We start from the raw sequence: 263865 nt of genomic DNA on the forward strand, positions 1-263865 counted from the left end.
GCAAGTGGGTGAAATGAGCCCCTCCACATCTGATTAAGCCATCAGGCAGATCTGCCAAGGGGTTTTCAAGCAGGAAACATTTAAAAGTGTGGTGTTTTTTTAAAGTCTCAGACTTTTTAATTTTTGGGATGTGTACTACATCCAAGGTTACTCCTTTTCAAGGGGTGAAGCCCACCAGCTTTCAGAGAGATTGGCACAGTGGCAATAGCACAGAACTGTTTCGGAGTGGGAAAACTTTGAAATTACTCAGAACAAGTAGTTTTCTCTTTCAGGGCACATCATCCCATCCATTACTCTGGTTTTCCATTTTGGGGCTCCTCACCTTTGAGGTGGTTTCCTGCAAAGATGCTTGTACATGGGCAGATGTTTGGGTTCTTCCCAAACTCCCCCTTGTTTGTGGCTGATACTGTTTTGGCACTTGGGAAATTGAGTTTGCCATTAGGGTTTGTAGGAGAGCATTGGGGAGAGAGAAAATAACAGTTGTGCCAACCACATCCTTTCAGATATCGCCACTGCAATAAGATGCACATCACCTTGAGGCCAAATTCACATTTTCTCGGTGTAAAAATACTGCTTTTTGGATGCTGTGGGAACGAGGGGGCATCCACAATGAAACAGCTTCAAGATTGTTTGATCATTAAATCTCCTGACTGAGGAGGAACTGATGCAAAGTCTCTGGTTCTCTTAAGAGAGAATTCTCCACCCTCTGGCTGATCTGGAGGAGGCCGCGGCAGGTACAATGGATTCCAGACGTGTTTCATTTTGAGGAGTGAGTGAGATATCGCTGCAACAGAACAGAGTGAGGTCACCTGGATTCTGGTGCAACGAATGAGAAATGACTCTGATTGTGTCAAGAACCCATAATCTGCAAGAGCAGCGGTTAGCCTGACCCTCTTAGTGCAAAACCACGCTGGTGGCTATGAATCACTTCTCCCCTCTCACCGCCACAACCAGGGAGTATACAAACCAACATTCCCATTGATAGTTCTACAGATCATTCTTTTCCTTTTCCAAAGAATGGTACTATAATATAATTTGCTGTTTACTCTGGAGGCTGCACCAGTTCCCCATGACCTCTTCTTGAATGACAGATTTGCTGCTTTGGGGTTCCTGAGAGAGCATATTTTGCCCCTTCAGTGTTTGGAATGTTATTTGGCTCCCTGAGCTTTTGTTAGCCTGACCTGTAGCCCTTTCCTCATCATTTGCCAGCGATACTAAATGCATCATTGCCATTTTGTAGAGACTAACTGACGGTGAGGGTGACAACATTCTCTGGTGCTGACTCAGGCGGAAGACAGAGACAGCAAAACGCTTGTGTGCCTTTCTCCTGGCACTGCACAACAGAAGTACATACTAATGTTGTGCTCAAATCTGTCCTCCATTTTCTTGAGAGTTGTCTTCAAAAGAGGCTTCTGCTTTCCTGCCTGATTCTCAGGGCCCTTGAGAATTTATTTAGAATTCTGATCAGTGTGGGCTTACAGTTGCAAGGGGGACAACATTTCTCCTGCTTCATAAGAACATAAGAAGGGCAATCTGGCTGGCCACTGTGAGATCAGGATGCTGGACTGGAAAAGCCATTGCCTGATCTAGCAGCCTTACATTTATGTTCCTTAGGTGATTTTACAGAGCACTTTGGGAATGTGAAGGGATGCGGGTGGCGCTGTGGGTTAAACCACAGAGCCTAGGGCTTGCTGATTAGAAGGTCAGCGGTTCGAATCCCTGCGATGGAGTGAGCTCTCGTTGCTCAGTCCCTGCTCCTGCCAACCTAGCAGTTCGTAAGCACACCAGTGCAAGTAGATAAAAAGGTACCACTCCAGCGGGAAGGTAAACGGCGTTTCTGTGTACTGCTCTGGTTCACCAGAAGTGGCTTAGTCAAGGGAGCTGTACGCCGGCTCCCTTGGCCAATAAAGCGAGATGAGCGCCGCAATCCCAGAGTCGGTCACGACTGGACCTAATGGTCAGGGGTCCCTTTACCTTACCTTGGGAATGTGAGCAGAAGATCCCACAAACAGTTTCAATGTAGAGCTTGCTAGATCGTAAGTGTTTTCCTTGTCCTTTGTTTTGCTATTTTATAAACCTGCAGGGTGAGCCTTGTAGATTTTAAACTTTTGTATAAAAAGGTAAAGGTAAAGGACCCCTGACAGTTAAGTCCAGTCGCAAACGACTCTGGGGTTGCAGTGCTCATCTCGCTTTATTGGCCGAGGGAGCTGACATTTGTCCGCAGACAATTGACCTTGGCTGGTTAAGAAGCACCATCATCTCTGCCAGCTGCCAGACTAGCATTACACTTGGGCACATGCAAGCCCACTCACCAAGACAAGGTCCTTGTGAGCAAAGCCATCGGGAATCTCGTAATCCCAGCAGGGTCACCCAGGGTGGTAAGGTCAAAGGGAAGGAGCTAGACAAAGAATGATCCAAGAAGTCCTCAATGGTATAACAGGCAGATGATAACAAGCAGTATGTTACAACAGCTGTGAAGGTAGATGAAGGCTGCAGCAGATAGGATCTACCGGTTCGTCATGCCATCAGAAGAAGAGCCCTACTGCGAAGACTGTACGTTGATCAGCGGACACTGATCTACACACATAAAACAAATTCACGCAGAGGCGTCTACACTTGGGCAACCCTTGGATCAGCCCCCAAGGCTGGACTTGCAGGTGGGCTGTAATTTTCCTATTATATTTTGTTCTGGCTTGAGCCCCACCCAGAAAGCTTTGCACCTTTTCATTTGTATGAAAGAATACCCCAAAACAGGGCCCAGCACAATATTATGCTGTTTGCATAATATTGGGTGCCTTTCAGAACCAAAGCACAACCTGAACATCCAGCCCAACAAAACGGACAGCCAAACAAACAACCCTCATCAGAAACATAATATTGCTTGTTGCTTGTTGCTTTTGCTTTTCTTTCAGGAAATTCAGACCTTCATGTGTGAAGGACGCTCCCTGACTCCCCTGATTTGACTCAGGAGTGCAGGGATGGGCTTTTGCTTAGCTGGAAATGACCCGGCAAAGTGTACATTCCTACAGGCTCATGCAAATTTGTTTGCCAGCCACCTGGAAGGCTGGCATTTCTGGTTTGGTTGGGAGCCACACACTAAGCAGCTCTGGGTGGCCTGCCTTCCCTCTATGTACAAAGTATTTATAGAAACAATGACAGGTGGTTGTAGGCCGCCATCTTTCCTTACATAATAACTTTGCATTCTGGAGAGCAAAGGCACAGCTCTCAGGACAGGGGTGTGTGTGTGTGTGTGTGTGTGTGTCCGTGTCCCATCAAACAACTCCTGCAAGAGATCTACCATTGCAGAAAAAAATACTGTCATAGATCTAGGGTACCAGAGCTTGTTAGTGAATGGGAGAAATTAATAAAGGGCAGTACTTAGATAAAATGTGGGATATGAAAGGAATATACTAGCTGCAAAACTGTGCCAGACAAGAAATTCCTGGGTTACCTTGTGCAAGCCAGTCTGGCTGGACTAGCTACCGTATTTTTCGCTCTATAACACGCACCCGACCATAACACGCACATAGTTTTTAGAGGAGGAAAACAAGAAAAAAAATATTCTAAACGAAACAGTGGATGTATGACTTTTGTGGTTCATGCTGTGGACACAGACATGTGATCTGACGGTGAGTTTGGGGTAGCCCAATGCAAAAATCCTAAGGATCCATGTGGATCCATGCTTTGTAACCATGTTTTTGCACCACTGCGGCTCCAGGCAACAGTGGGTGCATGATTTTTTTGGTGCAAGCTGTAGCCATGGACATGCTATGTGATCTGCTGGTGAATTTGGGGTGACTCGTCAAAGTGGCACCTCTCCTCTCCCGCTTTGCTCCTTTAAAGCAAGCAGGCTCTCTGTCCCTCTCTCCTCCCCACTCAGCGGCTCTTCTCCCGCTTTGCTGTTTCAAAGCGAGCCACGGAGGAGGGAAGGAAGGGGAACCATGGATCCTCTGCTCACGATTGCAGATGATCCCCCCGCCATCCGTAGGCATTCACTCCATAACACGCACAGACATTTCCCCTTACTTTCTAGGAGGAAAAAAGTGAGTGTTATGGTGCAAAAAATACGGTAAGTGCAGAGCCACTGAGAAACAATTAAAGGCGGTTGGCTATGCAAAAAGCTATTCCGCCCCCCCCCCCCCACCCCGCTGCAAGAAGTGGACAGGGACAGAATATCTGGGAGGTTGCCGAGGTGATGTGGGGTGGGGGGTGGGGTGGCGTGTTGTCACAGTAATATGTGCCCTTTTTGAAATCTAAAGGTGTTTTGGGAAGAAGAATGAGGACGTAGGCAGAATTCTGTGTGGAGCTGGCAGAGACCCGGAGACATGCCTGCCTGCTGCTTTGGGTCCAAACTTGCTGAAGCTATGGGAGGGGCAACGAGACATGTGCATGAGGTTCAGGGGTGCCATCTGGGTGGGGATGGGGGCCAAGGGTCCCCCAAAATGTTCAAGGAGGGGGCCGGGCCTCCTCAAAATTCTGCGACAGCCATGTGCCCACCCCACAGGGCATGCTCACATCAGGCATGCAAGCCAACAGCCCTGCCACCGAAGGTTTGAACCGGCAAGAAAGAGGATAAGCAGAGAAACAGCTGGGGGTGGCATCCCCCCCCCCGACACCCTCAGTCAAGGACTCCTTGGGCAATGCTGACCTTGGCAAGGGGTGGCGTTGCCCTGCTTGCAGCCATGTCCCCCTCTTTTACCATCTAATGGAGGCAAAGGCATCTCTGTTGGTCTGTATTCAGGAAGAGAAGAGATGAATGCTACGGTTTTCCCAGTAGCGATGTATGGAAGTGAGAGCTGGACCATAAAGAAGGCTGATTGCCGAAGAATTGATGCTTTTGAATTCTGGTGCTGGAGGAGACTCTTGAGAGGCCCATGGACTGCAAGAAGATCAAACCTATCCATTCTTAAGGAAATCAGCTCTGAGTGCTCACTGGAAGGACAGATCGTGAAGCTGAGGCTCCAAGACTTTGGCCACCTCAGGAGAAGAGAAGACTCCCTGGAAAAGACCCTGATGCTGGGAAAGATGGAGGGCACAAGGAGAAGGGGATGACAGGGGACAAGATGGTTGGATAGTGTTCTTGAAGCTACCAGCATGAGTTTGACCAAACTGCGGGAGGCAGTGGAAGACAGGAGTGCCTGGCGTGCTCTGGTCCATGGGGTCACGAAGAGTTGGACACGACTAAACGACTAAACAACAACAAGAGATGAATGTAGGAAAAGCACCGGAGGGCTGGGGGAACTGCCTCCCCCAATAAGGACTTTGGAGGCAGCATTGTGGTTTCATCCTGCCCCCCCCCCCCCAATTTTGGAGTGACAGCCTTTCTTCGCTTTTTCTGAAAAACAAAATGAAATCCAAAGATAGAGAGGAGGTGTGGCATACTTTTAACAGGCAGCCTCAAATTCAAATGTTCTTGCTGTTTGCATAATATCGGGTGCCTTCCAGAACCAAAGCACAACCTGAACATCCAGCCCAACAAAACGGACGGCCAAACAAACAACCCCCATCAGAAACGTAATATTGCTCGTTGCTTTTCGGTTTTGCTTTTCTTTCGGGAAATTTTCGCCTCTTTCCCTAAATCTGATACATGTGAAATCAAGCAACTTTTCTAGAAATGCCCCCCCCCCCAGCATTCCAATCTGTGCATGGGGCAAAAGAGCTTTCAGGGCAGAGAAAAGAAAGTTTTCTTCATGCAGAGCATAGTCAAAACTATGGCACGCCCTCCCACAGGAGGCAGTGATGGCCCCCACCTGGATAGCTCTAAAAGAGAATTAGATAAAGTCATGGAGGAGAGGGCTGCTCATGGCTACTAGCCATGATGATCATGCTCTGCAGGGCCGGGTTGTCTGTGAGGCAGACGGAGGCAGCTGCCCCAGGAGGCAGAATCCCATGGACGTCCTTCTGCAGATGCTCCACCCCACAAATCACACTGAGCCCATCTCAGTTCCGACAGCTCAGAGACCACAAAACTGTTGACTCACCCATCCGGAATTCCCTTGAAACATGACATTTCTGCCCCTTGCCTCTACTGATTAGTCATTTCTTTGAACTCGGCTGATACATTTCAGAGGAACAGGAGACCAGGAGACTCACATCCTTTATTTCCCAGCTCTCATGTGCCCATGGTGCTGTGCAGGGAGCTCAGACAGCAGGACTTGCACCAGGGACAGCTCTGCTCTGCTGTGGGCCCATGGGCCAATTTCATTTGGGGGGGCCAGTATTTATATACAGTATTTCTTGTTGTTATTTAGTCGTTCAGTCGTGTCCAACTCTTCGTGACCCCATAGACCAGAGCACGCCAGGCACTCCTGTCTTCCACTGCCTCCCGCAGTTTGGTCAACCTCATGCTGGTAGCTTTGAGAACACTGTCCAACCATCTTGTCCTCTGTCGTCCCCTTCTCCTTGTGCCCTCCATTTTTCCCAACATCAGGGTCTTTTCTAGGGAGTCTTCTCTTCTCATGAGGTAGCCAAAGTCTTGGAGCCTCAGCTTCATGATCTGTTCTTTCAGTGAGCACTCAGGGCTAATTTCCTTCAGAATGGAGAGGTTTGATCTTCTTGCAGTCCATGGAACTCTCAAGAGTCTCCTCCAGCACCAGAATTCAAAAGCATCAATTCTTCAGTGATCAGCCTTCTCAACCAGCTCTCACTTCCATACATCACTACTGGGAAAACCATAGCTTTAACTATACAGACCTTTGTTGGCAAGGTGATGTCTCTGCTTTTTAAGATGCTATCTAGGTTTGTCATTGCTTTTCTTCCAAGAAGCAGGCGTCTTTTAATTTACAGTATCTAGGGATGGACAAATCTGTCAGTTTGCCTTTTTTCCAGTTGTAAATTCATTCATTTGCACTTCTGCACCAGTTTGTGATATACATATATTTAAAACCCTCATGAAAATTCAGTAACATTTTAGTGTAAATATCTCCTAATATACCCATTTGTGTATGCAATTTTGCCTGATATACCCAGAGCCAGGGCTGAGGCCAGCTGTTGATTAGTCACTTACGAAACTCCGGTGAAAACAGCCTTCCAAAAAGCCTTTCACAAATGAACATTCCCACCATAAGTGCAGCTAAGAGCCAGTCTTGTCACCCTCTTATTTATTTCTTAATTACAGTTATATCCCCAGGGACATGATTCTGGCCCCCTCTCAATTTAGCCTCACAACAGCCCTGTAAGGTAGGATAGACTGAGATGTTTTTGTTGTTGTTTAGTCATTTAGTCGTGTCCGACTCTTCGTGACCCCCTGGACCAGAGCACGCCAGGCACTCCTGTCTTCCACTGCCTCCCACAGTTTGGTCAACCTCATGCTGGTAGCTTCGAGAACACTGTCCAACCATCTCGTCCTCTGTCGTCCCCTTCTCCTTGTGCCCTCCATCTTTCCCAACATCAGGGTCTTCTCCAGGGGTCTTCTCTTCTCATGAGGTGGCTAAAGTATTGGAGCCTCAGCTTCAGGATCTGTCCTTCCAGTGAGCACTCAGGGCTGATTTCCTTCGGAACGGAGAGGTTTGATCTTCTTGCAGTCCATGGGACTCTCAAGAGTCTCCTCCAGCACCAGAATTCAAAAGCATCAATGCTTTGGCGATCAGCCTTCTTTATGGTCCAGCTCTCACTTCCATACATTGCTACTGGGAAAACAAAAGCTTTAACTATTCGGACCTTTGTCCGTATAGACTGAGATACAGATGATTATTAACCCAATATCACCCAGTCAGCTTCATGCGTTGAGGAGGCATCTTCTCTGCTTCTGATCTGACACACTAACCGCTGTGTCGCACTGCCTCCCATATTTATTTCTTGCTGTCATCTTCAGCCAAGGCAGTTTATTTTATTTATTTATTTCACAAAATGTATACACTGCTTGATTGTAAAAAAAAGGGGGGGGACACCTCAAAGTGCTTTACAAAAAAATAATAATAGAAGAATAAAATTACCAGTAAGAAAAATTAACAATAACTTAAGAATTTCAAAATGTTAAAATAACAGACTCAAAACAGATTAACAATCGCATCAACTTTCAGAACATTTGGGAAGGGTTGTCTAAACCGGAATGTTTTTAGCAGGGGCCAGAAAGAGTACAGCGAAGGTGGTTGTCTGATGTCAATAGGCAGGGAGTTCCAAAGTATAGACAAAAGATGAAGTTCTTTTATCAATGTGGAGCATGTGTAAAGACCGCCAGTTTCCCCGATTGAAGCAGTCAAGTGGGCACATATGGGGTAAGGCGATCTTGTAGGTAACCTGGTCCCAACTTGTTAAGTTTACAATTTAAAATATCAGCATGAGCACAGAAAACAATACAAAATATTCTCAAGCTGACTTCAGGAGCCCCCAGATTAACCTGCAACCCAGCAGCATCACACAGCAAAGCACATCCTCTGCTGTCCCTTTTATTAGGCAGGGCGAAGCAATCCACTTCAGGTGGCAGGTATTATGGGAGCAAACAGGCAATCATTGTATTTGCCACCACTGTAGGGCGGGGGCTCCTGCTGCTCTTCAAAAGGCTGGGATCCCATGAAAAGCCAGGTGGTGAGTCCGTCCTTTCTAAAAATCTCCTAGATGTTATATTTGCATGTGATATTGTACACACAATTGCCCATTTCATAAGTAATATATCAAGCTACCAAACCATCTGTGCTATACTGAGTCCAATACCAAACGAACAGGGACCAAATTTGTATTGACTGGGTTATTCCATCCCAGAATTGTTTACCATCTCATATCATAGCACAGATCCTCCTCCTCCTCCTCTGCCAGGGAGTCAACTTGAGGTTTCAAAATCCCTTTGCAGAGGAAGGCCAAGGGAGGGAAGGAGGCGATGGCAAGACATCAGGCCAGGCTCCCACCTGAGGACCTCATAGGGGGAGCTCAGAGTTTGCTTACTGGTTTATTTTGCTGCTCTGTCAATTTCAGTTTCTCTCAGTTTCTCATTTTCCCAACCATAAGCTAATTTCTCCATGTTTCCACATCAGCTGGCGATTTATTTACTTATTCAAAAAGTCCTCCTGAAAAATCAACAGCATTTTACTGTGAATTTTTAACACTGCACTTACAACACACAATTTTTGTATGCAATTTTGTATCAAATACATTTTTTTTTTTGCAACGACCTTTTTCTATGTCATTTCCCCTTTGCCCTATGAACATTTTATCCTAGTAGGCACATTTTTGTGCAAATTACGGTACTTTGCTGAAGAACCGTGCCGCAAAATTCAGGGAAGTGTGGATTTCAAAGGATGGCTATATTTCCATTTGTGCGTTGTTTTGGGAAGCGCAAAGTGGGTTGGGTCACCTTTAAATGGGAATTGAACCAAATTCCTCCCACACCTCAGCTCTGGACCACCGGGGGCGGGTGGGGGGGGGCTCCTGTGGACTAGATGGGCCATTGTTTTTCTTCTGTTCTTGCCACCAAAGGCTTCTTTACCACAAAGCAACAGAGATGCTGTCGCCTTGTGAGAAGAGGCACGCTTCTGGGAAACAGAAACTGCTCACTTTTGCTCTCAAAATGAAAGTGGTCCTCCATGCCAAGGAAGGAGGAACTCCAACACACACACACACACACACACACACACACACACACACACACGATGTGGCAAGGGTCTGGTGCCAGTCAGTCTTGTGACCTGCCAGTCAACGGTATGTGAAATTTGGCACGTAAGCTGCCTGCCCGCATGACAGCTCTGTTTACTTTGAGATGCAGAAAAATATTTAAATTAGCCAGGCTGCCTCCGCACCCCCCCCCCGGGAAAACAAACAGAAACCAACTCAGTTCTTGGAAACGGAAACTTTATTGGCAAAAATGGCCTTGGGGCGTCTAGCCAAATTCCAATCCAGAGAGCAACAGTGGCATATCGAAAGAAGCTGTCACAAACAGGGGTGGAGCCAGCAGCGAATGTGAGGGGGGGGGGTGCGATATTGTGCAGGGATGTGCCTGGGCAAGCAGAGGGCCTGCCAGCCTGGCATAGCAGCTTCAAGGCTCTGCCACTCACAGGCTGCAGTTGCTGCTGCTGTGCCCCCCCCCCCCACAAGGGAGCACAAACTTCTGGGTGCAAAAGGAGCCAGAAGCTTCAACTTTGGAGAGGTCCGCAGGCTGGCACTGCTTCACTGGACACATTTTTGTCCTGCTGGTCCATGTGCTCAGTTGGAACTGAATTTCAAGTGGCAAGACTGTTTTGCTTCTGGAATTTCATTTACACTGTTAGGAAACAGCCACCTGCAGAATCACCATTCCTCAGGCTCCTTCCACACAGGGATTGGGGCTGTTCAAGCATAGGCATGGGTGTCCCCCACCCCCCACAGAACCTACACAGTGGGGTCAGCATCAGAACGGCAGCCCGCATCCCTCCCCCCAATTTCATCTGGGTTTGCCCTCTCGGGAGGAATTTGATAAATTGAAAACAGCAACAGGAACCCGTTGGAACCCCATGACCTGAAGTGGCACCCAAAGGGAAGGGGCATCTATTTGCCCACAGATTAAGAACATAAGAACAGCCCTGAAGATGGATCAGGCTAACTGCCCATTCATTCCATCACCCTGTCTTCAAAGCAGCCACCCTTGGGGAACATGACATCATGGGCGACATATTGAGGGGGATGAGGGGGCTTCAGCCCTTCAGAGATGGTGCCTATGCCTCCAACTGTGGAGGAAGACCAAAGCCATCCTGGCTAAGAACCATCAATAGCCCTCTCCTCCTCCATGAATTACGGTACTCTAATTCTCTTTTAAAGCCCTCTTCAGTTGGTGGTCATCACTGCCTCCTGTGGGAGGGTGTTCCACAGTTTAGCTACCTGTATGCACTGCCTGAAGACATCCTTTACTTTAAATCTTTCTTGTACAGTGGACGCTCAGGTTGCAAACGTGATCCTTGCGGGAGGCATGTTCGCAACCCGCAGTTGCAATTCAGCGCTTCTGCGCAAAGCACAATTTAGTGCTTCTGCGCATGCGTGACCACTGAAATCTGGAAGTAACCCGTTGCAGTACTTCTGGGTTTTGGCGTGTCCATAACTCAAAAAAAGCAACCCAAAGCATCTGTAAGCCGAGGTATGACTGTATCTGTCCTGAATCTTCAACCTTCAGCTTCTTTGGCATCATGAGAATGGGAGGAAAACTTCTCTCTCTCTCCACGTTCTCCATGCCTTCTAGATTCTGTGCTATAGCCAGAAACTCGCCTTGAAATTAAGGAAGGCAAATGGAAATATTTCCACAAGGCTGAGAGTTCATGCTGGGGGAAGGGGGCCAAGTCAGGACAAGAGGCAGGGGCGGTGGGCAAGGCAGGGCAGGGAAGGGGAAGGGAGCAGCATAGAGGCCCTGCTGCTGCGACCCCAGATGCCCCGAGGTCCAGGCTGCCCTGTGTCTCAGGGCCTCTCCTGCTCTCGTGCCCTGCCTCTCGCTCACAACGTTCCTTGAGCAAAACACCCGTGAGTCAGGCACCTCAGAGAGTCAACAACAAAAGCATACTTCCGAAACACACATGGTGCAATGCCTGCGAGGCTGAAGCAATCTCCTGGAGTTCAGCCAAGGCGTTTCCGAGGCTGGGCGGGTTGCCCAATGTCAGTGTGCAAAAAAGGTACGACTTGCCCTAGAGGTTTGGGGCGGGGTCGCAAAGGAAGAACATTTGGGCGCAGGCCAGCTGTCGAGCTGAGCGTGGTTGAAGGAGATCTCCTGACTTTCCTGAAGAAAAACAACATGGACGTTGTGGGCAGCAGCTTCTGAGGCAGAAGGTCTTCCTGCAAGGCACCATTTGGCTTTTTAAAGCAACAACTACTGTGTGTCGCCTCTGCTTCAGAGAGCCGGTGTGGTGTAGCAGTTAGAGTGTTGGACTAGGGCCTGAGAGAGCAGGGTTCAAATCCCCACTTGGACCTGGGGGGCTCACTAGGGGCGACCTTAGATCAGTCACTCACTCTCAGCCTAAACTACCTCACAGGGTTGTTGTGTGGATTAAACGAGGTGGGGAAGAACCACCTTGAGCTCCTTGGAGGAAAAAGGTGGGACATAAATGAAACAAAGGAAGGAAGGAAGGAAGGAAGGAAGGAAGGAAGGAAGGAAGGAAGGAAGGAAGGAGAGATGAATGATAAGAAAGAAAGAAAGAAAGAAAGAAAGAAAGAAAGAAAGAAAGAAAGAAAGAAAAAGATGATAGATGATAGATGATAGATGGATAGATAGGATGAGCTTGGGTGTTATTAAAAGGCAACTTGCCTCTGAATATCTGTGGTGAGAGTTCTGCTGTTGCACTCAGACTTCGCTTGCTGTCTTCCCACTGGGGCTTCTGTCTTGCCCTGTTAGAAGGGGAGGCAGGCAGCTTTGACTCCAGAGGCACAACACCCCCCCCCCCCGAGACGTTTGCATTGTGTTCTTTTGCACCACTGCCCCTGCTTAAATGCAGGCGCTTCCACAGGGTTCTATATCATAAAGGTGTGTGCGGTGAGAGGGAGAGATCTTATGCAGGCATGGGGAGTGATGGAAGTCGAAGGCGGATCCTGTCCCATTCCAGCAATTTATTTCCCTTGGCCTCCCACAGTGTGCTGAGTACTAGTGTCTCTGACTCAGTTCCTCCAAAGTCTCCTGAGGCTTGAGCAGGTTAACTGAGTGCTGTTGATTACAGACCAGTGAGGAACATGTGCGTATCCTGCCCCATCTTTTCTGCTCAGTGCATTAAATAATAATAAGTTGATTCAGCTTGAACTGCTCCAGAGTCCACTCACTTCACATCAGATCCAAATTAGAACTTCACTTTGGAGAATCCGCATTGGTCTGGTGGCCAGCTGGCCTGGTCTTTGCAAAGGGCTCTGCCAGGGAAAGCTCTCTCAAACAGCAGGCAAGCACCTTCATTCCCCAATCTAATGCCCCAAAGGTGTTTTGGAGTACAACTTCCACCAGCCCTAAGGTTACAATGATAGTAGAAATTATTATTATTAATGATGGTGGTGATAGTTTGAGTTGTGGGGTTCAGTCTTCACGATGCGCCAAGTCCCTTCCAATACTTAGGATCCTGCACCTGTGGGGTTAGAAGGTATGGTAGCAAGCTTGCCAAAGCAATCCCTTGAGCCAGGCAATGGCTTTGGCTGGCTGGCTGGCTAAGCACCACAATTTAGCACAGCCAAATAAGCTGCTCTGTGCCACCAGAACAAATGGGGGGGGGTCTTTCTACCAAGCCCTCACCTAACTGCTAGGGAAGAGAACAATAGCCAGAGCTGTGGGCTGGGCTGGAAGCAGGCTGGAGGATGGAGAAACAGAGACCTGCTTGCTCTGTGCTGGATCCAAAGCTGTGACTGATGGAGAAGCAAGATCTGTTGGGGTGTCAATGCTGTGAGCCCTTCCATCTTACGCTCAGGTTGCATATATGCACAAATAAAACCATATACAGACATACCTTGGTTTTCAAACAGCTTAGTTCTCGAACGTTTTGGCTCCTGAACGCTGCAAACTGAGAAGTGACTGTTCTGGTTTGCGAACTATTTTTGGAAGCCGAACATCCAATGGGGCTTCCACAGCTTCCTGCAGCCAATCAGAAGCCTCGGTCTGGTTTCCGAACATTTTGGAAGTCGAACGGACTTCCACAACAGATTCCATTTGATTTCCAAGGTACGACTGCATTCTATACCTCCATTCCAATCAAACCAAATCTGAGTAAGTGCCTGAAAAGGTCCAGAGTTTCTCCTTACTTTGAGATTGGGGTAGCAGGTAACAATGATAATATTTGTATTTCTTAGCAGGGGGAACTATATCAGTCACTGTCCCATTGTGAAGCAACACGCAATAAGGACACCTTTGCAAATAAGCATGTGATACTGGTACCAAAGATTAGGCCAATTTGGGCTGGACCATGGCTCTTGGCCAGAGTGGTGTAGTGGTTAGAGTGCTGGACCAGGATCCAGCAGACAGGGGTCCCAATCCCCATTTGGTCATGACGTTTGCTGGGTTTGAGCTTGGGCCAAGCACAGCCTGCCTCTGGGTTGTTGTGGGGCTTAAATGAGGAGGGGGGGACCCATGCATGCCACCTGGAGCTTCTTGGAGGAAAAGATGGGATATAAATGCTATTAGAGAGGGAGGGAGAGAGATGGGAGAAATCTCTATGTTCAGATACACACTTTACTGCCACATATTAAAGGCTGGTGCCAAACCACAAGGGAGCCTTGCCAGCCTGCTTCTAGGCTTCCTGACTGGCCAGCCTTGGCAGCAGACTTTTTGGCCTGAACACTGCCGTTCTGCGACAGCCTCTCTTGCCTACAGCCCCATTGCCTGCTGTTTCGCCTTTCTGCCTCAGTCACCGCCCCTCCAGAGCGGGCACTGCCAATCCAGGAATGCCACCTTTGCCTCCACGTCACCAATGAGCCGATCTGGTTAGAGAGAAGTTGGTCAGAGGACTTGCAAATAAATAAAAGCAGGAAACTCAAACCCTATTTATGTATCATTACCCTTTGGAAACACCTCTGTGAGTCACTGCTGGCTCAGCACCCTCTGGGTTCTTCCTTCAAAAAAGAAAGAAAGAAAGAAAGAAAGAAAGAAAGAAAGAAAGATAAATGGGATCATGCTCCAGATGACAACCTGCCCAGCCAGCTGCTCCGGTGGCGCCCCCTCCCTCCCCTCCCCTTATAAATATTGACACATCCCAGGTGAAGGAGAAATCGATACTGCTCTGAAGGTCTGAGGTCAAAGATCAGATCCCTATGCGAACAGCCACTTTCCCCAGTCCTGTGGCCCCTGGCCAAACACACACTTCCCCACTGCGTCCCTTGCGAGCTTGACAGAATGCCGGCAAGGCAGAACCTCCTGGAAGGAGCTGTGTGACAACCAGTTTCTCAGGCACGGCATCGAGATGGTTCCCTGCCTGCTTTTGTTCCTTTGAACAATAAGCAGGGCTGGTCTGTTTACTGGGCAGGTGACATATTTGTTTTAAGAATGACGGCTCAGTCCTTGACTATGGAAGTTACTCTGCAATGCGAGGGAGCCTAAGCGCCAACACCCCGCGTCTGAAAACAGAAACACACTTGTGGGCATCGGTGTCCCCCCACCCAGGTTCACATGCCCCCTTCTGCCAGGCACAACTCTACCTCGATGCTAAAAAATAAAAAAGCACCACAGGGAAGCAGATATGACAGAGTCCCAACACAGGGCTGCCCCTGGACAGTTGGGGGGTAATGGGAGTTGTTACAAGGCACATGTCTGAATCCATGTTTGTGTCCAGCACTCATGTGTATTCCAGCACATGCTACCAACAGGTCTTAGCACTTCTTGTTAGAGCAATGATGTGTGTTTGTTATGAATATGGTAACACCAAACTACTGTGCTGAACTTTACATGAAGACTTAGGATATCAGGAAGCCTTCCAGGACATTATTTATGTCATTTTGTTATTTATTAAATTTCTCCAACGCCCTTCATCTTAGGATCACAGGACAGTTTACAATATAAAAACAGAAAAATACATAAAATAAAGGTAAAGGTACCCCTGCCCGTACGGGCCAGTCATGACCGACTCTGGGGTTGCGCGCCCATCTCACTTAAGAGGCCGGGGGCCAGCGCTGTCCGGAGACACTTCCGGGTCACGTGGCCAGCGTGACGAAGCTGCTCTGGCAAGCCGGCACGAGGGCAGCACACGGAAACGCTGTTTACCTTCCCGCTATAAAGCGGTACCTATTTATCTACTTGCACTTAGGGGTGCTTTCAAACTGCTAGGTGGGCAGGAGCTGGGACCGAACGACGGGAGCTCACCCCATTGCGGGGATTTGAACTGCCGACCATACGATCAGCAAGTCCTAGGCGCTGAGGTTTTACCCACAGTGCCACCCGCGTCCCTATACATAAAATAGTAATAAACAAAAACAATACCCCCCCACACTTTAGAAGGCCATAGACTGTTTAATTAGCCAAAGGCCTTGGAGAAGAGGAATGTTTTTGCCTTGTGCCTAAAGACATGTAAGGAGGCAGAGCTTCCCAGAAGTGGGGAGCCACCGCAGAAAAGGCCCTTTCTCATGTTGCCTCCCTTCTGATTTTTTGCAGAGGAGGCACACGAAGAAGGGCCTCAGGTAATGATCGCAGGGTCTGGGTCTGTTCATAGGGGGGGAGGCAGACATATTTAGGATCAGGACTTATACCAGGGTCATTGAGGGGTATATTTTAAATTTATGCCAGCTAACCTCCAACATTCCTCAGATTAAAATAGGGACATTCTCACTCCCCCAAATGCATACCCGCCAACATTTCTCCAATGAAAACAGGGACATCCTATTTAATTAATAATAATAATAAATAAATAAATAAAATAATAAAATAATAAAAAACAAAATCAAATTAAATAATAATAATAATAATAATAATAATAATAATAATAATAATAATATATAATATAATATACACCCCCCCAACTGACTGGGTTGCCTCAGCCCCTCTGGGCAGCTTCTAACATATATAAAAACATAATAAAACATTTAAAAACCTTCCCAATCCAGGGCTGCCTTCAGATGTCTTCTAAAGGTTGTGTAGTTGTTACTTATCTCCTTGGCTCGGGGGGTCGCATAACTCCATACCCTCCAACATTTCTCTGTGAAAATTGAGGCATTCTAAGGAAAAGCAGGACATTCTGGGATCAAATCAGAAACCAGGATGGCTTCTGTAAATCCAAGACTCTCCCTGAAAAATAGAGACACTCTGAGGGTCTGCCACTGACCCTCCTCGACCTCCACCTTTTTGTCCCGTCCTCCCACAAATAATTTCCTGTCAGAAGGGCGACACAGACACCCTCCACCATCTTGGGAAAACTCCTTAATCCCGATTGTATTTGGTTCTTTGGCAGATTTAGAAAAAGAATAACACACACCCATTTTATTGCATCCATTTAATCTGAGCCAGGTCTCATCATTTAACGCGTTCAAATTAGAGCTAGAGCTTAGCTTCCTTACTTTTTCATGTCTGCTGGAGGAGTCAGCAACCACAAGCAGTTTGCCACCTACCGTATTTTTCGCCATATAGGACACACCGTCCCATAAGGCGCACCTAGTTTTTTTTTGGGGGGGGGGGAAATAAAGGGAAAAAAATTATTTCCCCCCAGGCACGGGGCTAGGGCGGGGGAGGCCCGAGCTTCCCCCGACCCCAGCCCCCAAACAGGCAGGTCTCTGCAAGCTGTGGGAGCCCAGCGCTGGCTCCCGCGGCTTGCTGAGAGGTCCGCAAAGCCTGGACGCGCTGATTTCAGCGCGCGCAGGCTTCAGCATGCAGGCAACTCTCCGCAAGCAGCGGGAGCGCTCCCGCTGCTTGCTGAGAGGTCCGCAAAAGCCTGCATTCGCCCCATACAACGCACACACATTTCCCCTTCACTTTTGGAGGGGAAAAAGTGCGTCCTATAGGGCGAAAGATACGGTATATGGAATTAAGTAGCATGGTTATCAGGACGGAGGGGGCACCAGCTTGGCAAAGGGTGATAGAACAGTTTCTATAATGAAGAGGAGAGAAGACAGCTTACAGGAGCATCTTTTTAGTAAACCCAGACCCTGGCTGCCTCCTCCTAGTGCAATGGGGCAATCATTTTGCACTTTCAGCCATGTCTACACAGAAGTGATTTATTGGCCTATTGGCCTAGGCATGTGACGTGAGGGGAAAGAGAGAGAGAGAGAGAGAGAGAGAGAGAGAGAGAGAGAGAGAGAGAGAGAGAGGGAATTGTTAAACAGAAACTGCGGGTGGAGATTCCTAGACTTGTCAGAGAGAGAGGGCAAGAGAGAGAGGAAATATTTTCCTACTTTGGCTTATCTGTTTATTATGGGCTGGAAACAAATGGTTACAACTAGGTGTGGAGACTCTTCCTGGAGAAATCCTACTCAAGATCACACAGTGGGCTGCTTTGGAAAGACTTGGTGGGTTTGCCATATTTAAAAAAGAAAACACCAGGACACCCCGAAAGTTGTGGAGCTATTATTATTATTATTTCATTTCTATACCGCTTTATATTTTTCAAAAAAACCCTCAGAGCTGTTTACAGCATATTAAACATCAATAAAACAATGCAGAACCATTGGGATTATGACCTAGATTTGGGAGTCATGCAAAGCAATGCGAGTCCCCTCCAAACTGGGCTGAAATGAACAAGGCCATTCCTGAAGCTTCAGAACTGATTCAGTGAATTGGAGGCTCATGGGAACATAGACACTGTGTCCTATTCAATTCTGCAAAACAAACAAAAAACCAACAACCCAAAACCAAAGAGACGTATGGGCAGTTTACTTTTGCAAAGACTTTTTCAAAGATTCAAATGTGAATGCTTGTGCAAAAAATCCTGCACTTATTTGCCTAAATTATGGCAGGCGTCTTCCGCTTAGAAGGGACTCCCTTGCTACAACAGCTCTTCCAGCTATTGATCTGTTTCTGCGCATAACTCAAAAGGCTGGTTATGCACTGCTTTGGCCCAGGCTGCCAGAAGGACCATATCCTCACATATGAACCTGCCTAGTCTCTGAGATCTTCGGAGAAGGGGGCTTTTCTCAATTGGCGGGGATGCAGGACAGGGCCTTCTTGGTAGCTGCTCCCAGACCCTGGAACTCCCTGGCTAAAGAAGCTAGACTGGCTCCCTCATTGCTGTCCCTCATTGCAGGGGAAGTCTGTTTTATTCCAACAGGTTTTAAGGAACTGACTGGTTTTTTTTAAGTAAATGGCTTTTAATAGTGCTGTGCTGGTTTTATTATCTGTATCTTAATAGATTTTTTTATATTATTTAAATTCTATTAGAGTTTAATTACTTATTAACAATGATCTTTTATTTGTTTTTAGCTTTTGTGTTTTATCTGTGTGGTCTTAATTTGTGTAAGCTGCCTTGAGTCCCAATCTGGGAAAAGGCGGAAAATAATAATAATAATAATAATAATACAATGCCTGAAGATTCTGGCAAAAAAGTCAGCATGTTGATTTCTCCTGATAGCCAACTATCAGTCATGAAACTTCGGATTTTCCAAAGTGAAGTTCTAATTTGGATCTGATGCAAAGTGAGTGGGCTCTGAATTGAAACCTTGGTCTCGCGGGTCCTAGTCCAGCACTCCAACCACTACTGGCGGGACAGAAGTGGCTCTTGAAGAACTGTCTCTGAGTCACCCTCGGATGTGTTGCAACAACTGTTTGTGCGTATCTCTCGCAAGGTGTGGTGCCTCTCCTCAGAGCTCTTGTTTCTCTGCATCATGTTTGCTTAGCAGCGAAAAGCCCCTGCCCTGACATTCCTCCTTGTCTGGTCTGCAGTTGTGGCTGGTGAGGGCTGAGGTTCACCTGAGGGCAAAGCCATAGGTGGGGAGGCCATCAAAACTAGGAAGTAGGGGAAACCGTAGCTTTCCATACAAACCTGCCTGGGTGCTAAGGTCTTTGGGTGAGCACCTTCTCTTGGTCCCATCAGCATCAGAGGCGTGGTTGATGGTGACATGGGAGAGACTTTTCTGTGGCTTCTCCTGTACTGTGGAATTCCCTCCCAAGAGAAGTTAGACTGGCTCCTTCTCTGCTATCCTTCTCCTGTTGTGACAGGCCTTTTGAAAACAAGGAAGCTGATCAAGGCAGACTTTGTTGCTTTGAATTTTACAATGCTGTTTTCAAATGTTCTAAGCCACCTTGAATCCCAGTTTGGGAGAAAGGTGGGATTTAAATACTTCAAACAAACAGACAGACAGACAGACAATGTGATTCTCTTACACCGCCTTGTTTTACTGCTGCAGGCTGGAGGTCTGGTTACAATTCCGAACGAGGAGCTTGTGTGCTGAAGTTGTAGGGACAAAGCTCAGCACCAGGGAAAGGGGGGCAGATTTTAACCCCAGAGAGTGTCCAAGGCATTTTACCACCCCAAAAGGCAGCACGACTCAATGCAAGAGGAGGCTAATAATAATAATAATAATAATAATAATAATAATAATAATAATAATATTTATACCCCGCCCTTCCCGGTTCAGGAAACTGGGCTCAGGGCAGCTAACAACAAATTTAAAACACTTAATTGATGCTACAAAAAACAGCATAAAATACGGTATAAAGCGTAAATAACAATAAAATCAAAAATCAATTTAGGGGGAATATCCATCCAATAAACATTAGATGATCACCAGGGCTAGCTGGCTAAATTAGTCCCACTTGGGCCAGCGAGGAGACCAGGGAAGAATTAACTGTGGGATCCCAGAGCATGTAATCTTCACAAAAATGGGAGGGGGAGGGAAAGAAGGGGAACAAAAGATCAGGCGAGGTTCCAATTGAAAGCCAGGCCCTGTGGAAGGAAGTTAAATCCTGCAGGGCCCTGGTCTCATGGGACAGAGCATTCCACCAGGTCAGAGCCATCACTGAAAAGGCCCTGGCCCTGGTGGAGGATAATCTAACTTCCTTAGGGCCCGGGACCTCTAAACTATGGTTATTCATGGACCTTAAGGTCCTCTGCGGGGCAGACCAGGAGAGGCGGTCCCGTAAGTACGAGGGTAATGCCAGGATCCCTCCCTTTGCAATGTTGTGGTGGAAGGCAGGTGGGGTGACAACTCAACAGATTCTCTGCTTCGCTGGCCTCCCTGAAGCTGCTGCTCTCCACTCAGCGGCAGTGAACACGTTTTGCCTGCTGAAGGCTCTGGGTTCAATCCCCGCCATCCCCAATCCGAAAAGATCATAGACGGTGGGCCTGGCAAAAGTCCCTTTGCAGAGACAATACTTGCCACCTAGGCGCCATCTGTGTGGGGTTGTGGGGGCCTGGGCACCCACAGATTTTCAGTGGAGGGGGCTGGGCCCTCTCAAGGTTCTACTCAGCAGCAGACGCACACCGCAGGGCATATGCGCATGACGTTGGCACGCCCCCGTGACGTGAGCGAGACGCGCACAGTCCATGATTACATTGGCATGCCCTGGGCACCCACTGTCAGTTGGCCTGCTTGCCAGTCAGTTGACAGCATTGGACTCACCCAGCCTAAAACGACTTCATAAGCAGGCACTGAAGAATTTGAGTTTGTTGCTTTAAAAAGACATCATCAGCTCCCAGAGACCTTCTGAGGGACCAGGCTGGGTCTCACCCCCAGGGCTTCTGACTCCCAGGCCCTTTTCCTCCCCTACCTTTGCTCACAGAACAGTTGTAATTGGTCATCTGAATCTGGCCAAAGGCATCTATAGGGATAAATTTGCATACCCAAAATTTTATGCAAATATGTGCATGGGCTCATGCCTCTGAGTCTCTCAAATACCCAGCAAACCCCCTGGCAGCTTGCCACCCCGTAAGTCACCCCTAAAAGGCATTTTCTTCTTAACCCTTCAGACCTGGGGAACTTGGGCAATTTCCTGTGACAAAGAATTGCTTGTTTTCTTGCTCTTGCAAAGGTGACCAAGAGCTGGCAATGTGGTTACTCCCCTCCCCCATCATGTTTCCTGGTAACCAAGGGAGAGGCAATCTGGCAGCTGATTCACCCTGATTAGTCAATCTGCCTTTGTAGACATCTTAGATCGGGTGATAGAACAGGAGGGAGGGCGGCCATTCCTAGTGGAATCTTCATCCCACCAAGAAAGGGGGTGGTGTGTTATCCTCACCATCCCACAGAGCTCTTGCTATTTAGGGTAAGGTTACCAGATCTTTTTCAGTGAATCCAGGGATACGTTAAATAAATAAATACATACATACTACACGTTCGGGACATTGATGCTGCAGCGATGGCGGTGGCAGAGCGTCAGCCGCCGCCTTGACCTCAGCCGAACAGCGCTCTCCCCACTTGTTCTCCCAAGCACCGATATTCAGAAGTGGAAGCCATTGCAGCGAACAGCCTACCAGAAAGGCAGCTTGCCCTCTGCTACCGAGAGTCCCATGCCATGCACAAGGGCAGAAGATTTGGATTTGCTTTGCGATGCACTTTTAGGTCACAGAATAAATGCCAACACATCCAAGAATGTGAATGAATGAATTCATGTAACACCATCAGTGTTCACGTATAAGAGGGCAGATACCTGGGCCCAAAGAGTGCTTCACATTTTCAGAATCTGAGATAGGGGAAAGGGGGAGAAATGGAGGCAGGTAGAAACAAGGAAAGAATATTTCTGTTGCTTTGGCATAGTTGAGTGAGAAGAGTGGGGTGGGGGGATGGGATACAAAAGTGTGGTGTCAAGGACACCATGGATGTTGAGAAGGGATCCCAAAGATCCTGCAAGCTGGCAAAGGGCAGGAGGAAAGGTGAAGGTGACCCTTGTATGCCTGAGTGGGGAGATATTGGGAGGTGAGAGCAGAGATAGAAAGGATGGGGGCAATGGCTTAAAAACAAGGTCCTTCTCTCTCTTCAAAGTAAAAGACAACACCTGAATGAGACTTTTCCTGCTTGGCAGGGGTTTGGACTCGATGGCCCTTGTGGTCTCTTCCAACTCTATGATTCTAGACCTTGAAAATATAGGTACCCAATAAGGATGGAGAATATATTTGCATGTTTTACAGAGCACCAAAAAAGATGAGCAGAATTAGAACCACTGTTCTTCTGCTTTCTCAAAACCCACCCCCCTCGCCCCATTTCTCGACCAGTGGGCCTCAATGATTCATTTGCTTCGCACAGGACCCAAGTAGAACATCCCATACTGGCAGGATCCCATCCCCAACTGCTCTCAGATACTTCACCGCAAATGTTTTTAAACATACATGGGCAACAAGATGTCTGGGAGCTGTGAAGGAGTTTTACACAACATTGCAGAGGATCACAACTATCAGGGTGCTCAGTGTTTCACTGGAACAATCCTTTGCAACCATCAACTTCATTTAGAAAACTTTTCAACTCAAATCTTTCCCTATATGGAAGAAGCTGCACTCCAGTGAAAGACAGGAAACACAGAGGGCACCTTTTTCAAGAGGACCAAGACTGCATTTTCTGAATAATTTCTAGTGTTCATCCCAGCCAGCTGCTACTAACTGTGCAAATTGCTAAACTTGCTGTACATGAAATGTAGAAAGCTGCCGTATACAGAGTCGGACCACTGAGTCTCTCTAGCTCAGTAGTGGTTCTCCAGGGTTTCAAGTAGGGGTCCACTGCAGGGGGTTAGCCTAGATGATCCTTGGCGTCCCTTTAATCTGGGACTGTCTATATGTGGCTTTCATTATGTGCCTGACAATAAGCTTCTGTCAGGAGTGCGTGCAGGAGCCAGGCCCTGTGACCAATAGGACTTTGCAGGACTGGAGCCTTTCTACGTTTGTTCTGAAGAGGCAAGACGTGGCCCCACAGGTGAGGCCGATTGGTAAGTCACAGCACCTGGTGGCATGAGCCAGGAAGGGATATAAGGTCAGCATTTCCCTTTGGCTCTTTGCCACAGCAACACACTTCCTGCCTTGCTGCGTTTGGCTTCTTGCTTCCTGATCCTCGGACCTCGGCTTCTTTACTCCCTAATCCTTGATCCTCAGACCCTTGACTTTGTGACTCCTTGCTTCCTGACCCTCGGACCCTTGGCTTCCTGACTCCTGGCTTCTGGACCCCCGTTCCTGCTCCCACCCCGCCATCTTGCCCCCAGTCCAGACATCCCCTGCCGGGACTTGGATCACCCATGAACCAGACCGTGACTGCTTCAAGCTTTCAGGCTCTATGTGCTGGTCCCATGGATTAACCGAGAGGCAAGGTCCTAGTCCAGTCCGTGGTCAAAGGTGCACAAGGAGGCAGTCGGTAGAAGCTGGAGTTGGGTGCAGGGCAGGGAGTCAGGTGAAGTCAGGAACAGGCATGCAAGCAGAGAACCAGGGCCGGTCAGGAGCTCAGGCAGAAAAGCAGGATAGGGTTCAGGCAGGAATTGGCTATCAGCAATGTTGCTCCCGCAACTTGGGACCGAGGTTAGCCAGCTTTTATCTGCCCTGAGGTGTGAGGCGGCCCCAATCCTCAGGTGACTCACCTCTCCTGGCCTGGAGTCGAGCACTCCTCCTGTGGGAACTTAGTTCCCTCCGCCTCTCTGCCCTGAGCCTCTGCAGCTCAGGAGTGGCTGGAGTGTTACCGTACCCAGAGGCAACCTCAGCTTCCTCTGACGGGGCTGAGAGTGGAGCACCTGCAGGCAATGGGTCCTCCATCACCTCAGGAGCCAGAGCAGACTCAGCTGGTGCCTGCACCTGAGGATCCAGCACAGGTGAGGACCCTTCAGGCTCATGCCCCAGCCCCAGCTCAGCTGTTCTGGAGGCGGGGAATCCTGTGCAGGCTGGGATCCCTCAGGTTCAGCATCTAAATCTGAATCCCAGGCCATCACACTCTACCTTCTTAAACAAAAAAGAAACAAGGACTTCATGGGGTGCAGAAAGTCCACCAGGAACAAAATAATGGCTCAGGAGGTGGACTTATTCGGAAGGTGGTGGACTCTCCTTCACTGGACGGTTTTAAGCAGAGGTTGGCAGGGATTCTTGAGCTGTAATTCCTGCATTGCAGGGGATTGGACTAGAAAACCCTCGGGATTCCTTCTAACTCTGCAGTTCTATGATTCCACAAGTCAGACCATTGGTCCATCTAAGCTCGGCATGGTCACTCTACAGCAGCAGACAGTGACTCTCCGGGGTTTTGGGCAGGCATGTCTGCCAGCCCTTCCTGGAGACTGAACCTGGGACCTTCTGCATGATGCTCTACTATTGAGTCCATCCCTGGAGCTCCTGTGGACTCCTGCACACAGCTGTTTCCTTTGCTGCAGCTGCTGCCTCCACTCCAACATGATCCTCTTGGAATGAGGTCTCTCATTGTCCTCTATTTTAAGAAATATATCTTTATTAATTTAAATACATTTATGAAAAACAGACGTACATACAAGTAAACTAACAGAAAAATCAAACAAACCACCACACCGTAAGATATAAGAAGATTAATATAATTAAAATCATATATACTCCTGGTATTGAACACAATTATAAAACTTACAGAAAAGAAATTTAAAACTGACTTCCAATTAATCTCACCGTACTTGTCTATCCATTACTTTGTATACTGCACAGTTACATATTTCTTATATAATTTCTTTTTACCTCCCTACAAACATATTTATACAATACAGGAATCAGTCTAATTTTGCCAAGATGTTTCCTTTTATTCCATAGTTTTCTAAATATTCTTTAAAGATTCTCCAAGCCTTATAGACTTTTTGTTTTGGTTGGCCTCTTACTCTTCCTGTTGCTTTCGCTAGTTGCAGATATTCTACCATTAGGAGTTGCCAGTCTTCCGTGATGGGTATTGTTGTGTTTTTCCAAAGGTCTCTCATCGTCTTCTACTACAGCATCACTAATCCATCTTCGGATGTACATCTCTTCAAGTTCTCCCTTGTTTGCTTCCTGAATCAGCCTTGCTGTTAGGTTTAGAATGATTATACATCCATTGCATAGAGGATCGTTCTCTTGGTCTTCTGGAATTGTAGGGCTTCCAGACTCACACTGCTTTGTTCCATCAGCTGAATCATTTCTTGCCACTTGTCCTGCATATGTCCATTTTAACTTCACAGTCTCTCCCACTACAGCTGCAACTTTCAATCTCTGTCATATCTAATTATTCTTATTTCCCTCTTTTAATTGCACATTCCATGGAATGCTGTGTTGTTCTTGAGCTGTTCATATTTCTCTGTGTCACAATCCATTCCTCTACTCCAAAGCACATCACAGGCAATAATATGCACATACTGAATACTTTTGATTTCAAAGCCAAGGAAATATTTTTATTTTCCATTATAAAGCTGAATTTTCAAAATGCTGTCCATGATTGTTTTATTCTCCTCTTTATTTCCACTGTTTGAGTTTCTCTTCCTGATATAACTTTGGGCCCTAAGTAGATGCATTTTCCAGCTTGCCCTTTCTCTTTATTTTCTAATTGTGCATCGTCCCCTTCTTTAAACGTATTGCTCTGTCCTGTGCCTGCTTCTCCTGGCATCTCCATCTCAGCTGCCCTTGGCTCTCTGCCTTACACTTTGAGTTTGCTTTCTGCAGACTTCCTTCTGACGTTAGCTTTCCTCATCCAGCTCAGCTGTCGTGGCCCAGGTGGCTGACTGGCACCGACTGCTTCGTGAGCTAAATATGGGCAGGGGCTGGATCCTGCAGCAAAACCTTCCCACCTGCAGACCTGTCCTGCAGCCCCAGGGCTGGATGGCCACAAGAGACACGCTCAGATATAGCCACCAGCCCAGGCACTGGACCATTTCATCCCCAAACAGCAAGCTGAGATGGCTTACCCTGGTGCCAACACAGGATTTGGGACAGGATGGGATCAGCATGTCTGGGGGGGAAATTCCAAAAATCTGTTTCAGAAACACAAGAAACTAACAGGGTGGTCTCCCCACTCCCATACTAGTCCAATGAGGGAACTGAACATGCCCAGCAGCCAGGGAAGGTTGAGTGAGAGTTGGAATAGTTACAAAGAAATCTGGTGGTGGGAGGCAATGGAATAGACTCACCTGGAGAATAAGGCTGGCAGGCAGGAACCCTGAAAGGGAGCTTTCCTGCTCTGCTTAAAGGTGAAAAGATTTTTGGAAGTTGCCGTGTACGGAGTCAGACTGCTGGTCCCTCCTGCTCAGTAGTGTCAACTTTGAGGGCAGTGGCTGTCCAGGGTTTCAGCCTCTCCTGGAGATGTGAGATTTGAATCTGGAACTTTCTGTGTGCAAAACTGATGCTTATCACGGAGTTAAGATTCCAGTCATGGTCCTGGATGAAGGACTGGTTTAAAGAGGAACACAGGAAGTGGTCTTCTGCCAAATGGGACTATTGGTCCACCCAGATCAGTGCCTACACTGACTGCCAGCAGCAGCTCTCCAGAATTTCACACAGGAAGCTCTCCCAGTCCTACCCGGAGATGCTGGGGACTGGATGAGAGTCAGTGGGGTTAGAGTGACCTGGGAGACCAAGGTCCGAATGCTCACTCAGCCATCAAGCTCACTGGGCTACCATGGGCCTCTCAGCTTCACCTCCCTCACAGGGCTGTTGTGGGGATTAAACAAGGATGGGGAGAACCATGTACACGACCTCGCACTCCTAGGGGAAAGGGTGGGGTGCAAAAGCAATAAATAAACAGAATAAAATAAAATTGGGAGTGCCTGCATGCAAGATGGACACATCCTTTTGACACAGGTGCCACAAGTTCAGTATTACAAAAACTTAAATATGGAAGCTCCCAGGAGCAAGAATCTGCCTTCTGCTTATGCCAGTGCTGCCTTAAAACCAGTAAGATGACAGCAGGCCGTTGCTGTGCCACCACCTTTTTAAAGCATAGGTCTCTGGATCAGGGCCTTAAACGCTCAAACCAGTCTTCTCCTGCCCCCTTTTCCTTCACAATGACTGCTAAACCAAGAACTCGCCTCTCCACACAGGTTGTTGCTCCTTAACCGGCACACCTCCCTGAAGCAACAAAAAATGGTTGGCCTGCCAACTTCAAGGCATTGTGAGTGACACGTCAAGCCTCACCACCACTTTTGGAGCAAAACGAGACAGGGGGAAACCCTGTCAGGAAGGTTGTGATTTATCGCGTTGGCTAGTTGCCCATTAAGCACCAGGTAGCAAAAGTGAGGCACAGAGCAGGCCGGTCTACCTGTATGGGCAGGGCAGTTGCTTCCAGAGATTACACATCACCTCTCCGCACGTTCTTGCCTAGAACGAGCCACAATCTAAATCAATAAGCAGTTCTGGCCTTGCTTGGCAGCACTCTGGAGAACAGAGCCAGTTTCAGGATTGGTTTTATTTATTTTGCATTTTGAAAACTTATATTTGATGCCACAAGCTTTCCTATGCTTGTTCTCTGCTGATCTTTGTGGTTTTGCTTTAGTGCTAAATGATGTAACTCACCAGATCCCCCAAGCAACACATGAGTTTCAGTCACATGAGTTTCAGCTCCACATATTTTTTATACCAAAGCAAAAGGCACTAAGGTTCTGCACTTTGGGGCAACTGAAGTTCTGGAAGCCACCAGCTTTCATGTAAAGAGCTCCTGAGACTTGAAACTTATCACTCCATAGATTTATTAAACAAAGCTGCTGTGAAGTTGGAACGGGATGTTTTGAGTATTTTGGTCATTTATTGACAAAACATTGTCCAAAATCGGAAGAGCTGTGGGCAGTCTTCACGGGGGGGGGGGGTGTCCACAAAAGGCAGGGGGTTACCACAAAAAAATTGAGACATTTTCCCATTGCCCTTCGGGTTGATTGAGAGCTGATTTTGCCTGTTCATTTGACTTAGCTTTTGTAAGCAAAACTTAAGCAGCATGCCACATTAATTTTACATGCTTAATTTTACAATAGCCAACAGTAAATGATATTACTGGCAAAGAGTCAGTGTGGCGTCATGGTTAGTGTATCAACTAAGGCACGAACTGGTGACCTTGGGCCAATCACTGTCACTCAGCCTAACCTACTTTACAGAGTTGTGGTTGAGGATAAAATTGAGATGGGAAGAACCACTTGCACCACCCTGAACTCCTTGGCGGAAGAAGTAAGGTCCTGCCATACAGGGCTTAGCATCTATAGATACAGGAATCCAAGGAAGAGGGAGTATTTGCTGCAAAAAAATTGATTAGTATACTTCAGTCTTCAGTCCACTGCCCAGCAAACCCCGCTGAACCCTGTGAGGCTTACTTCTGAGTAAACATGCATAGGATTGCAATTAAGAGGTTTGAATGTTATGAACAAATTCAAATTTTTATTTGGAAGTTATTGAAAATATTTGACTGATGGTGTAGCCAGTTTGCTACTAATTTTATGAAACGTGCACTCCCCAAACCCAGGAAAATTTTAGCAGAAAATTATACCAATGGAAAATTTCCCACGTCCATAGTTAAAGTCAAGGTTTGCCCAGGCAGCAAATACATCACCAAAGCACAGACTTGTTCCTTTGGAACTTTGCTGCTTCCAGTCTTGATTATTGAAGAGGTTATTGATTATTATAGAACTAAATACAAAATATAGAAGAAGGCAACCAATATGATCAGGGGAGTGGAGCACCTTGTAAGGAAATATTACTTTGGAAGTGTTTAAGTTCATAAAACGAAAAGGGGAGCCAAAGGGGGATCATTATAGAAGTTCATAATAAAACAATACATGGTGTGAAGAAAATCCAGCCACAAACCTTTCTCTGCCTCTCAAGAACCCTAGAACTGTGAGCCATCAAATGAAGCTGATTGGCAGGAGATTCAGGATTGAAGAGTATAATTTCATATGACACAAGGCTAACATATGGAATTCATTGCTGAGATATGACGACTGCCACTAGGCTTAGCTGGCTTTAAAGACAAGTTGGACAAGTCCATGAAACATAAGGCCATCAATAGCTTCAAGACAGGATGGCTGCATATTCCACTTCCAGTTGCTGGGAAATGAGTGCCAGAGGGGGATGTTGCCTTTATGTTCTGTTTGTGGGTTTTCCAGAGGCAAAGAGGGTGCTGGACTAGATTTGTTCTGATATTCCTATGTTGCCTGATGTGCATGCAACTGCTTAGGAGTTGGGACTGTGCAACAAAGCAGAAAAATGAGAGCATTTCCAGGTAAAACAAGAAGAGTAAACTTACTTGTTTCTTTAGCAGGTTCCAGACTCCCTTCCAGCAACATCCGTTTGTGAGATCCAGAATCACATGTGGCTCTCTTCTCTGCTTTCTTTGCATAAACCCATTCTCTAAAGCAGCACCTGCCCCTATTTTATTCTCACAACCATCTTGCAAGACAGATTGTTCCAAGTAAGTTTCATGCCCCAAGACTCTCCTTGGTTGGCAACTAGCTTGGCCAACAACTGTTTGAGAATGGAGGCGGCACTATTTAGCCCAAAGGAGCCTGCTAGGAAGATCCAGTGCGGTAGCTAGTGGTACCTCGGATTAAGAAGTTAATTCGTTCTGGAGGTCCGTTCTTAACCTGAGGTACTTTAGCTAATGGGGCCTCGCACTGCTGCACCACAATTTCTGTTCTTAACCCGAGGTACTATTTCTGGGTTAAGGTAAAGGGACCCCTGACCATTAGGTCCAGTCGTGGCCGACTCTGGGGTTGCAGTGCTCATCTTGCTTTATTGGCCGAGGAAGCCCGCGTAGTCATGTGGCCAGCATGACTTAAGCCGCTTCTGGCAAACCAGAGCAGCGCATGGAAACACCATTTACCTTCCCGCCGGAGCGGTACCTATTTATCTACTTGCACTTTGATGTGCTTTCAAACTGCTAGGTTGGCAGGAGCAGGGACCAAGCAACGGGAGCTCACCCCGTTGCGGGGATTCGAACCGCCGATCTTCTGATCGGCAAGTCCTAGGCTCTGTGGTTTAACCCACAGTGCCACCTGTGTCCCCATTTCTGGGTTAGCAGAATCTGTAACCTGAAGCGTCTGTAACCTGAGGTTACCACTGTACTTTGTTCCTCCCACTTCCTTTGTCCTTGAGCTGACAGTTCACCAGATTTGGACCAAGACCACAGCTCCTATTCTAGTCCCCAGTGCTGTGGAAGAGTCAGACATCAACCAGCAGGATTCAGACAAGTGGAGGAAATTATGCTTCCATACTATATTTTCCGCCCCCTCTTCCCTTGCATGGCTCAGAGTAATTGATATGGTACTGTCAGTGGCCAAACATTAGTCAGGTCCACATTTGCTTAGTTTCATCAATGCCATAGCATCAGCTCAAGTTCCCAGAATCTCAATGGGTCCTTAGTAGCGATGCTGCTGCTGGAAGCTAGGGCAAAAAAATTGCTAGAAGTAGTTTTCAGACAGCTGTATGTTCCCTACAGACTGTGAAAAAAGATTTACTAGCTAGTTTCAAAATGATCTGAATGTCTTTATAAATGAATAAGAGCTGCCTTTCAAGAAACACCCACACTGGAGCACTCTTTAATAATGAAATAATTTATTTTCTAACAGTTGAACAATACAGAAGTATACATATACACAGCAAGGTCTTCTAAAACATGTAATTTCTAAAAATGCATGTGCTAACTGTAATAAAAAGCACCATTATATGGTCTTGACACAGGATTTTTATGACATGGTATTTACATTAGGAACTGAACATCTGGAAACTGAATTCCTATTTTCTCCCTATCTGCTGCTCCCCTGTTTAGGCTGCATTTTTATTTGGAAGACTCCAAAACTAATGTCGAGTTCAAAAGCGCAAGTGTTGTTAAGAGCACCTATTTGAGGAAAGATCAATCAAAAGAACAGCACAAAAATAAAGCCGAACTCCTCCAGATAGGCCAAATCTTTGGACACTTCAGAAGGGAACAGGTATGTTTCAGTAAGCATATTTAAGCCATCAAGCAGATGGCAGCCAAACAAGCTGACTTTAAGAGTTGTTCAACCAGACCACAATATTCAAAACAAACAGGTTTGCTATAGTCAATCTTTGTACAGAGACGCAGAGCAGGGAAAGAGATTTTGTTTGCTCAGTAGTGTGTGGGGTTTTTTTTCCTCCAAACTAAGAGTGTCACTGATTCACATAGATGTTCAAAGAGCTTCAGGTGGTCATAATGTACAAAAACCAAACACTTGCCCTAACAGAAAGAATTAATAATAATAATAATAAACCCTCTTCAAATCAAAGCAGTAAGCAGCAAAGGGAGTAAGCAACACAGTATTTGTAATCAGGGGAGCAAACATAAACTAGGTATAGAAAGCAGAATTTGTCTCAATACAGTTAAGTGTCAAAACCTGAAATTTGTTACCAAGAGGGCAAAAGGAGGACTCAGAGTCCTAATATATTGCTAGAGCTTACACCAGATGCCCAGTTCACACTAATTAGGCAGAGAGCACTTTAAAAAAAAACGAACCTTCCCCATCATTCATCCCATCCTCCCAAAGAACACAGGGCTTCCTTCTAGTGGATTTGTAAGCGCTCCTGAAGAGAGAGAGCAACAAGACAAAAGAATGAGGGAGGGGGATAAGGGCGGGAGAGAAGTGCCATATTCTGAGAACAAAGTGCTAAAATGGCAGTTGGCAGAACTCAGCCTGCTAATGCCCAGAGCTCTGGAATCTTGCAAGAGGGTGGGAAAGTTTGTGGCACCTCACTGGACATCTCAAATAAGTGCTCAGCTTGAATCAAAAACAGGTATTCACACCAACCCTGGAAAAAAGTTCACAAGATGTGACTATCAGCACCTTGAAAGCTCTGCTTTATAAAAAACACAATACCATAATAAAAGTTCTGGGTGTTCAACACTCAGGAGAAAAGTTCATCAGGTACAGACAATACTTTTTAGGCTACTTCAGACTGTCACCCTGACATCCACATTTACTTCTGATCAGAAAGAGCAAAAACTTTGAATTTCCATTTCCAATCAAGTGCGCCCCACATTCGCTTCTGCGCAGGCCGTTACTGAGTGCAACAGCGTTTAGTGCGACCTTTTTAACACATGCGGCATCCAGCTGTAAACACAGGCACAGAAACAACCCCAGTTCCCCTTTAGTAATCTTCAAAATTAATGTATCTGCAGCTTATCGAGTCATAATGCTGGTGGATCAGTGAATTCGAGAGAAAGTCTGGCTAGACCATAATGTCACACTTCTATGGCCCAGCTTATACATCACCCAAGTGACATGGTTGCCACTCGCTACCCCTGTGGTTGTTCCCACACCACCTTGGCAGTGTATGAAACCTCTGCTCATGAAGTTGAGTCAGGATAGATTAGTGCAGTTATGCACCACACCAGTGCTGCCTACCTGCAAGCACAGTACAAACCTCCCTCACCCTGTTGGCAGGAATTTCTAATGATGGGGGCCATGTATGCAACTGGGCCTATTTATCCATCCTTGAAGTGGGCACAACTATCTGAGGGATGGGCTGGGTGAATAGCAAAGAGCACCACAAAGTTTGCAGCTGCTAAGGCCAGTCCTAGCCAAGAGATTTAAAGGTGTCCCTGGAGCCCACAGGACAATTTCTTTTAGATGCCCAGATGCTTCTGAAACCCCACTCACCTCCTTAGGTTAGGTTTTTTTTTTTAACATTAGTGCATCATTTGCAAAGTTCAATTTTTCCGTACCATCCAAATTTTGAAAGGACCACATCCAAACAGTGCAAAGATTAATTACCGGTTCACAATAGGGACAAAAAAACCAAAACCCCAACCCCCCAAAACAAGAATCCCACAGTATTTTACTAAAAATACAACAGGCACAATCCACCAGGAATTTCTCCGGCTCAAAGTACACCAAAACAAAAGTGGCCACATACAACCATGGCTAAACTGCTACTTCCATGTGTGTATATATTTTTGTTGCTTGGGGAAGGAGGGAGAGAAAGAAGGGGTACTATCTAGGAGAAGTTAGAAGTGGATTGTGCCCAGCTATAATTAACTCATATAAAGGCACAACAATTAAAACACATTAGGCCGAATCCTTAAGACTCGTTACGTCTAAAGAAAAGTACACAAATTTGTAATTCAAATTTACCCCATCAAAATGCCCCCAAAGTCTGAAGTTACTTTGAACCTTAAAGTGGCAACATGGAGTTGAATTTGTGAGGCAGTTTTATGCAACTCATTAACAAATATAGAAGCTCAAAGGTCTCAGGCAAGAAACATGTCAGAACAAAGGACCTCAAAGTGCAGCTACTCAACTTCTTTTAGTTTACAGGTTGGGAGCTAGCTCTCTGAAGGGTTTTCTGCTTCGATTCAAAGCCAGCTTATAAATGCAAGAAGGCCTCCAACAAATAGGAGTTCAGTGCAAGTCTGCTGGACAACTTAAAATTCCAGCCTTTTTTTTTTTTTTTTTAAAGATAGCACACTCAAAAGAAATAGCTTTGGAGATCTTTAGCAATCCACTAGCCCCACTTCCCATCTTGATTTTTTTTCCAAAGATAGCTTTAAGCTTCTTGAAGAAATCAAATGTAATTTTCATGTTGTTTAGAACTTGTGTCCTAGTGGATTTTGGCAGCTCAGGTCATGCAAGCAAGCATGAATTACATTTTGAAGCTAGATAAGCTACATAGCCCTTTTAGAGTGAAGTGACATGAAGTTGCTTAACTGGCTCTCAGGTATCCTCTAAGTGCTCGGGGACAGCAAGCTGTATACAAATAAATATTAAAAGTCCCTGGGAGTTAATGTTCAAAGCAAAGAGAATGGGACTAAGGAAATCTCTCTCAGTGGACCATGAAATACAAAGTTTCCTAAACATCTATAAAAGCATAAAATCATAAGAATGTTATTACATTAAGTTTATATAAAAATGAATAAATACTATTCATAGACCACGTTATGTACATTTGTGTGTGCTCTAGTTAGTGGTTAGAATGCTGTTGGATGTGGGACACCAGAGACAGGGTGAGAAGCGGACAGAAAAGATAATAAAAGTCAAACCTAAAATCCACATGCAAGTCACTTTTCTGAGGGCTACCAAATAATTTAAACAGGCGAAGGAGTGCTAGAATGCCAAGATGGCACCACAGAATTACTGTAATGCAGTCTCCTCAGTCATTAACTCAAAGCTAGCACAGCTAACTTTGTCACTCAGTTATTGCTGAATTTTTTTAAGTAAACAGATTGGACTAGAACCAAGTATACAAATGAGGCATAATTCTTTTGTGCTAAAGGGATCGAGATCAGCTTTGTTCATCTCTCGGAGGTAGAAAGAATTGTCCCAGAGACAAGAAGGACTTAGCTAGAACTGCTGCTAGGAATAAAAGGTAAATGCAAAGACTATCAATGCAAAGACATCATCATAAGACACCTATCAATGCAAAGACATCATCATAAAGATTGCACTGGAGTAGTTTAAAGTACCATTTGGTCTTTTGACACCAAAGATAATTGAGATGTCTTTAAGTAAAGGCATCCTACCAAGGTAATGAGCTAATAGTGAAAGAACCCCACCCCATCAAGAGCCTACTGCACAATCCTATTCCTCCTATATTTCTGCCAAAGTTAGTTTTAGTCTGCCAGTTGCCTGTCTCAATCCTCGCCCTCTGGGACTACTGATGAGAAGGTGGCTCAGTGCTTATAATCCAAATGGAGCTTTGATTCAGTACTGGCAGGAGTGTCTCAGAGATTACTACATTACAACTACAATGACTTGGGACACTTCAGAGTAACTTCTGAACAGTGGCTGGGACATTTCACTGCACAATTCCCTCACAGAAACTTGCAATGCTTCATAAGTATGCTCTGCCAATTACCAGCTCCGAATGACAGAAACCACGAGTTCTTCCTATAGAGGTCATGTTTGAGGAATAGTGGCTAGTCTGGCTGTTTCGGACACCTTATATTATGCTCTCCCCTCCTCCCACCCCTATAGTGAAAAAGTTAATCTTGAACATTAAGCAACAGCAGCACAGGCAAAAAGTGTAAGTTGCTATTACTGCAACAATATTATTGGGTGCTTAGAAATTTGGTAGGAATGTTCAGTCTCATAGAGATGAGTTTACTGACAGAAAAGGGAAGCTAGTGGATGCCATCAGATGTGTGCTCCAGAGAGTAGCTTGTAACCCACAACCCTATGCACTGTTTTCAGACTTAGGCAAAGCAGATTTTGGTAATGTTGGTGGCACAAGAAGTTTACGTGCAAGAGAATTGTGGGACGGTCCAACATACTACCTAGTAAGATCCAACAAGGAAACAGCAATGGATGGAAAGAAAGCTACTGCCTCCTTATAGGCTGAGACAAGCCTTGAGATTGTTCTGCAGCTTTATTCTCTTAATGCCGGCACTCGAATAGCCCTCATCACTGCAGACACTCTGCAAGCTTCCCCTTTCGTCCAAATCACTTGGGCTGCTGCTGCTGCTCCAGTCTAGGTCCCCTGTTAGGTAGTCTGTGCTTTCCACATCCACATCGATTTCTTCTGCAAAAGAAATGCAATGTTACTTGGGTAACTCAGACAGCATTCACTTCCTAACAATGCAATTCCTATTTGGTCATGGAAGCAGGGACCCAACTCAAACACCACCAGTACACACCTCTGTCTGAATCGGATCGATCAGAAGAAACAGTAGATCCTATACTGTCCATTCTTATTCGCTCAATACCCAGTTTCTCCAGCTGCCTTTTCAGGTGCCGCTGTTCTCGTTGCAACTGATCTATTTGGTGTACTGCTTTTCTGTCATAGTCTTCAAGTTTCTGTAGAACAAAAACAGGTGTAATATGATTCTTGTGCATTATGTGCAAAAGTTAAAAGCCATTATATCAATTTATTATTATTTGCATATGAAAGTATGTCTAATGGCACTTCCCAAGCAATTTTAAGGCCTTGTATAAAATCATGTGGACCCTTCATCAGTGATGCGCAGGCATTGTCTTTGGCACCTACTCATCATGATTTACCTTCAAGTGCCTGCCAAGACTTAATGTCTGTATGTATTCTTCCAATGTGGTACAATGTTGACTCAAAGGTTATGATGTTTTGTCCTTTCTCGTACCATGATGAAGCAGCCCTCTTCATTTGCGAGGAAACAATGTTCTTTAGGAATATGGCGTTATTTACTCCCTATCTCAGTTCCATGATATATTTGACAAACATAATGAGCTTTTTTACATGGAGCTCTAGAGCCCATCCACATCAACTCACCTTGATGTGCAATTTAGCTTTTGTAAGTAAACTTAGCGTGGTATGCCTACTGGATTCCGGTCCAAGAGGCACCAGCCCTTTGAGCTTCTCCAGACACAGTCGAAGATGAGCACGTCTGTTAACAAAGATACACACAGGTTGTTGTGAGTGTAAGATCAACGATCTGGAAACATTCCTCATGGGTACTTCTCTATTATATAACTAAGGAACTAGGATAAGTAATCGTGAAGCTTAGAAAAGAGATGAAAAGCATATTCATCACTGTCTCAGGCCATTCTGAATTAGCTCTTTTGAAAGTTGGCTATGCCTGATTCAATACCCATTCTGAATGTCTAAAACAGGCCATAGTGCCAGGCCATAGTGGGCAAGCCAAGCTCTCCTGTCCTATGTCCAATGTGGGGCAGTGATATTGAGGCTGGGTCAAAAAGGGGTTTACAGGTAGCTTTGAAGCTCAACCATCAGCTGATTGTCAGGGCTTCAAAGTGCGGCACAAGACTCCTTTCAAGCTCCAATCAGCTGCACTAGGGAGTTAAGATTCAGTTTCCTACCTGTAGTTTAAATGTACTTTGATGTAACATATGCCATGAAGCTAGTCAATCTCAAAATAAAATACACCACAAAGTCATAAAGTGCTGCAATTATAATTACACAACGCAAGATACCCACACATTTTAATTAAAACTAATTCCAGTTTTACCTTACCCAGTAATGCAGCAAAGTTAGTTTCAGAGATAACTAACCACCACTGATAAGTTGATCACCAGCATTTTAACTAGCTGTTGGAGACCTTGAGCTTTTCCATGTAATACTCTGTTTAGCTTTAGAATTTTTCAACTAAAGGCAAAAGCCTTTAAACTGAATGGTTTTAGTAAGCCTATTCATTAACTGTTGTCATTTTTTTGCAGATACCCCCACACAACATTCAAGCCTACTGGACTACTGGCATGTCTAACCAAGTATACTATCTATTCTGACCATAAGCAGTTCACAAAGGTCCCTTTCCTGGTCCTACAACCTTTTAAATTCCCAGCTTTTGTGTGTACCCTTTTCTGCTACTCTTCCTTCCTTGCCTCTTCCCTTCAGCTCAGTCCTTCTCCATTCCTTAACCACATGGGACGAAAGAGAAAACAGATTTTTAAAACAAATTCACTCTAGCCTTCTATTCGGCTCAGGACTGATGACAAAATAAACAGTATGTGTATGAGGCAAGGGTGGGGAAGCTTTTTAGACTGGTGGGCCAGATTCCTCTATTTCCACACCACCATGCACCAACCTTGACAGGTGAGCAGATGCAGGTAGGTTGTTGCATCCATATGGTTGTCAGGCACTTGGGAACTGCAGCATAGAGGCCTTTGCCAGCTTCCCAGGCACTGAGCATACAGCTGGCAAAGCTGCTTTCTGCAAAAATTGGCTGCACAGTTGAGTTCTGCACAGGGAACTCTGCTGCACAGCTGATCCAGCAAGCTTGAACTTCAACCCTGTTTTATGTTTTCCCTGATTTAGGCAGGGATCAGCTGCACAATAGGGTTCTCTATGGAGGAACTTGGTTGTGCTGCTAACCCGTCACATATGACATCAGGTGTGCAGCAGATGGGCGTGGTTTGGGGGAAAACAGCTTAACAGGTCAAAATGGAATCCATGCTGGACCAAATTCAGCCAATGGGCTGAAGGCTCCCTACTGATGTTTAAAATACTAGCTTGTGAAGAAAATAGTTCATGAAAGGAAATAAGGTTGGAAGAAACTCCCAGAGCACATTTCTCTGGAGGAAGTATATAGTTATGGTCCCTTTTTTTTTACACTGGTATTAAAAAGGAATTCCTGTCAGGCTGTACAAATGAAGCCCTTTGCAGAGGTGGGTGAAAAGAACAGAGAGCCTGCCTAAGGTAAGGGGAGAGTTACATGGAACAGCCTTTTGGTGAAAGCCAGGAGCTGGGAAAACACAGGCCTGAAAGTTTTTGCTCAGGGAGATGGTGTTCTTTATGCTTACAAAATTATTGGGATTAGTCTTTTCTTTTCAAACAAAAAAAGTGCTGGGAGTTAGGACTGTGGGGACAATAGAACCTCCTCCTTCAAGTCAAACTGCCACATACTTAGGGGCATTTTTAATACAACAATAAAAATAAAGAAAACAAATATTCCCACAGGCTAGTAAAAATAATTGGTGGCTTACAAGCTGATCTGCCATTTGAAGAGCCCAGGCTGCAGCAATTACAATTTGCCCTCAATTAGTCCTATGCAATCCTAAGTAAAGATACATATTTACTAAGTATGCAAAAGTACTCTTAACACCAGCATGGAACAGTATATATTTAATAAGCAAGAACTATGTTGTGAACCAGAATTTCATTGACACAACAAGGAAAGTTTCAGAAGTTCTTCAAATACAGTCTAGGTCAGGAGTAGCCAATGTGATGCCTTCCAGATGTAATTGCAATGACATAAAATCAATAAAGCAACAATAAAGTATTGCATTTTCAAAAAGAGCACTGATAAAATTTCCTTTCCCCCCTATCCAGATGGATAACCATAACATTTTATTTGGCTGCCAGAATTTTAACTGTTTAAGCCAGATGAGTCATAGTGCTTCCATTTTCAAAGCACTACACTGACTTCCTAGTTGTTTCCAATTCAAGGAATTCCCTTTAAAGCTCTAAGTGCCTTCAGACCCAAATGCCTATAGGACAATGCCTTGAGATCCTTGGCAGAGGGCCTTCTTCCTTAGTGAAAGCGTATTATGTATGCACTAAGGACAGGGTAGTTTCTGTGCTGGTACCACACTCATCTCCTCAGGGAGATATGACCGGTGTTGGCGTTACTATTTTTGGCATTACTATCTTTTCAGCACCAGTTTAACATATATTTGCTCAGGAGTTTGAAAGGCTTGTTATCCCAGTCTTCTTTTACTTTTTACAGTTCTCTTTGCCTCTCAATCTTTAAATCACTTGACAAATGTTTTATTATATTTGTATTATTATGTTCACTGTATGTTCCCTGGAATCCCTTGAAAGGCAACCTACAGCTATTGTTAAAAAAAACCAGACAGTAAACACTATTTACTTGGTTATGTTGCAAGCAGTCTTCACAAATGCAACCTTGCTATTTGTAGACATGCTGTAAACACATTTAAAATTTAAACACTTATTTTTCATTTATTCCATGGAAGAAAATAAAACACGTGCTTAACTTTTGTTATTGAATTTAAGTGTACAAAGTGCTTAACCATGACTAAATCATGCCCACATCATTTTAAATTGTAGTTCCTAAGATATCTTATTGGATCGTGAGATTTACAGGCTGAGCTGGCGGAATTTCTCTGCTTCACTTTCTGTAATTTCCTTGGTAAATATTATGAGAGGCAATTTACTAAGCACTGCTGAATGAGTTTTCTATAGAAAATGATTTACAACACACCTAATTTGGAACACAGACAAATGTTTACATGTTGTAGGCTACATTTACTAAAAAGGCCCAAACTGCTCTACAGTAAATGGCCTGAAAGACAACAGGGAATTTTTCCTAAAACATTTTCTTCCTGGAAATCCAGTTCATGCTAACAATGATCAAAAGCTGAACATTTAAAACATAATGTATTGTTTCAATTCTATAATTTAAAAGATTGAAGATGTGCAGCCATTTAAATTCACTTTAGGTGCAAAGTGTTGTAGCATGTTTAATCCCTTGTTGAAAGCGCCTGTGTAAAAACACAGAATGATTTCTTGTCTGTGTAAAAAAATAATTTCATTCTTAAATGAAGTAGAAAAATGTCAAAAATGAAGCCCATGGTGCATTTTAGAGAAATAGTAATAAGTAGTTTCCTATTTTCTAAGTTTCATTACCTTCTTTTCATAACCATTAACTCATCATTTGCCATATCCCAAATTAAGCTCCAGTTCTTACAAAAGATATGCAGCTAATTCCTAAAATGTTTCAGGCAGGAGAGGTTGTACCAAGATCCTTTTCTATATAACATAGGAATTACAGTGGTGCCTCGCAAGATGAAATGAATCCGTTCCGCGATTCTCTTCGTCTAGCGGTTTTTTCATCTTGCAAAGCAAGCCTATTGACAGCTTAGCGCTATTAGCGGTCTAGTGGCTTTTAGCGATCAGCTGCTAAGCGGCTTAGCAGCTTAAGAAAGGGGGGGGGAGCGGAAAAAACCCAGCGGGAACTCGCAAGATTTTTCCGTCTTGCGAAGCAACCCCATAGAGAAATTCGTTTAGCGAAGCGCCTCCAAAACGGAAAACCCTTTCGTCTAGCGGGTTTTCCGTCTTGCGAGGCGTTCGTCTTGCGGGGCACCACTGTAGTCTAACATTCCAGCCTCACATGGTAAGTCTACCACACCAATAAAACCATCTCAATTAAGCCACAACACTGTGACTAAGGTACACGTAGTAAGTGCCTCCAAAGAGTACTCTAGATGTCCTATTTGTGCCAACCCAGTTAGAGCAGCAATCACATGTATGGATGCCAAGTTGGCCTTAAACTTAGTCCAATATGATCCTTTGAACAGGTTATTGACTTTATAAATCAGTATTTCCCACATTCATTTATTGAGATCTGTATGCAAGAAAAGTGGGAACAGGCAACCACAAACTAGTCCCTGCGGTGAAAGCCTTTTGAAGTACTGTGTGCCAGCTGGGGAATACAGACTGCAGACCCCCACTAGCACATGTGGTTGGAATGAAATCACACAGTTCCTAAGCAAACATCACTGGAGCAATAGCCCCTTGCTGAAGACCACGGAGGAGTAAAGCTGCTGAGAAGTTTTCCCTTCAGCAATATTTTTTTCTGAGACTTTGTCATTCGGAGACCCATCACTACCAACGTAGTTATTTTCATAACAGACCCAATATCCTAAAGGCACTCAGACATAGAAAGGCTGAAGGACAGTTTTCAGAATCATTTCAATGTGGTTTGAGAATTCTGATTATAGTGGGGTGATTTAATGCATATGGCAAACAGAATGGCCCAAAGACAGTGCACGTGAGATTTTGCATTAAAGCCCTTCCACTCAGCAGCTCTTGCCACATGCACAATTCTGTATACAGTCGTACCTCCTTTTGCGTCTGGGATCCGTTCCAGAGCCCTGGATACTCGACAAAGCGCGGCTCTGCGCATGCACGAAGCACGATTTAGTGCTTCTGAACGTGTGTGAGCGGCAAACCCAGAAGTAACCTGTTTCAGTACTTCTGGGTTTGCCAGGAACGTTTGACGAAATGGACCCTAAACGGGGCAGACTCAAAACAAGGTATGACTGTACTTCAAGCCACCACCCAGAAAAAAACAGCTTCCCCAAACTGGATTTTTAAGCTAAAAACACTGCTTTGATTCACCTCATCAAATTACTATAAAATGTAAGATGTGACTACTGCTGTGATTAACAAAAATTTATAATGTCTATTTGAAGACTCACCTGTTCTTTTCCATTTCATTGTGTGTTGATCTAAATAGAGAAAGAGGGGATTAATGTAACCATTTACACTTGTCAACCATGGAGTAAACATACCTTTGCAGGTTTCAAACCACTGTCAACAAGATACAACTCTGTTTGTAACTGAATCCCAGGTCAGTAGGGATCTCAAACCAGGGACCATAGTTGCATTATGAATAAGATACAATCATGCCTGCCCGTTCCATGGATCTCACCATAAGGCGTGGCAAAATAATCTACTGAATGAATCACAACCACTTATTTTGCAAGACCCACAGTCTTTCTGAATCCAACTATACCCCAGAATACAGATTAAGAAAGAAATTTCCTGGACTATTTTAAAAGTCTTTCCTCCTCCTGTCCTGGGGTGGGGAACCGTTGCTTTTAAGAGCGAGAAAAAAACTTTCCAGGAGAACTCGATAACATTTGATTACAACTAAAAAAAAAAATGCACATATTTAACCCATCCAAGTTACATGACTGCTCCTCTTAAAGCTTTTGAAGAACTTGTGAATGATTTTGGATAACTTACCCAACATAATCATCACCATAATTTCATTTAAATAAGTATGTGAGAAGAGAACATACTATATACACTCTGCACATGATGTACTCATGAAGACAAAACTGCTAATGCGCAACAAAAACATATTGCACAAACCTATGTATGTGGCCATCAGGTGACACCCCCATGTGCCAAATCCTGGGGAAGACTGTTGTGTTTACTCGCATGAGAGGCTAGAAAAGTATTTCTTAAGTAGAAACCTTTGTTTTTAGTATGTTCTTTTTATTATTCTAAACATTACATTGCAATTAAATAAAGGAAGAATAGAAATTAAAAAACAACAACACATGCAACAACAAATTAGAAGGGACAGCTGAATGAGATTCCAGAAGATTCCTAGCTCAGGTTAGGTTAGAGCGTGGTCAACTTGGTTAGAGCATGTGCTGATAATGCCAAGGCTGCAGGTTCAATTCCCATATGGAATAGCTGCATATTCCTGCATTGCAGGGGGTTGGACTAAATGATCCTCAGGGTTCCTTCCAACTCTACAACTCTAAATCTTCCATTATCTGATGCAACTGATGATCTAGCACCTAAATCGAATGTTATGCACACTTTCAAAGTAAAGTTCCACTACACACTCATCTTTAAAGCAGGAAAATGGGCTTACATGAAAATCATTGGAGGAAGAACCTATAAACTGAACTGATTAGCTTGCCAGAGACTCCTGAACTATATTTGAACATATATTTTACTTGTCTCAACATAATTTTATACAAACTATACACTTCCCTGGAGAACTATATCTAATGTAAGGTTCGCATTAAAAGGTAAACTAATAAAGCTGGGGCAAGGGGGAAGAAGAGTTAACACTGAAACTTCATCTTCCACTTTCCATACCATTCCCAAATGGCAGAACATCATGTACTTATCTCAAGACCACTAACCACTGGCACAGCAGGGTAATTTAAGGATAAACCTTTAACTGGGTACTTCCTGATTCTAAGGCATGCAATGACATAAAGGCAGCCTGAATCTCCAGATATGTAAACAGAAAACTAAAACAAATGTTAGCAAGCCAATAGTTAAATCAACTGGGCCTTATAAAAGATTATCATACTTCAATAAGACCTTCTGAAATGAGGGTTGCCATATTTTAAGAGCAAAAAAGAGGACACATTTGCCAACTTCTACTTTTATCACTATGACAACTCTCATTTTACATACCCATGAAAAGGACATATGCCAGTCCTAAACTGCCCAGTTCATCAATGTCCAAGGAACTTAAATCTGCCATTATCTAGCAGAATTGTAATAGAGTAATATGTTTTTGTTCCAACAGACTTTGGCTTTCTACACCAAGATGTTATAATACTGACGCTGTTATAATACTGACACTCACTGTTAAGATTATCTTATCTGCTATCATTAACTGTTTTGCTTTTCTATATTTTATATGGTTATTTTGACATGCTGCAAGTCACCCTGATTGCTGTTTTAGGGATAAAGGATGGGACATAAATATGCCTAATAAACACATCTTGTATTATATAGCAGTCTTGAATACTTACTACAAATACCCCATAGGCAGATAGTCATTTTGTGCACAAAATTAAGGAACTGATGCAAAAACCTCGATCCATATGATTGCATTTAATGCAAGAGAAGCAGCATATTTATGCAGAAGTAAACCCCATTTCAACAACAGCATTTACTCTTTAATAATTGTGCTCAGGATTATAACAAGTGTGGGGAATCTCTGGTCTCCTAAACTACAGCTGCCATCATTCCTGGCTATTGACCATACTTTCTAGGCCTGATGGAAGTTGGGAGTTCTGAAACATTTGGAGGACCAAAAGTGCCTCACCCCTGGATTACAGCTGTTAATATGTTTTCAAATTTCACTGGCTTCAAATAAGCACTCTTCCAAATCCATTCTAAATTTCTTAGAAAACTTGGCTTCCAGAAATCTAAACTGGCACTGAAATGTGTGTGGCATTTCCTGCAAATTTAAATTGAGTATTTAGACTGATTAAGTGCCTTTTTTTCTAAAACGTGTCTCAAAATCCTTAGAATGAAGCACACCCAACTCAAGATGAAGGATGTTTTAAATTTGAATTTAATTTAAATTTTTGACAAATACTTCTTCAGATATTCCAACTGCAGCATTACAGTACAGTATATTGGTTCAGAGGCCAGTGTAACCATTGACAGGAAACAAAAGTGAAACTGCCATGCCCTTTTGATCACAAACATGAAAACTTTTAGACAATACAATCTACATCTTGACTTAAACTGTAATCCTAACCCTGTCTACTCAGAAGGAAATCCTAATTAACTCTATGGGGCTTACTCCCAGGCAAGTGGGGTTAGGACTACAGCTTAACCTTTTAATTAAGGCTAATATCCTTGTAATTAGCACATGCCCAATGTACTCATCATGCCTCTGCTGTAGTTGCTTTGGAAGTGACTGAGTTATGTGCATGGCTCACCCTGCAAGACAAAGGCAGAACACTCCTTACCTGCTACTACTACTATTTTTCTTAGATTTGTTTCTTCGTTTTAAGGCATCTCTATCCTTGCTGCTGTAGGGTAACATGGAAGCATAGCCATGCTCAGCTTCTGTGGGGGAAACAATTATTCATCCCATTATTAACTCATAGCAAAACAAAACAACTCATTTAAGTTCACTGGCAGATATAACTAAATACTTCATCTCCTGACATTCAGTGCATGTTCTCCTTCAAATTAATCCCATCCACAGGATTTCACATGCCATGAAAGCTGAATTCAAAACACCCCTCACTCACAAATTCATTAGATGGCTAGCCTCAGTCAAGTCTGTATTCTCTTTGTCTCAGCATTCTTAAGTGCAATATGTTAACATCTTATCTTACAAGCCTGGTATAAAGAATACACAAATAGTGTACAGGAAGTACTGGTACTTTGAATGCTTGAAATGCACCAATTATTATGATGCTGAATCAATGATGTCTCAGTTGTGGGTGACAAGAGATTATGAACACTGCGATACTCTCTCCCCCCCCCCTTTCCCAGAGAAGATGTTAACAGAGTTTTGTAAAAGCTATTTGGAATTTACAAATGGGTAATGCCTTCAGACTCAGGCAAGGGCACAGCAGCTTTCCATCTCGACAGTTTCAGCCCTTGACCTCGATCGTCATGGCCGCTCCATTTCCTTCTACAGTTCAGGCCCCCGTTAGGGTTAAAAGCGGAGCGAGTGGGTGAGGAATAGCAGGGCGCACCCCAACAACAGGGCCCGCTCCCCCCCCCAAACTGAATTGATTTGTGTGTGCCGGCTTCAGCCGCTTTATTTATTATTTATCTGTCGCCATGGATGTTCTTGTTCAATACCTTCGAGAGGCTTTGTCACACATTAAATGGGGCAACATACAAGGGGGGCGCGATTTATCCACACCATCGGGAGCGTGGTAGATTTCTATAGCCCCACAACCTACCTGCCCCCCCACCCCCGCCACGCTAAGTGGGAAGAGGAGGCGGCGGCGGCTGGGAGGGAAGGAGGGAGGAGCGAGCAAGAGAAAAGGCAAAGCTGGATCAGAAGGGAGGCCGGGGCTCCCCTCCCTAGTGAACAGGCTCAGAAGAAAGGAAATCTGCGGAGGAGGAGGAAGAAGAAGCAGCAGCAGCCAGGCCATTCGCCCCCCGCCCGCCCGCCCGCCTTTCGGGCTTATTTTTAGCCCCCTCCTCCTCGCGCGGCGGTTCCCATTTTCGCTTTAAAGGCCCGAGTTGTTTACTCTTTTCCTCGGGGGGGGGGGGATGGGAAGAAGGGAAGGCGGAGATCGTGCCGAAGGAGGGAGGGAGGGAGGGAGGGAGGGAGAAGCGGAGAAAAACACACGGACTAATAACAACGCGGCAGGAAGGAAGGGGGGGGGGAGATCGGCGTCGCCCCTCCCCCTTCTTCTCCAGCCTCCGCTCCTGAGGGGAGCGAGGGCAACAAAAAAACAACGGCGGCGGCCTCGCTGTCCCCGGGGCGGCCGGGTGCTCTCCCTCAGCGCGGCCCGAGCCCCCCGCCGCCGCCGCCGCCAGACGGGAGAGCGAGCGAGCGAGCGGGGAAGGCGACAGGCCCCGAGAGAAGCCGGGCCGGCCGGCCGGCAAGCCTACCTCGCTCCCTCCGCTCCAGGAACTCGGCCGCCTCCAGCAGCATCTGGATGTTTTCGCACACTTGGGCGGCCGCCGCCATTTTGCCGGCTGCTTGGTCCTGCCGCCGCCGACACCGCCACAGAGTCAGCCGCAGCAGCCAGGACGCTCCTCTTCTTCCTCTTCTTCCGCCGCCGCCGCCTCCGTCCAGCGCCCGGAGCCCGACTGTGTGTGTTTACCCCACCTCGCAGCCTGACAGACTCGCCGCAACCAACCCCTCCCTCCGCAGCCCAACCCGCTGCCCCTGGAGCGCGGCGCCCATTGGGCGCCCGTGGCCCGGCTCCGCCCCTGCCGCTGCCCGATTGGCCCTCAGCTAGGCAAGAGTGGAAAGGATGAAAATAAGCGGCCAGCCACGCCCTGCTCGCTCGGCATTGGCCGCCTCTGCTCCTGAGCCCGCCTTTATCTAGGCCGAGGTTCCCCGCCTCTGGTTGGCTCGCCGAGCCGAAAAGGCCGCCTCTAATTCAGATCTAGTGTCTAATTGGACAAGCCTTAGAGGCACGTCCCATTCGACGGTGCTATAGCAGCGCCTTTCCTTTGCACGGGCGCCCCATTGGTCAGGGCTACCAAAATGACGTTTTACGCTAACTCCCGTAGGGCCAATCCAGGCTGCTCTGCCTTCTAACCCCGTTCGAGCCTTCCTTTTTGATTGGTCAGTGCTGCCCACGGCCCCCTCCCCTTCGCTTATTGTGTTGACTTCTAGCGTTCCGCCCCGCCCACTAGCCACGCGTCTTTGCCATTATGTATTTCTTGTCCAATCAGTTTGGGGAAGGAGGTGGAGGGGACTCTTAGGAGGCCCAGGCCTAGTTAGCTCTGCTGGCTAGAGCAGAGGAAGGCCTAAAGCCCAGGCTTGGTGCAAGGAGGCAGGCGCAACACTGCGAGGAGAAGAAGGCGGCATTTGTATTTGTGTAGGTGATGTATGGAAGTGAGAGTTGGACCATCAAGAAGGCTGATCGCCGAAGAATGGATGCTTTTGAATTCTGGTGCTGGAGGAGAGACTCTTGAGAGTCCCATGGACTGCAAGAAGATCAAACTGATCCATTCTTCAGGAAATCAGCCCTGAGTGCTCACTGGAAGGACAGATCCTGAAGCTGTGGATCCAATACCTCATGAGAAGAGAAGACTCCCTGGAAAAGACCCTGATGTTGGGAAAGATGGAGGGGACAAGGAGAAGGGGACAACAGAGGACGAGATGGTGGGACAGTGTTCTCAAAGCTACCAGCATGAGTTTGACCAAACTGCGGGAGGCAGTGGAAGACAGGAATGCCTGGCGTGCTCTGGTCCATGGGGTCACAAAGAGTCAGACACAACTAAACAACAACAACAACAACGTGATCAAAACAAGGCAGTCTCGGCCCCTGCAGGCTTACAGTCTTTTTATTTTGATTGAGAGAGAGACGGAAAACGCAGGAGGAAAACAAAAACTCAGTCACTATTTTCTGAACAGTGGTCCCTATACTGACAAGCTGGCACAGTTCAGGGAGCACCAGGAGGAGGTGCCTGATGGAGCAGAGCCTCCTGCAAAGCTGATGGAATGAGCCTTTTGCTCCCTACCTCTCCCACTGGGACAGCCTGATGGAATTGCTGCCACCAGGTGACAGTTGAGGGGGGAGAAGGCCTGGTGGAGCTCCCCCTTCCACCACATACCCCTTTGCCTCGTAAAAAGAAAATGCAGCCACCTTGAGCTATAGGGAAACGCACCCGAGACATCAGTTATATTAGGGCATTCTACTTTTGCTGGATCAGGTTGGCACCCCATCTAGCCCAGCATCCTGTATTAATATATATATCACCACCATCTATATCCTCACCTTCTCTCCAAACACTCAAAGCAGCTTACAGATAGAATAGAAAAAGCTAAAAACATAGAAAATAAACCATTTAAAAGTATTTAAACACTGAGAAGTAATATATATATACCAAAATATCTATTAAAAGTATAGACAACAATAGTAACACTCAAAACCAAAAAATACCCAGTCCTGTACTTACAGTGGCCAACTGGGTGCCTGTGGCAAACCATGTATGTGAAATTAAGATTGTTTTTAAACCTGACATACTCACTTTATTATTATTATTACTACCATCATCATCGTCATATATCTTTCCTTTCACCAAGACTGGGACTCAAGGTGGCTTACAAAAATTAAAACAAATATAAAATACAAAAGCTAAAGACATATAAAAGCTAATAGTTAAAATTAAACTCCAGCAGAATAAAAACAATATAAAAAAATAATCCATTTCAAATAAAAGCAGCAATGCACTATCAAAAGCCCTTTTCTTAAAGAACAGTCAGGCCACAGAGGCCTGCTGAAATAAAACAGTCTTCTACCGGTGGAAGTTCCAAAGTCTGGCAGCAGACCTCCATATCCCCACCCTGCTTGTGAGGGTGGTGGGATCAAGAGAATGGCCTCCTCTGAAGGTCTCAGAGCCCAGCAAGTTTGTATGGAAGACAGGCATTCATACAGGGAACAACTGTTTTGTGCATGTTCAAAGCACATGGAACAGTGGATGCAAATACCACCCTCAGATCAGGAAGAGGGTGCAATGGGCGCATAACAGGGCAGGTTTATGCACGCTCCACTAATGCGCGCAATAACCTGGAAAGCAACCTCAGCACAAATCAAGGGTTGCCTGCATAAGCGTTTGCCATTTTACTGCCCATTCACTCAGTTTTGAGGTCCTTTTGGAGCTCTTCACAATCTTTTGTTTTAATCGCTCTGAACATTTTGGTGTCATCAGCAAACTTGGCCACCACAATTCTCACCTCTAGATCCTTCATGAACAAGTTAAAAAGCACAGGTCCCAAAAATGATCCATGGAGGATGTAAGATGAAGTGGCAGCCTCTACGAAAAAAACAGTTATAACCTCAAAACTACCTGGGGGGTACAACACTTCAGCCTTCCAGGAAATACTGTAAGTGACCTTAAGGTAACCCAAAAGACAGCAAAGGAACCTCCATCAAAGACCACATGAAACTGCTGGAACGGGTAAGGAGTTCAGTATTATCACTTGGACTGAATTCAGGCAAAGCATTTTCTTAAACTTAACTACAAGCAACATGTGCAACTGTGCATGCACACATTGTTTTTGGACCCAGAAAGGGCATAACGGGGGTGGGGGGGGATGGGCTTATGCACACAATGACCCAGAATGCAGCCCCCACGCAAATCAGGGGTTGCCTGTACATGTCTTGGCTTACTGATGCCAGGGTGCCCGTGTCACGACCAACAACCATTATGTGAATAAGAACTTACCTTTTCCCTCAACCCCACTGCTTACAACTCCCATCACATCACCTTATGTAGCCTGTAACACAGTGTACTGCATGCATCTGAAGAAGTGGACCATAGTGCACAAAAACCTATACCTTAGTAAATGTATCTCAAGGGTCTCTGGTGTTTTCTCTGTAAGGTAGGAGGGATGGGGGAACCTCTCTTAGGCACATCACGCAGCCTCATTCCCTTCCTGGGCCTACATGCCAGAGGCAAAAGTTAGAGGAGCAAAAAATGTACAGTGCACATTAGTACAACAGCCAGTATCCTCTGTACAGGCAAACAAGCAAGATTGGGCTTGAAGGATACATTCCTTTCAGAGTCCAACGCAGGGCTGGCGAGGGACAGGGCATGAGGAGCAGATAGAGAATCTGCATTTCACCACTCTGCCCTATGATCTGAGGTTCCCCATAGCTACCCTAAGAAGCAAACCTTTGAGGACAGTCTCTAAGAGGGCCAGAGAATCTCTGTATGTAGGAGACAAAAAGTAAGGAACGTAATACACTGCTAAGAAAACTATGGACTACATTTGAGCTTGTTTACCTGCATCAAGTATGACAACTGCATAATCCAAAGGTTGCCAGAATCTAGTTACTAAACACAGAATTCAAAAACTGGTCACCGATGCCTCATGGGTCATTACAGAGGGAGTGCCAACTTGGCCCCGCAACCGTGAGTGCCCAGGGCTGTGGATGCCATGCAGCATGCATGGCCCTGGCACTGAAATTTGTGGGTGCCTGGCCCCTTCATAGGGAATTTTGTGGGTGCCCCAGGGAGTTGGCACCTATGCAGAGTCATGTCCCTGCTTTGTTTTTGAAATTGAAAGCAGTAGATGTAGCTTATTAACAATTAATTCTGCCTGTTTGTTTTTCTTTAAAATGTCTGTCCTACTCACGTTTTTACTTGCTCACTCTAGAAGCAGTCTCTAACATTTATTAACAGGTGCCAAATCGGATGTTACTCTAATCCTAGCCAAGCATTTTAGACAAATCAGAGTGTCTTGCAGGGTCCCCCTTTGCTTTAAACACTTTGTTTGCAATGACAAATGTGTTAGGTGGGATGGATGGGGTTGTAGGTGGCTGAGAGAATACACTTCGAAGGAGACACAACACAACACAACACCACATCTCCCACAGCATGATCATATGGGTGCTTACTTCAGAAGTCGTTCCCATTGTACCAGGGGGTTTACATGAACATAAGCATCAGATTTTAGTTCCAGTGCTACAAATGTTGACCTCATTTTGATATTAGATTCTTGCTGGAGGCTTGTCATTATTTACTTTGGATTGATGCAGAAACCTTTATTTATATGACCTCACCAATTGGGAAGTGGGAGAAGATTTGAGATACCCAGCTGAAACAGAAGCAACGCAAAGCAGCCTTTATAATATCTACCAATTACTCAAGTAGTTTTAAATCAAACTGCAGTCCTGAGCTGCCTCATAATTAAATTTCATTTCCAGAGAAAGGTGTGTGTGTGTGTACGTGTACGCACACATTTTGACTCCCTGCACTGTTTGTTTTGTCTTCATATTATTCTATCAGATAATCTTACGCAAGCTACACCCACTTGGACTGTGTGTTAGCAACATCCTGTTCACTTTAGAACTCTGTATGTACTTGTGTGTGGGAGGAATAAATCCCATTGCCATTCTAGGTCAAAGGAAGTTGAGCATGAGATTTTAATTTGGGCTGCACCTATCAAATTAGTTGTGCAGCAGCAAAGCTGCTGGAACCATTTATGCAGCCCAATCCCTAATCTCAGTGTTAAATAATTCAGTGGGTCCTATACCAAATTAAGTATGCAAACGTTTGCAGCCTTAAAGTGTACATTCTAGCTATCAGTATGGAGTGTCCTATGTCCTGGTAGTACCCTCTATGGTCAAGACCATCCCAAGATGGGAAACCGCCCCCCCACGGGGCAGTTCCTTCCACTTACGTGTTGCACAATTCATTAGGAACGCACAACTCCTGTTCATTTTGTCACACAGTGAGTGATTTATGTCAGCTATGCGTGCTGCCCGTGTCCCATTAAACCAAGTCATCTTGTTTCATTTTGCTTGACAGTCAGAGAATTATAAAATGGTAGAGTTGGAAGGAACTGCAAGGATCACCCAGACTAACCCCCTGCGATGCAGGAATCTTTTGCTCAATGTGGTGCTCAAACCCACAACCCTGAGATTGCGAGTCTCATGCTGGACCGACTGAGCTACTCTGGCTCCAAGTAGGCATGACAGCATCTCATCAGCAACATCAACTTCTGGTGATGATGTACACATTGAGAGTACTCCAAAACAGAAGGAGCAGGTACCACAAGAGGGGCAAACAAGTACTCTGTGCTTCATGTGAAGTGTACTCCGATGCCACTGGAGACAAGGGAAAGCATCCAACACAACTAGCAAGTTACTGTGGATGTTAGCTTCTACTCTGAGCTGCTTTTAAGGGATGGCATCATGGAGGCTGGGGTCAATGACTATTTGCTATGCCAGCTAATGGAACCTCCATGCCAACGAGACTCCGAGAAAGGGGCAGCCAGAACTATCGTGTTCTGCATGTGGTCTTCTCCCAGACATATAAGCAGAAACTGGGTGCTGGACTAGACAGACATTTGGTTGGACCCAGCAGGGCAACTGTTATGGCTTGATATTCATGATCAGTGCCTCCAACCACCACCCAAATACCAGCAATTGTTATCTTGATACTACGTCTCAGAGTTATGATGAAGGTTGTGTGTATTTCACACAGGGCAATAAACAAACCTACCCCAAGATTCTGTACTAAAGAAATGGCACTGATTAGTATGTAAAATTCTGCACATTTACTGCAGAAGAGACACTAAATGTCCATTTTTCCCATAAAACTATTGGAAGAAGTTAGGATACCACACAAGCTAATGGGAAAAGTCCATTGGAGCTGTGTTGCCATGTTCATATGTTGGTTAGAGGCACCCAAGAAAAGCGGCAAGGCCCACTGTTGGCCAGAAGCAAGACAATGAAGGGGGAGAACCGGGGGGTGGGGTGGGGTTTGAAATTTAGACTTTCTCTAAATGAGAGGTAGCAGAGATGGTGGTAGTTGAACACTTGTCCCGAGAAGAGCCCCCGACCCACCAAAGTATTTATCGGGGTTCAAATCCCTACTGAGCCATGAAACTCACTAGGTGACCTTGGACCAGTCACATACTCTCAGCCTAACCTACCTCACAGTGTTGTTGTGAGGATAAAAAGAAGACGAGGGAGAACCTTGTATAGCATCTTGAGCTTCTTGGAGAAAAGGTGGGGTAGAAATAATGAAATAAACTTATCTCAAGAACCTCATTAAGACAAAAGAAAATCGTTTTTCATCCTAGCTTTTAAGAAGGGGCTTCCTATTTGAAGTGCTCTCAAGAAGAAAACACAGATTTTTCTTTTTTAATTTAAGTGGCAATATTTTAAAACAGAAACCTACAAAAAATAAAAACACAGCAACACAAAAGAAAGTCATTTTGTACAAACATGTCATTTGAGGAAAACATGTTACCGTCTCTTCCTATGAGACAATGTCACTTCCATGGACTCTCCACAAATGAGATCCCCATTCTGCGTGGGAAGAAGCTGAAATCTGCTTAACCGCAGGTGTTGCTGGTAAGACAATTAAGGGACTAGAGAGTGAGGTTGTCTTTCACATGTAACAAGTACAGGTGTCAAGCAATAAAATCCAAAGGTCTGTTGAATCCACCTTTTCTGTTCATGTATTGCCTGCAATGAGAAAAGGCAAACCTTAGCAGTGAACTTTCTTGCTGACCCCTAAAAGTTCTGAACGCCCACCCCATCTTCCTGATTTTTTTCTTGGCATTGCCCATCCATTACCCAGAATGCCTTTGCCAGCTGTAAGTGCTGGAATAATTTTAGAAAAATTAATCTCAGTATGTTATTTTTTATATTCTTAATCACAATTCTGTGCTTGTGTGCTAATTAGAATTCATATAAAAAAAGCACACTTGACTTCGAAGCATCTTTATTGGTACTGTTTTTACTTTCTAACTTAGAAATTAATGGTAGCAAAATCCATGAAGTCATTCTCTGTGTGTGGTCCATATGCAATTAAAACAGCACAGCACAACACACACTTACGAGCAGAGATGTCAGTAGGCTTGGGGAACTCCAAAGTTTAAAGAAATACAAAAAAACATTTTGGAAGAACAATCCTATGTGGGGGATAATGACCCAAAAACAGTCTCTGGGGACTAAGCCTGCTTACTGCTCACAAAATAACTGGAGGGTGTCGGGGGGGGGGGCGGGAATTGGAGGGAGAATGGAATACCCTGGGGAAAGGGACTGTAAAATTGGTATCTTGAAAAGAAGCACTCCACACTGTAAACCTTTGTTGCAGATACCATTTGTAAGGCTAGTAACTCTTACAGATCCTCTATTTCAATTAGCAAGAACCTCACATGGCAGCAAACTAATTCTACATTATGCAAGGCAATCCTGAAAGGGCAGGAGGCATAGGAAGTCAATCGTGACAGTTTTTTGCTCCTGCAATGGGAAATCCTGGTTGCTCTACTGCCACAATTAGGAACTTGTTTATCCACAAGACAGCTCAACATAACAAGTCTGAGAAACCCCAGGATATACTGATTTTCTGAACCAAGTGAAATACTTAGGGTAATCATTTCAGGATTTTGCACAAATGGGAATCTACTTTTGTTTTTCTATTTAAAAAATGGGGGTTCTGAAGCAATGCCAAAATCTCTTCTTCCAAGTATTCCTGTGAACATAGTGACATCCCCGCCCAACACAAACATGACCTTAGAGCTTCCACACTCATGGCCAGTTGGGTCCTAACTGAACAATGCCAACCTGTACTTCCGCTTCTGTGATACGTTGATAGCATAGGCATTTACAGAGCCATCCACTTTCTTGCCCTACAAAACACAAACAGAAATACAAAGTCATCTTCACACAACGTAAGGTGCAGGGAAGCCTGACCAGGGGAAGAGGACAATGATTGGAGCCTGCATTGCTCCTCTGTTCTTGTAAGGGAGGGGGTGATTTTCAGCAACCCCGCCCCCAACTCCATCCGCATTCCCTATACTGTATCCTAGACATCCCCACAACCCTGAGTAGATTTTCATGGGGCTGCAGAAGGAAGTGTGAAAGCCCATTTCTGGGAGAAAAGTGAGAATAAAAGCCAATGGAACTTTGGAGGAATGGTAGGACATGAACAAAAGCCAATCATATCTTACTCTTTACTCTTTTTTGCAGTTGCTTTTGGGAAATATGTCTAGGCAGAGTTCCTACACACAATGCCAATGTACTGTATTTTTCGCCCTATAGGACACACCGGCCCATAGGACGCACCTAGTTTTTTGGGGGGGAAATAAAGGGGGGAAAAATTATCCCCCCCCCAGCCGCGGGGGAAGCCCGAGCTTTTAAAAACGCACCTACTGTAGTTTTTAGAGGAGATAAACAATGGCAGCAGGCTCCCTAGGCTGCGGATATCTGCCCGAAGCGTGGGGCGCTCTGCTTCAGCGTGCCCCGCGCTCCGGGTAGCAGGCTGCTATCCGCAGCCTAGGGAGCCCTCCGGGAACTCCCGTGGGCTCCCCAGGCTTGCTGATAGCTTCCTGAAGCCTGGAGAGCGAGAGGGGTCGGTGTGCACCGACCCCTCTCGCTCCCCAAGCTTCAGCGAAAGCCTGCATTCGCCCCATAGGACGCACCCAGATTTCCCCTTTATTTTTGAAGGGGGAAAAGTGTGTCCTATAGGGCAAAAAATACAGTAATGCTTCCATGAGTTGTTTCCAAGCTACCTGGAAGTTCCTGGGAACTTGTACGACAGGTTTCAAGTCTGGAAGCCCCTTGTAGTGTAGAAGATTTGGGAACATGTTCCAGGGGCTGAGTATCAGTGGTGGGTAGGACCACCTCATAGTTCCCACAACACACACACACTCACTCTCTCCATCATTTACATGCACGCTCTCTGCCACAATTTTTTTTTTTTTTGGGGGGGAGCCTCCTATTGAAGCCAGTAGGAGGCTTCTTCAAGCTAAACTGCTGTACTGGGTGGGCAAGGAGAAGAGGCGGCAGGCCAGATGGGGAGGCCCCTTGGGCTGGAGGTTCTTCACTCCTGTCCTAGAATCTAGTGCAAAGGCCCAAGGCCAGGCCTACTGGAGCTCAACCTTGCCTTGTGTGGATGCACAAACTATAGAACAAGCCTGAATCCTCCCCAGTAGCTGAGCAAGCTGCCTTTCTGTCATTTCTGTTCCACCATTAAGAACACTAAAAGACCATTTGGAGTCACCACTTCTAAATGACTGGCGAGGAAAACTCAGGACCATGGTCTGATAAAGTGAGGAAGATCTGAACTTGCCATAAATGGCTTTCTGTTTAACCTACAGTGTGCTACAAAAGAAGATGTTGCTATTATAAAATAATAATAAACAACTCTTTGCATTCAAGATTTGCCAAGGCAATCCAAGCCCTGTGCCCTGCAAAAGGTTACACATACGGAATCTTCTGAAGTCTCACTAGTCTTGCTCAAACACATTCAAGCACCACTCTATAAAAAACTTGCAGTGTTAGAAACCTGCCCCCCTTTTTAACAAAAAGGAAGGGATTCTCAGGAAGTTGAATTCTGCATCCACTACCACATGGTGTGGATTTTCTGTCCCAGTGCACAGAGTGGTTCACATCTCACTCTTAGGAATTCTGGGCACTAAGAAGACACTCACCTTTGTCGTGTCAAATGATGCAAATCCCATCATTTTCATCATTTCAATTTCTTCTTCTGTCTTACCCTCCAGGTCTTCCTCTGAAAAAGAAGCCAAGGAGATAAACAAGGAGATAAAATGAAAGAGAGTTAAAGATAAATAATGCCACAGAACCATCCTCAAACAGCATATTTCTAGGATTCTGACTATTACAATGGTGAAACACCCTGACTTGGCCTTGCTAGGAATAAATAAAAGATATTATATTTAAGACATTTCCTGGCAGCAGTCTGGATATAGACTGCATTCTTATGGAGAAGTGATTGTTTGTTAACTATGCAAAACTGGCTTGATAGGGTTTGGAAGATTGTGCTCATAAACAAACTAACACAACACTGCAGAGTAGTCAGAGGTGACTATTCCCAGAGATAAATTTTATAGCTTGGTCTTCCTTCATTTCTTTCATTAATTCCTCACCAGAAGAACCCAGACCATACTCTGTTCACTTTTCTTTTGGGGGAGTCACCCTGAATTTTATTTCAATATTCTGGATTTTATTTGTTTAAATATCATGTCACTGATGCTCACCAAGGTTTTTGCTAACTTTGCAAGTTTGCTGTTGTAATTTATCTTTTCTATTTGGCATTTATATATATATATATTCTTTCTAACATGTGTAATAAGGACACAGTTCACCTATGTATCTCCTTCCACCCCAACATAATTTTTGGAATGTTTTGATTGTTTCATATCAGTTTGTTTTGTCTGCTGTGTTCTGCCACTTTTGATTTTATACTATCAATGTGTTTTGTATTTTTATTCTTTGGTTGGTAAACAATTCTGAAAGTACAGTGGTACCTGGGGTTAAGTACTTAATTCGTTCCGGAGGTCCATACTTAACCTGAAACTGTTCTTAACCTGGAGCACCACTTTAGCTACTGGGGCCTCCTGCTGCTGCCGCACCGCCGGAGCACGATTTCTGTTCTCATCCTGAAGCAAAGTTCTTAACCTGAAGCGCTATTTCTAGGTTAGCGGAGTCTGTAACCTGAAGCGTATGTAACCCGAGGTACCACTGTATTTCTATTGAAGAGGGTGTCAGCCATCCAAAACAAAGGGCTAATCCTTCCAACTCTTCAAAAAGAGCCACATCTCAAGGACCCAGTATAGAACCACGTAAAATGTTGTCGAACAAGTGTTTAGAAAAACACAACTGTGGATTTTTTGGTGTGTGAAGAGATGATACACTTGAGAAACAAAGGTGCCTTTATTGGCACAACAAAGGATTATATGGACCCTCAGACTCAGTGCAACACATGAGCTACAGGCTCTCAATAACAGAGGCAGGATATGTCCTCACCAACAGAACCAGAAACACATCAAGTCAAACAAACCTTGCCCAAAAGGCAAGATCCTTCTCACATTAGCAAACTACCCCTCCCCTATAAATCTGACCACAAACTAGAATGCGAAAGTTAATAAGGTGCATCATGACACACTATTCTCCAGCATGGCTCGCAACACCCCAAGCTGTTTCATTACCTGTGATCTGACGCTCTTTGCCTTTAGCATCTTTGGTCTCTTTCTTCTCATCATCTCGCCTTTCTTTCTGCCGGGAAGGGGAAGAAGAGCTGGATCTATGTCGTCGTGGAGACCTAGAGAGTCAAACCAGAGCAGGTTGCACTTGAATGGCAAGTGAAAGGTGTGTTTGCTGGATTATGCAACACACAAAAGAAGCACCACCAGCACACTTGCTGATTTTTTTGTGAAAACACAAAACAAAACCATCACAAAATCCCACACTTGGCTTTGTGGGCGACACCACGTCTGTGAGCAAAGAACTGTCAAGTACCTGCAATGCTCTGTCCACCTCAGTCAAGGAAGCGTACGGCTTCCTCTGCCAGGCAGCCACAAAGAGGGAGAGAGGTGGAAGTGTGCATTGCTGCCACCACAGCTACCTCCTTTAGAAAGGTGCTTCATAGGGATCTTGTCAGGATGAAACAAGGCAATCTCTGCCTTATCAACACCTGTAACCAAGGAGAGGCTACAGGAGGAAAGATGGAAGGAAAGGCTGGGTCTTTAAAGCAGAGTACAAAGAAGTACCCATGCCTGCTCCTCCTTTCTCCTACCATTTATTAAACAACGGTATAGATAGGGTAGTCTATTGCAGGAGAAGGGTTCAGAATAACAGAAAGGTGCTATGGAAGAGGATAGGGGAAGAATATTCTCTACAAAGCAAATGGAGGGGAGTTGCAGGTCTACAGAGAAAGGAGGACGTGTTTAGCTACACTCACATCAAGGGACAGATCTTTCTCTTCCTCACTCAAACAGGATATTTCAGCTGCCTAGAAACCATCTGTTCAACCTTAAAAACAAATCCTTTCTCTTGTTAAACATCCCAGCAAAGCCACTGCTAAAGGTGGGATAGAAAGGAGCTAATATGGTTAGAGCTATCATGAGAAGGGACAGAAACAGCTGAACTGCCAGGACCAGTTGCTGGCTCTATTCTTTCAAGAGAATTCTTTCAAGAGGGCCTCCATACATCATTTAAAATTACCTTAGGTAGAGTAGTTAACTGGGTCATAATTTCCTGCAATGGGGGGGGGGGAGTTGTTTGTTTTTTTTAAAGCAAACTACCCGCTCATCTTTTCCAATATTGCTAATGGCAAGAGTTAGTAGCCCGCTCTGCCTCACACACCCATTGCCTACAACAAGAACAGTGTTTACAGAACAAGTTCGCCAGAAACTTTAGAGCTACTATCTGATGATACCTCCTCACCTGGATCGTCGCCTGTGTGGGGAACGGGAACGGCTTCTCCGCCTGTCTCTCTCCCGAGACCTTGATCGCTCCCGTCTTCTCCTCTCCCTCTCACGTGAGGTGGATCTGGAACGCCGACGTTCTTAAAATACAGAGCAAGCAACTTTAGTTGCATATCTGAATTTCATTTCTAAAGTACAGCTTTCCTCCTACAGAAACATACTATATACACTGACTGGCTTCAACAAACCAGTGTATTTTTCAGTCTCAGTCCTGCATCTTAAAAGTTTGCTCCATCCTGTATCCTGCAACCTCCTTCCTTCCAAAGAGGTAAGGGCAACATAAGGCAGGTCCCATTCTGTCTTCAGAAGCTGTGCTTGATTTACAGGGGGCACTTAGTGAAATCCACTAGCTCCACACCTATACATCTCTGAGTTCTAGCCAAGTTAAAACACACTCCAAGAACGTTCTGCACACTCTGCCTTCCACAGCAAAACAACCATGTTTGCTCCGGTGGCTTTTTACATACTGATAGATACGGTGCTTTAAAAAAATTCTCGTAAGCATGAAATAGGCATCTGCCTTCAAGGTGCATCTAATCTGTTGGGGGTGGGAGAGCCAGAGTGAGAACTTAACAAAAGCCCTTCAGTTGGATCAGACCAAAAGCCTGCCTAGTCCAGCATCCTCTTTTCTTACACCAACCAAAGCCCCAAAGCTGGAATGTTAATTTAGCCACCAACAGGCTCATCCTGCATGAGTTTATCCAGGCCTCTTAAAAAAAAGAGAGAAGTTAATGGAGATAAATGTCACTTCTCTAAGTAAGAAAGTAAGAGCCAGGGTGTGCGCAGTGGTTAGGGTGCTGGACCTTAGGGAGCAGGCCAGGTATTAAATCAAATTATTAGGCCAGCAGAGCCCCAGGTTTATATATCCTGTCAGATACAGAACACATAAGAATGAATTTGGGCCAGTTATAATCTCAGTCTAACCTACCTTACAGAGTTGCTGTGAGGATAAAAATGGAGGGTGTTAGTGGTGGTGGTAGAGAACCACGGACACCACCTCCTTTATGTATAGCACAAAATGTATATACTGCTTGACTGTAAGGAGCCACAAAGCAGAAAACATTGATATCTTACTGGCTCCACACAGTACCTGTTCTGCATCTACAACAGGGCCAGTTCCACAAAGTGGTTGAGAAAGAGCTATTCCTTTGTTTTTTATTGCGTTCATAGCCCATCGTTCCTCCCAAGGAGGCCAGCCTGGTTCTCCCCCTCCCTATTTTATCCTCACAGCAGCCTTCTGAGGTGGGTTGGGCTGAGATGCAGCAACAGGCCCAAAGGCATCCAGTGAGCGTCATGGGCGGCTGAATTTGAACCCTGCCTGCCTGCCTCGCAGCTCCTCAGCACCTCACTAGCCCCACCACCCTACGAGAGGAACGCGCCCTCGGGGACTCAGTTCGGCCTCGATCCGCGGGGATCTCTGCCTCCCAGGCCAAGAGAGACGAGGCCTGCCTTGGGCTTCCCACAACCCGCCCGCCCGCCCGCCCTCCCCGTGGTGCAAAGGCACCGGCCTGCAGCTGCTTCCTCCTTTCCCGAAGGAGAAACCTTCAAGCCAAGGTTTCGCCCGGGCAGCTGGGAAGGAGGACGAGGCCTCCCGGAAGGGCGGCGAAGAGGAGCAGCAGGACCCCAAGGGGGAGGCCGGGCGGCTGCCGAGACTACGCACCCCTCCGCGGAGGAGACCGCGAGCGACTCCGGCCCATCTCCCCTCCCGACGCCGAGCTCGCCTTCTCCCTCTCCCCGCAGACTCCGCAGCGGAACTTCCGGCGGGACGGTCCGTCTCCTCTTCTGGTCCGGCTAGGAACACGCCGGGAGGAGGCTCGGGTTCCGCCCCGGGGATTGGCCCCCCCGGATCCTGCTGGCCAATCAGCGGGAGGGGGCGGGGAGAGCAAGGGCCGCTGCCCCATGGAGAGCCTGGCTCGAAATGGCCTGGGAGGGAGGCCAGAAGGAGAAGCACGGAAAATGCTCCAAGGCTGCTTATTTGATTGCATTTATATCCCGCCTTTTTCTCCGAGGAGCCCAAGGTGGCACAGATGGTTCTCTCCCTCCTCCTTTAATCCCCACAACAACACCGAGGTAGGTTACTCTGGCAGGCACTGATTGACACCCACCCACCCGAGGTCACCCTTAATGGCCGAACCCTGGTCTCCCAGGTCACAGTCCAGCACTCTAGCCACTGCACCACACTGCCTCTCCTTCGACTTTGCTATGGCAGAAAATCCTGCCTGGAGCCTCCCATGTTTTGGACCTGACCTTTGGCACACTTGCCCCCCCCCCAAAAAAAAATTAGTTACCTTTATTTGGAGGAAAAATATCTGCTACTTTCCCCTTTTCTTCTTTTTTAAAGGCTTGCCTTCTCCAAAGTGTACATGTGATCATCTCTTTTGCCCCTGGGATATTTCTAATCTAACATCCAGGCTTTTAAGGCAGAATTTCTTATTTGATCTAGGATCAAGGGGTCAGCAAACCTTTTCAGCAGGGGGCCGGTCCACTGTCCCTCAGACCTTGTGGGGGACCGGACTGTATTTTTTGGGGGGGAGGGGATGAACGAATTCCTATGCCCCAATAATATTTTTTTTAAAAAAATATATTTATTTGCTTTTACAGAAAAGAAGAAACATAACAACCACAAAAGTAAAAAAAAACCAAAAAGTCACATAAAACAGATAAAACAGATAAAAAAAATAAAATACAAAGGTACAAAAGAAAAAAGAAATTCCGTCTATCAAAAAGCAAGGAGAAAAAATTAAGAATAAAAATTCCAGCCTTTAAATTCATGTTTACAAAACTTTCTTTCCTGACTTCCTCACGCCTCCCTTTTTTGTGTTCCTCTTTATCCAATCAGATACAGCAAATCCTTTCCCTCTTTCAAAACTCATTTCTGATTATTAAAATCATTCTATTATGTCTCCAGTCCTTCCTCATGTTTAAACACCTTTAACGTATTGTTTACTTTTGACATAATATAACTTTAGTCTTTCACCCTTTTTCAACTACATTTTTACATAGCTTTTAAACCTATATCACTAATGCTATATTATTTTTAAATCCAACATCATTTTAGCATTCATAAACTTTACAGTGTTTCTGCAGATAGTCTTTAAACTTCTTCCAGTCCTCTTCCACCGCTTCTTCTCCCAGGTCTCGGATTCTGCCAGTCATTTCTGCCATCTCCATGTAGTCTATTACTTGCATCTGCCATTCTTCCAAGGTGGGCAAATCTTGTGTCTTCCAATACTTTGCGATAAGTATTCTTGCTGCTGTTGTTGCGTACATAAAGAACGTTCTATCTTGCTTTAACACCAATTGGCCAACTATGCCCAGAAGAAAGGCCTCTGGTTTCTTAAGGAAGGTATACTTAAATACCTTTTTCAGTTCATTATATATCATCTCCCAGAAAGCCTTAATCTTTGGGCACGTCCACCAGAGGTGAAAGAATGTACCCTCAAGTTTCTTTACATTTCCAACATTTATTATCAGGCAGGTGATAAATTTTAGCAAGCTTGACTGGGGTCATGTACCACCTATAAATCATTTTCATAATATTCTCTCTCAAGGCATTGCATGCCGTAAACTTCATACCGGTGGTCCACAACTTTTCCCAGTCAGCAAACATAATGTTATGACCAATGTCCTGTGCCCATTTAATCACCTATGCCCCAATAATAACCCAGAGATGCATTTTAAATAAAAGGACACATTCTACTCATGTAAAAACACCAGGCAAGCCCCACAAATAACCCAGAGATGCATTTTAAATAAAAGGACACATTCTACTCATGTAAAAACACCAGGCAAGCCCCACAAATAACCCAGAGGTGCATTTTAAATAAAAGGATACATTCTACGCATGTAAAAACATGTTGATTCCTGGACCGTCTGTGGGTCGGATTTAGAAGGCGATTGGGCCGGATCCTGCCCCTGGGCCTTAGTTCACCTACCCATGATCTAGGATTTGGTTCAAGCCCCAACAGAACCTGCCACTCACTCATCCCTTGAAACCTTCGTGCAACTGATGCAATATGCAATCTCCCTCCATTCCCCATCCTCCCTGTTTCCCCTATGATCTCAGGAGAACTGAATTTATTCTGTTTATAATTTGCCAGCTTGTTAAATGCCTCCCATGGCAGCGGTGTGGAGGAGGAAGGCTCCGCTGGAAGATCGGTCCTTTGCATAAAGATCTGTATTTTTGTATTAAGGCTGGAACTAAATTATTTTAGGTGTGAAGCCCAGGAGATAGCACCACAGACTGTTCTGCCGGGAGCCCAGGGGGGATAAACTAAATGACCTAACAGGATTTCCCCCATCTTTTACCTTTGACGCTTCAAAGGGCTCCCTAAAGGTGGGACCCCCTATCTGCCCTCTTCTGTTTTCTACGCAAAAACCTAAGATCTGCCTGCTTGACAGCTTCCAAACATCGTGTGCTGTGCGGCACCTTTCTTCCTCTTAATTCCGTCTTTCCGCAGCCCAGTGATCTGTAGGAGTTTTGCAGCTGATGGAAGCTGTAATGCAGTGGTGTCATGGACTGGCTGGATGCAGAGAAGCTGGGGAACCCCCAAGGGAACCCCCAGGGAAGAAGGGTCTTAGAATCATAGAATCAAAGAAAAGCCCCAAACGACTAGGACCCCAATTATCTGCATAGGTACAGTATGCACAACTTTACCTCTGTAGATGCATTACTGTACACACCACTTTCTCAGAAAACTGCAATGCAAAAATTGGAGGATAGTTGTTCTTCAATTTGTATATTGTTTTGGGAAGTGTGAATTGGTAGTGTTGCCTTTCAATGCAAACTGAATCATATTTCTTCCTCCATCTCTAGTGCTAGAACACACAAATTTGTTCTGGAGCGGGAAATAGCAGGGGTTGAAGTGTTAAAGTCTCCTGCAGCACCCCCAAGAATCCGGACCTGGATTGTTCCCCCCACCCACAGCACCCCAGCAACACCCACAGAAAAAACCCCACCCACAAAATAACCCCACCATTCACACTTTTGCTTATGCAAGGAACTTCTACTCCCTGGTGGTACCCGAGTCAACTCCGAAGCAGAGAGCATTGGATTGGGCAGCCTTAAACTTCAGCACCGTGGCAATGCACTCTTCAGAATAAGGCATGCAGATTCCTGAACAGACCACACCACATGCGGTCATTCAGCAGCACTGAGAGCTCCATAATCATGGCACTCTTGGGATGCAGAACCCAGGAGACCTTATCTCATTGACTGTCTCCGGATTCACCATCCTGGGAATCTGTTCCTCAGACCACCTTTCTAATGTTGGAAGGGCGGAAGTTCAACCCAAAGCCTTTCTGGGTAACATGCCAAAGCTCTGGGGCAGTAATCTACGTTTTGCTCTTGCTCTGAAGCAACTCCCAAAAGCAGCAACTGTTCAAAAAACTAGAGGCTGACAGCCAGCCAGAGAAGGGCCAGAGGGAGGCAATAGCTGGGGCTTTTTAATTACCACATTTTTCGCTCCATAAGACACACCTTTTTCTTCCTAAAAAGTAAGGGGAAATGTCTGTGCGTCGTATGGAGCGAATGTGTGGTCGATCGCTGGCTTCCTTTCCGGCCCCAGCCTCTTGCCCAGGCCTCTATTTTTGAATGTTCTGCAGATGGAGGCTGTTTGTTTCCCCAGTGACATGTAACTGGCTGATTAGATTATCTGTCTGGAAACTGTAGAAACGACTCCCTTTCCTTTCCTAAAGAAGCTGCAGAACTGAGTTGAACCCCATAAAAACAGGATTTTTTCCCTTTGCAAAGTAAGCTCAACAACTGTGAGTTGATCCTCAAAAAAATGGGGCTTTCCCCCTTTCCTCCTCTAAAAACTAGGTGTGTCTCATGAAGCGAAAAATATAGTGTGGTGAAAGCAGATAGGAAGACCTTTATCATCATCATCTCTCACTTAGTGGGGTGGAAGCTGAATGTTGGAAGACTGAGGACCACCAAAAGGAAACGCTTCTTCATGCAGCACAGTTAAATCATGTTTACAAGGCATTCTGCTTATTTTTCAGACTCAGACCCAGACCCCCAACGCAGACCCCTAAAGAGAAACCAGTACTAGGCAATATAAATTGTGAATGGTTTATTCACAGTTTGCTAATATATTATAGCATACAAAGGATATATGACAAAAATTTGGCTACAGACAAAAACTGAAAGGCATAAATTCCACAGCAACCCCTTCCCTCCAATACGTACAGACTAAATCCACTTACATCTCACCTTTAATAGATCGCTTTTTTAAAAAAGTAAACACCAACCAAAATATGAATGCTTTGACCTCAGTTCCTAATTTGGATTCTGCAATGTAGCTAAAAAAAAAAAAAAAAGGGTTCAAACACACTCAAGTTCCTGAGCATAACTAGGATGTAAACTCCCAATATTTGTGTAGTGAAACTAAAATCACTTTTAAAAAATCTGTACATGGTACCCCAACAGCTCCAACAGAATGCTAGTGTAAACCTGTGTGTGGAAGGTACACCATGCAGAGTTCTTCATAAGCCAAGCACTTTGAATACATATGCATTTTAACTACGGCACACCAGGTTCTGCTCCAACCCCCACAGCCTTCCCAAGTGAGCTGGAAGGCCAGATTCCAAGAAGCCTCCTGCGCCCTTTAAGAGCTGTGTAAGGTTCAGAATTTCATAAAAATGGCTCTTCAAAGAACAAAGAAACCCTGGCTTGCCCAATGCAGCTGTTCAAAACCATTTACAGTTCTTAAAGGCAGGAGCCCTTGGGTCTGGACTTTGCTACCCCACAAGCAGAGATGTGTCCAATCCTCAGCACTGGGGGATGGTCTTGTGTTTAAACATGCAAGAAAGCATTCCCTCAATACTGGCATGACAGTCTGCAGAGAAACCTGTGCCTGGACTTTAGTTCAATGAAACCCATGTACCAGACCCACCTCTACTTCTATGTAATCCACAAAATGAATCTTAAAAATACATCCAATGTTGAAAAAATATAATCTTGAAAACAAAACTGGATATACATGTAAATATATATTATATTCCTCATTAGGAAATATTTACAAGTCCCAAATGCTAAATGAATTCTTTTTTTTAAAAAAAATGCACAAATAAAGGGGTAACGGTGAACCCTGGTGCACAACCACTGAAGGCAGTGGAGTTTTATCAAGGCTATAACTGACCCTTAACATTTGCAAGTTCAGCCTGAAGAACAAAGCCTAGAGGCATTACTCTACATGTTAGCCCACATGTAATTATCATGGATTTTATGGATGTGCTATTCACATTTAAGGAACATGTCCAGTTTAGTTAGCTGCATTTTTATCTTGTCTGAAACTGGCAAGAAACTGGTAATGATTCTCAAGTGTAGCCTTCCCTTTGGCTCTTTTAAGAGCCACAGGAAAAATGCCAAAATTACGTTGGAAACCTTTCAGATATGCATAGGAATGTACAGATAAGGGGTGGAAGCTGCATTTCTTCTGCTACGGTGTGTAAGGCCATTTTATTACTTTTCTCTCTGTGCAGCAAGGGCACTTGAAATAAAAAAGTCATGAGAACAAGACTCAGCTTTCTAGGTTATCCAGCTGTCCATCAGTCTCTGTCTTTTTCTCTGGGGACGTATACAGGAAGTTGCAGCAAATATACAGAGGGAAAACCAGCAGTCGGCTGTCCAAATTCATCACTACCTGTTCCTGAAAAGCAAAAGTAAAACTGTATTTTTTTTGTAACAAAGGAAACAATATTCCCCCCTTATAATTCAGAGAATTCATTCCGTCCTATTCTCTGTTCTTCTTCCTGCTCTTGTTCCCTGGAAACACTTTTCAAGGGAAGAAGAGCCAGTGTTTCCTTGCAGTAGCATCTGAAATGAGCCAAGGTGCTGAAAACACATACCTGATCTTTTTCAAGGGTTAATATCTGATATCCTGCTGTTCTACTACAAATAAGCTTCCCACTGCTATCAAAAGAAGCCAGACGCAACCTAAGGGCAGATAAAAAGTTACACTAAGCAAGCTGGAACCGATTTGGGAGAGGGGGGAATCAGAAGAACTGTTTGTATGGGTTTTGTTTGGCTGAGCCTTAGGAATGGCAGGTAGAGAAAAAAATGCCATCTTTTATAGTCAGCATTACAGTTGACAGAAGCTATACAGTCTCTTCCAGTATAAAGGGTGATATGAGGAAGGAAGGAAGGAAGGAAGGAAAGAGAACAGAATCTCTAAGGCTGCCAGCAGACACTGGCGACCCTTACAATGGTAAATGTTATACCAGTGTTGTTATGTTGGTATACATTTTGCTCCTAAACACAGGCTTCCAAGGACTGGAATTGTCTGTATTTGTCAAGTGCCATAATATTGTATCTACAAACCACCTAGCAAATTCCCCACTATCTATATACAAACTGGAACCCAGGAGGAATTTGGGCAGAGGGGAGAAAGGGTGCCTTAATCCATTGCTCCCAAGTCATGCTCTTCATCTTTCTTTCCAAGCTTGATCTTTCGTGCCTTTTCTCTGAAAAAACTGTGGGGTGGGGACAGCTTGGATACATGCTACCAAAGGACACTAAATGGATATATTCCCCCCTGCCTTCCCTAGCACCCATATTTTGGGATGGAGAGAGGCTAACCCTAGTCAAGGAGCAGCAGCAATAAATCACACTAAAGGGCAATTTCTCAAAAGTTGATTCTTTAAACTCCTGCCAACAGCGAGGACGTGCAACACTATCCTCTACAGTCAGAATATTTCTCAGTGGCATCAGGGAAAAAGTACCCCCTCACTGCAGCAACACAGTATAGGGGACCCTGAAACGGAGTCCAGGGTGGAGATAAGCAGGCAGAACCACAGTACACTCACCTGAAAGCAATGTTCCTCCGGGGCTGCAAGCTGACTGAGCCACTACACGGCTGATTCAAAGTGTTACGCTTGAAGATGATGTAGCGGTTGGTGTAAGTCACCAGCAGATCAAAGCCAAAGTTGAAACCTGTCCATCGCCAACAATACTTGAAGAAATAAAGGAAGTCATTGCCCCACATATAGTTACATACTAAACATATGCTTTAGTTTTACACCTGAATAGTTTGCCACAGATCTATTTTGATGTCAGTACAGAAAACTGTAATATTCTATCAATAGGTTTATTGCTAAAAAGCTCTATGGTGGCTGTTATCAATAGCGATGGCATGTTGGCATACCACCTGTTTATCTAGATGTCAATTAAGGTACATAAGACTCGTAAGAATTTGTTTATAAAAACACTATTTGCGTTATAACCCAATTTTCAGCAAACCACTCACAAAAACTGTTAATGAATTACCCGCTTTGAAAGGGCATGGAAAACACTTGTGCTTACGTCGCCATCCTTTGCAAGTTTCCTGCCACACCGCATGCTATTTGCTTCCAGCTCGTCCTTATTAATTTCTTGAGGCCTTTGGACATACAAAAGAGCCTTTTAAAAAAATGTCATCTTTTCAGATGAAAGAGCAAGAAAAGTAGCCTGTGAAATCAGGTACATAAACATCCAAGACAAACTGCAAATGTGTTGAAAACACTCCCTTCTGCTAGCATCAAAATTCCTTGCTCATCCTTCAAAGCAGTGTTGGGAAATGAGTGTTCGGACCCCTGGGCGGTCTCCTGTGGGGTACCTCAAGGCTTTGTCCTCTCCCCCATGCTTTTTAACATCTATATGAAGCTGCTGGGAGAGATTATCAGGGGGTTTGGGCTCGGTGTTCACCAGTATGCGGATGATACCCAGCTCTACCTCTCATTTAAAGTGGAACCAATGAATGTGGTGAACATCTGGTGTGTCGAGGCGGTTGGACAATGGATGGTAGTAAATGGATTGAGGTTGAATCCTGACAAGGCAGAAGTACTGTTTCTGGGGTACTGGGGGCAAGCAGGGGGGGCTCCCTGGTCCTGAATGGGGTAACTGTTCCCCTAAGGGACCAGGTGTGCAGCCTGGGGTCTTCATGAACAGAGCTGTCCATGGAGGTGCAGGTTAATTCTGCGTCCAGGGTGGCTGTCTTGCTCCATCTGGTATGCTGGTTGAGACCCCACTTGCCTGCGAAGTGTCTTACTTTTTAATGGTTGATGTTTTATTATGTTTTTAATATTTTGTTGGGAGCCACACAAAGTGGTTGAGGCAACAGAGTCAATGGGTGGCATATAAATAATAAAATGATAATTAAATTATTATCAGTCTGATCTATTCCTTGGGTTTATATGCGATAGACCAGGATAAGATTGCTACTGAGCCGTCTTGTGTTGGTAGAGGCCAAAGATTATGCAGGTAGATCAGCTTCTTGCAGGATACTGCCAGCACAAGGGAGAAAACTAGTTGGGTGACAGTGATGTTGTGGTAGGAAGGTTTTCAGCCTAGTCTGATCTTGCTCAGAACTCACTTTCGACCCTTTCATTTGTATAACATTACACATGTAAAAACACTCCTGCTAACCAATGCAGAATGTTTACGACCCTCCAGGCTGGCCTAGTTCCAGTGGAGGGGAGTCCAACAGAGCGAGTAGATGAGTACAGCACACACACCAGGAGCAGAAGCACCCCAAGAAACAAACACAGTTCTCACATTTACATATTTTACAATATTATATCCTACCTATTTGGACTCAACAATGAGCCTTACCATTAAAATTGTGAGTTATGCAACCATTACAACAAAAAAAAACTAAAAATTTGAGTGTGTCAAGATCCGTAAGAACAGGAGTGAGAATCATCACAACAAGGGAGCTACATCACTAACCCCAAATCTGCAGAACCACAATTCCACAAGCAGGAACTTGGCAATGGGGAATGTTGGTGAAATGGTGCTTGATACAAACAGAAGAACTGCCAGTCAAGGCCAATAAAGTAGGAAGGACAGATGACCAGCACTTGTGTTATCAGAAAGCTTACAGCTACCCTGCCTACCATGCACTTTGAGGAGTCACAATTCCATCCTTGCCACTGGAGGTTGCAACAACAAAGAACTCCAGAGTTAAGCAGATGGCGGGTAATAGCTCAAAATACACCCCCTTATTTGAGGGATCCCATAGCGTACTTCCCTCCCTTTACGCCTAACCTCTGGTTCCTGCTCTGTAACAAGTCATTGATCCATAAAAGGACCCCCTCCCTTTTATCCCATGCCTGCTAAATTTATTCAGTCTTTGGAAAAGTACTCTTCAAAAGCTTTTCAGAAGTTTTAGCATAGAGCGTTGTTGTTCTTCTTTGGTGATCCCTCATAGCTGAGTAAGATTGTCTTCCATGAACACGGTCTTAACAGTGAGTCTGTAAGTGACTGTGGAGGGTTGTATCCCATTTACCACTACTCGGAGCAGACCCAATGAAATTAAATGGACCCAAGTTAGGCACACCTGTTCATTTCAATGGGCCTACTACAATTATGACTAGCACGGAATACAACGCATTCCAGCTGACGGCTGGGTTCCCTTCTGGGCACTGCATGCCAGAGGGTGAAGTAAAAGCAACACACACACACACACACACAATTTGCACAAACCACACATATACATGTCCTGCTTGTGCATTCCCTCCATCCTTGTCTGATAAGTTTCATAATAAACCAACTTCAAACAACAGGTTACAGAGCTGGCTGATTAAATTAAACTTTGCTTTACGCCAGGAAGCTGGTTTGTACATAATGCTAAGCTGAGGCTCTTTTAAAATTTAAATTACACTTGGCAGAAGTCCTCCTTTTGGCTGTGTGAGGAGGAACAGGAGGAACACACAAGCCCAAGAGCAACCTCAGGTTTGTGGAGGCTCATCCACGTAGCCAAAACCAAGGCTTAGCATTCTGTGCAGCTCAGCTCACAGTCTAAAATCTATAAAACAAATGTGTATATATACACACACACATATCTTGGGCAGCATAAATGCTTAGGCAGGAAACCTTTCGTAGGTAGAAAGCAAATAACTTAAAACTGTAAATGACATATTGCAGAAGTTACTACTGAAAAGTTGGAATTCTGGATATTATCTTTTCTGACCATGTATTTAGAAAACTTTATCCTGCTTCTCTCAAACTGAAATAATTCAGTTTAATGATTTGCTTGTTTCAATGCACTGTGCCTCAGTACTGAGTATATTTGTAATAGACTGAAGCTGCATTCTACATAATCAGGCCACTGGTTGATCTAGAGCAGTTAGAGAGTAAATGCCATTAGAACTCAGAGAGACTAACTTCTGGGTGAATATGCACAGAGGACTGGACTGCAAAGGTACTGCTGGGCATTTGATTTTGGAATCTGTATACTGCCTCGTTTAAGCTAATAGGCAAATGGCTAAAAAGGGCAACACCTACAAAGAGTGTGAATCAGGCAATTCTTTATGGGGAAGGTTTGGGAAATGTTTTTTAAATAAAACAAAAACAAAGCTACATATGTGAAGGGCAAGCTTCAAATTCATGAGCATCAAGATTAAGGCATACAGAGAAATGCAAGTTCTTTCCCAAAGAAAGCATTGCTTACAGGATCAACTTGAGTGGCCAAACGTCTGACACTCATGAAGTTTACATTTGTAGTATGAAAGCTGCTCTCTACAACATAAAAGCACAGCCAACCCCTAACATCACAACCAGTTATGTAACATCTTCAGCAAAGTGTGTGAAAAGGCTTTCATTCATATCATAATGTAAAAGCCAACTTAATGTATTAATTTTATTAAATAAACTTCAACTGCACTAAAAATAAAACCAGGCCTCCAGAAATCCACTCATTAAGGTGCAAATAGCAACAGAATTTCTCTCAAGTACTCTGCAAATTGCAGAAGCATTGAATTTTCGCTGTTTTGGCTTTGCAGAAGGAACACACAGTGCAAGCAATGCTGAAAAGGCCCTGGGCTACTGGAAACCAAGACTAAGCTTGTTCCCTAAATCTCTAGGACATACAGAAGCCCCAGGGAGAGGGGCAGGGTCCTTTCATCCTTTGCACCAGGCTTTGGAGAATGAAAAAAGCAGCCACTTCCCTCTTTTCCAATGCTGCCATAGACATGATCAGATGACTCTGGGATTGATGGCAGCGCTAAGCATCTGTTGAACACAGAAAGCCAAAATTTCTGGGCTGCTGCAGATAGCCACCCCCAAAAGACTGGAACTCTTAAATTTCAAATGTTAAATTAGCCACACTTTGTTTTTCTCTTTCATTGTGAGAGCCACATTCTGAGATGCCTGTACCGGAGAAGGGGGTGCACTAACAAACTTATAGGAAAAGGGGTGTGCTATACATACCCAATGTCATTGTCTTGTTCTGCTCTGAGCATGGCAAACCACTGCTGTTTGTAAACAGAGGACAGCCATTCTAAAATTTAAAAAAATCAAAGTGGGTCTTTTACAGATGGGGAATATAAGTTAAGCAGCACTTTAAAAAGTCTTATAACTTAGACAAATCTATGCATGTTGCTAAACTATAGGATCCCACCACTCTACACTAAACAATTCAGCTAGTGTGATAGAAGTAAAGAAAAAGAAGGGGGGGGTTCCACTGTTTGAAAGAACACACACACACACACACACACACACACACACACACACACACACTATGGTTAAAATGAAAAATGGTCAGTCATTAATTTGCACCTAGGTAATCCATTTTCAGCTAAGACCTTACCTGGAATGGTTTCTATAAAATTTGGTGCTCAGAGTATTTAATTCATCCATCCTTTTTGCCACTTCAGTCCAACTTAAACAGGCCTCAGTTCCAAATCACTAATTTCCTCTCATCTCAACACTTGCCAGTTCACCTCATTCTCATGCCCCTTCAGCTTACCTTTCTACCATTAAATCTCACTCAGTTTAGTTCTGCATTTTTCTGTAAAATCTTCCACCTTGTCATGTTGACACAAAACCCCAGTTCCTCCCAACAACTTCCAGAGAGTGCCAAAGCTTTCTTGTTTACTAAACTAGAATAAACTCTACGGCGACAATCACATGGCGGCATTCCCAAGACATGCAGAAAACACAAGCCTAGAACATACTGCAACCAAATAAGCCTTTCACTTATGACATTCACCACATATGGAATGTGAGCCCAGGACGTTCTATAGCTACGGAAGCGTTTTCACCAGTCCCTACATTTTGAGAGAACGGGGAATGGTATTCCTAATCCTTCCATTAGAGATCCTGCAATCCTGTATTAAGCTGTGGGAATCCTTTGCACCCAAACCCCACTTGATCCACACCACTTTCACATTAGTAAATTGGATCTGAACCCCCTCAGCATGCCCACATATTCAGTCCTGAACCCACCTTGTCTGCAGCCAAGGGGGAAAGAGAGAGCTGCTCCAATCTTACCTGCAGGTATCAGACCATCTCGCTCAACAATTTTTGCTGATGCCAGATCGCTGACTATGTACTGCAGCCGTAAGTGTCTGAAAACTGCCAAAAATGCACTTCCTGGTTCTGATTCCAAGAATGAGATGCCATCCCCAAAATCTGCAATGTGATAATAAGCAAGCCGTTATGAGTTCAAAAACTTTTTCGTTAAGCTTGCACAGTTGAACTGGCCCTGCCCCTCCTCCCAAATCTGCTCTGGGGGATCACTCAACCCTCTGTAGCCAATTTTGGGGGCTACTTCAAGAGAAGTGCTGTTGCACTCACAGAAGTCATTCTGCTAACAATGACTTCATAGGATTCCACCCAAACGAGTTATGGACAATTGTACAGTAACAGAAAGTAGGAAATGCATTCTGCAGGCAAAGCTGGAAAATATCAGATTTTCCTTTAAATTGGAACAATTTTATTTTCATTCACTCAATTTAATTTCGCCTGTTTTAATACAACTAGATCCTGCTTTTTTTTAAGTGCTCAGGATACACATAGAACTATGGATTATGAAGCTAAATAAAGGATAAATCCTTTCCAGCCCACATTAAATAGGCCAATTGCGTATTAACATCTTCAAGGTACATCTTGCACAAAGAGAAGATTTTAGATTTCCAACATGCACAGTCATTACCTTTTTTACGCTTGGAAAACCAAACATCTGCTTCATTTAAAAGATGCTTTAGAGATCCATTCCAAGAAGGCACCAGTTGAAGGAACATCCACTGGATAAAAATAAAATGGTGTAAGTTTAAAATTTTCCATTGGAACATTTTTCAATCAGTGTGAAAACACACACACACACACACACACACACACACACACACACCCTTTTATAAGCAGCCCCATTTACACGCATTCAATATGAGTGTGACAATGTTTACGAGCATTGTGCCGAACCTTGAAGTAACCCAGAAACATCATAATGACATCTCTGAAACGCTATTAAAAGAGTGGAAAGGGGGGCAGGGCAGAGGCAGAATGGGGGGTTTGCAGGCTTTTTCAATGGGTTCCAATTACAGTGTCACCTTGGTTCTCAAACGCCTTGGTTCCCAAACGCTGAAAACCTGGAAGTAAGTGTTCTAGTCTTCGAATGTTTTTCAGAAGCCGAATGTCCAATGTGGCTGTTGGCTATTGTTTCCAGGGTGCCTGCACCAATCAGCTGTGCCTTGGTTTTCGAACATTTCAGAAGTCAAATGGACGTCCGGGGATTAAGTCTGATGCTTGGCGCTTTTGTTTTTGCTATTTACAATACAGTGGTGCCTCGCAAGACGAAATTAATCCGTTCCGTGAGGCTCTTCGTATAGCGGTTTTTTCGTCTTGCGAAGCAAGCCCATTGACAGCTTAGCGGATTAGCGCTATTAGCGGCTTTTAGCGGATCAGCTGATAAGCGCCTTAGCGGCTTAGGAAAAGGAGGGGAGGGGAAAAAACCCGCAGGAACTCGCAAGACATTTCGTCTTGCGAAGCAAGCCCATAGGGAAATTCGTTTTGCGAAGCGCCTCCAAAACGGAAAACCCTTTCATCTAGCGGGTTTTCCGTCTTGCGAGGTGTTCGTCTTGCGGGGCACCACTGTATTTTTCGCTCTATAAGACGCACCAGACCACAAGGCGCACCTAGTTTTTGGAGAAGGAAAACAAGAAAAAAAAAATCTGAATCTCAGAAGCCAGAACAGCAAGAGGGATCGCTTCGCAGTGAAAGCAGCAATCCTTCTTGCTGTTCTGGCTTCTGGGATAGCTGCGCAACCTGCATTCGCTCCATAAGACGCACACAAATTTCCCCTTACTTTTTAGGAGGGGAAAAGTGAGTCTTATAGAGCAAAAAATACGGTATTTTGTGTTGTTGAGGCCTTTTTGGTTAATTTGTTTTTGTGACTGTGTGGAACCCAGTTCAGCTACTGATTGATTTATAGTGTGACTGCGGAAATGGATAAAAGTCCCCCATCCAAACAATGACTATCATCAGTGCAGGTAAGAAAAATAATAATTTAAAATTTTATTTTATAGTACAGTATGTTGATTATTGCTTTCATTTTATGGATCAATGGTCTTGTTAGAGAGTAAAATTCATGTTAAATTGCTGTTTTAGGGGTTGTTTTTAAAAGTCTGGAACGGATCCGTTTTGCATTACAGTACTTTCTAGGGGAAAGCGCACCTTGGTTTTGGAATACTTTGGTTTTGGAATAGACTTCCAGAACGGATCAAGTTTGAGAACCAAGGTACCACTGTATACACGATTTCACTGATGCACATGGTGCCTTCGACATTAATTGCCTTGTAAACAAGGGCTGCCTGTACTAGAAATAAGAATGTTTTATGACATAGCAGCACCTGGACCAGAGCAACTGTGGATTAAGCCTGGTTTGGTGCAAATCCAACAATAGGGCACCTGTTTCACACAAACAGGACTATCGGGGCCTTGGTTACTACCTTTTTCAGAGCAGTGTACACATCCATCTCCACTTGCATGACAAACAGGTTCGAGGAACTGATCAGCTGTTTCATGAGGTTTATACTGGAACAGAAGACATGGCACATGAAATGTCAAGGTAATGAACAGATTCATTTAAATTTGTATAATTTCAGGCTAAACATCTCTCAGTATCTGAGTTAATCCAAGATAGCTGAAATCTCAATACCTGAGTTCTTTGACGAGTTCCACACACTGGTGTGTCATCAGGTTGTTTAAGAGCCATTCAAGGCACCTAGATTTAACATATATCAGTCTTATCAGAGTGCACAGAAAGATGATTTCCCCAAACAATTAAACATCTAGGAAGAACATTTTAAACAACTTGCAGAGTAGATACTTGCTCCGTATTACCAAATATCACCGTATACCATGAAGTCCCCACATGCAATGCCCACCAACCCTGCTATAATCCCCTTCACTCCCACCATGGATCTTACATTCCCATTGCATCCAACAATATAAAGCAGGCTTCCTCAAACTCTGCCCTCCAGATGTTTTTGGCCTACAACTCCCATCATCCCTAGCTAGCAGTACCAGTGATCAGGGATGATGGGAATTGTCTCAAAAACATCTGGAGGGCTGAGTTTGAGGAAGCCTGATATAAAGTATCACTCTGAGCCTGTGTCATCCTTCCAATTTTCTGATTCCCGGATACCACAGCCCACAATACTCAGAAGTCCCAACTGCACTGTATTGGGCAGAAATGTTTTCAGAATGTCACGCTTACTTTTACTTACCTAAAACCTATTTTTTATAGGAACATGCATATCCTAAATAACATACTTTTCAGAGTAATGTACAAAACAGGAAGGTGAAAGAATGCCCATGAAGGAGCCACATTAGCTGCTTCCCAAAGCGATTCCAGGGGAATCACACTATTTTTAGAAATGCCTTCTCATTAGATAAAGCTCATTTCAATGCAAAGAAGATACTTGCTTTTTTTTCAGGGAATCTAATCCATATGTTCCTGCAGAATTATAATAGCTGCACACAGTTTTTGCATTAATTGTTTCCTTCATTGTCTCACCACATTGCTGTATTAAGCCATCCTGAAAATACACAATAACAGAAAAAAATCTCCAATGCCTAAATAGTATGTGTAATCTACTTCCCAGAATAGCCTAGGAAGAAGGTGAACTCAGTAGATGGAAGTATTGATAATGCCTAAAAGCCTGGAAGAAACCTATATATACCTCCAGTTTAATCATCGTTCAGTTGCCACCATTTTCGAACATAAGAAACTATTTATGCCAAGTCAAACTAGTTCTTGTGTGCATGAACTGCTAGCAGCAGTCCAAAAAGGCACTTTTCTAGCTTTCCTACATGAGAGCCCTTGGAACAGGAGCAGGGAACCTGCAGCCCTCCAGGTGCTGTTGGTCCATTATTCTCAAATCCCTAGACCTTGACCATGCTGGCTGGGGCTGAAGGAAAGCTGGGAGTCCAACACCAACTGAAGGGCCAGAGGTTCCCCACTGCTGCCTTAGAGGGATTGAACATACAACCTTTGAGCACGTATATTGCATATATAATACAGAGAAGCAGCAGAAGATAGAGATTGTTAAAAGGAAAAGTTACAGGGCATTCATAAAATGTTCAGCTTTGCATTATGAAATGAGTCTTCTTACATATTATCATCATTTATATTTGGACCCCTTTTGTCAGGAAAATGACGAATAAAGCAACTTACAAAAATAGTATGAACACAAATCTGTTATAACATACACAATCAACAAACGCCTAAAAACACATTTATACAAATTAAAGACAGGTCTCACAGATCCTGCCCCACAAATCTCAGAAAACCCTCAAAATGAAAGGCCACCAGCCCAGGTAAAACAAAAAGGTTTTACCCAGGTGTCTAAAACATATAAAGAAGGTGCCAGCATGCCTTGCTAGGGAGAGAATTCCACAAGTATGGAACCACCACTGAAAAGGCCCCTTCCCATGTTACCACCCTCTAGAACCACCTATGGAGGGGGTTCACAGAAAAGGGCACCAGATGATGACTCTGGGTCTTTTACCAAGTTAAACATTTTACAAATGCCCCATAGCTTATAAACTGAAGGGGGAGGGTGCCAAATAAAGGTAGCCATTTCTACTTACCAGTTGCAGCATGCTGGCTGCTGCTAGGAGTGCAATGACTCTGCTGGGATTTATTAACACTTCATCTCGATAAAGTGATCCAAATGCTACCTGTAAGGCTGGGAAACAAGCATCCCATCAAAGCAAATGTAGAGGATGGGTATATTACACACAGTTAAATTATTAGTGTTTTGAGTTAATTAATTCCTTTCCATCCAACGCAAGTGTTCAAAGTGATGTTTAAAAATTTAATGTCCGGAAACCCTCTAAGAACTTTCAACACATCAACAACACTTAAGAAAGCAAAACAAATTGCAGAACTAACAACTAAGAAACTTGGAGGAGTATATCCTGTGCAGGAAAAGCAGTCAAATGCATTAAGAAGTATTAAGCAGCAGGGAGAAGCTGCTGAGAAGCCAAACCGCTCAACAGAAACAGGTCGGGAACATGACAAATATAAAATCCTACATTACGCCAATGATCCATGATAGCCAACCTAACCTAAAACTAAGTAGGCAGACTTTAGCAAACAACTGTTTGCTACATCAACAAATCAAAAACAGATTTTCAAATGCTCTGCTCCTTTGTAATAAAAAATCTGTTGGGAGTGGGACAGTTCATCTTGTGTTTTTAAGTTTTAAAGAAGTCCCAAGGTGCCTGGCTACTTTCTTTAACACTGCTCCCAAGTGGAGGAACCCATTTTCTAATGAGTTCTCTAGAATCTTCTCCCAACACATTCCCCAAATTTCCAACTCTAAATGTGATTCAAATAATGTTTTAATAAACAACTTTTCATAATTAAAAAAAAATCTTAGCTGACTTGACAAGCACCCACGTCTTCTGTAAAAAAGGAACATCATCCTTTGCTTACCTTCTACATCAATATTCTGATCAGGAATTTCCAATTCTATTGTATCCATTTCCGATTCCCTCCAAGAACCGCTGAACATACTCGAAAAGTAGCCAGACTACAAAAAACAAAAGACCCTGAATTTAATTCAAATGCTTAAAATGTAAGAATATATGCAAATTAATATGGTACAAAGAAAGTAAGCTGTATGTCCATATAAGGAGGCATTATGGCAGATCTCTTCCATTGCTAATAAATTTCAAGCAAATTCTTCATTAGCCTTTATTTCAAGCATGTTTGATCTCTAAAGTATCAGTCTGAACACTCTCAACTTTATATACCATGGTTTATGACACTAGAAACGAGTGTTCAGACCATGTAGTACCCACCACCCCATGTGCCTACTCTAGTGTTTGATCCTAGTTAAAGCAAGCTATGGTTTCCCATTATCTCTGAAATAGATTCAGGAACAGAAACCAGGATCAAAACAAGACTTTCATTCCTGGTTAGTTCATCACCATTAAGTCACAACTTCCTTTTTCAGGAGTAACGGAACACTGGTTTTAACCAAGTTTGGACAAAACACAACTAAGATTATGAATCGTTTTATCCAAACAAACCTAAACTACCAACTGTAAAACAAGAGGGGGAAGAAGTAATTAAAATAATATTTAATACTGCCTGAAATTTGAACAAAAACTCCCATGGGCAGCAATTTAGAAGGGTACTGGAAAAGGAACCACATGCAAGACATACAAATAGATGTACAAGGGTGGTCTCATGCTACAGACATACATACATTGCTGTATCCATACAAAGTTAGGTGTAGGTAAATTAACACACACATACACACACCATGTAAGTATACCTTTTCATTAAAATGTAATTCATATAAAACTAGAAATAGCTAGTTTTCCATCCAAGGAAGTGAAAATTACTGCTCTACTAGAACTTTCCATCACAGCAGGAGGTGACCCCATTATGAGATGCTATCACTCACAGAAGTTTACCTGAGAGATCAAAAGAATAAAGTCTATTTGTACAGTAGTATATTCCCTTTGACAACCTTATTTTTTCCAAGGGAAACAATATGTTATGTCTAATTTATTCAAGCTAAGCTAAAGTATGCTTTGTTAGCTATTAATGTACACCTCACTGCTGCTCTTGAGAATTCTGGACATAGTGGCAGGCAAGGGATAAAGAGAGTGTCTAACGGCACTATCCCCTGCATGCTTACTCAGAAACAAGTTCCACGGAGTTCAGTGGGACTTGCTCCCTAATAAAGGTATTTAGAATTGGAGCCCAAGATCTGCCTGGAAAAAAATATTTTATTCTTACCTGACATAAGTATATCTTGTGCAAGTTCCACTCTTCTCCCAGAGCACAAATCTTAATATCACTGTTTTCACCATTTAGAAATAAAGTCTGATATATATACTTGGAAGTGCTTTTTAATTTTTTCCTGGATTAAGGGGAAAAAAACAAGTGTTGAATTCCAGCACGTAACACTAAACATAACATTTTGAAAGCTTGTTGGACAGATGAACCTTCCTTGCAAGCATCCCATTGAACCAATTTGATCCATTTTCCATGGTTTTTACCAAAGTCAATGGTTACAAGGTTGGTTTCAAGTTACATTTTAAGGAAGCCCACAGTTATCCCAACACCATGCTTCTTTATGAGCTGAAGCAATCAGGAGTAATTCTAAAAGCAATCATGAGCCTTCTAAAAAAGCCTTTAGAAAGTGGATACTACAGAGCATATCCTGGCTCAGCCAATGCCATTTACTGAGCCTTTACCTGCCTGGAAGCTCTCATAAGGGACATAATTTTTTTTGCATTATCAGCTTCATCCTGCTGCTGAGGATCACATCTAGTTTAGCTTTAAAACACAGGCTCGCCTAAGGCGCCAGGAATGTATGTCATTTACCTACTTTTAAGATGTTGTCAGGCATGTGCATGTTCTGTTGGAACTTCTGTTCCTGCTATAATAGTGCTTGAATCTGCAAAATGGGACGGCCAGTAGCTCAAAAGTAAAGCATGTGCTTTGCCTGAAGAAGGGCCTGGGTCCAATCCCTGCTGGGATCTCCAGGTACAGCTTGGGAGAGACTTCCTGTCTGAAACCTTGGAAAGATCCTCTCAGTCACTGTAGGCCAGTGGTTCCCAGAGGGGGCAGAGAAATTGCTAGTGGCAGGCACTAAGCGGCATGGCAGGTGGCTGCTGGTAGAGCAAATGACTAACAGATTTTGACAAGCCACTGGGTCACATTTGGTTGAATTAATTCATCCTCTCTCAAACTTGGCTCCCCAGACGTTGTTGGACTACAAATCCCATCACCCCAATCACTGGTCCTGGTAGTGAGGTGTGATGGGAGTTGTATTCCAACACCTGAGGACCCAACTTTGAGAAAGGCCAAAATAATTAAACTAAACAGTTTTAACTGGGTTTTGAATTAATATGCAATCAGTTGTTACTATTTTAAATTTTGTGGCGTTATCTTCCTCAGTGAGGCGTGCAATATTCTGAATAATAGGGGGCACGGGGACGAGTTTATGGTGGTACGGTAAAGGTAAAGGGACCCCTGACCATTAGGTCCAGTCGTGACCGACTCTGGGGTTGCCGCGCTCATCTCGCTTTATTGGCCAAGGGAACCGGCGTACAGCTTCCAGGTCATGTGGCCAGCATGACTAAGCCGCTTCTGGCGAAACCAGAGCAGTGCATGGAAACGCCGTTTACCTTCCCACTGGAGTGGTACCTATTTATCTACTTGCACTTTTTGGGGTGCTTTTGAACTGCTAGGTTGGCAGGAGCAGGGACCGAGCAATGGGAGCTCACCCCGTCATTGCGGGGATTCGAACCGCCGACCTTCTGATCCTAGGCAAGTCCTAGGCTCTGTGGTTTAATGTTTGGGAACCACTGGCCCTGTAGAAAGCACTGAGCAAGACGGGCCGATCATAGAATGGTAGGAGTTGGCAAGGTCCCGAGGATCATCTAGTCCAACCTCCTGCAACGCAGGAATCGCAACGGCCTGACTCGGTATGAAGCGGCTGCCTCGGTTCCCCGGAGGGGGCTGCAGGAGGCCGATGCCCCCCCCCCACCTGCAGCCCAGCGCAGTTCCCCGCAGCGGACCCAACTTGCTCCGCAGCAGCTGGCCCTCGGAGGCTGGAGGCCTCAACCGGGTCCTCCAGGGCGGCATCCTGAGGCAGCGAGTCCCGCAGGCGAACGCGCCGCTGCCCTGAGGCGAAGTACCTCCTCGGGGTGTTGAGCAGCCGCTCCTCCCGCTCGCTCTCGTCGTCGCTGTCCGTGTCGCTCGGGTACGCGCCCAGGTCGCCCCGCTTCCTCTTGGCGGCGACGGCAGGCCCGCCTCGGCCTCCGACGCCCCTCAGGCCCGCCGCCGCCGCCACAGCCCCCGCCGGACCTTCGCCGCCGTGCGGGGCAGCGGCAGCCGCCGCCGGCCGGCCCCGCCACGCCCTGCTGCTCAGCAAGCCCATGGCCGCTCGCCTGCCTCCTCCTCATGGGACCCACGCCAAGGCCGCGGCCGCCGGCGACTCAGCGACCAGCGGCAGCAACGGCCGCCGCCATTATAGCCACGGCGGCCGGCCGACGCACAGCGCATGCGCCGCAACGGCACACGCCACAGTCCCGGCTGGCCCCCACAACAACACAACGCGCCTGCGTGGAGCCTTTCTCAGCCGTACGCCTGGCACGGCGGAGGGAACCTTCGAGAGGGAGGCTAGAGCGGCCCACAGCCCCGGAAGAGGTCAGGAGCGGAGAGCGGCCATTCTCGGCCCGGAGGCGGGTCTTGGTTTGTGTTAGCGGAAGCGTAGGCACGTCACTTCCTGCCTGGCACCCAAGCGAGGGGAGCGCGTGGCCATGGCGAGGAAGAGCGGAGGCGGCGGGGCCCACCGGGCCGGGTCCCTGAAGCAGCAGAACAAGCCGCACAAGAGCGGGAGGCACAGCGGGAGCAGCGCGAAGAAGCAGGGCGGTGAGGAGGCCCGTCTGTGCATGTATATGCAGTCCTGTCCTGCGTGAAGTCGATGGCATCCTTCAGCTCAGGCACAGGCAAACTCGGCCCTCCAGATGATTGGAGACTACAATTCCCATCATCCCTCACCACTGGTCCTGTTAGCTAGGGATGATGGGAGTTGTAGTCCCCAAACATCTGGAGGGCCGAGTTTGCCTGTGCCTGTTTCACTGGTCCGGGGGTGGGGGCGGGCAGTTCTTCCGAGACAGGCAGAGCCTGGATGGCTGTGCCAGAGAACTTGGGACCAGTTTAGCTGCGAGACCCCCTTTTACCCCACGTACGCCCTCTTGAAACCGCTTCAATCAGCGGAACTGGCAGGATTACAGGTGCCACATAGCGCTCCTTTTTGCAGCTGTAAGAAAAAGTGCAGGAAGCGCTTTGGAACGCCCTGCCTATTGATACCGGGCAGGCGCCCTCACTGCACTCTTTTCAGCACCTGCTAAAAACATTTTTGCTTAGATAACCAGGTATCTAGAACGCTGGTGTGCTTTTAGTTTATTGCTGTTTTTAATTTTTGGAACGTTTTGTTTTTACAGAAAAAAACCTCTCGCTTTATTCATATTGTTAACTGCTTTGAGGTTTTATTCAATCAAGCAATATACGAATTTGATTAAATAAATAAACAAATAAAATGATTGGTGGGCAATGAGTCATAATGGTAAGCTTGGCTCAGTAGTGTGGGTGCATATGCTCAAGAGCAGTATTTAAACAGTTTCCCTAACTCCATGTCTTCCTCTGAATTCTGTTATGTATAGCGTAGCACCGTACGCATTGAGAGCTTTTTCTCTTCTCTCTCCGCCCTTTCCTTAGGCCGGGTCCCTGCTAAGACACTCAGCCAGCAGCGGCACCGCAATTTGGCCAAATTGGACCGCAAGCACCGGGCCTGGCAGCTCCGCCAGCAGTGCAGGGAGCTGGTGAGTCAGTGAGAAGCTGGTGGGGTGGAGGGCAAGCCTCTTCCTGCTTCTACAGGGGACGGAGAAAAACATAAGAAGGGCATCTGCTGGATCAGGCCAAAGGGGGCCATCTATTCCAGATGCCTGTGGGAAACCTGCAAGCAGGATTCAAACGAAAGTGTCCTCTCCCCTCCTGCAGTTTCCAGCAGCTGGCGTTCAGCAGCATTGCTGCCTCTGACGGCAGAGCATAGTCGTTGTGCTTAGTGGCCATCAATAGTCCTCTCCTCCATGAAAGGACCTGTGTTTGCTTTTTCTTGGTCACAGGTGTTGGAAGAAAAGCGGAACTTGGGTCGCAAGGATGGGCCACCCCACTTGGTGGTGGTAGTCCCGCTGCATGCTGGCGTCGCTATCCCAAGAGCCTTGAGCCTGTTTCAGAGCAGTGCAGCTTCTACTGTGTGCCAAACCAAGATGGGCCCACCAGGTTTTGGCCTGCTGTGCCACCAATCCAGACTCCGGTGGCGCTTTGTGGTGGCTGACACAGGTAGGGGCACCTTAGCGTACTGAGACACTGTCGTCGCAACACGCCAGCCTCCACCTTCACCTGTGCCTTTCTTGTCACCCAGGGAACCTCCATGCTGTGCTGGACCTGGCCAAGGTTGCAGACACCCTCCTTTTTGTGCTGGATCCTCACGAGGGCTGGGATGCCGCTGGAGACTACTGCCTTTCCTGCATCTTTGCACAGGGCCTCCCCAGCTATGGTGAGAACAGTGTCGAAAGCTGCTGTGCTAGCAGGAGGGGGCTCTTCCTTTACCAAATCCCTCCTAGCAGAACTGAACAGTGTTTGGATGCCAGGGTTTGAAGTGGGGAGACCAAGCTGCATAACTGGGAAGAACATCTGAATTATAGACTGTGTGAGGGAGCCGGGCAACCTCCAGTTAAGACACAGGGGTATTTACAGTGGTGCCCCGCAAGACGAACGCCTCGCAAGACGGAAAACCCGCTAGACGAAAGGGTTTTCCGTTCTGGAGGCGCTTCGCAAAACGAATTTCCCTATGGGCTTGCTTTGCAAGACGAAATGTCTTGCGAGTTCCTGCGCCTTTCCCCCCCTTTCCCCCCTTTTCCTAAGCCGCTAAGCCGCTTATTAGCTGATCTGCTGATAAGCCGCTTATCAGCTGATCCGCTAGAAGCCGCTAAACTGCTAATAGCGCTAATCCACTAAGCTGTCAATGGGCTTGCTTCGCAAGACGAAAAAACCGCTATACGAAGAGCCTCACGGAACGGATTAATTTCGTCTTGCGAGGCACCACTGTACTGTTCTTTTTATCCTGATTTTCAGACAAAGCGGCTCAAGCTAGAGAGAGGCAGGCAGACTTTGCCAACAGGCATATAAACTAAAAATGCAACATGTAAACGTGGGGAATGGCAGGAAAAGGAGAGGAAAGAGTCCTTCAAGGTCAGATTGAAGTGCTGAGTTACAAGCATTTACATTCAGTTCAGGCAGTGCTGGTGTTCTTGTCTGAGCAGTGGATTGTGGCTCTTTTCTCTTTGGCCAAAGGGTGGGGCCAGAAGGTTCTTTCCTCTCCCTTCTGCTGCCTTGGGGCAAATGGCAGCCGGAGCCAAGTGTTATTTCTGGCCGGCAAGGCGGGTGTAAGCTTGCAGCTCATGTTCCTTTGGCTGATAGATGGGAATGGGCTGATCTCCTCCTTGCCATAGTGTTCTTCCTGGGAGGCAGGGGGGAGGAGGCCCTTGATCCTGTGGCTGGTGGCAGAGGCCAGAGAGAGCGGCCCATCAGGTCTCATATTAAAAGGGATTAGACCAGTTCACAAAGAGGGACAGATCTTTCGCAGCTGCTGCCTGTGAGAGCTAAATTGAGCAACCGTGTTCATTAGCAGTCTCTCCCCAAGCCACAGATATTGTACACAAACAGGGCAGGCTGTCGTGTCTGTTTATCAAGAGACATTTGGCTGGCCTGAATTGGAAATGGGATGGCAGATGAGACAAATTTTGGTTCTGATCCGTTATGCCTCACCCTGTGTTGTTGAACTTATACCAACTTATGGAAGGGATGGGCAGTGGGCTTCCAGTCAATGCTGCAAGGCTGCTTACGTTTGTAGAATTGTAGAGCTGGAAAGGACCCCAAGGGCCATCAGGTCCAACCCCCTGCAATGCAGGAATCTTTTTGCTGAATGTGGGGCTTGAACCCATAACCCTGAGATGAAGAGTCTCATGCTCTACCAACTGAGCTATCTCAGGGATACCTTGCTGGCATCTAGAGGTTTTGGTCTGCCCTGCCTTGGGGGGTCCCCTGAGCTCCGCAGCTGCCTGTAAGCAGACATTAAAGCCTACCCAGCCGTTGATGATAATAATAATAATAATAATAATAATAATAATAATAATAATTATTATTATTATTATTTTTATTTAAACCCCACCCTCCCCAGCCAAGGCCGGGCTCAGAGCGGTTTACAAGCAATAGTAAAAACAAGTTGAATGATTACAACTTAAAAACAAAATTAAAATACATTAAATATTGAAACATTAAAATATTAAAATGTAGCCTTATTGCAGGAGGAGAAGGAAAAGAAAAAAGAAAGAGAGGGAGCGAATCAAATTGGCTCCAAGCCAAAGGCCAGGCGGAACAACTCTGTCTTACAGGCCCTGCGGAAAGAAATCAGATCCTGCAGGGCCCTGGTCTCATCAGGCAGAGCGTTCCACCAGGCCGGAGCCAGAGTTGTGAAGGCCCTGGATCTGGTCGAAGCCAATCTAACTTCCTTAGGGCCCAGGACCACTAGGGTGTTGTTATTTATGGACCTTGAGGCTCTCCGTGGGGCATACCAGGAGAGGCGGACCCGTAGGTACGAGGGTCCTAGGCCGTGAAGGGCTTTAAAGGTCAAAAGCAGCACCTTAAATTTGACCCTGTACTCCACCGGGAGCCAGTGCAGCTTGAAAAGCACAGGATGAATATGCTCCCATGGCGGAGACCCCGTGAGGAGCCTCGCTGCCGCATTCTGCACCCGCTGGAGTTTCTGGGACAGCTTCAAGGGCAGCCCCGCATAGAGCGAATTACAGTAGTCAAGCCTGGAGATGACCGTCGCATGGATCACTGTGGCCCATTTCTCTCCCGTTTGTCACCTACAGGCCTTGCTGTTCAAGGTCTTTGTGACCAGCCGCTAAAGAAGCAGATTGACTGTCGCAAGAAGCTGAACAAAGCCATCGAGAAGAGGTTCCCTGAAGACAGGCTCTTTCCCCTCGACACAGAGCAGGAGTCCACCCTGCTGCTGCAGCACCTGGCCAGCCAGAAGCAGCGGCATCTGGCCTTCCGAGACCGGAGGGCTCACCTGCTGGCCACTGCCGCCACTTTCGTGCCCAGCACAGACAGTGCCTTGGTGGGGACCCTGAAGGTGTCTGGCTACGTCAGGGGACGGAGCCTGAACGTGAACAGCTTGGTGCATATTGTGGGACACGGGGACTTCCAGATGAGTCAGGTGGATGCCTCCCCAGAGCCCTTTGCTCTGAACCCCAGAACTGCAAAAATACACCCAAGGAGCATGGGGGACCAGGTAGGTTCTGTTCCCTGGCTGGTAGGGTGGGGGGCAGGAACTGGAAGGTAGGAGGAGGCAGCAAGGGCTGTGGGGGGATGGGGAGAAAGCAGCTCCTTTGCCCCCAGATGGCCATACTTGAACTTCTCCCTCCTGGTTCCTAGGATGACTTTGTCAGGAGAGAAGAGGAGATGGAGGAAGACGTGAAGGTGCTCAGCAAGGCTGAAGCCAGCAAGCAAGAGTCTCTGCAGTCAGAAGTGACCCCTGATCCCATGGATGGAGAGCAGACCTGGCCCACCGAGGAGGAGCTGAAGGAGGCTGAGGGTCAGTCTGAGCCTTTTCCATCCTACCTGCCTCCTTTAGACCAGCCGTCTTGAAGGATGCCACTTTACACGTGGGCCGGGCTGAGGCTCTCCTTCTCTTTCAGGCTCATTATGGTCTGGGTTGGGCTTCAAACGCTGCTTCCCTGTTAAATTATACATTTCATTAACTTTATACACTGCTTGATTGTAAAAAGAAAAACCCTCAAAGTGATTTATTTATTTTTGTAAACCCAATAGAATTAGCACTAAGAAAAATCATCAAGAACTATTTGTGATGTCCAGAAAGTCTAAATAACAATATACAAAAAACAGTTTGCAGCTTGAGCCAGCTTTTTAAATGTCTGGGTAGGTTTATAGTTTTTGGTATTACAAATCGTTTTATTGCTTTTTAACGGTAGTGTGTAAAAGCACCAGCAGTGTGTGCTTTTAAATAGTTCAGCTTCACTTTCCTGGTGCTGTAAAGCAGCATTTGCTGTAACTGCTTCAGTTTGGCCAGATGAGGAGCAGTGATCTCTTTCTCTCTCTCTGACGCTGGCTAACTGCGCTTGCACTTCCAGAGTCCCTGGCACAGAGGAAGAAGATGACCAAGAGGGTCCCCAAAGGCACATCTGCCTACCAGGCTGCCTGGATCCTGGACAAGAATGACGAATTGGAGAGTGGCAGTGAGGAGGACGATGAGGAGGAAGACAAGGAAGAGAATATGGTGGAAGAGCCCATCTCCCAGGTAATGGGATTGGGGTTAGTGCACAGCAGGAAGGTGTAGCTGGACATCTGATGGGCAAGTGGGGAAGGAGGAGAGCTGGGGAGAATGGATTCATTGTAGGTATTCTGGACTGTTCAGGAACAGCTGGGTGCAAGAAGCGGGGGACTTGCAGGAACCCTAAAATGTTGGCTTGGCTTACTAGCTGGACTCTATGCTTGCTGCCAGTACTGGCAAAGTCTTTTGGCATGTGTTCAAAGGGTAGGGTAGAGAGGCAAAGGGTATCTCTTACTTGATTTGTGTTGGGAAGAAAGTAGAAAGGGAGGGAGGCTTGAACCTTGGAGCTAGCGTGACCCAGCAGAAGGAGTCATCTCCTGCTTGGCATCTTCTCTTGAGAGCCAGGAACATGTTTTGGTGGTGAGATACATTAGTGGACCCCTGCTGATGGTGGAATGAAGAGCAGCGTTGTGGGTGCATAGCACTGAGAGGTCAGAATCCGGGGAGGGGGATAGGAAACCGCCATATGCAGAGTCAGACCATTGGTCTGTCTAGCTTGATATTGTCTGCACTGACTGGCAGAGGCTCTCCTAGCCCTACCTGGAGATGCCATCAGGAATTGAATCTGGGACCTGTTGCTTGCAAGGCAGATCCTCTTCCCCTCAGCTGTGGATCTTCTGTGATCCATAAAGAAGAACATGGTTGTAAGAGCATAGCAAAGAGAGATGGCAAGCCACGAGTGTCTGTCTTGACTGCCAGCCTAGTATTTTATTTTATTTTTCATTTCATGTCATTCTTCAAGTAGTAGTATACCAATTAGACATGGTGCCTTTTTCCTTTAAAAGGTTTCTTTCTTCAGACACCCATGGCTCTTGAAGATCCACTGCAGCTGCTCAATTTCTCTCTTGTCTCTCACAACCCCACATGGGTTGCTTTTTCATATGCTAGGATGGGAGTGGCAGTGAAGAGGAGGAGGAGGAGGAGGATGAAGAGGCCACAGAGGAAGAGGAGGGTCCAGACATGACCCTCTTGGACGATGAGAAGATGGAGGACAATGAGGCAATTCTGGAGAAGTACAGGCAGGAGCGGCAGGAGGAGATGTTTCCAGATGAGGTGGACACACCACGAGATGTGGCGGCCCGGATCCGGTAAGAGCCTCATACATGTAGGGTGAAAAGGTAGGAGTGCCTGCAATGGGATGGCACTCCTGGTTTGCTACATTTATCGTGGCCAGTTGCCAAAGCGAGGCCGGGTCTTGATGCCCGGGTTCATGTTAGGCTGGGCTTTGTGGGATAGGCAAAGGCAAGAGGCCGGGTCTCTTGGAGTGCTGACTCCCTCTGGTTGTCTCCAGGTTCCAAAAATACAGAGGACTGAAAAGTTTCCGGACCTCTCCATGGGACCCCAAAGAGAACCTGCCCAGGGACTATGCCCGGATCTTCCAGTTCCAGGATTTCTCCCGGACGAGGAAACACGTCTTCCGGCAGCTGGAGAAGGAGGAGAGCAGTGAAGCTGAGGTAGGCCTTTCCTCCAGGCCCCAGATCAGTTGGTCTGGTTCTGCCATACACCCTGAAGGCTCCTTGGTCCCATCGGTCCTGTTAAAAAATTGCAGAGTTGGAGGGCAGAGGAGTGGGAGACAGCCTGACTGTGGGCATGGGATCATTTGCACCCAGCCTCCCCTGAAGCAAGCTCCGGGCAAAAGAGGAGCGAGCCGAAAGCACCTGCAGGGGCAAGAGCTCCATGTAGCTTGAGCTAGTCCGTGCCACGATGGAGGGCAAAAGCCATATCAGCTGGGGTTGCCTGTGGCCTGCGATTCCTTGGTTGTGTAGAACCTGCAACAACTCGGCACAGAACTGAGAGGCTTGAGCACCTTGTGGATTTTCCTTCAAACATGAGAGCAAGTTTCTACCTCTTGTGGTTGCAAAGAGAAGCTGGAAAGTGCAAGGCTGCTGGTCTTCTGAAATCTTGGAAGCCAGAGATGGGCCTGAGTAAAGTTTCCTCTGAGTGGGGCCAGAGCCTCAGCCCCCTTTCCTTGCTCCTGGCTTCCCTCCAGGACAGCCCATCTGATGCCTGCCAGGTGTTTCGGACTGCAATTCCCTTTAGCCCTAGCCTCATGCAGAAGCTGATGGGGTCTGATAGCAGCCGTGGTGCAAAACCTCTGGGGGGCATCAGGTTGAAGAAGGCTAGTCCACAACAATGGGCTAGGTTTTTTACTATTGGTTTTATTGAAATGATTTCATGGATAACAAAGGTACATAAAAGGTCTGTTTCTTTTTTTAGTTCCTAAACTCCTATCTGCAAGTCTGTTACATTTGGTGTGAGATATTTCTATCATAGACATTATGAGTGGGGGAGAAAGGTATGGGGAGAGAGAGAGGTGGGAGAAGGAAGGGGGTAATGATTTTTCCTTCTTTTGCACAGTGCATGCGTTGGATCATGTGTCAGCGTCATGTGGATAGGTTCTTCATCTATTCAGTTGTTAGTTTTTGTTGGCGGTGAGAGAAATTGGGGGGTTGCTGAATCAAATTACTGTATTTTTCGCTCCATAAGACACACCTAGTTTTTAGAGAGGGAATGCAAGAAAAAAAAACAATATTTAAAGGGAGCTTTGAGCAGAGCCTGTATGCATCCCAGGCTTTGCTCAGCACTCCCTTTCATGAGCCATGTTGAGCGTTTGTGCGGCGCTTGCAGGCTTTTCCCCAAGGAGGGAGAAGGCCAGCCCGTCTTGGGGGCTTTTCCGGGAGGCGGGGGAAGGGACTGAGGGGCTATCCCAGAAGCTAGAACAGCAAGAGGGAGCACTGCACAGCGATCCCTCTCACTGTTCTGGCTTCTGGCTTAGCCGCGCAGCCTGCATTCGCTCCATAAGATGCACACACATTTCCCCTTACTTTTTAGGAGGGAAAAGCTGCGTCTTATAGAGCAAAAAATATGGTAGCATAGAGAGCGAAAAATACGATATCAATTTGTATGCTGTCCGGGGTGTTTGTGGGTTATGTTGCTGTCTTGTAATAAAGGGGAGCCACACTGGGGTGAAAGCATCTTGTTTGTCCCCCTGCTAATTTCAGATTGCTGAGTATTGGGCTAGTTGAACCAATGGTTTGATTCTGTATAAGGCAGTAGGGTGTTAAGGTTTATGATTTTTCTGTTTCCTTCTGAGGAAACTGAATAGTTCAGTGAAACAAGGTTTGTAGCCGGCATCCCGTTAAGGCTTTGTTCAGTTTTAGGATAATCAGTGCAGGCTTTGGAACTTGGAGCTTCATTTGGCACAGGTAGGTAGCCGTGCTGGTCTGCCGTAGTCGAAGCAAAACGAAACAAATCCTTCTAGTAGCACCTTAGGGACCAACGATGTTTGTTATTGGTATGAGCTTTTGTGTGCATGCACACTTCCTCATTTGGCAGCCCTTGATGTGCGACCTCAGCTTATTACTGAGATTTCTCAGTTTGGGTGAAACTGCACCAGGTGAAAGTGCATCAGAGCTTGCAAACGAGGCCCAGGGTGGAGAGCCCGTGGCCCCCCGATGCTGCTGGGCTGTATCTCCTGTCAGCCGCAGCTAGAATGGCCAGTAGGCAGGGTGAGTGGGAGTTGTTGGCCAGCCACGGTTGGAGGGCCTTAGGCTGCCCACCCCTGCTTTAGAGAAAGTGGGGGCGGTGGGGCCTTGCCCATCCTGATCCATTGCTTGGGGTTTCACATGCAATGAGTCTGTGCACATTTAAACCAGCTCTTGGCATTTGGTTGTCTGGGGCAGCCTCTGCCAATCTGGTGCTCTTCAAATGTTTTGAAGGACAACTTGCATCAGCATCGTATGGCCATCTTGGTTGACCAGCTTGGTAAAGACTGGTGTTTCCAAATTGCTTACAATCCTTTTCTGGCCTCCGGTACCTGTTTGCTGATGGGCAGGGTTTCTGCTCCTTCCTGCTTTCTGAACCCACCATTTCCTACTTTGCTCCAGGTGCTGCCAGGTTTGCTCTTTCACCCCTCTGTCTTCCCTTTCCGCAGGTCGGCTGTTATGTCACGCTGCACATCTGCAGTGTCCCCGTCTCGGTCATGGAGAGTTTCCAGCAGCAGGTGCCTCTGTTGCTCTTCACGCTGCTTCCTTACGAACAAAAGGTGAATGGGGAGGGGAGCAATTGGGGGTTCTGGCCACACCCAGCTGTGCTGTGCCCCCTTCACTTAAGCTGACAGCTTTTCATCACAATGTCTGAACCTGTCTAACGTTGGAAGGGCAACCAAAATGATCAAGGGAAAAGGTTGCAGCATCTGGGGTTTTTTAGTTTAAGGAAAAGGCAAGTAAGAAGAGACATGATAGAAGCTTGTTAAATTTAGCATCACATGGAGAAAGTAGATAAAGAAAAGTTTTCTCTCCTCAACACGAGAACTTGTGGACATCCAAATGAAGCAGAATATTGGAAGATTTAGGACAGATGAAATAAAGTCCTTCTACATGAAACGCGTAGTTAAACTATGGAACTCCTTCCCACAGTGATTGGCCGCTAACCTGGATGGCTTTAAAAGATTAGACAAATTAATGAAGCAGAGGGTTATCGATGGCTACCAGCCACAATGGCTCTGCTCTGCCTCCCCAGTTGGAGGCAGCAGTGCTTCTGAATACCAGTTTCTGAAAACCACAGGAGGGGAAAGTGCTCTTGTGCTCAAGTCTTGCTTGCCGTGTGGCCGCTGTGAGAACAGAATGCTGGACTAGATGGGGCCCCTTTGGCCTGATCGTGCAGCCAGGATCTTGTTCTGTTCTTATGACACCTGACAAGCATTTGGTGATCAGAGGCTCCTCTTGTCTGTCTTGGGAGTGAGTTTGGGCTATTCCTAAGGCTCCCTCTTTTCCTCCCCTTTCTTCTCCGCACTCTCTGCAGATGTCTGTGCTCAACCTCCTGGTGAGACGTCAGCCGGGTGACAGCGAGCCTGTCCGGTCTAAGGAGGAGGTGATTGTCCATTGCGGCTTCCGCCGCTTCCGAGCCTCCCCGCTCTACTCCCAGCACAGTTCAGGTGAATGAGCGTTTTTCCTTCTTGTGCCCCAGGCTTCCTGTTTGGGCCCCTGCAGTTGGTTCTGCGAATGTGTGTGTCCAGAGAAGTCTTGGTGAAAGTCCTATGCTGAACACGTAGAACAGGGTAGCGGGTCTTCAGATGCCCCAGCCCTGTGTTGTGCCGTCGTTGAATACTTTGGGTGGTCTGGAATGTATAGTGCAAACGCATCTCACGTGAGGCTTCTGTTCCAGGAGCAGCACATGTACGCAAAATTGCACATAGCCAAAAGCTGCTGGCTCGCAATGGAGGAACCCCATGTGGAGGACCTCCCTGTGTCTCCACTTGTCAGGTGACTAGATCCTGCCCCCTTGGCTGCAGAAGGGAGCAAAGAGGCAGGCAGGGAGAGAGGCAGGCAGCCTCTGCAGATCCATTCCAGCCTTTATCTTCTGCTTGCACCTCCATTTATCCGCCGAGCAGAGAAAAATATTTCTTCTTCCTCTGCCTGCCTCCCTCTGTTCTGTCTTAGTCTCTCTCCTTCCTCCACTGCAGCTGTTGCCTGGAAGGGTGCCACCAAAGCAGAGTGCATGTAATTCAGTTTTTGCAAGTAAGGGTGTGAGGTTCAGTTGCACTACATTGTTTGCCTGGACAAAGTGTGTTTGTGTGTGTCTGATGTTTGCATGTTTGGAATACTGTATAGGCTGCTAGCCAATGATAAGCCAAAGGTAAGGCTCAGATCTGTTGCTCCACCTACCACTGGAAGGTAGACTAGGTGGACCTTCAGGCTGGAAAAGGCCCCTGCTACCTTTCTAGCTGCATCATCCTGGGCTTCAGTGCTGCCTGGGACATCACACAGCTACTTGCCCTGAGCCAGACAGACGCACTTGCTGAGTGCCAGGCAGCTCCTTCCTGATGCTCCCAGCAAAAGGGGAGCAAGGTGAGGTTGGCCCTTCAGTGGCAGAGGCTGCAGCCACAGCTTTCCATTCTGTCCCTGGGAGCTTTCCTGGACAGAGCTCTGTAACCTTGTAATTCCACAAAGGGGCTGAGGATTGGTGAAAGAGACGTTCCTGCGGCTCCAGGGCAGGGGCTGACGGTGTGCTTTCCTTCCCTCAGCTGACAAGCACAAGCTGGAGCAGTTTCTGCGGGCAGACACCGCCACGGTCGCCACCATCTATGGCCCCATCACTTTCCCACCTGCTTCTGTGCTGCTGTTCAGACAGAAGAGCAATGGTGAGTTTTGCATTAGAGGGAGGGGGAGGGCCTTTGGGGCAGGTGGGTTGTCAGCCCTGGGCCTTCTTCTGCTGCTGCCTCAGTTCCTGCCCATGAGCAGCAGCCTGCTCCAGCCTGCCGCACTCGCAATGCTTTGGACTACAGTTGTGCTGACAGGGGCTGATGGGAGGTGTTGTCCGAAGCAGTCAGCGGGTGATGGGCTTTGGAAGGTTGTCTACACCAGTGGTGTCCAAAGTGGGCAGTATCGCCCCCTGGGGCTCGTTGGGAACAGCTGTCTGTTTGAACCACCCTGTCTTATTTATTGGTGGCACTGCAGCAGTTTTAAAATATTTGTGTTGGTGCTGTTTAATGGTACTGTGATGTGTGGGTGGGTGTTCCTTTTCCTTTCCATTTTTTAGCATGCGTAGCAGAAAAGCATAGACTTTGGCTTTGAGCCAAGAGTATTTCCAGCCTCTTGCCATAGATGCCAGCTGGTTACTATTGATATCTTTTCCCACTTGAAAAGTGGCGCAAGGCTACTACTGTTTTGTTGGCTGGATGAAGCCTGCATTTATTGCACAGGCTTTGGTGAGCTGGCTCCTAGAACTGAGCGCTGTTGCCCATCCAGCAGCACGCTTGATAACTGCATTTCTCTGCAGGAGCTCACAGTCTCCTGGCCACAGGCTCCCTGCTCAGTGTCGACCCTGACCGGCTGGTGATCAAGCGGGTGGTGCTCAGCGGCCACCCATTCAAGATTCTCAGCAAGATGGCAGTTGTGCGCTACATGTTCTTCAACAGAGGTACGGTGGGACCCAGAGGGAAGAATATCTGGCAGAGCTGCTGCGTTAGGGAGGAGTTGGAGAAGTGCCCTAGACTTGGGTCTGCAAGGCAGCACAGGCCTTGCCTGACCACATGCTGCCAGTCTGGTGGGTTTGTCTATGGGATGGCAAGCTAGCTGCTGTGGAATAACCCAGACTCAGATCTTTGGGGAAGGCCCTTTTCTCGGTGGCTGCTCCGAGTCTCTAGAGGGCCCTAGAGAAGCTAGACTGGCTCCTTTTCTTGTCCTTCTGCTGGCAAGTGAAGACTGTTTCATTCCAACAGGTCTTAGGGAACTGACTGCTTTTTAAGGAAAGAGCTCTAATAGTGCCGTGCTGTTTTTAATTACCTGTATCTTAATAGATTTGTTTTATATAGTTTCAATTCTAATGAAGCTCAATTGCTTTTTAGCTTTTTGTGTTTTACCTGTGTTGTTTTACTTTGTGTCAGCTGCCTCGAGTCCCAGTCCAGGGAAAAGGTGGGATGTAAATAAATATAATAATCTACACTCATTTCCCCCTGGGAATGCAGTGCCTGAATATTGAGCCAGAGGGAGGTTCTGCTAGTTCAGTGCTATCCTATGGACACCTTCCACCCCACTGTATTCCAGAGCACTCTGTGAATGAAAGCAAGGCCTGGGGAATTTCATTTTGGAATGTGCACCAGTGGGCAGCAGCTGAGTTCCACCTACTCTTTGTTTTCTCTCATATCCTACAGAGGATGTATTGTGGTTCAAGCCAGTGGAGCTCCGGACCAAGTGGGGGCGCCGGGGGCACATCAAGGAGCCTCTGGGTAAGTATGCGGGCCCAGCTCTTGAAGGGGATGGGGGCGCTTATGATATGAGCATGCCAACAGATCTCCCTCTCTGAACGGTGTCTTAACCTGCTGCCTCCCCATCTCTTCTCTGCTGGCAGGTACCCATGGCCACATGAAATGTCAGTTTGATGGGCAGCTGAAGTCCCAGGACACAGTGCTGATGACCCTCTACAAGCGGGTCTTTCCCAGATGGACATACGATCCCCACGTGCCAGAGCCACCGCGGGAGAGTTTGAGCAGCCTCCTGCCTGGCGAGGAGGAAGAGGAAATGGACTAGCAGCTGCAGGGGACCCAGTTTTGTCTAACTTTGCACTTGGCCTATGTTCATTTGTATCCTATTTATTTTTGGAGGAAAATAGTATTTCCAAGACAAGCCTTGGCCTCTGAATTGTTTATTTACGTGTGTCTTTAGTGGCCGAGCAGTCTCGGTCAATATGATGCCCCAGAGAGAGAGAAAGTGAGCCCAAAGAAGGGGTAGTTTGGGTTTATTTATTAAATGTATTTCCAGCTTGACCTTCATCCTAGGGCATGACACAAACAGTTAAGACTAGGAAGTTTTCATGCCTTAGAATTTTAAAATTGCCATCCAGGGGAAGAAACACCAGTTACTGCAGCCAACAGAAACCCAGGCAATGAGGAGCGACTTTTCCTATTCTGCATCTGTATTACTTGTACTCTTGATGGGGAGGGCATTCTATTAAGCAGCACACTACAGTGGAGAGGGCCCTGTCCTTTGCCATGATGTAAAGACACTCCTTTCGATGTTGGAGAATGAGAAATGCTTGTCTGTACCCTGGCAAGGAGGGGAATAGGGAGGAGGCGTCTTTGTTCCTTCAGAAATCTGGATCCGAAGTTTAGATCTTAAACCCAACTCTCAACCTTGGCAGAGCGGGGGCCTGAGTCGCTGCTTCTCTAAAATAAGAACCTTTATCAAGGGCTCTGAACTAACAAACAATATGGTTGCAGATAATAAAATTCCCATAAGATCTTCCCCAGAACCTTACAGACCTGCATCTTTCTCTGCCGTGTTTTGATGCTCCCAACTTTCTTGTTGGCTTTTCTAGTTTCTTGGATGTTGTGGCTACTATTCTCCAGCTGACTCCAGAGCCTATTCTCTCTTTTGGGATCAAGCAAAGATGCTGCTATGCCCAGGCTGTCGTAAGGCTTCCAGGAAAGAGGCGTTCCTTGATTCTAAACTTGCCAGTTCCTCACCAGTTGTGGCACGGGCAGCTGTAGGGATGTTTTTGGGAAACTTAATGACATTTGCTACCCTCATTTACTACAATACCTATGGCTTTAAAAGGTTAGACAAATTCATGGAGGAGAGGGCTAGTGATGGCTACTAGCCTTGATGGCTATGCTCGGCCGACAGAGGCAGCAATGCTTCTGAATGCTAGTTGCAGGAAATCACAGGTGGGGAGATTGCTCTTATTTTCCAGTCCTGCTTTAGGCTTCCCGTTGGGGCATCTGGTTGGCTACTCTGAGAACAGGATGGGTCACTGGCCTGATCCAGCACAGCTCTTCTTAGGTTCTTAGCAAGATTCCTTTGGTGGGTGAAGGGACACTACAGAATATTTCTTTCCTAGGGTGCTTCTCCAGAGCCTCGTGTTCAGTCCCTACAGTCTTCTCTTGTCCATCTTACCAGGAGACTTCTACCCCATTTTTTTAAAAAAGCTAAGTTTACAGCAAACACATCTTTGGTTTATTAGAGTGAAAAGCAAGTAGCATGATGCCATTTCAACCTCCTGTTGCACTGCCACATTTTTGCAATGGCTTTACAGTTGTTTCCCATTTAACCAGAAGTCTGGGTTGTCTTCTAAAGGAGAACTAGTTTTAGAAGACTGAAACTTGACTCAAATCTCAGGTTCAATTCCCACTCTTATAGAAGCAAAATAGAATTCACACAAACATGAAACAAAAGTAAATCACAACCTGATAGGTTTTTCTTTTTTTCAAAGCACAGATGAGAGGGCTTTCTGAGCAGTGAGTAACATTTGGACCAGCTGCTGTACATAAATTGTTTCCTAGATCAGAATTGCTCTCTAGTGGAGGAGACGATTTCTCTTCATGCTTCTGCTCCAATCAAAGGCAGAGCTTCCTGCACTCATATCTATATCACATTCAGAAGAGTCAACCTTTATCACTTATGCTCTTGGTGCTGAGAATTCGTATCAGACTGTTTAACTTTTTGCATTTCACAGGAAAGGCACAAAAAGGTGTTACATTTTTGGCAGCAGAATATATACAGACACAGCAATTTACAACTTGCGATTCTAAAGGCACCACAGAAGACAGCAGGGGAGGATTGTTTTGTTTTAAATAAGTGCTCTAGCATTCTGAGTAGGACCCAAATTGCATTCATTTGATGCTAACATGTTTTGTTCTGGACACAGATTTTCTGTTCAGAGCATGTGTGAAATTTTAAGCCATTGTGCATATTTTTTAAAAAAAAATGTAAAGCAAAGGGGCTAAACTTGGGAGGAAGGCAGAAGCATTGTAGAGAGGTGACCTCCCTACAATCTCAGTCAAGCTGAAACTGCCCTCCTCAATTTCCCTCCAGAAGCACTTGATTTTCTTAAAAAGGGCAAAATTCTTGAAATCAACTACACATAAATGGGAATGAGGCACAACCTCCTTTGGGAACTAAACAAGAGGCTGGACTTGGCAATATCCAGATTTACTAAAAAGAACAATTTTTAAAACGACTCATGCAAGCAGCAGTTCCCATATACATTGATTGAAAAGCAAGTCTCCCTTGCCATGCGTACAAAGGGTACCGTGTAAAGGTGGTATGGCTGTGTCATTACAGGGAGCCCCGGACCAATAAGGCAAGCACCAGGCAGTGCAGCTGCTGCCATTGCCATTTGCCCAGAATGCCTTGGGGCCTTATTTGTTGAGGCCCCAAAAGAATTCTGGGGAAATGAAGACAACAGGAGAACAAGTCACCTGGCTCGGGGGCTCCTCTTCAAAACACCAGACCCTAAGAATGTTAAGAAATGAATAAAACGTGTGGTTGGCCTCTGGGGGATTAGGGTAAGAAATACAATGTACAGGGCATTCTGCTAGCAGTTATAGTGAGGCCAAGGGATGAAATCCTGCACTGCCCCTTCATTATGCAATATTTGTTCCTGGCAGATTTTGGTGGGCATGTGAAGCTAAGTAACAATGCTTATGTAGCCTCCTGTATATGACAGTGTAGTAGTGTGGGGGAAAGGGCCACAGAGACCTGCTTTGCATACAGAAGGTCCCAGATCCTGGAATCTCCAGGAGAGACTCTTCTCTGGAATCTTTGGGAGTTGCTGCCAGTCAGTGTAGACAGTGCTGAGCTAGATGGACCAATGGTCTAGCTCAATATAAGGCAATTTCCTCTGTTTCACTTCAGACTGCAAGGTAGGCCTATGTTTCATTTATAAATCTACAGCAGGCATGTCCAACAGGTCAATCATGATCTACCAGTCGATCGCGGGGGCATTCCCGGTTGATCACAGGATCAAAGCAAGAGATCTCTGTGGTGCTCCTGATCAATCCCTAAACAAAGCTCAACAACTCTGAGCAACCCCTCCCCCAAAAAAGCTCAACAACTCTTGGCAATGACAATGGGTAGATCACTGCCAGTAGTTTTAGAGCGGGAGTAGATCACAGTCTCTTGGGAGTTGGATGTGCCTGATCAACAGAATACTAAAGCGCTAGCATTCCCTAGCCTGATACAGCCCCAAACCTCTGGAGAGTAACACCCACCAACTCCAACCAGTCTGTAGTCAACGTCCAAGGATGGAGGGGGTTGTGGTTTGGCAACAGCTGGAGGTCACCAGGTGAGGAAGGCTGGCTTAGGTGGTCAGCAGTCCCTTCTGTGCAATCCCTTCAGGAGCGAGGAGTATAGGCCAATGAAACCTAGTCAAGAGGACCTGCAGGAAATTTGAGAGTTGCCAGGTTTTGTTTTTTGTTTTTTGTTTAAATCACAAACACGTTTGCAGGTCCAATTTTAGAAGCCAGGGCACACAAAAAAAAGATTCAGAGCTCCCCACACGTATATTATCTGCCAATGATTCCAAGGAGAAATTATTTCCAAACCTATTATAGTACACAAAATCTAGGTTAGCATGATGCAAAACTGGCATAAAAGGATTACTGCAAGAGATTGAGACTGCAGGCAGTGTGGGCAAGACGTGCTGCCTGGGTGTAGGAAAAGGCAAGAGGCCATTTGGGCTGTTAGTCTTCCCCACCACAAAGGAGGAGCAGGACTTTCCTGTAGTCTCCTGAGGTGTCGCCCTGAAAGAGAAATTTGAAGCCACTGTCAAGTCATGCTTTTGATTAATGGTTTAAAGCAGTCTCCCCCAATCGGGTGCTCACCAGAGGTTTTGGACGACAGCTCTCATCAGCCCCAGTGCCATAAGGCCATGCTGACAGAGACCGATGGGAGATTTACCTTATTTATTTCATAAAATTGATACACTACTGTAAAAAAGCAAAGCTCAAAGCAGTTTACAAGGAGACTAAAACAAAGTTATCAGTAAAAGTGACACTTTATCTTTTGAATGTTTTAAAATAAACTAAAAGCAGATTAAAACATACACCCACATTCTACTTATCTAAACAAAAACCATTTTGGCAGCTACCAAAAAGAGTGCAGTCAGGGTGCCCACCTGATTTCAAGAGGCTGGGAGTTCTAGAGTACAGGCGCCGCCACTGGAGAGCAACACTGTGGATGGTGGTGGTTAGTACAGTGGTGCCCCGCAAGACGAACGCCTCGCAAGACGGAAAACCCGCTAGACGAAAGGGTTTTCCATTTTGGAGGCGCTTCGCAAAACGAATTTCCCTATGGGCTTGCTTCACAAGACAAAAAGGTCTTGCGAGTTCCTGCGGAGTTTTTTTCCCTTTCCCCCCCCCTTTTCCTAAGCCCTAAGCCGCTTATCAGCTGATCCGCTAAAAGCCGCTAAACTGCTAATAGCGCTAATCCGCTAAGCCGTCAATGGGCTTGCTTCGCAAGACGAGAAAACTGCTATACGAAGAGCCTCACGGAACGGATTAATTTCGTCTTGCGAGGCACCACTGTATCTGGCTTTGCTATGGCCATTAAACACTGCTCCAGGCTGCTCACATGAGTGTGAGCCTCTTTGGGGACATTGTTCCTGCAGGGAATTCTCCTGCCCAAGCCTCACAGCAATGAGAGAGAGCAGTTCAAAGCTTCATTAGGCCTGAGGCCTACATGGGAATTTAAAGGTGCTGGAATTGGATGGGGAAACAAATCAACAAAAAATGCAAGCTCACCTTAATGAAGGAGTAGAGGGATTTTCCATACATCCGCTTGAACTCTGCCTTGATATCTATCATATCTATCTCACAGCGGGAGACCATTACTCGAATGAGGGTGTCGTCATTTGTCCCTAAACCCTTGATGGGGGGAAGGAGAGAAAACAAGCAACTGGTCACTTGGTTTTTGCATTAAAACAAACAAACAAACAAACAAGGCACATTCAAACCTTTCTCTCTCCCCTGCCCCATTTACCTTCATGGATTTGTACAGCCTTTCAGCAAAGTAGGCATGCCTATTTCTTATACAGTTTACTGGAAGGAGAAAAACAAAGGAAGCGAGGTTAGCAAAGCTAGAAAAAAGAGCTGGAACCAGACAAGCTCATGATCAAGGAATATAGTTTTTCAAGCAAACAGAGGGCCTGCATTTTTGAAGAAAGAAAGTGTGGTGTCAACTGTACTTGGCCAAGAGGAAACTGCCCAACATAGGAGTCCCTTCATCAGCAGCCATTATCCAGTGAGAAAGCATGAAGGACTCTAGAATAAGGGTGGGGGAAACCTGTTGCCCTCCAAAGGTTGCTAGACTACAACTCCCAGCATCCCCAACCAGTGCATATGCTGGCTGTGGCTGATTGGAATTGGAGTCGAACTTTTTAAGCAGAGGTTGGATGGCCATCAGTCATGTATGATCTAGTTGAGAGTCCTGCACTGCAGGGGGCTGGACTAGATGACCCCTGGGGTCCTTTCCAATTCTACACTTCTATGAGTCTATGCGCTGGATGGTCAGACCTGGCCTAGGAAGTCACAGATTCAAATCCCTGTTACAGATAGGTAGCCGTGTTGGTCTGCCATAGTCAAAACAAAATAAAAAAATTCCTTCCAGTAGCACCTTAAAGACCAACTAAGTTAGTTCTTGGTATGAGCTTTCGTGTGCATGCACACTTCTTCAGATACACTGAAACAGAAGTCACCAGACCCTTCTATATAGTGAGAAGGTGGGGAGGGGTGTTACTCAGAAGGGTGGTGGGAATGGGTGATTGGCAGATAGCTGTGATGAGCCTGTTGACGACTCTTAACGACTGCAATAGGTCTTACAGGAAAAAGCAAGGGGTGAGAAGGTGAAAAATGGCTTTGTCATGTATAATGAGATAAGAATCCAATGTCTTTGTTCAGACCAGGTCTCTCCATGGTTTTAAGTTTGGTAATAAGTTGCAATTCAGCAGCTTCTCTTTCCAGTCTATTTCTGAAATTCCTTTGTAATAGAACAGCTACTTTGAGATCTTGTATAGAATGTCCTGGGAGATTGAAGTGTTCTCCTACTGGTTTCTCTGTCTTGTGATTCCTGATGTCAGATTTATGTCCGTTTATCCTTTGGCGTAATGTTTGGCCTGTTTGTCCAATATAGAGAGCTGAAGGACACTGTTGGCATTTGATGGCATACACAATGTTAGACGATGAGCAATTAAATAGTCCCGAGATGGTATGTGTGATGTTGTTGGGGCCAGTAATGGTGTTGTCCGGGTGTATGTGGCAGCAAAATTGGCATCTGGGTTTATTGCAGGCTCTGGTGCCAGTGTCCGTGTTAAGTCTGGTAGTAGTATTATTGTGGGTTAGGAGTTGTTTAAGATTGGGTGGCTGTCTGTAGGCAATGAAAGGTCTTCCTCCCAGAGCTTGAGAAAGAGAACTGTCATTGTCCAGGAGAGGTTGTAGATCTCTGATGATGCGTTGTACTGTTTTAACTGATCAGTCATGATATTATTATTGGCCAAGTTCAAACATCACATTGAACTACAGTTTAAAACAAAAACTATGGTTTTATTTTGAAACAGAAGCATTGATTCAAACCTCTCGCTCTGCTGCTGCCTTCTTCCAAGGAAACAGGAGTTTGGCTTGTCCAAGGAGTTCTGAGGAATCTGGGCTGTCACCATTATTTATTATTTACTATTATTATATTTATTTATATCCTGCATTTCCCCCAGACCAGGATTCAAGCCGGCTTACACAAATTAAAACAACGCAGATAAAATACAAAAAGCTAAAAACATATAAAAGATAATTGCTTAAAAGTAATTAAACTCTAACAGAATTAAAACAACACAGAAAACACATCCATTAAAATACATACGGTATATTATACAATGTCCGAACCCATTTTGCCTCAAAATCTGTAACCCAGATTTGTTCCAACTTGTTCAGCATTAAATTTGTTCACGTTAAATCATAGTTTGTTTTTAGCTATGGTTACGTGAAAGTCAGATCATTATTTGTTAAAAGGGGTGAGTTATAAATCATTCTATTGCAAAGACCCTTTGCAAATACTAAATTCTAACAGATATTGATGAAATCAGTAAAACAAAGAAATGTCACAGTATCAGTTTGGAGACAAAAACAGCTTTACACTAATACACCTCAGCCCAGCAGGCCAAAAGACTTCTAGAATAAAAACACCTTCAGCAGACAATGGGAGGTCGGTGCGGGGGGCAAATGAACCTCCCAAGGCAGGGAGTTCCAGTCTGGATGTGACCAAAGAAGTGGTTTCTCATGTTTGAACAAACTGTTACCAGAATGCGGGGAAAAGTCTCCCCTGCAGATATTAAGGAGCTTCGAAGGCTCACATGGAAGGAGGCATTGCATTAGCTATCCGGCTAATTTATTTATTAGCTATAAACCATGAAATTCACCGGGTGACCTGAGCCAAACTATCTCAGTCAAGCCTATCTCATAGGGCTGCTGGATAATCTTCATGTAGAGTTTATTGGACTTCTTGAGAGAAGGGTGCAGAAACCAAGAACATCATTGCAAGGCACCTCCATAGCTCTTTCAAGCTCTTTCCCACAAGTCCACCCCTTCCCATATCATTTCAGCAGCTCAGTAGATGACTCACCTATCGCTAACAGGGCATCCTCAAGATCTCCTGACATTTCAGATTTAATGCTCTCCGTAATGTCTTTGTTAGCAATCTTCCTGTAGTCATCGAACACTGGAAAGCAGAAGGAGGGTTTTACTAGCAAATTAAAAGTAAAAAAGGTGCCAAATCTAGAAGCCCACATATTTAGGATTTTATTCAACTAATTTCTACTAAGAGTAGACTCACTGAAATTAACTGACAAAAGTTAGCCATATCTATTAGTTTAAATGACTTTACTCTGAGTAGGATGAGCACTGGCGACAACACTTAAAATTGCCCTCTGTTTTGCTGCTTAGATAAGCTAGAACATAGAACATTAGGGGAGTTCCCAGGTTTCTGATATTTGACTTATGATTGTTTTAAAATAAGAAAATGGTAGTTCAGTTGAAATATTTTCCCTTTACTCTTCCACAGTGCAGGTTTAAACAAACTCTGTGACATTATTTACACAACCTCAGCCACTCACAAGGGATTTGTAGAAATTTCAATTCAAGGAATATAGAATCCCTTGGTTGCTGTGAAAATTTGATACACCAAACCACATCAGTTTCCCCTTTGGATTATAGTTGAACACTGCTAAAGAGATAGAACAGATTCTATTGTCTAGAGTCTAGACTGTATAACATGTTGATCCAAATAAACATGGACACAACAGATGGTTTATAGGAGATATGGGAAGCTGATTGGCAGATTAGCATCAGTAAAGAGGTGTGGATTTCAACATGGAGAAAATTTCCTTTTAAATTGGTCTTGGCCTCAATAATAGAGGTGTAAAAATGGCATGTCGCTCAGTGGCTCAGTTCTGGGATGAAGTATTTGTTCAAATAAAACCACTTACTGGATAAAATGTCTCTGGCTCTTCTCAATCCATTTATGGGAGACAGTATTAACTTATACAGTTTTAACTTTTAGTAAATTCTCTTCTTCCAGCACCCAGGTGCATAACAACAAGATTCTGGAGGAACTTAGATGGTGTTTCTCTGACAAATTGGTAGAACAAAGTGGCAAATAGCACTTGTAGAAAAATAATAAAATTGGCACAAAGCTTGAAACATAAAGTCTCTTTTGTAAATGAATAGCACAGTTTCATTATGTACATAACTAAACGGCTCCCCTCACATTATAAAACTTTTTGCTTAATAAACTATTTATTGCCTTCTATACAAAAAGTAGTCTGGGATAAGAACTGCACATATTGCCTAAACACCAGCTTCTGGTGATATATTACTTAATTTATCTCTGTGATGTTGTATATGTTGAAAGAATTAACGAAAAAGAAATATTGTGCAGTGGCAAGTTGGGTTGAACGGACATGGAGGTTTCTAAAACCGTGTGTGTGAGGACTTAAGTTTTTGTTTTTTTAAAAAAGGTTTCTATATATTGTAGGTATTAAAAGGAAAGACAACCTTCCATATTTTGCCTTTTTTCAGTCTACATTAGTGTAGTCTCAAACTGTGTCCTTACTTTACAGCTCCATCAATTCATTAACGTTTGGCCAAGGCAATCCATTTTTGGATTGAGTTTAAAGGCAAAAATGCAAAAGGCCCTCAAAGGTTCAGGAAGCTGCTTGTGTTTGCACATTTTCCGAGCTACAGTGCTCTGCATACTGCTCACTGGCTCACAAACTTTCATTTATCTAGGAGGAGGAGGAGGAGGATTAAAAACCCACAGAGTGAATGAAAGACAAGCACCAACAGGTGGTAGCAAAGCAAATGCAGCCGACTTGTCATGAAGCCAACTCTTACTGTAAGAACCGGTGGAGCAAAAAACAGGAAGATACAGATCTCCTTCCCAGGAAATCCATGGGGTTCATGTCAATGCAAGTTTCCATGGGCATGAAAGAAAGACACTATGGCAGCATATAAATGCTAATTGAATTTTTCAATCCGGAAGAGCATCTCATGTACGCTCCTCCACAGGAGAAAGAAATTAAGTTGGAAAGAGTCCCAAAAGGAAACTGTAGTAAGAGTATCTGTCAGGGCTGGTTACACATCCTTAGAAGTCACGCCAGGGCTGGCTCCACCCTTAAGAGTCATGTTACTGCCTTTGCTTAGGCTACAAACCTCCAACTGTCATGTGGCAAATCACATGCTTGCTTTTTAGCTTCCCTTTTGCCATTGCTAAGAAATGGCCTCTGAAGGTTCTGTATTTTATTGTTAGACATTGTTTCAGTGTTTACCAACATGAGATGTCTGTTTGCCTGATTGATATTAATGTAATTTAAAAAAAAATTGTGTTATGTTTTGTCATTGTTGATGCATTACTTTGAAATGCTGTTATATTTTAGTCTGTATGTGGTTCTGAACCTCTTTGAGCTTGGTTTTACCATGGAAAATCAGCATACAAATAAACTCAGGTTGATGATGATGAAATTTCCTACACTTAAGTGTGGTAAAAAGACACTTTAAATTCCTACCCTCTTGGCATATGTATGAGAAAGGGCTCCCTCCCCAATGCACATACAGTGGTGCCTCGCAAGACGAAAAGAATCCGTTCCACGATTCTCTTCGTCTAGCGGTTTTTTCGTCTTGCGAAGCAAGCCCATTGACAGCTTAGCGGATTAGCGCTATTAGCGGTCTAGCGGCTTTTAGCGATCAGCTGTTAAGCGGCTTATCAGCGGAACAGCTGATAAGCGGCTTAGGAAAAGGGGGGGAGCGGAAAAAACGCGGGAACTCGCAAGATTTTTTCGTCTTGTGAAGCAAGCCCATAGAGAAATTTGTTTAGCGAAGCGCCTCCAAAACGGAAAACCCTTTCGTCTAGCGGGTTTTCCGTCTTGCGAGGCGTTCGTCTTGCGGGGCACCACTGTATTCTGAAAGCATCCCAGATGCCCAAGGGGAGTCTCTGTACAACAACCATCCAAAATGTTCAGCCTCTTACCCCTCAACAGGTGGTCTCTGCTTCTTGAGCACAGGATTGTCATGAACTGAGCCTCTTCAGTGCCCCACCTTTTCTCCCCAGCTTCGTACAGACACTGAAAATGAGAAGTGCAGATAAAAAGGCATCAATTTTTAAAAGGTCAGTGCAGAAGGACAAGGAAACCCGGGAGGGAAGCAGAGCCGGAGAGGGGAGAAGAGAGGTCTAAACAAGAGCTTGGCTGCAGCATCCAATAGCCTAGACAAGTTCCAACTAGGTAAAAAGGTGGAGCTTATGTCACACATTGTTTAAAATCACAGCAGAGAAAAATAGCCCTGGGTTAGAAGAACTGATTTCCCTGAAGGAGGCAACTGTGATATAAGCTGTTGCCCCAATGTGGTCTTTTTCTGCAGTAAGATCTGTTCCCCAAGTGCAAAGAGCTACAGACCTGGGCATCTTGGACGGCCAGGCCCTCATCAACATAGCTGCTCTCATCTCTGTTGCCCTGGAAACAAGAGGCATAGGTTAAATTCAGTCTAATGCAGGGGGTGGGAATTTCCTAGTGGGGCACTGTGGGTGTCAATGACTATCAGACTTTGAAAACTGGTATCACTGGATCAAGTTCATCAATTTTGCTGAATTAATTAAACTAAACAGTTTTAATTGGATTTTGAATAAGTGTGCAATTAATTGTTACTGTTTTGAATTTCATTTTGTTATTATCATCCTTTGGTCATGTAAACCACTATTCTGAATAATGCTTTTTTATAGGGTAGGATGGGGGCACTGGAGATGAGTTTATGGAACTCATTCCCCAACAAAGTGTGTCCCAAAAAAAGTTTGGGAACCACTGATTTAATGTATCATCAGCAAATCCAGCAGATTTTACCTCTGAGAAGTCGCAGCTTAAATGAGGGGAGATTCCAAGGCAGCAAAAATGCCCTTGGATGTAAACAGTCTGTACCAAGGGGTCCTGAACCAATGGACAAGCATCATGCAAGTGGTTCATAGCATGTCTGCCTTAAATATTGACAAAGAAAGAAATGAGGGAGAGGTGGTTGTGAAAGCTTGCCATAAGGCAGCCTTTGTCAACCTGATTACTTACAGTGGAAAGAGACACCAGCACTCTCCGGAGCATGGAGGAGGTGTCCGAGACTATGTCGTCCTCAAGGCTAACCCCATACTCTGTCAAGAAAGCCAAGACACAACTGCTATAGCGGGGTAGGGTTACTGAAAGTACTCCAGAGAGTACTGAGAAATTAGAGTCACATTCATTCCCACCACACGACAAGGAAACTACCTCAGGCAGCCGATTCAGGAAGGAAGATTTCTAGACAGATCTGGGCACAACCTAACACCAAGTTCTCCCATACAAGCAAACACCACAGGAAGAAACTCAGAAACATATCTTTATACTTACGATGTTTGTAGGTTTCATTAATCCGTCTGATTTCCGGGTTGGTACGAGAAGCCAATATTTCTATGAGGCAGCCCTCATCTGTCCCAGCCCCCTGAGAGAGAGAGAGAGAGAGAGAGAGAGAGAGAGAGAGAGAGAGAGAGAACATGAACAGAATGACCACTAGGGAGAAAGGGAGAGTTCTCATCCCAATGCAGGCAGGATTTAAATGCTGAACCTCCCTGAGGAGTCCTTTCTTTGAAAAAAAAACCCAACAACTTAGAGAAAGACCAAGACGGGGGGTGGGAAAGTACCCACTGGCCTCAAAACAGATGAGAAGGCAGCAGTGCTCATTCTACAGTGGTTTTCATTCTGCTCAGAGGGTTCTGCCCTTTTTACTGCACATTAATGATGGCTTGTGCCTGCAAATGTTTTGGGGTGGTCACTCTGCTTCACTTCCAGACAGTGCATATCCTGCAACAACCTGCTGAAATCAGATTACTTTTCATACCAAAAACATTCTGGTTTATTCTCCTCCTGTTTCTGTTGTGCCATAGTCCAGATGCACGGGGATGCACCCCAGCACAGACGAAAGAGGAATAAATCCACTACAAGGGCACTATTATGGTGTCAACAGCACGTTGCAGAATGCGCCCGCTATCAAACACCAGTGTGGTGGGGCCCTGTAGCCAGAATTCATCACACCCAAAGCAGACCCACCCAGGTGGCTCCAGGGCAACTTTTCTTTGGCTGGAACATGGTTTTATCTGAACGCTCTGGAAGTTCTGTTTCCCTTCCCATCTCTCCTTCCTGGCTGTGATAGCTGCATTGCACAGGATTGGACTATTTGATTGGTTGGGTCTCTTTTCCAAGGCTACCATTCTATGATTCCAGGCCCTGTCCAGCAAAATGTGCATGTGATTCCAGTTACATCATCTGTGTGCAGACCCCAGTTACGTCCCACCCAATTTTACATGACAATACTGTAGGAATTATGCTTATTGGGCAGAGTCCACTCATACTTGGGCTTCTGTTACAAGCCTTTGCAAACCTTGACAGCTCTTTTCAGCTCCTGCACGTCATACAGAGTGATGGGTGTCATCAGTCCAATGATAACCCTTTCAAAATTCCCACTCAACTCAGACTTCAAGTCGTCAATCAAATCCTGTTGGGGAAAGACATGTTTTGGGTGAATATCTCACAGAGAAGAAACTGTGAAAATGTGCTTTTAAGCACATCAGAGGTAAGAAAAGTTAGTGAGAGTGGAGCTCCTCCACTTGGCTTAACAGGAATGCAATAAGGTGACCCCCCCCCCGGGAGTGGGGAGGAAGAACCCAACCTTTTCTTTCTTTAAACAAAAAAAAAACAAGAACAGCTTGTTTCATACTGCTTTGAGGTCATTAGCCAAACAAGAAAAAATGGGGTTTACTCCAAAGAATTTTATAGTCTGGATTCACAGAGGTTTACTTAAGACAAATATTTGTACTACTGGCTGAGAACGTCTGCCAATTATTAACATCACTGCCAATGGAGGGGACCTATAAATTCATTTTTATGGATGGTGACGGATGTATGCATATTAATCATTTCTAAGCATCACTGGAATATTCCTTTATTACCTCCCAAAGCCCTCAGAACTATGAGCACTCACTGCTACCTTTGCTACTTACTTTTATTAAACATAGTTCACCATACTTATAATGTGATAAGTGTTTTACAGGCCTCTGAGGTTAAACTGCCCTTGAGGTTTTTAATAGTCCCATTTTCCAAATGGGCAAACGAAACTGCACTTGTGTGACTTGCCAAAGGCCAAAGGCCCCAGAGCACATGCACGGCTGATGAGACACTTAACCCCTGCGCTGCTGTCCAACATTCAGCCCAGCCTTGCAAATAAATTTCCCCAAATTAGATACGTTTTTAACTAGCCTGCCTGCTGACTTCCAACTGCGCTAGGCCTATGTGGCCGTATGAGCCTGCTGTTTTCCCTGCACCCCAAGGTCTTTTAAGTGTTCACGCTCAGACTGTGGAACTCCCTACCAGGGTGAGGTCTGTTTGACCACCCCCTCGCTTGATCTGTAGTCAGCTAAAGAACAAAAATGGCCTTTCCGCTCCTTCACATTTTTGGACTGCCAGCCTGAAGACTCGTTAGCAGGCTCCTCTTCTGTATATGCTTTCAACTGCAGAACTTGTTTTTCTTCAGTACTGGAGCAGTTTATTGTGTCTTTGATTTTAATGACTTTTTTTTGTAATATTGGGATTTAAGATGATTTTAAATAAAATAAGCGTGCAGAGGACTGGGGAAGAGAAAGAAATCATGCTTTTTCTGGTTGCTTGAAAAGTATTTCTATTCATCACAGGTGACTAAGTGAGTGACTATTTAAAAGTTGGGGAAACCACAGGTGAGGGGGAAGCAGACTCAAGGGAGGAACATAGATATGTCATTTGGGCAGGTGAAGTATTATAGGCTGATCAGTACAAAAAAATAATACTTGCCATGACAGATTTTAAACTATAAAACTTCTAAAATCTCAAAAACTAGAGGTGGGGAGCAGGGAGAAGAGAGAACCAAGGAACTACATAGTTCCTATTCAATGCACCTACCCGCCCAATAGTGGATTTGTAGGCTATCTTAATGTCCTGCCGTTGGGCCAAATTCCTGTTAACCAAAATGTCAATAATGGCATCTTCATCTGTACCTGAGGCAAGAAAAGCAACCAACTTATTTGAAATTCAAGCAAGAAAACCCACGTGGGGGTGGGAAGACAATGACATCAATTTACCATGGTAACTACTGACAGGCTTGGAAGCAGCAATTATCTGTAGAAGTGTAAATATGCTCACAGACACACATGCACATCCACTAGTTTACACATTGATGCACATGCAGCCTAAGCAGGTGGATGTGAATGAAGGGGACTGAGCATGGGTCAGTATAGAGACTAGTGGGGTGAGGTTGTGCAAGACCACCAAGAGAGCTATTGGGAACCCCAGCTCTGCTCTCTTCCAATGGGAAAACACTAGTCATTAAATAGGGAAGATACATTGTTGCCAGGTTATTAGGGCATTTGGCAATTAAATTTCCTCTCTTCTTTTTTTCTATACCAAGTCACAGCTGTCATGTCCTAGATCCATTAGGATACAGATTTCTATGAAATCACACTTATCTTTTGTGGAGCTATGAATAAGCTACTCTCTAGTCCTCCTTGAACCCCGGTGGTTCAGTTTATTTTTTTAAAAAAGGACACTTTCAGTTTTGAGAGCCTCAATGATAAATTAAGATTCTTCTTTAAGGGTGTGGCTTGGCCACCTTCCTAGGAGTCACCTGCAAGTCCACCTATGTCTTTGGTGTGATGCATCTTGACTGTTTCTAGACTCTCCTTACGGTACAATGGGGTCCAAAATTCTGCTGAGCAGATTGGTGGAGGGGACACAGCTTGGCAGGCAATTCCTGACTTTCCACCGCAACTCTAATCTGTAGAACTGAGTGGGAGATGTGAATGCTCTGTGCTAGAGTGCCTGCTTTGCATGCAGAAGGATCCAGGTCTAATCCATCAGGCCTCTTGTTAAAAGGACTGAGCATCAAAGAAAGGAAGACCTCTGCCCAATACCCTAGAGAGCCAATGGCAATCAGAGTAGACAGTGACCATGCTAGACGGACCATTCTCTATGGATTTCTTTTTATGTATACAGTACATAGATGCAAGATAACCAGGCCCATTCTGACAGCCCTTGATACAGAACTAATGGCTTGCTCTGTTAGAACTGTTTAAATCCCATGGCTATTAGCCCAAAGCCTGCAGAACCACTGACCTGAGACAGAAGAAAAATAATGAGTGTTTCATGAGAGACACAGAACACTTTCCAGCTCAAGGGCTGCATTCCCTTGTGGAGGCAAAAGCGGGCAAAGTAACTCTTAATTTTTGTACAGCTAGTACATTCCAGCCACCATGTAAAAGTGAGAGACTTATAGAAATATATACCTACCTCCATCCACGCAAGCAAGAGGTAATTGTCACAAGCCAATGACACACTCCAGGCAGGCAAAAGCATCAGGAAGGGTACAGAGCAAGGCTGGCGAGAGTTGTGGCCTGTGGAGAGCCCCAAGGGCCAGACAGAGAGGTCTGGGGGGGCCACTGGTTTCTAATGCCTGGTCTTGAAGTTCCCCACCCCATCTGAGAGAGGGAGGGCTAGAGACTCACCTAGTCCCTTCATGGCCTTACGAAGTTTCTGGGCATCCTCGTCTGCCCTGAAGTTGGAAGCTCCTTTGATAGTTCCCCGGTTTCCTGCCTAAAGCCGAAGAATATCAGCTGTTCAATGCCATCACAAACAGGGATGTGCCAGTGGTTGTGGCTCCAAATAACTCATCTGGGCTCCAAATAGCTCACTGAAAGCCATAGTAGCAAAAGCACAGAGATTGTGAGGTGTGCTATATTTCTTCAGAATGGTGGCTATTATGTCTGCTGCTTACCTGTTGCCAGTGGGCAACACCAAATTCCAGTAGAGATTAGGAAAGCTGCAGCTGAATGCTAGAGAACACATGCGGTAGGTGGAAGATCCTAAATTCAGTCTCCAGTTAAAGGAGGATCTCAGGTGGTGGGAATTATCCCTGCCTGAAAGCTTAAGGAAACTACCACAACTCAAGGTAAGGCATGCTGGACTTTATGAACCAATAATCTTCACTTGGTATAAGAGAGCCAGTGTGGTGAAGTGGTTAGAGTGTTGGGCTAAGGACCTAGTCAGGACCTCCTCAGCCATGAAGCTCTATGGGTGATTCTGAGCCATTCACAATCTCTCAGCTATCCTACCTCACAGGGCTGAAGTGAGGATAAAATGAGGATGAAGAGAACCACTCTATGTATACCACCTTGAGCTCCTTGGAGGATAGGTGGGATGAAAATGCAATAAATATTCTCTTGTCTTGTTTACCTAACCAAAAGAGTGTGGGGTCTGACTCCTCCCCCTACAAAAGCATATATAGGTTAAGTTCCCACAGGACAGAAGTGGGGAATTATGATATGTAGAAGAACAGCCTTTGCCAACCTGGTGCCCTCCCAGCACACTGGCTGGGGCTGATGGGAGTTGTAGTCCAACAACACTGGGAGGGCACTAGGTTGGCGAAGGCTGCAGAAGAGGATTTATGAGGACCCAGAAGCCCTGACCTTTCTGTTGCCAACTGTCAGCTCTGTTGGAACCTTCCCATGGCACTATCATATAATTCTTGCTCTGATAAGAGTGAGTCTTCCGTCTGTTTTATTTCCCCAACTCAATGTCACAGAACAATGGCCCTGTTTATTGGGCTCAGAGCGTACCGGGCACAGCTTGGTACATGCTGTGGAAACAGGAATCACTCACCATGACAGCCACCTGGTCTGGAATTTCCCAAGCCAATGATTATCTGCAATAAAACAAAGATGTGATTTAGATAATATTTGACTTCAAAAGCAGTGCTCTCCTGGCATGGGAGAGAGGGGCTGCTAAGCCACCTGGTACCACCCAGTACTGGAGAGGAACAGCCCTGCCTACTTTGGGGGCAAACATCTAGACACATCCTTTCCTACCCCCACCACATACGTCTCAAAACTAAACTACAACATAATCCTAAGATTTTCAAGCGTGCATGGGGCAGTTCTGCACAGCCTGTTCTCAGTTAAAACTCCTCAAATGCCATCTAGTTTAGAGAAAAGGCAAGAGAGGTGACATGATAGAAGTTAATAAAATGATGCATGGCATGCAGAAAGCAGATAGAGACATGTCCGTCCCCCTTTATTTCATAACACTAGAACTCATGGATGTCCAATGAAGCTGAATGTTGGAAGGTTCAGGCCAGATAAAAATAAGTACTTCTCCATGCAACGTATGATTTTTCTATGAAACTCATTCCCACAGGAGGCAGTGATGGTCACCAATCTGGATGGCTTTAAAGGACAAGTTCATGAAGGAGAGGGCTATTGAAGGCTACTAGCCACAATGGCTATGCTCTGCCTCCATAGTCAGAGGCAACACTGCTTCTGAGTAACAGTTGCTGAAAAACACAGGAGGGTAGAGTTGCTCTTGTACTTGGGTCTTGCTTGTGGGCTTCCCATTGAAGCATCCGGTTGGCCACTGTGACAACAGGATGCTGGACTAGATCCAGCAGGATCTTCTCATGTTCTTAACTGCTATGAACCAGAGATTCTGCAATCAGTGGAAATCCTCTTTTACTATGCTGGCATCTTTAGCATCAGTACCCCCCACCCCCGGAATGGTCTTGAACCTGGGCTGTGTCCGAAGAGGTGGTCCCACACAGCCCCACATGCCCCTATTATAAGTGAAAGTTTGTGGGCATTTTAATTGTAAGCTGTGTTGGGAGACAAACTTGGTTGAAGAAGCAAACAGTGACAAAACTCATCTTCATGTGAAGCAGAGATCTGGCACCACAGAGCAACCTCTGGACTTGAAGTGCTTTGATGGATTTTTCTGCCAGCCTTGCCTGTCCCAGAACAGGGCACATGACAGAAGAAAGCACAAATTAACTTAAGAAGAGTCTGGCTACTGGGGGCCCATCTAGTCTAGCTAGCATCTTGTTCTCACAGTGGCCACCAAGATTCCTGTGAGAAACCCGTAAGCAGGAAACTGTGTTCTAGAAACAAGTAGTTGTGCCAGATCAAATGAATGAACAAATCACTCCAGTGGTGGCCAGCCATGTGTGATGTCAGATATAGGGTCACTCTAATGACTGAGGGAGTGGGCAAAAGCCAAATTGTGGATAATAGGTGCAAATTTCTGGTGGAGCACCAAACTGACTGCGGGGATTCTACTGATTCAAGAGTTCCCCAGAAGAGACAGCCCCACTCAGCCAGCAGAATCCACAGCAACAGCACCACTCATGCTGTCTGAAGAGGCTTGGTCTGAGCAGGCTTCACAAATCTAGGAAAATACAAAATGCAAATATACACATGTGTGGTATTGCACCTTCTACAAACACGAGGCAAATCTAATATTTAAATTTGTCATACGCAAAAGATGAAGCTTTTAAGCAGGCACTTTCTAGCCTAATTCCCAGGTTTGTGCCTCAGTCATGTCAAGCTGCCAAGGAAACAAGGAGCATGGTTTTTTAGTCTGGAAGAACCAGGCAAAGCCTGCTTCAAAACTCAGCTCTTCAAACAAAGCTTTGAGTCAGACTGTTTTAAGTCTTCCTCCCCCCCAGTAAAAGCAAAACCAGAGTAATGTGGAACTGAAATGGTTTCCAAGCACATCGTTTTCCAGTCTCTCTTCTCCAAACCCAGGCTGTGTGGGGTTTTTTTGGTTACAGCTCATGTTTAAGGAGAGAGCTTAACCACAAGCCCAGGTTCCAGTTACACAGACATAAGAACAGGCCCTGGATCAGGCCAATGGCCCAGCTAGTCCAGCATCCTGTTCACACAGGGACCAACCAGACACCTCTTTTGGGAAACCAGCAAACAGGATCCAAGCATACAAGCACTTGTCACTCTTGTGGTTTCCAGGACCTCGTATTTAGGAGCATTGCTGCCTCCAAATGTGGAGGCAGAGAATAGCCATCATGGCAATAATAATAATAATAATAATAATAATAATAATAATTTATTTATACCCCGTCCATCTGGCTGGGTTTCCCCAGCCACTCTGGGCAGCTTCCAACAAAATATTTAAATACAGTAGTCCATCAAACATTAAAAGCTTCCCTAAACAGGGCTGCCTTCAGATGTCTTCTAAATGTCAGGTAGTTGTTTATCTCTTTGACATCTGTTGGGAGGGCGTTCCACAGGGCAGGTGCCACTACCAAGAAGGCCCTCTGCCTGGTTCCCTGTAACTTGGCTTCTCACAGCGAGGGAACCGCCAGAAGGCCCTCGGCGCTGGACCTCAGTGTCTGGGCAGAACGATGGAGGTGGAGACGCTCCTTCAGGTATAATGGACCAAGGCCGTTTAGGGCTTTAAAGGTCAGCACCAAAACTTTGAATTGTGCTCAGAAACGTACTGGGATGGCTAAGAACCATCAGCAGTCCTCTCCTCCAAGAATTAGTCCAATCTTCTTTTAGAGCCACTCAAGTTGGTGGCTATCACTGCCTCCTGTGGGAGTAAGTAACGGTGCTACATGAAGAAGTCCGTTCTTCTATCTGTCCTGAAACTTCCAACATTCAGCTTTATTTGGATGTCCATGAGTTCTAGTGTTTAAAAAGGCTCCAACCACTTCTGAGGCAGTTTGTTCCACTGTCAAACAGCTCTTTCTTAATATAGCTGCTCCCAGTGGAACCATGAGCAGAATTTATGACTTTTGGGGTTGAGGCATAAAGTTCTTGGGTACTGTCAACTGGCCTATTGCCAAACTTCAAGCTCACTTAAATTTTGATGTATGTTAAATGAGTTGTCACTCGTTGCTTCTCTTAAGTGTTACGTTACATTGAGAATATTATTTAATTAAGTATAGTTATTACGCAACTTTACTTGCACCGTTTTGTATGTGACCCTCTTTGAGCACAGATGTATTTGGGTGTGATGCTGTATACAAATAAGTTGACTACTATGACTAACCAACAGCAGAGCTCGTCTTATGAACATGCAAGACATGTTTCACTGAACTGCCAGGCACATCTCCTGATGTAAATAAGGACTCACATCAGAGAAGCAGCTTCCTGGGAAACCAAACTCTCTTTCACAAAACAATACATGGATTTTTTTAAAAAGTAAAGATCTGGTGGATTCTAAGAGGGAACTAACCAGATGACACATTTTGCAACTGTGGCAAAGCCACGATTCCAAGGGCTTGTTTCTGAGTAGACATGGGTTGGATTGCGCTGTACATCTTGCAACATAACGTTCAGATTCTAGTTTCTGTACCCAAACCCACAGCTTAAAAAAAAAAAAAAGTTCCAGAGACAAACCACAGGCCTTTCCAGACTACTTCAGAACCCAGCTCTCCTCAAGAGTTCTTCAAGAAAAGGGTGTGGTAATAAATTAGTAGCTGGGGCCCAAACTATCTACCACTTTTATGGTGTAGTTAGAAATCACTAGGTAATACTAGACCGAAGAGGTAGAAATTAGGAGAGAAACCTTATTCCCTCCATTATTCAGCTATGATCCTTATGAAAAACTGCAAATAGCATTGGTGGAAAAAAGCTCTCATTGGCTTCAGCTGGAGCTTCCACCCACCCACCTCCTGCTAACATTAACTGCAATGGATTGTAGGAGAGGTAATTTGACCTCATGGAATCATAGAAGATGGAACAAGCTAGTTTTCTGCTTCTCCAGAGGGGAGGACCCAAACCAATGGATTCAAATGACAAGGAAGGAGTTTCCAACTAAAAATTAGGAAGAACTGTCTGACAGCAAGAGATGCTCGATAGTGCAACAGACTCTGATGGAAGATGATGGACTCTTCTTTGAGGTTTTTAAACTGAGCTTGGATTGCCATCTGTCAGGGATTCTTCAGCTGTGATTTAAGGTTGGACTAGATGACCCCTGGGTCCCTTCCAACTCCATAGTTCTATAATGCTATATCATTGCTGGCAGAACTCAAGTACAGAATTTTTCCCTTCTAATTTCTCTTAATAGTCTTAATAATTAGTTGCACCTACCCCCCAGCTTATCCCTCAAGGAAATAAAAAAGCTAGAAAACGAAGTATCCCATTACAGATGTGTAATGATTTACTCTTGGTTTATTTGCCACGAGGCATAGTCAAATAAGCAGCATGGGATATCATAAGCATTTAGAATCATTTTCATCTGTTTTGCATGCCCCATGCACAGCAGTGGAAAACACAACATCAAAGCCGCGTTGACTGCTCTGCCCCTCTGCTACATTTCATTAGGAAAAACAAGGTCAGCAACTTTCCTTAAGCGGATGGTTTTCATTTGCCAGCTACAAGCATAACAAGGTTTATTCATTCAAATCTCTACTTCCTGCTTTTAGTTCTGTAGGAGACACTGAGGTTGAGATTCGCTTTGCAAATCTAGTTGGCACTGCAAATCTAGGGTTGCCTAATTTTTATTTTTTAAATCTAAGTCAGTGGCGTCACAACATCAAATAACGGCAAAGGTTACCAACTGAGCAGAAAAGGCCCGCCCGGGTTTCCCAATACCATTTCACACCCTAGCAGTGCCTTCAACATCAGCTGGACCTGCAGAAGAAGCCATTTCACACCATGGAAATGAGATCATCCCCTGCAAATGTCAGTGCACATCAAATTGCAGTTAAAAGGCACAGCTACAGAGGCTGGCTTAGAAGCTGGCACTCCCACGTGGCACTGATTTCCATAAATCTATTATATGTTGAGTGAAGAACTTGCTGTCTTTGCCAATGGTTCTGAATCCTGAACTTGTGGCCATCCACAAGCTGAATGATGGAAGGTTCAGGACTGACAAAAGAAAGTACTTATTCATGCAGGGTAGAATCGATGGAACTCATTCCCACAAGAAGCAGTGATGGCCACAAACCTCCGTGGCTTTAAAAGAGGATTAACAAGTTCATGGAGGAGAGGGCTATCAACGGCTACTAGCCATGATGGCTATGCTCTCCCCTCCACAGTTGGAGGCAACAATGCTTCTGAACACCAGTTGCTGGAAACCACAGGAGGGGAGAGAGCTCTTGAGCTCTGGTCCTGCTTACGTGTTTCCCATTGGGGCATCTCGTTGGCTATTGTGAGAACAGGATGCTGGAATGGATGGGTCAACTTCACTGGGTTACCCCAATGAGAACATCTACCTCTGAAATACATTTTGGGCAGAAAGGGTGGGGATTTAGTAAAATAAAGTAAAATAATAAAAATTATGGGTTGAATCCCTGTGTCAAATCTGCTGCAGAAAGTTGTGGGAACCCTCAGAGCAAAATTGGGGGTATGTGTTCAGTTCTTCTCTTGCCTCTACAAAATAGCCAGAAGAACAAAAAGAAGTGAAAACAATAACGACTGCCCATTTAGCATTTGGTCTGGTCTTTGCTTCTTTCCTGCTGGTTGTAAATTCAACTCAATAGACCTGTACTAGTTGTCAATTTGCTACTAGGCCAAGTTCAAGGTGTTACTGTTAGTATATGAAGCCCTTAACAACTCGGGGCCAATTTATCTGCAAGAATCACCTTACCCCATCTACGTCTACTTGATGGCTTCTATCTGCAGAACTGGCATTGTTACAGGTGCCACATAATACACATTTGCAAGATCTCAATTTTATACTGTGGTAGCACCTACACTTTGAAACTCTTCACCTATTTACATCAGGCAGGCACCTTCTTTGTATTATTTTGGGTGCCTGCTGAAAACATTTTTGTTTAGACAGATGCTTAGAAAGCTGATGTGAGTTTTAATCTTTTTTTAGTCTATTGTTGTTTTAGCTTTTTGAAGGTCTTACATCATTGTTAAATCTTATTGATTTTTTTGTAAACCACTTTGAGAGTAGTTCTGTTTACAATCAAGCATAGTACAAATTTTATGAAATAAATAAAATGTTTTAACTGTTCACATTCTTCATCTGCTTTACCAAGTAATGTGCTTTTAGAGAATATTATTTTTATATGGCTGTTTTATTTGATTGTCAATGCCTGCAGTTCTGCCCTGGGCAAGTGCAGGATGTAAGGCAGGAGAAAAGCACAATAAATGAATAAGTAATAAGACAAGACGCTCAAAATTCAAGCAGAACAATCCCAAGTTAATCAGAGCTTTGTTCTCAATTCCTTTCTTTAAGTCTTCTCAAACAGACTCCCCTTGGCAAAGGCCTCCCTACAAGCTCTGGACATGCTTCCTAATCTACTCAACCATGGAAAACTAATTATAACAAAATCTTAGAGTGGAACAAAACCTGATTTGTATTGTGACTCTTTCATCTATTTAGCCCCATGCAAAGAAAACTGGCTACCAATTCTGGGGTAGGGGTGGAAAAAGGTTTCTAAATCCTAAGAGCAAGCATCACCTTTTAAAGACTAGGAACTTAAAAGTTTTCCCAACTCCTGTCCCAGTAGGACACTGCTTGACGGAAGTCATCCCATACATACTCAAATGCACTAGCTAGACCAAAACAGCACTAGCCGGAGCAAAGTCCTTTGGCAACCATCAGACAAGCACCCATGCTATTGAATGTACAGTAAAACAATCCTCTGGAAAGGCTTTTAGAAGCCAGAGAAGCAATACATGCTGCAAATCTGCCAAAATCTGCTCCTCCTTTTCAAAGGGCTGTTTATGGTTGTGGGGTGTCTATGCACCTCACAACCATCTCAGAAGCCACAGAAACTGTGGAATATGGTTTTCATTAGTAAGGAGGGAGAAGGGAGGTTTCAATGCCTAATATCAACCTTCCTCAACTTGGTATCCACCAGCTGCTTTGGACTAAAACTTCTATAGCTCTCAACAGCAGCACTAGTAGGAAGTGATGGGATTGTAGTTCAGGCTGGGGCAGGCTACTCATTACGGCTCCTTTCTACAACTCCCAGAAGCAGAATAAATTATGCAAAAAAGAAAAGTCACAGCATAGGGAATTGTGCACATCTGCTTAATTTTCATAGTTCACTCAAATGAGAGAAATCAGCTTCTCTTGTGACAGAGTTTTTAGCATGGAATCTGCACAGGTGATAAGAAGCAGGTCAGAAATGCTACTTTAGCCCAAGCAATTCCCAAAGTACAAGCTAGAACAGCTTAGGAAACACCAACTTCAGCTCCTGGCTCTTAATACAGAAATTGATGGACTTGTTTAACTGGTTCTTGTTGCAGCACCAATTAGAATATCATTATTCGGCTTTATTATCCTGCAATTATCAAACTAGCATGTTAAATGAGACACCTTTACCCTTCAAACAAGAACACTGAATCAAGCTTTAAGAACCCAGGTGGGGCCTGTTCATACAAAGAACAAAAAGAGGAACAAACAACCTGTGGCTGGAGGGGGACCGCTGTTCTCAGGACCAAACCAGTGTGTCTCATGGTAACCAAACAGAGACATGTGTGCCTGTGATTTTTTTAAACTGAATGGAGCAGGAAGATATGAAACTCACTTCCCCATCATGTATGCACCCACCCCCAACCCAGACATAAAAACTTCTCTTCTACCTGCACACCACTGTTTGAAGCAATTCCCAGTCCAAACCAACTTTCCCAAACCTGCTGCCCTACAGATGTTTTGAATTACAATTCTGATCAGCCTGCTTCAGGAGCAAATGTCAGAAGAGTGGTGCTGGATCTTGGCCCTGAGGTTGGTTTTCCTTTGGAGTAGGACTGCCCTCTACCCACTCTTAGGTAAGGGATGCTGGTCAGCAGATCCTGAGGTGAGGCACAGCACACTGGCATCATATGTCCACATGCACCAGAGTAAAAAACATATCTGCTTCCTAGTCAGGTTTTGTTTCACGAGACTGGGGGAGGAGGCTGAGAGCTAACCGCTTTTTAAAAAAGAAATCCCTTAAATTCCCCTTAAAGGCAAAACAGGGAGTGGATACCAGCACATGTAGACTGTCTAGGGTAAATGGGGCTTCTATATCTTTCTATTATCCAACAACTGTTTCCCGCCCCCCCTCTGGAAACCATATTGGATCAGGGTGTGGGGGCAAGCTACCTCCTCATTCTATTATTATTACAGGTTGATTTATATCTCAGCTTTCCACAAGTTACTCTTTGCTTATTTCATAAAAACGGCATGTCACTTACCTGCACAAAAGGTCAAACCAGCTCAGTTAGAAAACGAAACACCCCTGAACCCCCAAAATAAGCCTTGGTCTACTCCACATCCTATCTCCATGACCTTTAAGACCCCCAATATTATCACCTTCAACACCTACAATATTTTTCTCCCATCAAAACTGTCATGTTCACGGAAATGCAATTTGACCCTAAATGACAACTGCAAATAAGGCTATGGGGGGCAGCCTTGCACCCCACAGTACACTTTAGCGCAGGGTTTCCCAAACCTGGTTCTCCAGCTGTTTTTGAACTGCAAGTCCCATCATCCCTATCTAGCAGGACCAGAGGTCCAGGACAATGCAAATTTTAGTCCAACAACTGCTGGAGACGCATGGTTGGGAAGCCCTGTTTCAGAACCCCAGATCATATAGCCACACTTCCAGAAACAGATATGGCAGCATGGGGAAAATAGCTATTTTTTTTTAAGTTTTAAAAATGAGCTGTGGTGGGGAGTAGAGGAGCATGGGTGTAGCCAGGGTTTTTGTTACCAGGGGCAGGCCTTTTGTTGGGGCGGGGGGGGGGCAGAACCCCAGTTTGCTATGTATTTTTATTAAATTTCATTGATTGGGGTGGCAACTGCCCCTCCCTGCCCCCCCCCCCAGCTATGCCCATGGTATTGGTATGCTCTTCTCTTGTCCTTAATATTAGTTTCGTGGTTTTTATCCTGTATTTTTATTCTGCGAACCGCCCTGAGATCTACGGATGAAGGGCGATAGGCAGATTTCGCTATATTATTTATTATTATTATTAACTAACTAACTTGCGAGGCCTAGCAGGCAGCAGCCCATTTCTGCACCGCAGCGGGAAAGTTCAGGCGCCCCCCCCCCTCCAAGACGGTGCCCGGACTCTGGGCCTCTCCCCGTCCGCCGCGCCCTAAGCGGAAGGCAAGCGGCACTCTGCCCGCGCTCAGAGGCACTCTGCCCGCGCCGGGCGGGGGAAACGGAGGCGAGCCCTGGCTCGGGTCCCCAGGGTGGCGGCTCCCGCTCCCCGCCGGCCCGCGGGCGAGGGGAAGGAGGCCGGCGCCCAGGCACCGCCAGGCGGGCGAGGGCCCGCTCTCTTCGAAACACGCCGCGCCCTCGAGGCCTCCGCAGCCCCAGAAGTGGCACCGACCCGCCCGCCTCACCTGCCCGCCTGCCGAGTCCGCGCCGCCGCCGAAGCCGAGCGCCGCCTGGCCTTTTCATAGGCGCGGAAAACCCGCCCTGGGAAGGGGCGGACGCCGCGCGGGAGGCGGCTGAGGCGAGCGGCTCGGGTTTCAGCTCGGCGGGAAGCCGGCGCCCTCCGGGAGGCGAGTTCTCCTCAGGGAAGCCTCTTTCCACCCTCCCGACACGGCACCGAGCCCCTTCCCCGACGCCCGGTCGGATGTGGCGGGAGCCTCAGACGGGGAAAGGACGCCGTGGCTGAGGCGGGATTTGAACCCGGGGCCGCCGCCGCCTCCTCCTCCTCCTGAAGGAAGGTGAGGACAGGTGACCCCACCTAGGCCCGAAGTCACCCCCCACCAACCAAAGCAGGCTCAAAGCTTCTCCGAGCTTTTCAAAATCATTTTTCTCAGCAGCTAAAAGGCATTAGCTAAGCATCAGAAACATTCCGCTTGCTCAGTGGGGTAGCGTGGGGGGGTTAGGGTTAGGGGGCGCAAATCCACGGGTTGGGGGGCGCAAATCCACGGGTTAGGGGGCGCAAATCCACGGGTTAGGGGGCGCAAATCCACGGGTTAGGGGGCGCAAATCCACGGGTTGGGGGCGCAAATCCACGGGTTAGGGGGCGCAAATCCACGGGTTGGGGGGCGCAAATCCACGGGTTAGGGGGCGCAAATCCACGGGTTAGGGGGCGCAAATCCACGGGTTAGGGGGCGCAAATCCACGGGTTGGGGGGCGCAAATCCACGGGTTGGGGGGCGCAAATCCACGGGTTGGGGGGCGCAAATCCACGGGTTAGGGGGCGCAAATCCACGGGTTGGGGGCGCAAATCCACGGGTTAGGGGGCGCAAATCCACGGGTTAGGGGGCGCAAATTACATGCCTTCCCCCGGGTGCTGACAACCCACGCTACGCCACTGCGCTTGCTGTAACTAAAAAGATTGCAACAAAGCTAGGGCACACAGTCCATTGTTTCTCAGGCCTTTCTGATGCCTCCTGGCCTTGCTAAAGAACCACATTGCAACTTGCTTTCTGTCCAGGAACCAGGCCAGAACAAGAGATTGAAACATATCTGAACACTCTGAAACCCCTTTCCTGGGAAGGGGGCCAAGAGTCCCAATAGTCCCAAGACAGCTTTCTGTTCATGCTCAGAGGACTCCTGAGGGAGGAGAAAGGAGGAGGGAACTGGAAAGGGGTATATATGCTTGTGCACAGGACTGTGAATTTCCTGCATGCTTTTTGTGACTTATCACACTTGCTCCTTCTACCAGTTCATGGATGGTGGAAATAAAAGCCTTTTCTCCGAAACTATTCCCTGAGTGTCTGTTGACTCCCACTTCCCTTTCCCAGGCGCAATATTTTTTCCACCCGAGGGCAAAGCCTCATAAGGCTACACTCCTCCCTTCACTAACCACGGCTGCACCACGCTGGCGGGACATCGAGCTTGAGTAAGGAAAGCTGGCAGCTGTTTTATTGCTATATTAAATTAGGGTATGTCCGCAGCATAAAAGCACAAGATGAAAACACAAAATACGTAACGAAAACCAAAGCAAAACAAATGTATAACTGCCCCCCCATCCCAAAAGCAGGCAACCCCCAAATAAAGGAAATAAAGCAAATAAAGGTGCCATATAGTGTGCCATCCGCACTATGCATTTAAAGCACTATGGTGCCACTTTTAACAGGCACAGCTTCCCTCAAAGTCGCCTGGGAACTGTAGTTTCTCAAGGGCGATAGGAGCTGTTAGGAGATCCCCTAGTCCTCTCAGAGCTACGATTCCCTCGGAGGGTTTTAGCCACCAGTCCCTCTTCTCGAGGAACTTTTTTGTGGGTCAATCTTTGTTGAATTTGAGATGGGATGCTGTCTAGGGTCAGAGTCTCTGGCCCCCTTCACATCATACATTGAAGAATTCCTAGTAGCTGCAGTTTCTTGGGAAAGAGGGGGTGGGTTGTTAAATTGCTCTGCAAATTGGGGGCTCTGTGAAGGGAATTGTAGTTAAACAAACTACAATTCCCAGGATGCTTTTGGGAAAGCATTCCAGGGGGTTGACCTAGATGACCCTTAGGGTCCCTTCCAGCTCTATAATTCTGTGATTCTAAGCCATGATCATTTAAAATGGTACAATGCTGCTTTCAACAATATAGAGGGCAGATTGCGCCTTGGGCACAGCAAAACCATGGTAATGGGAGCACCATATGAATTTAAAGCCTGACTCCTGCCTGAGCCAACCTCAGTATAAATTCAATCAATCAATCAATCTGCTCCTCTGGCACCCCATTGTGACCAATCCATCCACTCTGAACTATCCATCCCACTGCTGCAGCCAATGTTGCTTGGCAGAAGGGGTACAGTGAAAAGGGTGGAACATTGGAAAAACCCCAGAAGAAAGGGCTTCAGGTCAGTAGCTGCTTTTTTTTTTTTTTTTTAAGGCATTCTCTTTTGTAATTTTTATCTGACCTTCCAAATTACGATAAATTGTACATTTAATCTTATAAGTAAAGCAAAGTGTAGGAGACAACGATGGACTGGTGATGGTGGAATGAAGCAGAATATGAGTTGCTCTGCTATTTTTTCTTTACCAGGGTGTGACTCACAACCATTCCTTCCACCTTAAGAAGCCAAGCAGGTTAAGAATTGGGCGTGGGAGAGAGAGCAGTACTGTATTGCAAGGATACAGATTGAAGGAGGAAATGCAGGACACTGGTATTCATCCTGCTGCTCACAAGAGGTCCCTATTGCTCCACGGGTGGGGCAGACCAGCAGTTCAGGATAATCTTGGCATTTATGAGATTTCTCCAAGTCTGGCAGATTTCCAGTTACAAAACGCTGAACTGTCTGGAAAGTTTGGTCAATAAGGGAGTAAAAGCGGGTATTGTATGAAGCTGCTGGTGCCCTGATTTTCAAAATGGGGGCCTCCCAAACAAAATGCAGGCTGCCGCTAGGATAGGCTCAGAAGCCTCATTCCTTAGGCTTGCTAAGGCTCATGGAGTTTTATGAGCTAGGAGGTGAGCTAGATATTTTTCTCCACCCAAATTTATATGAAGTTTGCTTCCCCAAAATTGTATTTCCAATTTGCATGTCAAGCATCCTCTGAGTACTCAAGTATTTACTTTCACTTGGCATCCATGAAAGACAATTTCAATAATTGATACTGTTTAATAGTTCACCACCCAATCATAGCACACCACCATCAGTGTATAAGTCAGTTAGAAACCTCCACTCTGCCAACAGGGGGAGCTGGAGCACTGCCACCCAGCAAGGCAAGGGATGTGGGGAACAGGTTCTATCTAGTCCAGCACCCTGTTCTCACAGTGGCCAGCCCACTTTGGGAACCCACAAGCAGAATCCAAGCACAAGAACCCCCTCCCCTCCTATGGTCTCCAGCAACTGGTATTCAGAAACTGCTGCCTCCAGCTGTGGAGGAAGAGAATACAGATACTCTTAAAGGTAAAGGGGCCCCTGACCATTAGGTCCAGTCGTGACCGACTCTGGGGTTGCGGCGCTCATCTCGCTTTATTGGCCGAGGGAGCCGGCGTACAGCTTCCGGGTCATGTGGCCAGCATGACTAAGCCGCTTCTGGCAAACCAGAGCAGCGCACAGAAACGCCGTTTACCTTCCCGCCGGAGCGGTACCTATTTATCTACTTGCACTTTGATGTGCTTTCGAACTGCTAGGTTGGCAGGAGCAGCGACTGAGCTCACCCCGTTGCGGGGAATCAAACCGCCGACCTTCTGATTGGCAAGTCCTAGGCTCTGTGGTTTAACCCACAGCGCCACCTGCGTCCCACAGATACTCTTACTGCCCATCAATTTGTATAATCCTGTTTTAAAGTCTTATAGGGAAAGAACATGTTTTTCCCACATGCCCTGCAATAAAGACTTCACTCTTGCCCTGTGTGTGCTATATATTTCTTACGAGGCAGGGACTTTACTGCTCTGTCGCCATCTGCCTTCAGGGTGAGAGTCTGACAGGTGGGTGGGGAGCTTGATGGGTTTGGAAACATGATGGGCCCTCATCTGTTGCTCATGCAGGTTACCTGAACTGTGGGGAGGCAGACCTCTCCAGGTGCTCAGGTAGGATGGATGCCGATGCCAAAGTGTATGAGACACTCAGGTGGGGGGATGACAACCAGGAAAAGCAATAAGCCAGGCCTCTTGGTCCAATGTGCTACATAAGACACCAAGTGGCCTATTGGACAATATATATAGTTTGCCAGAACATGTGGGCATATAGAAAAATCCTGCCCATTGATTTATTTTTTATTTATAACATTTAAATACCACCTTTTTTCCAAGGAACTCAATGTGGTGTACATGGTTCTCCCATCCCAATTTTGTCCTCACAACAACCTTGTGAGGTAGGCAGTGACTGGTCCAAAGTCACTCATTGAGCTTCATGTAGCTGAGTGGGGATTTGAACCCTGGTCTTCCAGCTCATAGTCCAATGCTCTAACCATTACACCACACTGGCTCTCCTGCCTCAATTCGTTTTTTAATCAACTAATAATTCATCATAAGAACCATTCCCCAATCCTTTTTAAAAAGACATCTGGGGGCAGAAAAGGCTTCCTTATAGAGAGCCAGACCAATGGCCCCCCTCCCTCTGACAAGAAACAGTTGTCCATGACCACCTCTTACCTGGAAATGCCCTGTAGGAACCAGGCCGCTGGTCAATACAGCACTCATTCCAAGTGGTTCAGCTATGGCTGGATGGGCTTTGCCTCTCCTAGCATGGGATTTGACCCTCTGAAGCTTGCATGTTAAGTGCAAAGTATCTTGCCCCCCCAAGCTTCCTCTTGCACAACCTGTGCTGCTTGCTGCTGCTGTCTTGTGACAGGGCAGGTAAGAAAAATGCCTTGTGATGTGGTTGGCTCCTGACTGCTGCTGTGGCTGAATAGCTGAGGAACCGCTCTTCAACATTTGTTAAATTGGAAATATTAATGTATGTTGTTGTAATTTTTCTTGTTTACCTTATGATAGGATTGTTTAATTGCCTATTAGTCCTGTTTATATGATTCTGTAATTTTTGTGTATTATTTTTCTCTGTTTTTATTACTTTGTTCTCTTCTCTGGAATTTAAAACATTCAGTGAAGAGGGGGCTATATGTACTGTAAATAAATAAATGTTTGCAGTTTAGATATGAGTCAAAGGACACAGCACTCAGTGTTTAATGTTAATTACAGGTGAGTCTTAATTGTTTGAGGGTTTTTCTTCTTCTTAATTGCCATACAAGATGATGCCTCTAGAGTCCTTCAACCCATATCATTTTGCTCAATATGAAACCAGGAACAAGTTGTTTGTATACCTACACCCCATACTAATAAGGTGTTAGCTAATCAGCTATATAATCAAAGTTCTTGATGTGGAACAGTTGGTTCTCTCTCAAGTATCATACTTTATTTTATATGCAAGCTTTGGAAACAACGTTTGTGCAATGTTTTGTTTCAGCATGGAAAAAGTTTTGTTTGTCCAGAAAAATCCATCTTTCCACTGCAGAAAATCTCCATATTATAATAGCCTGTATTTCTGGAATGAATATCAATTGGCTGGTGTTTTTCTTTTGAAAACAGGAAAATGAAGGGTTGTAGTAAATGCTAGTGTTGTAGTAAATACTCAGAGTAGACCCATTGAAGTTAATGTTGTTGTTGTTTAGTCGTTTCCGACTTCGTGACCCCATGGACCAGAGCACGCCAGGCACTTCTGTGTTCCACTGCCTCCCGCAGTTTGGTCAAACTCATGCTGGTAGCTTCGAGAACACTATCCAACTATCTCGTCCTCTGTCGTCCCCTTCTCCTTGTGCCCTCCATCTTTCCCAGCATCAGCGTCTTTTCCAGGGAGTCTTCTCTTCTCATGAGGTGGCCAAAGTATTGGTGCCTCAGCTTCAGGATCTGTCCTTCCAGTGAGCACTCAGGGCTGATTTCCTTAAGAATGGATAGGTTTGATCTTCTTGCAGTCCATGGGACTTCAAGAGTCTCCTCCAGCACCAGAATTCAAAAGCATCCATTCTTCAGCGATCAGCCTTCTTTATGGTCCAGCTTTCACTTCCATACATCACTACTGGGAGAACCATAGCTTTTACTATACAGACCTTTGTTGGCAAGATGATGTCTCTACTTTTTAAGATGCTGTATAGGTTTGTCATTGCTTTTCTCCCAAGAAGCAGGCGTCTTTTAATTTCGTGGCTGCTGTCACCATCTGCAGTGATCATGGAGCCCAAGAAAGTAAAATCTCTCACTGCCTCCATTTCTTCCCCTTCTATTTGCCAGGAGGTGATGGGACTAGTGGCCATGATCTTCATTTTTTTGATGTTGAGCTTCAGACCATATTTTGCGCTCTCCTCTTTCACCCTCATTAAAAGGTTCTTTAATTCCTCCTCACTTTCTGCCATCAAGGTTGTGTCATCTGCATATCTGAGGTTGTTGATATTTCTTCCGGCAATCTTAATTCCAGAATCTTAATTGAAGTTAATGGACATGCCTAATTTAAAATTCATTAATTTCAATGGGTCTGCTCTGAGTTTGGACTTAGCTGGATACAAGCCCAATGTCTCCATTTAAGGCACAATCCTGTGCCATGGTTACACCAGCAGGGTAGCATTTGGAGGTGGCACCAGTGTAATCCAGCTGGTGGAAACAAGGTACAGTGGTACAGTGTTGCGTAACCTCCAGGTTACGGAATCTTCGGGTTACAGCCGCGGCACACCCAGCAAACCCAGAAGTGTATTCGTCGCTAACGCATGCGCAGAAACTCTCTATCTCACCGTGTGTGTGTGCAGAAGCGCTCTATCACGCCGTGCGCATTCACAGAAGCTGCACCTCTAGTTACAGATTTTTCGGGGTGTGCACGGCACCCCGAAACGAATTAAATCCGTAACCAGAGGTACCACTGTATTCCAGAGTAATGACAATTGCACACTAGTGAATTCTCTCCTCCTTGCCTGTCAGGAGCAATAGACTGTAGAGTTGGAAGGGACCCAAAGGATTATCTAGTCCAACCCCTGGCAATGCATTCTCCCATTTCATCTCTCTCGTTCCTTCCACCTTCCAGACTCTCACACCTTCTGATATATCTAGAGTGCTTTTGTGTGGATGTCTCTTGCTTGCCTCCTGCCACAGCAATGGCAGCTTGCTGGGTCAGCTAGAGAGTGGGTGGTGTCAAAAGAAGGGGGCTGGCACCCCACAGCTCCTCTGTGCCGCTCCTTTACATCTTCTTTTAAAGGATAAGATCATGTGAACAGCTGTTCACCATGCTATTGTTATGGGCACCCCAGTTCTCCAAGCAGTGAGGTTTCAAGGGGCGTGGCACTTAGCCTGGGATGTGGTTTATTTGGAATGAGGTCAAAGGTGGATTTAGGGGAGCGCAACCGGTTATCCCGCATTGAGTTGAGAGGGCGCCGCAACACTGACTTAGAATGGAAGGTGAGAGGTGAGGTGGGGGATGGCAGTGCATTGCACAGGTTGCCCTGAAATTTGAAAGTCCAAAGTCCACTACAGAATAAGGTTGCACGTATAACTTAACTCCAGCAGATAGGAACATGGGAAGCTGCCATATACAGAGTCAGACCACTGGTTCACCTACCTCAGTATTGTCTACAATGCTGGAGATGTTCTCAAATGTAGACAACAATGTTGTTAAAATCCCACAAACTGACTCATCAGTCTCTGGCTAATCCACACTGATAGTCCTATTTATAGAAATGTTAAGAGTTGAGGATCCCAGCATTGGAAGTATCCCTAGGGTGCCCTCCAGATGTTTTGTCACAGCATTCAGTGGCTGTACAGTCATACCTCAGGTTAAATGTGGTTCAGGTTGAGCGTTTTCAGGTTACACTCCATGGCGACCCGGAAGTAACAGAGCGCGTTACTTCCGGGTTTCACCGCTTGTGCATGCGCAGACACTCAAAATGACATCACGCACATGCACGGAAGCGGCGAATCGCGACCTGCAAACGCGGGCTGCGTTCGCTTCAGGATGTGAACAGGGCTCTGGAACGGATCCCATTCACATCCAGAGGTACCACTGTATTAAATAGTGAGGAACTGAGGTGGGTGGTGGTCAAACCGGAAAGATTTTAGAGGCATACAACAGTGTTGCTCAGATGGGCATCTAATATAATGGTTTTATTTCTCCTAGAATATAACTTCATCAACACCAACAGTGTTCTTCCTCGGACATGGATCTGATACCGTAAACCATTTTTAATTTTACTACTAATACTATTAATCAAATCCATTCACAGTCCTGATCGACAATGAATTTTGGGCAATTTGCTAATCCCAATCAATCATGAGTTTGGGGTAAACGGATCCCTGCCTGAACGAATTACTATCTAAAAACTGTTGATGTTCCAGGTGCTGTACAAAAGATGTACAGGTTTTTGTGTGTGTGTGTGTGTGTGTTTTGTAACTGTGTGTTTTGTAACAATGCAACAATTATATAAAATAAAAAATAAAACAACAATAAACAGATAAACGGTTCTGAATATATTAACAAAGCTGTGTCAAAGTTCCACCAGAGCTGTTCCACCAGGCCTTTGGTCAGGGCGCAGCCTGACTCCCTCCTTTGGCAATCTTTACAAAACTTTAGTTTATGGTTGCCATCAATTTTGATTTTAATTAATTTTTATAATGTTTTTATAATGTTGCACTATTTTAGTGTTGTTAGCCGCCCTGAGCCCGGCTTCGGCTGGGGAGGGCGGGATATAAATAAAAAATTATTATTATTATTATTAAAGTGTATATAGTAAATTTATTACACTTATTACAGCATATGATTTCATATGCACATGCATTGCTTAGATTGGTGGCCATAAGTAAAAAGTATTTTGTATCAATATCAATTAGAATTTCTAGGCAGGGAGCAGGAAGGAAGGAATTTTTAAAAAAACATGTACTTCATGCACTCCTCTGTGTGAGTGTGACAGAGAGCGATAAATTAATACAGTAAATCCATTACTCACAAGCTCCCACCCAACAACCCTCCGCCAGGCGTCACCTGGGACTTGTAGTCCTGCGACTCGACGAGTTTGCCAGAGATCCCGCAGGCAGGGAGGAGAAACTACCCTTCCCAGAAGGCAACGCGGCCAGAACGTCTGTTGCAATTTATACGGGGGGGGGGAGAGGAGGAGGAGGAAGGGAGGCAGTAAATGTGAAGTCCCCTTAACAACCAATAAAAATAAATTCCCTCTAGTTTTGTTGGTGGACTTATTTCACGGACCCGTCGCTTCTGTTTGAGGACAGAGGGGGCGGGCTGCGCGCTTCCCTGGCTTCCCTGGCTGGGAAGGGGTTAAAAGGGAGGGGCGGCGCGTTGAGGGTTCCTCCTCCCTCTTCCGCCCTCCTTCCTCTCGCCCGCCGACTCCCTCCCTTTCTCTCCCCCCCCCCCGCCCTAAGCTTTTCTGGAACTGGGACTTCCGGTGGCAGTTCATTTCCTGGTCGGCGGGGGCCGCGAGCGGAGGAAGGCTCGGCATGGTCTCCCCCCGGCCAGCCCCAGCCTCCCTTGACGCTCTTCCTCCTCCTCCTCCTCTTCCTCCGCAGCGGCTCCCCCTCCTGCTCTGCCCGGCCGGCGGCGCCCCTCCGGCTGCCACTTGGTAGCGATGCTGCAGGGCCGGAGCGGCGCCCGCAGCGGAAGCGGACATGGTAACAGTGTGGCCAGGCCGCCGGGTCCCCCCCTCTCTCTCCCTCTCTCTCTCTCTCTCTCTCCCCCCCCCCGCTAATGCAGCGGCAGGGGCAGCAGCTGGGCACCCCCTCTCCTGCCTTGCTGGGGCGGTGGGTCCCAAAAGTAGGCTCTCCCCTCCCCACCACTCTTGGCGGGGGAGAGAAGGGGCCGTCATCATCACGACGCGTACCCTTTTCCCGGGGAAAGGGACCCCCCTTATTTTCTTTGCGGGCACCTCAAGAGTAGAAAGAAGGGATGCTCTTTCGGGGGGGGGGGTGCGAGTAAGGGATTCCTCCTTGTCCCCCCCCCCCGCCTAAGGGAGATATTTCTCTCCAGAGAGGGTGGTGATGCTGTTTTTAATATTATTAGACAGTTGGAGCAAATGGCAAAAGCCTCTAATTCTGTCTCTTCCTCCCAACAGGTCTGAATACCACCCAAGCTCTGCCTTCCTGGACTGGGCGAGAGGGAACAAAGCATATGACCTCTAAGGAAAAAGAAGATATTTTGCCGCAAAGGGATTAATTTTTGTCTTGCTTCAAGACGTCAAGAGCTGTGTACATAGACACACACACACATATATAGAATATATACACAAACACACAATTATATATATATATATATTTGGGGTGTTTGTGTGTCATACTGGACTTGCTAAGCTAAAAGTGTTTAGGCTGCGCACTCTTGGAGCCATGAAGAAGTTTTTTGACTCCCGGCGAGAGCAGGGTGGCTCTGGGGCCGGTTCTGGGACCCTCGGAGGGAGTGGCAGTAGCACTGGGCCTGGGAGTGGATACATAGGCCGGGTGTTCAACATTGGGAGGTGTCAGGTGACTGTGGATGAAGTTCTGGCGGAAGGTAAGATGCAGCTGATGGGAGTTTTGCCTCTCCTTCCCCTACCCCCTCCTCCTCTCTTAACATCTCCACAAATGAATGGAAGCAGATTCTTAACCCTTCTTTGAATGTTCACACACACAATTTCCATTCTGACTTCTTTCAAGAAAACGTGCCGCTTTACATGGGTGCCACCTTTGCTTATTAAAAGGACTAGAATGTTGTGTCAGGGCAAATTAATAAACGGTAGCATTGGTGGCTACTGTCCTGTGTTTTAATTAACAATAAAAAAATGGTTTGGAACTCCAGTTTCTACAAATGCAAATAAACAGAGCCAGCTAACAGGGTTAACAGTATATAAGTTGGAAAACTCCCCCCCCCCATTGGCAACAATATTATGTAATATGGCAGGCTGCATTGGTGCATATATTAAGGGGTGAATTGTTTCCTTTCATGCTCTCCCCTCCCCCCCTCGTTTGAGTGCTATTAAGTAAAGGGATAATTGGATGCATAGGGATAAATTTGTCATTCATGGTGCCTTTGTGTAGCAAGCGCAAAGCACACATGTAAGATGCATGCTTACCTTGGGGGTTGTGGACCACAGAAATCTGGGAGATTCCAAAGGGGTCCATAAAGCTCACCCATAAAGTTTGCAGTGCAGAAAGCCCTTGGCTTTTTACTTCAGCTTGATTTGGTGCAGTCTAGCTAGAACGTTGAGATACCTCAGGGAATCTTTGTCTTCCCCCACCACTCCCCAGCATAGAAAAAAACCCAAATTATATATGGAGCTTTAGCTTTGACCTTCACAATTGTAGTATTATTTAGGCCTTGCATGGAGTCAGTAATTGGACAGCATCTCTTTAAAAAGTGGAGGAAATGTACAGTTTATAATTTATAATACATTGCATAAGACCTGAGTTACTAAGAAAGACAGACCCCTGTTAGCAGAACTGGATAGAGGTATTTGAGAGGGTGGTTGTTGTTTTTCTGTATCCCTGTGCCAAGGTAAATTTTATTGAGCTGGCTTTCCCGAAGGGACAGTGTGGCTGCATTTACAAAGAACAGTGTTTTTCACGAAGCGTTTGTTTTTTTTGGAAAAAGATGCTTGAGTGTGTTGAATCCAAGGCTGATGCTCACCTAGAGCAAGCCAAAGGCTGCTGGTTATGGTGAATTGCCGCAGGCATTTTTCTGAGTAGAGATAGGGAGTGGGCAAAAAGCCAGCCCTCGTCATCTCTCTCTCTCCAAAAATAACAAAGCCAATAAAAATGGCGAGGCACTATTTTGACTGAATTGTCTACTGTGTACCTGCCTCTGCTGGCTTCTGACAAGGCCCTGGCTGTGAGGTGCTCTCAGGACTAAGCTACAGATACGTTCTGCCTTCCTCATGCTTACTACGTAAGTGTTCTGCAGGAAACAGAGGACCTCATTTGAAGATGATTAAATAACTTGCCGGCAGATGCTCCATGTGATGTTGACAGGAGCAGGAAATGATCTGTACCTTATACTGGGAGGATTCTCTCCTCCAAAATTTGTTGAACTGCTCCTCTTCCTCTCCATGGCGTTGTCGTTTGTGCCTTCATCCCTGGAGCTCTCCTGTTCTCAGGGTGGTGCTTTAAGAGGAAGATATATGTTGTGACTGATATTTCTGGTACATTTTGATTCGGAAAGAGCAAGGTTGGGTGCATGTGCATGGATAGATAGATAGTAGTTCGTGTGTTTTCAAGGCATGCTTAGGGGCTCCTGAAATGGTCCCAGAATAATGGGGATTAGGGGTGAAGAACATAAATGAATAGCACAAAGACAGCTTCAGGTGGCTCTTGGTAGCCATGGTTTTTGGGGATGTGTCTTAAACTGTGGTCTGAGCCTGTAGAATTAACTAAGCTTCAGTGGAGAGGGCAGAATCACCTGAAAGTTTTTATTCACTCACCCCAGGTTTGGACACCAAAAGCATTTCTCAGAAAATGCGCACCCTCTTCTATGAGGCCACCCATAAAGTAGATGCTGTGTGAAAGGTAGGAGGGGTGACTGTAAAAAGTATGTGTTTAAATGTAGCTTTTAATGCATGGTGTCTAATCATTAGGCAAATACATGTATATAATCTACAGTGTCCTCTGGTGACCTCTTTTGATGGAGAAACTCAACACACAAAGTATGGTTCATGTGGGCTCAATTGGTGTATCGGTTAGAATGTGGAATTTGGGGCCAGGAATGCCCAGGGGCTCCCATTTGACCATGAGATTCTCCAGGTGAACCCTTGGTCTAACCTACATTGAAAGGGTTTCTGTGATAAATAAAGGTGGAGAGGATATCTGTGTATACCATCTTGAGCTCTTTGGACGAAAAGTAGGATTAAAAAATGAACCCTTCCATGATCAGCTCTGAATGTTCTGTGTGAGCCTGGAGGAGGAAACATAGTCCTGCATTTTGGCCTCTTACCTGTAATGGGCTTCTTGGATCAGTGCATGTTATAAAATGGGGAAAAGTGATTAAAATTCTAAGTTCACATGTTTTATTACGGGCAATGGCAATTAGCATTGTATGGTGTATTGCAAATGTTGAAATATGCCCATCCCGTGCCTCTCATTTTACGTAATCCTTGGCGCAGCCTCTTAAGGCAGGCCAGTTCTATTTGTTAGATATCTATGTCCATCTTCAGTTGTAGATAGAAGGCTGAGACCAGGAAAGTAGTGCCTTACTGAGGCCACCACATGAGGATAGGGTGGGAGATGAGATTTGAAACAGGGACTTTACAACTTGACCTCTAATCTACCGCATTACAACCAGCTTGACCCAGTTAAAAGCTTAACCTGACTTCCAGTGTCCAGGCTGGGGAACTTGTGGTCCTCCAGATGTTGGTGGACTCCATCCGCTAAAGCCAGCAGGGCCCAATGATCAGGAATTATGGGAATTGTGATTCAGCAGTATCTGGAGGGTCAGAGGCTCCCCAAACCTGACCTATATAAACTATCTCGTGGGAAAGACTCTTGCACAAAGGATTGCTCTAGAGCAGCCTTCCTGATAGGCTGGGACTAGAACTCCCATCAGCCATAGCCAGCATTAGCTATGTTGGCTGGGATGAAAGTTGTAGTCCAACACATCTGGAAGGCAGCAGATAAGGGGAGGCTGCATCTGACTTTAGCAAGGTTAAGGTTTTCTGATAAATCTGTGGGTAAGTGTCTCCCAATGTTGAATGGCTTTTGTGTTCTGAAGAAACCTGATTCAGCAATAGGATGCTGTCATGGACAGAGGTGAGGGGCCTTTTATGGTCCAATGGCTGCATTGGCTCCTGAGCAACCTTTGGGTTGGGACACATGCCAGTGGTGGGTGGGACCTCCAGAGGCAAAAGTTGGTGGAGCTACAGAGCTAACTCTTAGGGTTGTGTGGTAGATTACATTCCAGCCATGCAAAAATCCAACTCCATGCAGGCAAGCAAGAGATATTATTGCAGTTCAGGGACACAATTCCAGGCAAGCTAAAGCACTGTAGGAGAGCAATGGAAGAGGGTATGTATGTATGTATGTAAGTAAGTAAGTAAGTAAGTAATATGCCACCGATATATGCCCCAGGCATTCTAGGTGGCTCCCAACAAAATATTAAAAACACAATAAAATGTCAACCATTAAAAACTTCCCTGAACTGCTTTCAGATGTCTTCTGAAAGTCAAATAGTTGTTTATCTATTTGACATCTGATGGGAGGGCATTCCGTAGGGAAAGTGCCACTACAGAGAACACCCTTTGCCTGCAAGGTTTAAGAGCAGGAAGGGGTATGTGCCTTGAAGAGGGGCAGGGCCAGAATAAGAACTTTAAAGGCCCCTAAGCACTGAAATGATTATGGTACTTCCCTTCTGTAATTTGAAGCAAAAACAATACTAAACTTTAAAATCAATCAATCACTGGATCTGATTGCCTCACATTATTTTGATCTACGTTTGTAGGACGTCCCCTGGTTTAGGTGGGGATTAAGTAATAACCCAAGAACATAAAATGAACATAAGGAACATAAAAATGGAGGAAGAGTGTGGAGTGGAGGGTAAGGATTTCCAACAAGCTCTGATTTCTCCTACTGTGACTACTTTGATGTTTTTCTTAAAATACCAAATGTCACTGAAAAAAACCTCATTGTGTGCATGCCCTTGCTTTGCTGGTGCCTTAAGCATGTACTTAGTTTGCCTGTTTGGCCTGAGGGTTCCCCACCCCATCTACCTTATGGGAAAGGCAGAGAAAATGGTCAGTCACACATGCTCCTGTGAGAGTTTTGCTCTCTTGCTGTGATCTCCTTGCTTTGTGTGTGTGTGTGTGTGTGTGTGTGTGTGTGTGTTGTGTACCAGAACTGTGTTGGCTAAACAGGATAAAGTGCCTGCTTGGGAACAAACTACTGCTGAGAGCTCATTATGTGTTCATTATTGCCTTGTTTTTCCTCTTCAAACAGTAGTGAAATTTGAGTTGGGTGGCAGAGAGGCAGGCCCTGGGCCTAATTCTAGCCAATGGTTAGGGAGCTGGAGTTTTTGTCTCTTTGCCTCCAGGCTGAAGGTGTTGGTGTCATCACCATGCAGAGTGCTGCTTCTTGGGAATCAAGGTGACGGGGAGGGAGGTTTCAGGTTAGCCTTTTTAATGACATGCAGGCTTCCTATCAGTAATAATTTTATTGCCATTATACAAATCTATGCTGCAAGTGCATTTGGAATACAGTGGTACCTCAGGTTACATACGCTTCAGGTTACATACGCTTCAGGTTACAGACTCCGCTAACCCAGAAATAGTACCTCGGGTTAAGAACTTTGCTTCAGGATGAGAACAGAAATCGTGCTCCGGCGGCGCAGCAGCTGCAGGAGGCCCCATTAGCTAAAGTGGTGCTTCAGGTTAAGAACAGTTTCAGGTTAAGAACGGACCTCCGGAATGAATTAAGTACGTAACCAGAGGTACCACTGTGCCGTGTACAGTTCTCACCTCAAAAAGGATATTGCAGTGTTGGAAAAGGTTCAGAAAAGGGCAACCTTAATGATCAAGGGGGTGGAGCGACTCTATGAAGCAAGGTTGCAGCATTCAAGACTTCTTAGCCTACGGAAAAGGCGAGTAAGAGGCAACATAATAAAAGTTTATAAAGTTATTCATGGCATGGAGAGCGTAGATGAAAGTTTTCCTTCCTCTCTCAAAACACAAGAATTTGTGGACACCCAATGAAGCTGAATGTTGGAAGATTCAGGACACACAAAAGGAAGTCCTTCATACACTCTGTAGTTACCGTATTTTTTGCTCTATAAGACGCACCAGACCACAGGACGCACCTAGTTTTTGGAGGAGGAAAACAAGAAAAAAAATATTCCGAATCTCAGGTGCCAGAACAGCAATAGGGATCACTGCACAGTGAAAGCAGCAATCCCTCTTGCTGTTCTGGCTTGTGTGATAGCTGCGCAGCCTGCATTCACTCCATAAGACGCACACACATTTCCCCTTACTTTTTAGGAGGGGAAAAGTGAGTCTTATAGAGCAAAAAATACGGTAAATTATGGAACTAGCTTCCACAGGCGTCAGTGGTGGCCACCAACCTACATGAATTTAAAAGAGGATTGGACAAATTTATGCAGGAGGCGAGGGCTATCAAAGGCTATGAAAGCTATGCTCTACCTCCACAGTAGAGGCAGCAATGCTTCTAAATACCAGTTGCTGGAAGCCACAGGAAGAGAGAGTGCTGTTGTGCCTGGGTCCTGCTTGCTGGGTTCCCACAGGTTGGCCATTATGAGAACAGAATACTGGACTAGATGGGCCTTTGGCCTGATCCATCAGGCTCTTCTGATGTTCTTATTTAATGGAGGAACATTTCATTATCATGCAAGTACCAGCATGCTGGGACGCGGGTGGCGCTGTGGGTTAAACCACAGAGCCTAGGACCTGCCGATCAGAAGGTCAGCAGTTCGAATCCCCACGACGGGGTGAGCTCCCGTTGCTCGGTCCCAGCTCCTGCCAACCTAGCAGTTCGAAAGCACATCAAAGTGCAAGTAGATAAATAGGTACCACTCTGGCGGGAAGGTAAAAGGCATTTCCGTGCGCTGCTCTGTTTTGCCAGAAGCGGCTTAGTCATGCTGGCCACATGACCCGGAAGCTGTACACTGGCTCCCTTGGCCAATAAAGTGAGATGAGTGCCGTAACCCCAGAGTCGGTCACGACTGGACCTAATGGTTAGGGGTCCCTTTACCTTTACCTTTACCAGCACGCTGTCTGAAGTCTTGAGGTGCTGGGTTACCTCCTCTTCAGTTTGTGAGAACTAGGTCTGACATAAGGGGAGTCTCACTGCTGGGTCAGTCCAAAGGTCCATCTAGTCCACTGTCCTGTTCTCACAGAACCTGAGTGCAATAGTGTGCTCTCCACATGAGGTTTCCAGGAACCGGTATTTGGACACATGCTTCCTCTGACAGTGGAAGTAGAAGATTGTCCTTGCAGCTATTACCCATCAATAGCTCTCTCCTCCATGAATTTGTCTAATCTTCTTTTGCAGCCATCAAAGCTGGTGGCCATCACTGTCTCCTGTGGCAGTGAGTTCCATGGTTTAACTGTGTGCTGCACAAAGAGGGACTTTCTTTTCTCTGTCCTGAATCTTCCAACATTCAATTTCATTGGATGGTCCTGAGTATTATGAAGAAGAAGAAGAAGAGTTTGGATTTGATATCCCGCTTTTCACTCCCTTTAAGGAGTCTCAAAGCGGCTAACATTCTCCTTTCCCTTCCTCCCTCACAACAAACACTCTGTGAGGTGAGCGGGGCTGAGAGACTTCAAAGAAGTGTGACTGGCCCAAGGTCACCCAGCAGCTGCATGTGGAGGAGCGGAGACGCGAACCTGGTTCCCCAGATTACGAGACTTCCGCTCTTAACCACTACACCACACTGGGAGAAAAACCTTTCTCTATCCACTTTCTCCTGACCACAAATAATATTACACATCTGTATCATTTCTAAACTAAAAAGCCCCAAGTGCTGTAACCTTTCATCATAGGGGAGTTTCCCAACCCCTTGATCATTTTGGTTGCCATTTCCTGTACCTTTTCCAGCGCTATAATATTTTTTGAGGTGAGGTATCCAGAACTGTACACTGTATTTACCCTTCCCATGCCTTCTGCTTCTTGTGAAACTTAAGGCTGGATTACCTGTGTGGGTTCCCACATGCATGTCCCATCAGTTGTCTCACATGCATCTATGCAAAAGCCTTTGACTGTGTCGACCACAGCAAACTATGGCAAGTTCTTAAAGAAATGGGAGTGCCTGATCACCTCATCTGTCTCCTGAGAAATCTCTATGTGGGACAAGAAGCTACAGTTAGAACTGGATATGGAACAACTGACTGGTTCAAAATTGGGAAAGGAGTACGGCAAGGCTGTATATTGTCTCCCTGCTTATTTAACTTACATGCAGAATTCATCATGCGAAAGGCTGGGCTGGATGAATCCCAAACCGGAATTAAGATTGCCGGAAGAAATATCAACAACCTCAGATATGCAGATGATACTACCTTGATGGCAGAAAGTGAGGAGGAATTAAAGAACCTTTTAATGAGGGTTAAAGAGGAGAGTGCAAAATATGGTCTGAAGCTCAACATCAAAAAAACAAAGATCATGGCCACTGGTCCCATCACCTCCTGGCAAATAGAAGGAGGAGAAATGGAGGCAGTGAGAGATTTTACTTTCTTGGGCTCCCTGATCACTGCAGATGGCGACAGCAGTCACGAAATTAAGAGACGCCTGCTCCTTGGGAGAAAGGCGATGGCAAACCTATACAGCATCTTAAAAAGCAGAGACATCACCTTGCCAACAAAGGTCCGTATAGTAAAAGCTATGGTTTTCCCAGTAGTGATGTATGGAAGTGAGAGCTGGAACATAAAGACGGCTGATTGCCGAAGAATTGATGCTTTTGAATTATGGTGCTGGAGGAGACTCTTGAGAGTCCCATGGACTGCAAGAAGATCAAACGTATCTATTCTTAAGGAAATCAGCCCTGAGTGCTCACTGGAAGGACAGATCGTGAAGCTGAGGCTCCAGTACTTTGGCCACCTCATGAGAAGAGAAGACTCCCTGGAAAAGACCCTGATGTTGGGAAAGATGGAGGGCACAAGAAGAATGGGACGACAGAGGACGAGATGGTTGGACAGTGTTCTCGAAGCTACAAACATGAGTCTGACCAAACTGCGGGAGGCAGTGGAAGACAGAAGTGCCTGGCGTGCTCTGGTCCATGGGGTCATGAAGAGTCGGACACGACTAAACGACTAAACAACAACTCACATGCATTTCTATGGCTTGGTTTCTTAACATAACACAACCTCGTAGAGTGTTTGTGGTTGCAAAATTCAGTGTTCTATCAATGGTGTTAATCTAGGGCAGGGAGATTTTGGAGAATTCCATTTCAATATTGATTGTGCCCATTTAAGGTGTGGAGTCCCTAAGACTTTATATGTATTGTGTGACTTGCATTTCTGATTTGGGACTTTGCCATGTTTACACATCATGTTAAGCTGTAGCGTTTAGTTTGTTTAGCAGTACATTGCATGAGATCCTTGCTGGTACCTGCATCCCAAGCTCCTGGATAAGATTGGTTGTGCATTGTTTTTTTCTGGCAAGATTCCATATCTTACTGAGCGCATGACTAACTTTCAAAAACTGCTGTGCACCTAAGAGTTCAGCTGACTGGCTGCATTAGTTAAACTGGACAAACTGGATGTCTTTTATTCCTTGTTAATTTAGCTCTGCATTTTAACCTGTACAAGTCATGTGACTGTAATAAAAACTGGCTCACTGGCACTTGATTTCTGTAGGATTTCTGACTAGCAGTGAGTGTTGTGACTGCAGTGCCCTCTGTGCATTGATTTATCTGTAAGTAACCTCTTTCACATGTGCAAGTTGCTGGATGCAACATTCAAATGTGTGTGTGAACCTGTCCCTCATCATGACTACAGTATTGGGTAACCGCTCTGTGTGTGTGTGTGTGTGTGTGTGTGTGTGTGTGTGTGAATGAGCCATTGCCGATGAAACACCACAGAAAGAGCCTTTCTTTCTCCCAACGTCCTTTCATATAAGGTAAAGGTAAATGACCCCTGGACAGTTTAGTCCAGTCAAACTTGACTGTGGGGTACGGACCATGCGGTGCTCATCTCGCTTCAGGACAAGGGAGCCAGCATTTATCCACCGACAGATTTCCAGGTTATATGGCCAGCGTGACTAAACTGCTTCTGGCGCAACGGGACACCGTGATGAGTGCCAGAGCTCATAGAAACGCCATTTACCTTCCCGCCACAGCGGTAACTATCTACTTGTGCTGGTATGCTTTCAAACTGCTAGGTTGGCAGGAGCTGGGACAGAGCAACTGTAGCTCACCCCGTCCCATGGACTCAAACCACTGACCTTCTGATTGGCAAGCCCAAGGAGCTCAGTGGTTTAGACCAGTGTTTCCCAACCTTGGGCCTCCAGCTGTTTTTGAACTACAATTCCCATCATCCCTGACCCACTGGTCTTGCTAGCTAGGGATGATGGGAGTTGTAGTCCAAAAACAGCTGGAGGCCCAAGGTTGGGAAACACTGGTTTAGACCACAGCGCTACCCGCTCACTTCCCTTCATATACGTTGCACTGAAGCCCATTTGAACTGTCCGTCATCACATGAAGAGAAATCAAGCAGTGCATATTCATGAGTGAACAAATCTTGGCTTTCTTGCTGATATTTACAGCGGGATAGGCTTGCATATTAAAGCAACTCTTCTAGGCCCACTCCCTATGAGGAACTAGGCTCCATAAATAGAGGTGGAGCACCTGCTTTGCATGTAGATTCCAGGTTTGCTCCATGGAAAATTCAGCTTAAAGATCTTGTGTAACAGGGCTGTGAATGAACTTCCATCTGAGACTTTGAGGAGCCACTGACAGCCAAAGTTGCCAGGGGGTGTGGTCTGGGAAGAGCACCAACAGCCTGGCAATTGCTAGAGCAGCGGTTCTCAACCTGTGGGTCCCCAGATGTTGTTGGACTACAACTCCCATAATCCCTGAGCTCTGGCCTTGCTATCTATGGGTGATGGGAGTTGTAGTCCAACAACATATAGGGAGGGTCACATTCAACCCACGGAGCAGAGGCTCCCCACCCCTAGTTTAGAGGGTGAAGCTAAGAATGCATGATAGCATGGTCACATCTTATGCAGAAGTTCTGTTCCAAGGGTTCTGGGTTATACATGAAAATCGCATATACCCAAACCCTTGGAGCTGTTGTAGGCTAGTGGGTGGGTGGGGGTACAGAGAGACTCCACAGTACTCCCAGAGCTCATGTGCCAGACGGACCTTTCCCAGCAAGCAGGGCAGAGAGGTAAAAGCTCTTTTTGCACTGGATAACGCCACTCAGTGCGGCGGCTCCAGAAAGCTAGGGTTGCTCATACGAGATCACACGGGAACCTGGATCTCCCCCTGTGATCTTGCAAAAGCATCCCAGAGCTGGAAAACTGAATGGGCCTTGCCCCCACAAGCAAATCAGAGAGCATAACAACTCTTTTCGCACTGGATAACCCCAAACGGACTCAGTGCAAAAAAAACTTGCAAGCTCTCCGACTTGCTTGGATTTAAGTTGCACAATTTCAGCAAGCCTGCCTTCAACCACACATGGTTGAAATCACGCAAGTTAAATGCACATAAGATGCAATCATTCTCTCTCTCTCTCTCTCTCTCTCTGTGTGTGTGTGTGTGTTTGTAATCAAAAGAGATAAAGTTCACTGCCAAGGGACTCTTTCTGGGAATGGGAGAACAAGCAGTCAGCCAAACTCCGATGTGTCTGGCAAGATATTTCAGGCCTGTCGGCAACCATTTTTCTTACTTTGCTACAGGTAACCAGGAAGGAGTTTTTCCACAAGTTATGTTTCTGGTTCACACATGACCAGCATATGGGGATGTTCAGACAGACAGGCTAGAAGATTTGTGGGCCAGCAGTCTGTTGACTGGTTTATTCTTAATAAATAAATAACCCAGGGTAGTTCAGTCTCAGTCCTCATAAGTAAGTACAGTGGTACCTCGGTTTAAGAACAGCCCTGTTTACGAACTATTCGGTTTAAGAACTCTGCAAGACCGGAAGAAGTGTCCTGGTTTGCGAACTTTACCTTGGTCTAAGAACGGAAGCTGAACGGTGGAAGGGCACCGGCGGTGGGAGGCCTCATTAGGGAAAGCACGCCTCGGTTTAAGAACGGTTTCGGTTTAAGAACGGACTACAGTCATACCTCATGTTACGTCTGTTTCTTGTTATGTTCTTTCAGGTTATGTCCTGCAGCGACCCGGAAGTACCGGAAAGGGTTACTTCTTGGTTTCGTTGCATGCGCAGACGCGCAAAATGATGTCACGCACATGCACAGAAGCGGCGAATCGCAACCCTTGCGTGCGCAGACGCGCTGCTGCGGGTTGCGTTCCTTTCATGCTGCGAACGGGCCTCCGGAACAGATCCCGTTCGCAACCAGAGGTACCACTGTACTGGAACGGATTAAGTGCATAAACCGAGGTACCGCTGTACTGAGTTAGGAGCGGTAAGGCCTTTCTCAATTGCTCTTAATGCCCTTAAAAACAAAAACTCTGGGTTTCATAGGTAGTGATGGTTATGATCCCCTCCCCATTTTTTTTACTGTTACTATATTTTTTCCATGGAGATCTTTCCAGTTTTAGAAATACACCCTTTAATAAAATTAATTACATAATGACTGAATCAATTGCAAGTGAAATTAGGCAACTGGAGCAGCCACAATACCAACCCGATCTAATTTTGTAATGTTTTTCCCCCCCAGGGTGACTTTCCCTAGGAAGCACATAACGTATGTACCCAGATTTCTCTAAAATTTGTAGGTTAACAGCTTTCAGTGTTCCCATTTCTTAATGTCTAACGTAGGGGAAGTATGTACTATTGAGTATTCCAGTAAAAATAATTTTAAAGTAACCTTTGATATTGAATATAACATTTAAAGTACACTTAAGTGCATTCTACTGATTCCCCCCCCCCCCTTATTCTTAAAACATGCTTCAGCTCAACTATTTCCAGATATAGGAAAAAACTTACCATATTTTAAAGTGTAGAAAATGAACATGACTGACTCATTCAAAAGTTTTGATTACTAGTTTTGCTTTCTAAATAGAAATGGCACATGCGAAAATAATATCTCTATTGATTTCCTGCAGTGGAAAATGCTTAAATCAAAATATTCCAGAACCCACCCACCCCCATTACTGGTCATAGTCTCAGGTTTCCCCTGGCTGCCTGTTCTAGAATAGTGCCTCTCTCTGTTCCCACCCCGCCCCCCAAATTAACATAGATATACAGCATACTTTTGCACCTGGGCTATATGTAGAATTTTCAACATCTATGTAGAACTGCAGAGTTTTCTCTCTTTATATTCCTCTTTGAAAATGCCATTTCCCAGAGAGGACCCTAAACTGAAAAATGGATAAATCCTTATTAGTCTTAACCACAGAGGATAAAGTAGCCCACCCACCAGGAAGAGGGGAGCATGTGATCTCATGGTCTTCTCATGTTTGCTTATCAAGGAGGTTTAGGGGTGTCTAGAAAGGAAATGGTTCAGATAATGAGGAGCAGCAAAGTTTTTCAGGCACATCTGTAAATCTAGGCTTTCTCTTGACTGATTCTCTAGGCTGAGTCATGCTTTTGCGCACTCTGACACATTCCATGTGTTTCTCCTTGTAATTTAAATGCTATTTATCATTGCTATAATGGAGAAACTTTATTATACTGTATGCACAGTGAAGTTACCTGTTTTATTGTTATTGTTATTGTTGTTATTGTATTCCACAGTGCAGTTTCTCTCCTTTTTTTATTAAATATTTTCTTGATTTACAAAAGTGTTTGCAATGTCTCTCTCTCGTATTTCCCCCCCCCCCCCAATGTAACATTTTTACAAATCAGTTTCATTTGTTGAGACATTAGGAAGAAAAGGGGGAAAGAGGTGGAAGGGGGGAGATGGGTGGGGTCGGGTGGCGATGTTTCTATTTTACTTACTATATGTGGGGTTTGGTGTCAGTGTTGCTTGTGCACATTCTTAGCTGTTCACTTGTGTTCCTTTGGTGGTGAGAGAGGTTAGGGTTGGCGTAGGGTGTGGTTGTTCATTTGTGGTTGGCTGTGGTGGTCTTTGTTTTCATGTGTGAGTGGGGTGGGTGGGTGTTTTGGATCAGGTTAGCATTATTGATTTGTATGCTGTTGGTGGATTTTTGTCGTTGTCTTGTTGGGCCGTGTATGTGATAAAGGGGAGCCATAAGGTGTGTTCTTCTATTAGTCCCCGTTTCAGTTTTAGTTTATTGGTTAATTTTTCTAGTAAGGCTGTTTCCCATATTATTTGGTACCATTGGTCCATGCTTACTCCTGACAGGTCTCTCCAGTGTTTGGCTATGATGCTTCTGGCTGCTGAAAGTAGGTGGGTTCTGAGTTCTTTGTGGTGTAAGTGAGCAGTGCAGTTTCTCTTGAATTGAAAAAGTTGAAGCATGCTTTGCTCTTGCACCTCCCAAGTGTCCATGTTTTGAAGTGTGAAAGCTAAGGTCCGGCCCTCCAGGGAACTGCTTTTATTTATTTGTGAGTGAGTGTTTTGTGTTATGATTCATTGTCTTGCGTGTGCCTCCCAATGGGAAAAGCTAAGCCCAGAGAGTTGACTCGTGTATTAGTCGGCTTCCTCTGGAGACAGGTGATTCTGCTGAGTCTGCATCCAAATACAATGACACCCAAGACTGATTCCTGGCAGAATTAGTCACTTGTCAGGGCCAGGCAAGGCCAACACAGCAAATCATTCTGAGGGACATGGGACAGCCTTTGTGTGGATTGGTACGCGGGTGGCGCTGTGGGGTAAACCACAGAGCCTAGGACTTGCTGATCAGAAGGTTGGCGGTTCGAATCCCCGCGACGGGGTGAGCTCAGTCGCTGCTCCTGCCAACCTAGCAGTTCGAAAGCACGTCAAAGTGCAAGTAGATTAATAGTACCACTCCAGCGGGAAGGTAAACGGCGTTTCCATGCGCTGCTCTGGTTCGCCAGAAGTGGCTTAGTCATGCTGGCCCCATGACCCGGAAGCTGTACGCCGGCTCCCTCGGCCAATAAAGCGAGATGAGTGTCGCAACCCCAGAGTCAGTCACGACTGGACCTAATGGTCAGGGGTCCCTTTACCTTTACCTTTTCCTTTATTTGTTCTGGCATGCCATTGGTGAAGTACAGCCTCAGTAGATTAGGGTTCTACAGTTCAAGGTACTTAGGAAGGTATTATCATTCCATTTATGAATCACCCTATTAAATATTATTAAGTAAACAAAACAGTTTCAAATCAGTATAGATGAATATTGGGATAAAAATGATATGTTTTAACACATCATTCCCCTGGAAGCTCCAAATTGTGTTGGCAATTTCATCTGCCTACACTGGTGATCTGAGGACTGAAGGTAGCCAACTCAGTGCCAGTTTTTAAAAGTGATCCAGGTGGGATCTGGGAAGTTACAGGTAGGTTAGCCTAACACAGGCATAGGCAAACTTGGCCCTCCAGATGTTTTGGAACTGCAATTCCCATCATCCCTGACCACAGGTCCTCTTAGCTAGGGATGATGGGAGTTGTCATCCCAAAACAGCTGGAGGGCCGAGTTTGTCTATGCCTGGCCTAACATCTGTTCTTGGAAAACTGGTGGAAAGCATTCTTCAAGGTAGAATTACCAAGCATGTAGAAAAACAATGTTTTGCTGAAGAGCCAATAGACTTCTGCAAAGGTAAGTCCTCTCTCACTAGCATTTTCGAGTTATTTTAGCAAGCAGGTGGAGAGATGTGACTTGGATGTTCAAAAGCTTTTGGTAAGGTACTCCTTACCAAGACAACTGAGCAAACATAGCTACTGGGGAGAGAAGAAAAGGTCTGGGCTAAAGAGAGGTGAAGGTAATTGGCCAAAAACTGAAAGCAGATAGTTAGAATAAGCAAACAGTTCTCACAATGGAGAGAAGGTGGAGTGGGGTTCTCTCAGGGATATGTATTGGGACTGGTGTGTCTGTGTGTGTTTTAACTTATTCATAAGTGGTCCAGAGTTATGGGTGAGCAGCGACATGGCCAAACTTGCTGATGATGCCAAATTAAATTCTCCAGAATCGTGAAAACCCGTACAGTGGTGCCCCGCAAGATGAATGCCTTGCAAGACAGAAAACTCGCTAGACGAAAGAGTTTTCAGTTTTGGAGGCGCTTCGCAAAACGAATTTCCTATGGGCTTGCTTCGCAAGACGAAAATGTCTTGCGAGTTCCTGCGGGTTTTTTCCCCTCCCCCCCTTTTTCTAAGCTGCTTATCCGATAAGCCGATAAGCCGCTAAAAGCCGCTAATAGCGCTAATCCGCTAAGCTGTCAATGGGCTTGCTTCGCAAGACGAAAAAACCGCTAGACGAAGAGACTTGCGGAACGGATTCTTTTCGTCTTGCGAGGCACCACTGTATTTGTGGAGAGCTCCAAAAGGACTTTTCCAAGGTAGGAGGCGAACGGACAGCAAAAGGTGGGATTCAATGCAGCACAGAGGAGATTGTTTTGTCAGCACGAACATTTCTTGCTTGTTAGAGAAAACAATCTCTCCTCCTGTTCTGGGAGCTCTTGTAACAATCCAGAGTGGATTGGGGTGCTGGCAAGGGCAGGAAGCCCCATTGCAGCTGCAGGAGTTCTTGTGCTGGCTTCTGCTAGGGCACCAGGGTTGGTTGCACAATGGCAGTTCAGTGTGTGTGAGCGGAAAGTGATGCAATTTGGAGCAAAGGATCTTAACTCCTCATATACAAGGATAGGTCAGAACTCCCAGTGCCTAAACAGTAAAGACATAGAATCCTAGAATTGTAGAGTTGGAAGGGACCCCAGGGGTCATCTAGTCCTACCCCTGCAATGCAGGAATCTCAACATGTGGTCGTCCCCCCCCCCCCCCAGTTTGAAACCACACTTAACCCTGTTTAGTTTTGCAAGTGTGCTAGCAGTTTATCATAAGATAATTCTGGGTATGTCAATGAAATGTCAGACAGTTTGGAATAGCTCAAAAGAATCCCATTGTATGGATCATTAGGAAAATTGCCAGTACCATAATGCAATTATATAAAACTACGGTACAGCCATTTTGGCTGTGAGTCCTGGAAGACCTGCTCCTTGCCTTGTAGGCCTTTTCTGACCTGGTCTAGGAGGGCTGACTCCAGCTGCAAAAGCTAAGGCTGCTGAACAGACTCTTTGGGTATAGTTTAGCGGGGGTTGTTGGGGGCGGGGTTGTTGCTGTTATTTAAATCTCTATTAGGTATCTTTATTTTAGATCCAGTTACAGATAGGTAGCCGTGTTGGTCTGCCATAGTCAAAACAAAACAAATTCCTTCCAGTAGCACCTTAAAGACCAACTAAGTCAGTTCTTGGTATGAGCTTTCGTGTGCATGAGCTTTCAGGTATCTGAAGAAGTGTGCATGCACACGAAAGCTCATACCAAGAACTGACTTAGTTGGTCTTTAAGGTGCTACTGGAAGGAATTTGTTTTATTTTAGATGTTATTTATGTGGAAATTATTTCAATTTAGTTGTGTACATTTTGATGTTTTATTTATTGTTTATAACCACTCTTATGTTTGTAATTATTTTTTTCATGTTGTAAACTACATTGAGCATGATTTTAACTATGGAAAGGCAGCATACAAATAAAATATGCATGTATTGCATGATACTGTATGCACTTCTGGTTCCTGTGCTTCAAAAATACCGGTAATATTGTAGAGCCGGAAACTGTGCAGAAGAGGGCAGCTAAAATTCTTTTTTTTTTTTTAATTTATCTTTATTGAAGTTTCAAAAAGGTTACAAAAATGTAAAAGAGAAAATAAACAAAAAATACAAAATAAACAAAAAATACAAAATACACACACACACACACAAAACACACACATCATCCTTTCCATATCATAGCTTTCATTCACTTGCTTCCCTGACCTCCTCACACCTCCCTTTTTTGTATTCTAGTCCAATTAATAATTTCAGCAAATCCTTTCCATTTTTGCTTTTATCTTGATAATTCATCTTAATATTGCATTTTCACCTAATAACACTCAATTTTTTAATTAAATAATTTATCTTAAAAATCTTGTTAGTTAACTCAACAAATCCTTCCATCTTTCTCTACTATATTTTGTCATTCAATTTACCTTAATTTATTTTAGCCTTATCTTACCAAAAAGTACCTTAAAGCTTAAGACTTAATATTTATTTATACATAACTCCTTATATTATTTCTACTAAAGCCAAATAGTTTCCTTCCAACGTTTTTCCTAATATTCATTAATTTTACACTAATTTCCAAAATGAAACTTTAGAAATTTTCTTCCAATCTTCATCCAGCGTCTCTTTTTCCTGGTCTCGGGTTATCTCAGTCCTTATTGTCCTTTTCTTCTAGTCCATCAACCTGGTAGTCTTGTGTCGGAGGCTCTTAAGTCTCGGCAGCTAAAATTCTTGAGGAGGTGGAGAGCCTTTCCGGCAAGAAAGGGGCTATAACAGCTGAGAAAAATGCTACTAAGTGGGAACGTCATGATAGAGATGGTACAAAATTATGGATAGTGAGGAGAAAGCCCTTATTTTACTAGCACCCAGTGGGGCTATCCAGTGGAGCTGAATGGCAGGAGATTCAGGACAGAGAAAAGGCTCCTAGCTGTGATAGGCTCTGTGTATCCTCAAGGTCATGGGCAGCTTGCCTCTTGAGTGCCAGTTTTTGGAGGCTGTTGCTCTCATTCTTTGGTTGTGGGGTTTCTAAAGGGATCTTGGTGGTTCGCTGTGTAGAAAAGTGTTATGTACTGAAGTTCTCACCCTGGGCCAGCAGGAGGATACTGTAGATAGTTTTCACTCAGGTCCACATATGCAAATAAGGGATCGAAAGTGACGTTCAGTGATTGGATAGTTACAAAAAATGGTTACTGTTGCGTTCTAGTGGAGCTCTATATAAGCAGGCTGGCTGAACGCTTCAGTTCTGTTCTGGCCTGTGAATAAACAAGAGCTGTTTGAAGAATCGCTGTGTCGTCTGATATGTTCACCCACAACTTAACAAAAAAGGATGTTGGTCTTGATTGCTCTCTGGTTGCTGTTACGTGTTTGAATGGGATTTGCAACTTTTCTGCATAGTCCCAATATCACCTGTAGTGCGATGGCTTGTTTTCTTTCTGAAACTTAATATCCAGTGTTACTCAAGATAATGAACAATTATATATATATTCTTGTCTAAAACATGCGTCGACCATCTTTCCAATAGATCAAGTGTTCACATGAAAAATGCATAACACGGTAGCCTTGGGATGCTTGTGTAGAAGGTGATTAACAAATTGAGAACAAATCCTTAAATGACAGTGCTCATGGCCAAGTACTCCCTCAACAGGAAGCCCCCAGCAGATGTTCTTAAAGAGGCAGTGAAGTAGTTCCAGCAGCCTTCCCCAAATGGGTGCCCTCCAAATCTTTAGGGTTACATCTCCCATCTGCCCTAGCCAGCATGACATTCTGGAGGACAGCAGATTAACAAAGCCTGGGTTAGAGTATTGGGCTAGTCTCTAGAACCAGGGAGATGTGGGTTCAAATCCCTTCTCAGCCCTGAGGATGCCAGTCACTCAGCCCAGCCTGCCTCTGTAGGCTTGTGACTTGTGGACATTAAAAGAGGAGAACCTGTATCTTTGGAAAGGTAGGATAAACTATAATAAATAATATGAAAATAAGTAGAATATTATTATAAATTCATGTCCTTGCTAGGTTCACAATTTACAGAACTTGAGATGTACGCTTAAGGAAAGATATTGGTGGAAAAACATTTACGAAAGCAAAGAGTGTGCTGCACTAATTGATATTATGAAGATAATCAAAACTACACTTCTAAATGAAGCTGGTTGCGCAATGGTCTAATGCTGCACCCAGCAGGTTTTCAGGTGTGGTGCAAAAGTGGTGGTAGACAGAAGGCGACGGCCTCCCCTTTGCCAGGCTCTGATCTAGCACTTAGTTTTCGCTTGAGCAGAACAGGCCAGCTTTGAGAGCTGCTCTTTGAGTGTGCAGAGGAAAAAAAATCTATTGATGATTCAAGACTCTACTTCAGACCTCTCAGGAAGCTGGGAAAGGCCTCTCCGTTCCGAAGACTAGTTGGGGCTGAATTTTAGTGACTTGCTATGCAGTAGTCAACAATCCCAGTGATGAGTGGCCCTATTAATTCACTGTTGCAGACTGCTGAGAGGTGTCCTTTGATTGCATAAGGCACCTCTGGCTTGGGGGCTGATGATGGCCCTCCAGGCTCTTCCAACTGGCCCTCGGGGGGGGGGGCTCTTCTCAAGCCACACCCCTCACTGACCCAGGACTGCATCCTTTGCTGTGCTTGGAATGCCTTTGAACTGTGATAAAAAGCTTCTTGCTTGTCTTGGTGTGTTTATGTAAACACACATGCATATGACTCTTGCATGGCTGGAATAACCTATAGCCACATAATCCATTGCATTACTCACTTTTCCTCTGCCCTAATAATAATAATAATAATAATAATAATAATAATAATAATAATAATATATTATTTATACCCTGCCCACTCTGGGCAACTTCCAGCAAAATACAGTGGTACCTCGGGTGACATACGCTTCAGGTTACATACGCTTCACGTTACAGACTCTGCTAACCCAGAAATAGTACCTCGGGTTAAGAACTTTGCTTCAGGATGAGAACAGAAATTGTGCTCCGGCGGCATGGCGGCAGCGGGAGGCCCCATTAGCTAAAGTGGTGCTTCAGGTTAAGAACAGTTTCAGGTTAAGAAAGGAACTCCAGAACGAATTAAGTACTTAACCCGAGGTACCACTGTATTGAAATACAGTAGTCCATCAAACATTAAAAGCTTCCCTAAACAGGGCTGCCTTCAGATGTCTTCTAAAAGTCTGGTAGTTTTTCTCTTTGACATCTGGTGGGAGGGCGTTCCACAGGGCGGGTGCCACTACCGAGAAGGCCCTCTACCTGGTTCCCTGTAACTTGGCTTCTCGCAGGGAGGGAACCACCAGAAGGCCCTCGGCGCTGGACCTCAGTGTCCGGGCAGAACAATAGAACAATGGGGGTGGAGACGCTCCTTCAGGTATACTGGGCCGAGGCCGTTTAGGGCTTTAAAGGTCAGCACCAACACCTTAAATTGTGCTCAGAAACGTACTGGGAACCAGTGTAGGTCTTTCAAGACTGGTGTTATGTGGTCTCGGCAGCCGCTCCCAGTCACCAGTCTAGCTGCCGCATTCTGTTCCTTATGCAGCTCTTAGTTTGAAAAAGCTTCCCTAACTCAGACCTCGAGGGTAGAATCTGGTTCTCAGGGGTGCTTCCAAGTTTTGCTACTGGAGACTGTTTTAACTGATGGCACTACTGGTTACTCTTGTGTCCCCTGCATGTCAGGTGTGTGTGCATGCAGGGGACCCAACTAGGACTCTTTCCCATTCTTTAGGCCTTCTTTGCCTCTGGCACTAACTTGGCCTCTTTGGACAGCCAACAGAAATGAGTGGCTTCCAGCTGCACTGGAAATCAGGGCGGTCAGCTGTGGCTTATTCAGTTCAATTTGTTGTTGGTGCAGGTAATTCCAGGATCACCTGTGAATTCTTCCTCAGGTACTTTGCTGGATATGAGAGAAAGAGTCTGGGGCATCATGTGTTTGGTGAGAATGGCAAACTGCTTTCAGCAGTCCCTGGGTGAGATGACTTCTTTTCTCCAAAAGAAGTGGCAATGTGGGTCAAGGCCCATATTTCCTTGATTCTTATGTTGTGCCAGCGTTTGTTTTTTATCTTTGACTCTTTCTTGAAACGAATGAGCTTGAAGGGATTGTCATCTCGCCGTTGCTGAGCACGTAAACAAGCCCTCTGCATTCTGCTTGAGTAGCAGTCTGAACGGATTGGGGCTTATTCATGGGCTTTATATTTGCTGCTTCCAAACTATTGTGACAGCAGAGGCCTCTCTCTGTGTGGCACTGGATTTTGAAAGCTGAAAAGGTTATTGCTGGCTTAAGGGGGTATTTACATAGAACTACGTTAGCATTTTAATACAGGCCTTGGAGTTTTGTGCCTTCATTCAGTTTTGCCTTTTCATCGTGGCCATGGCAGATGCAGGCATTGTTGTAGTGCTTGTTTACCTGCCACTCACCCCAATCAAAGGGAACTGAGTAGTTCAAATATCTCCTCTGATAAGAATTTGCCAGGTGGATGAAGATATACCTCTTTGCTTGCTCTTACTAGATTGGTTTACCTCTCTGGTGGTGTGTAGATGAGCTGATAGTAAAGATCACTGAAACACTAAAAAAAGAGAAGTTCACACATCACAGTAAACCATGGTCTTTGGTAAGCTACAGTTTACTGTGAAGGAACAGCATGATCGTGCATGCTGCTCAACTATGCCCGCTTTGGTCCTCCCTTTTCCAGCCTGAGTGGTTTAGAGTTGCATGTAAATCAGTACTTGTGGATACCAAGGTTTGTTCTTTGCTTATGGTTCGTTTGGGAGGATTGCACATAATGGAAAGCCAGCTGCTCTGGGGTTTATTTCTGAGCTTGGGACTTGGGAGAAGCAAAGAGGGTGTGACTTCATGCTGCCTGTTCCCTGTAAGCCATAGTTTATTTCAGACCACGGCTTACTGTGATGTGTGAACAAGACCAAATTACTACTGTTTAGTTACCGCCTCCCTGACAACAGTGAGCATGTGGAATGCAGTTTCTCATTCTGATGATGCAATTCCTTTCTGAGATTTCCATCTTCTCTGCTTTGCCTTGTAGCAAAGGTTGCCTGCCCTACATTGGCTTCTGCAGTTTCTTGCTGGCTTGGCATTCGTGCTCAGGACCACTCTGCAGCCCTGTGCTCTCTGCTGCTTATGCAATTGCCTCGCTTCTCCTCCTATGGGCTTCTGATGCTGTTAAGCTGCCATTTAGAACGGCAGCAGCTGAAAAGGGCTTCTAACAAGCTGGCCGTGTGTTTGGGTTGTAGAGAGTTTTATTTACTACGCATTAGAATTTTCTTCTTCTCACACTGAGACTTAAAGAGCTGAAGTTGTCACAGGGTGGACAACGCTTGCAATTGCCTTTTTCACGGTGAAATAATTGAGGAGGCAGCACAGAGAGCGGTAAAATGGTTCTGTGACATTCTCTAGTTGTGTAACCTTCTGAAACAAGGGGCGGTTCAGATGCCTCTTGCTCAAAACTGTAAGATAAGGGCCGCAAGCACATGTTTGCTGTGTCTGATTTCTGCTGTGATCTTGCTATGCAGCAATACAGGGGGGTTCTGAAGAATTACTGCTTTTCAGAGACCTCAGTTAGCAATTAGATTTTAACAGGGGTCATGTTTTCAACAAGGACTGAATGATCAGTACCACTGAGTCTGCTTGCTGACCTATATGCATTTAAATACACCCTCCCCTCTGGTATAAACCATGGTGGGGCCCTCCCCTTATACTGCTTGGATTTCTCCCCAAAACGACTGCCAGCTTCAGGCAGATTTTTCGCTGGACAGCATCAGTGGTAGAAATATTTAAATTCCTTCTCCACATATTCCCTCTGGTTTTTATTAATATTACACAATAGTAAACACACACACACAGAGAGAGAGAGAGAGAGAGAGAGAGAGTGAGTTAAATAGAACTTTGCACCTAACATGAAGTTGCATTAAACATCACTGTAGTTTGGCCCTGACTTCTAATTCTCCAGAAATGTGTTAACTTTATACATGTTGTTTCTAGTGGTGGTGTTAATTATCCTACTTTAAGGAGCTCAAGGTGGCATACATAGTTCTCTTCCTCCCCATTTTATCCCACAACAATCCTATGATGTAGGTTGGGTTGAGAGTACGTGACAGGCTCAAGGTCACCCAGTGAGCTTCATGTCGATAAGTGGGGATTTGAACCCTGATCTCCCAGCCCCAGTACTAAGAACTGCACCATTTTGACTCTTCTAAATTATTTTGTCTTCTGTTGTCACCCAGAGATTTAGTTGCTCTTAAAGCTTTATCCCACAAATGTATTGGTGAATCAAATACAGGTTATAGGTCTGTATGACTACGTACTTTTTAAAAAACCCCAAACACCTCCAAGTCTCCAAAACCAGTGCTCTTCACAATACCACAAGCTATTTTACCTCCTGATAATAAAACCAAAGTGAGTTTTTAGCAGCTGCTGTCTCTTGAAACAGTAAGGATGTGTTAAAGCACTGGGGGGGGGGGGGAGTCTCTGGTATGTGATGTTGTGATCTCGATACTGGAGTGAGAAGCTTGTTCATGAAGACGGGATGTCATGCTGTACTCTTTGTACCTGAAGGGATATTGCGTCTCTCTAACACAAGGATGGATTCTCTGTAATTGGCTTTGAAGTGGTTTGCCTGTCCGTCCGCCCCCCCCCCCCCCGAGCTGCTTACCACAGTCATCGTGATGACCCTTCTCTACTCCTGGTGAGTGTGAAGTTGAGCATGAAGGGGAGAAAACATCTGCTCCAGGTTGGATCTGGATCTGGGAAGGTGGTTGGGGACACTTCCCCCTCGGTCACCTTCAACAAAGTCCCCCATGGTATTCTTGTGGAGAAGCTGGTAAGATGTGGACTGATGAGGTATCTGTTAGGTGAATTTGTAGGTGGTTGACTGACAGAACCCAAAGAGTGCTCACTAACAGTTCCTTGTTATCCTGGAAAAAAGTGCAAGTGGGTGCCACAGGGCCTGTTGTTCAACATCTTTATAGACTACTTGGACAAAGGAATTGAGGGGATGTTGTATTCTGCCTTGGTCAGAGAACACTTGCAGTACAGTGGTACCTGGAGTTAAGAACTTAATTTGTTCTGGAGGTCCGTTCTTAAACTGAAACTGTTCTTAACCTGAAGCACCACTTTAGCTAATGGGGCCTCCTGCTGCTGTCACACCGCCGCCACGCGATTTCTGTTCTTATCCTGAAGCAAAGTTCTTAACACAAGGTACTATTTCCTGGGTTAGCGGAGTCTGTAACCTGAAGCGTCTGTAACCCGAGGTACCACTGTACTGTGTCCAGTTCTGGGCGCTATAATTTAAGAAGGATATTGACAAGCTGCAATGTGTGCAGAGGAAGGCAACCAAGGTGATCAAGGGTCTGGAAACTAAGCCTCATGAGCTACAGTTGAGGGAACTGGGTTTGTTTAGCCTTCATAAAGGACTGTCACATGGAAGATGGAACAGACTTCTTTTCTCTCCTGCTCCAGAGGCTAGGACTTGAACCCATGGCTTCAAGTTACAGGAAAGGAGATTCTGACTAAACATCAGGAAGAACTTTCTGAAAGTAAGAGCTGTTCAACAGTGGAAAAGATTCCCACAAGAGGCGGTGAGCTCTCCTTCTTTGGAGTTTTTAAGGCAGAGGTTGGATGGTCATCTGTTATGTATGATCTAGTTGAGATTTCTGCATTGTGGGAAGGTTGAGCTAGATACCCCTTCGGGTCCCAACGTTACAGTTACAGTGGTGCCTCGCAAGACGAAATTAATCCGTTCCGTGAGGCTCTTCGTATAGCGGTTTTTTCGTCTTGCGAAGCAAGCCCATTGACAGCTTAGCGGATTAGCGCTATTAGCGGTTTAGCAGCTTTTAGCGGATCAGCTGATAAGCGGCTTAGGGCTTAGGAAAAGGGGAAAAAAAGGAAAAAAAACCCGCAGGAACTCGCAAGACATTTTTGTCTTGTGAAGCAAGCCCATAGGGAAATTCGTTTTGCGAAGCGCCTCCAAAACGGAAAACCCTTTCGTCTAGCGGGTTTTCCGTCTTGCGAGGCGTTCATCTTGCGGGGCACCACTGTATATGATTCTATTATTGTGGTCAGATGTGTCAACAAGAAGGCCTCTCCTCCTCCCAGAGGGGAGGGGTTGTGAGCGGGAGCAGCTTCCCGCAGGGGCAGGGAGGCGTGCTCAGTTCCGTGCTCCTGATTGCTTCTGCTGCTGCGGCCAAGCCTCCCAGCCAACCAATAGGGCCGGCTGGTGGGCGGGGCTAGCCGCATTTAAACAGCCGCGGCAGCGCTCAGCTCCCAGTCTGTTCCTGCTTTCTTCGGATCTCCCGCCCTCCCTCTTAGGTCAGTTTCCTTTGCGTATTGACCTTGCTATGGACTTCGGTTCGTTGCCTTGGTTGCCCAAGGGGCCTGGTAGGACTTTTTTATCCATTTGGCAAATTGGCACCAGCCTCTTGGTTTTTTCGCCTACCTCGTAGCAATTCGTCACAACTTTCTGGTGTAGACAGTTAGGCATTGGAATATGTGTGCTGTGTTGGATTGAGTATGGGCCAAACCCCTCCTCTTTTGGGTATTCCGTTGAAGGAATCCGGCGGCCGTGGATCCTGTCCGATGCCCTGCTGATGGCTAGAGCCATGGCACGACCCCCAGTGATGTCATGGGGGAACTTCCAGTTGTATTTGCATCAACAAGCTCCTCCCATTGGTTGTTAACCCTGATATGACTCCCGTGGAGTCTTGTATTGCCGTTTCATCCAATGCCAATATTGGTCACATGCTGTAACCAATAAAAGTTGTGGCCTAATTTTGCCCATTAACCTAAAATAATGTGTCTTTGTGTCGTCTTATACTCCTATGTGGGTGGCGGTTCCTCGACTCACAACTGATGGTTGTTGTCCGGGTTTGGTTAAAGGCTGGGCACAGACGGACAAATGGCAAGTGGCTTGGGGTAAATACCACTTGGAGTGTGCAATGCCCAGTACCTGCTTCTCACTCTACCTTGATTGTCTAGTTCCATTTCCAGATGATATACAGGGAGACTTGTGTGAATCTTTATGGCTTAGAAACGTATGCTGGGATGGTGCAATAGAATTTTCCATGCCAGATCAGTTGACCCTCATGAGGAGGGCACAAGTGCCACATTGTGTTGGCTGTGAAGTATTGATGAGGCAGGGGCAATGCAAAGAGAAACAATAAAGGGGAGGAGCTTTTCTCTCCCATGACAACGGCTGGGCCTCCTTAGAGTTCTTCCTCTGCCAATGTTTTGGGCTACAACTCCCATTAGACCCTGACAATATGTCTGTATGAGAGAGTAGTTCAAAATTTCCAGGGGAAGACTGATCTAGTTTAAGTCTCTTGCCTTGGTACCGAAGAAGTGGTCGTAGTTTCATCTGCTAAGGAAGATTAATTTGGAGGTGCTATTTATTTCCTCCTTTCAGTTGACTTGTTTGGCTGCCTGGATGCTTCTGAACAGTTTATGCTTGAAAGCTGTTATTTTCATGTGGAAAAAGCTGTTTGTTCAGCATACATCCAGCCAAGGTAGGACTGTTATTGTGTGGGTGTCTTTAAAATCGACCCAGAGGAAAATGGAAGCTGGGTATCATGTTTTGAAGTGCTGACAACTGGTGTATATTTTAGAAAGCAATGTTTTGTATGGGCTTTTTCTGCTTCTGGAAAATGTATTAATAAAATGAAGTATTAATAAAATAAAATGAGCATGTTGACAATAGATCTGTGGAGTCATTTTCCAGCTACAGAAACACCAGTGTCTTGGTGGAAATATTAGGGAGAGACATAAAGATAGACTTGGAATGGAAGAAAGTTTAATTGGCTTCCCACACAGTGTTTATCTGCAGCCCCATGAAAATGGGTGAATGCATTGTCCCTGGAGCCAGGCTGACAGGGCTGGGGAACCTACTTGCCTCTTACATGGGGCTCCCAGAATGTTGCCCATCAGGAAATGTGGCCCTCTGCCTCAAAAAGTTTCCCCGTGCCCTGATTTAAACTGATGTATTCTGAAGGTGGCCCCAAAGAAGGTGACAGTATGAATGATAACAAATTCTTAAGCATATGAGCCAATAAAAGTACATTTAAACCAATCACATTGCAAGATCTGGCAGCAGACAGAGGGGCAGATCCCCCTGTCCAACCAACCTTCGGGCATAAAGATCCAAATACACCTCCCAAAAATAGATGCATTCTTAAATGGCGGCAACCCTCAAAAATCTTCACTGCCACTAAGAGAGCACCAAATTGATCACGCAGCTTGAGGCATGGCCACAGTGAAGGTGCTCTTCTGCGTTCTCACCAAAGGTGTCTCTGGCACTGTTGAAACATGCAGTAGAGCCTCCCTGGCTGATCTCGAAGGACGAGCGGGCTCAAGGAGGAGATGGTGGGCCGGTATGTATCCTGGCTCTATCTAAGCCCTTTAGCATCATTGGGGGGTGGGGTTACCCCACCTACTACCTCTGGAAGCCTTCCTGGTGATGTCAAAGGGGGCACTGATCTTTGGGGATGCTGAACACTATAAATTTAATCAGACTAACTTGATTCTTGGCTAATTTGTCATGGATTTGATATCAGTAGCTGGAGCATCTGGGATGAAATAATAATAATAATAATAATAAATTTTTATTTATATCCCGCCCTCCCCAGCCGAAGCCGGGCTCAGGGCGGCTAACAACAATCAACAATCAAACCATCAGATATTCACACATTCTAAAAATATTACATTATAAAAATCAATTAAAATCAAATTAATGGCAACTAATTAAGCAAGATTCTAAGCAGGTTGCCAGAGGAGGGAGTCAGGCTGCGCCCTGACCAAAGGCCTGGTGGAACAACTCTGTCTTGCAGGCCCTGCGGAAGGATGTCAGGTCCCGCAGGGCCCTAGTCTCTTGTGACAGAGCGTTCCACCAGATTGGAGCCGCAGCCGAGAAGGCCCTGGCTCTAGTTGAGGCCAGCCTAACCTCTCTGAGGCCTGGGACCTTGAGGATGTTATTATTTGCAGACCGTAGGTTTCTCTGTGGGGCATACCAGGAGAGGCGGTCCCGTAGGTACGAGGGTCCTAGGCCGTATAGGGCTTTAAAGGTTAAAACCAGCACCTTAAACCTGATCCTGTACTCCACCGGGAGCCAGTGCAGCTGGTATAGTACCGGTTGAATGTGATCTCGCAGCGAAGACCCCATAAGGAGTCTCGCCGCGGCATTCTGCACCCGCTGGAGTTTCTGGGTCAGTCTTAAGGGCAGCCCCACGTAGAGCGAGTTACAATAATCCAGTCTGGAGGTGACCGTCGCATGGATCACAGTGGCTAGGTCAGGGCGAGAGAGATAAGGGGCCAACTGCTTAGCTTGGCGGAGATGAAAAAATGCCGCCTTTGTTATAGCTGTAATCTGCGCCTCCATAGAGAGGGAGGTATCGAAGATTACACCCAAACTCTTAACGGACGGTGCTGGCACTAATTGCACCCCCGCAAGAGATGGGAGTTGCCCCCTCAATCCCATATCATCCCGCCCCAGCCAGAGGACCTCTGTCTTCGAAGGATTTAACTTCAACCGGCTCCCACGTAACCATCCAGCCACAGCTTCCAGGCATCTCGCCAGTGTATCGGGGGCCGAGTCAGGATGGCCATCCATCAACAGATAGAGTTGGGTGTCATCGGCATACTGATGGCAACCCAGCCCAAAACTCCGGACAAGCTGGGCGAGGGGGCGCATAAAGATGTTAAAAAGCATCGGGGAGAGAATCGCACCCTGAGGCACTCCACACACCAAGGAGTGGCGCGATGACAATTCCCCCCCGAGCGCCACCCTCTGTCCCCGACCAGAGAGAAACGAGCGCAGCCATTGAAGGACTGTGCCCTGGATTCCCACGTCGGCAAGGCGGTGGTCCAGGAGTTCGTGATCGACCATGTCAAAGGCTGCTGACAGATCTAGAAGAATCAGCAGCCCCGACCCGCCTCGATCCAGCTGCCTACGGAGATCATCTGTTAGGGCGACCAGAGCCGTCTCGGTCCCATGACCAGCAACTCTTCAAACCTCCTTGTTCTTTTTTGCTACTGCCAGGAGGTGAAATGTTGCTATGCTGATTGTACTCAAATGCTGTTCTTTTGTGTGCAGTTACCTTTGCTATTAAGTTGCTGTTTTGTTGTTGCCATTACTTTTATTTATTTAATTTCTATACCGCCCTTCCTCTGAGGATCACAGGGCAGTTTACAATATAAAAACACAAAAATGCACAACATAGTAACAAACAACCCTTCCCCCGCCACTGCAGCTGCTGATTTTGTGATGCAGTGCTATTTTCTTTGCTGTAAGCAGCTTAGACAGCGCGGGTGCTTTTCTGTGTGTGGAAAGGCAACATGCAAAAATAAAGTGATGAGTAATGATGACAAAGGCAGCAACACATCATATGGAATGCAGCTTCCTGCTTTGTGCCACTGTGGCAGGAGCTGCCTAAGACAGGGGTTGGGGGGAAGATAGATTATTTCTTGTTTTAATTTGTTTACCACTTGATTGTAATAAACCTTGTTGTTGTTTCTTAAGGCTTTGACTCATTGTATTTTTACAGGTTGCCACATCCCTTCCTGGCAACTTTTGCCAAATCTGCCTTCCTTTCCTCCATGCCATGGCACTTGCTCCCTTCTTCCCTTCCCTGAACTGTGTATATTGTTGAGCCTGTAGATAGGCCTGACCTGAAGTTGGGGATTGGGGTATGTTAGGCCAGTGTTTCCCAACCTTGGGCTTCCAGCTGTTTTTGGACTACAACTCCAATCAACCTTAGCTAGCAAGACCAGTGGTCAGGGATGATGGGAATTGTAGTCCGAAAACAGCTGGAGGCCCAAGGTTGGGAAACACTGTGTTAGGCTATAGTTCCATTCCACCTTTAGAACAGATGTGTGGATTGTTGTATGTCATATGTCTGTTTACTTCCAGCACAGTCTGCTGGGAGCTTCCGTTGTATATTGCTTTTGCTATGCTGCTGTTTGCTTGGACACAAAGGGAAGCAGACATGTTTTTCCTTTGTTCCTGATGCTGAATTGTTGTTGTCGTTTAGTCGTGTCCGACTCTTTGTGACCCCCTGGACCAGAGCACGCCAGGCACTCCTGTCTTCCACTGCCTCCCACAGTTTGGTCAAACTCATGCTGGTAGCTTTGAGAACACTGTCCAACCAGCTCGTCTTCTCTTGTCCCCTTCTTGTGCCCAATCTTTCCCAACATCAGGGAGTCTTTTCTTCTCATGAGGTGGCCAAAATATTGGAGCCTCAGCTTCAGGATCTGTCCTTCCAGTGAGCACTCAGGGCTGATTTCCTTCAGAATGGATAGGTTTGATCTTTTTGCAGTCCATGGGACTCTCAAGAGTCTCCTCCAGCACCAGAATTCAAAAGCATCAATTCTTTGGCGATCAGCCTTCTTTATGGTCCAGCTCTCACTTCCATACATCACTACTGGGAAAACCATAGCTTTAACTATATAGACCTTTGTTAGCAAGTTGATGTCTCTGCTTTTTAAGATGCTGTCTAGGTTTGTCATTGCCTTTCTCCCAAGTGATGCTGAATAAACGCCTGTAAATACGCTTACATATGCTTCTGTCCGCCACTTCTGTTGTGAAAAGTTATTCACTCTGTTGATTAGAGCGTGCTCAGTCTCTGAAGGCTTTTGAGGCTCAAGTCACTGATAGATGCTGTTCCGAGAACCGGAGTTCGCCCGGCTGCCTGCCAGTGGCTGGGGCCAGCTGGGGGCCTGCCAAATGCCCCCAGCTCCCCAGACACATCCCAACAGGGTAATGGTGGCTGATGTCAGAGGGGCGTTGCATTTCCTAGCGGGAAGCAGAGTTTGGGGGTCCTCCTCTCTCATGAATGGTTGCAGGTTTCTCAAATGCCTGTCCCCTTCTTCCTTTCAGCTTTCCAATGGTTCCTGGGAGGTTGGGCTTGATGCAAAAATCTTCATTGAAATGTAGGCTGGGGTTATGCCGTGAGCTAGATTTCGTTAGCGTATCGTGCCTCTTTCCCCTCAAAATCTGTATGTCTTGACCACTCAGTTTCTGCGTTTGATCTGAATAATGTCTAACTAACGCTCCGAGGTGGCCTTGACACTGAATGTAGATGACATTAGCATCTGGGTGTTTTTCTTTGTAGTTGAGTGTAGTAAGCCCTGCTACATACTTGGCAGGATTGAGAGTAGACAAGGATTATGAACAGTGAGAGTATGTAGGCTGCGGGGGCCTCTTCTGAAGTGTTGTGTTCACCTCTGGTACAGCCACATCTGAAACAGCTGTGGTGCAGTGGTGCATCTCTTGTGGTGAGTCTCTGGCTGGCTGTGGTGATTTGAACTGGTGGTTTCTATTAGTCTGCACATGACAACAGCTCTTCAGTAAGTAGTTCTTATTTCAGTTGGAGGAGATGTGTAGCGGGTGCTGTAAGGCAAGTGTGGGCGTTCCTGCCTGTTGGCACTTTGAGAAGGTAGCTTCCATCCAGGATAGGCTGTAGGTCCCTTAAGAGTACATAGGAAGCAACCTCGTTACAGAGCCAAACCATTTGTCTGTCTAGCTCAATAACATCTAGCAGTGCCTCCCCCAGGTTTTAGTGCTACCTGGAGATATCAGGAATTGAACCTGGGATTTTATGTATGCAAGGCAGATGCTCTGCCATTCAACTATGGTCCTTCCCTTAGCTGTAGAACCTCCATGTTGTGAGCTATAGATGAAAGTGGAAGTGGTACCATTGTGTTGCCCTGGGGAGGTTGATATGCATGGAAATCCTCCATAGAATTGGAGAACTGTAGAGTTGGAAGGGGCCTCAAGTATCATCTAGCCCAACTGCCTGCAATGCAGGAATTACAGTTAAAGAATCCGTAACAGATGAGCACCCAACCAGTGTTTATACTGTAAATCTCCAAGGAAGGAGAGTTCACCACCTTCCAAGGGAGCCAATTTCACTGTCAAACAGCTCTTAACACCAGAAAGTTCTTCCTAATGTTTTGTCGGAATCTCCCTGTAATTTGAATCCATTGGTTCAGGGCCTATAATCTGGAGCACCATGGATTAAGCTATCTGCTAACCTGGATAAAAGGCTGGTATTGGCAGATTTGAGGATGTCCGGTTTTGGTTTTCTTTATTGCTGCTCAAAGCAATGGAAAAAGCAATGGGAAGATGCTCAATAAAATCTCCTGGGCGGCTCATCAGGGGGAAAGAAAACTCTGGCAGAGATTGTGAGTTACCAACTTAATGGCATATGGACCTCGTTTAGTGCCCTTCAGATGTAGTTAGACTATGTCCCACAACCTCTCACCATTGATCTCCCCTTTCCTGGGGCTGATAGGAGGTGCAGTTCAAACATTTGGAGGGCATCAGGTTGGGGAAGGCTCGTATAAACAAGACTACTGTACTGGGTTCCTAGTTCTTGCTGAGAGATGATGCTTCCATCACCTTTTGTGCAGCAGATTGTTATAAACATGGTGCACTGTAGGAATGTTGATTGATTGTGGTTTGGCTGTAAAAGTTGTGGCTTGTGGGGTGAAATTAATCAGCATCCTTTCACTGTGTTGTATGAGTTTTGTTCTGAGGTAATATCAACCAGAGAGGTGCTAGGGGTTATTCTGCTGTGGAAGACCAAGCTTTTCCTCTATGTGTAGAAATCAGTTGCTGTCTGCTCCTTTCATAGATCAGCAGTGAAGCTGAGAAAGGAGGAATGCTTGTTCAAGACCACCCAGTGAGTCCCTGGCAGAACGTTCCAAGTCCATGATGCCTGAGGTCCTGTCCACCAGCCTCCCCTAACCTGATGCCCTCCAGATGTTTTGATTAAAAATTTTGCCCTTCAGACTTTCTCTCTCTCCCTCTCCTTCTCCCCCCCCCTCTCTCTCCTGGCATGGTTTTGTGATTCAATTGCAGGGACTGTGCAGAATTGCCCACCTTCAAGAGGATGCTACCCATTGCATCGCTGCATGAGTCATTGTTTTAGATAGCCAGGACTTCCAGGAGGCACCACCCAGAACAGTGACTCATGCAGAAATAATATGGGGCAAACTACACTGAGCAGAGGTGGATTCTTGCACTCACATGCTCTAAAAACAATTCCTCTCCAGTATGAGAGTTCCTTCAGTTTTAATTCAAGGATGAAAGTTATCTTGGTTGCCTAGATAGCCATATCTCCTTCCAGAGAGCTTGGATTGATTTTCTGCATGGCTCTCCAAGGTCAGGCCTGCTTAGTTTCAGCAGCAAAATTGCTTGCCCTCAGATTTCAGACAATCCTCTAAAATTGCTAGCTGAACTTTCGCACATCTTGTGTCCGCAGGTGGGTTTGCTATTGTTTTTCTGGTGAGAACCAGCAATGGAATGAAATGTGCCCTCAAACGAATGTATGTCAACAATGAACACGACCTACAAGTCTGCAAACGGGAAATTCAGATCATGGTAAGCCAGTGCAGGACTCAAAACTCTGGGAGTTCTTTCAGAATGTTTTGGATAGATACTATTGCATGGATTGGAAAGTTGGGCCTTCCTGTTTGACAGATCTAGGAGGGAAAGAAAACCACTCCTGTTAGCACTGCTACAAAGCCAGCTGTTGTTTTAAAAATGCAACTGCTTCTTTAAACTGAGTAACGTGAGTGAGGGTGGGAAGTTCAGGTGTCAGAGCTTGGCCAGATATTCTAGAAATACAGAACAACCAAAAGTCATGTAGCAGAAGTGAATTTGAATTTGAAAAGTTACTGGATACCCAGAGAATGAGGAGAAGCAAAGTAAAAGGAAGAGAGTGATAAGTGTCACTGGCATAATATGTGCAGGTAGCTTAATTCTGTTTCGAAGTTGTTTACTTAGATGTAGATTTTTCTGGTTGTGACTTGCAGTGAACAGTACCTCTTCTCTTACTTTTTCCAGAGGGACCTTGTGGGACACAAGAACATTGTTGGATATATTGACTCCAGTATAAACTCTGTGAGCAGCGGGGATGTCTGGGAAGTCTTGATCCTCATGGATTTTTGCCGAGGTGTGTACTAGTTCAATGGAGCCATGTTTACAAACCTGTATGGTATGACTCCTGTTCTCAGAAGGCCTGCACGATGTCCAGATATTCAAAGGTTTGTCTAGATCGGAGTGCTGTTCAAATGCAAGAAGGTGCAATGGAAAAAGATTCTTGCCTTAAAAATAAGTTCACAAACAATACTAGCCCACAAGATTTACCCCACCTCTGGCAACTAGGCAAGCAGTCATTACCAAGCCATGCTTTGAAGAGAACCTTGAAGGCTCATCACAACTCACCTCAAAGGAACAAGCAAGCTCTGTAAAGTCATTGGATTATTTTCCATCTCAGATTGAAACAGGGATTTGGAGAACAATTTTTAGCCCTTCCCTATGCAATGTGTCAGAGCTGTGTTGCCCTATTATGTTACGTAGGAGGAAAGTCACGACTGCAGGCATAATTCTGCATAGGGTGCTGGGATTCTAGGGCAAAGCTTTTGGGGCATGTGGCTGAAATCTCTTGAGGCACCAAGTTTCTTAGAAGCAGCTGTATTCATTTGCAAAGATGGGAGCATTCACACTCCCTCTGAGCTTAGAGGGAGGACCGTAGCTCAGCAATAGAGCATTTCCTGTGTATGCAAAAAAAGCCCTAGGTTCAATCCTGGCACCACCAGATAGGGTTGGGGAAAGAATCCTGGAGAACCGCTGAGCTAGGTGAACCCGTGCTCTGACTTAGTATAAGGCAGTGGTTCCCAAACTTTTGGGGGGCTCTTCATTCCATAAACTCACCCCCAGTGATCCTACCCTGCAAAAAGCATTATTCAGAATAGCAGTTTGCATGACCCGCTAAGGAAGATGACACAATAAAATTCAAAACAGCAGATTTATTCAAAATCCAATTCAAGCATTTTATTTAGTTAATTCAAAATAGATGAATTTGATCCGGTGATACTAGGTATAGCCTGAAAAAGATTTTTATGCATAAAACATTTATATGTAACTACTTACCAAACATGCACAAACCTTCACCTACCACAGACGTGTGGCAACTAATTTATAAGGCAATTGGGAGCTGGGACGCGGGTGGCGCTGTGGGTAAAACCTCAGCGCCTAGGACTTGCCGATTGTATGGTCGGCGGTTCGAATCCCCGCGGCGGGGTGAGCTCCCGTCTTTCGGTCCCAGCTCCTGCCCACCTAGCAGTTCGAAAGCATCCCTAAGTGCAAGTAGATAAATAGGTACCACTTTCTAGCGGGAAGGTAAACGGCACTTCCGTGTGCTGCGCTGGTGCTGGCTCGCCAGAGCAGCTTCGTCACGCTAGCCACGTGACCCGGAAGTGTCTCCGGACAGCGCTGGCCCCCGGCCTCTTAAGTGAGATGGGCGCACAACCCTAGAGTCGGACACGACTGGCCCGTACGGGCAGGGGTACCTTTACCTTTACCTAGCCAGTTATTAGGGACGTGGGTGCCGCTGTGGTGTAAACCACTGAGCCTTGGGCTTGCTGATCAGAAGGTTGGTGCTTCGAATCCCTGCGATGGGGTGAGCGCCCATTGTTCGGTCCCTGCTCCTGCCAACCTAGCAGTTCAAAAGCACGTTAAAGTGCAAGTAGATAAATAGGCACCACTCTAGTGGGAAGGTAAACGGCGTTTCCATGCACTGCTCTGGTTTCGCCAGAAGCGACTTAGTCATGCTGGCCACATGACTCAGAAAAACTGTCTGCGGACAAATGTCAGCTCCCTCGGCCTATAGAGCGAGATGAGTGCTGCAACCCCAGAGTTGTTCGCGACTGGACTTATCTGTCAGGGGTCCTTTACCTTTTTTTACCCAGTTATTGGTATATTGTGACAACTCAGAATTGTAAATACAAACAAGCGTGACCAAAGGAAATAGATTTGAAAAATATAAGAGTAGTATAACTTTAAATACGAAATGAATGTGTCTTGCTCTAGGCTCTAGCATTGTCAGTTGTACATAAGTGAGCAACATGTTTGGAGGAGCTCATCTCTAGTGCCTCCTGCCACCCCCTTGCTTCTTAGCCTGCCCCCCAGTAGTCCCACTGTTCCCCAGTGGGTGGTACCACCCAGTTTGGGAACCACTGGCACAGGGCACCTTCGGATACCCTGTGCCAACATGCTGCCATGTTTCCTTGCATGCCTTGTGGTTAGTAAAGCCTCTTAGAAAGCTCAGCGTCTCACCACTGATATTGGCTCCCCCTCTCTCTTACTCTGCCTTTGCTCTTTCCAGGAGGCCAAGTGGTGAACCTCATGAATCAGCGCTTGCAGACAGGCTTCACAGAAAGCGAAGTCCTGCAGATCTTCTGTGACACCTGCGAAGCCGTGGCCAGGCTGCACCAGTGCAAATCGCCCATCGTCCACAGGGATTTGAAGGTAACTCACAGTGTCCTTGTAGAGATGCTTGGCGTGCAGATAGTATTCTGGTGCCCAGAGACTCTCCTCGATATTAAAGCAGTGATAGGTCCTCATGACTGGGTGTGTTACAGGCAGTTCCTTTTCACTACCTTGCTGATATTGGAAAACAAGAGTTTTGTGCACAGGTATCACTCACATTAGGGGATGCGGGTGCCGCTGTGGGTTAAACCACAGAGCCTAGGACTTGCTGATCGGAAGGTCGGCGGTTCGAATCCCCGTGACGGGGTGAGCTCCTGTTGCTCGGTCCCTGCTCCTGCCAACCTAGCAGTTCAAAAGCACGTCAAAAGTGCAAGTAGATAAATAGGTACCGCTCCGGCAGGAAGGTAAATGGCGTTTCTGTGCACTGCTCTGGTTTGCCAGAAGTGGCTTAATCATGCTGGCCACATGACCCAGAAGCTGTACGCCGGCTCCCTTGGCCAATAAAGCGAGATGAGTGCCGCAACCCCAGAGTCGGTCACGACTGGACCTAATGGTCAGGGGTCCCTTTACCTTTACCTATCACTCACGTTTGAGCTGTTAGGTTTTTTGCACCACCAGTTTCTGACTAACTTTGAGCTGTTGTCAGTGGGCAGTTGGTGGAACCCCACTTGGTAGGTATTGTCTTGCCTCTCACTGACTGCTTATAGCAGCCATCCCCAACCTGGTGCTCCCCAGATGTTTTGGGGGCGCGTGTTTGACTTTATCACATTTATTACACAGTGTTTAAGGCTCTCTTCCAAGTTGTGTGAGCGCTCAAAGTAATCAACACTACAATTACAGAAAAGTGGTGTGCATGGATTTGTGTGCTTAGAAATCTTTATGGTGGGGGTTGACCTGTGTCCCCAGCCTCTCAAATCAGGGGATCATAATCTCTTTCAAGGCATTTAAGTGATGTCAAAGGTTCTGCTTATCTGAGTTTCTCAGTGAAATATATTTGTTTCTCTTAAGGCAAGGCCAGAGAATCTGGTGCCATTCCAGATGTTCCCATCATCCTGATCATTCACCTTGTTGGCTGGGTCTGATGTGATTGTAATCCTAAACATATGGAGGGACACAGGTTTCCTGCCTTTACTCTTGGGAAATGATTTCTCAAAATCAGAATTTCTCAAAATCAGAATTTCTCAAAATCAGAATTTCTCAAAATTACCACTAAGCAAATGAGGAGTACCCAAGATGAATGTAGAAACAATCATTTATTACTATGAATGTGTTGAATAGTTGCTGTTGTGTGCCTTGGCATCAGTTCCATTTATTGTTTTTAGGAAGAGGGGATTTGTAGCTTTGTGAGAACATAAAAATAAATGCTGGAACATCTGTAGAACATTACGGAGGTAATCCTTTGTGTGCAGTGGGATATGTAGGGAGTGACAGTTGCAGTGCTCTGCCAGAATCTTACACCCACTGTAAAATTCCTAAATAGTCCACAGCAGCCTTTCCCAACCTGAGGCCATCCAGATGTTTTGGATTACAGCTCCCATCAGACGCAGCCAGCACCACTGTATGGTGGAAACATGGGGGAGAGGGCTGATGGAAGCTGTATTTCAAAACCTTTGGAGGGCCCCAGGTTGGGGAAGGCTGGTCCATGAAGTATCAGGTGACAGTCTCCATGGGCGATATCTCAGTCACCACGTGAAAAGTCTTCAGGGAGGAAAACCAAGTAGGGGATTGTGGCTTTCAGAAGTCAGGGGCACTTTCCACAGTTGCCACCACTGCTCCCAAGTTCACGTTTCCAGTTCCTGCAGGTGGAAAGAGAAATGTTTATGCAAAGGAATTATGTTTCTCCTTTATCCTGGTATGCACACCTTTTCTTTCCAGGTGGAAAATATCCTCCTGCACGATCGTGGCCATTATGTGCTGTGTGACTTTGGAAGTGCCACCAACAAATTCCAGAACCCTCAGCTTGAAGGAGTGAATGCAGTGGAGGAAGAAATCAAGAAGTGAGTGAGGGATGGTTTAGGGGGCCTCTCCTGTGTCTAGCTGGGGCTGCTTCTGCATGAAAAGCATCATAGCTGGTTGACTATAGAACAGAGAGAAAAAGAATAGCCTGTTTCTGTGCTTTTGGAACATTTGTTTAAATCTTAATTATTGTGGTTTCAAAACTAGAAGAGGGTTGTTAATTAGCTGGGCTGCTGCTAACCTTTACCCTGACACTTGAGGTGGTATGTTTTTAGGACCCACCTTATTTTTTTATGATTGTAAGTTGTTTTCAATGATTTTAACTATTGTTTTTAATGCTATAACCCACCTTAGGGTGAAGGGCAGAAAACAAACAAACGAATTATAAATTTATTGGCTTTCAACAGCAGCCTCTTTTTGTGGTAGTCTGGGATGCGATCTTGAAATCTCTTTTTTTCTGAGTGCCCTGAGCTGCTGTCGGTTCTAGATCTAGAAATCATTCAAGGAAGAAGTAAACGTTGATGTGAGTTGTAGAGGAAACACCACATAGTTTATAAAACCATTTTGACTTATCCGGCTACCCTGTGAGTTTTGGTTTCCTTGTAGGTACACCACACTATCCTACAGAGCACCAGAAATGGTCAATCTCTATAGCGGCAAGCTGATTACTACAAAAGCAGACATCTGGGTACGTAGAAGGTTCTGTGAAGTTACTTGCATGCATGCGGCTTGCTAGAAATTGTACTGGCAAATCTCTTGCCCTGATTGCCCGTCCTTCCCTGTGGTTTTCTGTCCGCCATGATTCCCATCCCTTAGACCTGCCCCTTCACTCAGTAATAATAATAATAATAATAATAATAATAATAATAATAATAATAATAATAATTTATTATTTATACCCCGCCCATCTGCTGGGACTCCCCAGCCACTCTGGGCGGCTTCCATAAAAACCAAAAATACAGTAAAATATCACACGTTAAAAACTTCCCTAAACAGGGCTGCCTTAAGATGTCTTCTGAATGTCAGGTAGTTGTTTATCGCTTTGATATCTGCTGGAAGGGCGTTCCACAGGGCGGGCACCACTACCGAGAAGGCCCTCTGCCTGGTTCCCTGTAGCTTTGCTTCTCGCAATGAGGGAACCGCCAGAAGGCCCTCGGCGCTGGACCTCAGTGTCCGGGCAGAATGATGGGGGTGGAGACGCTCCTTCAGGTATACTGGACCGAGGCCGTTTAGGGCTTCAGTGGTGATCCTGCAGGTTTTGCCACTGAGGCAAAGCAAGAAAGTGCCACCCCTTCCCCACCAATGCTACCCTTACACTCTGCTGCCTTCTTCTCCCTCACCCATAACAATGACAATCAGGAAAAGGGGAGTAAAAGGAGGCCATTGGGAAGAGATGGCAGTGGCGGTGGGCAGCGGTGTTAGTGGTGTCAGCAAAGGCAGCACGTGGCGGGCTTTTTCTGGGTCTGCCACCACGCCCAACTGTCCTGTGCCTGCCACGCTGAGGCAGTTGCTTCACCTTGCCTCATGGCCAGGCCATCCCTGCTTCATGTCCGGCTGGAAGCTTGCAGGTCAGTCACTTTCTTGCCTTCCTCAAGGATAGGAATGGAATCAAAGTGGCTCTTTTACAACCCAAATTCCCTCTCTCTTTTGATCTGCACAAGCCTTTGACGTCTCAGGGCAGCAAACTTTCCATTCTGGGCAACCCTTTGGTTACGTGGGGTATATTTAGCAGTGCAGTGAGGCATACTTAGCAGCATGTTTTATTAATGTGGTTTTATATATGCATTTGTTTTTAAATATTTAATTAGCAGTGAATTTACATTACAATTTGGATTTGTTCTTGTGCCCTGGTTCCCCCCCCCCTTTTTCATCTTTAGAAGTTGTAACCCGCCCCAGAGCCCTTGTGAATAGCATGGGGCTTAATAAATCAAAATGAGCAATTGGAGATTATTCCAAGAGGCTGCTTCCTGAGTTGCATTTCAGCAGAAAGGACTAGATGCACTAAGGGCCTGATCAGCCACTGTGCTAAAGGCAGAACTCTCAGCCCAGTACAGATCTCAGGCCCACCACCCTGGTCTCCTCCCCACACCCCATCCAACCTATTCTTGCAGAGAAAACCAATGAGTGAACTGGACCATGTTGCATTTATTTGAGTAACTTGTTTGCCTGGAAAGCCTGGAGTGGGAGGAGGGCTGCCTCAGTGAGAATTGCATACTTTATCCTGTGAAACAGCTGGATTTCCCTTTTTTTTTTTTTGTTTCATTCATGAGGTTTGCTTCATCATCTGCTCCTGTAGTTAATATTCTATACAAAGTTTTAGCAGGTTTATTTCTCTTTTCCAAAACATGTATATTCCTTGCAAAAGCATGCTGATCTGATTTAACTGCTTCCCACACCACAACAATAATAATAATAATAATAATTGCATTTTACATTGGTGGGTGGGCCAGACCCTGCCTTTTCTAAATCTCTGGGTTTCATAAATGATGACTGGGGATGATGGGAGTTGTAGTCAAAAACATCTGAAGGGCACATGGTTGGAGATGGCTGCACTATACCTTTTTCTTTCTGTATTCACTTCCCAGTAACTAGGATGTGATCAGCATAAATTCTGCTTCTGAGCTCTTTTTACATCACTAGTGACTTTGGAAACAAAAAAATTAATCAATTCTCATAACTGCTTAAGGCAGTCCAAGTAAAAACTACAGCCTTTTTGCATGGGCGTGGGTAGGTGGAAGTGGCATCAAATGTTATTCCTTTGTTTTCTAATTGTGCTAGAACATCCTTTCGCCAGGGTGCAAAAATAGCGCTTAATTTTATTTTTTTTAACAATTGATTGTTCATTGCTCTGTTGCCATCTCTTGCCAAAAATATTTTCTTCTGTTACTGATTTTTCCAGTTCTTTGATAACTCATAGATAACTAATTATTTATTTTTTTATCAATAAAAAACCCAATAACATATAAATCTACACAAGTTAAAGAAACTGCATTCAGAAAGCAGACTCCTGAGCACAAACAAGTCATAGCCTTCAAATAAGCAGATGGACGGAGGGGGGCATGGATGTAACATTCGTGTCTTGCAGTCATGCATTTAAAATTCCAAGATGTACTGTGCTGAGAGTTTCACCTCCATTCTTTAATCTCAAACCAAACATGTAGAGCAGGCATGGCCAAACGTGGCCCTCCAGATGTTTGGGACTACAATTCCCATCATCCCTGACTACTGGTCCTGTTAGCTAGGGATGATGGGAGTTATAGTCCCAAAACATCTGGAGGGCCAAATCTGGCCATGGCTGATGTAGAGGTTCCTTGAAGCACAATACAAGCACTTGACTGAGGGACGCCCCCCCCCCCCGTGAAAAGACTTTGAGATGATTCTTTACCCGCCATCGTGTTTTTCTTTCAGAGACAACTTGTATCCTACTTCTTTGTTCTATTTTTGCATATCTTGAATACTGCTTTTCACTTCTTTAAAAATTGACACAGAATTTAAGACCCATATTTTATGTGCAAATGCTGCTTTTGAAAAACTAGACTGAATGCCTTACTCCAAAGTAGGTAACAGAGATCATTACCTGCAGAGAGTAGAAAATGATGGTTGCTGGGATTAAACCTGCTCTCCTCATCTAGGGTCTGTGGGGTGCTAGCTTCCCAGAGTTTTCTTCTTGCAAAACAACACACACACACACACACACACACACACACACACACACACAGGCAGGGGCTGTTTCAAACACACCAAACAACGGTCTATGTGTGAGGAGGAATTGGCTGTCCTTCCTTCCCGCCATCTGCTTAAGCCAGTATTTCCCAACCTGGTGCCCTCCAGATGTTTTGGACGATAGCTGCATCTACCCAGGCAAGCGTGGTCATTCATAGTTGTAGTCTAAAACATCTGGAGTGCACCAGGATAGTGAACACTGGCCAAGAGAAATGCGTTGTGTAGACACTTCACACTGAGGCCTTTTTGTGATGCTTTCTTCTTTGAAAAGGAATCACACCAATGAGATGTATGTGTTTGGCCATGTGGATGGTGTGAGCTGCACAAGGGTCAGAACTTGGCCTGCAGTGTCTGGTGATTCAGAGTACTAGGTTGTGGATAATTTTTTCTCCAAATTTTTTTTTGTAAGCTTTGAATTGCAAATTTTGATATTACACATCTCTTCCAGTTCAGAAACAGCAATCTTGGTTCACCAGAGGCAAACTTGGAACAATTGCTAGCAGAGCCAGCAATTCCTACATTCCTAGCTTCAAATCAGGCTGGGTTTTTGCTGACCTGAAATCTGATGCAGGTCATGTCAGCAAGAGAGGTTTGTTTTCTGTTGTTGCAACTAGAATCCAGCAAGGCCTTACATGACAACGGAGGTAACCTGGTCTCCGTTCCTACAGCACACTAAAGAATTCTTTGTCTTCTTTCAGGCCATGGGCTGTTTGCTGTACAAACTCTGTTATTTTACTTTGCCATTTGGTGAGAGCCAAGTAGCAATTTGCGACGGAAACTTCACCATTCCTGACAACTCGCGCTACTCTCACGACATGCACTGCCTCATACGTGAGTATCTGTTTGGGAATACAGCTCAACTCTGGTTTTGAAAAGCTAACTAACATGAAACTGCTCCTACCTCCTGCCAGGCGTTTGGGTATGGAACCCAGAATACTTCTGTTTATAAGGACAAAGGTTTTGGGCACAAGTCTAGGAGATTTATTTTGGTGCCCACTTCTGTGAACTTCATCAGATGCTCTTATACAGTGGTGCCCCGAAAGACGAATGCTTCACAAGACGGAAAACTCGCTAGACGAAAGAGTTTTCCGTTTTGGAGGTGCTTCGCAAAACGAATTTCCTATGGGCTGGCTTCGCAAGACGAAAATGTCTTGCGAGTTCCTGCAGGTTTTTTTCCCTTCCCCCCTTTTTCTAAGCCGCTTATCTGCTTATCCGATAAGCCGATAAGCCGCTAAAAGCTGCTAATAGCGCTAAGCCGCTAAGCCGTCAATGGGCTTGCTTCGCAAGACGCAAAAACCGCTAGACGAAGAGACTTGCGGAACGGATTCTTTTCGTCTTGCGAGGCACCACTGTATTGATGCATCTCTCCCCACACTGTTGCCTCTACCACAATTGCCATCAGTTGTAGTTGTAGATGGAAGTTGTAGCCTAAAACATCTGGAGGACACCAGTCTGGGAAATGCTAAAGGGGCAGGGGTTAACTGAATAAACAGTTTTGAGGGTCTTTGGGGGGAGTAAGTTCTGCTCCATATGTATCAAACTCAAGTCTTTTGCACCCCTGCCCTGTGATGGAAAGTAAAGGAGGGCTACTAGGAGAGTAATTATCCAATTAGAAGCTGGAGCTGTCAAGATGTGAAACTGTACCTGCTCCTCCCACCGCCCCCCTCTTCTCTGCCAGGTGTTTTCCCTTTATGGAGAGCTTGGAAGAGATGATACCAATGTACCAAACAGTGCCCACCTTAGAAGGTCTTCCAAGACTCCAAAGCCATTAAGTAAGACCACTTTGAATCTCTTAGAGAGGAGAAGCAGGCAAGCCCACCGGTCGCTAAGGCTCCTTCTAGTAGTAGTAGACTATGGTTTGCTGTAGTGTCTGAACCAGGCTAATAAGCAGTGTGGGGTGTCCTTGGGTTTTGGAACTATGCAAGTCCCTGTGGGCTGAGTTTTCCAGCATCCATATCCTGAAAGTGATACTGAGTAAGACTTGTCCCTGTCCCTCCTAGGCCATACCTAAATGCCACACCACCAAAGCCTAATAGGTCTTCTGTTTCTTAGGATATATGCTGGAACCAGACCCTGACAAGAGACCTGAAATTTACCAGGTCTCCTATTTTGCATTCAAGCTCGCTAAGAGGGAATGTCCGGTCCAGAATGTACAGGTGAGTGATGCCTGATCCCTCTTTGCTGAAGGGGCAAAATACCACACAAGAATTCCTAAAATAATCCCACAAGTTCTTTAGTCCTCCTCTTCCTCCAGGACTATTTTTGGTCCTGCAAAAGTCATGCAGTAATTTATTGAGAGGTTGCCAGGAAGCAACAAAAGACAACACAAAAGGGAGGGAAACCACAACAATTTAGCTTGGTGTATGGGGAGCTGTGTTTTCTCCGTACAGTATGATTTCATCTTGTGTACTGAGTTCAGTTCCAAGGGTTCTGTGTATTCACAAAAGTCACATATACTCAAAGCCTTGGTATTTCTGCATGGCTAGTGGGTGAGGGGGAGAGAGTGAGTATGCCTCGCACTCCCAAAACCCACACGCCGAGGAGGCCTTGCACAGCAAACAAGATGGGACTTTAGAAGCCTTTTTGTGCCATGTCCACTTGGGTTACCTGGCACAAAAGAGCTTTTAAACTCTTTGCTCTGCTTGCTGGGTAGGACCCTGGAAGGCTAGGAATGCTCAGGTGAGATCTTGCAAGGACTCTTGACAGCCCTGCAAGATCTTGCAAGGGCATCCCAGAACCAGTGTGCTAAGCTGGCCATGCCTGGTAAGCATGGCAGAGAGCTTAAAGTTCTATCTGTACTGGGGAACCCCAAGTGGGCCTGGTGCAAAAATGGCTTTTGTGCTCTCTGCCCTGCTTGGGTTTAAGCTGCACAGTTTTAGCCAGTCCTTCTTCAACCATGTTTGGTTGAAATCATACAGATTAAATGCCTTCTGTACAGCCAAAGCACGCTTTTCTCATGAACTGTAGTGAATTTGCATGGTTCTTTACTTAAGAATACACTAGTGGTAGTAGCAGTTTTTGTCCTTTTGGTGTTACATCGCTACTGCTATTTTATTTTCAGGTGTGTTTTGTTTCATATTACAGCCTTACAGTTTGAATATTTTGCATGTTAATGCATTGTGACCTGCTCTGGAATGGGCAGCCCTGTAAGGCAGGCTATAAATAAATAAATACAGTTGACCATCATAAACATTTGCCTGACTACAATTATAGAAATAAATAGACATGATGTAATTTCTATGCTAGGGACGCGGGTGGCGCTGTGGGTAAAAGCCTCAGCGCCTAGGGCTTGCCGATCGAAAGGTCGGCAGTTCGAATCCCCGCGGCGGGGTGCGCTCCCGCTGCTCGGTCCCAGTGCCTGCCAACCTAGCAGTTCGAAAGCACCCCCGGGTGCAAGTAGATAAATAGGGGCCGCTTACTGGCGGGAAGGTAAATGGCGTTTCCATGTGCTCCGCTGGTTCGCCAGATGCAGCTTCGTCACGCTGGCCACGTGACCCGGAAGTGTCTCCGGACAGCGCTGGCCCCCGGCCTCTTGAGTGAGATGGGCGCACCAACCCCAGAGTCTGTCAAGACTGGCCCATACGGGCAGGGGTACCTTTACCTTTACCTTTAATTTCTATGCTAATATTGCCAGGGTTTTGTATCTTAATTCTGTCTAGCTTGGGATTGTTAAGTGGAAAAGTCCCTGGTGCTGTTTCTCCTCTTTCAACCCAAGGATTTATTAAGTATCTTAATAAATTTTACCTACCCATGAAGTGAAGCCTAGGAGAGCTTTAGGTTTCCCCATTCAGTTTGCCTCTTGCTCTCCGTTGCCTCTGACAGCCCTCTGTCATTTTCTGCTCTGTGTGTGGGTTTCCATTTGCAGAACTCTCCGATCCCTGCCAAACTCCCGGAGCCAGTGAAAGCGAGTGAAGCTGCTGCTAAGAAGAGCCAGCCAAAAGCCAGGTGAGGATTCCTGACTCTTCCATGGACCATGGCAAAAGACTGCAAAAGGCTAGCAGTGCTGCTTAAGAGAGTTAAGCATTCTGGAAAGCTGGGGCTATTTCATACTGCTGCGCTGGAACTTGAGTTCAAAAATCAGTCAGTCATAATCACTAATAGGTATATACCACTTACCATAATAGGCAAAATCCCTGTACAGTTTACATGAACTTGGTAAGATAATTTTATAAAGGAAAAGGATAATGTATATATAACATGTAGAACCAAAACTTCAAAGAAACACGTCAGTGAAAACAGAAGCCACCTTTAACCAAAACTTTTGGTTAAAATCAATAAATATTGGAACAAAATGAAGGAGACCATTATGTCATATGTGTTTAAACATGTTTTCCAATCATGAAATGCATAGTTAAATAGGCATTTTATCTCAACAAACACATTTTAAAGCATAACTTAATCAGAAGGTTAGTTATGTTCCAGTCTGTATGTTCATCCAGGATGTGTGAATTAAGCCAGTTAAAAATGTGAATGAAATCTTTCTCCATCCCTAATTAGTAGTTCCACTCTCAGAAGTGATTAATGACATTTTGACTACAGGGAAGCTTCTAGAAGATCACACCTGAGTTCATATACACCTGCCTCAATGTTAAACGTATTTATTCTCTTCCAAGTTTCGTACAAAACAAATATGAGAAAAGAGTACAGTGTAGAAATACAAATGCAAGAACATCCACGTTCCATTTATCCAGTGTAAAAAAGAGGAACTAGGCATATATTAACCTGCATTTAAATGACAATTTATTGTTTTGTGTTGTTTCTCTTTTTGCTCAGTGTGGTGTAGTTAATACATTTTACCTACCCATGAAGTGGTTAGAATGTCTGACTAGGACCTGGGAGACCAGGGTTCAAATCCCCACTTGGCCACGGAGCTCTCTGGGTGGGTGATCTTAGAGCAGCCACTGCCTCTTAGCCTAACCTACCTCACAGGGTTGTTGTGGGGATTAAACAAAGAGGATGAGAACAATGTAAACCACCTTGAGAGTTTTCTTTAACTATTTAAAAATTGATAACTTAAACAAACAATCAAACTTTTCTATATGTGAAGTGGAATTGGGACGATTTCCTCATAGCCTCCCCCCTGCCCAAGTTTTTCAGTCCTGCTCCCTGTGGACAATCTTGTAACTGTTTTGAGATCTCATGAAAACTGCCCCCTTCCAATCTAAAGTTATTAATCTCCTTCATCCTTCTCCCACCTTTTGTGCCTGCTCTAGACCCTCCTGTCCATGCCACCCTTTCTCATGTTATTATAGGGACAAAGAAAGCTGTTTTCTATCAGGTCATTGGCCCATCTAGCTCAGTGTTGTCTAAACTGACTGGCAGCAGTTCTCATGGGCTTTAAGGGAGGGAAAATTCCCAACTCTACCTAGAAATGCTGCTAGGGATTGCTCCAGGGATCTTCTGCATGCAGATCAGATGCTGTACCACTGAGCTACAGCCAGTGTGGTGTAGGGGTTAAGAGTGGTGGACTCGTAATCTGGTGAACCGGGTTCACGTCTCCGCTCCTCCACATGCAGCTGCTGGGTGACCTTGGGCTAGTCACACTTCCCTGAAGTCTCTCAGCCCCACTCACCTCACAGAGTGTTTGTTGTGGGAAAGGAGAATGTTAGCCGCTTTGAGACCCCTTCGGGTAGCGATAAAGCGGGATATCAAATCCAAACTCTTCTTCTCTTCTTCCTTGCCTATCAAAACCATCCTTGAACTCTAGTGCTTATCACAGAATACAGCCCTCTGTTTCATTCCTTTCCTTGAGAAGCTGCTTCCTTCTGCCTGCTGCAGGGTTTGTCTCACTTTCTTGAAGTATCTGAGCCAGTGGCTTGTTGTTTTGTTTTCCTCCCCCTGTGGTGCACCTGCTCCTTATTTTAGTTTTGTATTGTCTTTGCCGGGGATGAGGGTACCAGAAGGGGCGGATTGCTAAGTATTGCTTGAAAGATGTTCCCCACAGCTATAATTGTAGAATCGTGGTAATGGAAGAGAACCAAAGTGATTTAGAACTGGACCACAGTTCTTTTTACGGCTCTGGCATAAACAGTTGCACTTGAGGCTGCCAGCTACTGCCAGGCAAGTTCAGGGACCTTTGGTCTGCTTGTCTGCAAACCTATTAAAAGTGCAGATGGTGTATTGTTTCCAACATTTCTGCTCACAAATTGAATTTAGCATGTGCCAACCGGCCTTCATTTCATGCTGAGTGGGGTGGTTGTGATGGCCGATGGGAGTGATGCAACAGGCAAGACTTTATTAAAGGTGCCAGGAGGATTTTGCAAGCCCGCCTTGCTTTTTGGGTTCTGCCTTAAGAGTACCCAGTGGTGGGACCATCTGATATGTTGCTCCTGAACCTTCTGCCTTGATGGTGTGGTTCTTATTGTGGGCTTTGGATGTCTGCTGAGTAGGCAAAACAGTAAAGCAGTTTTCTGAAATACTCCTAGTTTCACCTTCCCTGCCAACCTACCTCTGTGTTTAATATGTGTGTGTGTTTCATTTCTCTATAGTATATACAAAATATTTACTGCATTTCTGTCCCAAGGAGCTCAAGGGGGTTATACATGGTTCTTCCCCACCTCATTTAACCTCCCCAAGGTGAGGTTGCTTAGGTTGAGAGGCAGCCACTGGCCCAAGGTCACCCCAATTGAATTTAATGGCCAAATGGGGATTGAAACCCTGGTCTCCCAAACCCTATTCTGACACTCTAACCCAGGGGTCAGAAACCTATGGCCCATGGTCCACAAGCATCCCAGGGGGTCATTTAACCAGCCCACAAGCTGCCCCCGAACAGAGCTGCCCACTTGGCAAGTCCCTGCACGCTGCACTAAACCGGCGCTGCACTGCGCGGGGACTCACTTCCGCAGCGCTGGAAATCGCATCTGCGCAGACGCAGACGCAGATGCAGATGCCAAAAATTGCAGGTGTGATCCGGCCCACAGAGCGATCTCCGCTGGAGTGAACCGGCCCAGGCGAGGTAAACCTTGCCGACCCCTGCTCTAACCACTACACCACACTGGCTTTCAGCGTCTGCTCTTCTACTGCTACCCCTATCTCCTCTGCACTAGTGCCAACTCTCCCAACTTAGCGGCTCTAAGGGCCTAAATGGCATACCTGGGATTTTGCAGTTAAACTTCTAGGGCTGCAAAACCCCTGTTCCACAGCTGGAACGAATTATGCACTTTAGGAGAAAATATGCATAGAGTTGCTTAAAATTACATGCTTTGTGTAATTTGTGCCATTGTCGTGCATAACATGGATCTTGTGGTTGCCTTTTTCTGTGTGTGATTTTTTTCGGGGGGGGGGTTGGCTGTTTCAGGGGGCATTTGCCAACTGGAAGGTTGTGAGGTGGGGGTGCTCCAGTGAAAGGGTGGCTCATGGAAAGAGGCTGTTCACTATGCTGTCTTCCTCTAAAATGTTAGTTTTGTGTCCATGTTTCCCATCTCCTTTCAGGCTGACAGATCCTATCCCCACGACTGAAACATCCATCACCCCACGCCAAAGACCCAAAGCTGGGCAGACACAACCAAACCCGGGGATCCTGCCCATCCAGCCTGCCCTGACTCCCAGAAAGAGGCCCACAGCACAGGGTGAGAGGGTGCCCCACTGCGGGCTACTTCCTAACCTACTTTTCGTTCTCTGCATGGCTAAACTTGCACTCCTAAATGCCCAGGCAGGCTTCCTTCTGAGTGCTCTGCTGCTCATGCGGACCAGAGGTTCCCAAATCGTTTGGGGGCCCCACCCCCTTGGTTCCATAGACTCATCCCCAGTGCCCCTTAAAGGTAAAGGGTAAAAGGACCCCTGACCATTAGGTCCAGTCGTGGCCGACTATGGGGTTGTGGCGCTCATCTCGCTTTACTGGCCGAGGGAGCTGGCGTACAGCTTCCGGCTCATGTGGCCAGCATGACTAAGCTGCTTCTAGCGAACCAGAGCAGCGCACGGAAGCACCGTTTACCTTCCCGCCAGAGCAGTACCTACCGTATTTTTCGCTCTATAGGGTGCACCGGACCATAGGGTGCACCTAGTTTTTTGGGGAGGGAAATAAAGGGGGGGGGAATTATCCCCCCCCAGCCCAAGCTTCCCCCGACCCCAGCCCCCAGAACAGGCTGCTATCCACAAGCCTTTGGAGCTTGCGGATATCTGCCCGAAGCCCAGGGCACGCTGCGCAGCGCTCCCCGTGCTTCGGGCGGCAGGCTGCTGCCCGCAAGCCTTGTGAACCCGTGGGAACTCCCGTCGGGCTTGCAAGGCTTGTGGATAGCTTCCTGAAGCCTGGAGAGTGAGAGGGGTCAGTGCGCACTGACCCCTCTTGCTCTCCAGGCTTCAGCGAAAGCCTGCATTCGCTCCATAGGACGCACACACATTTTCCCTTCATTTTTGGAGGGGAAAAAGTGCGTCCTATAGAGTGAAAAATACGGTATTTATCTACTTGTACTTTGACATGCTTTCAAACTGCTAGGTTGGCAGGAGCAAGGACTGAGCAACGGGAGCTCACCCTGTTGCGGGGATTCGAACCGCCGACCTTCTGATTGGCAAGCCCTAGGCTCTGTGGTTTAACCCACAGCGCCACCCGCGTCCCCCAGTGCCCCTTACCCTACCCTATAAACAGCTTTATTTCAGAATAGCGGCTTATACAACCCACTAAGGAAGACAATAGCACAATAGAATTCAAAACAGTAATGATTTATTCAGCACATTTATTAAAACCCCAGTTAAAGCTATTTAGTTTAATTAATTCAACAAAATGGAAGAACTTGATCCACTAATGCCAGCTTTTCAAAGCCTCGTAGTCATTTATGTGGTGGTTCAGTTTTCCCAGGGTTCCACGTATTCGCAAAAACCATACATACCCAAACCCTTGGAGCCAGCGGGTTGAGGTAGAAAGAGTCCTCTGTGCTCCCTGAGCCCATGCAGCAAAGTGGGCCTTGCCCAGTAAGCAAGATGGAGAGCCTAAAAGCTGCTTTTGCACCCAGTAACCTCAAGCATACCCAGCATGAAAGTATCTTTTAACCTCTCCCACTTGCTTGGATTTAACATGTGGAATTTCAACCAATCCTCCTTGAACCACATATGTATGAAATTGTGCAAATTAAAGGCATGCAAGATGAGATCGTACCATAATTCTCTTGAAGATTAGGTTGCAAACTATTGAAAAACAAGGCATCTGCTTTTCTTTCCCTTTCTTCCATTGCCTATTCTAGCCTTCCTTGCCCTACTTTTATATTCCAGCCCCTTGATCCATCCTCATTTCATATCATCACAGAATTGTAGAGTTGGAAGAGAACCCCAATTCCTGCAGTGCGAGAATCACAGCTAAATATTTATGCATTTAAGTGTTTAAATAAAAAGTACGCACTTGGGGGGGGGGACAGGAGTAAAGGAAATGGATGCATTCTGACCTCTCCTCTTACTCTGCAGTTGCTGCTCCAGCGCCTTTGGCTGCGGGTCAGGCCCCCCTCCCTACCAGCGTCCCACAGCCGAAAGCCCTGCCTCAGCCGACTCCGCCTCTCCCGCAAGCTCAGCCTAAGCAGCCGCCCCCTGTACAGCCGTCTGCTGCCTCCCAACCGCAAGCCCCTCCAGCTCAGCCCCAGGCCGCCACCCCACAACATCAGCTGTTTCTAAAGCAGCAGCAGCAACAGCCGCCAGCGCAGCCGCCAGCCACATTTTATCAGCCCCAAGGACCTCAGCAGCCGCCGCAGCCGCAGCAGCCACAGCCTCCCCTGCAAGTTCAACAGGTGAGACTGTTTGGGGGTGGCTGTTTTTCTTTTCTCTTCACAGGAATTTCAAGGCAGTTGCAACTTGGGAGCAGAGAGGAGGTTGAGTCCAAGGACCCAAGAGCAGATCTCTTGAGTCTCCATTTTGGGAGTCAAAGGAATCTTTCAAATGCATTTGTGTTGTCATAGGGAAAATATATGAGACAAGGAGTGGGTGCAGAAGGTATTAACAAAATGAAAGCCCCACCACCCCATATCTTGCAAATTTGAGCCTCTGTTTGAGCACATAGAATCAAATATAATGGACTAAGAATACTTAAGTATATACAGTGGTACCTTGGGTTACATACGCTTCAGGTTACAGACTCCGCTAACCCAGAAATAGTGCCTCAGGTTAAGAACTTTGCTTCAGGATGAGAACAGAAATCTTGTTCCGGCGGCACGGCAGCAGCAGGAGGCCCCATTAGCTAAAATGGTCTTCAGGTTAAGAACGGACCTCCAGAACGAATTAAGTACTTAGCCCAAGGTACCACTGTAGTACTTTGTGAGCCCTGCATTTGGGCCGCTTCGAGATTTTTTGCTTGTTTGTTTGTTTGATTTATTATTTCCAACTCTTCACCCTAAGGTTCCAGGGCAGGTTAAAGCATTAAAACACAATATTTAAAACAGTTTGAAACAACTTAGAACTATAAAAATTAAGCTGAGTCCTAAAAGCATACACCTCAAGTGTCTGAAACCAGGGTAAAGAGGTGCGTCCTCTGCATTCTCCGGAAGCTGTAGAATGGAGGTGCCAGGCTCACCTTAGAATCATAGAATGATAGAGTTGGAAGAGACCACAAGGGCCATCGAGTCCAACCCCCTGCCAAGCAGGAAACACCACCAGAGCACTCCTGACATATGGTTGTCAAGCCTCTGCTTAAAGACCTCCAAAGAAGGAGACTCCACCACACTCCTTGGCAGCAAATTCCACTGCCGAACAGCTCTTACTGTCAGGAAGTTCTTCCTAATGTTTAGGTGGAATCTTTTTTCTTGTAGTTTGGAACCATTGCTCCGTGTCCGCTTCTCTGGAGCAGCAGAAAACAACCTTTCTCCCTCCTCTATGTGACATCCTTTTATATATTTGAACATGGCTATCATATCACCCCTTAACCTCCTCTTCTCCAGGCTAAACATGCCCAGCTCCCTTAGCCGTTCCTCATAAGGCAACTTTGCAAAGAGGGAGTTCCACAGTTTTGGGGCTGCCGCAGAGGAGGTCTTCTCCCCCTGGACCACTATCACACCAAGCTTCTTAAGTCGGAAGGGCTACCCCCAGGTCCTTCTCTGCCGATCTCAGCACCCGAGAGGTTCTGTAGGAAAGGAGATGGTCTTTCAGGTGTTTGGGGTCTGAGTCGTTCAGGGCTTTAATCACCAACTGGCGACCAGTGCAGCTGTTTCAAAATGAGTTATACGAGATCCAGATGGAACTCCAGCCAGAAATCTGGCTGCTGTTGTATTTTTGGACCAACTGAAGTTTCCAAGTCATCTTCAAAGGCAGCCCAACGCAGAGCATGTTGCAACAACCCAGTAACAAGGGAAGGTGAATGTGGGGAGACGCTCTGACTCCATTGCATGTGAAGTGCAAAAGATTGCAGCTGGTCCTAGTTCTGCTGGATCTCTCAGCGGCCTTTGATACCATCGACCATAACATCCTTCTAGACCGTCTTGAGGGGCTGGGAGTTGGGGGCACTGTCATACAGTGGTTCCGCTCCTTCCTCCTGGGCCGTGTTCAGAAAGTGGTGGTGGGGGATGAGTGTTCAGACCCCTGGGCTCTCACTTGTGGGGTGCCTCAGGGTTCTGTCCTCTCCCCCATGCTTTTCAACATTTACATGCAGCCGCTGGGAGAGATCATCAGGAGGTTTGGGCTGGGTGTTCATCAGTATGCGGATGATACCCAGCTCTACCTCTCTTTTAAATCAGAACCAGTGAAGGCGGTGAAGGTCCTGTGTGAGTGTCTGGAGGCGGTTGGAGGATAGATGGTGGCTAACAGATTGAGGTTGAATCCTGACAAGACAGAAGTACTGTTTTTGGGGGACAGGAGGCGGGCAGGTGGGGAGGATTCCCTGGTCCTGAATGGGGTAACTGTGCCCCTTAAGGACCAGGTGCGCAGCCTGGGAGTCATTTTGGACTCACAGCTGTCCATGGATGCACAGGTCAAATCTGTATCCAGGGCAGCTGTTTACCAGCTCCATCTGGTACGTAGGCTGAGACCCTATCTGCCTGCAGACTGTCTCGCCGGAGTGGTGCATGCTCTGGTTGTCTCCCGCTTGGACTACTGCAATGCGCTCTACGTGGGGCTACCTTTGAAGGTGACCCGGAAACTACAACTAATCCAGAATGCGGCAGCTAGACTGGTGACTGGGAGCGGCCGCCGAGACCATATAACACCAGTCTTGAAAGACCTACATTGGCTCCCAGTGCGTTTCCGAGCACAATTCAAAGTGTTGGTGCTGACCTTTAAAGCCCTAAACGGCCTCGGTCCAGTATATCTGAAGGAGCGTCTCCTCCCCCATCGTTCTGCCCGGACACTGAGGTCCAGCTCCGAGGGCCTTCTGGCAGTTCCCTCACTGCGAGAGGCCAAGTTGCAGGGAACCAGGCAGAGGGCCTTCTCGGTAGTGGCGCCTGCCCTGTGGAACGCCCTCCCATCAGATGTCAAAGCGATAAACAACTACCTGACATTCAGAAGACATCTGAAGGCAGCCCTGTTCAGGGAAGTTTTTAATCTGTGACATTTTAGTGTACTTTTCATCTTTGTTGGAAGCCGCCCAGAGTGGCTGGGGAAACCCAGCCAGATGGGCGGGGTACAAATAAATTATTATTATTATTATTATTATTATTATTATTATTATTATTATTATTAAGGAAGGGTTCTGAATGCTTGTTTGGTGTGTTGTAGATCCAAGTGGCACCCCAGGCACCGCAGCCACCAGTGAAGCCACAGTTTCCAGTGGCGCAGCAGGGAGGGCAACCGCAGCCTGTGCAGAATTACATGCAGCAGCAGCAGCAGCAGCAACTGCTGGCACAACAGGGGCCCGTCCCACAGAAAGCAGCTGCAGGGCAACAGAAGCCGTCGGCTCAGATCCTGCCCCAACCGCAGGTGCAGCAGGTGTCGGCGCAGCCAGTCCCTGTGCAGGATCATCCGGTAAGGTTTGGGAGGCAGCTTTGGTTGGCTTTGCAGTGTTGCTTCCTTACTTCTTCCAGATCCTCTGCCACTGGGCCACGGCCCCTCCCCACTTCTCATGTTGGTGGGCAGCAGGGAAGGAGCGAATGTGGCCACGTCCAGAAGACCCTGATTTGATTTCTGTGCCACTTTTCGTTCAAACGAATCTCAAAGCAGCTTACAAACAATAAAGAACAGTAACTTGACAGAACGTAATGGAACATTGCAAGTAGAGCATCAATCATATACAGTGGTGCCTCGCAAGACGAAAAGAATCCGTTCCGCGAGTCTCTTCATCTAGCGGTTTTTTCGTCTTGCGAAGCAAGCCCATTGACGGCTTAGCGGTTTAGCGGCTTTTAGCGGATAAGCGGCTTAGCGGCTTAGAAAAAGGGGGGGGAAAGGAAAGACATTTTCGTCTTGCGAAGCAAGCCCATAGGAAATTTGTTTTGCGAAGCACCTCCAAAACGGAAAACCCTTTCGTCTAGCGGGTTTTCCGTCTTGCGAGGCGTTCGTCTTGCGGGGCACCACTGTACAGCCAAACCTTCGGTTGAATGCGTTTCGGGTTGAGCACGTTCAAATTGCGCTCCACGACAACCCGTAAGTAACGGAGTGCGTTACTTCCGGGTTTTGCCGCTTGTGCATGTGCACGCGCATGCGCAGAAGCAGCAAAAAGCGGCGCACGCGTGCGCAGACGTGCCGTTGCTAGTTACGTTTACTTCTAGATGCGAACGGGGCTCTGGAACGGATCCCATTCGTATCCAGAGGTACCACTGTAGAGTAATTAACAAATAATCAGTGAAATAATTACAGTCTATAAAACACTGTTAACAAGCAGCAACTAAAAATGATGAATGGTACAGTGGTGCCTTGCAAGACGAAAAGAATCCGTTCCGCGATTCTCTTCGTCTAGCGGCTTTTTCGTCTTGCGAAGCAAGCCCATTGACGGATTAGCCCTATTAGCGTCTTAGCGTCTTGGCGGATCAGCTGATAAGCGGCTTAGCAGCTTAGAAAAAAGGGGGGGGGAGGGAAAAAAAAACCACAGGAACTCGCAAGACATTTTCGTCTTGCGAAGCAAGCCCATAGGGAAATTTGTTTTGCGAAGCGCCTCCAAAACGGAAAACCCTTTCGTCTAGCGGGTTTTCCGTCTTGCGAGGCGTTCGTCTTGCGGGGCACCACTGTATCAGACTAACAACGATATTCAAGCCTCAGAGGTAATTTGTGAAAACAGGTAAGAACCCCAGCGTTGTCTGCAGTTTCTCCTTCTTTGCAGATGCTCATATTTGCCCCTTCTTTCTCCTTCTCTCTCTGAACACAAGCAGAAGCATGCATTTTTATTCAACTGCTCCAATGCATGCTTAAGAGTGGAGGGAAATTTACATTAGTGCTGATCCAACTAAGGTTATTATCCCCTTTCCTGGCCATGCTTTTGTGTTTCATACAACAGTGTTCGAGAGATGGGCAATCTGTGGTCTTCCGCATGTTGTTGAACTACAATTCCCATCATCCCCTGACTACTGGCCGGGCCCGCTGGGAGCTATAGTCCATCAAGAATTGGAGGGTCATAATTATGCAGCTTAAAACTCACCGTGAACAGAGATGCTGGAACTGAGTTCAAGCAATTTCTGGCTAAAAAAGCCCTGATTAATCATTAGATAAAGAATGGAATTCAACACTTTGCTGCAGAGAAGGGGGCACGACAAATGTGATGGGGCAGTGCAGGAGAGGCTGTGAGCAGATGAGAGAGAGAGAGAGAGATAGAGGGAGGGAGGGAGAGAGAGAGGGAGGGAGGGAGAGAGAGAGAGAGAGAGAGAGAGAGAGAGAGAGAGAGTGCCAGAATGAAATCCTTGCTCAGACACTGGTAACTGTGGGCCAGGTCTGACCCAGTGGTTCCCTTTTTCCTTTTCTTTTTGCCTGCACATCACTTTGCAAATTTCTGGAGATTCTTAATGAATCCTGAACAGAAAACTGTGATTCATCCTTTCAAAGGTGAACATAGAAAAAACTGTCTGGTTTGGCACCAAAAGGCTGCATGTGGGTGCAACAGCAGTTCTTTTTCCTTTAAAAAATCCCAAAAACATTTACAGTGGTGCCCCGCAAAACGAACGCCTCGCAAGACGGAAAACCCGCTAGATGAAAGGGTTTTCCGTTTTGGAGGCGCTTCGCAAAACGAATTTCCCTATGGGCTTGCTTCGCAAGACGAAATGTCTTGCGAGTTCCTGCGGGTTCCCCCCACCCTTTTCCTCCCTTTTCCTAAGCCGCTAAGCCGCTTATCAGCTGACCCACTGATAAGCCGCTTATCAGCTGATCCGCTAAAAGCCGCTAAACTGCTAATAGCGCTAATCCGCTAAGCTGTCAATGGGCTTGCTTCGCAAGACGAAAAAAACGCTATACGAAGAGCCTCACGGAACGGATTAATTTCGTCTTGCGAGGCACCACTGTATTCAAAAGTTACAATACATTTACAATACAATACATTTTTTTATCACTATATCCCTTCCACAGACACCTCTGTGATGATGGTGGCATTAAAATATCCTGTTCTTCAGTAAAAGAGAAAAAGGGAGACCAGATCGTGTCAAATGTATCTTTTTTGGAGATGCTTTTGATTAGCTGCTATGGTATGTGAGGCGTTCTGATAGAGCAATGCTTCAGATGTTATTAACCTAAGCCTCTATTGGTATTTTAGAAGTTTCCTTCCATTGTTGGGCAATAACTAGTCTAGCTCCTGTGGACAGGAAGAAAAATAATTCTTACGTTTAAGGGTAGAATGTGGGGTCAAATCTAATGATAATAAGGCAAGTGCTGAATTAAAAGGGATAGATTGTTTAGTGATTTTGGAGGTCAGGTTAAAAATTTACCACAAAAGGCATGAACTATGGTACACTCCCATCAAACATGAAAATAGGAACCTTGTTCTCTACAGCCTTTCCAACATAATGGTGAGCTTAAAGGATTTTTCTTTGCAAGGTGTGTGGGGGTCCCATGCCACGGAAAGATAATTTTAAAGGAAATTTCCTGGAGGCGATCCAAAATTGTTTTTAAAGATGGGTTTTGCCATATTGATTCCCATGCTTTTTCACTTATTGAAATTCATATGTCAGTCTCCCATCTCATTCGAATATCTTCTGCGTTTCCTGCAAAGCTTTCTAATGTAATACCATATATCATTGATAATGCCCCTTTTGTGTCATGGCTAGGTCTGTTACACAGTGATTCAAAAGGTGTCTCAAGCCCTCACCCCTTCATTCCAGATACTTTGCAAAAGTGCAAAAGGACTGTATCTGTTGATACAGATGTAGCCAGGACCGTTTTATCCCTTTTGCCTTTGCCACCAGGCCCTCTTTTAAAAATGCTTTAGCTTTTACAAACACATCTCTAATTCTATACAAACCATTTGTTTCAAGATGTAGGAGTTGGTTATATTTGTCTTCATGTTTAAATGAGGGGTGATCTAGCAGAGGCATCAGTATTGAAGTCCTAGGAGCCAATACTAAGTTCCAATTCCGCCACGCCATTAATTATACTTTTAAAAATGGGTTTGCCCACCTTTTCTTGTTCCTTCATGAAGGGCAGAGCATATACTGATAATCTTGTGTGGCCACTTTCTATCTTTCTATCTTTATCCATGGAATATGTACTTTACCTTTAATGAGAGGTATCAATGGTTTAATTTGGAAAGCTTCGTAGTATAGTTCAAGATTGGGTATTCCTAACCCCCCTTTATTCCTATGTCTAAATAAGATTTTTTGACTGAGTCTGGCTCTTTTTCCTAATGAAGTAAAAGAAAGTAATTTGTTTTGCCATTTTTTAAGCATAGCAGGAGAGATGTATGTTGGTAAAACCTGAAACAGGAAAGATAATTTTAGTAGAATTGGCATTTTTATAGCTGCGAAATGACCTAGCCAGCCAAGGCTTGTGCACTTCCATTTTGAGAGTTTTTTACTTATCGTTTTGAGCAAGAGCTTATAATTTGATTTAATTGTTTGAGATCAGCTGTTAAGGTTATCCTGAGGTATTTAAACCCCCCCATGGGTGACCCAGTGGCTCCTTTCTCCTGCTCTGGATTTTCGTCAGGCGAACAAGTTGGGGAAGAGTTTGCATCTTAATCCCAATCCTTGTTTCGAATGTACAAATCCTCCATTTGATGACTATAATGTATGCATTCATCCCAAATAAGTGCTTTTTCACTTAATGAGAACCAGGGTTTTCCCTGTAGCGAGTGGAGCAGCTGCCTAAAGTATAAAAGGAGTGGAAATTTGCCAGGGATCCCCCATCACTGCAGATACTTGAGAATGAAATTTCACATCCGCCTTCTCCTGCTGCACACACACACACACACACACACACACACACACACACACACTTCATTACTATTCAAGTGTAATCATTCCTCATTGTTTCTTTTTGTCCTGAAATGCAGCTGCTTTGACTGTTGTGGAGGGGGGTTGTTGTTTAAAAGAAAAGGATGCACAGCATACGAATAAATTACAGTAAATGCCTTCCAGCTGAAACTGTATTTATACCAGGTTATTCTCGCCACACATTTTTTTCCTGTAATACCCAGATTTATTGGTAACCAACTGGTTTGGGGAGCAGATTTGGAGAGAGCACTCTAGGATTAAGATTTTTTGGGGGGGACGACTCCCCTCCCCCATTATTCATGTTAACAAAATGGGGCTGGGTGAACATAAAAGGGTTGGTTATTTCTGTCACAAATATATTCACAACATCATTTCAAACTAATATTTGTTGCAGTATTTGGGGGGAAAGCTGGAATATGATGGAAAAAAATAACCCAAGCCTCCAAAAGGTGTAAACATCCCATTCTGTTCGCTCCTCTTTATATTATAGATATATTTTCAGGATTGCAAGTTCTGTTAAGTCAGTGTGGTGAAGGGAGTAGGCCAGAAAGAGCCAGGCTCAAATCCCTGCTGAGAATATTTATATTGAAAGAGAGCATAGAAAAGGATAAAGCAACAGTAAGAGTCTTTACAACAACCTTGTAAGACAGGTCAGTATGACTTGAATCTGTGAGGCTCCTGTCTTGCAGTCACCCCTTGAGCATTTTGGACCTTTCTTCAGCCATGACGATTTTTAGAAGGTTTTCTGGGGGAAATAAAAAAAGCTGAGATCCCGGGAAATCCAGTTTCTGTGTCTGGCAAGCAGGCCAGTGTTTCAGTGTATGGAACAGAAGGGCTTGTGAAGAATTATAGAGAACACAAAGATTTGATGGACTATGAAAGAACTTAAGGAAAGGAAGTGACTGAAGAACAGATGTAAAGGTGAACTAGAAACTAAGAGACGTGTGGTGAATGCGGTGGAAGCCTTTTAGAATATTTTAACTAGGATTTATATATTGTAATGTTTGAAGTATAAATTTGGTAGTATTGATTATGAAAAGTGTTTTTTTCCTTTTCTTTTATCTTTCGTCTCTTTTCTAGTCTGCATGTTGGAAAATACATAGACAAATGTGTTTACAGTGTTATGTATTGATTTTTTGTTTCTATTTCTTTTTTCTTTTTATCTTCCTGTAATATTTAATAAAAACTAATTTTAAAAAAAGGAACAGAAGGGCTGCCAGGAGCTCAAAGTTGTGCCCATGGTTCTCCTTCTCCTCATTTAATCCCCACCACAACCCAGTGGGGTAGGCTAGGCTGAGAGAGACACCCAGTGAACTTCATGGTTGGGTAGGGATTTAAATTCTGGTCTCAAAGGTCCTAGTCCGACACACTAACCACTGCACCATGCTGCCTCTTCTGTGAGCGAACTGTTGTGGCTTGGAGATGCTGTGTGCGTGAAGGTCTCTCTTCTGGTGTGTTAGTCTTCTAGGTTTGGCTGAATAACATGTTGAGGGAGTAAAGTTCTGGGTCTTTCTTACATTTTTGCCCGAAAGGGATCTACCTTCTATTTTTATCCTCTCTCCCTTTTGCCCCCCTCCCCGCCACTGGGACAGAATGCAGAGTTTGAGTTGTCCCTTCTGCTTCTAAGAAACAGCTCTGCAACTCCTGTGGTTAAGGAAATAAACTCAGTAACTTTCTCTCCTCCCCCCCCCCCCAGCAAGCGCCTCCACGACATCAAAGGATCCCCACCACCCCGCCGTCAGCTGTCCAGGGGCAGAAGGTGGGCTCCCTCACTCCCCCGTCCTCCCCCAAGACTCAGCGAGCGGGACACCGGAGGATCCTGAGTGACGTGACGCACAGCACTGTCTTTGGGGTCCCAGCCAGCAAATCAACACAGCTTCTGCAGGCTGCGGCTGCTGAGGCCAGCCTCAACAAGTCCAAGTGTGTATTTTTTTTGGGGGGGGGTGTCTCTTCTTCCTGCTAAATGACCCTTTGTGCATTTTGATTCTCTTTACTTTTTGTTCTGACGTGGGGCAGCCTGCCTCTCTGCTTTTCTCGCGCCATGTCCTAATAGTCTTCCTGCTGTTGCTCTTCGAACGAATAGAGGAGTGTCCTTGAGTTGCAAGAAGAGCATTTATAACCCTGGGCTAGCAACTAAGCTTAACGTAAGAACACCAGAAGAGCCTGCTGGATCAGGCCAATTGCCCATCTAGTCCTGTTCTCACAGTGGCCAGCCAGAGGCCTGTGGGAAACCTGCAAGGAGGATTCAAGCACAAGAACACCCTCCCTTTCTGTGGTTTCCAGAAACTGGCATTCAGAAGCATGGCTGCCTCTGATTGTGGAGGCAGAGCATAGCCATTATTGCTATGCTCCTCCATCATGAATTTGTCAAATCCTCTTTTAAAGCGTATTTTATGATTGAAGAGGCTTTTGTCTGGGCCTCTGTTTGGGGAAGAGACACTAAAGAGTGTGGGTGTGGGTGTGTGCGGACTTACGCGTGTGTACGGGTTGTCTTTGAGATATGGAGCTATCCTGTGGACCAACTTCACTGCTGGGCTGGGTTTCCAGTTGAAAGTACAGGCAACCCCCATTTGTGGTGTGTATTGTGACGTTCTAAGGCACCACGCGTTTAAGTGAAATTGTGTATATTTGAAACACAATTGGAAAAGCTTGCAAACGCCTTGTTCTGTCCCTTTTTGTTTTGCCCGTGTGCGTGTAAATGGGGGGGGGGGGAGTTCCTTGTATGGATCTGCGTGGACAATTTTCAGGCTCACAGAGCTGAACAGAACTTCAAAGTCCACCCAGCTGCATATTCAGCACACATTCAACAGCACCTGTAGACATTGCAATGCCGTTAGGAAATAAAGATGGCAACTGAATGTCCCGTTTTTGTTCCCTTTTCGGCATGGCTTCCTCCAGGTCTGCCTCGACAACGCCTTCTGGATCCCCCAGGACATCGCAGCAAAATGTCTACAATCCACCAGATGTCTCTACCTGGAACCCTTTTGATGATGACAACTTCTCCAAGCTCACAGCAGAGGAGCTGCTGAACAAGGATTTTGCAAAACTTAGTGATGGTTAGTGCAATCCAGCAGTGGCTAAAGTGCTCTCAGAGTGGAAGCTGTGGCAGCCTAGGCTGTTAAAGATGAAGGGCCTCCCAAAACTTTCTAGGCTGTTGCTTGGGAACAGACAAGCTGACTTTTTTAAAGGCTCTCTTGGTCCAGTGGCCTAAATCAAGACCTTTGGCGTTCTCATAATCGGTCAGACAGAGGTCCAATCCCCTGCACTTGATAGATTTCATATTTCAAGGTTAATTTGGCACAACATAATTCTACTTGCTGATTTTACTATTGGGTTCCAGTTTCACCTTCCAGGCTTCTGAGGCTACAGAGGGAAACAGCTGTGGTGGCAGTATATGACCATTGCCGGCTGACTTCTCCTGAAATCATCCATAGTGTGATCAGCAGATGTGGGCCAGTGTTGTGGGAGTCCACTGGCAGTTGCGTTTATACTGTGCTACCAGCCAGAGTTCACTATCCTCAATGCTTTGTCAGAACCATCAGCGGCATAAGATTTTTAAATGAAATTGTTGCATTTCTTGGTATCCTAGTTGCAACCAAAAAACATACCGTATGTTGTTTCTCTCACAGTGCAAACCTATGCTTGTTTGCTTGGAAGTATTCTCACTGTTCAGTGTGGACTATTCCTTAGCATGTTTTTATGATTGTAGCCTAAACCAAAGTGACTGGCACCGGTTTCCTCCCCAAAAAAGCATCAGGAACAATCCTAGTAAGAGTGAAGGAGCAATATGTGGAGTTTCTGTTTGGCTTAGTTGCTGATCCTTAAAACTGAGAAACCAGGTCTAGCTGTGGCTTGCAATAAGTATGAATAATAGTAATATCCGGGGGGGGGGGGGTTGGAATATTTCCAAGATATGCTTAGCAACTCATGATGTATAAGAGCACTTAATAACCACGTCCTTGATTAATTTGTAATATAAAGATAAATCCAGCTCCTTTGTTGGCTTGTTAGTAATAATAGATGAATCAAACCAACTTTTATCTCATCGGGAGATGTTGACATTTTTGCAGGTGGCTGCTTGTTTAGAAATAGCTAAATGTTGGTGCTGTGCAGTAGGCCTGTCAAGAGACTCATGGTGTACTCAGCTATGGTCTGTTGCTCTGGCCAACAAATTGACCTGCCAGGTCGGGGTGGCCAGAAACAAGATGAATCCTTTCACCACAGGTGGCATCCATTCATCTCCTATACGAGACATGACAATAGAGAAAACCTCCCCAGACACATGGAAACATCTGGAGAGACCTATTGGACTGGAGACTTTAATATGCATTATCAACCGGTTCTAACATCAAGCTGCTGTTAATGCCTTTTCCCAAGAAATGGCAGAATTTTGTTGTTGTTTCTTATTGTATTTTAAAATGATATAAAATATATATAAAAAATAACCAGGTCCTTGGAATTTCAGGTAAACTTCCAGAGAAGCTGGGTAGCTCAGCAGAGAATCTGATCCCAGGCTTTCAACCGGCTCCTTCCACAACACAGGCAGATGCGTTTGGCTCATCTTCTCTTGCACCTGTGTCAGGTATGCCCGTATGGGATGTTATTTGCAGCTCTGACCAATTCAATGCAGAAGGTCTTTCCAATGAAAGCAGGCAGTGCTTGTCAGGCTGATACTGGACTCTGCTTGTGTCTCTTTCAGTTGCCATCAGGGGAGATGGAAGGCAGGCTACAAGTGGGCATTATGAGGCTGGCCAGGCTGAGGATAGGGGAGCACAGGGCCTCAGCTGCAAGTCGGTCAGCTATGTTTGGGCCAGGTGACCCCCATTTCCAGATCTCCAGCCCAGGTTCCCTGAGGGGGCAGGACCTGTAGTGTGAAGTGTTTCAGGCAGAAGCTGCTGCCCTGTTGGCTAAGCAGAAGGACCAGGTTCTTGGCATTTGTACTAAGCCTGGTCAATTGGGAGGCTTATTACTGCCTGCCATTCACAGGGGTTGGCACTGCACACTCCAGTCTACCCTGTGCCTGGAGAGGACTCGTGGTCCTGGGTAGTTGTTAGGCCAGGACTCAGCCTCAAGCTGTGAGGCTCTTCATTCACTTAGCCGAGTGCGGGCAGCACCTGCTTCAGAGATGAATCGACAAGTGGGAAAAGTGGGGACCCGGGAAGGGCTGTACTTGATTCCATCTGGAGTGGGCAGTTCATTAGCTTCCTTCTAAAACCTGGGTGCCTTCTGCAGGCTTAGAGAAGCTGACCAGCCTAGGTCCAGTCCTGCCTCTAATCTCATGGAGTACGATCAGGTTTTTATTGAGTCTGGCTGGTTTCTGGAGCTGCTGGAAGCCCCTGCTGTGTGCTGAGACCACCTTGGAGAAGAGCACAGGGCTTTAAGAATAGTCGGCAAGTAGCCTGAATGTGTGCTTTACCTGCTATATTTTCATGTTAAATGCTAAATGCGATGAAGCAGCAACGGTGGCCCAGAATGATGTTTTTTAGCGCTTTGGTGGATACTCCATAAAACACAAACCTGGCAGTTGTCATAAATTCTGGAGTGACTTCAAGATTATGCTACTTAAGCTTTTCCCAATCCACTGTCCTCTAGACATTTTTGGACTCCCATCATCCTAGAACATGGCAACTCGGGCTGATGGGAGATCCAGGAGCCACCAGTTTGGGGAAGGCTGTCCAACTGCAATGTGCTGTATGTGTGGCTGACTTTGAAGATAGTTTGGGAACTTCATTTATTTATTTATTAAAAACATATCCTGCTTTTTACTATGTAGGTCTGACAGCAAAAATAAAATAAAATACAGTGGTGCCCCGCAAGACGAATGCCTCGCAAGACGGAAAACCCGCTAGACGAAAGGGTTTTCGCGTTTTGGAGGTGCTTTGCAAAACGAATTTCCTATGGGCTTGCTTCGCAAGACGAAAATGTCTTGTGAGTTCCTGCGGGTTTCCCCCCCCTTTTTCCCTCCTTTTTCTAAGCCGCTGATCCGCTAAGCCGCTTAACAGCTGATCCGCTAAGCCGCTTATCAGCTGATCCGCTAAGCCGCTTATCAGCTGATCTGCTAAGCCACTAATAGCGCTAAGCCGCTAATGGGCTTGCTTCGCAAGACGAAAAAATCTCAAGACGAAGAGACTCACGGAACGGATTCTTTTCGTCTTGCGAGGCACCACTGTACACAATGCACAAATTTTAAAACTCGAATTAAAGCTCCAAAGTCTAAAACTTCAGGAATTTAAAATCTCGAGAAAAGAAAAAAGGGAAACATCTGAGCAGCATTCAGGGTGCAAAGGTCTACTTGAATAAAACAGTTTTGACCAGACACCTAAAAAACTGAGTTACAGGTGGTGCCAGTTGTGGTGGGATAGTGTGCTGCTTGTGCGTAAAAGCTTGATCCCTCTGGGGTTTGGCTGGTCATCCAAACCGATGCACTAACGGAGCCCCCAAAGCATGACTCCGTCAGTCGCTGGTAGAATCTGACAGTGGGCGTCTACGGAATTTACGCCAACATAAAAGCTCTTTGACAGACATGCGCTTTCGAGACTCTCTGCGTGACAGTTTCCGGCGAAGGGTGGGCGTTCCCAACGGGGGTCCCGTTACCTCTCCACTACTCTCACTGGAAGCATCCCAGAGCCTCCCCTCCGCTGTGACTCCTGCACTCCCCCTGCTGGTTCCCTCTTCTACTGCAGATTCTCTCCTATTCTCCTGTAGCCTGTCCACTACCTGTCTCTCCGATGGCAGTTCCCTGACATCCACCTCCCCCCCAGGGCCCCCTTCACCCCCTCCCGCCTCCTCTCCCACTGGCGGTGAGGGCGGAAAGCCCCTGAAGGAACTCTCCTCGTCGTCCGAGGATTCTAACACTTCCAGCCACGGCGTACCGTCTCTCTCCCCGTCTTCCTCTTCTTCGTCGGAGTCGGCTTCTTCACCCACCCCTGACTCTGGGAACCCTTCAAACTCTCCTTCCTCATCGGTGGTCCCAAAGTGTTCCCTTCTAAATCGAGCCACGGGTTGCGGTTTTCTTGGGAAACGCTGATGAAATGTTTCTATTAAAACCTCGTCATTGACTACCTCTGCTGGTACCCAAGTGTTTTCCGACTCTGCTTCCCCCTCCCATTCTACCAGATATTCCACCTGATTCCCCTTCCACCTGGAATCAATGATTCCTGCCACGTTCATGTCGCGCTCTCTCTCTTCTATCACGGGCGTTTGGGTGGCCTCTCTCTCACGCTCCCCCCACTCGCGTCCCTCTCGGTACGGCGACAGTAATGACCTGTGAAATACTGGGTGTAATTTCATGTGACTGGGCAGCCTGAGTTTGAATGCCACTGGGTTGACCTGCTGTATGACCTCAAAGGGTCCCAATCTTTTGGGCCTCAATTTCTTACTCCCGCCCTTGAACGGTAGCCCTTGGGTGGACAACCACACCCGGTCCCCCACCCTTATAGTTTCACCTTCCCTCCTATTTCTGTCTGCTTGCTTCTTATATTCTTCCTTGGCTTTCTCTAAGTTAAGTTGAAGCTGACGGTGGATCGCCTCCATCTCTTCAAAAAAATATTCCGCCGCCGGCACGCTCCACCTCTCCCCTCCCTCTCCTGGGAATGCCCGGGGGTGACACCCATAATTTGCCAGGAAGGGACTCATCCCTGTGGACACGTTCTCCGCGTTGTTGTAGGCAAATTCTGCTAGAGGTAACTTATCCACCCAATCATTTTCTCTGTCTTTTACATAACACCTCAGGTATTGTTGTAAAACCCCATTTGCCCTTTCCGCTTGCCCATTGGTTTCTGGGTGCCGGGCAGTTGAGAAATTGAGTTCTACGTGCAGTAAGCTCATAAGTTTCCTCCAGAACCTGGAAGTAAATTGTTTCCCTCTGTCGCTGACCACCCTCAAGGGGGCGCCATGCAACTTGAAAATATGTTCTACAAACAACTTGGCGGTTTCCTCCGCTGTGACTGCATGTGAACAAGCTATAAAATGACACATCTTGGTTAATTGATCTACCACCACCATGACAGCTGTTTTGCCTTTGGATTTTGGCAGGTCCGTCATAAAATCTATGGATACTGCCTCCCATGGCCTTTCGGGCGTGGGTAAGGGTTGTAATAGCCCCGCTGGCGCCACCCTCTCTCCTTTCGCTCGCTGGCACCTGTCGCAACCCCTGACATATTCCCGTACGTCCTCCCTCACCTTGGGCCACCAAAACTCCCTGGTAACCAACCACATGGTTTTGTGCTGTCCAAAATGTCCCGCTGTGGGGCTGTCATGCAACTGCTTGAGTACTCTGCCCCTCAGTTCCCCGTCGGGTATGTACAGTGCCCCTTTGTAATACAACGCCCCGTTCTTTTCTTCGAACCCCCCTGTGTTCTCCTCTGTCCTCCGGAGCTCTCTGAGTTTCTCTTGGGCGTATTCATCGTTCTCCGTACCCTCTATCAGTTCCCTCTGCCCCACCAATGCCGCCCCACACACCCAGCGGTCTTCAGGGATTACATGCCTTGCCTCAGGCGCTCCCTCCCCCTCTAAGTACTCAGGTTTCCTGGAAAGAGCGTCCGCCCTCACGTTCTCGGAGCCGGGCACGTAACGAATCTCAAAGTGGAATTTGGAGAACTCCTGGGCCCATCTCACTTGTCTCTGGTTCAGCACTCGGGCTGTTCTCCAGTATTCCAGATTTTTGTGGTCAGTTCGGACTTGAACCTTGTGCTGCGCCCCAATCAGCAAGTGCCGCCATTTCCGGAATGCTTCATGAATGGCGAGCAGTTCTCGGTCGTACACTGTGTAGTTCCTCTCTGATTTGTTCAACTTCCGCGAGAAGAATGCACACGGTCTCCATTCAGACGTATCTTTTCCCGGCTGGAGAAGAACGGCCCCCACCGCTCGGTCTGACGCGTCAGTCTCCACTCTCATTGGTTGTTGTAGATCCACGTGCAAGAGTTGCTCTTCCGACGCAAACGCCTGCTTTAAGCGTTCGAACGCTTGTTGCGCTTCTCCCGTCCAAACAAATTTCTTTTTGCTACTAAGACAATCCGTGATGGGCGCTGTTAAATGGGCAAAGTTTTTGATGAACTTCCTATAGAAGTTTCCGAAGCCCAGGAACCTTTGCACGTCCTTCTTGGTCTTTGGTGTTTTCCATTCCAGTACCGCTTGAACCTTGCTGGGATCCATGGCCAATCCCTTGTCAGACAACCGGTACCCCAGGAATTCCACCTCCTTGGTATGAAACTGACACTTCTCCAGTTTCACCCACAGCCGGTTTTCTCGCAGCTTGCTCAGTACCTCTCTTACATCTCGCACATGCTGCTCCTCATTGTCTGAGTACACCAGAACGTCATCTAAGAACGCTACGCAGTTCTTGTAGAGCAGTGGCCCCAGGACGTGATTCATGAATGATTGAAAACAGGCGGAGCCCCCTTGTAATCCGAAAGGCATAACGGTGTACTCAAAGGCCCCCAAGGGGGTGAACATAGTGGTCTTCCACTCATCCCCCTTTCTCACACGTATCAAGTTATATGCCCCCCTAAGGTCCAGCTTGGTAAAAATTTTCCCTTTTCTCACCCGTGTTAGAATGTCATCAATTCTGGGCATAGGGAAAGTCACTGGTTCTGACACTGCATTTAGGGCCCTGAAATCACATACAAGCCTGGGCTTGCCTGTGTTTTTTTTTGTCCACAAAGAACACTGGGCTGCCCCCCACCGCTCGTGACTCTCTGATGAAACCTCGTTTGAGATTCTTGTCAATGAACTCCCTTAACTCCTGCATCTCACTGTCTGACATTGCATACAGCTTGCCCACTGGCAATTGTGCTCCTGGGAGTAAGGTAATTTGACAATCAAAGGGTCTGTGCGGGGGCAGTTTATCTGCTTCTTTTTCGCTGAATACGTCAAGCAAGTCAGCGTATTGTGGTGGCACCCTCCCTTTGTCCATCACTTCCATCCCTGCTAGAGTGCCCCTGGCGCCTGCCTGAGCCTCTCCCTCCTTGCAGTGTTCTAGGCAATGTGCTGATCCAAAGGAAACCACTCTCTGATGCCAGCCTACTAGCGGATCGTGTAGCGCCAGCCAGCTCATACCCAAGATAATAGGAGCTCCTCCCAAGGTGGCTACGTTAAACGCTATCAGTTCGGTGTGTCGTGCCACCCTCATTATCATTGGTACAGTCTGTTGGCTCACTTCTCCTCCCAACAGCTCCCTCCCATCAATCGTGGTAACCTGCAAAGGCTTACTCAATGGGATAGTCTGTATTTGGTGTGCAGCTGCAAACTCTTTGCTCATGAAATTACATGAGCTACCTGAATCCAATAGCGCCTTTATCTTCAGTGGGTGTCCGTTTGCCAGTTCCAGCAACACCTCTATCACAAGCGCTGGTCTTGGAGGTTCCGGCGTGGGCACATTCATTACTCCCTGGCCTGGCTGCTGTGCCCTGATGTTGGCAACCAGGCGTTGGCTTTTACTGGCTCCGTGATTTCTTCTTCCTCCTTCCCCCCAACAGTTCCCGCCATCCCTTGCCATTCCTTCCTTTGCGGACAGACTCTGGCAAAGTGACCTGGCTGTTGGCAGAGATAGCATCTCTTGCCGCTCTTTCCCTCCTTCTTCCGCCCTTCACTGGTGTTTGAAACTGCGCGCGCGCGCGCTGTTCCAAGTTCCATCGGCTCTGCTGGCGGGAAAGGCTGCTCCGGAATCTCTGGAATGCGGAAGTCCTTCCAACGTTCCCCCTTTCCTTCCCGCTTTTCCATAGCTCTAGCTTCCTGGCGTGCCCCAATGGACAGCGCTGATTTAGTCAGCTGATCCATAGACTCCGCCCTAGGCGCCCGGGAAAGTTCATCTTTCACTGCCGGAGAGAGACCTTCTTCAAACAGCATTTGAATAGGTTCACTAGCAAGGTCCCACCCAAGTCTATGAATCAGCATGGTGAACTCAGTCCAGTACTCACGTACAGATCGGCTCCCCTGTTTACACGCCATTAACTGCCTGCGCACCACTCCCTGCTCGATCTCGCTGGAAAACATCAAGTCCATGGCGCGGAAAAACTTCATTGTGTCCTTTAAGATTTCATTATTGGCTGCCATCAGGGGCCGAACCCAGTCCCTCGCCCCTCCCTCTAGATGGCCAATCACGTACGCCACTCTAGAGTTCTCGTCGGGGAAGTCATCAAACAGTAGATTGAGTGCATATTGCATCTCTGTCCTAAAGGCTTGATAGTTCCGGGGATCCCCCCCAAATTTCTGCACCAGTCCAGGCACCCGTCTGGCAAGTGGGGTGGTCTTCCCCTTATCTGCATCTTGAGCCCTCCTCTCCTCGAGCCTCGCCGTTTGCAGTGCCAGCTGGACCTCCAACGCCCTGTACCTTTGTTCCAGGCTTGGATCTGCGCCAGCTCCCGCTCCTGCTCCTCCGGTTCCGGATGGTTCGCTCATGATGCCTTCTGCTTGCACAAGCTGCTTTCAAAGACTGTCAGATTGCTGTGGTGGGATAGTGTGCTGCTTGTGCGTAAAAGCTTGATCCCTCTGGGGTTTGGCTGGTCATCCAAACCGATGCACTAACGGAGCCCCCAAAGCATGACTCCGTCAGTCGCTGGTAGAATCTGACAGTGGGCGTCTACGGAATTTACGCCAACATAAAAGCTCTTTGACAGACATGCGCTTTCGAGACTCTCTGCGTGACAGTTTCCGGCGAAGGGTGGGCGTTCCCAACGGGGGTCCCGTTACCTCTCCACTACTCTCACTGGAAGCATCCCAGAGCCTCCCCTCCGCTGTGACTCCTGCACTCCCCCTGCTGGTTCCCTCTTCTACTGCAGATTCTCTCCTATTCTCCTGTAGCCTGTCCACTACCTGTCTCTCCGATGGCAGTTCCCTGACACCAGTCTTAACTTCTTGCGGGTAGGCCCTCTGTAGAGTTGGGCCCACAACATTGAAATATGAGTTGTGCTTCCAGCTTTCAGGTAATGCAGAACTCAGAGGTCCGCCTGTGGACAGTTGTGGGCCGGTTTTCTCATCTCTTGTCTCCTGAAGCAGCTGCGCTGGCTGCCATTTGATCATGGGACAATTCAAAGTGCTGGTTTTGACACTTAGAGCCATAAACTGCTTGAGTTCTGATTATCTCAGGGGGTGTCTCTTTACATTTAAGATCATCTGTAGAAATCCCGTTGTATGTTCCAGATAAACCATTGCAAGGAGCAGGGAATATGGGATTGTTTTATATTGTTTTAATGTTTTATTTTATTTTATTTTTTTACGGAGCCCCATTGCTCTGGAACTTTTCCCCAAGGGAGGTTCATTTAGTCGCAGCCTTCTTGGAGAAGTCCAATGTTTTTCAGAGGGCCTTTGATTTCTGGTGCTGCTTGCCTCTGATCTGCTTTTTGAGGGTTTTATCAATTTGATTTTGCCATTTTTTAGATGGTTTTATAAACCATTATGAAACTTAATGAATAGTGGTATAAAGCTGTCGGTAAGAGTAATAATATAGTATAGACATGCATCTTGACTTAGAGACTTCACTCAGTTGCGACACTCTCTAAGAAACACAGTAGCCCTCCCCAAGGCTAACAGAACATATGGATAATGAATTAATCCTCGTCATGTGAACTGTTGAATTTGGAGAGGGTGGAATGACCTGATGCCCTTGGAAGAAGAGTTGTTACTTTGGTTCTGTGGGTGGTCTACTGTGACCTTGGATCAACTCACCAATAATTCACTGATAAACTTTTTGGTTGAGTGGCAGAATAATATCTGCAGCTTGCTGGAGGGGTCCCATGGAGGTGGGAGGGTAATACTGCCATACCCCCAGATGCATGTGGCAATTAAATGACTTTTCAATGCATCTTTGGCATCTTCCTGTGCTCTGCTTGACATCTCTCTCTCTCTCTCTTTCTCCCTCTCTCCCTCCCTCTCCCCATTCCTTCCTTTCCTAACTTCCCCCTTGCTGCTCACCCAGCTGAAAAAACAAAAGATATCCTGGACTCTAGCCCTCCACTTCTGGCTGTTCCCGATCCTTTCATTCCTCTTCCACTATCAGATACACCAGGTAACTGTGACTTGCATAAACAAGATGGGATTTAGCAGAAGGGATCCCACTCAAACGTGTTGCCACCCAAAGTGACTGTTTGGGTGGCCTTGTATACAAATGTCAGTAAGTGAATTCAGATGGTGTGTTATATCGAACCATTCACAGTACGACTTGAGAGTCACCTGTTTGCTTCAGTGTGCTTCCTGGAGGTACCTGGATGCCAGCAGCTACCAAAGGGCCTCCTCTGAGCACCCTTCTGGTCCTAACTTGGTTCTTGGGTGGGTTGGGTTCAAGGTAGATTGGGTTCATTTGACCTTGATCTTTTAAGATCATGGTAGAAAATGTATTAGTGGATTTTGTCTCTTAGGTAACCTATAAATATTGGCCTGGCAGGCTCTCAAGGACTCATCAGAAGTTACTGGGGTGGGGAGTGTTGCAATAAGAGAATGATGGATAAATCCATATGTACCAGCTGAACATTTTAAAATCTATTAATTCGATGAAAGGACCCTGTTCTGCTTCTCCTTTCATATCAGTGGGTTTTCATGGGATCTGTTCCCAGTGTTACCTGGCTTTTATTTTTATTTTTAAAATAGTGCTTTATTTGCTACTCATGGGCTGCCACTGCTAATGGAAATGTAACTGCTGCAAGAAGGACAGAGGTGACGGCAAAGCATCTGTTCAAATACTGAGAAATGAGAAGTTCAGGCTCAAGGCATTCATCTTCTCTTGCCTTTGAAGGGAAGGGAGCCAAGTCTCCTTAAAATAAGCTCATGGCAGGCTGTCTTGCTTGATTAGTCATTACAGAGTGTGGTAATGCTTTTAATTCTGTGCACTAGGCACTAGTTCCTCCCCCCCTCTTTTTTCTCATGAGGATGAGCCCTCCCAGCCACAAGGCAAAGGTAAGGGCGGTAACTGGCTGGCATGTCCTGTCCAGCATAGTTTCACTATCAATGGTTAAATTCACAGCCTTCGAGGGGATTCTCCCTCTCTGGCTGCTGTTTTAACAACATATGCTGCAGTCAAATGAAAGCATAGCAGAACTGCAAGCCCTTCTCTCTGATGCCTGTTATTTCATAAATAAAACGAGGTACCAGTGGTGAGAATGATGATCAGGCCAAATGCAAAATGCAAAATTTTGTTTCTAGAAAATCTCTTTTCATCTCCCCACCTACAACTAGCCCTGCAAAGCAATTTTTTTTAAATAGTCCTTATAGCTGTATAGATATGCTTGAAAGGATAGTGGGGGGACCTGCTTGCTGAAATCTTAGTAGCCATATGGGTAGATTTCCAAAGTCCCACAGCATAACTACCGTATTTTTCGCTCTCCTGGCTTCAGGGATAGCTGTGCAGCCTGCATTCGCTCCATAAGACACACACACATTTCCCCTTACTTTTTAGGAGGGGGAAAGTGCGTCTTATAGAGCGAAAAATACGGTTCTTCTCTGCTCTTCCTCCAAGACTAGCAAAACCCAAAATAATTTATGCAGTGCAAAAGAAGCATTGCGTGTTTTCTGGATAGCAGATTCAGTTTTTTCCTTGAGCTGTGTTTGGATTTCACAGACAAAAGGCATGAAATATATGCTTTCCTTTCTCCTTCTACAGTTTTAGCCGCCCTTTGTAATGAGCTCCTAAGATGGGATTGACTTGTTTTGGAGAACAACACGTGCCCTTTGGTTTGTTGACACCTCAAAGGTTAAAAACAAGGCAGCCGCCTAGAGCAGCTGCTTGGAAAGGTCCCATGGTCTTTAGCCAGCCTTTGCCAAATTGGTGCCCTCCAGATGTTTTGTACTGCAACTCCCATTAGCCCCAGCCAGCATGGTCATTCTCCCATCAGCTGCAGTGCTATACAGCTGTGCTGGCTAGGGCTGATGGGCGTCATAGTCCCAAAACATTTGGAGGGCACTAGGCTGGCAAAAGCTGCTCTTAAGCCTGGTATTCTGAATGTGCTGTTTGACGGGATTCTTACTAGATAGTTTTTCTTCCCCAGCTGATGTCCAAGGAAAAGGACTCTGCTGCTGTGTGCTTTATTGAAATAGCTGTCCTTTTCTTTCCTTCCATGGTTGAAGAGTGAGTAACATGCTCAAAAAGCCTATGGGGTGGTTTTTTGTTTTGTGCATCTTGATTATTCAAAATGATAATTAATAATGGTTGAATTGCATTTTGGGAGAGTTTCTTTTTTCCACCCTAATTAAGGATGCCTGCTGTAACTTGTGCACTGTTTGTTTATTTTTGGATCTTTAGCCAGGACATGCAGACAGCATGGGGTGGTTTTAAAAGAGATGTCCAGGTGGCAAAAGCAAATATTTTTATCCCCAAGGTCACTTGCTGAAACAGCTCCACCTGACTCAACCGTGCCCACTGCAACCTTGCACAAGGGTAAAGTAATACTCACGTCCACCTTCCACCTTGCTTTGCAAAGCTGACAAAGGGAGCAGCAGCCTCTGAAAGCTGATGGGAATAAGGAGGGGTGGAGCTTGCAACAACTTTCTTCTGTTGCCTTTCCTTCTCTCTGTGTGGAAGAGGAAGCCCCTGTTCTCAGCAGGAGCCCTGTGTTATTGTTTTTTATATCTTGTAGCTGTTGGTATTCATCTGTCTTGAGAGACAATGGAGTGCACCTCCAGGGGTGAAGTCAAACAACACCATTAGCAACACTGATGACCTCCCTGGGGCTCAAGCCTGGGCAGTGTTTATGGAGGTCCTGGATTGCCCAGATGATAAGACTCCCCTCTTGGTCTTACTAGTGTAGTCCAAAGGAAAGCAGAACAATAAGTTTGGCACCAGGTTGGCTATAGGAGTTGCTGGAAGGAGGCATACAAGGCACCATCCAACTGCCTTAGGGACTCCACCCTGGATTTGTTTAGGGCTTTCTCCTTAGTCTTTTCTTCTTCTGAATCCCAGAAGGCAGCAGAGGTTTAGGATCAGAGTTTTCATTCTCATAATTCCCAGGTTGATGAGCCCCATCTGCCCCTCACTTCCCTCTACAGCACATGCAGAAATCACATTCTTGACCATTGGACCCACTCATCCGCCAGAGCCTGTCTTCACATGTAGGTTAAGTCCCTAACTCACTGAGGATTTGAGGCCCATTGGCTACCCTCACCTGGTTTAGCCTTTTTTTACATCACTTATTTTATTATTATTTATTTATTGCATTTATATCTCACCTTGTTCTCCATAGAGCCCAAGGTGGAGTACATGGTCCTTCCTCTTTAATCTCATTTAATCTCCATAAACAACCCTGTGAGATAGGTTAGACCAGGGGTCTGCAACCCACGGCTCCGGAGCCGCATGTGGCTCTCTTACACCTTTGCCGCGGCTCCGGGGCGGATACTAGCGAGGGGAGGAGGCGCATTGTGCGCCCCGACACTCCCCACTGTGGCGGGCACTGTACTGGCTGTGACGTCGCATGGGGGCGGTGCGTGCGTTAGTCACGCACCGTCCCGACGTCACCTTCCCGCCCGCCCGCTACATTGTAAGGGGCATGTACGCTGGTCACTGCATTGAAAGGGGGCATGTACGCTGGTCACTGTTTTGAAGGGGAGTGAAGAACACACACACACACACACACACACACACACACACACACACAAGGTAACTTGTTAATTTAACGTTTATTTCTATGAGGAGGAGTAATTCTGAGGGGTCAAACAAAGAAATAATAAAAAGTGACAAAAAAGTTATTTTTATAATGACGAGTTTTGCGGTTTCCCAGGTTTTTTTTCTTCGGAAACGGGTCCAAGTGGCTCTTTTTGTCTTAAAGGTTGCAGACCCCTGGGTTAGACTGACATCCAAGCCCCCCGCCCCATAAATGAGCTTCATGGCCCAGGTCCTACTTTGACCACAGCATCACACTGGCTCTGATAGGATATCACTGTATGCATTTGTTCAGAAGCACATCCCATTAAGGTCACACTCCCAGATAAGTTGTACGCTAAGGCTGCTGTCGTATTCACCAGGGGGTGGGGAACTGAATCTGGTTAGCAGGCTGGATCCAAAAGTCTCCCACCCCACAGGCCGCTTTGGCAAGTGAGTGGGACACCCCACCTGTCAGTGCACATGAGGTCAGGTGCTTTAACGTCAAAGGGAGAATTAGCACATTCTAAAATGTGCTCTCAATTCTTCCTTTCCAGCTGGAATTCTGCACTTTTTGAATTTGTTGCTTCAGGTCTAGTGCTGAATTACACCAGTGGCTGGAAAAGAGGAATCAGTATGGTTTTTTTATTCCCATGTCCATTTTAAGATTCCCCCCCCCCCCCTTCATGCAGATCCTGGTTACTTAAATGTGCATGCACACAGCAAATCAGCCAGAGAAAAATTTGCACACAGCTGTTGAGAGATTCAAAGCCCTCTTCATGCAAATCTACTAATTGCAGTCCTCCAGGAATATAATTTGCATAATGCATAATTCATTTTGTCTTTGGGGGACAAAAGGCCAAAAGAGAGAGAAAGAAATCATGTTGGCTTCTGGGATGTGAGAGCCCTAAATAGAGAAGTCAAGCCACTTATCACTGTGTGACAATGGCAGATATTCAAGAGATCTTGGAGACAATAATTGCACCTGCTTCTGCTTGAGTGTAAATTAAGGGAGGTTCTGGCTTTACTGCACTGAATCAACTTTGGGAGCTTCTGTGCACATTATGAGGATGGTGCAAAACACTGAAATTAAACAAGAAGCTCTGAAATGCTGCACCAAAGCCTGTCCCCTGTAGTTGCCATGCTGGCTGGGATTGATGGGAGATGTAATTTGCACACCTGGAGGGCATCAGGTTGGGCAAGGCTCCCCTGTGGCATGAGGTCCCAGGTCACAACCAAACATCTGCCATAAAACTGCTGTAGCAGAACTTGCAGGTTGCTGAAAACATCCCTGGCAGATTTGGAGGGAGAAGGGACATCTATAGGACTTTCCCCTATACATTCCAGGGAGTGAAACCACAGAAAGTGCACAGCCCATAATCCCACTGGACAATTCACCCCTGGCCTTAGGTATTAACTAGGATTAATTCTTTTCTTTTGGCCACGTGCAATAAAAGGGGGGCAACGATTTGTAGGGTGTGTGACTCATCTTTCTATGATGTAGCTAATACCATGCATGGTTGTTTTGCAAAGTTTTTGTGAACTAACCACAGCACTTGCACAGAATCAGGAGCATGCAGTTTACAGGTCTCTGTGTTTCATGAATGCCTTTGGGATTCTGCAGCTCTCCTTACACACAGAAGTGCATTTGAGCCGTGGTCTGCTGGTACCCATTCCTGAAGACGTGGAGTTGGGGAGGGCGGGAGAAAGTTACTAATGCCAATGATGTACTTTTACTGGGACTATTTCTTCTCTCCATGTTGATAAGCTGAGAGAAAAGCTGTGTGTGTGTGTGTGTGTGTGTGTGTGTGTGTGTGTGTGTGTGCGTGTCTGTCTGTCTGTCTGTCTGTGTCTGTGTCTGTGTCTGGCGGTGGGGCAGCTTCAGTTGAAATGTGGCCATTTGAGATTTTTGCAGTCCTAACACCTCCTTTTATTCCTTTACTGATTTTCTCCTATTAGTTATGTTAAATGCCAACTTCCAGACATATTCCAGACATCGTCAAGTATGACTGAGCCTAGAAAACTGAGCACTCTTAAGAGGTTAATTGAAATCCTACATTTTAAAAATCCAGTGTGTCTCCAAAAAACACACAAACACACAAAAAAACCCCACCACACTCAAACTAAAAGGAACAGGCAATGCAGATTGATTAATTTGCATAGTTTAGCTTGGCGCTTTGGGGTTGTGTGTGTGTGTGTGTGTTTGAAAAGGAGTCAGCAACAATTCTGGGCCAATTCTCTACTGGCTATCAAGATGTTTTAGTGCAAGGATGCTAGAACATTCACTGCGATGAGCCAATTAAACGGGACATCTTGGGGAGGCTACAACAAGTACAAAAAGTGTCTGTGGTCTTGTTTCTGTTTATGTGATTCAGTTATTAAAGGACCAGCTGGAAAAATCCAGGGCCCTGACTTTTCAGGTTGTTGCATGCTTAACCAAAGGATCCATATCTGCAATTAAATGCATATATTGGTGAAAATAACCCTGATAGAAATCCTTTAAATGTTAGGTGCGTTGTTGACCTTGTTGAACAACTGCTGTTCTGCTTTAACCAATTATTTGTGATTTTTGCTTTATTTCTTTCTGCTTCTCTCCTTCCTCATTTCCTGCTCTCCCCCCCTCCCCTGCTAGAAAAACTGATTGAGGGCCTCAAATCTCCTGAGCCTGCACTTCTCCTACCTGATATCCTGCCTCTCGCTGATCCCTTTGGTAGCACCCCTGATGCTGTGAATGGTAAAATCCTGAAAAGCCTCTCTGGCGTGTTCTGTCCTGCATGTTGACCCACCAGCATTGCATGTTTTGAACCGTAGCAAGCATGTGCCCAGAGGTCAAGCCAGCCAGAGCCCACAAAAAGTGACTTTGGGAGACAGAGGGTCATAGGATGTTGTTCAGTGTTTGGAATTCACTAGCCTATCGCTGAGTCTGCGAATCAGACATGTGAAGTTCCTGGGCATCACCGCCAAACCATCCCCTTCCCTTGTTCCACTAATTCTCCGCTTTCTGTAATCTATCACTTCTCCCTCTCATTTTTATCCTTCCCCAGTGGGAAACTCAGGCCAGATCTACATGTGCAGCAAAAATGGGATGGTAGAATCCTGATGTGAATGGACTTCAAATTATACAGGGGGGCACAAAAGGCTCATTCACTGGGCAGATGTGGGGAATCTTTGGCTCTTCAGATGTTATTGAACTTGCAGCTCCAGTCGGCGCTAGCAAACATGGTTGATGGCTAAGAATGATGGGAGTTGTAGTTCAGCAGCATCTGGAGAGCCAAAGGTTCCCCACCTTAGAGGGGGGGAACAAATCATTGGCTGAGCTCAGATAAACAGAAATATGAGATTACTTTACTCCATATATGCCCACTTGACCTCTTTGATCGGCAAAACTGGCATTGTTACAGGTGCCACATAATACCTGTCCGGTGTTCGTAAGTGTTAAGTTGTGGGTTGACATAGCAGACGACACAGCGATTTCTCCAAGTAGCTCTTTATTTTGTAAGCTGGAATAGAACTGACTGCAAACAGCTCAGCCGGCCTGCTTTTATAGGCAGCCGGCTGTCAACATTGTAGCAACAACAACCCAGAGTTTCCCGCCTAAAATAACTGACGTGGACCTGAGTGAAAACTATCTAGAGACCTGAGTGAAAACTATATACAGTATCCCCCTGCTGGCCCAGGGTGAAACTTCACTACATAACAGTAAGAATTTGAAATTTTAGTGTGGCAGCACTGGATCCCCCTGCCTATGGATATCAGGCAGCTGCCTTCACTGTATTCTTATCAGCACTTGCTAAAAACATATTAATTTAGGCAAGTCTGTCCAAGTATCTAGAATGCCAATGCCAATTGTAATCTGTTTCTCTATACCATGCATAATTTTATATGCTTCTAGCATGTTTCGTCATAAGGGAGTCTCTCCATCCCCTTGATCATTTTGCTTGTTCTTTTCTGAACCTTTTCCAACTTGACAATATCCTTTCCAAGGTGAGGCAACCAGAACTGTACCGGGTATTCCAAATGCAGTTGCGCCATAGATTTACTTAATTGTACTGTATTATGATACTGGCAGCTTTATCTTCCGTTCCTTCCCTGGTGATCCCTAGCACGGAGTTTGCCTTTTTCACAGCTGCCCTACACGGGGTCGACATCTTCACTGAGCTATCTACTATGACCCCCAAGGTCTCGTTCCCAGTCATTCACCTACAGTTCAGTCCCTATGAGCTTATACGTGAAATTAATATTCTTTTTGCCCTGACGTGCATCACTTTCCACTTGTTTACATTGAATTGCATTTGCCATTTTGCTGCCTATTTCTTCAGTTTGGAGAGGTTCCTTTCACAGCTCTTTGCAATCTCTTTTTGTTTTAAAGAGCCTGAGCAATTTAGCACTGTCAGCAAACTTGGCTACCTCACAGCTCACCCCTAACTCTAGATGGTTAGGAGCAAGCTAAAAAGCTCAGGTCCCAATACTGATCCTTGGGAAACTCCACTTTCTACTCCTTTCCATTTAGAGAGCTGTCTATTTATCCCTCCTCTCTGCAATCTACTAACCTAACCCATCCCTGATCCACCAGAGGGCCTCACTTCACCCACCCCCCTCCCCACTTTCCTGCTCTGAAATGATGCGTCCACCTATTTCTGCTACGTTTCTTTTTGCATCCTTATAAATGGTTTGGCGTGCCTGGGTCTCTCTTGCTCTTGAGGAGCCTCAGTGGCTTTTCTCCTCAGATTTTTGTTTCTCTCTGCCGCATTCTTTCCCTTGCTCAAAGGCTTAAAAGCCCGGGATACAAAACACCCTCTGGCCCTTGCAAGCCTAAGCTCCCAGAGCATCCTGAATGGGCCCAGACAAGACAAGACTGGCTGGCCTAGTCCATCCTCTGGTCTCCCTTGTGTCATATCTTCCCTTCACAAAGCTAAGAATTAAATTGGGGTTTTTAAAGCTGTTGCATGTATTAAATAGCCATAAATATATACCCGATGTTCCTTTTCCCAAAATGTATCTTGAAAGGTGCAATTAAGCCACCAGTGTTGCAAGCACATCTTTTTTTCAGTTCAATGCATGCCATAATCCTGGACACTTTTGGAAAGCTAAAGAGACCCTTCCTAAGCATTTTAAGTAGCAAATTATTTCCAGCTGCCTATTTGCCGGAAGAAGAAATCGAACCAGCTACCAAAGTTTCATGGCATATTAAAGCCAAGCCTTATAATGAAACCGAATCACATGAGTCTAGGCTGCATGCTTCCGTTTTTGAGACTTGTCTACATGTGTTAGAAAGCACATGGGGGCAATAAGGAACGTGAGCCTGACAGGCTCCATCTGCTCATCCTTAGCAACGAGAGAAGCTCTGCTGTGCAGAATACACCCCAATACCACAGCTCAGTGGGCAGGGCCAGCTGCTTGCACCATCTTCGCCTGGCCAAAGGGTCAGGTTGAAAGAACCTTCAGTTGTCCCTGCCCACATGATTCTGCATACAGGAGGGGCATGGAATCTCCTCCCATGGCTGTGGCATTGATGCTGTCAGAGGTACGTCTGGAAAGGAACCTCACTGACACTTGGAAGTTTGGCCTTGCAAAGGTCTGCCAGTGTGCTGGGTCTTGTTCTGTGCTTTCCTGGGTGCCCAGGAATGCGCAGTTGTGCCAATGGGAATATCCCTTTGGAAATCACCCTCAGACTAAACTGACATTTAGTAGTGCAATCCAGGTGTTGGAATGTCTCTGCCTGCAGTAGGATGTCCAGGGCTTAGTGTTTCAGGCTATGGCCTTCTCTTCCTTTCTTTCTTCTGAACCTCACCTAACTTTGCCTTCTGCTCTGTTCCTTTGTGCCTTCGGTAAGGAAAAGCTGAACTAACAGTTGAGAGTCTCATCCCAGGCCTTGAGGCTCCTGTGTCGCAGCATATATCATCGCAGACAGACTCTGTGGCTTCAAACAGAGCAGGTTGGTGGGGGCTTGAGCTCAGGCGGACCATGATGTCAAGCTGGTGTAATCATGATGAAGAAATGGGTGGGCTTCTGTGTCTTCCAGTCTCAGCAATGGGGCATTGCCTGCAAGCTGAACTTTTCTTTAGAGTGCTAATTTGAAATTTTAAAAAGATCCATACACCTCCTCTGGGGTGCGCGCACACGCATATATATATGCGCACAACCGCTCTCCAAATGCTACACATTTAAATAAGGCAAAGTATTAAACAGCATAACATTCTGCAACCTGCAGCCTTGGCATTATCAACACCACGCTCTCACAGAGCTAACAGATTAGAATCAGTCGCATCTACAGTTCAGCCCAGAGTGCTGTAACTGTAATCCTCCTATCACATTGAATTTCAACTCCTTAAAATCCAGAGCTGTTAAATAAGCAGCAAGGCATCTCCCAAAGCCCTTTAAGCTGATATTTTTAAGAACACCACCACCACCACCACCTGAAATCAATTTATTTGTTCAGAGGCTGCTTGAATATGCCGAGTCCTTTCAAAACGACTAATTTTGACCCCACTTCAGCCCAGGATTTTAAAAACCGATACATTCAAGGATGAGTTGCAAGCAGACAGCTTGCCAGGTGTGACTGCTAACCTCCTCTTCTCTGTACTGTTTTCTTGCTTGCTAACCGGGGACGATCAGATTCTGTCACTGGGGAGGACTCCCTGCTTGACTGCTCTCTGCTTTCTAATCCTGCTGCTGACCTTCTGGATGAGTTTGCTCCTTTAGCCGTTTCAACCCAAGCTCACAAAGGTAAAGTACCTTTAAGTGTTGTGTACAAATGGGAGAGGAGGTTGGGGAATGGGAGAAATGTGCAACATGAAAGTGGTGGAAGCATCTGTGTTAAAAGCTGTGGCGGCCCCTGTGTGCCAAGGCAGGATGGTGGTTCAATTAGCAGGAGCCTGCTAGTTCCAAATTATTTTTGTGTGCCAAATGACAATGCCTTCATTTCTTCTTTCCTGGGTCCAGTGTGATCTCTTAACATGAGTTTCTGGGGGCTGGATGGGGGTGAACCCCTACGTTGGCACGCCCTTCCTTTTTCTTTCTCTTCAGATCACAGTGCAAAACTTCCTTCTTCCGTGAACATTTTTGTCATAGCTCTTTCACAGTTGATGCAGCTTAGTGGCCAAGCTGCAAGTTGGGCTCATAGGAGGTGAGCAACACACTATTTCAACCACTCCCAACCTGGTGCCCTCCAGATGTTTTGGGCCGCAACTTCCATCAGCCTGGGACAGCCTGGCCGTATGATTCTCAAGCTGACAGGAGCTCTGATGGTGGGAACTGCAGCTCAAGACAGGTTGAGGTGCCAAGTTGGGAATTTGCCCAGCCTGGTCTGAAATATGGGCTTCAAAATTGCTGGCGTTCCTTCAGCGCTTGCCTGTGGAGTTCTTTCTCCTCCTCTGGTATCTCCATCGTCACTCTCTAAATGTAAGCTGCTTGTGGGGCAGGCCCACCAACAGAGGCGAGAAGCTGTAAACCTCTGGCAGTTGAATCCTTTGGGTATAATCTGATATTGAGGGCTGTGTGCCTGTGCTCCACTTGGTTGTGTCAGATGTTGCTTCTCAGCATCTTTTGCTTGTGTTCCCCTGTAAAGAGCAGAGCCTTTTCATTGGTGGCTCCCTGCTTGCGGAATGCTCTCCCTGGGGAGGCTCGCCTGGCACCATCATTGCATATCATTCCTTTTTAACCAGGCCTTTTGCTTTTAACTACTTATGACCTTTTAGAGAGGGTGGGATATTTTAATGTATCACCTCCCTCCCCAGTCCTAATGTGTGCGGGTTGGCTCTGGGTTGCCATGACATAAAAGCAACTAATACATTTAATAAATAATAATGATGGTGATAAGTGCCCCAGATGCACATGGCTAGCGCTAGATAAATTAATTGTCCTCTTGGCACATATGCAGTGCTTTAGGAACGGCTGACCGCTGCCATGTGTGTTTCGCAGTGTAGCTTCAGGCCTTTGGGGATGAACTTTCCAAATCTGGCCTGACCCCACCTCCCCAGCCCAGGCTGGCCATTGGCTCTGTGTTGGGCAGGAAGGGATATAAGGACTTCTTTCCAAGCTGAGCCTTGCTTGAACATAGGAGGAAGTGAACCTAATAAGCTGCCTTATACAGAGTCAGACCATTAGCCTGTCCAGAATTGCCTATGCTGACTTGCAGCAGCTCCCAGCCCTATACAGAGATGCTGAGGATCAGAGGCACCAAGTTGGGTTGAAATAAACGACAGACGAGTGGTGGGTGTCATATGGGAGGCATCTCCCGAACATGTCTCGGGGAGTCTCTTTTATTGAATATTACAGCATTGCCACATATGTGCTTGTTGCTGATTGGTTAGCACAAGTACAAAGCAAAGGTTGCATATAAGCATTAATCACCAATAGATTAAAGGATGGGAAAGGGAACACAGAACTAGACAGGCATGGAAACCTCCTTATTAAACTATAACTAGTGATTGATATAGCAAGACTTAAACAATTACTAGTAATTAATATATAGCATTCATCCGTAAATGTGGTCAACCAAGCACTAAGAACAGGTCAGACTAAGAACAAGTCAGAATGCAATGTTTTCATGAACTCATGGTAAACTGAACATTCTAGGGTGATGTGCAGAAACAAAACTTTCCTTCACTGTGCAACAATGGGGGGGGGGCTCATTGCGTGCACGTGACATCACACATGCAACACCCCCATGTGATGTCACAAGTATTGGAAGGAGGCCACGAGGCCCAGTGAGTCCCTCCGTCACTGCAGGGAGGCCTGGCAAGGCCCATCCCCTCAAGATTTTTTTTTGGGGGGGGGGTCCAGCCCCAACACCGTATACTTTGGGGAGGGGGGTCTGAGCTGTCCTCATCCCCATAGAGTTGGCACATATGCTGGAGATGAAACCTGGAACCTTCTAGATTCAAAGCGGCTGCTCTTCCCTTGAGCGACCAGATCTACTGGAGCTCCAGCGCATCTTGCGTTTCTGGCCTGGCGTTTTTTTACCCCTGGCTTGTTCTCTGCTCTTGCTTCCTGGTGGGGCTCTTTGCCCTCGCAGCTCTCAGTTCCTGGCTCACTCCACACTGCCTTCATGTGGCCCAGGTGAGCTTTACCCACCAAGCGGCAATAAAATACTCGTCTTGGTATGGGCTACATCTGCCTGGAGTTCTAGTACATCAGCATCTTTTCCTGGGCATAATGAAGCATGAGCAACAAAGGGAATTGTTATGAGCAAGAGCACCAGTTTTATGTTTTGTCAGTAGCTGGATGTGCAGTGAGCAAGTGCAATGGGAATGGATCCATGTTACTTCCACTGGAGTAAGAAACTAAGAGTAATTTACAGTTTTGTTGTTGTTTAGTCGTTTAGTCATGTCTGACTCTTCGTGACCCCATGGACCAGAGCACGCCAGGCACGTCTGTCTTCTACTGCCGCCCGCAGTTTGGTCAAAGATTTACAGTTCTAGCTTGTTCTAAACATTAAGATGAGGTTTCTGAGGATAGGAGCTGTTTGCTAGTATAACAGCTAACCTCAGAAGGTGGTGGGCTCTCTTTCATTCAAGGTTTTTAAACAAGGGTTAGATGGCCATCTGTCAGGGATTCTTTAGTTGTGGTTCCTGCATTGCAGCGGGTTGGACAATAGTCTCTATATATAACAAAAGAATTAAAATTGGAGACCGTCAACTAGCCATTATGGAAAGATGTCTTGTTAATTCCCAACATTAGCCTGGCAGAATAGAACAGTTTTCAGCAGGTGTTTAAAGATTGACTCAGAAGGCACCTGCTGAATCTCTAGTGGCAGGGTGTTCCACAGGACAAGGTTCTGTTTTGAATTGCTGTCAGATGAGCCTTGTCAGCTTGCGGGATGACCAACAACGTCCTTGCAGATGATCTTGGTGATCGAGATGGGATATAAGGGTTTAAGTGGCTCTTAGGGCACCCTGGACCTAAGTTGTTCAGGGCTTTGTAAATTAATGCAGGGACCTCAGACCTGGCTTGGCAGCAGATGAGCTTAGTTAGGATTAGTTAGGATTCTGTTGTTCTCTATGTTGGAATCTGGGTGTGGGAAGAAGCGAAAGTGAGTGGGAAAAGTGATCTGCTTAATTTCAAAATAAGCAAAATAAGGCAGGGAAGGGGTCTATCTGTGGTCCTCCAGATGTTGTTGGATTCCAACTCACTCACCCCAGCTAGCATGGTCCATAGTTGAGGGTGCTGAGAGCTGTAGAATATCTGGAGCTTCCCCATCTCTAAAAGAACTCCTGGTCATTCTTTGGCACCCTCTTGGTGGAGGTAGAAATTAAGAATCTTTGTTTAATAGGGTTTTTTTTTGGGGGGGGGAATGTTACAGATATTGCATTTCTTCCAGTCAGTAGCACTTTGAAAGCAGATTTAATTCCTTGGAGAAGTTGCCTTACTCTTGTGTGTGCGCATGCACGTGTGTGTGTGTGCAAACTGTCTGAAGCTGATATGCTGAGTTTCTTCTAGCATCACCTTTACGCCACTAGGAAGCTCTGCCGTTGCAGGACCACTTAAGTGGCAGCTGCTTTTGCTGGGGGTTTGCCACTTTTCAAAAGTGACTCGACGGGATCTCTTGTCAAAATACGTGCCAGAACTGAAACCACACCTGACAGCTCTGGGCCAGCCTGAAATAACCCCTTGCCCTCCACTGTGAGTGTCTTGGGAGCATGTGGGAATGTCACTGAGCTCATGGCTTGGAGGAGGAGCCCTGTTTTCCACAACTGTGGCATCTCGAAGGGGGTGGTAGACTATGTCTGCCCTCACAAACGGTGTTTCCACCATGAGTCTGCGTTCTGTGAACCGCCCTGAGACCTCTGGGTATAGGGCAATATATAAATTCTATGCATAATAATAATAATGAGTCTGTCAGAGGCCCACATCCTCCTGGTGGAGCACAGCACTGCCTCATTTGAACCAGGGCTCGGGCTTCTCTCTTCACTGCCTTTTCTTGTGCCTTGTGAGATCAGGTCCCTGGGAACGTTACTAACTCTCTAACGCAGCCTGGCTGCTTTCTTTCTCACAAAACTGCCTCTGCTGCCGCTGCCGCTTCTGTTTATTTTTCATGTTTATACCTCGCTCTCCTTTTTAACTCGTAACAATTTAAAGCTCCAGCTTCCAACCTTGCCTTTGCTCGCCTGGTGTGTCCTCCAGCTGTTTGGGACTGTGATGGGAGCTTTTCGACCCAAACAGCTGGAAGACATGGCGGGTTGGGGAAGACTCTCCGTCCGCTAATCCTTCTTTGCAACAAAACACATGCAGCTAATGTTGTTTTGGTGGTTTCTAACCAGCTTTCTCTGCTCTATCTTTTTGCTCCTTTTTAAAACTTCCACCCCTCTCCCCATCGTGCTGCAGAAGATACTAACCTGATCTCTGGCTTCGATGTCCCTGAGGGCTCTGAAAAGGTGGCAGGAGACGAGTTTGACCCCATCCCTGTGTTGATATCCAAAAATTCACAAGGTAAGCAGGCAGACTGGAGGTGACTTGAGATTTTAAGGCAGTGTCTTTCTTTGTGGTAGCATGTATGGCCTGAAACTAAACCTGAGGCTCAAGGCTTGCAGGGTCTCCATGCCTGAGCCCAGTCTTCTTCAGCTTCCATAGTCTTGGCAGCGCTGGGCTCCTTTCAGTTCCCACATGTTGTGACAAGGACACGTTGAGGAAAGGTGAGCATCCCAACATCTTGAGTAATAAGAAAATTATTTTGGAATCTGGCATAATAGTGTTACTGCCCCAAATCTCCTGATCGTAAAGGGGGAACTACCTCTAATCATCTCCAAAGGACCCTTGTGATTTAGAACCAAATTCCAGTATTCAAGATTTGGTTAGGCTCCCACCCAGGGGCCTATACCAACCCAATGAGATTTGCAGTTGATTTCCATCACTACTCTATGGCTCCTTCCAATGCCACGCCCTATTGGTTTAAAAAGCAGGTTGCAACTTAGCATAATTAGGAGACAACCACCCACCTTGTGCCCATGGAACTAATCCTGAGGGTCTTTGAATCCTGACCCAGAGTTCACTGCTGGGAATAGCTATAATACAAGCTTGATGATTTGTGGTGGAAGGAATCAAGGGGTAGGGCCTCTTGGCCAGGTGACCCATTGGATTAACAGACCCTCTCGCCCACGCACTGCCATCCTGATTTTTGACTGGGAGTTTCATATAGGCCCAACAGCACAGAGTTATATTCTAAAACACAACACACCTTAAAGCTAGAGAGTGTATTGAGGTGCTGGGCTGCAGTTGAACATTCTGTCATAAAGGGATGCGGGTGGCGCTGTGGGTTAAACCACAGAGCCTAGGACTTGCCGATCAGAAGGTCGGTGGTTCGAATCCCCGCGACGGGGTGAGCTCCCATTGCTCAGTCCCTGCTCCTGCCAACCTAGCAGTTCGAAAGCACGTCAAAGTGCAAGTAGATAAATAGGTACCGCTCCAGTGGGAAGTTAAACGGCGTTTCCATGCACTGCTCTGGTTCACCAGAAGCGGCTTAGTCATGCTGGCCACATGACTCGGAAGCTGTACGCCGGCTCCCTCGGCCAAGAAAGCGAGATGAGCGCCGCAACCCCAGAGTCGGCCACGACTGGACCTAATGGTCAGGGGTCCCTTTACCTTACCAAAGCAGCTGTGCAGAGAAAATGCGGAATGTAGACCATGAGCAGCTGAAAAGGAGCAGGGGCATCTTTTGATAAGACATGCGTAATATTGAGGCCTCCATGGGAAGACATAGAAGCTCCCTGTTGAATAAGAATTTGGTGCTCCACAACTCTTTAAATTGCCTTTCCCCCTTTGTCCCATTGTCCATGCGCAAAGGACTCCCCCTCTCAATTTTTGTCATGGAGCCCTTCTCGGTAACAGATTCCTGTTCTAATATTTCCTTAACACTGTTGTAAAATCATCCTAGGGAAGAGGATACTAAATGAGGTTGCTTAGAGAGGGAGGTGCTCTAGATCTAAGCCGCTGACCCTCCATTTATTCTGTTTACTTATTTCACGTAATCTATACACTGCTTGACTGTAAAAGCAAACAAACCTCAAGAAAATTATCAATAAGAAAAACCAACAATAATTTAAAACTTTGAAAAAGTTAAAACAAAAATAGACTAAGTACAGATTAAAACTTGCATCAACTTTCTGGACAGCCTTGTCTAAACAAAAACGTTTTTAGCAGACACCTGCCCAACTTCTATAGGCAGAGAGCTCTGAAGTGTAGGTGCTGCCACACTTAAAGATAAAGTTAGTTTTCCTGTTGACATCTGTATCAGGCGTGCAGTGCCACAGGCAGAGCCGCTGCTGGCTGACTTAACTTTTTAGAAGGGAGCAGCTGAGACCTTTGGTTGTTGGAATCTCTCTTCAAAAACCACATTGAAGACTATGTCTGCAAAACTTTCTGCATCTGTCTACTGTAACTCCAAGAGCCACGCTTGTGTAGATTCCAGATTGCTGCTGCTGCTTTCTCTAGTTTGTAACTTGCTCATCCTTTTTGTTTGCTTGTGAACGCCTTTTTCATTTTATTTATTGAAATAAAAAAAAGCTAACTTTTAATTCCCTTTAATTCTCTTGCTCGATACTGAATTGCTATCTCTCACACTTTCAGGTGGGCATTCTAGAAACAGCAGTGGAAGCTCTGAATCCAGTCTTCCCAACCTAGCCAGGTCTCTTCTGCTAGTGGATCAGCTCATAGACCTGTAGCAGCCACTCAGTAACCAAGGCGGTTTCTGTAACGTACCTTAAATCCAATGTGGTTTTTTTTGTTTTGTTTTTGTTTTGTTTTCCCAACGGAGCTAAATCTTTAGTTGTCAGGTGATTTTGTGTTCCTGCTGTTGTTTTGTTTAAAAATAACCCTGCAGATGGAAGGAGCCCACACTCTGCACCCCAAATCATGGCCCCTCTCTTGAGACTCCCTTGCCCTCCGTCTCAGCACGCCCTTGATGCAACTTGCTACCTTGTGCAGTGCTCTCTACTAGCCTATCTCTAATGGGAGCACCGCTGTTTATTAATCTCTTTGCTATGATTTCACCTCCCCACCAGCTCCACTGGAACCATAACTGTACATAAATTACGTGTAACCTGTGTATGATCCTTACTAGAAATGCATACAACTAATACATCTGGGGCCCCCATCCCGCCTTAGTCTAGAGAATGCTAACCAAATGGTATGTCAACTTCTTTTCGTAATCTAAAACCAAGAAGGAGAAGGACCGTGAGAATAAGTCACCATTGCCCCTCTCTGATGTGCAAGGGGGCAGGGGCTCTCTTAGGAAGGCTTTGGGGCTGGACTCTGGGCAATGCCTCCTCCTCCTCCTCCACAGCTAAAACTGTGCTTGAGATCTGCTGAGTAGATACATTTCCAGCTTGGAAAGTGGACATTTTGCTCCCTAACCAGCATTCTGCAGTGTGCTTAGGAATGGGCTGTGCTTAATAAAATAAGATTTAAAAAACAACAACACCCAAGCTATGGAAATTATCCATCACAAAATAGTTAAACGTAAAACATCATAATGTCTAAAAAGCATGGCTAAGGTTTTTTTTCCCCTGTTGGATGAATCCTCAGTTGAAGAGGGCATTTGTAGCAACGGATGTGTACTCTAGTGGAGGGCTTGGCCTGTAGAGGAATTCTGTAAAATTAATGTACATGTCAGACATTCCTGCGGGTGAGGTTGTTTTTGGTTTTTTTCTTTTGGCTGTCTCCCTATGTTGCAACTAGGTATAGTGTTAACACAGTACTATGGAGCCATTTCCCCCCCTTCCCAGTAGGCAAAGGACTGTAATCTTTATTTAGACCCTTCAGTCTTTGTAGAGCTCGCATGCACACCTTGTCAGCCGTTGAGAGTAAGTGCTTTCCAGCTTAGGTGTACCTGAATGGGTTTTACCTTTTATTTCCACCTTGATATGCTCAGTTTCGTCAAACTACTGGATAGAGTAAACTTGTTTTCATCGGCTTCTGATCTTCAAGTCCAAAGTTAACTTGCCACTCTGAAGATGTTCTTCTGAACGGAAGGACCTACCCTGACTCCATAGTGGAATAATTATTAGCTTAATGCTAACTCTGTGTATGTGTATGTAGCTGTATTGGTAAAAAGTGCAGTTTTTCCACGTGTGAAAGTATGAATGACTAAATTTATAGATGTATCAGCCTCTCCTACATGAAGGAAAGACACTTTGATGACGTCCCTGAGTATTCCCCCTTCCAGCTTCCCCACCCCCCATCTAAATCTCCCCCTCAGAAATTAGCTTAACAAATTCTGTAAATAGGATTTAATCGTCATGTCCGTTCTCTCTGAATCTTTCTAAGATCTACATGCACACTTCATGATAAAAAGTATTGCTTATGTGTGATGTGTCCATTTCCGTGTTTCTGCTGCACTTTCCTGATGATTTACATAACAGAACTATGGAAATTATCTTAGTAAAATTGTTGATAGATCTTTATATTTTTTTGGGAGGGGGGTGGGGTTGTTTTGACTTCTGAATCCCGAAGCACAGGCGACCGGGTCTGGATTATGTGGACAAAGCTTTAGATAGAACGTTATTGTATAGTCAGATGCTGAAAAAATATATGGAAAAAAAGAATGGATTTTTTTAAACAAAGTAACCACCTGCTGTGTATAAGAAACCAAAAAAAGAACATTTCTGTGAATTAAAGTACTTTTAAAAAAGAATGTTTAACATTTTAAGTCTACTTGAACTTGTTGAAGAGTTCTGGACACAGAATAATGGAAGTACCTGGTTGCTTGAGGACAGTGCTGTGAGCAAAACAACTGTGAGTGTTGGGACCTTTTAAATTTTTGTTTTGTTTTTCCAAAAATGAATCATGCATCTGGATTGGCAAATCTAACATGGTGGAAATAATTTATCCTGTACTAAGGTTTATGAATTGACCAAAAGTCATTGAAATGACGTGTAGCAGATTCTTTAATAAACAGCGCAAGACTGAAATTCTGGGAATGATTATTAGCCTGTTGCAATATATTGCGGGAGGTTGAAGTTCCTTTTTTCAAAAGGGTGATCAAGTATAGGGTGTGTGGGTGTGTTGCAAGGCTGCCGTTAGGCAGAATCAGACAGTCTGCAGCCCATTTTGGAATACCAGTAAAAAAGGGCAGGGAACAAATATCTAGATTATGATCATGCGAGGCATCACCTGGATTTTCTGCCTCCAAGACCAAAATGTCTTTGACTGCTCAAATGTAATGTCCGGGGGAATTACTTGATTTCTCATATCCTTAAAGACAAGGATAAAGGTGTGTCTTCTACTCATGCCATGAGCCCCAATCTCTGTCCCTGTGTCTTTACTGGGGGAACTATTTCCCCCCAATGAGTTGCTTAAGCAGCTGCAATTGATACAGACCAGCAGCTGGGAAATGCCATGGTCTAGGTTGACAACCTTAGTTGTGATAGACCTCGGGTGGCCAACACCTGGTGCCCTCCAGATGTTGTTGGCCTCAAGCTCCGATCAGCCCCAGATGGCATGGCGAATGAACAGGGTTGATGGAATCTGTAGTTCAACAACGTCTGGAGAGCACCCCTTGACTTCCCCAGCGGTCTGCTGGAAATTCACTGGGGAGAAATTCAGCACCAGAAGTGGCATCTCTGTTGTTGAATTTCTTGCTGTCTGAGCTAGTTATTTAATATTTCTGATGTGTGTGTGTATACTTTTGTTTTGTAAATTGTGTGGGCTGACTTTCGTCTTGCACACTAATAATACCAACAACAGCAGCAGCAGCAGTAGCAGTAACAACAACGATGAAATGGGCGGCACCCCACTGGGTGTATTTTAAATTTGCAAAGTAGGAGTGCATACAGTTCCTATATTGTGGGGTGTGGGCTCAATGACCCTTTGGGTCCCTTCCAACTCTACAATTCTATGTTTCTATGCTCAGCATTTCTTCACAATCAAAGCATTATGCCAATGAACTGCTTATTCGGAACCACTGCAAGCAGGATCAGGGCAACTTATCATTCTCAGAAAGAATCTCAGCAAGTAGTTAGCTTCCCTGATATTGCTCGGATCACCCCTGACCTTTGGCCTTGCTCCCTGGGGTTGGTAGGCATTGTGGTGCATCAAGATCTAGTTGACGACACCTGTTCTAGGTAGCCCAGTGAACTGCAGTCTACCTTCAGGTTGCCCGTGTAGAAATGTTTCACTGCAAGCAGTGCCAAGCTCAGCCTGGCATGGTTAGTGTTTTTGTTTTTGTTTTTTTTAAATAAATATTTATTAAAGTTTCCAAATTGATAAAGAAAAACAAGAAGAAAAACAAAAATACACAAAAAGTGACAAAAATATAAAAATACAAAGTTAAAAGAAGAAAAAAACAGTTAAAACAAAAATAATTTCCATTTCTTATTTCCATTAACTTGTTTCCCAGACCTCCTCTCACCTCCCCCGTTTGTATTCCAGTTCAATCTTAACTCAGCAAATCCTTGTTATAACTTATTATAACTTATTACTCAACCTTTACATTACAGCTGGTAACCACTTAATTTCTGTCCAACATCCCTCTAATGTCCATTTATTTTGCAATACCGCTGCAATTAGTCTTTAAATTTCTTCCAGTCTTCTTCCGCCGACTCTTTTCCCTGGTCTCGGATTCTGCCGGTCATTTCTGCTAGTCCCATATAGTCTATCACCTTCATCTGCCATTCTTCCAGAGTGGGTAGACATGGTTAGTGTTTGCTGTGCTCTCTTAGATGATAATTGGCAATAGACAATGTAGTTCAAAGTTCAAAGTAAATTCTGTAGCCCATTGATCATAACACAGCACTGAGATGCTGATCCCTGTCCCACGACAGCCTTCATTAAGCTGATGCACTCCAGCAGATGTTCTGGACTAATAATAGTAGTAATAATAATAATAATTAATAATAAATTTTATTTATACCCCACCCTCCCCAACCAAGACCGGGCTCAGGGCGGCTAAAAACCAATAATAAAAACAAGTTGATTAAAATACAACATTAAAACATTAAAATGCAGCCTCATCACAGGAGGAGAAAGGAAAAAAGAAAGGGGGGTGGGGAGGGAATCAAATTGATTCTAAGACAAAGGCCAGGCGGAACAACTCTGTCTTACAGGCCCTGCGGAAAGAAATCAGATCCTGCAGGGCCCTGGTCTCATGAGACAGAGCGTTCCACCAGGCCGGAGCCAGTGTTGAGAAGGCCCTGGCTCTGGTTGAGGCTAATCTAACTTCCTTAGGGCCCGGGCCCTCTAAGGTGTTGCTATTTATGGACCTTAAGGTCCTCTGTGGGGCATACCGGGAGACTACAGCTCCCTGCCCAACCCCAGACAGCATAGCCATATAATTTCTAAACACCACTGAGAAATTCTGAATTAAAGCACCTGAAATAAATAAGTACAAAATGAACCTAGGGCTAACGGGATATGTAGCCCAAGTCCATCTAGCAGGCAGCAGTTTAGCAAAGGTTGCAGTGAACCATGTTCTGGCACAACTGCAATCTCTGAAAGAAGGGGGGAGCTAGCGTGATACTGCAAAGCTTTTCTGGAAGGAGGAGCTGCTCTTATCTTGCCAAAGGGTTGCCGTGGCCTGTTGCTTTTTGGACATGAGTGGAGAGCTATGCCGAGCAAGCAGAAACTGCTGCCTGCCCTCTGCAACAAACTGCCATGTAAGAACATTGAAGAGAAAGCACTGATCCTGATGGGGAACCCACAAGCCATACAGCACCTCTTTCCTATGCCTCTGCCTTCCTCTTTACCCTGGGGATGATGGGGATGATGATGCTGTCATCTGCAACCAGATTAGAATATCACTCTTTAGGGGTGGGGTTTTGAAAACACAAGTAGAAACTGGTGCCTAGTAGCCATTAACTTGATGATGGAGACGGAGGTTCAAGCAGACCTTGTATGGAAAATGCCCAAAGTAATTTGGTGGTTTGTTTGCTTTTAATTGTGCTCCAAATATGCACCAGTATATTTGGTGCTGTATGGAAAGCAAATGGAAGCATTCCCTGCTCAGAGGAGCATTCAGGATTCACCCTAATATCCCAGTTGCCATCTTAATGGCAGGCAGTTCTGTGGAAGTGAGAGTACAATGATCCAGAAAAGCTTTGTTGATGGAAGAAGAATTTTGAGGGAAAGGACCCAAGGAGAGGCAGGTTTTCCTGATGGGTGAAGAAGGTAAAATTAGATACCAAGCACCTAGTTTACAAGATTTCAGATAGCCGTGCAAAACCCAGCCAGATGAGAGCCACCGCCACACCAACGGATTCCCCTCCAGATGTTTTGAACTACGGCTCCCATAAACCGCAGCATCATACAGCCATGCTGGCTGGGACTGTGAGTTGTTGTTGCTGCTGTTTATTGGTCTCTCGTTTCCAAAAAATGAAACACTAAGCGACTTACAAAAATGTACATTACAAATAAGTATAAAAACAAGAATAAAACAGCTTAAAATACACAAATTATATATATAGATCCAGCTCCAAACTACCCTGCTAAAATTAAAGAGCCAAAGGCCTGGGTGAATAAAAATGTTTTTGCTGGGTGCCTATAAGAGAGTTAGTGATGGCAGCAAGCATGCCTCCCTGGGGAGAGCATTCCCTAAATGGGGGCCACTACTGAAAAGGCCCCTTCTTGTGTTGCCACCCTTCACATCTCCCTCAGAGGGGGCACCTCAGATGAATAATGTAGAGTCTAGGTTTGTTCACTTGGGTGGTGAGGGGCAGTTCTTGAGGGTACTGGGGTTTGTAGTCAGAAACATCTGGAGAGTACCAGGTTGGGGACGACTGGAGAAGACGGTGCAGGGAAAAGACAGGCCAGTAGAAGGCAGCTTTATAGTCATCCCTGAGCCCTTCCAACAGCAAAGCTTGTTGGTGACTATGTATCCAAAGAAGAAGATACTCACTTGGACCTTTTCAGGTCTCCCGGGGCCAGTTCCTGAATTCTTACAGAATCTACCGTTTTCGTTTATTTAAATAAGTGGTTTACAAAAATGAAATTATCAGTAATAAAACTAACGGCGATAACTTAAACTTTTGAAAAGTTTGAGTAACAACAGACTGAAAACAGATTGAAACTTGCACCAGCTTTCTAAACATCCAGGTAGCCTTGTCTAAACAAGGATGCTTTTTTGCAGGGGCCAAAAAAGTGCAATGATGGTGCCTGGTATCGAGGCAGAGGGTCCCAAAGTGTAGGTGTGGCCCCACCATCACGTGAAGACCTAATTCCGTCTATGCTCCTGTAATTGTGGAGTGCCACAGTTTCCCCACTTGTGCTGCTTTGTTGTCTCAAAAAGAGGAGGTGGGAAGCATGTTTATGAAAAGAGAAGGTGTCAGTACATAGGAGGACACCACTTGGTCCAAGATGTGAGCTCATGGGTGCTTTCTTTGATGTCCTCGCGGCCTGAAGACATAGTCTCCACACCATCCTCATCAGATTAGTCCCCTGCAATATCGCTATCTCCACAGAAGACTGCACAATAAGGTGTGGCCTTTAAACCAGAGAGGTAGAGCCCTCCTGTGTCTCCCTCCAGGTCTTGTCGACCTACGGAAAGGTTCAGTTGGCTGTAGGCGCCTTTGCCCTGCTGCAGCTGCCTTAGGAGGAGAATGTTTCAGTGGAGCTGTCCATAGTACTGTTCTTCTTCTTCTTCTTCTTTTTTTTTGGAATAATATTTATTCAAGTTTTAAAACATTACAAAAAAAAAAGAAAAGAAAAGAAACACAATACAGAAAAACAGGACATTTCCAAGAAAAAATGAAAAAATAAAAAAGCAAAAAGGCAAAAACAGATAAAAAGGAAAAAAATAATTAGAAAATACATACAATCAAAAAAGAAAAAGAAAAAAAGAACAAGTTAAACTTTTACATCATTTTCTTTCTATAACTTATTTCCTTGACCTCCTCACACCTGCCCTCTTTGTTTTCTAGTTCAAATAGATATTTCTGCAAATCCTCCATCTTTGCTTTTATCCTAATAATTTATCTTAATATACTGTAATTTTCCATTCTCTCTTTCACCAATTAGCCATCCACTTTTACTTTATTTAATCTTATTTCTCATTAAAGCTGATATATTTAAACTTATTCTCTTAAGACATTTCCCCTAAGGTCATAAAAATTCCATTCCACGATTTCTCCATCTCTCATTAAAAGCAATTTTTTTTAAAAAAAAAAAATCTCGATATATACACTTTAAATTCCCAATTTTCTTTCACCGTCTCCCCTCCCCAGTCTTGGCCCGTACCAATAGTACTGTTCTTGCCTGGGCTCCGGTTTGACTTGGCCTGCCCTGCCCTGCTTTGCCTTTGCCGCACACTGGCTGCTTCCCCTGTGAGTCTCAAGCTCCTACAGTGTAGGTGGAAGGAGGGCTGTGGCTCAGCGGCAGATTCTGTTTTTCTTGCAGAGGGTTCTAGAGTCACTCCCTGGCATCTGCATGTAGTGGTTGGGAATACTGAGTGGATGGACTGATTGTGTGACTTGGTGTAAGGCAGTTCCCTAGGTTACAAAATATGCAGGCTAAGAGCAGGGGGAAGCAACACCAGCTTAAGCTCTGCCATCCTGAGAGAGTGAGTACAAAAAATACTCCGATACTTTTAGCCTTTCAGAGCCCAAAGCCCAGGCTTCCTCAACCTCGGCCCTCCAGATGTTTTTGGCCTACAACTCCCATGATCCCTAGCTAGCAGGGCCAGTGGTCAGGGATGATGGGAATTGTAGTCTCAAAACATCAGGAGGGCTGAGGTTGAGGAAGCCTGCCAAAGCCCATCTCATTCTCAAACTGGAGGTTTTTTTGTCTCTCTGTCCCCAAATCTGTTTTTATTCTATTAGCGCACACACAGATCTTGTTTATATCTTGTTATAGCAAACCACCTTCACCCACAGTTGGATTAATTTCTCCTGTTCAGAACAGTCAAGGAAAATCCAGCTGTTTCTTGACTAGTGAGTGAATACCCACTGACCATTCTGAGTCATTAGTCAATAATTTGCTTGGTCATAGATATGGCTTGGCCAGCATCCCTAACCAATGCATCTGGGTTATGTAATTGAGTGTTTGGAATTAAAAACAAGTGTAAGGGCCTCTGCACTGCTGGAAGTGTGTGTGTCCCCTTTATTGTAGTGAAGGTAAACCCACTATCCTTTTTGTGTTATTTAATGAAGGTAGCATCACTTTGCCTGTATGGGAAGGAATCACAGTTTTTTGTTCTGTGTTAATATTAAATTTAGTGTACTCTAATAATAGGATCTAGTAATTACAGCAGGGGTGGGGCCCTCAAAGCCCTTCTACCTGGCCCTTGGGACTAGACCAGGCCCCCTCTTCTTCAGCCCTGCTTTGCACTGTTGCCTGGCTCAAACACACCCTTGAGCTGGGGTAATGCCTCTCGCTGCCTGGATGGAGGGTTGTGAGTGTGCAGAAACCTCTGTGCATGTGTGTGTACCTTGTTGCACAAAGTCAAGAGGCACTTCTGTTTCCCTGCCCGTTCTTCTTTATGTCTCTCCACACCCACCCACCCACCCCAGAAAACTGCCCACAAGGCAACTTGGTCCTTGGGCTGAAAATGGTTCTGTGCCTCTGAATTACAGGGCGGACTCAGACATATTCTCAGAATGCTCACCAGTATGTTGTCTGCAGCAGCTATCTCCAACCTGGTGCCTTCCAGATGTTTTGAGCTCCAACTCCCATCATTCCCATCCCACACAGCTGTATGTTGCTGTACTCCAAAACATCTGGTGAGTGCTATGTTAGGGAAGGCTGCTGTATAGGATTGCAGCCTGAGTCCCATAACTTTTTCTTACCAATCATACCTGCTGGCTAGGAATGCTGTGCTGGAACCGTCACAAAAATTCAAGCTGGATATCACAGAAATGGGTCAGTATTCTAGACAGACCGTTAAACCGTCTCTTAGCTTTCTGCCCTTTCTCGTCTTGTCTGTAAAAAGCCAGTGTGGTGTAGTGCTTAAGAGCGGTGGACTCGTAATCTGGTGAACCGGGTTCGATTCCCCGCTCCTCCGCATGCAGCTGCTGGGTGACCTTGGGCCAGTCACACTTCTCTGAAGTCTCTCAGCCCCACTCACCTCACAGAGTGTTTGTTGTGGGGGAGGAAGGGAAAGGAGAATGTTAGCCGCTTTGAGACTCCTTCGGGTAGTGATAAAGCGGGATATCAAATCCAAAACTCCTCCTCCTCTCTTGGTTTCTGGATCCTCCTTTCAGCACACTGGGCCTAGTTGCTCATCCCGTTGTCTTGGTTTTGCCCTTCGAGAGGGTCTCATCTATGCAAGAGGTGGGTGGCGGGTGGCGAACATCTCAGTGGCTCACCCATCAGTCTTATGTATCCTGCAGTACCAAATGTATTCAGGACACATTATTGTTTTGATTATCTTACAATTAACTGGACAGTGCTCTTTATTCTCCCATGGACTATAGGCAGATGTGTAGGAGGTTTTATGTTGTTACTGAGCTATGCAAACTAGATTGGATGAAGACCATGGGGAATCCGTTCCTCAGAATGCATTGTGTTCCTGCACAGTTCCCATTAAGTCCCATGCACTTGTGTGGGAGGCATTTGCAGGGAATTTAGAAAGCCTTGGCCCATCACAGCCTTTCTGCCAAGGAACACAAAGCAGCATGAACTTGGGTTCCCAGGCAATGAGGTTCATAATATGCAATTTTGCAAGATGTTCCGCATCCTCACTGGGCTTCTCCTTCTGGTTTCAAAGTCTCAAGAGGCAGCTGACTAGTTGCAGGGCTGCCATTGTTGGTTTGAAACTTACCCAGGTCTCTGAAGTGCAGTAAAGCAAAATCCTTTCTGCAATTGCTGAAGAAGAAGAAAATTTATTGCCAAGTTCTTCAAATGCTTGATCCCAGCACTGAGCAGGTCGCCATTCCGATTTGTATGGTGAAGATTTCTCTCCCTGGTCCTCATAGTATGGTTGCTGTATGTGCAGGAGGCCTAGGTATGCTGCAGACCGATTTGTGCATTCTTTTCTTTTTGAACTGCATTTTATGTTTGTTTAATCCTTCTGCCATTGCAGAGTTGAAAAACAATATATTATGGCTATATGCAAGTACATATATCATTGCAGAGTCTAATTGTATAGAATAGATGAAATGCAATTGTGCAAGTAATGAACTGAACCAAAATGGGGCCTACTGAACTAGGCAATGGGGATTTTATGCGGGGGAATTGTGCAGATCAGATCTTCATATGGGGCACTTGTGTCAACTGCTGCTTTAGATGGTTGGCGGAGTGAAGGGCATCCTCTGCCAAGCATGTGGGAGAGCTGTGTGGCACAGTGGTGGAAAGTAGCCTTGGTCCAAGGTGTTTTCCCTTCTGCAATATGGGGGTAATAAAGGGTAAGAAGGACTGAGCTAACATATGTCAAGCAATTGATAATGCTCTTAAAGCACTATATAAAAGCCAATGTTATTTTTTTTTTATGAGGCTGGTGAAAATGTAGTTTGATTTCTGTTTTAGAGCTCCTTGCTCTGGAATGAAAGAGAGAGAACCCAGACATATTTCTCTTCCCACCACACACACACACCTTTCATAGCTTTAAAGTGACTTTCCTAGTTAGCACATCCACTAGGCTTGGAAGCAATGCCTGCTGCTCATCTGGAGCACGGGGGAATGTCTTTCTAGTGGAATTAGTCAGCCTGAAAGCAAAGGAAGCCTGCCTCTTGCTGCCTTGAATCCAAACTCAGCAAGACAGGCTGGCTTTATTTGTATCCTGGCAAATATGACAAGCTAGTATTTAATGCAGGTACACACACAGCCCCTCCGAAAGAGAGAATTTTAAAGGGCCTGTTCTTGCTTTTTAAATTCAAATGGCGCCCTTAGTTCCTAGCTGAACCTGCATCTCAGTTGGTTATAGCCAGAGCAACTGCTGATGATAGCCAGCTGAAGCCATGACCCAATCCACTATTTCTCATATGCTCTCTTCTTCCTTTCCCCTTCAGCTTTTTTTGTGGTGGTGGTGGGGACAGTTGCAAAGCTCATAGCTTTCTTTTGGGGAGGGGGATACCTGAACCTCTTGAAAAAAAATGCATATTACACACCCAACGTTCAGAGTGGTTGTGTTTCAGATTGGGGTTTTTCCCCTAGGGTGCTTTTTCGTTACTGCAGTGGGAATGATTTAAAATATAAAAGAGGGAGTCCTGTTAACGGAACGCTGCATATTGGCTTCAATAGGCTTTCTGTACAGCATGTTACATTGCCTCCCATTTCTTGCCTATGGTGGCCATGCACTTACAGTGTAATGTATCAAAGCTGATGGTCTCTCAATAAACAATCATTTTGATGCCTATCTTTGAAGTACTGTCTTTGATTATTGAGGGGGGAAAACTAGCTCCAGTGTCCTGAAAAGCAGGTCCCTCCATTGGAATCCCCCCCTCCAAAGAATGAACTACTTTCTCCCTCTTTTTTTAATTAAAAAACAGCAGCACAACAAGGACAGCCCTAGTCAATCTAAGTTAGGTTTGCAAAGCAAGAATTAATGCTCCAGGATCTCTTCAAACTGGAGGCATCGTCCACCTGTGCTCAGTGGTCCTGAGGACACAGCCTTGCTTAAGGATGTGTGAAGGGCCTGGCTAGATAAGAACAGGGTCTGCTAGTCCAGAATCCCCAAAACTGGCAGAGCATAGCCTGTGTCCCCAGGTGGGCTGTGATCTGCGCTTTGCCCTATAGACCACACAGGATTTGGTCCCTGTCCCCCCGCCCTTCTAAAAGGGAGTGAGGCCCAAAATCCTGTTCCGTTATTTTAAAATGGATGATAGCAAATACGAACGCTTTGGGGATTTGGTTCTCAACGGTTTAGTTTTCATGTGCCTTTTTCCTGTCCTCTTGCTAACATGAGTCCTATGCCATGATAACCTGCTACTATTTCTTGGAAGGTAAGCTATCTTGTGTTCTGATGACTGTTTGTGTGATCCATCTGGCCTGGGAAAATAAATATGGATTCCTCCAGTGAGGTAATAAGAGAAAGTCCTTCCATTTCCCCTTCATTCTTCTAGTTAACCAGGCATTAAACTTCTACTAGTTAATATGGCTTTGGACTGGATTGAGCCAACATTGCAGTGGTTCATGCCCCATTCCAGCCTTCCCCAGCCAGATGTTTTGCACCACAACCCCCATTAGCCATCATGCAGCCATGTTGGCTGTGGAGCTGATAGGAAATGAACATCTGGAGGGTAGCAGGTTCAGGAAGGCTGCCATAATCTTTGCAACTACCCAGTGGCGTAGCGTGGGTTGTCAGCACCCGGGGCAAGGCAAGTAATTTGCGCCCCCTAACCCGTGGATTTGTGCCCCCTAACCCTAACCCCCAGATGTTGCACCCGGTGCGGCCGCCCCCCCCTGCACCCCCCACGCTACGCCACTGCATCTACCAAGCTAGGATGTAAATAGAATGGCCACCACCTGTGATTAGCAGCCATTGCTCTTTGAGCAAGTGGGCAAGCCGAAATCCCCAGCCTGTTTTATCCTCCTTTGCCAGCAAAAGATTAGCAGAGAATTTGAGTAGCTGGAGAACTGACCTCTCAGGAGTGTCTTCATGTCCTGGAATCCACTAGGATTGGTGGCCATTCTTTAGGGTTGCTCGCAAAATTAAAAATCCAAAACACTGTCACCTCCCTGCTAAATACTAAAACTCAGAGGAAAAAACACCTCAGATTGGATTCATTCCAAGGCAGCAAATACAAATGTTTTCTTTTGTTCATATGGTTTGGATTCCCACCTCCCCACTACCACACTCAGCAACAACAATTTGTTGCTGCATAATGTGGGAGAGAACCAGTGGGGATTGTTGGCCATTTGGGGGGGGGCAACAGGCAGGGAGACAGAGTGCTGAAAACACTCTCGTCAGCTAATTGTGCACCCTGTTTAACCCCACACTTAGTTTCTCAACACTTAGCAGAATCTTACCACACTATTCTAGTTCCTTCACTCACCACTGCCACCTTGTCTTCCTTGTTTCAAATTTAAAAACACAAAACCAAAAGCGATGGTTGTGTGCTAGTGACCCTCAGCTGTGCAGATTTCTGTGTCTGCCATCCCATTCGCCACCCACTCCAGTCATATCCCGAGGTTTGAATGTCTGTGTATTTATAACATCCTCCATCTTTTTCCAACACACATTTTTGTGGAGTCCTGAAATGTGAGAGGACATAGAGTCGTGTTCCAGTCTATGTGCTGTAATTTACTCGGCTTCATCTTTGCATATATTTATTTATTATTTCAAATGTATTTCTCCCTCCCTCCATTCCCCACCCCCACATTTGTGCTGCTGATTTTGGATCAACATCATAACACATCTGTGTCTTAGTTCTGCCAAGAGAATCCTAAGATCGGCAGGTTAACTCTCTTGTTTTATGCGTTGTAGGTCTGCAGGGGGAGCCAACCATCTATTTTGTGGTCAGCACTGAGCACGGTCCTGGAGTGTCTGCTGTTGGCTGCTTCCCGGTGAAGAAACGGCAGCCTGAGATGCTGGATGGAAGATCACGGAGCGCGGAACACGGAGAAGAATCGGAGTACTTATCAAGGGATGGTCCTTCCAGCAACAGCTCTTTCCACAGCAGTGAAGGGGAAGAAGGGACGGACCACGAGGGGGACATCTTGGACTGCAGTGGGTCCAGGCCTCTGCTGATGGATTCCGAAGAGGAAGAGGAAGCTTATAAACTGAACTCTCAGCATCTGGAAAGGGGTAGCATTCCCCAAGAAGACCTTAATCTGCAAGTTCCCCAGAGCATGGGGGTGCAGCTTGATGCTTTCCAACAACCCCCCGGAGGAGCTTCGGACGAGAGAGACGTCTTTGCCACAGCTCCATTCCAAAGCTCCATGACTCTTCACGACGACCTGGACATCTTCGCCAAAGCGCCCTTCATCTCCAAGGGCCACGGGCTGGCGAAGCAGCAGGACGAGGGCGACGTGTTCCTGCGGGCTCCCTTCACGAAAAAGAAGAGCCAGGAAGAGTTTATGCTGCACAGCGGGGCAAAGGAATCTCCTGTCTCGGCGGGGTTCTTGGGCTCTGCTGGAGCTCCCCAGTACACCTTTAACGCTTCCTTCCAGAACCTAGATGCAGGGCTGCATGGCTCTCCTCTCTCGCAAGGTCAGTATTCTGTGGCCTCGCTGCCCCAGCCATCCGGTGCTCTCCCTCATTCTGCCAGAGTAAGCGAAGGCCCCGATCCTCCCAAAGATGCATCTCAAGAGCTGGGCAGCATCCCCAACGACACGCTCCAAGCGCACACACTCCCCCAAGACGTCCTCTTGGGTGTGAAGGCCAACCAGCCTTTCCGTCCACAGTCATTGGCAAAGTATTCCCGTCACTACAGCCCAGAAGGGGACCAGAGTGTCGGCGCCCAGCCCATCGCAGCTTACAAAGTGGTGTCTCAGACCAACAAGCAAGCCATAGCGGGGTCCGTTTCTATCACCTCTCTTTCTTCCAGGACTAAAGAGCTGCCCAGCTCTGACCCATTCTCGTCAGCCCCCTTTCCTTCTAAACTGGGAAAGCAGAAACCCTAAATGGTTTCCATTGTGACAGAAGGAGGAGGCAAGGCTTTGAATGCGTTATCCAGAGCCTACAAGCCTTTTGGGCAAAATTCACTCTGTACGTACCTAGAATGTCGAAACTACAGTCGCTGTGATACTCACTTGAATCATATGAAGCTGGTTTCAGGCTGTGAACGACTTCCAGCCTGTAAGGTTTATCACTTGCTTTTTAGATGCTCTTTCTCTCCTCACACTCCAAGTTTCCTCGCAGTGGGTCTTTTGTTTTTTGTTTGGTTTTGGGTAATTATTTAAGCCAGGGAACACATGGGACAGAACTGATTACCTCTTGATAGTAGCACCCACTAAGGATTACGGAACATATCAACAGCACACCAAGAATGTTTCAGAAATGCTAGCTGGGTGGGACATTATTTAATTTTTCTAAGCAAGAGAGAAGGATAAGCACACTTTTGTTTTAGTTGCTACTAATGAATCTTCCCTTAAAACCCGTAACTGTCAGTTTGTAACAGAAGTCTTGTTCTGCAATGTGTGTTTAAGCCCTCCCCACAAAAGGCAATTAATGTCTGGGTGTCTTAAACCCTATTGGTTCTAAGTGACAGTGACTCCGTTTTGACCGTTGCGGACCAAGTTATACCCTCTGTGGAAATGGTAAGTGAAATGCAGAAAGCGTGGGAAACGGAGTTGGCTTTTGCATGTTCCCAAAGGGAGGGCTTGACTTTCCCACCTGCCATGCCTACTTTGCAAAGCCAGTTTTCTGTCAGTGAAACAGATCTAAACCCAGAATCCACCCCTGAGGAGCATCCCCCGAGCTCCTCTTCTGCGCATAGAGAGGAAAGCAGCTCCCTAGTCTGGCCCTCAGCACTTCCACATGCAGCATGCGCTCCCTTTTCAGAGGTTGCACCAATTGTGCACCCACGTTGCGGATGGGCCCCATGGGTTTGCTGACAATGAGGGCGGGGCAGCCACCTCCCATGCACTTTCTGTAAACTGGGGGCAGGAATGACAATGAGTGAGCAGGACTCCAGCGCATTGATGGGTTGGGTTCTAAACACACATGAGCTAATCAACAAGAACTTCTAGTGCAGTTACTTTTCTGGCGCACCTGGAGCTGACAGTGCTCAAACATCCCTTGCTTTGTTTTCTGTCTCTTGGGGGGGGGGGCGGGGCGCAATGCTTTGAATCTCCAGCAGGTTTAAAAATAAAGAAGGGATGTTGTGACAAAGATGGCCGTAGAGTGGTGTGGAAAGTGTTAATGTTAATTCTGCTGACCTCAGTGATGCTGTGACAGTTCTTGATGGCTTAAAATCTGATTCTACATCAAGGTCCAACGATTGAATGGTAACTTTTGCGAGTCTTCACTACCTGCTGTTTTATGAAGGACAATCTTGTGGTTTTTAACAGACAATCCAAGAAGCTGATGCATCACTTGTGAGAGAAATCCTTGTGAACTATTGAAATGTAATGGCAAGTTGACTTAACGGTAGTCAATTTTGTTGAGCTGTGCCTTTTATGGAAAGGTGTCCTCACACCTTGTGGCCAGACCCAGACATTCAGAAATATCCTACCACCTCTTTTATCTCACGTTCTTACAAAGGAATCTTTAAGTGCCCCCTGTCTGAAAGGGCCTTGTCTGCCAATTGTCAGAGGCAGCCCTGCCCTAAAGTCAAGTGATGACAATTTGGAGGTGGTTCTAAGGGTCCAGCATGAAAGATGGATCTGGACCAGGGGACACAATTCACCGGGCAGTTCTCCATAGCAACCTTTCCATTGAAATGCATGGGGACCTTCTTGTGCAGCCTCCATCACTTTGAATGGGGCTGGCACAGGAGAGCTTTCCGGCAGATGGTGCTTTGTGTCTGTTGGAGAAGAGGATGGCCTTTGAATTTCCTGTTTCAGGCACCTAAATATATTGGACAAATCCCAGCTATGAATCATGAGCATGGCTAGCTGGCTGGTCTCCCCCACTCCAAAGATTTTATCCTCTACTTATGTGTTAACTGTTTGGTTAGGAGGGGTGTGGTGGGGAACCTTAGCTGCTCTTGATGAGACTGTATTTTATGGTTAAGGACCTGCTTGAAAGTCCTCAGACTCCGAAAGGGTCCTTAATGACTCAAGATCTTTCCTATTCTTTTGGTACTTTCAAATGAATTCTATAGCACTTTGTTACTCCAAATGGGGACATTTGGTAGGGTGGTGGCTTGAGGCAGGCTTTGCTGAAGCATTTTTAAAAGTTCAGGAGACAGATGTGAAGGCCTTAACTGTTTTTTGACATGCAACTTGTGAATCTGTTTCCTTGCTCCTTACTGCCAGCTGGGAGTCCTTGCACCTTCGAGGATGTTCCAGTCTGATAATGATCACAAAAAGGTTATTTTAGTCCAGTCCAACTGCCTGGCGGAGGAAGCGATGTAGACTGTTAAAGCAGAAGATCTGCCCCAAGGGAATCACACGCTTGCTCAGCGCTTCACAAGAACAGCCTGCTCCTGTTTGGGCTGTGTGGCCCTGCATCTTGAATACATTCACTTGGGCTATCCCAGCATCTTTAGGCTAGTTTGGATGTACCTCTGTCAATGTGCAAAAAGTCCTTCCTGCAAGTTTTCACGGCCCATCCATCTTGCTGTAGAGCCAGGACTCAGTTTACCAAAAAGCTTGGACTCTGGATACTCTTCTTGTGAACTCGAGCACTGCATTTGCTGTGAATCCTTGCTGATACGTCAATCTTCATGCTGCACCTACCTCTACTCTTTAAGCAGATGCTGGCGTGCCTGTGTTTCTTTTCATCTGGTTGGTTTTTGACATCTTTTGCTGTAGTACTTGTGCAATTGATAATGGCTTGTAGGGAGAAGCACAGAGGAATTTGATGCTGCTTAAGACCCTGCAGTGAGGTGGGGGAAATAATTCTTGGAAAATGTGCTCACACAGACTTTTGTGCCTCCATTGTTCAAAACACAGGCGACCGAGCAAACATCATTTTGAGCTTGCCTTTTTAAACAAACAAACAAACAAACAAACAAACAAACCTAGATGATTGCTTATCTGCTGTGTCTTCGCAGGTTTTTTAAAAAATATATAAATCAAATCAAGAAGACACCTTTAGGAAGCCATGCTCTGTTTCTCTGTGAAGTGTTCGCTAACCCATACATTGGAAGTTTAACTTATTTTTGTGTGTGTGTGTTGGAGAAGAGAACTTAGGTGCTAGAATGAGGAAATTAAGAAATGCAAAAGATTTCATCCTTGCAGTGTTATAGATTCCAGTGTAAAATTCCAAGATAGAGTGTAGCCTGTACTCTGTTGATGGCATCCGGCAGCTCAGCTTTTAACTCTCCTTGATTCAGGGGGATGCATATTCAGTAGGAATAAACAGAAGCTGGAGCTAATTAGATTGCTGTTGAAGTCAGTGGCATTTGACCAATGACAAATAGTATTTCCAGTTCTAATTCTGCTCCTCCTGAAGGAAGTCAAGGCACTTGTTACAGTCAGTCCCGAAACTGCCGCCAATATTAGTCGGGTGCTTTTAAACTGTTACGAAAACCCTACGTCACTCCACAAATAGTTTTTGAAGGAATGCATTTTGCTTAGTTGTTTCCCTATCCTTGTTGAACAAGACGGTACTTCAGCAGAGTTGTAAGCCACGGCCAAAGACCAAAGCACAGTTAGGCTCTAGCCCTCATAAGAAGCTCCATGGATGGGGTAGTTCCTCTCTTCTCCTCACCTATGTGAGAATGCACCTCATTCTCTGGAAAGTAAGGGGCACTTAGCCATTTTAAAACTAGCTTCCCCCTCATATGTGCTCACATTCCTAAGTGAGTCAACTTGAAATGTCGGGGTCACGTTCCTGCTGACGAGGTTTCCTTCCCACCCTCATTTTCTCCACCCCCAGTGCTTTGGATTACAACCCCCCCCCCATGAACCCCGGCATCATATGGTCATGCTAGCTGGGACTGATGGGAGTTGTGGTGCAAAACATCTGGAGGGCACCAGGTTGGAGAAAGCAGAGCTGCGAGACTGTGACTTGCACGAAGGGGCTGGGTGGTGATTCCTGGCCCCACCTGTTCTTGTGCCCGTCTTCCTGGCTCACCAAGTGTTGCACATCACACAAAGAGAGACCTTCAGCTGAAAGTTTGCCCTACAGCCCTGGCATAGCAAAAGCCTGGGTGGTTTCCCCTCTCTGTTTTATAAGGTTGCTTAGTAGATTTAGACAATCTTAATAAACTATTCAGTAGAGTAATCTGAGTGAAGCTCAATGACACTGTCATGAAGCTGGTGTTCTTCTGCAACACTGCAGAACTACACAGCAGCAATTGCGTCTGGGCAATCATCTGCTTAGATGTGATGCCATATCGCTTGATTCCAGCAGGGCTTACCTAGGAGTTGCACCTCCCAGTCAAATCAGTGCAGCTAGGAATGTGTTTCATGGGTCTTGGTCAGCGGATGTGGAGCCACTGAGCTCCACTTTTCCCTTATGCAAATCATCCGAGCACCTTTCAGGTGGTTCAGATAATCACCTTGTTAAAACCTCCCTAGTGTTGCCCTTCCAGTTCTGCACAGTGTTACTCCCTGTGTAGATCTTGCTTCTCTGGTTAAGCTTTGAGTTGGGATCTGCTTCCTGGCACTGTGGCAGCTTCGTCTGTGGGGTGGCTGGTGGGTGGGCCCTATTGAAGAGCAGAAAGTTTGATTTTCCTGTTCCATTCTGGGGTTGGACAGGATCCCCTTGGGATTTTATGTCTCAGGTGCCAGAAGGATTTCAGCCCAGTACAGTTTATCGGCTTTCAATCTGAAAGAGAGAGAGAGAGAGAGAGAGAGAGAGAGAGAGAGATATCGATCTGGTTGTCTTTCTTCTCTCCTTTGTGGAACTGCTCCCACTTTAAACCGGGTTCATGTTGGCTGCCTGAGGCAGAAAAGGGAGAGGATAGCTCCCAAGAAGACTGGTATTCCTCCTGAGGTTCCCTTCTCCCTTTCCCACCTGTGCTCCACCCCCATCACAGTTGGGTTTGTGGGTCGCTGCCTCATGTTTGGGATCAGCGTTAAAGCCACAGGACTCTGAGATCAACCACTCTGAAGGAACACAGAGACTTCCATGGATTCAGCTCCCACCAAAGAACTCCCATGCTGGAAAGGTTTCCCCGCCTTCCTCCTTTCTTATGTTTGGTGGTTTTTAGATGTCTCTTGGGTGTAGTGACATTTCCTTCCATAAGTGTTTTTGACACAAGGGTATCTTGTGTGTCTCTGCTGTTGGAGCCATCCCTGCATCTGGACTTGGCCTGTCATGACGCTACAACGACTGCAGCTGATTAGAATGGCGGCTGTTTAGTTCTTTCCTATCTCTGTGTGTACACTGGGAACATTTTTACCTTTGTAACACTAGACAGCTGTGATATCAGAGAGCCAGTCTCCCAGTAGCTATTTCTTTCTTTCATTTTTTAAAAAAGGGATTATTTCTTGTAAAGGAAGACCCAGTGGTAATTGGATCGAAACACCTGGCCCCAGAGGTGAAATTGCCAACGAGAAGAGGGAAGTCCGTATGCAGATAATAAAAGAGAATTGTGACTCATTCTAAAAGGCAGCTCTAATTGTCTTTACTGTCCTGGCAGCTTGAGGAGGTCCTTTGAGAGGGTCGCACCCTTCTGCTGCTGCTAATCTGGAATTGTCTTTGTGTGCAGTTATGAGTCATGAGACCAAGGCTTTGACTCCAAGCTCCTCTTGATACAGTCAGAACTCAACAGTGTTGGATATACCTCTCTGATATGATAAACTGTTTGGAGGCTGGAGTATATATATATATATTTTCCCACTCTGGTTGCATTAAGTCTTTTATGAAGAAATGTTAGCGCTGGGAACTTGTATGCTTTATTAAAAACTATCTGATTCAAACATCCTCATCTCGCTGTGTGCTTCTTTTTGCTCATAAGAGTCTTTCCGAAAGCTTAAACGCAAAGGATGTGTCCGTTGTAAACTTGTTGATTTTCTGCAAATGCCAAGGGGGACAAAACCAAGAGCCAATTTGAAAACTATTTCCTCACAAATGTTTTCAGCCGGGCTGAAATTTCATCTCTCCCCAACTAAGTTTCAGCGCACCTTAAAAAATATTTGCCAGCAAGTTTACATTCCCCTTACTTTCAATCACTGTCTGTTGCCTTCACTTGCTCTTAGTGATGGTGCCATGTGATCAAATCTCATTGGGTGTAAGAACACCAGATGAACCTGCTGGATCAGGCCAGTGGCCCATCTAGTCCAGCACAAGCACAAGAGCCCTCTCCCCTCCTGTGGTTTCCAGCAGTTGTATTGAGAAGCATAGCTATCCAGACATTTTGGCACCTGAAGCAGACTCCAAAACAGTGACTTCCTCCCCACAAGGGAAGATCTACACCAGGAACAGAGCTGGGGTGGGGTAGGAGGAAGATTGGGATCTGCTGCATGGTGGATCCTGCCACCTGAGGCAGTCACCTCACCTTTCCTCCTGGGTGAGCTGGCCTTGGCTACCTCCAACTGGGGAGGCAGAGCATAGCCATTATGTCTAGTAGCCACCAAAAGCCTCTCCTCCCATGAATTTGTCTAATCCTTTTAAAGCAGGGGTCAGCAAACTTTTTCAGCAGGGGGCCAGTCCACTATCCCTCAGACCTTGTGGGGGCCGGACTATATTTTGGGGGGGAAATATGAACGAATGCCTATGCCCCACAAATATGGGATATACAGAGATGCATTTTAAATAAAAGGACACATTCTACTCATGTAAAAACAAGCTGATTCCTGGACCGTCCGTGGGCAGGATTTAGAAGATGATTGGGCCGGATCTGGCCCCCTGGCCCTTAGTTTGCCTACCCATGCCCTAAGCCAGGGGTCAGCAAACTTTTTCAGCAGGGGGCCTGTCCACTGTCCCTCAGACCTTGTGGGGGGCCGGACTATATTTTTTTTTTTGGGGGGGGAATGAATGAATTCCTATGCCCCACAAACAACCCAGAGATACATTTTAAATAAAAGCGCACATTCTACTAATGTAAAAACACGCTGATTCCTGGACCGTCCACGGGCCGGATTGAGAAGGCGATTGGGCCGGATCTGGCCCCCGGGCCTTAGGTTGCCTACCCATGTTTTGAAACCACCCAGGTTTGAGGCCATCACTGCCTCCTATGGGAGTGAGTGCCATAGTTTTAACTATGAGTTGTGTGAAGAAGAACTTTTTTTATCGATCCTGAATCTTCCAACGTTCATCTTCATTGGATGTGCACAGGTTGTAGTGTATGCAACTTCATCGAACCATCTTGTGCCTCACGCGATTTAGGAGAGTCTCACAGGTGGCTTGCCCAGGAAGGAAGCTGCAGCAGTAGTGAACTCCTCAGCCAGCAACTGTGGGGCGGCGGGGATTATACCCTCCAACATTTCTCCGATGAAAATACCACCCAGTAGTTAGGGGTGTGGTTTCTACTGCACAGGCCTTCAGCTCCATTAAGAATGTCACAGCTCAGCTGTTATTTCACCCAATGCTGTTGCAGAGGAAATTGCATGTGCTTTGATCTATAGCAGGGTGATTGGCAGCCTTTGATGCCATGCCTACCCTCTGCAGCCCTTAAGCTGCCTTCCCAAAGTTGGCTAAGCAAGGTGCTGGGCTTTGGGAAGGAGGCATGAGGCTCTGAGAGGGTCATAGAGTCCTCCCTTCTTCCTAAAGTCTAGTTAGCACTTTCCCATCTTTGAGAATGAGGTAGGAGGACTCTAGGACCCTGCCAGATGCTCACATCTCCCTTCCAAAGCCCAGAGCATCACTTAGCCAGCTTTGGGAAGGGAGCATGAGGGCGGATTGGGGTGTGTGTCAAATAACGGCCGCTCCACCCTTCTCCCCACACATAACAAGGCAGTGTGCGGCCCATGGGTTCCATTTCAAAGTACTCTTGCCACCCACTTGGTCTGAAAAGTTGGGCCAGCCTGATATCTATAGCAGGCATAGGCAAGCTCGGCCCTCCAGATGTTTTGGGACTACAACTCCCATCATCCCTAGCTGACAGGACCAGTGGTCAGGGATGATGGGAATTGTAGTCTAAAAACATCTAGAGGGCCGAGTTTGCCTATGCCTGATCTATAGCCTGCACGTTAAAAGGTATAAAACTTTGAGTATGAAAGTCCTCAGACTGTCTTAATGTTTGTGCAGGAAAAACCCGGCCTTGAGCTAGGCTGATAGGAGGCAGCACCCTGTTCTTCTCACTGAACCAGGTATCCAGCTCTGATAATGCAGGCCTGCTTCCCTCTGAGAATGTGACAGTTTCTACATAACGTGTAAAGCTAATGCAAGGAAAAGCAGTGGCGTAGCGTGGGGGTGCAGGGGGGGCCAGCCGCACCGGGCGCAACATTGGGGGGGGCGCGCTCGCACTCGCAGCTCTCTGCCCCTACCTGGCTCACTCACTCACTCTCACTGCAGTGCTGGCTGTGCGAATCCGATCCGAGCTACCGGGTCGCCGCCCACTGTGGAGGGGGAGGGTGCCAGGCATGCATTGTGGTGCGGAGCGGAGAGAGAGCGAGGGAAGGACTATCTGGGGGAGGGACAGTGCAGCGGCCGCCCAGGGCAGCGCTGAGCGCGGGAGAGAACCACACCGACCAGCCCAGGCAGCAGCAAGAAGAAGCTGGCGGCGGCGGCAGGTTAGGGGCGCAAATTACTTGCCTTGCCCCGGGTGCTGACAACCCACGCTACGCCGCTGAGGAAAAGCCTTTATATAAGTATGTGAAATGTATAGGCTCCACTTTTGTGGGTGGTTCAGCGGCGGCGGCTGCTCTGGCCAAGTAAAGGCACCTGAGGCGCCACCAGAGTTACACACAAACATTGCAAGTTTGACAAACAGGACAACAACAAATACATGAAGCAAACCCTTCCGGCACCTCTACCCTTCTGCTGATGCTGCCCACAGTCCAGGAAAGCGGAGCTGTGGACTTGAATCCCACAGCAGAAGCTTGTGCTGCTACTTCTTCAAGTCCTCTTGTCACCCTCGAGCCCCTCAATGTGCATCAAGCCTGCCTACGAGTGATGTGTCCCACAGACTACATCAGAGACATTATGTTTCCTTGTGGGGCTATGAGGGCAGTCACAGCGGCTTTCTAGTTACAGAGAGACTGGGCTCAGGCATAAGGTCTCACCTCCTGGCATAGGCGCCGACTCCATGGGGCCTGAGGGGGCCCGAGCCCCCTCAAAAATTCGTTTGGGGGGGCTCTGCCCCCCAATAATTTAAGAAAATTATTAGTTATATTATGCTTTGTAAAATCACAAAATTATGTTGGTATTTTTTATTTTCCTTGTTTGACGATAGTTACCTTTTAAAATACATTCAGTAATGAGTTCAAACAAAGCCACTCCCGATCTAGAGAGGGGGTGGGGTTGCGGGCTCTCGACCCATCAACAATCTCGCGGCGAGAATCGGGGATTCCCCCTAGCTCATTAATATTCACCGCCCACGGCGGCAGCCAATCGGCTGCCGCGAAGGGCGGCCCTCACAGGTTCACTTAAGGTCGGGGCAGCCCGGGGCTCGCCCCTTTTGTTCCCCCAGCAGCAGCGGTTTGGAGGTCTTGGGCCCCCCCAATATTTTTTATAAGTCGGTATGGGCCCCCGCCCCCCCCCCCAATATTTTTTATGTCGGCGCCCCTGCCTCCTGGGCTTAGGCCATAACCAGAGCCATCTTTCCCGTACGGCTTAGTGGTTCATTGAGCCAGGGTGCCGACCTCTCAGGGGCGCCCCAGCGAGTGGGGGAGCTGCACAGCTTTGCCGGTGGCCTCCCCTTTCCCTGCGCACCCGCCAGCTGCTCCCCATCAACCATATGGCTGTTGGGCGTGCAGCTTGCCTCCCAAGCCTCCGCAGGAGGAGAGCAATCCCTGCAGAAGCTTAGGGTGGAAGCTGCGCCCCGCTAACTATATATGGCTGGCAGTGCGCAGCTTCCCCCCTCACTATCTGTGGTAATTTGGGGGGCTCTGAGTGGATATTTGCACCCCGGCACCACATCTGCTAAACACAGCCCTGGCCATAACCCTCTGCACATTTATCTAGGATTAAGCTACATTGGTGTGCAGGCTTCTGAGTAAGTAAACCAAGAGAAACACAGAACTGTAGAGGGGCAGGGGCCCTGGGAAGCCCAGCCCCCTGCCATGAAGGAATCACAGCTCAAGAATCCCTGGCAGGCAGCCATCCAGCCTCTCTTTAAAAACCTCCCAAGGAAGGAGAGTCCACCGCCTTCCGAGGGAGTCCATTCCACTGCCAAACAGCTTTTACCGTCAAAAAGTTATTCCCAATGTTTAATCGGAATCTTGTCATTTGAATCCATTGATCCTTTCCCTGGGACAGCCTTTTCGATATCACCTCTTGGTCTCCCCCAGGCTACACATCACCCCATTCCCTCAATCATTGCCAGATTTACGTATAAGCTAAACAAGCTATAGCTTAGGGCCCCAATCTCCTGCGGGCCCCCAAAAAATTTAAAGGAAAAAAACAACGATGTACATTTCCAAAATATAAGATAAAAAACAAAATAAAACCTACATACAGCAACAGTGTTTTGTATTGTGTAGGCTCCTATTTGTTATGTGCAAATGGCTTTAAGGGTAAAGGGACCCCTGACCATTAGGTCCAGTCGTGGCCGACTCTGGGGTTGCAGTGCTCATCTCGCTTTACTGGCCAAGGGAGCCAGTGTGCAGCTTCCGGGTCATGTGGCCAGCATGACTAAGCCTCTTCTGGAGAATCAGAGCAGTGCACGGAAACATCGTTTAGCTTCCCGCTGGAGCGGTACCTATTTATCTACTTACACTTTAACGTGCTTTCAAACTGCTAGGTTGGCAGGAGCAGGGACCGAGCAACGGGAGCTCACCCTGTTGTGGGGATTCGAACCTCCGACCTTCTGATCAGCAAGTCCTGGGCTTTGTGGTTTAACCCACAGCACCACTCGCGTCCCTTATGGCCGGGTCTCAAATGGCTTTAGATACCTATTAGGTCCATAAATTACCATGTAGCATATAGTTACAGATAGGTAGCCGTGACACCCGGACAACACCATTACTGGCCCCAACAACATCACACATACCATCTCGGGACTATTTAATTGCTCATCGTCTAACATTGTGTATGCCATCAAATGCCAACAGTGTCCTTCAGCTCTCTATATTGGACAAACAGGCCAGACCTTACGCCAAAGAATAAACGGACATAAATCGGACATCAGGAATCACAAGACAGAGAAACCAGTAGGAGAACACTTCAATCTCCCAGGACATTCTATACAAGATCTCAAAGTAGCTGTTTTACTACAAAGGAATTTCAGAAATAGACTGGAAAGAGAAGCTGCTGAATTACAACTTATCACCAAACTTAAAACCATGGAGAAACCTGGCCTGAACAAAGACCTTGGATTCTTATCTCATTATACATGACAAAGCCATTTTTCACCTTCTCACCGCTTGCTTTTTCCTGTAAGACCTATTGCAGTCGTTAAGAGTCGTCAACAGGCTCATCGCAGCTATCTGCCAATCACCCATTCCCACCACCCTTCTGAGTAATACCCCTCCCCACCTTCTCACTATATAGAAGGGTCTGGAAACTTCTGTTTCAGTGTATCTGAAGAAGTGTGCATGCACACGAAAGCTCATACCAAGAACTGACTTAGTTGGTCTTTAAGGTGCTACATGTAGCATATCTTCAACACAAAAAACCAGCGACAATTTGTTGTTGACAAAAGACAGCTGGACATATCAAGGGCCCCATTACCTTCAGTAGCTGAGGGCCTCATCAAACCTAAACCCGGCCCTGCCCTACAATCATAACAAAATTATAATAAAGCAGCAACAACAGTACTTGAATGAATTTGTTAATATAATAAATCACTGCTCCGCCGAGAGTGAAGAGGAGGAGTGGGCGGGGCCTCGGGACATTCGCTCCAGTCTGCAGTTCCGCACTCCGGCCAGCAGGGGCCGCCCGACTCCAGCGGGCGAATCAGGCGCCTGCGCAGGCAGCCCCTCGCGAGGGGTCCTTCGGCTGCTTCCCCTCCGAGAGGGAGAGGGGGCAAGATGGCGGCCGCGAGGCGCTTGGCGGCGGGGCTGGGCAGCCGGTAGGTGACTGCGTCCGTGCCGCCCCCCCCCCCCGTCATGGGTTCTTTTCCCCGGCCTGGGGAGGGAACGACACCCCCCCCCGCGCACAGTTCTCAGAATATATGTATTTTAAAAGGGGGGAGGTGTTTGGCCTTTAAACGGGACAGCCTGCCCTGCCTCGCGGGGTTGTTGTGAGAGGCGAAGGGCGGTGGGATTCTGGGTGGCCTGGTCCCCTCGGTGCCTCTGCGGGGTTGCCTGGACTCAGGGCCAGATTTACGTATAAGATAAACAAGCTGTAGCTTAGGGCCCCACTCTCTTGGGGGACCCCCCCAAAAAAAATTAAAGAAAGCCAAATCTGGGTGTACATTTCCAAAATATACGTTCAACAGTTACTTCGATAAAGTACATATTTTGTTATGTGCAAATGGCTTTAGATACCTATTAGGTCCATAAATTACCATATAGCATATTTTCATCACAAAAAACAGCGACAGTTCGTTGTTGGCAAAGGACAGCTGGACATAAAAAGGGCCCCATTACCTTCAGTAGCTTAGGACAGGGGTAGGCAACCCCGGGCCACGGTCTGAGAATCAGCGTGTTTTTACATGAGTAGAATGTGTGTTTTTATTTAAAATGCACCTCCGGGTTATTTATGGGGCTTGCCTGGTGTTTTTACATGAGTAGAATGTGTGCTTTTAGTTAAAATGCATCTCTGGGTTATTTGTGGGGCATAGGAATTTGTTCATTCTCCCCCCCCCCCCAAATATAGTCCGGCCCCCCACATGGTCGGAGGGATAGTGGACCGGTCCCCTGCTGAAAAAGGTTGCTGACCCCTGGCTTAGGACTTCATCAAACCTAAATCTGACCCTGGCCATCCCCAGCCACAGCGGGCAGGGCCAAGAAGCCTTGGGGTTGGGTGACCTTGGGCGGCTTTCAACAGCCGCACCGACCTTGCAGGGTTGTTGTGAGCATTAATGCTGGGGGTGGGGTGGAGAGAAGACAGCAACTATCCTGAGGCCACGCAATTAGCTTCTTAGCTGAGTGGTTGGGGTTCAAACCCTGGTCTCTCCCTGGTCTGACACTCTTAACCCCTAGACCACCCCTGGCTGCCAGGGCTGCTGTGAGAGTGGCATATTATCTCCCCTCTGAGGAAGAAGGAATAGTAGAGCCTCGTGGCTCTTAACGCCTAACAATGTGTTTTTTATGGTTTCATGGCTTATTATGGCATGTTTTGGACTACAACTCCCATCAGCCCCAGCACCATACAGCCATGCCGACTGGGAGTGGGGAGTCTGAAAGGAAGCAAATTGGGCAGAGTATCATAAGCAAGAAAGCATGGACTACTACTGGTTGATGGCTGTAGTAAACTGATTGATTGATTGATTGATTGATCAATTAATAAGCAACAAAGGCAGTTCCCTGTCCTGAGGAGCGAAAGTGTCCCCAACAGATATCTTAAATATTTGGTTCCATTTGTTGACGAAAGAATAAGTAAGGTTTTCAGTCCTTGGCACTTCACATTTAAAAAAACCAAACCTGGTTTTTTCATGAAAGCAAACTGGTTTAACAAAAAACACCCTCTTTTAATTTTGGACCATCACAGCTGTCCTGATACTTTGGCTTCCCGAAACTGTCATGCAAATGACAATACTGCCTGTTTTCCTAACCTGCACTTTTTAAGCTCTGGAGGCATCCTGCATGCTTCCTGTTTTGTATAGTTAAAGAAAAGATGGAGACATCTTTATGAAGCCCTGGATTGAAAGCAGGAACTGTAATCTAGAGGAATAGTTACCTTTCCTGCATGGTGCTGACCTCATACACTTAGAAACTCTTTCCAGTAGTACCTTAGAGACCAACTAAGTTTGCTATTGGTATGAGCTTTCGTGTGCATGCACACTCATGCCAATAACAAACTTAGTTGGTCTCTAAGGTGCTACTGGAAGGATTTTTTTAAAATTTTGTTTTGACTACGGCAGACCAACACGGCAAACTCTGTTTCTGTATAACATCTTGCTATCTTCTGCCCTCGTCAAACCACAAAGGAGAAGAACTTCAGAGCTAGGGGACTCTGGTGGATTGGTTGTTGGAGTTGTGTTTCCTGTCTTCACACAGCCATTGACTGTTTTCAATGTTCTTGTTCAGGTTTGGTCATCCAGAGTAGCTGAGATCATGAAAGGCACAAGGGAATATTTTTGCTTAACTTGAGCCATAAAATAGGGAAGTATCTAACTTTGTAGGATGGACTAGTTAAGCCTTTATTGAGCCTCAGGACTATAAGGAGTCTGAAATTGTGACATTTTTGGTAAGGTTGTTTTTTGTCTTCTTTAAGATTCTGCCACTTGGGATTCAAAGGGGTGAACATCACTGCTAAACAACCCCTACACATTGCCTCCCAAAAGAACCTGCTCCTTCCTCCCACAGTACTACAGATGAAAGGTGAGTGCTAGGCTTACCCCACAATTTTGTGGGGTAATGCTGTGATAAAAACTCCCAATTCTCTGAAATTGCTATATCACGACAAAAAGTATATTGAGTAAGCATACTGTTCAGTCCAACATCTCTTCTTGAGAGAGAGAGAGTGTGTGTGTGTGTATGAGTATTACTATAAAGTCGTCAGAAATATTTCCATGTATAAAGTGTGTATTTGCTTCCAACTTTGGATCTGGGCTTCTCAAGTTTTGTTGAGTTTCTGTAAGCCAAGAAAATAAAAATTGAGCCTCTCTTAAGTGAAAGAGGGAGAGAGAGTTGTGAATGCCCAGTGGGCAGAAGATGGACTGAGAAAGGCAAGGCCCCCACACCTCATTGAGCAAGGCCATTCTCGGCTCTCTTTTTCTTCACAACACTCATTTTCGTTACTTGTTTGAACTCCTGCAGCAGAAGGGAGAGGTGGGGAGAGACAAGATTGCCTGATCGAGAAACTTAATTGTCTTTGTGTTTGTGCTATGCTTGTGGGCACCAAGAAGCTTCTGGCTGGCTCCTCTGGGGGCCAGGATACTGGACTAGATGGGCCTTGTGTCAAATCCAGCCCATCTCTTCTTGTTTATGTTTTATGAAGGTTGGGTGCAAATCAGGTTACTACAAACCTCACAGTTTTTTATTTTTTATTTTATTCCAGCTAGGTCTATGTTTGTTCAGACACAGGATACTCCAAATCCAAACAGCTTGAAATTTATCCCAGGAAAGCCAGTGCTGGAATCTAGAACTATGGAATTCACTTCTCCAGCTTCCACGTATTGCTCACCCTTAGCAAGGTTTGTTGTTGCCTTGTTGTCGGTTGTATGACAATAACTTAGTTATGGGTCCAGATCAAAGTACTTTTAAGTGGTACTTAAAAAGGTAAAGGGACGCCTGACCATTAGGTCCATTCGTGACCGACTCTAGGGTTGCGGTGCTCATCTCGTTTTATTGGCCAAGGTAGCCGGCGTACAGCTTCCGGATCATGTGGCCAGCATGACTAAGCTGCTTCTGGCAAACCAGACCAGCGCATGAAAACGCCGTTTACCTTCCTGCTGGAGCGGTACCTATTTATCTACTTGCACTTTGACGTGCTTTCGAACTGCTAGGTTGGCAGGAGCAGGGACCGAGCAACAGGAGCTCATCCCGTTGTGGGGATTCAAACCGCCGACCTTCTGATCAGCAACTCCTAGGCTCTGTGGTTTAACCCACAGCGCCACCCGCGTCCCAAGTGGTCCTTACTTAGGAGCAAACTACATATTGCACCGTAGCTGCTGTAACGAAGCCCTGGGAGCATATTATCTCGTGCAAACCTTTGGATGCTTTGCATCAGAGAAGGGAGTGTTTAACCATCTCCCTGTCTTCCTCTAAAATGCCCCCTCACCCAACTGTGGTTGCCCCTATCCCTGTTCTGGACTTATTTGTGCCTTGCAAGCACTAATCAGGACCCTGTGAGATTAAAAGCAGACTGGGGACAGAGTTTGCAGCAGAGGGGTTATACGTAGTTTACCCCTTTAAAAAATCTGTTCTGTTGTTGTAATGGGTATTAATCAATTCCAACAGCTTATGAAATGTTTTTGGACCCTAACCCCTCCCCAAATAAAGATGGCCCACAAGACAGAAGAAGAACAAAGTGGGGGGAATGATTAGCGCAAATCAAACCTAGTCAAATCAAGTCAAGAAATGTCTAGTCAGTCCAGGGTGCAGTTCCGCAGGTGTCCATGTGAGGCAGGCAGGCAGGCAGGCAGAACCTATGTATGTTCCTTTACAGTAGCATAATCAATAAATCTTGCTCAAGTAGCATAACATTTATATGGTGTGGTTCCTTTGAGATGAGCATAGATTTCACTTGTTAAATGTTCCTTTAAAATCAAACTCCACATCATTGTATAGAGTTAAATATTTGCATGTTAATTCTCTGGAGTCATCATCTGAAATTGAAGGAAGGGCAAGTCTGGGATCGGGAGTCAGTAATTGGTTGGTTATTGATTCAGTCTCTCTAAATATTTTACATGAGTAGTTTCCCCTTATTATATATATACAATGAACTCATTCTCATGCATGTTTACATGCAAGTATTCCAGATTCAATGGGACGCAGGTGGCGCTGTGGTCTAAACCACAGAGCCTAGAGTTTCCCAATCAGAAGGTCGGCGGTTCGAATCCCCTTGATGGGGTGAGCTCCCGTTGTTCGGTCCCAGTTCCTGCCCACCTAGCAGTTCAAAAGCAAGTCAAAGTGCAAGTAGATAAATAGGTACTATTCTGGCGGGAAGGTAAACAATGTTTCCGTGCGCTGCTCTGGTTTGCCAGAAGTTGCTTAGTCATGCTGGCCACATGACCCGGAAGCTGCGGACAAATGCCGGCCTATAGAGCATGATGAGCGCACAACCCCAGAGTCGTCTGCGACTGGACCTAATGGTCAGGGGTACCTTTACCTTTACCTTTATTCTGGATTCAGGAAAGTGTTCTAGGATTGGAGCCTTAGGGGCCAGGCAGTCATCAGCCTACAAATGTTCATGGGTATACTGATACAAAGAAACCTGGAAGCTCACAGTGAGCAGGAGTTTTGAATGAAGATCTTTATTTTTCTTGTTTTTGTTTTGGTAGGCAGCTCTTCAGGATTGAAGGAGTTAAAAGCATTTTCTTTGGAACAGACTTCATCACAGTCACAAAGGTAACCGGTAACCCTAAAAAAATATTGTAGTGTGTGTCTGCACAGGGAATGACAATAGAATCAAAGAATTGTAGAGCTGGAAGGGACCCTGTGGTTAATCTTGTCCAACCCCATACAATGGAATCTCAGCTAAAGCATTGGTGGCAATCCAGCCTCTGCTTTGAAACCTCTAGGGAAGGAGAGTCCACCACCTTCCGAGGGAGACTGTTCCACTGTCAAACAGCTTTTGCCGTCAGAAAGTTCTTCCTGATGTTTAGTAAGAAGCTCCTTTCTTGTAACTTGAATCCATTGGCTCTGGTCTTACCCTCTAGAGCAGGAGAAAACCAGCTTGCTCCATCCTCCATGTGGCAGCCCGTCAGATATTTGAAGATGGCTATCATATCTCCTCTTGGTCTCTTTTCCAGGCTAAACTTACCCAGCTCCTTCAACAGTTCCCCATAAGGCTTGGCTTCCAGACCCTCTGCCGTCTTGGTCAGCCTCATCTGCACACATTCGATATAAATATTCTAAACCAGTGATTCCCAGTTGTTTTTCTGCAGATCCCAGGGGGTCTGCGTAACCCACCCAGGGGGTCTATATCACATCCCTGTTAACCATATGGGGCATCCTGTTTGGCCTGGAAGAGATGCATCCTGGTTTTGCACTAGGACATGTTGGAGGGTATGGTGGCACCATTCACATAACAAAAACTAGCACAGAGATATCAACATTTTCAAAAGTAGGGGGTCCATGGCTTGGCTTTTGAAAAACATGGGGTTCACAGTTCTTAGCTAAATGGGAACCACTGTTCTAAACAATCTAGAAGAGGAGTGCGCTTCTGTTATCACTTACTGTGCAGACCATGCTCTCCTTAAAACTTTCCAAAAATAGAAGATACAAAAGACATGCCAGTTTTTAAGTTGCTGTAGTGCCAGAAACTGTGCGCTATTCATAGATTCAAAGGACCTACATTTTCCCACAAGGCTTTAAAAAAGTGTTTTTGGTCTGATTCAGCAAAGCTGTTCATGTACACCTAACCTAATTCTTGAAATCTTTGTAGGAAAATGAAGAAGTGGATTGGAACTTAATTAAACCAGATATTTATGCAACTATTATGGATTTCTATGCTTCTGGCTTACCTGTTATTACTGAAGAGGCACCCCGTACAGACACAGGTAAATGGCTAATATTGAATACATTGATGGTGGAGAGTATTGGATGTTAGTGGCAGGTTACATCCTCTACTTGTGAGCTTGCCTGGCCACTGTTGGAGATGCAGTGTTGGGCTAGGTGGCTCACGGGTTAGATAGAAAAGGCTGGTTCATTATTATTATTATTAAATGTATATCCTGCCCTTTCTCCCAAAGGAGCACATGGTGGCAAACAACAAGGAACAAAACAATGCAGACATGAAAAACAGTTCCTGGACAAATGTAAATGGTGTTGATGAGGGCTGCTTGCAAGGTCTTTGCTGCTGTGATAGGCCAGGGCTTACAGGGAGACACTCTGGGTTTTTTCAACCTCTCTGTTCAGCTTTCTCTAGGCACAGCTTTCCTTCTTATTACAATACAAGATTGGGGAAAATTTCTAGATTATCTGAAAAATGTATGTGATGTGCAAACAACGCTGGTGGGGTTTCAAGAAGCACTGTAAAAGCTTAAGAGGTATTGTCAAAAGAAATATAAAAGGGAGGGAAGATAAATGGCAATGCAATTAAAGGAATGTGTATTGAAGAGTAATTACGGGTGATTACCAGAGAAGCTGAAGGAAGCCTAAAAAGAGTAATTTGTTAAAATTTGTTAAGATTTGAAAATAATTGTATGATTGGAAAATTAATAAAAATTTACTACAAAAAAAAACACAATACAGTATCTGAGGAGCTTTTGATATGGGAGGACTTACAGGACTTTATTATTGGATTGGGGTATAAAATCAAACGGAAGGTCTTAAATTTTAGGATTTACTGTGGAACAATTAATAATAGAGTTTACCAACAAGATTCATACAACATGGAAATCCAGTGGAATTTGTTATCTGGGAATTTTGATATTGTAAACTCCTACAGAAATAATTTATGGTAATTACATTCAGAGCTCCCAAGGAAAGACCTAAATATGGTGGCTTGGTAGTACCTGATATTAGCAAGCAGCCTTGTTCTGCCACAACTCAGTGGTAGAAATATTAAAACTTACTGCGTATTAGAGCAAATAGGGATCCCAATATTAACAGTGTTGAGTGTGGAGATCAGAAAGAAGCCAGTAGATCAGTCATTGCAATATGTGACTTTTTGAAAGCAAATAAGATAGTTGAATTTATGAAAACATGAGACTGTGCTCACAAGATGATGGGGAAGTTTTTAATATTAACATGCCTGGTAAGCAATGGAATGATTCATGTTGTAATAGCACAGTATCTTTTAGAGATATTGCTGCCAGGGAGATTTCTTTTTTACAAGATTTTGTACTTACGGTATTACCTTCCATAAAAAATACAGACAACGCATAAATGAGACCATCTTGTTTGAGATGTGGCCAAGGGTGTGTGGAGTTTGAACATATTTTTGCTTGTAAAGATATAACACAAGTGAGCTATGAAGCAAGCAGGACAACAGCTAGCACACAAGGGCTGGAAGTCTCAGAGTGGCTATTACCAAACACAAGTAAGAGCGCACTGTTGTGCTTCTTTTGTGGCAGGAACAGTGGTGATGCAGGCTCACTTTTCTGCAGTCATTTCATCCCCAAGAAGCTATTCAGCAGAGCTTTTTCGTGCGGTAAATGGATTTATTTTCAAGGAATCTTGTGGAAACATTTATCAAATAAGATAAGCATGATTCATTCCTTTTGTCTTGCATAAACCACACAAGCTCCATCTGAAGAAGACGATGAAGTTGTATTAATGATAAAAGAGCTCCTGGATACTAGAATAAGGTACAGCTACAACTGTGTTTCCTATACACTGTTGGTGTTTCATGAAGGTGGCAGAGTAATGAATGTGCAATTCTGCTGATAGCCGGTTTGATGGATTGGCAGAGATGCTGGTGCTTCTTCCTAGGTTGCCTCTGAAAAGAGTATTTTGTTCACTTAGCGGGATGCTGCTGGCTCAAGTCTTTCAACCAGCGGTGCTCCCAACCCACTTTCTCCCAAGAGCTTTTACAATGCTTTGAAAGAGGCATGTGACTTAAAAATTCACTTCAGAAAGAGATTGCAGTAAACATCTTCAAAATAGGGGAGGTATGAAGAATTTAAAATAGACGTGCCCTTTGGATATTTAACTTTTATCACTCTGATCCCTGAATATATATTTCTGTTAGAATCCCTTGCCCTCTGATGTTAGCCAGGAGGACAGCAGGGAAATTTTTTACAGTTGCACATTTATATATTGGTGCTTATGTCAATATCTGCACTGAAGCACTTCCAGCATTTTAGTGAGTGCCAGTCTGACAGACAGAGCCTTCGTTGTTCCTTTGGAAAATAACAGCCTGTCTGTTGGGAAGTGAAAGGGCAGTATAAGTGGAGAATGAAGACGCTGGTTTCATTGGAATGTAGGTGCAGCTTGTTCTTGAATGAATACCCAGCCCCTGAATCGGATGCATTAATTTGCCAGCTACAATCCATTTCGTCTGTTGTGATGACATTTCAGAAGTGAGATTGACAGGAGCAAGGACTTCCAGCATTTTACATAGCTTCTCATTACCACTACCCAGATTTCAAAGATAAAAGTTGCAAACTGGGCAAATGCATGCAAAATGACTGGATTTGTATAATTTATTCCAGTTTCCGTAATCAGCTCTTATTGTCAGTAAAGTAGGGGTTGCCGTGGCAGAGAGCATGCACATAAAATAAACAGAAGATACTCAGCTTGGGATCAGCTGTTCTAGGAAAAAGTTGCTGATGGTGGATTTGAAGGAGAAGGGAGGTGCTTTGATGAACTGCAAGAGCTGGGCTGTTCTGAGAATAAGCATTAGTGCAACAGAGAAGGTATAGAGGTGGGATACAAAGAGGAGGTGGCCAAAAAAGTGGGGGTGAGAACTGCTTCTAAATGTATAGAAATGTTTGGGGTTTTCAGTGGTTTACTCCACTAATACTTTGAAATCTTATCGACAATGTTCCTCAGGCCAACAGTCCAGGAAGATGGTGGGGATGTCATCTTTAAGGGCTTCGAAGATGGGATTGTGCAGTTAAAACTGCAAGGCTCCTGTACGAGCTGCCCCAGTTCTATCATCACCCTGAAGAATGGGATACAAAACATGCTGCAGTTCTATATTCCGGAAGTAGAAGGTGTGGAACAGGTAGGCACAAATTGAAGGGTGTTAAAAATTGGGGTGGTTTGTTCATAGAATGTCTTTTCCACATCTCAAAGCGTCTCTGTACAAGCAAGTTTTTACGAATGAAAGTTGACACTTCAAATCTGGTAACTGGGTTCAGTGCAAAAAAATTAGGTATAGAGGGTTCATTATAGAAGTAACAACAGACTATGAAACAGGATTTCTCTGGGCACAAGTAAGACCAGCATCAACGTGTTGCAGTTTCCTTTTTCACCCCTACCCCACCTGGAATGTTTCTCTTCAGGGTTCTAGCCAGTCATGCTGTCCACCAGGATGCTTTATTCCATATCCCCACCCTCTGGCTGTCTTTCCCCCTTTTTTCCAACCGGTATGCAATATATCAGTAAAAGCAGCAGAGCTGTGCTTGCCAGCATCACAGAAACAGTGATCCGAGGCATGGGGCCCAGTGAACCACCAACAAATCACAGAACGTATCTGTGGATACAGAGGGGGTGAGTGGGGAACCAGCTGTGGGGAACCTTTGGCCAGCCAGATGCTGGACTACAACTCCCTTCATCCTCGACCATGGGCCAAGCTGATTGGGGCTGATGGCTTACAGCAACATTTGGAGGGCTGCACTGATTGTGTTGTGTTGAGAATGAGATGGCGACGGCATGGCCTTCACTTTGCCTTTTCCAGTCGGTGCAACAAGCGTCATGTGGGAACAGTGATCTTCCGTCAAGACGACGGCTTTTCTCGTGTTATTGACAATCTCATCCACACTCTTAGCAAGTCATAGTTCTTTGGAAGTGCTGCTTCATTTTGAGCTGGAAACGTTGAGTTGGATGTATAAAGGAGGAGGTTTTCTTGAGATAATAAATCTGCTTTTCAAAATAACATTCAATACTTGTGTTTCATCTGTATTGTGCCTGCTGAACTACAAGGATCTCGGGGACCTTTTGATTTCTGACACCCGTATGTGCATGTGTTTTTATTTTTTTGAATTAAAAGCTGCCTATCCCTTAGTACTGCAATCTGTTCTCTTTCAGGTTGTCGATAACGAAGAAGAAGGAGAACAAGCGAAGTCAACCTAAATCAGGGAAAGCTTTGGACTCTTTAAGCTAAAATTATTTTCCAAGCTGATTTGTCTAAATTAGCCACTCGCTATAGAAAAATGTTCAGCTGTTGTCACCACTTTCCCCAGACACAGGACTGTTTCCTTCACTGCTTCATGGTTCTAAGAAAACAAGCGAAAAGTATTCTTGAAAGTGTGGCTGTCCCTTTGCTGCTATTCTTGTAAACAAAAAGAAGAAAATGTATAGATTTTGTTTGGTCAGAATGTGACATTTATAAAATATTTCCCCTCTCTGTTGGATTTAGGTAGCGTCTGTGGTGACCTACAGCCCATACTGTTGGAAGAATTATGTAGTGATAAATACAGATATAAATTATTGCTTTATTATTTTGAGGCCTTCCTGTTATATAAGCCATGTTTTTATTATTCTTTGTAGGTCTGTTGTCTTATCAACATTGCATATATATATCTTTGCTACTAAATGCACAATACTGGGTGAATCCTGATAACGGTTTCCTTATTATTGGTCACAAATGGGGATTAGAAACTGAATTTAACCCTTGAAAATAAGAAAACCAACTCTTTTGCTACTGTATTTTCTTGAATACATCAAAGTAGCTGCAACAACAAAATTAGAGTGTGTTATGGTCAAGCAAACCCACATTACCGTACTGGCCCGAATATAAGCTGCACCCAAATATAAGCCACACCTTTAAAATTCAAAGGGGGGGAAAGAAAAAAAGACAATACCAGAATATAAGCCGCTCCCTTAAAATTCTGCAGGCACTCACACCCATTCTGTTTTACTGTATGTCTGTTTCAGCAACGGTACCATAAAAGCCAATTTTTGTATGGTTGCAAATTTAAGCTGCACTTTTAACTTTTCACGGCTGGAATTTGGAAAAAAAGCGAGTCTTTAATTCATGCCAATACGGTATATGAATTTTAAAATGTGCTGGGAAGAATGTGTGAACTATACAGGAGCTGGGACTCCCCAAGGAAACTGGATGCCTTTTCAATAAAGGCAAATGGGAAATTGCTTTGCCTAATACTCAAGTAAGCATATGCTGTGTGAGGGCAACCTCAAGCAACCCATGCCCTGCTTGTCTTGCGTAGGATGCCACCGCAGCTCTTGTGGCACTGTCTTTTCCTTGCCCTGGGCTAAGAATGAGTTGCTAGTATATGACCACTATCGGTTCTGGCCATCTTGAACTTTTTAATGGTTGACGCACTTAATAAGTTCTGACTCATCCCAAGTTCCTGGAAGAGAACCCTTCTGTATTTACTGTTGTACTTTTCCCTGCCTCTGAAAACATCACATTACCTAACATGATGCAATCAGCACACCTAATCTTCACAACAGCGTTCCTTCCTTTTATTTGAAAGGGCAAGTACAGTGGTATGAAAAAGATAGCTTGTTACTTGAGAATTAGTAATCCAGCACACACACACCCCAAGAGACCTGGAAGACTCTATTCAGCATTTCCTGGTGGATCAGCAAAAGGGGGGGTCTGAAACAAGTCAATTCTAAGTTAAACTGGGTGTCAAGTTTGTCAAGGCTACTTCCATTCTCAGGAACTGCCAGCAAGTGATCAGTTGCGGTAGTAGCACATGGATCTTGCCTGCAGCAGCTCCCTTCGGTTTTAGGTACCTTTTAAGAGTAAGAAATGACATACATAAAATTATGCATGGCATGGAGAAACTGGATAGAATTTTTTTCTCCCTCTCAACGCTAGAACTAGAACAAAAATATCAAAGGAGGCCTTGTTGAAATAAAAATATGCTGCTTCCACAGTGGGGGGCTCTTTAACGTGCATGAATAGCAAACCAGAACACCACCAAGTGTGGTGAGGCTCATTCCATGGGAGGGAAGGAGAAGCAACATTGGGGAAGATTCTGTTTCTAGTATAGACCAGTTTCACAAACCAGGCATGCAAAAGGCTGCCCTCTCCTGCTGCGCGCACCTAGTGCACTGTTGCCATGCACGATGCACGTTGCACGAGCTTCATGATGGCAGAGGGGGGATCTGAACTGTGGTCTCGGCCATTTCCAGGTTCGACCCTCTAACCACTGCACCACATTGGCCCACAGTCGCTACAGGAAGTTGCCTTACACAACCTCTGGCCATTAGCCTTCCTGGCCTAGAGTTCTCTTGGGACTGATGGCCAGGTGGCCTTTTCTGCCACCTGCCTCTTTTAAGAACGGGTGGGGCTGCCAGGGCAGGCCAAGCAAGACCCCTTTGCAATCAGTTGGGGGCATGAAGGGGGCTACTGGACCACCACCACTCCCTGCTGCTTGTCCCCTGCAGCAGGTACCGGACAATCGACTGTTGCTGAACATGGAGGTTTCATGAAGCTCCAACGGGCAACTCTGGAGTTTGCCGGAAGCATTGTTTTAAAAAGCCCCACAATGCTCTGGTGCTATGGCAAAGAAGGAAAGGCAAATTATTTTAAAACTTATTTCATATTGTGTTCTAATCCCACCCTGGGATCTTAGGGCAAAGGGCAGGAAATGAAAAGTCAAAAAGTGAAGGGTACTAAATACAGTGGTACCTCGGGTTATATATGCTTCAGGGTACAGATTCTGCTAACCCAGAAATAGTACCTCGGGTTAAGAACTTTGCTTCAGGATGAGATCAGAAATTGTGCTCCTGTGGTGCGGCGGCAGCGGGAGGCCCCATTAGCTAAAGTGGTGCTTCAGGTTAAGAACAGTTTCAGGTTAAGAACGGACCTCCGGAACAAATTAAGTATGTAACCAGAAGTACCACTGTACGTAAAGGTAAAGGGACCCCTGACCATTATGTCCAGTCGCGGACGACTCTGGGGTTGCGGCACTCATTTCGCTTTACTGGCCGAGGGAGCCGGCATACAGCTTCCAGGTCATGTGGCCAGTATGACTAAGCTGCTTCTGGCGAACCAGAGCAGCGCACGGAAACGCCATTTACCTTCCCACCGGAGTGGTACCGATTTATCTACTTGCACTTGACGTGCTTTAGAACTGCTAGGTTGGCAGGAGCAGGGACCGAGCAACGGGAGCTCACCCCGTCGCGGGGATTCAAACTGCCAACCACCTGATCGGCAAGTCCTAGGCTCTGTGGTTTAACCCCCAGCGCCATCCGGGTCCCTACCACTGTACATAAATAGCCCCAAAAGGGAGCCCCATTTTGCCCGAGCCTAGAGCCACCAGCTAGTGGACTGATGATAATGACAACCACACACAAAGGGGCGCCTCATTTTGCTGCAGCCTAGAGTCACAAAAAACAGGCTGGTAATAACAGCAATCCCCAAAGGGTGTTGAAAAACACACACACACACACACACACACACACACACACTTGTCCAGTAGCCCCTTAGAGACCAACTAAGTTTGTTCTTGGTATAAGCTTTCGTGTGCATGCAACTAAGTTTGTTATTGGTATGAGCATGCACACGAAAGCTAATACCAAGAACAAACTTAGTTGGTCTCTAAGGTGCTGTTGTTGTTTAGGTGTTTAGTCGTGTCCGACTCTTCATGACCCCCTGGACCAGAGCATGCCAGGCACTCCTGTCTTCCACTGCCTCCCGCAGTTTGGTCAAA

At 45.8% G+C, this 263865-nt stretch overlaps 7 protein-coding genes and 2 long non-coding RNA genes across 22 annotated transcripts; 5 read left to right on the forward strand and 4 right to left on the reverse strand.

Moving 5' to 3' along the window:
* Positions 1–34555: 34555 nt before the first annotated feature.
* On the reverse strand, positions 34556–46595 carry MXD1 (MAX dimerization protein 1). 3 transcript variants are annotated; one of them, XM_081868560.1, is made up of 7 exons: positions 46455–46595; positions 44840–44939; positions 41795–41824; positions 37399–37473; positions 36384–36498; positions 35776–35935; positions 34556–35660 (listed from the first exon to the last, which is right to left on the reverse strand). In XM_081868560.1, exons 1-7 carry the CDS (start codon positions 46531–46533, stop codon positions 35470–35472), a joined length of 750 nt encoding a protein of 249 aa, XP_081724686.1. In that variant the 5' UTR covers positions 46534–46595; the 3' UTR covers positions 34556–35469. The 3 variants fall into 3 exon arrangements, with proteins under 3 accessions (XP_081724686.1, XP_081724685.1, XP_081724684.1); XM_081868559.1 differs by lacking the exon at positions 37399–37473 and having other exon boundaries at positions 34556–35657; XM_081868558.1 differs by lacking the exon at positions 37399–37473.
* Positions 41831–44361, forward strand: LOC309345525. Its single transcript, XR_014158287.1, has 2 exons — positions 41831–42558; positions 43008–44361. It is a non-coding gene; the product is annotated as an uncharacterized lncRNA (long non-coding RNA).
* Positions 46596–53162: 6567 nt separating the features above from the next.
* On the reverse strand, positions 53163–61090 carry SNRNP27 (small nuclear ribonucleoprotein U4/U6.U5 subunit 27). Its single transcript, XM_081871990.1, has 6 exons — positions 60932–61090; positions 59231–59351; positions 57994–58106; positions 56476–56555; positions 54608–54672; positions 53163–53503 (listed from the first exon to the last, which is right to left on the reverse strand). The coding sequence occupies exons 1-6, from the start codon at positions 60966–60968 to the stop codon at positions 53449–53451; spliced, it is 471 nt and encodes a 156-aa protein (XP_081728116.1). The 5' UTR covers positions 60969–61090; the 3' UTR covers positions 53163–53448.
* Positions 61091–65330: 4240 nt separating this feature from the next.
* Positions 65331–82567, reverse strand: GMCL1 (germ cell-less 1, spermatogenesis associated). 2 transcript variants are annotated; one of them, XM_081868479.1, is made up of 14 exons: positions 82202–82567; positions 80292–80415; positions 78975–79071; positions 78125–78222; positions 76958–77070; positions 76188–76253; positions 75979–76063; positions 74187–74277; positions 73523–73663; positions 72461–72530; positions 68540–68651; positions 68080–68225; positions 67123–67210; positions 65331–66923 (listed from the first exon to the last, which is right to left on the reverse strand). In XM_081868479.1, the coding sequence occupies exons 1-14, from the start codon at positions 82441–82443 to the stop codon at positions 66795–66797; spliced, it is 1602 nt and encodes a 533-aa protein (XP_081724605.1). In that variant the 5' UTR covers positions 82444–82567; the 3' UTR covers positions 65331–66794. The 2 variants fall into 2 exon arrangements, with proteins under 2 accessions (XP_081724605.1, XP_081724606.1); XM_081868480.1 differs by having other exon boundaries at positions 68576–68651; positions 82202–82564.
* Positions 82568–82777: 210 nt separating this feature from the next.
* Positions 82778–96614, forward strand: TSR1 (TSR1 ribosome maturation factor). The gene is made up of 15 exons (XM_081868439.1): positions 82778–82937; positions 83787–83890; positions 84194–84410; positions 84493–84627; positions 87008–87429; positions 87573–87732; positions 88289–88455; positions 89377–89576; positions 89780–89942; positions 92423–92533; positions 93292–93424; positions 94514–94630; positions 95269–95409; positions 96143–96217; positions 96340–96614. Exons 1-15 carry the CDS (start codon positions 82826–82828, stop codon positions 96516–96518), a joined length of 2436 nt encoding a protein of 811 aa, XP_081724565.1. The 5' UTR covers positions 82778–82825; the 3' UTR covers positions 96519–96614.
* Positions 96615–97920: 1306 nt separating this feature from the next.
* Positions 97921–123537, reverse strand: ANXA4 (annexin A4). 3 transcript variants are annotated; one of them, XM_081868529.1, is made up of 13 exons: positions 123427–123537; positions 114001–114043; positions 112848–112935; positions 111250–111344; positions 109700–109813; positions 108673–108763; positions 108358–108437; positions 107701–107757; positions 107277–107370; positions 104376–104471; positions 101748–101806; positions 101510–101632; positions 97921–100510 (listed from the first exon to the last, which is right to left on the reverse strand). In XM_081868529.1, exons 2-13 carry the CDS (start codon positions 114001–114003, stop codon positions 100451–100453), a joined length of 960 nt encoding a protein of 319 aa, XP_081724655.1. In that variant the 5' UTR covers positions 114004–114043; positions 123427–123537; the 3' UTR covers positions 97921–100450. The 3 variants fall into 3 exon arrangements, with proteins under 3 accessions (XP_081724655.1, XP_081724656.1, XP_081724657.1); XM_081868530.1 differs by having other exon boundaries at positions 114001–114046; positions 123426–123496; XM_081868531.1 differs by lacking the exon at positions 123427–123537 and adding an exon at positions 123064–123088.
* A 1326-nt stretch (positions 123538–124863) lies between these two features.
* Positions 124864–240887, forward strand: AAK1 (AP2 associated kinase 1). 9 transcript variants are annotated; one of them, XM_081868404.1, is made up of 22 exons: positions 124864–124882; positions 133510–133940; positions 166893–167011; positions 167477–167585; positions 169800–169942; positions 171779–171900; positions 172466–172547; positions 176281–176413; positions 177635–177738; positions 179448–179527; positions 183014–183150; positions 184976–185292; positions 188204–188449; positions 194525–194748; positions 195727–195884; positions 197294–197410; positions 205742–205831; positions 212022–212123; positions 215223–215324; positions 216005–216115; positions 220715–220819; positions 236676–240887. In XM_081868404.1, the coding sequence occupies exons 2-22, from the start codon at positions 133778–133780 to the stop codon at positions 237812–237814; spliced, it is 3903 nt and encodes a 1300-aa protein (XP_081724530.1). In that variant the 5' UTR covers positions 124864–124882; positions 133510–133777; the 3' UTR covers positions 237815–240887. The 9 variants fall into 9 exon arrangements, with proteins under 9 accessions (XP_081724530.1, XP_081724529.1, XP_081724532.1 ...); XM_081868403.1 differs by lacking the exon at positions 124864–124882 and adding an exon at positions 132834–133069; XM_081868411.1 differs by lacking the exons at positions 124864–124882; positions 236676–240887 and adding exons at positions 132839–133069; positions 222953–225294.
* LOC309345526 lies at positions 205838–209508 on the forward strand. The gene is made up of 2 exons (XR_014158288.1): positions 205838–207228; positions 209062–209508. It is a non-coding gene; the product is annotated as an uncharacterized lncRNA (long non-coding RNA).
* An 8847-nt stretch (positions 240888–249734) lies between the features above and the next one.
* On the forward strand, positions 249735–260798 carry NFU1 (NFU1 iron-sulfur cluster scaffold). The gene is made up of 8 exons (XM_081868549.1): positions 249735–249864; positions 252174–252280; positions 252960–253095; positions 254905–254971; positions 256011–256125; positions 257814–257877; positions 259064–259238; positions 260264–260798. Exons 1-8 carry the CDS (start codon positions 249824–249826, stop codon positions 260306–260308), a joined length of 750 nt encoding a protein of 249 aa, XP_081724675.1. The 5' UTR covers positions 249735–249823; the 3' UTR covers positions 260309–260798.
* Positions 260799–263865: the final 3067 nt, after the last annotated feature.

The sequence above is a fragment of the Podarcis erhardii genome (genome assembly GCF_964252035.2).
Source record: "Podarcis erhardii genome assembly, chromosome: 7".
Classification (NCBI taxonomy): domain Eukaryota; kingdom Metazoa; phylum Chordata; class Lepidosauria; order Squamata; family Lacertidae; genus Podarcis; species Podarcis erhardii.

Bases quoted from the DNA above. Each gene is read 5' to 3' on its own strand.
- NFU1 (XM_081868549.1), top strand. From the start codon at position 249,824: ATGGCGGCCGCGAGGCGCTTGGCGGCGGGGCTGGGCAGCCG. The intron at 252,281-252,959 runs GTGAGTGCTAGG...ATTTTATTCCAG, and splicing joins CACAGTACTACAGATGAAAG to CTAGGTCTATGTTTGTTCAG. The intron at 254,972-256,010 runs GTAACCGGTAAC...AAATCTTTGTAG, and splicing joins ACTTCATCACAGTCACAAAG to GAAAATGAAGAAGTGGATTG.
- GMCL1 (XM_081868479.1), bottom strand. From the start codon at position 82,443: ATGGGCTTGCTGAGCAGCAGGGCGTGGCGGGGCCGGCCGGCGGCGGCT. The intron at 78,223-78,974 runs GTAAGCAAAGGA...CTTGTTTCCCAG, and splicing joins TCAGAATATTGATGTAGAAG to CCTTACAGGTAGCATTTGGA. The intron at 76,064-76,187 runs GTATTGAGATTT...CTTCTGTTCCAG, and splicing joins GAACTCGTCAAAGAACTCAG to TATAAACCTCATGAAACAGC.
- TSR1 (XM_081868439.1), top strand. From the start codon at position 82,826: ATGGCGAGGAAGAGCGGAGGCGGCGGGGCCCACCGGGCCGGGTCCCTG. The intron at 95,410-96,142 runs GTACGGTGGGAC...CATATCCTACAG, and splicing joins CTACATGTTCTTCAACAGAG to AGGATGTATTGTGGTTCAAG. The intron at 96,218-96,339 runs GTAAGTATGCGG...CTCTGCTGGCAG, and splicing joins GCACATCAAGGAGCCTCTGG to GTACCCATGGCCACATGAAA.
- SNRNP27 (XM_081871990.1), bottom strand. From the start codon at position 60,968: ATGGGCCGGAGTCGCTCGCGGTCTCCTCCGCGGAGGG. The intron at 56,556-57,993 runs GTAATGAAACAG...CTTCTTTTTCAG, and splicing joins CAAAGAGCGTCAGATCACAG to AGGAAGACCTGGAGGGTAAG. The intron at 54,673-56,475 runs GTGAGTGTCTTC...TGTGTTTTGTAG, and splicing joins CATCATTTGACACGACAAAG to GGCAAGAAAGTGGATGGCTC.
- ANXA4 (XM_081868529.1), bottom strand. The intron at 107,758-108,357 runs GTAAGTAATCAG...TCTTGTTTCCAG, and splicing joins TGCTGGTGTCTCTTTCCACT to GGCAACAGAGATGAGAGCAG. The intron at 101,807-104,375 runs GTGAGTCATCTA...TTCTCCTTCCAG, and splicing joins GGATGCCCTGTTAGCGATAG to TAAACTGTATAAGAAATAGG.
- AAK1 (XM_081868404.1), top strand. From the start codon at position 133,778: ATGAAGAAGTTTTTTGACTCCCGGCGAGAGCAGGGTGGCTCTGGGGCC. The intron at 133,941-166,892 runs GTAAGATGCAGC...TTGTGTCCGCAG, and splicing joins GGATGAAGTTCTGGCGGAAG to GTGGGTTTGCTATTGTTTTT. The intron at 212,124-215,222 runs GTAAAATCCTGA...GCCTTCGGTAAG, and splicing joins CACCCCTGATGCTGTGAATG to GAAAAGCTGAACTAACAGTT.
- MXD1 (XM_081868560.1), bottom strand. From the start codon at position 46,533: ATGGCGGCGGCCGCCCAAGTGTGCGAAAACATCCAGATGCTGCTGGAG. The intron at 44,940-46,454 runs GTAGGCTTGCCG...TTTCCCCCACAG, and splicing joins CCTGGAGCGGAGGGAGCGAG to AAGCTGAGCATGGCTATGCT. The intron at 35,661-35,775 runs GTGTGTACTGGT...TTTCTTTTGCAG, and splicing joins TCGATCCGATTCAGACAGAG to AAGAAATCGATGTGGATGTG.